We start from the raw sequence: 288358 nt of genomic DNA, 5'->3' as shown, positions 1-288358 counted from the left end.
GGTATTGTAGCATTCTGTCTTCGATTGTGAAAATTCACGAGTTGACGCATAACGATCAGTACAGGATGAATCTAATAAGAGATAATGGGAATAATATAGTTACGATGTAGCAGAATAAAACAGATACACGACTAACCTTAGGAAAAAGTAAATTCAAAATACATTTAGTAATGCACTTTTACACAATAGTCTCTAAACTAAACAACATTGTTAATTGGTAATACATCCAAGACATTTAAACAATATAAGAATTAAGATATAAAAATACTTTTGACCAGCATGGCAACACTGTATCGAACAGTTGATTGTTTTACAAAATAAAATTATGGAACTCTCTTCAATGAAAACAAAGTGTACATAATAGACGAACATCTTTAAAAGCAAACATTTATTTAAAGAAACAGTAACAGTAACCGTGTCAACATGCTAGTTCAGTAGAGAAAAATGCTGGGGAGGTACAATAAGATTATATAGGATTGAGTGGCTAAAGTTGTTCTGTTTGGGAGGTTGCTGGGTTTGTTTACTTGAATCTTTACTTGCAAATAAGTACCACACACGAATTGATTATAACAACATCATTCATTTATTAAACAATAACAAACTTTACTGTGACGATACAATCGCCATTTTCAACAACAACGAAAATCCAACAACAGAGGGCGCTATGACCCTTTTTGGAATATGGCACTGTCTTAACAGCCGCCCCCGAATTTCTTAGGAAATTCGCCTTATCAATCAAGGTATCAAGTCATGTACTTATTTTTCTGTATTATTAATCAACAGATTAAATTTCTTTTAACATTAAAATGATTTAAGTTGCATAAAATTACGCGCCTTTTAAGTCAAAACTAATAATCACGGGCTCGATTCTTCGACTTGATCGTCACATTTCATCAACTTCACGAGCTTTGCCACTGGTCGTCGATAAGCCTTTTTGTTGACACGAACATCCACCACTCTCACTTGGTTGTCACTACTTGGATAGAGTACCGAAACAACACCGACTGGCCACTGAGATCGGCTCAACTGGGGATCTACTATCATCACCACGTCTCCAACTTCTAAGTTTTCGACTTCCTTCTGCCACTTCTGGCGCCTTTGCAGAGTCGGTAAGTATGACCTGATGAACTGACGCCAAAACTGATCCGCTAGAACTTGACTATGTCGCCAATTACGCCGTCCTTTCAGTTCTGACTCGTCGTACACCACCATAGGTAGGGCAGGATCCCGCCGCCCCATCAACAACATATTTGGCGTAACTGGGTCGATATCAGCTATCTCGGAGGATGCGTAGCCAAGAGGTTTAGAGTTCATAATACCTTCCACTTCCGTCAGAACAGTACGTAGCACAACATCAGGTACTACTCGGTCTCGTAGAACCCCTTTCAGCGCACATTTGATAGAGCGCACTTCCCGCTCCCACAATCCACCGAAATGAGGAGCACTTGGAGGGTTGAAGCAAAATCTCACTTTAAATTTTGCCAGACGACTGGTCAACTCTGGTTCCATTGCCTTCAGTGCAGTCTCAATCTCTTTCTCCGCTCCCTTGAAGTTTGTCCCACAGTCACTACGGAGCTCATATGGTACTCCTCTGCGTGAGGCAAAACGCCTATACGCCATCAGAAAATGATCCACATCAAGAGACTCTAACAGTTCTAGATGAACGGCACGGGTCGTCATACACTTGAAGACAAGGCCCCAACGCTTCTCTTGTGACCGCCTAACTTTCACTGCAATTGGACCAAAGCAATCCATCCCGGTAGAATAGAAAGGAGGCTTATTCACCCTTAATCGGGATTCCGGCAAATCAGCCATTCTGGGTATCAGTGGTTTCTGCCGCCAACGTTTGCAGTCAGAGCATTTTCTGAGTATACCTTTAACAGAGGTTCGTCCTCTCAATATCCAGAAGCGATGACGCAGATAGGCGAAAACTTGCTCGGTTCCGGCCTGGTGGCTGAAATGATTGTCAGCATCCTGGACAAGCAACTTGGTTACTGGATGTGATGATGGGAGGACAATTGGATGTGGTTCTACACTAGTTTTGTTATCCATTTTCCTTAAACGTCCACCAACTCTAATTAGATTTGTCGTTTCATCCAGCTCTGGAGAGAGCTCCAACAGACGACTACTCTTCGGTATTTCTTTCTGGGTTTTGAGCGTCGCAATCTCTTCTTTAAATGATTCTTGTTGGGCTCGTTGTAAGAGTTGATATTCGGCATCACATACTTGTTCTGCAGTTAATACAACTGAATCTTGTCCATCAACTGCGTTGAGTTTCTCTCCCAGTGCTTGTACAAGTTCTGGCCAGGTCGAGAATTCTTCCAAATCTATATTCTGTACTGGAGTCGCCAAGGTTACACCACAAAATAGGGACTTCTTTATCTCGTTGGTATCTACAGATGAATTTAATGATGAGACTCGAGTTCGTGCCAGCACTGAGGCACTATGACTCTGCCATGTATCTTCTGCCTCTAGCAGCCATGAAGGTCCATCAGTCCATCTGGATCCTTTTCCGAGCTCTGTCACTGACAGACCTCGAGTAATGTCATCTGCAGGGTTTTCATCTGTTCGCACATAACGCCACACACTGTCGGATGTCAACGTCTGGATTTCAGCTATCCGAGTCCCCACAAACACCTTGAAACGACAGGAATCTGATTGTATCCATGTAAGAACTGTTGTTGAATCACTCCACATATTAATATGTTCCACATCCAGGGTGAGTGCATTGGTGATAGTCTGAGCTAGTTGTGCACCAAGAAGAGCCCCAAGTAATTCCAGGCGTGGTATGGAAGTTAGGCGTTTTGGTGCTACTCTGCATTTGGCCAACACGAAACTCATGTGAACACTACCGTCACTATCCATTGAGCGTAAGTAGGCAACGGCACCATAAAGCTTCTCTGAGGCATCACAAAACACATGTAATGTCCTTTTTACAATTGTGCTGCTCATGTTAGATGGTGTATAGCACCGCTGTATTCTTATTGATGGAACTTTCTCCAATTCATCACACCATTCTTCCCACCTTTGTCGAATGTCAGGATCTTTTACTTCTTCATCCCAATCAAGCTTTGTTGACCAGAGTTCTTGAACAATCGTTTTGGCTCTGGATGTGAAAGGTGCTATATCTCCGAGTGGTTCAAACTGACTGGCAAGCACTCTGAGAGCATTGCGTTTGGTAAGTTTTCGGTTATCTGGAGATTTGGCTGGGTGGTATAACTCATCACTGTGACAATCCCAATAAAGTCCTAAAGCTGCCTCTGGTTCCCCATTAATTTGACTGAGGGAAAGTGACTGCAATTGATGACCGGACTGCACGTCAGTGGGTAAGTGTTCAACTACATCTCGATGGCTGCTGGCATATTTTACCATTTGGAACCCAGCTTCATTTAGACACTCACGTGTCTTATCTACAAGTTCCTTGGCTTCTGATATAGTGTTACGACTGGCTAGTTGATTATCCACATATGTCTCATTTTCGATGGTATCCTTGACAATTGGGTAGCGATCTTTTCTATCATTTGCCACCCTTTGTAAGGCAAATGTTGCACAACAAGGGCTACAAGCAGCTCCAAATGGGAGTACCAACCACTCCATTACAAGCCAAGTATCCATCTCGTCGTCCCACCAGAGGAATCGCAACATACGTCGGTCTTCTGGGGTCAGTCTCACTTGATGGAACATTGCGGTGATATCGCCGGATACTCCAACGCGTCCTTGTCGGAAACGTAGCAGCACGTCCAATAGTGCTGGACTTAGAGTCGGTCCAGCGAGTAACTCATCGTTCAGATTCTGACCATCATATTCAAACGAACAGTTGAAGACAAGTCTGTACTTCCCACTACTGTGTACCACATGACAGGGGATGTACCATCCTAATTGCTGCTCCGGAGACAATGTGTCGACTGGCCCTATAACTCGTATGGAGCCGTTCGTCTTCAGCTTGTTAATATTTGATCGACAGAAGTCTACCAACTCTGGTTTGCGGGATATTTTTCTCTGGGTAGAAAGAGCTAGGCTCTGAACACATCTTGGTGTACTAGACGGGGGTCTGTACCCAGGTTTCCACAGGAGTGGTGTCTGGAGTCTTTGTACACCTTGGACCTCGACCTGCTTGGTACCATTTTCCAATGTCTGAATAGCAAACTTGTCATTCTTTGACCGCACTGATTCCTTTGGATTTACATGGTGCAACACATCTACCGCCATAAATCTTTCCATTAATTGGTGCAGCTTATGTTCTGGTTGAGTGCTAGTGTACATCATCTGAGGATGTCCTAGTAGCTTTCCTTGTTTCTGGAGACCCTGCTTTCCCTGTACAGTCCAACCAAATAGTGTCTTGACCGCAACTGGTGAACCCGTTTTGGGTCCTCTTCTAGTTTCCAACGACAGAGTACATTCAATGTTATCGGCACCAATCAATATCGTCGGCTGCACCTTTTCGGCAGTAAATAATGGTAGTCCTCTAAGGTGTGGCCATTTTGACTGCAACCTCTCCGCAGAAACTGTATAATCCCCAAGTTGGACTTTAGTGGCGGCAAAGGCACACTTGATATTGAATGTCTGGTCTGGTTCTTCTCTGGGCGAGAGGGTGAAGTCCACACATTTTCCTTTCCAGTCAGTGTCACCTGTTACCGTTTTAACTTTGATTGACTCTTCCTCACCATTAATGCCCAGTTCATTTATCAATCTTTCTGATACCATCGTGCGTTCTGCACACTCATCAAGAACACCGTATGTGTTTACTAAACCTTTGGCACCATAGATGGTTAGGGGTACAACTTTGATTAGTACATCGTGGTAGTCAAGTTTAGCAGTTAAACCCATTCCAGTACATAGTTGAGTTGGATTAGGTACTGGTTCAACTGGAGCTGGGGCTGGTGCTGGTGCAATCACTTTGTGGAGACTACTTCTGTGGTCCTTTTTACATTCCTTGCACCTTTTTGGAAATGGGCAAACACCATCATGCTTCTTAGCACACTTTTTGCACCGGTTGGTGGTCTCCAACCATTTAATTTTGTCTGCATAGCTAATCTTGGAGAAGTTACCACATGTTTCTAGGTAATGTCCGCTTTCATCAACATCACAATACAGGCATGTAACACGCTTCTTAGCCTTTGAACTACTTTGAGTAATATAAGCCTTCGTGGCAGGCGGTTGTTCACGTTTCTTCTGCTGTTTAGCGGTTGCATATGGTTTTTGGTCTCCTGTACCATGACTCATTTTTTCTAGCAGTATTAGACCAGCTGGTCCTGTTTTCTCCTCTAACCATGTTGAAAGGTTTTGAACAGTATAGATCATTCCCTTTTCCTGTTTCCACATCTTGAATAGGAACTCATCGTGGAGCCTGTCTGGTAGTTTCTTTGTCAGGTCTGCCGCATACCGATGGTGATTCAGCTCATTCCCATGGTTTAATTTGTTGGCAGTCTGGACCACAGTTACCAGTTCATCCGAAAAATCTCTGAGACCAGCCCAGTCCCCTTGATGTATTGTAGGGCGTACCTGGAGCTGGTCCAATAACCCTTGAACGATTCTACTGGGATCACCAAAGGCCTTCTCCAACTGTTTCATGGTTTCCTTGTAAGCGTCATCTCCTAGCATGAGGTTACGGTCAGCCATTGCTAATGGTCGTCCGCCAAGGTGACTACGTAAATATGCAAACTTAGTTGCTTCGGGTAGCTGTAATTTCGCCTGACTCATCACACTATCCCATACTGATTTAAATGTCACATACTGCTTAACATCGTGTTCATCACAGAATTTTGGTATATTCAGTTTTGGTAAACCATCCCAAACTCTACTAATACCAAACACTGGGTTAATACTCTGGGTCGTTGGTTGGTATGTCGGTTGGTATGCCGGTACTCCAGGAGATGGATTGAATGATGATGCAGTAGAATTTAGTACCGGTATGTCAGTACAAAGTCCAGTATTCCGTACGTTACTTGTCGTAACGGCATGCATCTGATGTTGTGTAATATTTTGCACATCATTCATAGGCACTGGCATATGCGGTATTGTACTTTGTGCATTACTAGTGAAACTGGACATCCAGGGTCTTGTACTCATTACATCAGTAACCATGGTAAACGTAGGTTTAGTGTTCGCCACCCCGTGTGGTGAGATGGTTTGTATGGGTGTGTACTGATTCATCATACTGTTTACCGCATAAGTTTGTTGAGTACACACTTTCGGTCTGGCTGCATTCTGTATTTCTGTCCGATTAATAATACTAGCACTGCTAGTAGTAGCAACAACGCTTTCACTGACCGGTACCGTAACAGTCCTTGTAACGGGTTCTGGACTGCTTTCTGTAAGGTTGATGTCAGTCATTGTTGTGTCTGCCAGGAATTTCTTCACATGATCTTCGGACGTTTCGTTGGGAGATGTGGTTAACAATTCATGTAGGTCTTCATTTAGAACGGCGGTGAGTGTGTCCGCTTGTGCTCGTAGGGCCTGTGCCTTGCTCCTCGCCTTTAGTATATGTAACTCGGCTTCTTTAGATGCAATTTCCACTGCAGCCATGGCTTCTGTCTCGGCAGCAGCGGCATCTGCTAACACCGAGGCTCTATGGTTCGATGACCTCGACGATAGCTTTGATGATCGGCGACTGGAGCACGTGGATCGGTTAGACATACTTGTTTAGGCTAGGCTAGGCTATATCAGTAAAATGTGATAACTTACTTCTCAAGTAATCCGGCTCGAGGGACCAAATGTTCTGTTTGGGAGGTTGCTGGGTTTGTTTACTTGAATCTTTACTTGCAAATAAGTACCACACACGAATTGATTATAACAACATCATTCATTTATTAAACAATAACAAACTTTACTGTGACGATACAATCGCCATTTTCAACAACAACGAAAATCCAACAACAGAGGGCGCTATGACCCTTTTTGGAATATGGCACTGTCTTAACAAAAGTATATTCTGTCAGGTAGGAACTTCTTCAAAACTGTACACAAAACAAGACATGTATGTATTTTAGTAGAAACACAATGTGTATATATCGTGATGTTTGTAATCAATAATTTTACAATTTAAAAAGTATCAGATCATTTATGTCTACTTTACCTTCCACTGAAATAACTACAGTCTCGCTGATTATTGTACCTGCTATATTCCAAACACGACAAACACACCTTCAAATACAAAACACTTTAATTACATACATAATTTCATACACAGAATAAGGTCTAAGAAGATAAATGTTTAAAAAAAGTTACAATTTTACCTAGTGCTTTTGTTTCTAAATTTCCATGTATTAGTGCATGACAATATTTAACACAAAGATGAAGCAAAGCTAGATTGAAAATGTTCAATAATAATAAAAACAAATTACGTTGCTGAAATATTTGTCATTTCGTAAACTGACTGAGTGGTAGATGGAGCTGTAACATTTGCGTATTCGCCTTCATCATTAACCGTTTCCCATTGGACAGTTGCTGCTGGAACTCCATAGGCTACACAGTATAATGTGACGCTTTTTTCTGAATTGATGTTCATCGATCTACTGATTGACGTAATAATTGGTGCAACTAAATTGTAAATGATAAACGAATAATTATGTAAATGCCCTTCTAAAACTTTAACTTCAATCTCTTGAAGCTATGAGAACTTTGCAAAGTCGATCTTTTGCGTTAAAATCTACAAAAACCACCATGTTTGACAATTTTTTCAAGAGAGCCTAACTTAACTCGCGTTGTGTGTAGGCATATTTTAAAGAAATGCGATGCTATGATTGTACCTAACCTAAGATATTAAACAAAATAATTACGTTCTACATACCGATATATTTGCCATACAACTCGTCAATAACACTATTTATTGAAGTCATCTCACAATTAAATTTATCTTCAATTGCTCGTACCCATTCTGCATATTTATCAATACATTCATCCTTACAGTCTGATATAAATGTCCTTATGGTGAGAGTTACGCAATATTGTTCATATTGACTCAAACATGTGATCGGTGAAAGTAATTTGTGTTCTGTACCGCTATCAGGAAGAAACGATAACGAAACAAGCTGTTGGCCATGTTGTTCGAAATTCTGGAGATCAGTCAAGGTTTTTTCGAAGAATGTTACATCGTCTTTGAGATGTACCTGGAATGTATTATGATGTAAACGTAAGTACCACAATTTTTAATATTGCATAATCATTAATTGTAATAGAAATGAATAGTTCTTATGGGAATTAAAAGAAAAACCAAGTTTCAGAGATTCTAATAATACGTGAGGCAAGCCAAGATGAATTGTTCTGTTGCTCATCTTTGGTACTTTATGATTGGTTCATGATATATTTTTTTGGAGTTTGTTTTATATTATCATATCAATATGTAATGATCACATAAATATGTTATTAGTGCAGGGTTACAGTATTGTTTTTCTTTAAAGTGTTACAATAGGAAAAAAGTCAACATGGAATAAACAATATATCAAGTGTCTTCAAACAATTTACTTTGATTTAATTATTGCCTCTTAAAATGAGTTGAATATCATGATTTTGAAATAACGTATGTATAAATCACCAGTCAATTCTTTATTTTACATTATTTTAGTAAAAGTAATTTAGTATGAATACATAATTATTTAAGCAGAACTATTGAGTATTAGTGAAGTATTTTCTTACTCTGAAATGAATAACTGGAAAGACAATGACTGTTGAATCAGATGAAAGTAAGGCTACAAAAAGTGTGCCGTCTTCTGAAATCTCATTTCCAATGTATGCAGATATATTAACTCCGACCTATAAAAAATATAATGTTTTAACTTAACATGTACATATATGTATTGTTTCTAAAAACATGAACAGAACATTTGGTAGATTTAAACACACAAATCGAATGTCAATGGGATTTTGGTTACAACTAGTTTGTCTTGTTTATATTAGACGCTAATCAAAATATTTTTCTTTATTTTGTTTGGCAAAAAACATTAAGCGGTCCCCGTGTCATCAAAACACATTATCATTGGACTGTACGTAAATCATAATCATTCAATTGTTCGGCACGGGTCCAAACCCCCTTTCTCTCCCTCTTCGAGTAGGCAATGTCCGCCGCTTACATTTTGTTTGAGGACACTTCATAGATCTGCTGCTACTCACAACATTCACTTGAATTTTGCAACTTCTAGTAATAAATTAATATTGATATTGACTTAAGTCAAGTATATATATATACCAAGTATAAATATTTAAAGTGAATTATGTACGTACCCTTGCTATTATATTCTTAGCCTCTGGAAAACATAATCTAAAACTAAATAGGTTTTGCGAACCTCCCAGTTTGGAAAAGCCGTTCAGTTGTTGGAGTTTACCGCATGTTGATGTCAGAATGTCCAGAAGTTGCAACAAATCGTCACATACTTTTTCTAAAATATAAAATAAAATGATTATGTAATATTTAGCCTACCTATAGCAAACTATTTTGATAAATACAGTGGGTTTTAGCTCTCTATAACATCGTCTACAATTTATATCTATCTATGTTGATAATAAGAATAATTATGATACTGTATATATATATATATATATATATATATATAAATCAATGATGTTGCGTAGCACTGTGTAAATTATATATAAATCATACTGTAAATTATAGAAACAGTGCTCATATTCGGAACATGATCTCATAATCGCGTCGAGCATAGCTCATTGGCGAAAGTTCCATATTTTTTAGTTTTATGAAAAAATGTCTCTGGCTGGATTCGAACCTGCAACCTCTCGCTTACAGGGCGAGTATCATACCACTAGACCACAGAGCCATGTATGGTATTATCACAGATTTTCACCCACCAGATACATTCTCTCATACAACAAACGCCCTCACAATCAGTGGAGGCTTAACAAGTCAGAATAAATTCCAACTTTAATTCGCAACGGTTTTTTAAATACGTATTACTTGGTGAATCATTGAAAGCTAAATCCCGGGTTTCAAAATGTACCTTTCTTATTTTGACATTCGTCTGGTTCATCTGAGTTATCTGCACAGTCATACTGTACATTATCACACATCTTGCTAAGTGAGATACATTCACCGCTTCCACAGGTAAATTCATTGCGACTACATTCAACTATAAAAAGAAATTAAATCAAATATTCTAAAAAGATAACAATACATATCCCCACTGAAAGTGTAGAACTTGTAAAAATATTAAAATACATAAAAAAATAATTAAATAAAAATTTCTAAACTTATGTAGAATTCATTTTAAAACCAATTCAAAAGATAAACAATTTGTAATTAAGATGAACAATGGGATATCAACATTACCGGAATTTGTTCCGAGAAGGTATAGTTAAAAACATCACTTACGTGTGGTATGTGTTGGGAAGGAGGGGGTGGAGCAGTGGGTGCGTAAGTGAGAGATAGTGAAGCAGCATTGGGATATTGAGGTATCACAATGATCGTGATTGTATCGGGACGTATTTAAATTACACTTGAAACTCTGTCTCTGAGGCGGGTATACCACCTGTTAGTTACTTTATAATGGCAGGACATCACATTATCAAGAAGGTATAATTAATTAGCTATTAGCATTCTTGGCGGCGGTGTATGGTTCACAAGAACGCATAGATATTGGATACAAATGTAAAAGTAACAAACCAATTTCTCCAGTACAAGTAAGACCTCTGAAACCAGGTGGACATGCGCAATAAAAGCCATCGGTTACAGTTTGAATTTCAAAAATCATTTCATCAGGCTGATAAACAATGCCTCCATTGGTACAAGGGTTCGTTGCACTGATATCTGCAGTAAAATAATTTATTGAATTTAACAATTCAACAATAATAATAATAATATTTCAATGTATTTATTATCTTTTGAAATTAGGATTGTCATAAGGTAGCTATTAAAAATGAATTTTATACTGAATGGATATTATTACAATGAATAGTGTTCATTTTTCATTTACACTCCTAAAATCACAATACATTCAAAGTAAGCACAGAAGAACAGGACGACGTTAATAGAGAATTAACCTGGGATATTGGATGGTTATCTTGATGGGGTAGTAGTTTTAAAGAGTAGATAGGAATTCAACACTTACCAGTGACATTAACTTTAAAAGTACAATTATCAGTATTTCCAGCTCTATCAATAGCGGAACAGATAACAATAGTTGAATTGAATTTGAAAAATGAACCAGAAGGTGGAGTACAAGTAGCTGTCAGACCTATACCAACACTGTCAGTAACAGTCAGGTTAATCCATAAAACAGGAACTTGGTCTGAGTTTAACGCACCTTTAGTTATATCAAGAGGACAAGCAAGATCTGCCAAAATAATGTGAAGTTTTAATCTTTTGAAAAAAATGTGATATTACATAATACAATGCTTTATAGTAGGAACTAGTCAATGGATATAAAAGAAGTATAGAAATAACGAAGAAAGAGAGAATATACGATACTATTACGCTAAGTTGGCTTCTATATATAAATTTACGTAAGGGCAAAATTCGGTAAATCGCGCGTTACTTCTAGAATGTTTACTCGATGGTATATAAGTTGGTTCGTACTTTTGGTACTGATATTAACCACCTGATGTACCCTTGTTTACTAATTAAATTGAGTTAGATAATTAGTTATTGACGATTAAAACGAATTTAGGTTCAAGGATTTGCCACAAATAGGATTGTTTTCCGATCGTGGTACCGTATACCCTCTCTAAAGGATGTCCATCTTGAAAAATACCTGCACACAATAATACGAGCATGCTTCTACAATAATTTTTGATAGCTGAAAACCGGTTGAACAGCTCAAGTACATCATCATAATGTTTGATAGATTTGATATACGTTTATACAAATGTATTGATTTGCGATGAATGGAACATTCCAATCAGTCAGTATCCCAGGATAATTATTTGGTTTAACACAAGTAGGTAAATGTATGGGCCGTTGTGGGATAAACCCTTAGATATAGTATTGCAATACTTTGACAATACTGTAAATACGTATTAACCACTTTTTGCCATTTGAATCGCAACTTTCTTACTGTGAGTGTAGGTACTGTTAGATATAATATAAACATATATACATACACACTTTATTACTGTGAGTGTGGGTAGGCCCTACTGTTAGATTATAAACACATAACATACAAATAAACCTTATTACTGGCAGTTGCTTCTCAACGTTTGTATTAATTAACAATTACAATAAATATAAACGTTGTAGTGGTGTATCGTTACATGTACTTTACTATTTCAATCGAATATGACAGTGACAGTTTTAACAATTTATAAAATCGTTGTTTTACTGTATTTAATGGTATATTATTTATAGGCCTATAAAACATGAACAAAATATTTGATTACTGAGTGGATAAAGAATATATTAACAAAATGTTCCTCTTTGTACCCATCCTCTTCCCCATCTCTTAATCATAATGTTACATACAAAACACAAATTGAGTTTGTATAAACTAAGTCCAACTACAAAAATTGGACTTATTTTGTGACAAGTTTCTCTTTCGGAAGTAATTCCCAGGGTGTTAATTTTAGTTGACTACATAAATCATCGTGTCTATGTATTCGTTTCTGTAAAAAAAAAATTCGAATTACTTGAGACATAATAGTTTACACGGATAAGAAATTAAAACACAATCGACCTGATATTACTATTGTAAAGAAATGAAGGGTCCAATCGTAATTGGCGCTCTTGGAACAATTTAAAAAAATGCAAACAAAATGGCATGGAAAGTTAAGAACTCAGATGTCGGCGATCCTGGAAACAACATATTGAGGAAGCTGTTATGTCTCTAAGCTTCTTATTTCGTTTCATAATAAAATCATACATATGATACACTTTAAGAAAATGAAATGCAAAATAGGTATTCCCGAGCATTCTGACGATCTATATTCATTTTAAAATTTAGTATATTTTTACCACCACTTTTGACGTGCTCGTATAACGTAATTTCGAGTTGAAAAGTGAATCAAATAATTATGATGATAATTGTTATTAAAGAAAAGGCTGTAAAACAGAAATCTGAATCTGAAAAAATAACCACATCGATTCCTGGCCATAAGGAATATACTGTAAAAAATTGACTTAGCTAGATGAAACTGATATCAAGTCAAGGTCATATACAAATTAGTGTTTAACGACCGACCGACCGACCTACCAACCGACCAATCAACCGACAGACATAGTGAGCTGTAAAAGAAAATTTGGCTTCTATACATTCTAAAAATAGAGTTAAGCAAGAAATACATATTGATCATGTAACTGATAACTTGTTACCCGATGCGCTTGGCGATTTTTATTAAAGATTTTAAAATCAGGTGTTAAATGAAATAAGACGGGTCCAAGTTCCACACAATAATATTAAAAATAATACAAATAGAAAGAATAATATTTAAAAAAATCACATAGAAACGTTTTTACGAAAATTAAGTGTAAATAAGAGTGGGGTTGAGAGTAAAACGTTATTTTTTTGTTCGGACCAACTATGTGGTGTTCTTCAACACCTCTTCCAGTCCTCGCTAAAGTTATGCCAGAAACTATGGAAAAAATCCACTATAATTCTAGTACCCAAAAATAATAGTGCTAAGCAATTATACGGTTTAAGACCAGTTGCTCTTACATCTCTAGTTATGAAAAGTAATTATATTAAAGAAACTTGACATGGCGAAACTTCTTGCAACTATTGCAAGTATTATACACACACCTGGAAGTTTTCTAAAACGTGTTGATAGCATAATTGTTGACTTTTTGTGGGATGGTAAAAAAAGAAAGGTTAAAAGATTAGTTCGTATAAACGAATATCAATGTGGCGGTGTTAAAGCGCCTGATTTCAGGTCACAGGTTAAATCTTTAAAAATGTCTTGGCTTAAAAGATTGTATAACAATTAGTTAGGGCTTGTTTGCAAAATGTTTCACAAATCTAGGAAAAGATTGCTTACCAATAGCTTTTTCCGCCAAAGTGCTCAGAAACATGTCAACTATTATATCAATTAGTTCCAACTCAGAGAGGACATTTTTAGCAGCCATTGTTCAAAATGTTAGATATTTATATTTGGTCTAAACATGTTTATAATATAGACATTTATATTTACTCTAATGGCATTTTTTTTCTCCAAAAAATGACCGGAAATATTGTTTTATGACCAATTGATCCTCAAACTGGTCTCAATTTGTTCAGAATATTCATGTTTATATTTATTTATTTATTTATTTATTTAAATATTAATCTTTCATTAATTTTAAATACAGGTATTAAGACTTTTATAAATAAGCCTAAAATTTATTTTAAGTAAGCTTTTGGTATGTATTGACGATTTTTAATGATATTGCAATATATTTTAAATTATTTTGACTAGATGGTTCTCGAATACATAATAATTTCAGCGTTAAAAAACTGGCGATTTCAAATGTACGTACCGCAGGACAAATACATGTCGTTTACAGGAACGAATAAATAGACAATGTGATTTATGTACTCAACTAAAATTAGCACCCTGGGAATTACTTCCGAAAGAGAAACTTGTCACAAAATGAGACCAATGGTTTAAGTCAAATTTAAACAAACTTAATTTGTGTTTTGTATGTAACATTAGGGTTGAGGGATGGGAAAGAGGATGGGTGCAAAGAGGAACAATTTTTAAATATATTCTTTATCTATTTAGTAACGAAATATTAATTGTTTTCATGTTTTACAAATAATATACCACTAAACACAGTAAAACATTGCGATGTAATACTTTGTTGAAACTATCACCGTCCAAGTCGATTGAAATAGTACAGTACATGTGTATATGTTTATATAATGTAAAACAATTTGTGAAAACCACCTCTATTCGGGGAAAACCATAAATTCGATTTAATCGTCAATAAATATTAAATTATCTAACTCAACTTAATAAGTAGGCCTAATGGTTTTCAATTGTTTCTTAGAGCCAATTCATACTTAAGTTGGTTCCTACCCTACCCACCAAAGTTGTTCTGCGTTTAGGGCATGTGATGTACCGTAGGCCTATCGTCTACTGGTTTTACAACGCTACTCATGCCAGTGAGAGAAGGGTGATGATGTGGGTAGTTTAATTGCAATAATAAAGATTAGTACATAATACACGGCGAGTGAAAACTCTAGCTCATTATCCGTTTAAAAAAAATGTATATCCAACCACTGCTGCACAGATTGAAAAAAAAAATGGATCGAATTTCTGTTATGAGTATACAGTACTTGCCTTTACGACGCCTGAGGGAATAGACACTTGTGGAACAGAGATTGGAATGTTCCATTCATCGCAAATCAATACATTTGTATAAACGTATATTAAATTTATCAAAATAGTATTTTTTTTTTTAAAAATCGGCCTGTCTTCAACATTATGATGCTCTACTCGAGCTGTTCAACCGGTTTTCAGCCATTAAAAACAATTATCGTAGGAGGAGATAGGAAAATGCGAAGCATCCTCGTATTATTGTCTGCGGGTATTTTTCAAGACGGACATCCATTAGCCAGTGTATACCACAATCGAAAAACACCCCTATTTGGGGCAAATCGTTGAACCTAAATTCGTTTTAATCGTCAATAACTAATTATCGAACTCAATTTAATTAGTAAACAGGGTTACATCTGGTGGTTAAAATCAGTACCGAAAGTACGAACCAACTTTATATACCATCGAGTAAACATTCTAGAAATAACGCGCGATTTACCGAATTTTACCCTTACGTAAATTTATATATAGATATAGTATTATATGCATTTTTAATGTTAATACAAATTTTATTATAAATGTTTTTTATACAATCATTGCAATAGGAGACCTACTAGATAGTGATTAAGTTCGCTTTTTAGGAATCCTGTCTCTGCCTGGTTTTTTGTTCTTTGTCCATGTTTTTGTTTATATATTGTATTTTTATGAGACAAAAATAAATTAAATGAAATGAAATATTATTTACCTTAATAGAACTTATTTTACAAAATTAACCAGAAATCTTATTATTGACATTTGACCCAATCTAGAGTTAATTTGGTAATTATTGGCCGTAGACACTAAATTGGTATTAACTTCATCAGCATCCCTATTTGTATTTAATTTAATATAACTTTTTCCCAAATTTAAAAGGAAATATCATTTCTGACAACTGACCAGCTGGTAGGCCTATTATAATTAAACACATTACATTCAAGTTCTGTTACTGTATTGTCTTGCTTGATTATGACTAGTAGATAAAGAGATAAAGATTTGTGTTAAATATGAAATTGTATTCATAGCCATTAAAAATAAAACATATTTAGAAAACGTTCGCCTAAATCATGTTATTACTGCATGCGCGAGTATGAAAACGGGTAATAAATCAGGAGATAAAACCTTGCAACAAGTTGTTACAAATTGTAAACATTTATGCAGATAGGGTACAAGTAGGAGAATCACACTTTGTTTTAACATACTGTACAATAATGTTTTAATGTTTAATAAAAACACGTTCTTGGTTACCTTAATAGCTGTCTCAGATGTGTAGTTAGTTGCTAACTAGGCCCTACTGTATTTTTATTAATGATAATTTACATAGTCTTTAAAGTTGGTCCAATAGGCTAGTCAATCTAGCAAAAAAAACAGCCCAAAGTGAAACAAATTGTAAACAGAGATTTTTCTTTTTTAAATGGTCATATGTGATGAGGAGATCAAATTTGAGCATCACACCTCTGTCACTCATCCCGATGATATGCAAATTAGCTTAAATATGCAAATTAGGGTGAAATTACAGGGTTACAATAGCTCAAAAACTACTAGTCAGAGAGAGTTGATTTTTTTCACTGATCTATTCAAAATGTATATATTTATATTTACTCTAATGAAACATTTTACGAAAAAATGACCGGAAGTACAACATTTTACCTTCGACCCCATTTCTCAATGTTTGCATATACAATGTGACTGAAATGTCTGTAGAGACTTTATTTTGCCCTCAAATGACCCAGACATAGGTTCCTAATGGCCAGCATAGGATCACCTTGTAATTCCCAAAAATCACACCTTTGTCACACACCTCGAAAGTATGAAAATTAGTAGTACAATTTAAATAAAATATGCAAATAAGGGGAAAAAATTACAGTTGTCCTATATCTCAAAAACCACTAATGCTAGAGAGCTGATTTTTTCACAGCCGTATTCAAAATGTACATATTTCTATTTGCTCCAATGAAACATTTTACAAAAAATTTACCGGAAGTATGACATTTGACCCTCGACCCCATTTCTCAATATTGCATATATAAATGAAACTAAAATGTCTGTAGAGACTTTGTTTTACCCTCAAATGACTCCGATACAGGTTTCTAATAGCCAACATAGTACTGTTTAGTAGATCTCAAAATCACACCTGTATCACTCACCTCCAAAGTATGCAAATTATTAGTACAAGTTACATGAAATATGCAAATTAGTGGGTGAAATTAAAGGTTCCTATATATCAAAAACCACTAAAGCTAGAGAGTTGATTTTTTCAATAACTTGTTCAGAATGTACATATTTATATTTACTCTAATGAAACATTTTTCGAAAAAATAACCGGAAATACAACAATTGACCCTCGACCCCATTTCAATGTTTGCATACATAATGCGACTAAAATGTCTGTAGAGACTTTGTTTTGAACTCAAATAACTCGGATACATGTTTCCTATAGTCAGCATAGGACCGCTTTGTAATTCCCCAAATCACGCCTTCATTTTGGCATGGTTGGAATTCCCTTTTTTCGTATTAGTTTATGTACAGCGCTTAGAGGTTTCACAACATTAAGCGCTATATAAATCCAGGATATCATTATTATTATTTCTCAATATTTGCATATAATGCAACTAAAATGTATGTACAGACTTTGTTTTGGCCTCAAATGACTCGGATACAGATTTTATATAGCCAGTATAAGTCAAGCACCTCGAAAGTATGCAAATTAGTAGTACAAGCTATATGAAATATGCAAATTACAGTGAATTGCCTTATGTATCTCGAAAACGCTAATGACCGAGAGAGAGATATGGCAACTTTCTTGTACTACTGATTTGCATACTTTCAAGCGAAGTAACAGAGGTGTGATTTTGAGAATTACTAAACAGTTCTATGCTGGCTATAGAAAACCTGTATCTGGGTCATTATTAATGCAACTAAAATGTATGTACAGACTTTGTTTTGGCCTCAAATGACTTGGATACAGGTTTTATATAGCCAGTATAGGATCGTTTAGTAATTCCAAAAGTCAAGCAACTCGAAAGTATGCAAATTATTAGTACAAGTTATATGAAATATGCAAATTACAGCCTTATGTATCTCGAAAAACGCTAATGACCGATAGAGATATGGCAACTTTCACCTCTTGTACTACTAATTTGCATATTTTCTAGGGAAGTAACAAATGTGTGATTTTGAGAATTAATAACAGTTCTATGCTGGCTATAGAAAACCTGTATCTGAGTCATTTGAGGCCAAAACAGTCTGTACAGATATTTTAGTTGAATTATATGAAAATATTGAGAAATAGGGTCAAGGGTCAAATGTCATAATTCAATCAAGACAGTTTTTGCGTAAAATGTTTCATTACAGCGAATATAAATATGTACATTCTGAATCAACTCTGAATTCAAATCAACTCTCTAGCATTAATGGTTTTCGAGATATGGGAAGACTGTAATTCCACCCCTAATTTGCATATTTCATGTAACTTGTACTAATAATTTGCATACTTTCAAGGTATGTGACAAAGATGTGATTTTGGGAATTACAAAGAGGTCCTATGCTGACGATAAGAAAACTGTATCCGAGTCATTTGAGTCCAAAAAAATTATCTAGACATTTTAGTCGCATTTTGTATGCAAACATGGATAAATAGGGTCAAGGGTCAATTGTTGTATTTTCGGTCATTTTTTCGTAAAATGTTTCATTAGAGCAAATATAAATATGTACATTCTGAACAAGTTTTTGAAAAAATAAACTCTCTACCTTAGCGGTTTTCGATACATATAGGAACCTGTAATTTCACCCCCTAATTTGCATATTTCATGTAACTTGTACTAATAATTTGCATACTTTGAAGGTGAGTGATACAGGTGTGATTTTGAGATTTACTAAACATTCCTTGTCTGTACATCAAAACAGTTCAAAAAGTACAGAAAAGCGATAAAACGCATAGTGATACCGCACCGACAGACAGACCGACATACCGCCAGACCGACAGACCAACCGACCGACATAGTGAACTACTAGACTTAAAACATTGATTAAATTGTTTCTGATCATATCACATAATGGAGAAAAAATAAGCAAAAAAAAAATAAACAAAAACAAAACAAGTGAGAATAACAATGAAATAGTTATTATTATTATTATTGCAGAAGTATTCAATTATTGTATTAATCTGTAGAAGATGGAATGAATAAATAGATAATAAATAAATTTACGTCTTTACATAACCGAATATATAAATGACGTAAGAATAAAACAAGGCTGGGGGTTAATGCTATAATGTGTAGATGGAAATTACACCTGATTTATAAATGTGAACTCAAATTACTATTGGCCTACACTTTTTGACTGAATTTTCTTTATTTTTCATTTCATTCATTAAAATTATGATAACATGACAGAACGGTTGTAGTTTGAATCTTATTTAAAAACAATTATTTAAAATAATGATGATTTTTTTTTTAACATTTATTTTGGTGTTTGTGTTTACGTGACTCAAAATATTATGATTGCCGCCTGTGAGATTTATAGAGTAGGATTTATTTTTAAACGTCATCATTGCAAGATCTGTTTCGAAATAAAAGGTGAAAGTGTAGTGTCACTTACGTTTGATGCATCCTCTAGGTATTGCTGGAACCCACTGACCCTCTAAGCAAACACTGACCTGTCTGTCATCCATAGTATATGGAATATGAAAATCCTTATTGCAATATATACCAATGTCGGTATTCTCAGAAATTCCAGATCCTACTACTATTCCGTTGGTAATTATAGTTGGTGGTGTGTTACATCTTGTAGCTAATAATTAAATAATTAAAGCCAAACTAGTTTAATCTTTTGAGAATAAGCCTGCAATGGTAGACCGTTTTAGAAAATATCAACAATTGATTTAGACAAGTTTAGAAGGTGATGATGAATAAGATAAACGGTAATGTATACACATTATTTCAAAGTTTAAAACGCACCTTACTCATCTGGTTCCGTAATTGTTGTAAATTTTATTTTTGTAATAATCGTTTTATTGGTTTATTGCGACATTTTAACCTTAATTATTTTGATCGTAAGTTATCTTTTATTAGTTATTAGTTATTTTAAGATTATCGTGTCTCATTGTCTCATTGTCTTATTGTTTTATTGTTTATTGTTTTATTGTTTATTGTTATCATTGTCGTCGTCGTCTTTGTTATCCTGCCATCGTCATCGTCGTCGCCATCACCATCGCCAACACCACCATCATCATCATCAATATCAACACCATCATCAATATCAATATCATCATCAATATCAATATTATCATCAATTAATATAATCATCATCATCAATATTAGTATTGTTAATACCTACACATGTACTGGATGATTTACGGCTGATCATACAGGTTGTATAGAAATATACATCATTTAAGGTTTACGTTGATTGTGGTGATGTTATTAAAAATACTGATAACAAATCATATATTATGTCGTTTTATCTCCAAATATTAATTTATATAGACTAAGGGATGCTTGTATTAGTAGTAGATAAATACACAAATATTCATAGATAGAATAGTTACTTAATTATATTCGTAGACTTGGAGTTCATCAAAGTTTTATTGTAGGTTTGAGAGAGGTAGGGAGTATTTGAGGCTGGGTTTTATGGAAACAGCTTTGCATCGTGTCTGTCTATATAAAACACGTACACAATGTATAATCAGCTGATGCATTGTTGTCATTGTATACTCACAAACACAATATGGAATATCGTAATCCCATTCTCCACTAGTAAGACATTTTAAATAATGTTCTCCAACCAATTCGAAAACCGGGTCGCAAACGAATAACAGTTCTGTATTCATTAGATATGGTGGCTGAGACCCTTCAGTTACATCAATACCCATTCCATTATTTATTACCGGAGTTGAGCAGTAAAAAGCTAAAAAAAAAAACACAAAAATTTGCTTTAGGGAAGTAATGATGCTCGTGAATTGGTATTGCATTCATTGCGTGAGCGACACTTAAGCTCTATCTACACTATCAAACTAGTTTGACAAACTGGCGTCACGGACAGGATGTAATGATTCAAGCGTTCCTGACGAAGGATTGTATTGTGCATTTTCAACCATTGTTTTAACAAACCCTGGATTGTGCATAAGGTAAAGAGTATTGGACAGATAAGATTTATGAACTTAACCTTTGTTATTGTAGTGTTACTTTTTGGTTAGCGGATAACCCCTTGATATTGTCACGATCTTTTTTTCCTTTTTAGTTATCCGCTTAGTAGCGGATAACTCCTTGTAATCGTCCTGTTACTTTTTTTTTAGTTATCCGCATTCAGCGGATAACTCCTTGTAACTGTATGAAATCATCTTTTTTTTTTTTTTCTGTATTAATCTTTCTTTCTGTCAATTTTGTGTCTCGCGTAACTAAAAAACGTGTAAACATAACATTTTATAACTTTGTCAACATGTGGGAATTCACGTAAAATTGTGCACCTCCTATTGTAAATGACATCAGAGTTGCGCAACATAACTTACGCGCGTTTTTATGAATTTCGCGTATTTAACATAGATCAAAAACAATATAACAATTTAAATTGAAACTTAGCAAAAGTTTAAGTTATATTTTGCGCTAACTGACTGTGAGAAAAAAATGGCATGTTTCACACGAAGTTCTACGCGTTTCATGTCATTTTGAGCATGTAAAAAATTCCCACGCGCGCGCGATTTTTTACGCGCGTGATGCGCATGTAGCGTTGAAGACAATTTTTTTCACGTGATTTATGTTTTTCCAGCCTTGTCTAGTAATTTTACCAACTTTTGAATAATTTCGACTTAAAATTACGTCATACGGGCACGTCGAATTGGATAATTTACGTGCGTTTTTGATGAAAAAGTTTCTGAAAATTTAAGTCATATCAAGGGCAAACTATTTGTGAATTAAAAATGCCATGTTTTACAAGACGTTACGCGCGCACGCGCATTTCTCCTCTGTTTTTGTGTCTCGCTTATATAAAAAATTTGTAAACATAACATTTCATAACTTTGTCAACATATGGGCATTTACGTGAAGTTGTGCGCCTACTATTGTGAATGACGTCAGAAATGCGTAACGTGACTTACGCGTGATTTTATGAATTTCCCGTATTTAACATAGATTGAAAACCATATAACAATTTAAGTTGAAACTTAGCAAAAGTTTAATTTATATCTTGCGCTAACTTTTTGTGCACTAAAAATGGCATGTTTACACGAAGTTACGCGCGCACGCGCATTTAAAATTTAAAATGCGCAAAATTAATTTCTAATCAACTTTCTACGCTGATCATGACATTTTGAGCATGTCAAAAATTCCCACGCGCGCGAACAATTTTACGCGCGTGGTCCGCACGTAGCGCTAAAAACATCTTTTTTTTGCGTGAATTAGGTTTTTCCAGCCTTTTATAGTAATTTTATCAAATTTTAAAACAATTTAGACTTAAAATTACGTCATACGAGCACGTCGAATTGGATAATTTACGTGCGTTTTTGATGAAAAAGTTTCTGAAAATTAAGTCATATCAAGGGCAAACTTTTTGTGGATTAAAAAAAGCAATTTGTGCGTGTTTTTAATGAAAAAATTCAAAAATTCGTCAAAATTATGCCTTTTTTAAACAATCATAGATTCTAAACTACGAGGTAAATTTTTTTTTACTTACATATTCTGGAAGGTGATGAGTTGTAGATATCGGATCATTAATCAATATGCCTAACCGGACATTGTGACATCATCGTATGGCCACACGAATGTAAAATATATGATTTTTGTCTCTTTCGTTTATTGCTCATCACATTAAATGGAGCGCATCACGCTTATCCGTATTCCTTTTTCTCCGAGATTTTAATATTGTCTAGGTCAATCAACTATCTTATACATGAGTAAAAGATATTAAATTTTTATGACATCATCATGCCTGAAAATTTAAATTACGTGTATACAGATTATACTGTGTACTAATGTATATACTATATGACACAAAATAGACCGAATTTAGCACTAACAAAATATCATATTCTTCAGTTCAGGTCATAATGCCATAATCTTTTTCTGTGTGCAACATTCCAACGTATGACGTGCACGTGGCGTTTGTCGAGCGGATAACTAACTCGTCAAAGTGACGAGTTTCATGTCTAGTTTCTTCTTTCTTTCCACGAATTTTGTTCGCAGTATATCTCTAATTCTGGTCAACATAAAGTTGTATAACTTTGTCAAAAGATTGCCCTGTAGGTGTAGATGCGCAAGAAACCTTTTTTTTTTCGAATTTCGAGTCGCGCAGCGTAAGTTATGCGCGATTTTATGAATTTCAATGATTGATCATAGAATAAAAACTAAAAGTCATTTTGTATTGAAACTTTGTGAAAATTTAAGTCATATCATGGGCAAACTTTCTATGGATTAAAAATGGCATGTTTCACAAAAAGTTACACGCGCACGCGCGTTTAAAATTTCAAAATGCGAAAAATCAATTTCTAATCAACTTTCTACGCGATTCAAGTAATTTTAAGCGTTTAAAAAATTGGAACTGGTGCACACATTTTTACGCGCGCATGGCGCAGGCAACACGTATGAGTATTTCTTTTACACGATTTGTGTTTTTAAATCTTTGGTTAACAATTTTACGTTATTTTATTCACTATTCAACTTGAAATGGCGTTCTACGAGCACGTTAAACATGACAGGTTGCGCACAAAAACGTCAAGAAATTGTGAAAATGTTGAAAAATATGTCTACTTTTAAAAACGATACAGTTCATCAGAATGCAAGGTTACATATTTTTTTATTTTAATTTCTTGTAGTGTATGAATCATAGATCTGATTTATTATAATTTTTAATGTTAAAACGTGTTTGATGGCTACATTATTTGCATATTAAATATAATTTTCGAAATTTTTATCATCAAACAAACAATAACATTTTCAAAGAGCAAAACAATAAACATAACGTTTGTCTTTTTTCTTTACATGTTAATATATAAAACTTGAAAGTATGCACTTTAATAATATGTCAGTGTTTAAAATTTGTGATGATTTCATCATAGTAAAAATTATGATTTAAGTTCGATATGTAATAATCAACTTGCATCGAGGGAATTCACGACATACCGAATGAACGAGGACTCTTTCTTCGGATTTTCTTCAGCAGGTGCTCATATGGCTCGATGTGTAGTGCAACCGATTTTGGTATCAGAGGTACCGGGATCGAATCCCATCACGGGAAAACAATTAAATGAAAGGATTTGTTTGGTTAATACACTGAAGGGGCAGTTTTTATTTTGAATAGGCTACATTTTTGGAAAAGTCACAACTGAAAAGTACTTGAATGCGTATCTTGAATGCGCAAGATACGGTTTGTTGCGGGCGGATAACCAAACTCGTCCTCCAGTGACGAGTTTAATTCTTTAATGTCTCATTCTCACAGATTTCCTCATCTTTATCGTTTCAAATTAATTAATTAAATTTCAGTATATCACCGGGCGGTTTAGAATTAATGTTCTTTGCCTGATTTGTATATATATATATATATATATATATATATATATATATATATATATATATATATATATATATATATATAAATCCAAAGACAAATTACTGAAAAAAAATGACAATGCTGTGGGTATCAGTGGCTGGATCTCAATGGAGATACAGAAATAAAAAGCGAAAAGCTAAATCAAAACGATAAAGTAAACAGCCAGAAAAGTTAGCAGAGCTTTCGGGCAACACTAGCCCTTCATCAGTGCAAGTGACGGAATTTCAATAACGTCATAGTATAAAGAATTTGGTAAAGTTATCCAAAGTACCCTCCAGGATTACAGCAAAATCAGATCAAAATTGATACAAACAGTAGAAAATATATATAAATCCACAGAGAAATTACTCTCATCTCAATGGAGATACAAAATAAAAGCGAAAAGCTAAATCAAAACGAGAAGTAAAACAGCCAGAAAAGTTATCAGAGCTTTCGGGCAACACTAGCCCTTCATATATATAAATCCAAAGGCAAATTACTGAAAAAATGACAATGCTGTGGGTATCAGTTAGTGGCTGGATCTCAATGGAGATACAAAAAAAAAAGCGAAAAGCTAAATCAAAATGATAAAGTAAAACAGCCAGAACACACCTAAAAAATAAATGTATTTGTTTCGCTCCTTTAAGGTCAAAAGGGCATCCAAGCGGGGAAATTGTGATGGATCGGAAAGCTTTCAAAGTTCCTATATTATATTATTGGTGGCGCAATATAATTATCGCATTGCATTGCTATTGTTCACTACTGGTATTTGCGGGCGTATTTGCATATCAAGTGAAGCATTATTGAATAGGCTGCGTGAGCGTTGGTGCTGCAGAAGTTGTCTAATTAAGACATGTTATATTTAAATTTTAAATTGTGGATTTCGCCAATACTGTGAGTATATATTTTCTATACAACAATAATTTTTTACAGTATTACTATGAATGCATTACCGATTTAATTTGTTATCATTCATTATTTGTAACAACGACAATGTATTCACTGTTTAATAATTTCTCTTTGATATACAGTTTTGTCTTATTAGATAGCATACGATGTTGAAGTTGTTAGTTGGATAACAAATACCATGTTGAAGTTAGCTGGTGGATATCTTACCAGGTTGAAGTTAGCTGGTGGATATCTTACCAGGTTGAAGTTACGTGGTTAGCAGTGTGAATTTGGTGTATTGGTTCCAGGTATACTAATTATAAATGACCATGTGATTGTGTAATGTGCACAAGTATGACTAGTGATGACAACATCATGTCCATATGAGCATATCCCTTTTTTTTGTCACAAACAGTTTGATAGTATAGACAGAGCTTTACAGTAAATTGTTAAAAACCACAATACTGGCTTTTGTCGACGAGAAAGCACTACTGATGACCCAGTTTTATTGGATAGGATAAGTTTTTTTCTTTTAATATCAAAATATTTTGTTCAACACAGGAAGTTAAGCAAACACAAATAATATCATTGTCATTTGATTGGAGGATTATGGGTCAAATATTCAAACGGAGGAAAAAGGGCAACCGAATTCCCGACCGCGATATCCAATAGTGTTGCCTATTTTTTACTTCACTTTTGCATAGGCATCAACAATAACATTCAGGATGGCACTCGATCGGAACTAACATTTTTATATTAATTTATGTGCTAATTTGATTAATTCGATGAAGAAGATATATTTTTATTTGACTTTCGTCGTTCACCCCATGAAATTACTTGTCCATCATAAGCACTATTATTCGTATACTGCTACTAGTCCCATCAACAAGTCAGTACACTGTTATTGCAACTCGAAGGTAAGTTGAAATAACTAAGGTAAACACTAAAAACGTAAAATAGTTGATTTTGTTGTAGAATCAGGAAAGATTCTATAAACATTATTTTGTTTTACTTACCAGCAACTATACGAACTTCTACCCTCTGTGTTGGAAGGTTGATATCTGAATCATCTCTACATGTATACACTCCGGAATGTCGAGTCTCTTCGATTTCATAATATACCTTTGTTGATGTCGTCCAGTAAGTATGTTCCTCTAAGTCATTTTGGCCAGAGAAGGGTTCAAAACCAATTACTGCAGTATCACTTACTTGACACTGTACTTTAATTCCTGTCTTAGGTGAAGCAATCATGACGTACGTACTATCCGGGGCAACTTGTCGACGCATCGAGGAATACAATGAAATATCTGGTCTATAAAACATAAGTTTATTTTCTGCTTCAGCTGAAAAATAATCAATATTAAATACATAAAGTAGATGCTTGTCATAGCCTTATGTTTTATTTTATTATCAAACAAAAAAAATGGTTGTATTAACTAAATTTATAAATGGTGAAGGTTATTTTCCCTCTAAACACAGCTTGGCTAATAATGCAAATCAAGTTTTTATTCTGGACATAGTAAACTAATGTCGACCCAGTCTTATTTTGAGCTTCATACGAAGTCCTAGTACTATCATGCATAACCTCTTCTATCACACAATATTATTTCTCTTTATTTTATAAACATCTCCATGATTGTGTTGGCAATACTTTGTTAGTTGATCTACCGGATTCTCTGTGACCACAAACCAAATTCATATTTACATCATAATCAGTTTCCAGATAGATTTATTTACATTTCGCCCAGCAATACATGTTTTTTTATTATCATGTTATATACCAATAGACATAACGTATAGGCCTACAGTGAATATAATTATTACTGAGGGAAAAACTGTATAGAACTTACTGCAAGTCACAAGCCACCCTGTCCATTGTCCATTATCGCAAGTTCGTACGTTTGCATTGTCAAGTCTAAATTTACCAACATTGCGACAACGTGTTATTAGATTTGTACCCGACGGAAAAGTTGTGTCTGACGAAGTTGCGGGATCTAAATCGTACCTATTGTTGATATTGATTATGGTATTTGCACTTATCGTTGGCTTTAAGCAGTCCCACTGTTCGTTATTCCTCTCTATCTCTGGGTCTAATTATGTATAATAAATATTGTGAATTAGGTAGATATCAATGCACATTAAAGGGAGATTCTGGGTTTAAAATCTCTTTTAAATATCGTTTATTTATTAAATAACAAATATTATAACAATATAGACATGTCAGAATGAAGAAGTAATAACGAGAAATTAAAAAAATTAAATTTTATATACATTTTAGGGTAAATTCATGGAAAGCCTGTTTTTCAGCAGCTTAAGGAAGCTCATTAATATTCATGAGATATTCACAAAATCAGGTCATCAGTGGATTCTCTCCACTGTCAAACGACGACCACCCAATCATTGTGAAATACATTTTTTTGTAGATTTTCTAAGCTTGGCCTAAAGTGTAATAATAACAGTAGCATATATTTATTTGACATGATTTAATGAAATACAAAAATAGTACAGATCATTCATGGAGTCATAAATTATACTATTTTTATACCTCTATTATCAGGGAGTTGTAACATTCCGTGGTACAGAATTATTGGTTTCACGTAAAATCATTTTCTTTTATGGGATTCCATGCCACGATGGCTAGGCCTACGTTAAAACATTGGGGCCCATGGGCCTAGCTAGCCTACTAGACGATTGGCCCATAAATAACAAAACTCAGTGGATTCCAATCCCATCCTATCAACCAAACTCCTAAAACCTAGGACTCCTAAAACTTAAAACGTTCTACAAAATCGGCTTTAAATATTGAGGCAAAACAAGGTCCGATCGCCGTCCGCACGTATGGTGTCCCGACGATCGACTAAGTAGGCATAAAAAAGCGGATACTGCATCAAGCAAGTAGACCTAGCCGATCCGGCCCAGTTAAAAATTGAGGTAGCTTGTAGACCCTATGCGAATTGATACTACCAGGCCTTTTACTATAGGATAGCCTAGGCTACACTTGTTAAAATTACCAATACTTATGTTTATAAATATTCCAACTCTCTCATTCGAGCAATATTATCTATACCATTCCGGTAGGTCGATTCGACCTTCAATCAAATACTGTACATCGTTCATGTTGTGATTATAGACGGGGTATACACGACCCGACCAGTTTTGTATTGTATACTGTATCTGATTATCACGTGACGATGCCAGGCATGGGCAGAGAGCACGTGTATCGTCGTCTCGCTCCTCCCTCGCGCTCAGCAGGAATGTATACGTTACGCTTCATTGATTTTGAAGGCTTTCCCCCTAAGTCAGTGCGAAAATCGGCAAACGTAAAGTGTAAACTAATCTAATTTTTCACTGTTCTGATGAATTTTTATAAATAATTTATTGACTTGATAAACTTGGGGACATATTGAGGGATAGGCAAAGCAAAGGGGGAAAAGACTTGGTAATTAGAAGGGGGAAAATAACTCGGTTTTGTTCCCAAAGCACTACCCAATCGGAAGAGAACACTGCCTAACAATGTAAGTTCTACGCAGTCAGAAGATGTTAATTATTTTTTAATGTGTTTTATACAAATTGTGATTCCCTTCTAAATAAGAAGAATGAGCTTCTGTTGCGTTTATCTTCAGAGAAAGTTGATATCATTGCTTTGACTGAGATTCTACCAAAGAAGTACTTTTTTTAATTGTCTATAGAAGAGTTTCATATCCCTGGTTTTCAGATGTTTTTGCCAAATGAAAAGCTTTCATCTGGTAGAGGAGTTGTTATTTATGTTCGAAATGGGATGTCTGCCACTCCGGTTTTGTTTAAAGATATTTTGTTTGAGGAATCCATGTTTGTTGAGATTAAAGTCAAAGATCACACCTTTTTAATTGGATGTGTGTATAGAAGTGACGCCGGATCTAGTGTCAATAATTCTGCTTTGTGTTCTTTGTTTAGAAAAGTGGCATCCTTTTCTTGTTGTGATTTTATTATAGTTTGAGATTTCAATTATAGGAGTATTAATTGGGAGCTAGGATATGTGACTGGTGAAGATGGTAAAAATAGTCATAATTTTTTCGACACCATTAATGACTTATTTTTAGCTCAGCATGTACGAGACCCAACCCGTTACAGAATAGGAGAACAGGCCAATGTTCTGGACCTGTGGCCGTATTCACCAATCTCACTTAGGCTAAGGGAAATACTTACCCTTAAAATTTAAATTTAATTTAAATGAGTTAAGGGATTCACTTACCTAAGGAAAACGCTTAATTTAAGGGTAAAACTTAAGGGTAAAAATAATCATAAATATTCATGAGTTGTCCCATTGTCCAATCACAGAGGATTTAATTCCCCTATGGTCCAATCATTTTTCCTCTCTAAAACTAATTTGCATATTTAAAAAAAGAGACGGGGAGGATGAAGAGAAAAGTGTATGGACGATCAATAAAAAGAAAATGGCAGTCAAAACAAAAACAAGTAAATGAAAATAAACCTAGACTAATTTGTATGAGGATCAAGAAAAATTGGTCTAGCCTAGATGCTACTAACAAACCAACATTCTGTGTAGGCCTAAACCTGTCTGTATTGAGGCATATGCATCCTAGGCTGGTTACTGGGCAGACCAACAGGGGGCCTAGCATCTCTACCTAGCCTACTAGAATGGGACTAATTTCTATTACAACGAAATGGGAAGCCATCTTCCACAAAAATAATGGCAGTCAAAACAAAACAAATAAATGAATATATAGGCATAGACTAATTTGTATGGGTGGGGATCAGCAAAAAAAAGGTCTAGATGCTACTCAAACCAAACATGAATCCTAGGCTGGTTAGTGGGCAGACCAACAGGGGGCCTAGCATCTCTACCTAGCCTAGACTGGGGCCATCTACAAGTAGGCATAGTACTCGCACATACAGAATTGTCAGCACAACCAAGGTACTGAATAGTTAAGGGGAAAATAGACCAAGTTAAGGGTTTCCCCCTTAACCGTAAACCCTTTGTGAATACCACTTAAGTGAAACCCTTAATATTTTCTTGATTTAAGGGAAATCCTTAGGATTTAAGGGAAATATCTCACTTAAGTGTGATTGGTGAATACGGCCACTGGTACTTACATCTAATGAGGATTCTATTAGTGAGGTCCTTCAAGCTCCACCATTAGGTAAGAGTGATCATATTATGGTACTTCGATTTAAAATTCCAGTTAATTTAATCAAAGATGAGGTGGTAGAGGTCAGAACTTATTCCCATGCTGATTATAAGTTTCGTGGTTTTCTTGATGGTGTCGATTGGGACACTGAGTTATTGGATAAGGACGGGTTACACTCGCACGGTTCTTTTGATGAGATCTTATCTAGAGGTATGAAACAGTTTGTTCCAAAGTGTAAGAAACACTTGTCTGGAAATGTTAAGAGAACTTTGTGGTATACTAAGGAGTTTGGTAAGTCTATTAAACAGAAGAATAAATGCTGGAAACAGTATATCAAAGCAAAACGTAAAGGGCATGACTATGCTAGTGTCAAATGGAACACGTTTATTAGAGTAAGGAAAAGTCTTTTTGGCGCTATGTAAATTCTTAGTTAAACACCAGATCTGGTATTCCTACTCTTAGAAATGTTGAAGGTAAACTTGTTGTAGATGACCAAGATAAAGCCGTCTATAGCAGTGTCTTTTGTAAGGAGAACTTATCAAATGTTCCGAATCTTGATAAAATGATTGAGGCTTCTTTGTCAGATATTGAGTTTAATGTAGAAGATATTCATAAGCTGTTGTCTAACTTAGTTATAGATAAGTCAGCTGGCACTGTGGACTTTCACCCACGGGTTTTGATTGAATTTAAAGGATCAAATTGCTTACCCTCTCAGTCTAATATTCACTAGATTATTCAATGATCAGAAGATCCCTCTATCTTGGAAGGAGGCAATTGTAATACCTATATTTAAGAAAGGCAAAAAGGAGGACCCGGCTAACTACAGACCGGTTAGTTTAACGTCGGTCATAGGGAAAATGATGGAAAGGATTATTAGGGATAAACTTGTAACGTATCTTGAGAGTAATGGTCTTTTGTACAATGAGCAATTTGGATTCAGACAAGGTAGATCATGTGCATTACAACTACTTGATGTCCTGGAGAGTTTTTTATGGAAAACAAAATCTGTGTAAAATCTGAAATGGAAAAAATGCATAGCAACGGTTGCTATTGCAATGGGTATTTTTCCCCCCATTGTTTTATTCATTTTCCAATACTACAATATGTTTCTAGCAAGTTTAAATGATTATTGGTGAGTATAGTTTTAGAGAAAAGTAATTTTGGGTTTTCTTTTTCTCCGAAAATCAACATTTTGATTGTCCGTTTAGGGCATGTTCCCACAAGAGGATTCTGGATAATTTTGAGTTGTCACCGTCCCAAGACCTATACAGTACTGTATTTTCAAAAAAAATATCTAAATTAGCTGGTAGTACTTCCATTGCCACCTCAACCTAAAAATAGCCTATAATCTGCCCACCTAATAATATAAATGTAAGATGTAGCTTGATTATTGGTTATTTCGGCATTTTGCATATTGGCAAAATTATTATTTGTTTAATACAAATGTTTTAGTATAGCCTACCAGTTGTGTTGAATCAAATTGACCTTTCACGCAAGATCAAATTTCATAAGAGACAGCCTTGTCATTGGTTAGTTTCATTTGATACACTTTTTAAACTGTTGTCAGTTGCTTGTTGTTGTTGGTGGTGGTGTTGAGACAAAGGCTCATCCTTTTGATATTATAAATATAATCTTGTTTTTTATTTATTAATCCACTAATTTATAAGCTTAGGCCTTAGGCCCGTATTCATGAAAGGGGACTAACTTTAGTCCTGGATTATCTCTGGATTTAGTCCTGGACTATTTTGAAATGGTATTCATGAAAGGGGACTAACTTTAGTCCTGGACTAAACCTGGACTAAAACCGGCAAAAGATAGTCCACCCAAGGGGTAGGTTTAAGAAAGTTAGTCCTGGACTATCTCAAGAATAGCTCGAAAAAAATGGCGGCCTGAGGTAAGGTAGGTTACAAGTGTGACAACTTTAAAACGGTATTTAAGAAGCAAAATAATAATAATCATTTTTATTTGTATCAAATTAGTAATTAAAACGTATATTTAATATAATAAAGTACTTTAGAAAGTAAAAAAAATTATATTTAGTAAGTTAATTTAGTGTGTTTAATCTAGGCCCAAAAGCTAGGCCCACAGCTTTAATTCTGACAGCCTTGCCCAGGGCGATATTGCCTAGCAACCACCCTATACTGCTAGTGTTAAAATGATTTTTTCTTCATTGAGCGCACATTTAACTTATTTTAAAGATGTAAATCACTTTATATATAATCTTAATTTGTAATAGATTTTAAATTATTATAATTTTTGTTAAACATGATGTTAGATGGACATAGCCTAGCCTAGCTAGCCTAGGCCTAGCTAGAGGCCTACTTCTAACCTATATAGCCTAGTATATGTTAAATAGAAGTAGGCCTAGGCTAGCTATGCCTAGAGGTAGGACTAGGCTACATACCATTATTACTGCTAGTACTAGGCCTATCCTACCCTATATCGCTATCTTGCTAGGCCTACTTACAATCTAAGCCTATAATAGGTCAGACTAGCTAACCATAGTAGTCTAGGTAGGCTAGGCCTAAGATGGCCTACTAGTACTACTAGGTAGCCTATGATCGCCTAGGGTAGGCCTATGCATAGTAGTATAGTCTAGGTATAGTATGCCCATGTAGGTAAAACAATCATATAATATAATATTATTTTTTACCTCCATGGTATGCCAGCCCCCATGCGTGATAGTATAATACAGTGTACTTTAATAAGGCATAGCCTAGCTGCTACTACACTACTAGCTACTACCACCTGTACTGTACTACCTACTACTAGCTAGGCCTAGTTATGCTACTTTCTCTAGCTAGGCCTTCATAGGCTGTATTAGTAATTATTTAAACGATATTTGTTTTGTTTTTAAATAATTATTTATTTTCTACATTTTTAGATTATACATACACATGAAGTGAATGACACTGACAGCCCTACATAATTAACTTTCTGCAGGTAAGAATAATTTCTTGTAATTAGTTATCAGATAGTATTTCTTGATTGTCATTATTATTATTATTATTATTGTTATTTTGTGTATTAAACCGTAATGTGTGGGTGCATGTGTATGTATTGTAAATATGTATATTGTATATTATTTTTATTATGTATATTGTATATTATTTTTATTATGTATATTGTATATTATTTTTATTATGTATATTGTTTTTTATTTATTTTGTTTTTAAGGTGATTGAACATGAACTACCTTCAAGTAGTTGATAGGGCAGATGGTTTATTGCTAACAAATTAACGCTAAATGTAAACAAATCAAAATATGTTATATTTAAGGCTAGAAATAAGTCAGCTGACACTACCTCACTAGAATTGAGGATGGGAAATGAATGTATAGTAAAAGCTACTGAAGTTAAATTTCTAGGCTTATTTCTGGATGAAACTTTATCGTTTAATTTTCATGTAAATGAGGTAGCAAACAGTATTTCTAGAATAATTGGTGTCTTAAACAAAGTGAAGTCTATGTTATCAAGTAAAATCTTGTTAACGGTATACAATGCACTTATATTACCTAGAATAACGTATGCTATCACAGTATGGGGTGCTACTTCTGCTACAAACTTAAACCGTATACATATTCTCCAGAAAAAAGCACTTAGAAATATTTGTCATGTTCATTTTATGCATCCTTCTCATCCACTTTTTATTTCAACCCAAACATTAAATATTTTTGACCTTTATACGAAACACACTGCTATATTTATGTATCAATATAAACATAATCTATTACCTGAATCATTTAATAACTTATTTAGTACATCTGCCTCATTCCATAATTACTCAACTAGAAACAGGTCAAACTACTGTCCACAACTAAAACGCACCAAAGTCGGACAGCAATGTATTTCCTACCAAGGAACACATATTTGGAACAATTTAACAGACTATATAAAACAATCCCCCACTTTAAGTTTGTTTAAACAGAGATTAAAGCAATATTATAACAATAGAAATATTTAAGTTAAGTAAATCACATTATGTTATTTTGGTTTGTTCTTTTGTTTGTACTAATTGTTTGATCTTTTTGTTAGGGTTACATGCTTAAAGCACTTGTGCTTATTTTGTATCCCATTCCATTATCTTATTATTTGTATTGTATTTGTATATGTTTTTATTTTGATTATGGAATAAAAATGTCGATGAATTGAATTGAATTGAAAGATAATCGTTCATGCTTTCTATTTCAACTTATCTAGTTCAATTTGTGCAGCTTCATACTGAAGATGTAAAATATCTAATTGTAAATTATTTTTCTGCCTTTTCATATCGCACTCTTCTTCCATAGACTGCATCTTTAATTTATGCTCTGCCTTTTTCATCTCATGCTCTTCTTCCATAGACTGCATCTTTAATTTATGTTCCGCCCTGGCCATCTCAAAGCATTCATCCTCCAATTTTTTTCTCTTTAAAGATTTGCTGAAATATATATAAAAAAATAATAGATTTTTATACAATGCACTACTATTCATGTCAGAAAAAACAAGCACGAATGTGCAATACTCGGGGTACAGCGAAAGAAGCTGTAATGACGTCATAAGACCGGATGTAACGTCACATACACATCACTAACCGCGCTACCGAATACGGCTATACGGTACCATCTTCGAGACGTGATATGGCTGCATCCGGTTTGAAATTAAAAAATCCGGCTCTATAGCTTTGAGGACATGTCCCTGTAGTATATTCATGCTAAATCCGAGCTCAATACTACAACGAATAAGGGGGGAGTAGTACTTTATAAATCGCACTTTTTGCTCAATAGTGTCTGGATGGTAGAAGAAGAGGAAAAGATGAGAGTGCTAGACTCAGGTACCCCGAGTAATAAAACGAGATATACTCTATATCATATTACGTATACAGTATATTTCACCATAAAGTTAAAGAAAAATAGGTTTCGCCAGGGCTCGAACAACCGGGACCTTCTGCGTGTTGTTAAGCAGACTTGACAACCACTACACTACAAAACCTCTTACACTAAAAATGTGGGTTACACAAAGTTTTTTAATCCATTTAAATTACAAATAAATATGGTAATAAGCACAAAGCAAAATAAACATGTATAAAAGTGATAATTACCGATTACACAAAATAGTTATTTAAAAAAATAATAAAAATAAGATATACTGTGTATAATTATCATATTGCGTATACAGTACTTTTCACCATAAAATAAAAAAAAAAAGGTTTCGCCCGGGCTCGAACCAGGTACCTTCTGCGTGTTAAGCAAACGTGATAACCACTACGCCAAGAAGCCGCATATAACTACCTTACGCTGTGTGGTGTGTCACACATTGTGGCTTCTTAATTAAACAAATTAATTAACAAACTAGACTCGGGTACCCCGAGTAAAAAGCACGAATGTGCGATACTCGGGGTACAGCAAATGAAGCTGTAATGACGTCATAAGACGGGATGTGACGTCACATACACATCAATAACCTACCAAATACGGCTATATGGTACCATTTTCGAGACGTTATATGGCTGCATCCGGTTTGAAATCTAAAAATCCGGCTCTATAGATTTGAGGACATGTCCCTGTAGTATATTCATGCTAAATCCCAGCTCAATACTACAACTAATAAGGGAGGAGTAGTACTTTAAAAATTGCACTTTTTACTCAATAGTGTCCAGATGGTGGAGGAGAAAATGAGTAAGTATTAGACTCGGGTACCCCGAGTAAAAAATAATTTTTAGTAGTCCTATAGAATACAGTACTCAATTTTTGCATAATAATTACCTCATGACATTAGCAGTTGGTGTCAACTGTCTTCTCTGATCTGATTCGTCTTCATCGCAATTTTCTTCATGAATTCTGTAATATGAAATGTTTATCACGATGTAATTACCAACAAATTAATAAACCAATGGTATTCAATATATAATATACTATAGTTATTTATCTGTGTGTTTTTATCGACTATGGTTTTTACAAAGCTCCTGCATATTCATGTCACATTGTACTCCTCCACCAATCAAACGGTAGCAATTACAGGAATGGACTCTTCCAAAAAAGGGTTGTTTATTAACATGGAGTAACTCTAAACTCCATGGTTATTAATAAACAAATCATACGTGATATAACGAAAGAGTGAGTATATTTGTGTGATAACTAAAATAAAGAAAGGTATATTTTAAAATATTAAAACAAAATAGTGCAACCATGGATTACAGTAGCATCATGCTCCACGGTTATCTACGATACTATCCCACCATATAATCAGTTGCGCTGCGTGCACACACTATATCAAGGGGTCGGCGGGAGCAGAGGATAGATAGGCTCAGGCTGGAGGACTGTGGTGGGTATACGACGTACACAGCAGCATGCAGTGCGTACTTTTTGTTTGCCTAGACCTAATTCTTTTGCATAATCGTGTAGCCTTCACATAGGCCCATATGCCTACTATGGGCCTACTATTTTATTGACAATGTTTACATGTACTCACATGGTTGTTTCTGACGATGCTGTTGATACAATTGTTGACGAAGGCAGCGAAGCCAAAGGAAGTAGATACTCCCCTGGCGTTAGTTCTGCGACGGCAATTGCCTCGTCGTCGTCGAAGGGGTTCCTGATTGATTGAAGTTCTCTAGGAATAATTGATTCTACCAATTCCGCAAACTCTGTCAATGGAGGTGGTGGTGGGCCTCCCCTCGTCTTCGTAAATTGGTGTTTGAAAGAAAAAATTTCTTTTTTGCCACTTTGCTTTATTCGTTTCCATTGTTCCTTACAATGTTTAATGGAACGAATGTCCCCAAATCTAGCGTCGTGAATACGTTTCACGTATTTCCATGCCGATGTTTTGGCGTCGTTGGTCTTAAAATCGGTATTTTTACTCTCAATTATATCTGCCTTCTCTTTAATTAACATGACTAGATTCATTTTTTTCCTCCCTACTCCAATTCATTGTCCTTCTTTGGCCGTCCATAGTGCGCGAAATGAAATTATACACGTTTTTACGTCTGCTATAGAAAGGGACGCAGTATACGCTATTCTATTAGAACATTACACTTGCGTAATTTAGAAGGAAACATAATGGACCACCTAGCTGCTGTAATTTTCCATGGCTTAAGGGTCTTTCACACCTGTTCCGGCACGGTTCCGGTCCGGCGCCGGAAAATCCAATCGAACGCCAATGTTTCGTTTTCACGCGGCTACGCACATATCGATTGGCGCATAGCCGCGTGAAAACGAAACATTGATGTTCGATTCGCCGGACCGGAACCGTGCCGGAACAGGTGTGAAAGACCCTTTAATCCAGGACTATTTAGTCCAGGTTTCATGAATACCATATCAAGGATAGTCCAGGATTATCCTTAGTCCTCGACTAGATAGTCCAGGACTAAGGATAGTCCAGGACTAAGATAGTCCCCTTTCATGAATACCGGCCTTAGAGTTTAACTAGTTTACCATAATATCTAGATCCTTAGTCCACTTGTGCATATAATAGGAAACTAACTAGCCTGGCTTTGTGCTGAACTCAACTACATTATAATTACTGGATACTATGCCAAGGATAACTACAGTACTTATTATGACGGTTATAAAATGGTATGTCTTAGGCCTAGCTAGGCTGTCTACAACTCCTATAAACAAATGCTAGGTCTGACGGCTATACAATACACTCAATATCTTTCTTTTTAGATGTAGGCCTATCCTGGTGGCTAGTAGACCATATCAATTAGCCTTCAGCTAAAAAAGATGTCGACAACAATGAAATAACTGTTAATACAGTAAACTTTCTCCATGTGCATATACATATATAGATGACCATTGAGATAAATTAAAAGGTTGGTATTTATTGCTTAACTCACTGACTTGATAAAATATTGTCGAGCAATATTATTACACTGTTGTAATGTTATATAGTGATTGCGTATGTATTATTTAAGTGTAAAGCTTCAAATTGAATTTGAATTGAATTGGTCACTTTATTTCACAATAAATATATATATCATGCTCGTAGAAAGAGAGAAATCTCCTAGTGCCATATTACGACCACTGCATTTGTTTATGTTGTGATTTTTAACAATGTGAAAGACTCATCCTTAAATATAGTTTTTCCCGGAAATGTATGTTAAAATGTTTTGTTGAATATGTCATTTTTAATACCAGCATAACAGTTCACTTTAAAATTTAATTTAAAAAAAGTTATTTATCTCAATTGTACGTTAAAAATAGCCACATTATCTGGTTAGACAATTGTTTTTTTTGTTAAATATAACTGTTTATTTTGTCTTTTTGAAAGAAAGTGAAATCATTATTATTGTTTATTTTGTACAGCTACAATAACTACTATTAAAATTGAAAAATAGCCAGCTATTCATAGTATAATTTAATTTGTTAAAAACTGTATTGTTTTGCTTAAAACTAAGTTGATTAAATTTGTTTTAGGTTTGAATAAATGTTGCCACACATTTGTAAAGCATATACCAATACAAGAATCGAGACGACTGTTTATTGAATAATCGGAACAAGGCAATTATTGTGTATTGCCATTTTTATTCGGACAGCATAAGGCACTTGTGATGTGTGTTGTATAATGGTGTTTTATTCAGCCACTATTTATTTATTTACCTCCGCCAAGGAGGAGGTATATGTAATCGGTCGCGTGTGTTTGTTTGTCTGTTTGTTTGTTAGCAGGATTACTCCAAAAGTAATTACAAGATCTTTACCAAAATGAATATACAAATAGATATCTGGTCAAGGACCATTCCACTTCTGGACCACTTTTTAATATACTTTTTAGACCTGAGTGTTAAAATATAGGACAGAATTTTTCAAAAGCCGGCGAACAGTCCTTAAAGTAACAAGTAAACTGAAATTGCATTTTCTCGAGAACTACTTGTCCAAAAAACTTCATTTTTATACAAGAGGCAAGAGTTATAATTTTTGGTTTGTAATTTTAAAACATAATTTGATTTAATGTGCACCTTTTTTGATGTGAGTAGTTTAAAAACCCTATTCAAATTCACTCGTTTGATTTTCGCATTGCTGTTCTATTGTTAGTCAACTGAAGCTATTGTTATTTGAAAGGCTTGTTACATAAACATTACACCAAACTCGCATACACATGCTTGTAGTGAAATTAGCCTAAATCACAAACAGCATTAAGACACACATAAATATATATTTTGCAAAGCACGCTCGTTGAGCTTGTGCACTCTTTGTGTTCATAATCAGTGTACCATGTCCCGCATACCTGGCTCAGCCTATATATTGTGCCAGTTCTGCGGTACATTTCATTTCGAAACCTGAGCTGCACTGACGAGATCTAATAACATCGAAACAGTACCGTACTGTCTGCAGATTGTGTGATGGGTTTGTCACACGGAAGTGAGCCCTCTAGGGTAAAAGAGAGGATGAAGGTAAGGTGACCCAAGGTCGTAATATTGGAAATTTGATCCCATGCATCACAGGGGATTTAGCTGCACCGACAATTATGTATACGAATGCGTGGTCATTAAAGAATAAAGCAGACGAATTTCACTGTACCTTAAAGAAACATAATGTAGATGTAGCGATAGTCACTGAGACATGGCTAACAGAGGAAACACAAGGTATTGTTAACTTTTGCGATTATAAAGGCGTTTTTAAAAACAGAACTGATAAAATCGGCGGTGGCGTAGCATGCTTTGCAGCGGACCACCTGGAAATCCATCCGATTGTTACGCATACTGATTGCAAATTCGAATGCCTATGGTCAAAAATTAGCTATCGCTCTACACAGAACAGCAAAACGCGTTCTATATATATCGGAGCTATTTACTACCCGCCGTCTGCCAACTACCCCAACCAACTTTTAGAGCATGTTGGAAATGTAATTGATAGTATTTATGGAATGGATAGATTGGCAAATATCATAGTACTTGGTGACTTCAACCATCTAAACACTACCTATATGCAATCTGAATTAGGTATGGAACAAATGATTGATTTTCCTACCCATAGGAAAAATAACATACTTGATAAAGTGTTCATGAATCGACCGGAAAGATACAGTAAAGCCACTAAGTTGGCCCCCTTAGGACGTAGCGACCATTGTTGTATACTATTGAAACCAATCCATGTTATACCTACCTCTAACTACACCACTTGTACTATCCAACCGTATCGTAACTCGTCGGTTAGATCATTTGGATCGTGGATCACTGCCCATGACTGGTGCCATGTTCTTGATAGCGAATCAACAAATGAATTTCTTACTGTGCTTAATGGGAAATTTGCAGATTTTTTCCCCGTGAAATCGATTTGCCATAAGAAAACCGATAAGCCGTGGATGACGCCGAGAATCAAGAGATTGATTGTAGAACGACAGTTGGCCTTTTCTAGTAACCATACCCAACAATGGCGAAGGATACGTAACTCCATACAAAGAGCAATTACGCACGCGAAGGAGAAGTTTTACGCGACCTCATTAAAGTGTCTAAAAAGCAATAGCCCTGCTAGATGGCACAAAGGAATTGTGAATCTCTGCAATCTAAAGAAAAAGGACACGTTTAACATCCCTGGTCTATTAACGCAAGCGGCTGTTGAAGTAATTAACCAACATTTTGCCACGATTTGTAGTGAACTTTCAGCACTTGTCATTACAAAACTACCAAGTTACTTACCAGCATCGGAACCCCCACCCAGGACAAGTGAAATCTGCAATCGATAAGTTAAACATACAAAAAGCAGGACACCCAGAAGATCTACCGATCAGATTAATTAAGGAATACTCATTTGAACTCTCTTATCCATTAGCGGACATTTTTAATTCTTCTTTAAATGAAGGTAATTTTCCTGAACAATGGAAAAAGGCTACTATAATACCAGTTCCTAAGGTTCCAGATGCTAATAATTGTAATGACCTTCGGCCTATATCCCTAACACCCATTTTTTCTCGGATATTTGAAAGCTTTTTAGCGGAGTGGGTAACTAATGATATAAAAGATTCTTTAGATAGTAAGCAATTTGGTTGTCGTAGAGGCTCGTCAACTTCACACTACCTCGTAGACTTGATAAATTCTGTTGTATCTGACCTGGAGGGGGGTAGCAAATATTTAAACTTATGTGCTGTTGACTTTACGAAGGCTTTCGATCGTGTGGATCATAATGTTGTCATAAATAAATTAATATCCATAGGAGTGAGGCCGTCCATTCTTCCTACCGTTTGTAGTTTCCTCTTAAATCGCACATGCAATACCAAAGTTAAGGGAGCCACCTCTTCAAATTCTAATATTACTTGTGGGGTGCCCCAGGGCACGAAGTTGGGTCCCCTTCTCTTTTTGGTATTAGTCAATGATGTTGCTGAGGGAACTGACAGGCGGTGGAAATATGTGGACGACCTCACTCTTAGTGAAGTAGTTAGAAGTAGTGATAGCCAATTGTTGCAGGACACTTTAAATCAACTTGATGATTGGTGTTTGATAAATAGAGTCCTCCCCAAGCCTTCCTAAAGTCCGACTGTCCTCCTCCCAGTTTCAATCTAAATGGCCATGATCTTAAATGTGTAAATCACATTAAACTGCTTGGTGTCACCTTGCAGGATAACCTTAAATGGGAGATGCATATTCATGTCGACGTTTGTACACTTTGATTATACTTAAGAAAGCCAAGGCGCCTTCTAAAGATTTACTACAAGTATATACTTGCTATATACGTCCTTTAGTTGAATATGCATGCCCTGTGTGGCACAGTTCAATTACGAAAGACCAAACTAAGTCAATAGAAAGAGTTCAAAAAAGAGCTCTACGAATCATTTATGGCATGAACTATGTATCCTACGAGTCTGCTCTTAAATTGTCAGACCTTCCATCGCTAGTTAACAAAAGAGACCAACTCTTACTGAAATTTGGTAAAGGAATAATAAAGTCCGATACATTTAGAAGCATTCTTCCACCTGTTCGTGACATTAGCAGAACCCTGAGGTCTGCGAGTAAGCCTCTACTCAAAATCCCGTTTGGTCGTACAGAAAGATTTAGATCTTCACCAGTCCCTTTTTTAGTCCGACTCATTAATGATGAATATTGAATAGGCTGGCACTATTTTAACTTACAGGTGGACCAATTTTAATGTGGTAAATTATTATTATTTTTTTTTTTTTTTTTAAACTAGTTTTACCTTTTATACATAATGTATTTAGTTTAGTACATCTGCCTCATTCCATAATTACTCAACTAGAAACAGGTCAAACTACTGTCCACAACTAAAACGCACCAAAGTCGGACAGCAATGTATTTCCTACCAAGGAACACATATTTGGAACAATTTAACAGACTATATAAAACAATCCCCCACTTTAAGTTTGTTTAAACAGAGATTAAAGCAATATTATAACAATAGAAATATTTAAGTTAAGTAAATCACATTATGTTATTTTGGTTTGTTCTTTTGTTTGTACTAATTGTTTGATCTTTTTGTTAGGGTTACATGCTTAAAGCACTTGTGCTTATTTTGTATCCCATTCCATTATCTTATTATTTGTATTGTATTTGTATATGTTTTTATTTTGATTATGGAATAAAAATGTCGATGAATTGAATTGAATTGAAAGATAATCGTTCATGCTTTCTATTTCAACTTATCTAGTTCAATTTGTGCAGCTTCATACTGAAGATGTAAAATATCTAATTGTAAATTATTTTTCTGCCTTTTCATATCGCACTCTTCTTCCATAGACTGCATCTTTAATTTATGCTCTGCCTTTTTCATCTCATGCTCTTCTTCCATAGACTGCATCTTTAATTTATGTTCCGCCCTGGCCATCTCAAAGCATTCATCCTCCAATTTTTTTCTCTTTAAAGATTTGCTGAAATATATATAAAAAAATAATAGATTTTTATACAATGCACTACTATTCATGTCAGAAAAAACAAGCACGAATGTGCAATACTCGGGGTACAGCGAAAGAAGCTGTAATGACGTCATAAGACCGGATGTAACGTCACATACACATCACTAACCGCGCTACCGAATACGGCTATACGGTACCATCTTCGAGACGTGATATGGCTGCATCCGGTTTGAAATTAAAAAATCCGGCTCTATAGCTTTGAGGACATGTCCCTGTAGTATATTCATGCTAAATCCGAGCTCAATACTACAACGAATAAGGGGGGAGTAGTACTTTATAAATCGCACTTTTTGCTCAATAGTGTCTGGATGGTAGAAGAAGAGGAAAAGATGAGAGTGCTAGACTCAGGTACCCCGAGTAATAAAACGAGATATACTCTATATCATATTACGTATACAGTATATTTCACCATAAAGTTAAAGAAAAATAGGTTTCGCCAGGGCTCGAACAACCGGGACCTTCTGCGTGTTGTTAAGCAGACTTGACAACCACTACACTACAAAACCTCTTACACTAAAAATGTGGGTTACACAAAGTTTTTTAATCCATTTAAATTACAAATAAATATGGTAATAAGCACAAAGCAAAATAAACATGTATAAAAGTGATAATTACCGATTACACAAAATAGTTATTTAAAAAAATAATAAAAATAAGATATACTGTGTATAATTATCATATTGCGTATACAGTACTTTTCACCATAAAATAAAAAAAAAAGGTTTCGCCCGGGCTCGAACCAGGTACCTTCTGCGTGTTAAGCAAACGTGATAACCACTACGCCAAGAAGCCGCATATAACTACCTTACGCTGTGTGGTGTGTCACACATTGTGGCTTCTTAATTAAACAAATTAATTAACAAACTAGACTCGGGTACCCCGAGTAAAAAGCACGAATGTGCGATACTCGGGGTACAGCAAATGAAGCTGTAATGACGTCATAAGACGGGATGTGACGTCACATACACATCAATAACCTACCAAATACGGCTATATGGTACCATTTTCGAGACGTTATATGGCTGCATCCGGTTTGAAATCTAAAAATCCGGCTCTATAGATTTGAGGACATGTCCCTGTAGTATATTCATGCTAAATCCCAGCTCAATACTACAACTAATAAGGGAGGAGTAGTACTTTAAAAATTGCACTTTTTACTCAATAGTGTCCAGATGGTGGAGGAGAAAATGAGTAAGTATTAGACTCGGGTACCCCGAGTAAAAAATAATTTTTAGTAGTCCTATAGAATACAGTACTCAATTTTTGCATAATAATTACCTCATGACATTAGCAGTTGGTGTCAACTGTCTTCTCTGATCTGATTCGTCTTCATCGCAATTTTCTTCATGAATTCTGTAATATGAAATGTTTATCACGATGTAATTACCAACAAATTAATAAACCAATGGTATTCAATATATAATATACTATAGTTATTTATCTGTGTGTTTTTATCGACTATGGTTTTTACAAAGCTCCTGCATATTCATGTCACATTGTACTCCTCCACCAATCAAACGGTAGCAATTACAGGAATGGACTCTTCCAAAAAAGGGTTGTTTATTAACATGGAGTAACTCTAAACTCCATGGTTATTAATAAACAAATCATACGTGATATAACGAAAGAGTGAGTATATTTGTGTGATAACTAAAATAAAGAAAGGTATATTTTAAAATATTAAAACAAAATAGTGCAACCATGGATTACAGTAGCATCATGCTCCACGGTTATCTACGATACTATCCCACCATATAATCAGTTGCGCTGCGTGCACACACTATATCAAGGGGTCGGCGGGAGCAGAGGATAGATAGGCTCAGGCTGGAGGACTGTGGTGGGTATACGACGTACACAGCAGCATGCAGTGCGTACTTTTTGTTTGCCTAGACCTAATTCTTTTGCATAATCGTGTAGCCTTCACATAGGCCCATATGCCTACTATGGGCCTACTATTTTATTGACAATGTTTACATGTACTCACATGGTTGTTTCTGACGATGCTGTTGATACAATTGTTGACGAAGGCAGCGAAGCCAAAGGAAGTAGATACTCCCCTGGCGTTAGTTCTGCGACGGCAATTGCCTCGTCGTCGTCGAAGGGGTTCCTGATTGATTGAAGTTCTCTAGGAATAATTGATTCTACCAATTCCGCAAACTCTGTCAATGGAGGTGGTGGTGGGCCTCCCCTCGTCTTCGTAAATTGGTGTTTGAAAGAAAAAATTTCTTTTTTGCCACTTTGCTTTATTCGTTTCCATTGTTCCTTACAATGTTTAATGGAACGAATGTCCCCAAATCTAGCGTCGTGAATACGTTTCACGTATTTCCATGCCGATGTTTTGGCGTCGTTGGTCTTAAAATCGGTATTTTTACTCTCAATTATATCTGCCTTCTCTTTAATTAACATGACTAGATTCATTTTTTTCCTCCCTACTCCAATTCATTGTCCTTCTTTGGCCGTCCATAGTGCGCGAAATGAAATTATACACGTTTTTACGTCTGCTATAGAAAGGGACGCAGTATACGCTATTCTATTAGAACATTACACTTGCGTAATTTAGAAGGAAACATAATGGACCACCTAGCTGCTGTAATTTTCCATGGCTTAAGGGTCTTTCACACCTGTTCCGGCACGGTTCCGGTCCGGCGCCGGAAAATCCAATCGAACGCCAATGTTTCGTTTTCACGCGGCTACGCACATATCGATTGGCGCATAGCCGCGTGAAAACGAAACATTGATGTTCGATTCGCCGGACCGGAACCGTGCCGGAACAGGTGTGAAAGACCCTTTAATCCAGGACTATTTAGTCCAGGTTTCATGAATACCATATCAAGGATAGTCCAGGATTATCCTTAGTCCTCGACTAGATAGTCCAGGACTAAGGATAGTCCAGGACTAAGATAGTCCCCTTTCATGAATACCGGCCTTAGAGTTTAACTAGTTTACCATAATATCTAGATCCTTAGTCCACTTGTGCATATAATAGGAAACTAACTAGCCTGGCTTTGTGCTGAACTCAACTACATTATAATTACTGGATACTATGCCAAGGATAACTACAGTACTTATTATGACGGTTATAAAATGGTATGTCTTAGGCCTAGCTAGGCTGTCTACAACTCCTATAAACAAATGCTAGGTCTGACGGCTATACAATACACTCAATATCTTTCTTTTTAGATGTAGGCCTATCCTGGTGGCTAGTAGACCATATCAATTAGCCTTCAGCTAAAAAAGATGTCGACAACAATGAAATAACTGTTAATACAGTAAACTTTCTCCATGTGCATATACATATATAGATGACCATTGAGATAAATTAAAAGGTTGGTATTTATTGCTTAACTCACTGACTTGATAAAATATTGTCGAGCAATATTATTACACTGTTGTAATGTTATATAGTGATTGCGTATGTATTATTTAAGTGTAAAGCTTCAAATTGAATTTGAATTGAATTGGTCACTTTATTTCACAATAAATATATATATCATGCTCGTAGAAAGAGAGAAATCTCCTAGTGCCATATTACGACCACTGCATTTGTTTATGTTGTGATTTTTAACAATGTGAAAGACTCATCCTTAAATATAGTTTTTCCCGGAAATGTATGTTAAAATGTTTTGTTGAATATGTCATTTTTAATACCAGCATAACAGTTCACTTTAAAATTTAATTTAAAAAAAGTTATTTATCTCAATTGTACGTTAAAAATAGCCACATTATCTGGTTAGACAATTGTTTTTTTTGTTAAATATAACTGTTTATTTTGTCTTTTTGAAAGAAAGTGAAATCATTATTATTGTTTATTTTGTACAGCTACAATAACTACTATTAAAATTGAAAAATAGCCAGCTATTCATAGTATAATTTAATTTGTTAAAAACTGTATTGTTTTGCTTAAAACTAAGTTGATTAAATTTGTTTTAGGTTTGAATAAATGTTGCCACACATTTGTAAAGCATATACCAATACAAGAATCGAGACGACTGTTTATTGAATAATCGGAACAAGGCAATTATTGTGTATTGCCATTTTTATTCGGACAGCATAAGGCACTTGTGATGTGTGTTGTATAATGGTGTGTTATTCAGCCACTATTTATTTATTTACCTCCGCCAAGGAGGAGGTATATGTAATCGGTCGCGTGTGTTTGTTTGTCTGTTTGTTTGTTAGCAGGATTACTCCAAAAGTAATTACAAGATCTTTACCAAAATGAATATACAAATAGATATCTGGTCAAGGACCATTCCACTTCTGGACCACTTTTTAATATACTTTTTAGACCTGAGTGTTAAAATATAGGACAGAATTTTTCAAAAGCCGGCGAACAGTCCTTAAAGTAACAAGTAAACTGAAATTGCATTTTCTCGAGAACTACTTGTCCAAAAAACTTCATTTTTATACAAGAGGCAAGAGTTATAATTTTTGGTTTGTAATTTTAAAACATAATTTGATTTAATGTGCACCTTTTTTGATGTGAGTAGTTTAAAAACCCTATTCAAATTCACTCGTTTGATTTTCGCATTGCTGTTCTATTGTTAGTCAACTGAAGCTATTGTTATTTGAAAGGCTTGTTACATAAACATTACACCAAACTCGCATACACATGCTTGTAGTGAAATTAGCCTAAATCACAAACAGCATTAAGACACACATAAATATATATTTTGCAAAGCACGCTCGTTGAGCTTGTGCACTCTTTGTGTTCATAATCAGTGTACCATGTCCCGCATACCTGGCTCAGCCTATATATTGTGCCAGTTCTGCGGTACATTTCATTTCGAAACCTGAGCTGCACTGACGAGATCTAATAACATCGAAACAGTACCGTACTGTCTGCAGATTGTGTGATGGGTTTGTCACACGGAAGTGAGCCCTCTAGGGTAAAAGAGAGGATGAAGGTAAGGTGACCCAAGGTCGTAATATTGGAAATTTGATCCCATGCATCACAGGGGATTTAGCTGCACCGACAATTATGTATACGAATGCGTGGTCATTAAAGAATAAAGCAGACGAATTTCACTGTACCTTAAAGAAACATAATGTAGATGTAGCGATAGTCACTGAGACATGGCTAACAGAGGAAACACAAGGTATTGTTAACTTTTGCGATTATAAAGGCGTTTTTAAAAACAGAACTGATAAAATCGGCGGTGGCGTAGCATGCTTTGCAGCGGACCACCTGGAAATCCATCCGATTGTTACGCATACTGATTGCAAATTCGAATGCCTATGGTCAAAAATTAGCTATCGCTCTACACAGAACAGCAAAACGCGTTCTATATATATCGGAGCTATTTACTACCCGCCGTCTGCCAACTACCCCAACCAACTTTTAGAGCATGTTGGAAATGTAATTGATAGTATTTATGGAATGGATAGATTGGCAAATATCATAGTACTTGGTGACTTCAACCATCTAAACACTACCTATATGCAATCTGAATTAGGTATGGAACAAATGATTGATTTTCCTACCCATAGGAAAAATAACATACTTGATAAAGTGTTCATGAATCGACCGGAAAGATACAGTAAAGCCACTAAGTTGGCCCCCTTAGGACGTAGCGACCATTGTTGTATACTATTGAAACCAATCCATGTTATACCTACCTCTAACTACACCACTTGTACTATCCAACCGTATCGTAACTCGTCGGTTAGATCATTTGGATCGTGGATCACTGCCCATGACTGGTGCCATGTTCTTGATAGCGAATCAACAAATGAATTTCTTACTGTGCTTAATGGGAAATTTGCAGATTTTTTCCCCGTGAAATCGATTTGCCATAAGAAAACCGATAAGCCGTGGATGACGCCGAGAATCAAGAGATTGATTGTAGAACGACAGTTGGCCTTTTCTAGTAACCATACCCAACAATGGCGAAGGATACGTAACTCCATACAAAGAGCAATTACGCACGCGAAGGAGAAGTTTTACGCGACCTCATTAAAGTGTCTAAAAAGCAATAGCCCTGCTAGATGGCACAAAGGAATTGTGAATCTCTGCAATCTAAAGAAAAAGGACACGTTTAACATCCCTGGTCTATCAACGCAAGCGGCTGTTGAAGTAATTAACCAACATTTTGCCACGATTTGTAGTGAACTTTCAGCACTTGTCATTACAAAACTACCAAGTTACTTACCAGCATCGGAACCCCCACCCAGGACAAGTGAAATCTGCAATCGATAAGTTAAACATACAAAAAGCAGGACACCCAGAAGATCTACCGATCAGATTAATTAAGGAATACTCATTTGAACTCTCTTATCCATTAGCGGACATTTTTAATTCTTCTTTAAATGAAGGTAATTTTCCTGAACAATGGAAAAAGGCTACTATAATACCAGTTCCTAAGGTTCCAGATGCTAATAATTGTAATGACCTTCGGCCTATATCCCTAACACCCATTTTTTCTCGGATATTTGAAAGCTTTTTAGCGGAGTGGGTAACTAATGATATAAAAGATTCTTTAGATAGTAAGCAATTTGGTTGTCGTAGAGGCTCGTCAACTTCACACTACCTCGTAGACTTGATAAATTCTGTTGTATCTGACCTGGAGGGGGGTAGCAAATATTTAAACTTATGTGCTGTTGACTTTACGAAGGCTTTCGATCGTGTGGATCATAATGTTGTCATAAATAAATTAATATCCATAGGAGTGAGGCCGTCCATTCTTCCTACCGTTTGTAGTTTCCTCTTAAATCGCACATGCAATACCAAAGTTAAGGGAGCCACCTCTTCAAATTCTAATATTACTTGTGGGGTGCCCCAGGGCACGAAGTTGGGTCCCCTTCTCTTTTTGGTATTAGTCAATGATGTTGCTGAGGGAACTGACAGGCGGTGGAAATATGTGGACGACCTCACTCTTAGTGAAGTAGTTAGAAGTAGTGATAGCCAATTGTTGCAGGACACTTTAAATCAACTTGATGATTGGTGTTTGATAAATAGAGTCCTCCCCAAGCCTTCCTAAAGTCCGACTGTCCTCCTCCCAGTTTCAATCTAAATGGCCATGATCTTAAATGTGTAAATCACATTAAACTGCTTGGTGTCACCTTGCAGGATAACCTTAAATGGGAGATGCATATTCATGTCGACGTTTGTACACTTTGATTATACTTAAGAAAGCCAAGGCGCCTTCTAAAGATTTACTACAAGTATATACTTGCTATATACGTCCTTTAGTTGAATATGCATGCCCTGTGTGGCACAGTTCAATTACGAAAGACCAAACTAAGTCAATAGAAAGAGTTCAAAAAAGAGCTCTACGAATCATTTATGGCATGAACTATGTATCCTACGAGTCTGCTCTTAAATTGTCAGACCTTCCATCGCTAGTTAACAAAAGAGTCCAACTCTTACTGAAATTTGGTAAAGGAATAATAAAGTCCGATACATTTAGAAGCATTCTTCCACCTGTTCGTGACATTAGCAGAACCCTGAGGTCTGCGAGTAAGCCTCTACTCAAAATCCCGTTTGGTCGTACAGAAAGATTTAGATCTTCACCAGTCCCTTTTTTAGTCCGACTCATTAATGATGAATATTGAATAGGCTGGCACTATTTTAACTTACAGGTGGACCAATTTTAATGTGGTAAATTATTATTATTTTTTTTTTTTAAACTAGTTTTACCTTTTATACATAATGTATTTATATATTTTTATCAAATTTTGTAAAATACTACTTTTCAGCCTTTTGGCTGCCGTTGTATTTTGATGTCTTTTTATGAATAAATATACCTAAATGAATAAAGATGGACAACTACAACGTGTTTTGTTCTTATTCATTCATTCATTCATTCATAATAACATTTATTTCTTATCATTTCAAAGTAAACAAAATAACAATTTAAATATAAACTAGAATTTAATTCGTCACTTTGACGAATTATAGGTGATCATTTTTATCATTTTAATGAAATTAACATTTTTTAAACATGCATGTACGTTAACATACGATCGTAAAAAGATGTACGCCATCCTATGACATGATGCATATACACTTATAGTGCTGAGTTGTACCTATTATGTGTCATATACAATATGTACAGTATATACTGTATATCTATATACAGTGTAGCATAGGTGAAATTATGGGACACACATCATGTTCTATTTTTTTGGTATGATGGAATTATCAAAATAAACTCAAAGATGACAATTTCGAAAGATAATGAATTGAGCAAATAAATATAAGAATTGGAAGAGAATCTGGCACGTAGAAGCGCTGTACGCACTCTTTGAAATTTGTATAACTTTGACGAAAAAGATGGAAAAACTACTTTTTAACTTCATCTGGCCATATGTTAACGTCACAACATCCAATAGGCTTGGTTTTTATATGAATTCATATCTAAATTTCATCAGCTTTCATAATGAATTACAATCATCAAGGTAACCTTCAATTCTAAAGAGCTGTAAGATATTCAAATTTACAGCGAAGGTGAAATTACACGACCTACGTTATTCAAGTTTTTACGTGTGATGACGTCATAAAAATGAAAACACTGACAACTTATGAGAAAGATAAATAATTAAGCAAGCACACACTGAAATTTGTGCAAAACACGGGCTCAAATAGCGGAGATGCGCTCTATTGAATGTGATAACCTACACAAAACGGAAAAAAATCCTAATTTTTAAATTCAAGTGGCCATTTGATGACGTAATACCATTTTGTACGTCTAATGTGTATATACATTTATATCTACAACTCAATGGCTTCCCGAATAAGTTAAAAAACTTAGGGGTCATCGTGCATTCTGAAGAGTTATTTTCATTTAAAAAAAGACATTTTTTTCAACATTTTCAGCACTTTTATGCAATTAATGTGCGCATTTTGTCATGTTTAACCTGCTCGTATAGCGTTATTTTAAGTCGAAACGGACTAAAATTTGGTGAATGTACTAAGGATGGTGAGTAGAATGCAATTTGTACAAACAAATTCGTATTTTTTACGCTTTTTAAGTACAGCGCGGTAATAAAAAACATAATAAAACAGCGCGCAGTAATTTTTTGAAACACGCAAATGGCCTAATTCATGCTCTAAATTGATCAAAACCTAATTTTGACCTTTTTAAATTTTAAACGCGCGATTTCACCTTGAAACGCGCAGGTTTTTATTTGCTAATATTTTTTACCTTGACCTGAAATTTACGTGTAGTGAATTTCATAAATATGTGATAATGAATTATGGACATATGATTGATAATGTGATTTCACAAAATGGCGTATACGTGACGGCACGGATAAGTGATCACGCTGAAAAGCTTATTATGGCTAAGTTAAAGTATTTAAAAGACATTGTGAAATTTTGGTAATCATTGACATTTAACTTTTTGAGATATTTGTTAAACAAAAAGTGCACAGAAAGAAGAAGAAGACTGAAGAAGAAGAAGAAGAAGAAGAATAATAAAGATTTAATACAATTATTCTAAATGATCACCTAATAATTAAGAGGCAACACCCAGAAAGTAATAACATTTGGAGGTTTCCCTCCAAAAAAACTTGTGACGGGTAGCCAGTTAAGAAATTGTAATCATATTGGAATTTAAACAAACAGAAACAAAACAAGATAAAAAAACAGGTAAAGCAAGACAACGACAAATTAATAATAATAAAATACTATGGTAGCACAGAAAACCCAGAATAAACATGTTGTTTTATTATTATTAGTTATTTATGGAGTAGAATTTGTTTTAGTTTAAAAGAAAATGCATTTTTTGAAGGTGCCAATTTAATTTCGTCGGGGAGATCATTAAATAATTTGGTGCCACTATAACGGATATTATGTTGCATTAATGTTAATTTGGTAAGGGGAGGGTGGAGATTACATGAGGATCTAGTTTTATGGGTATGAATGCTATTATTTTCTATAAAGTTGCAAGAAAGTTTGGTTGGAAGTAGACAGTTGACATGTTCATAGACAAAGGTGCATTGTTGGAGGATATTGATGTTTTGGACAGTTAATAATTTAATGTCAGAGAAAAGCTCACTAGTGTGATCTAGGCGTGACGCACCAGAGATGAGGCGAATAGCTTTTTTTTGGAGAATAAAACTTTTGTTGAGGTTTGAAACATAGTTGTTTGCCCAGACAATATTACAGTAAGAAATAAAAGGTAAAACAAGTGAACAATAAATCATGCAAAGGACTTCGTTGGGCAAGTAAAATGAAAGACGATATAAAATTCCAATATTTTTCGAAATTTTAGTTTCGATTTCTTTAATGTGATGTTTGAAGTTTAGTTGTTCGTCTATTTCTACTCCAAGAAATTTAGTATGCTTAACAAGAGGAATTTTGTGGGCAGCAAGGTAAACATTATGAGTGTCGTTAATCAAATCTTGGTGTCGAAAACCAAAAAGCATAAAATGGCATTTGTTAATATTTATTGTTGGTTTCAGCCTAACGAGCGAGCCCGTAACAATTGGGGGGGGGGGGGGGTCACCCGAGAACAAAGTACGGAATTGTAGTTGTAGATCAAACTGATGGTAATTTTAGTTACTTATTCTAAGCTGGTTTTAGGTTTAGAGGCGTTTTATAACGAACGAGGTTTGGCGGTCGTCAAGCCAGTACACTGTGTTGTTGTTTTAGGCTTGTGTAGGCTTGCCTGTGATACTAGAAGTCGGTTTGGCTTTGATTTTAGGGGTCTAGTTATTGAGACCACGGCGCACGGTAGGTTTAATACTGTGTGGGCTTGGCAGGTAATTTATTACTGGTGCCTTAATTATCGTCATATTGGTTATTATTTTAACCGGTGTTTTTGTTTGTTTGTTTCAAATAGAAACTATGTCAGAAAGTGATTTTGACGAGGAATTTTTGGATAGCATGTCCATTGAGGTGGTACCTCAGCTATCAGAGGAGCGTTTGCGACTCCTAGGTACTAGGGTTGGAGCATCTATAAATGATTCCATGAATAAATATGACTTGATAAATGTGATTGGAAATCATGTTGGTTTAATTACTCATGAATCCGTAAAAACTGCGGGGAATGAGGTCGAGTTGGCTAGAATTGAGTTGGCTAGAATTGAGTTGGAACGTGAACAATTGATTTTTGAAAGAAGAAAAATAGAGATGCAAACTCAAAAGGAAATACATGAGTTTGAGTTAAGGAAATTAGAATTAGCTAACCAAATGGGTCACACCACACGGGTTTCTACACCTAATGATTCAGAGATTACTCAGAATATTAAATGGGTTCCCAAGTTTAATGAGGACGAGGTAGAGACATATTTTTTAGCTTTTGAGAAAATTGCTAATAGATTAAAGTGGCCTGCTAGATACTGGACTGTGTTGTTACAAACTGCTCTTGTGGGTAAAGCCCAAGAGGTATTTTCTGCATTGGCTGATGATCAATGTGAAAGCTATGATGCGGTTAAAACTGCTGTTTTGTCAGCTTATGAGTTAGTTCCAGAGGCGTGTCGTCAGAAATTTAGGAACTTAGGTAAACCTTATGATCAAACTTTTACAGAATTTGCACGTAAGAAGCAGATTCTGTTTGATAGATGGTTTAGTTCGGAAGGAGTAAACGGTGAATTTAGAAAGCTTTGTGAGCTTATGTTAGTTGAGGAGTTTAAATCTTGTTCCCCTACTGAAGTTCGTACACATCTAGAGGAGCAGAAAGTTGATAATTTAATGAAAGCGGCTTCTGTTGCCGATAATTATGTGCTCACGCACAAGGTTGTGGATACCAAATTGGTTTCAAAATTTGTTGATGATTCTAAGGTCAAAAGTCAGAAAACTACAGTTAATAGTAGTAGTAAATTTGTAAGAACTTGTTTTTACTGCAAGAAAAAGGGTCATATAAAGGCAGATTGCTGGCTGTTTCAAAGCAAAGCTAAAGGGGATAATAAGAAACCCCAATCACTCCCAAACACGTTGGTTAATACAGTCCCGTTGAAAGTGACAGTGAGTCATGACGTTGATGAAAGTGAGAAGTTGATCCAATCTTCAGGTCCAGAAAAAGTGCGAAAGCTATTTAAGCCTTTCCTCTCTACTGGTTCTGTAGCATTGATCAATGATGTGAATCTGAGTAAAGTTCGTGTCACAGGGGCGTCACAATCCCTGATATTAGAATCAGCATTGTCATTTTCAAACGAGTCTTCTGCTGGAGCAAGTGTGCTCATTCAAGGTGTTGAAGGGGGTTATAAGGAAGTCCCACTTCATGTAATTCGGATTGAAACAGATATTGTTAGCGGAGATTTTGTTGTCGGTGTCGTTCCTAGTCTTCCAGTATGGGGTGTCACACTCCTTTTGGGGAATGATTTGGCCGGAGACAGAGTGACAGTAGAACCGGTTGTGTGCAAGAGTCCTGTTGAAGATGAAAGCACGGTGTGTTTAGAGAAAGAATTATCACATGTGTTTCCATCATGTGCGGTGACGCGATCTATGGCAAATAAAACCATAGATGAGGATGAGAGTATTGACTTATGTGATAGTTTTTACGGAGACATTACGGATCGCGTTTCCCAAGAGGCTGTCTGCTCAGGTCCCGAGTCACACACTGCCCAGGCTGAACAACAGCACCCAAAAGTGTGTGATTTCGGTCCGACAGTTCTCAATCGGTCTAGGTTAGTGGAAGAGCAGAGTAATGATCCTGATTTGGTGTCATTTGGTCAGCAAGCTCTTTCTGTAGAGGAAATGTCTATTGTTCCTGTTTGTTATTATATAAAGGATGGCATACTTATGCTTAAGTGGAGGCCACCAGATATTCCAAGTAGTGATGTTTGGAATGAGATTCACCAGATAGTTATTCCTAACGGATACCGTCAGGATATTATTGGTATTGCGCATGATTATCTTCTTTCAGGTCATTTAGGTGTCAATAAAACGGTAGACAAAATTTTCAGGCATTTCTTTTGGCCAGGTCTTAGAAAAGATGTGTCTAACTATTGTAAATCTTGTCATGCGTGTCAGGTAGTGGGGAAGCCTAATCAAAAGGTTCCAGTAGCCCCACTTAAGCCTATTCCTGCATTCGTTGAACCATTTTCAAGGGTTATTGTTGATTGTGTGGGTCCATTACCACGTACTAAAAATGGAAATGAGTATCTATTAACAATAATGTGTGCATCAAGTAGGTTTCCAGAAGCGATTCCTCTTAGGCGTATTACAGCTAAGAATGTTGTTAAAGCATTGGTAAAATTCTTTACATGGGTAGGATTGCCTAAAGCTGTTCAGTCCGATTAAGGATCAAACTTCATGTCAAAGATAGTTAAACAAGTCTTAGAGCAGTTAGGTGTTGCCCATATAAGTTCAAGTGCTTACCATCCACAGTCTCAAGGGGCACTTGAGAGATTTCATCAAACACTTAAGAATATGCTTAAAACCTATTGTTTTCAATGTGAAAAGGAATGAGATGAGGGAGTTCCCTGATTGTTTTTCGCTGTTCGTGAAACAGTGCAAGAGTCCTTAGGGTTTAGCCCATTTGAGTTGGTGTATGGTCATTCGGTCCGAGGAGGCCCTCTTAAAATAGTCAAAGAAAGGCTGTTAGGGAATGCAGAAGAGTCTGTATCGATACTAGATTATGTGTCTGAATTTCGTGATCGATTAAATCGTTCTCGTGAGATGGCTAGAATGAATCTTGTGAAGGCTCAGGGTAAAATGAAGAGATTGTTTGATAGGAAATCAGAAAAGAAAAGCTTTAATTCAGGTGATGAAGTGTTAGTTATGTTGCCTCTTCCCAGTCAACCATTATCTGCAAGATTTGCTGGTCCTTACAAAGTATTAGAAAGAGTAGGAGAAGTTGACTATGTGTTAGATACTCCAGATAGGCGTAAAAAGAAGCGACTGTGTCATATAAACATATTGAAACCATACACAGCGAGAAATAATAGTGATACCTGTACATCAACACCAGTTACGTGTGTTGTTGAACAGAATTCTGAAGAGTTTGGGGATCCTGATACATGTGTTAAGTTCAGTAATTCAGATGTCCTTGCAAACATTGAAGAGAAAGTTGGTCATTTATCTCGTGATCGTAAGGTTGAAATTGTTAGTTTGATATTTGGAAATCTGCAGTTGTTTTCAGATGTTCCAGGTCGAACGAACTTAGTGGAGCATGACGTTAAGACAGCTGATTTTTCACCAATAAAACAAAATCCATATAGAGCAAATCCGTTCAAGATGAAGATATTACAAAATGAGATTGATTACATGATTAAGAATGATATAATCGAGCCTAGTTGCAGTGCTTGGAGTTCTCCATGTATATTAGTTCCGAAGCCAGATAAAACGTATCGTTTTTTGTACTGATTATCGGAAGGTTAATGCCAAATCTACTACAGATTAATATCCCATACCGAGGATAGATGACTGTATTGATCGTGTGGGTAGTGCTAAGTTTGTCAGTAAATTTGATCTTCTAAAGGGTTACTGGCAAATTCCTTTAACCGAGCGAGCGAAAGAAGTGTCAGCTTTTGTAACTCCCATGGGTCTTTATCAGTATAAAGTCATGCCTTTCGGTTTAAAGAATGCACCAGCCACGTTCAAGAGATTGGTTAATGGTATAATTTCAGGGTTGGAGGGCTGTGAAGCTTATATAGACGATTTGGTTATTTATAGTGATACATGGGATGTTCATGTGCAGAGAATTAAGGCATTGTTTGATAGGTTGACAGCTGCAAAGTTGACAGTAAATTTGGTGAAAAGTGAGTTTTCCTGTGCAGAAATTGTGTTCTTAGGTCATAAAGTTGGTTGCGGAAAAGTGAAACCATTAAGTGCTAAGATTAAGGCAGTCTGTGATTTCCCAGTTCGAAAGAGTAAGCAGGAGTTAATGCGGTTCCTGGGAATGGCTGGGTGTTATCGACGTTTTTGCAGAAGTTTCTCTCAACGCTTGTAGCTCCATTAACGAATCTGCTGAAAAATTATGCGAGCTTTGTGTGGTTGGAGGAATGCAATGATGCGTTCATTAAAGTTAAAGCGATGTTATCAAAGGAACCGGTGTTGATGGCTCCACAATTTGATAAACATTTCTCGTTAATGATTGATGCCAGTGATGTTGGTTCTGGTGCTGTGTTGGCGCAAACAGACGAGAATGGTGTTGACAAGCCTGTATGTTTCTATTCGAGAAAATTCAACCAGCATGAGAAGCGTTATTCTACTGTTGAGAAGGAGACATTAGCTTTGATGTCAGCGTTAAAGCACTTTGAAGTGTATTTTGGATCTACTCCGTTTCCAATTGTAGTTTGGACTGACCACAACCCATTAACGTTCTTGGCAAGAATGAAAGACAAGAATCAACGCTTGTTGAGATGGAGTTTAGCAGTTCAAGAAATGAATCTGGAAATTCATCATATCAGAGGAAAAGACAATGTTGTAGCTGACGCTTTGTCAAGAGTTTAGATAAAACATGCATGAAATGATTTTAAAAGTTTTGTTGATATAAAAAGTGTTTATTTAATTGTAATATGTTAGTTGTGATAGAGTGATGCATTAATGGCATACACGGATTTAAAGTAAATTAATTAGAACTTGTGAAATTTTAAAGAAGCAGTTGAAGTAAATTCATATCAACGACCTGTTAAAATAACTACTGTATAAGACAATATTTAAGATGTTATAGTAAACAGTTATAAGTTTAATCATATCAAACTTTCTTTAAGTGGGGGTGTGTGATGGGTTTGTCACACGGAAGTGAGCCCTCTAGGGTAAAAGAGAGGAGATGAATAAAGATGGACGACAACTACAACGTGTTTTGTTATGTTCTTATTGTTGGTTTCAGCCTAACGAGCGAGCCGTAACAATTGGATATTACGCTCCTCTACGTTCTGCTATATACATAGTATGTTGTTTTGTAGAGCACTCTTCATTATTCAACTAAACCATTGCCACGTTTATTTAATGTTATGTTGATGATTTGAAGCAACGGTAAAATAAACATTGAATCAATGTTGATCTGTACGTTGATTAAATGTTTTAATGTAAGTTTTACATTGAATAAATGTTAATATTTCTATCTTGAATCTAGTTGATTATTCTACAAAGATCAATGTTGATATTTTGGTTGATTTAAACTTTATTTCAACAATTGTTTAACGTTATTTCAACGTTTGCGGATAACGTTAAATGAACTTATTACCAACGTTGATAATTGCTATGTTAAATCAACGTTGAAATTTACGTTAATGCAAACTTTCACATTCAACTAAAATTATGAAGTTATTTCAACGTTTATAATTTCAATAGAGAGTTTACGAAACACAACGGGAGCTCAGACAACGAGTGATTGACAGTGATAGCCACGCCCACTGGCGACACTGCGCCTGCGTAAGTAATTTCACCAGTTGTCGTCTGGTAGAAGACAACTGCAAAATTGCTGTTTTGCAGTTCACAGTGCACGAATAAAAAACACAAACAATGACTTCTCAATTAGCTGCCCAAAGTATGTATATTTGGTTATGTTTATATTTAAAATGATCATCAATTAAATAATGGGATCCTAAATAATGTTTGCATTGATTTCTGATTTATGACCTAATTTAATAATAGATAAAATTATCACTTAAAATAAAGTGCCATTTGCTGCCTAAAAGTAGGCTAGGCCTAGGCCTAGGCCTAGAAAGAATAGGCCGCAGGTAGGCACACCTAGGCTAGGCCTAGTAGTTATTACTATCTAGGCCTAACTAAACTACGGCCTATTCTATGCCTAGTCCTCCTACATATACTAAGTCACTAACTAGGCCTAGCTAGGCTGGGAAGGCCCTCTATTTTTTAACCTCCTATTCATAAATGCCATGCTCGTAGGTAGGCCTAGGCCCCTAACCTAGCCTAGGCCAGGCCTAGCTAGGCTAGGCCTAATTGTTTTTTTTTTTAAATATAGGTAGGCCTAGCCTAGGCCTATATATTTTTGTGGCAATACAAGTTGAATATATATGTTTAGCCTGGCTAGCATTAGACTAGCCTAAGGGTAGGCTAGGCCACCTAGGTTCTAGGCCTAGTGGCCCTAGCTAGAGGCTAGGCCTAGGCCTAGTAGTAGTACTAGCTATATGCTAGTAGGCCCAAGCAAGACACACACATTTAGCTTTTGGCGCAACCCATCCTACTTCTACTCTACTTCTAGAGACTAGCTAGGTCATACCAGTCATTTTTCATCCAGACCTGTCTACATTGGTTATACCTAGACTTGGTTTGAGGCCTAGCCTACTATAATATACTGAGCTATAACAACATCAATGACAGAATACTTTGATTCTGTAGTGTTATTGATTGATATTACATACATTTTTTATCCTATTTTAGCAAAAAAAATATCTCCAACTAAGAAGTGGTCTCCAGAAAAGGATGACCAGTTAGTGAAGGAAATGATTACATTGGATCCTTTCCAGTACAGAGAAAGAACGCAGCAACGCGGAAAAGTATGGAAAGACATTGCAGGCAATCTTTCACCATCTTTCGACTTTAACTTAGATGGAAGAAATTTAAGGGATAGATGGAATCTATTAAAGGACAAATTGAAGGCAAAATTGAATAATGAGATAAGAGGGTCTGGTATCGCTCCACCAGCATTATCAGAAACAGAAGCTGCAATAGAAGATTTGCTAAGTCAGGAGAAAGATGCCTTAAACATAAGATCAGAGAGTAGTGATGCAGCCGCAGCACGAGCTGCAGGTGAAGAGGTTCGGAAGCGCTCATTAGAGACATTTCAGACTAAATCAAGGTAAATTGATCTTGAAGACATATTTAATCCATTTTTAACATGTTTTTACTAAAAGTAAAGCAATACAAAGACAAAAATATAGACAGAGATGATGTAATTAAAACTTGATATGTATGGTAAGCAGTACGTAGACAAAATCATTTCTATCTGTCTATATAATGTACATGATATCATGTTGTCTATTTTTTCCCAAAACTAAGTATACCAATAATTATGAGCAGTCATAGTTTATTGTACATGAAAAAGAATTGCACAATATTATTATTTGGACATATATTTTTATTTTTATATATTAACAGAGAGGTAAATGCAAAAAATAGCAGAGCAAGTAGTACCATGGAATTTTTAAAAGTGAAAATGGAGAGTGATGCTGCTGCTAAGAAGAAAGCTGAAGAGACGCAATCAAGTATGTTGTTGATGATGAAACAACAAATGGAATTAACTCGTCAACAGATACAAAATCAAAACGTTCAAATGAATAAACAAATGGAGCTCATGCTCCGTATAATTGAAAAAAAGTAATGATCTACCTCTTAAGCCTGTTTTTCTGTCAGTTATTACAATGATTTAGTCGGAAATGAACCGCTTTACCTGCAGCTTGTGCTCCATCACTCCATTCATCTTATATTAACTTAGCAAATCTTCTCTTCTATGTTTCTGATGCTGGTGGACCAGACCCCCTTATTTCATTATTGAATTTTGCCCTCAACTTTTCCTTTAATATATTCCACCGAAACCTCACATTTGTTCCATCTAAGTTGATGTCAAAAGATGGTGAATTATTGCTTGCAATGTCTTTCCATACTTTTCCACGTTGCTGTGTTCTTTCTCTGTACTGGAAAGGATCCAGTATAATCATCTCCTCTCACCATCTCCACTAGCTGGTCATCCTTTTCTGGAGACCACTTTGTACATTTAGTGCTTAGTAATATTTGTATTTACATTTCATCCAAAGACCATGAAGTATGGTCTTATGATATTTCTCATGACTCAATTAGCCTTTTCTGTATCAGACCCTCATAGGTCATGAAGTTTAATAATAAAAGTGTATATATAAAGTAATTATAATTGTGCAATATCAACAACTTTTAAAGTTTTCTGTAGTAAACATTAATGTGCAATATAAAATCTAAACATTTGAGTAAATTTACAGTACTATAAATGCATTTTTTTATTGTTACAGTATGAAATTTTCCTATACTTAACTTACATATATTTTAAACAAATTGCATATACTGTAATACACTGTAATACACATTGTCAATAAAAGTGTATAAATAAGTAATTAGTAAATTAATATGAAATATTAAAAAAAATGCAATAACAACTTTTAAAGTGAACAATATTATACTGTATACAAAACTTACTGAGTAATCTGAATGGATTACTGTATTAAAATTAATAATATTTAAACATTTTAAACGTTTTAAAATCATTTTTGTTTAATTAAAACTTGTATTGCTTGTGTAACTTATCGGAAATATTCCTCAAGGGCAGGCGGATCGAGTTGAAAGGTTCTTGACGTAATATTGCCATAAAGACAAGTGTGGGCATTTGACAACAGACAACAAACTACATAAATTTTCCCAATTGCACTATTTTTTGTGTTTTCTTAAAGTCTACAAATTTCCAGTTTTCTACAACGCCATTCAACAGATACTTTAACCTGGCTCATAGATCTGTTGTAGTCAACTTGAGCCTGTGTTAAATTTCCTTTAAACGGAGCCTGTAAATGAACACGAAGGGGTATGCATAGATACAAAGGGGATCTCCATTTCGACGTACGGCATTGCGTTCTAACTTGTGTAGTAGGTAAGATTCCCTCAACATGAAGGCATCATGACGGGACATCCTTCGATGGGTCCAAACAGATTTGCTATAAGTCCATTTGGTGTGACGACTGATTGAAATTGTAATGAGTAAACACGCTTATAACCATTATAAACTATTCTTTGATTTTCTCCATTTATCTCTAGACAAGGTAAGTCTAATTCGCTAGTATAAATGCCTACTTTCTAGCCTAGGCCCTAGGCTTAGTTAGGCCTACAAATAAATAATTAATTTAATTTAATTTTTGTTTTTAATTATCAAATTACACTACTTTTATTAGTAATGAACTTATTGACAAAAATTCAATTGAATTTAAACCTACAATCAGCTATTTGCTTTCATAAAATATAGGCTTTACTAGATAAGGCTTTACTTAGGCCCTACTAATGATTGGTTGGTGGTGACTTACCTGAAAAACACGTTGCATTCGTCGTCATTGTACGATGCAAGATTAAAATTATTGTAATCTTTGTACTGTACATTTATATTATTGCATTTATTAAAATCATACAAAAGTAAATACTCCTCAGGGTCAATTATATCATCGTAAAGTGCGATATTTATTGCATCTTGTACGAACGCCATGATGATTGTTTACAAACATATCCCATCGCGTATCGTAAACGAACTTTTTAAAGTGGACGACAACCAGCTTTTCACGCATCAGCGCGCACTGGTAATCCGTCGTCGTCCCTCTCCGTCGTGTTTCGTAAACTCTCTAATGTTAAACAACGTTAACAACGTTAATAATTTCAAAGTTGAATTAATGTTGATATTTACGTTGATGCGAACTTTCATATTCAACTAAATTACGCTGTTTTAATGTTAATAATTTCAACATTGAAGCAATGTTGATAATTTCAACGTTGAATTAACGTTGACATTTATATTGATGCAAAATTTCTTTTTCAACAATTTTAAGACGTTATTTCAACCTTACTTATTTTACGTTGTTTCAACATTGATAATGTCTTCGTTGAACCAACTTTGACATTTGTGTTGATGCAAACTTTTATTTTCAAAATGTTCCGATGTTATTTAAACGTTACCCATTTCAACGTTGGTAATTTCTATGTTGAATCAACGTTGATATTTTATAATAAATGGATTACAAAGCTAACAAGGAAGAAACATACTCACTTTGTGAATTGACAAGACTAACAATTCTAAATATCAAAATCAGAAATGTTAGTAACATCTTCACGTGTAAACGAGATCTGTGATACAATCAAAACTGAAAAAAAAAATCACTTAAAATATTGTCTGCAAGATAATTGAATTTGGATGTGCACGGAGCTATTTTGATTAGAAAGTCATATTTTTATTTATTTGTTTTTTGTTAAACTTTCTTTAATAAGAAACAGCCGAGGCTGACATGCATGAAGCCCTCAACACTTTAAGCTGGCACCAAAAGAAAATGTGTTTTGTCAAGAAGATATTTTTCTAATTTTGGTTCAGGTTTTAATTTAGAATAAACGTTTACGGACGTTATTTTGTAGTAAAGTGTTTGACCACTCTGACTTATTTTTCTGATAAGGCCTGTTCAATATTCTTAACTGAAAATGCCGCGAACATTAAATACATTATGAGTACACATCATTTGTACATTTGTTAAGTGTATCATTACAACTACTTAAGAATTTATATTTTAGGATATTAAAGTTACAATAGGTTTCAATCAAACAATCTTTGTTCTAGATAATTTATGTAGTTGAGACAAAGGGACCCAATCAAGATCAACACGGGGCGTATAGTATCGCGTGGAGCCTTTAGTAAAATAACGTGCCATTTGTAGTTGAAGCTTTTTTAAGTCTTCATTAACTTTCATTGACTGTTTATAATTTGCATACGAGGTAACATTAACCGTCATTATTAACATGTGGTGGTAATAGAAACCCGCCACATGTAGTAACAACCCCTAAAACTTAAAGCTACCTATAGCCACGATGTTTTGTAACTAAAAGTATACCTTCCAATGCTTTCACAAGATAAAAGATAACTTTATTGTTAAATAGTTCAACGAAAGATTTGAAATTGGTTTTTCTCTCTCATATAAAAATAATAGAATAAAATCAGTAAAATGAGAACACAAAGTAAACTACACAGTACAGAAATAATATACAGATGAAAATGCATATACAGGAATTACAAAAACAAATTAATAAGAGGATATTCACAATAGATAAATAAAAATAATAATAAAAAAACAGAATTGGTCATATAAAATTAGCAGGACTCTATAAAAAGTAGTATGCTAAAGGAAATAGCATCGGGAAAGTGGAATTCACGTGCTTTATATTCTTAGAAGAATATAAAGCACAACTATAATTAAACCGTATAATCTACCCTATTTATTAAATAAATTTATATAAAAATATGTTAATAATAATCTTAAACCGCACAGCCATTTAATTCCTCTATAATTCAGCTATGATAGAAAATAACTTTTGTGCAGTCACATCTGCATAAATTGTTTTGACCTATTACACACGTTTTCACACACGCATACGCGAACCTTTTGAAATCTTGACGGGAGGAAAGAATAGTTGCGCGCTGTTTGATTACTATGAATGGTCTGTTTAATACATGACAGGTCAATACACGCACGCGCAGTAAGAACTCGGAACATCTCGGGACAAAAACACAGGCCTCTTGCGGCTGGTGTGTTTTTCAAAATGTGTGAAGTGCAGTGTGAAATCTCGGGAGAATTTGCACAAAATTGTCTTTACACTACGCAAACTTCCTGGTTAAAAGTTGTTGTTGTGCCGACAATGTCTTGCATTGCAATTTATCTATGAACATTGTAACGTTACCGTAATTGATTTAGGATTTCTTACAGTCTCAATGCTCAAAGCTTCCTTTAACACAAAATAATTGAGAATTAGTATGTAGAGTTACTTACTAAAATAAAGACCATAACAAATGCAAGCAAACTTGAAAACTGCAAAAAGTCGAGTTGAAATCCAGTTGTCCTTTTAATTTGAAAGGCAAGCACTCCAAACAAGTACAGTAATATTGATATTTGTATTTATATGCCAGTTTTCTACTACATTTGGATATAATAAGCTCATCTGATTGGCTATGTAATAAAAGTGTTCTGTAATTGTTGTTCTTGATTTAATTGTGCATGTAACTCCTGGACAACTATTCTATAAATAATTTAATAACACACTTCTCAAAACCTAATTTATAAAATGACATTTAAATCCAGTCTGGTTTTCTGTATTACTGAATTCATAGGTTGAAGTTCTTTTTTAAACAATAAATAATATATGCTGTCTTTCCGGATAGGCATAGTTATTTTATGGTCGTTCTAAAGTTAAATGAATAAAGGAAAAAAGAAATACCTAATATGGATGGGTCTGGGTTTATTATGTTAGACAAGCTATAATAAACAAGGCCATATGCATGGCTGCAGTCGCGTGCACACATTTAAGTTAGTGTTTACCGACCGACCGACGAATTAACAGAAGCAGTAGTTTAATAGTTATAAAGAGCTGCAACAGCCAGGCAGAAGGTGGTCCATATATAGAGACTATTTATAATATATAAAATAATATACTTTTTATTTACTTTGTTCTTAATATCATTTTCTGCTATATTTGCACGCGACTAAAAAAGATTAGAAAAATGACACGCTCCATGGTAGCTTTGTGGAGGTATGTATTTCAACACACAAATATAGAAATTAAAAAAAAAATGTATTTTATTTTGTCATTATTTGTGTATAATTCACGGCTTTAATTAACTTTAATCAATCCTATCATCATCATGGTAGTACATTAACTTTAACAAAAAGCCACCTATTTTTCTTTCTTTTCTCATAATTTAAAAGTGGTATTTTTTAGCCATTGCAAAATAAACTAAATTTGTACTTGGATTTGCTACCACTACCAGGAATTGTTATTTATCAGTGACGTTTAAATATCTATATATAATTAATTGTGTAAATTGGCGCGGAAGCATAGTTCTAAAATGGATGTTTTCCAATATATAGCCCTATAAATAGCTTAATATGCGAATTTCAACCGTTCATGTGTTAGTATACTCTTCCCATGAAAGTAAGAGTAATAATACATTACCAATACATTATAACCATGATTGACAATAAAATATAAATATTTGTACGTATTTTAAGTTCTGTGTTAATACAACAGTGTCATATATTTTTCCAGATACCTAATCTATACTATATTTGTAATGTTTACAAATTTCCATTTACAAACACAATAAGGAAGTAAAGACTTTGGTGCGTCATGTTGTGACGAGGGGGCCTTATAAAAAACACGAACATCAAAAACAATTAAATACGTGAATATTACTAATAACTTATAACAAATGAGCTATGATCGATAGTATTGTTTATTTAAATATTTATAAAGGAACTCACAAAGTTGTTGCTATTTTAGCAGGATATACAGGCAACGAAATAACATAATACTGTTATTGTTGTAGTTGTATTTCCACGAGATACACATTATTTTTTTGCAAGAATTACAAAGCTATTAGAATGATGTGCTAGCTATAATTAAACAAATTTAAATAAAATCAAAATTGAATATATAGGCAAACTGCCTTAAAATACCGTGACATGTTTTGAGAATACTATACTCGATATATAAGCAGTGAAATTAATTTCTATCACATTAAGATGTGTGTAAACGCTAGTTTTACCCCAAAAAACCTGTCTACATATTTTTAGGAACATCTATTTATATTTCATAGTAAGGGTAATATATACAATTGCTTACAGAAAACAGTTTCCCTTGTTAGTACCCCTTTTAAACTAAACACGTGATCATGTGTAACCAATACAAAGACATTTGTTATTTTCTAGGTGATTTTTAAAATCATCTGACATAATGCAATATTAATCTCAAACAAAATTTTTTTGTCAAACCTCTTTGGACTTAACCTCACCACATCGGCAGCTTTAGTTAACTTAAATATATACACTATCTATTAAATCTTTTATAAATTATGTACATCCGTAAAGAAAGCTTTGTATCAAAAATAATATTAGCGTCAATGTCGTTAGATAGATAGACACTCAGGTGACACGCTCATGTTTCATACAATGTTAAAGGGAAAATAATAAAAACCAGGTATTCAAAAGTTAACAGGAAAGAAGAAATTAAATAGGACCAAGAAAACCTGTTCACAGTTTCTTATATTATAATCTAGGTTTATGAATACACAATAAAGGGTGGATCCACGTTAGATCCAAAAATGGAAGATAAACAAACAAAGGGGAAATTATTATTATATTACAATTTATCAATAAAAACATCGTGATCCAAGGCTTTGTGGAATCAATTACACTTATTTAATACCAGTATTTTACTACTTTCAAGATCCAATAAATAATAATACTATTAATTACATCGATAATAATAATGTGTAGTATAGGATCCTTTCTAAAATGAAAGTTCAATATCTAACATATTTATGTCATCAGTGATCTATCTGACGATAAAACCCTCAAAGAGTCTTGCAAATATCGGTGTCAGTGAAATATGTTGCTGGTCTCGAATGAAAGAAGCGTTGTTAACCACATGGATTGGGATTGCTGTTTGAAAAACATCCTGTTTAAGAAGGCACTGTTGAACACATTTGCAAGAACTGGAGTGAGCTGAAACCTAAACTCCTTAATAGGTTTAAAGATAGATCATCAGGATGCCCAGTCTTCCCGGCATTCAGTTTATTTATTAAAGCGAGTACCTACCTGGGAAGATCTTAAGAGGACAAGGTGCAGGTAACTAAGCGGGCAAGATAGTACCCATCAAGAGGGAGAGGTGCGCAACACACGGAAACAAAATGATCGTTTAAATTGGTTGCAGAATCATGATCCACCAGAAAACATTAATACCGGTTTCTTTTCATAATGCATAGACTTCTTACACTCAGATGCCAGTTACCTGGACCGTTAGGTTTTAGGCATTAATTTTAATGTTTTCGATATACTTTTTATATTTTTTTTGCTCTCACGACAGCTCTTTGTACACCGTTTCTTAAAATTCAGCGTCTAGCCCACGTTTATAAAGATGTTTTGTGTGATCCAAAGCTAAGCCGATCTATAATTCTTCTGTGATCATTTTTTTACTGGAGAGTGATCATTAAAGCACCCTCAAGCAATTGGACTAGTGTAATAATAACTGTTTCATTCCTCGACATAATAACTATACTTATACAAATATGTTACCTACTTTTATTTTATTTCTTTTTAAAATACACCGTTTATAAGTATAACCAGTACTTTCATTTAAACACTGCAGTGAAAACCGCAAAAAACACATCAAATACCTAAGACAAATGACCCAGTAAATTAGAAAGGGAAATATTGAAGTATAACTGATTAATTTAACAGGTAGATGTCGGCCTATAGTTATGAGCTATGATCGATAGTATTGTTTATTTAAATACTTATAAAGGAACTCACAATTGTTGCTATTTTAGCAGGATATACAGACAACGAGATAACATAATACTGTTGTTGTTGTTGTTGTATTTCTATGAGATACACATTATTTTTTTGTATGTTAGTTAACTAATAGACGGTTATCAATGCGGGTTCGTGAACATTTCAGGGACGGGGTTTCTCACATTGTCAACATCTGCATGATTCAGAACGGTGTAAGGCTCTCGCTAACGCGGAATGCTTCACCGTTCTGGATTCTGCAGATTTTGCCTATAAACTCATGGTCAAGTAAGTCCATCTGGTCCAACTTGTCCGGCTTATCTTACAATCCATATAATTATTGTTCGTGAGATGTTGATCGGAGGTCGGTGATGTGGCTAAATTGATCGATTTTTGGGACTTACAAAATGGATTAAGGTATATTATCAGAGAATAACACGCAGAAAACTGCTCTTTCCTACCCTCCTACCAAATAGTTGGAGGTGTACAGTTGAAAGTGAATCTATATATAAATTTACGTAAGGGCAAAATTCGGTAAATCGCGCCTTACTTCTAAAACTTTTACTCGATGGTATATAAAGTTGGTTCGTACTTTCGGTACTGATTTTAACCACCTTATGTAACCCTGTTTAGTAATTAAATTGAGTTAGATAATTATTTATTGACGATTGAAATGAATTTAGGTTCAACGATTTGCCCCAAATAGGGGTGTTTTCCGATCGTGGTATACACTTTCCAATGGATGTCCAACTTGAAAACTACCCGTACACAATAATACGAGGACACTTCGCATTAATTTCCTATCTCCTCCTACGATAATTGTTTTTAATAGCTGAAAACCGGTTGAACAGCTCGAGTACAGCATCATAATGTTGAAGACAGGCCGATTTTCTTTACAAAATAGTATTTTGATAGATTTAATATACGTTTTTACAAATGTATTGATTTGCGATGAATGGAACATTCCAATCTCTCAGTCTGCCAGTTTGGTTTATCACAAGTAGGTAAATTTATGAGCCCTTGGAGAATAAACTTGCAATACTTTGACAATACAGTACTGCAAATACCCATTAACCATTTTTGGTCGTCATTTGAATCGAACATTTCTTACTGTGAATACTGTTAGATGTAAAAAAATATATACAAACATTTCTTACTGTGAATACTGTTAGATGTAAAAAAATATATACAAATAAACTGTATTACTGTGATTGTGGATAGGCTCTACTGTTAGATATATAAACACGTAATATACAAATAAACTTTATTACTGACAGTTGCTTCTCAACGTTTGCATTAATTAATAATTACAAAAAATATAAACGTCGTAGTGGTGTATCGTTACATGTACTTTACTATTTCAATCGACTATGAAAGTGACAGTTTTAACAAAGTAATAAATCGCAAATGTTTTACTATATTTAGTCACCGTTAGTGGTATATTATTTATAGGCCTATAAAAAATGAAAACAATATTTCGTCACTGATGTGGATAAAGAATATATTTAAAAATTGTTCCTCTTTGTACATATCCTCTTTCCCATCCCTCAACCCTAATTGGGTTTCTTTAAATGAATTAACAATTTGGACTCATTTTGTGGTACGTTTCTCTTTCGGAAGTAATTCCCAGGGTGCTAATTTTCGTTGACTACATAAATCATTGTGTCTACTTATTCGTTTCTGTAAACGACAATGTCTTAAATAGTCCTACGGTACGTGCATTTGAAATCGCCAGTTTTTTACCCTGAAATTACTGTGTATTCGAGAACCATCTAGTAAGTTTAATTAATGTAATTAATTGTTTTTTGTTTTTGCTTAAATTTGGTTTATAAATTATACAATACTGTAAAAACAAATAAAATACGTTTTAATTAAATAAATTTAATTTAAATTCTATGCTCAAATTAATAATGTTTAAACGAGTCAGTGTAAATATCAATTGTATGTAGAGAACTGTTGAAAAATTGTTAGGTTACTACATGTAATTTGTTTGTTTTTTTGGGGAAAAAAACATGTTACATATACTGAAAAGTGTCAAAACAAAATGATGTGTGTAACCAGTAGTTTTACTCAGCAATCTTCATCTCCATATTTTTAGGAACAATTATTTCTTAATAATATGCTGCTATGGTACTGGTTTATATTGAAAATGCACAATTTACTTGCAGAAAACAAATTCACCTGTTACTTTTTTTCAAATAAACATGTGATATGGTTTAACCAATACGAATAAATTATTAGTTATACAGTATATGTGATTTTTAAATTCAACCGGCATAATAAAATCATCTATGAATATCAAATATTGTTAAACCGCTATTGTTGTTAACATCGGTACTTCAGCACCTTTAGTTATCACTTACATCTATACACTATCTATACAATCTTTTATAAAGTTGTGCGTCCTTAAAGAGAGCTTTGTATCGAATATAATATAAGCACCAAGGTTGTCAAAATAGACATTTAGGTGACGTTTCATACAATGTTGAAGTGAAAATAATAAAAATAGGGTATTCTAAAGTTAACAAGAGAAATTTAAATAGGACCAAACAAACGTTTTCAAAGTTTCTTATTTAGAATCTAGGTTTATGAATACACCCCAAAGGGTGGATCTACGTTAGATCCAAAAAACAAAGATAAACAAACCAAGGGTAAATTATTACTAAATTCAATTTAGCAGGGTTATTATATCGTATAAGTCACGAGATCGTTTTACTTTTTACGAATAAAGTTCATCAAAGACTCATCTTATCATCAAGTAATTCCAGTATTGAATTGAAGCTGATATAGTTATACGTATTTGGCGATCGCAGTGACATTTACAGTGACAGTTGTGAAGAAAATAATGAGAATCACAAAACATCACTATTGATGTATTACATATTAGTGTTAATACATAGGAAGTATCTATTAAGCTGTAGGGCATAAAAGAAATAAAGGGAAATTTGTATGGATCTGATTAATTATTCGTTTTGGAAAAACACATTTACCCATGATCAGTTTAAGTTATCCAGTAATATTTGTTTAGCTAGCTAGGTCTATATGTTGTTTTAATAGCAGATAGGCCTACAGTAGGTCTACACATCGTGGGCTTAGTGCCAAAACATGTCCAATTTGAGCAAAAATGAGTTAGACCCTCTATTAGTTATGTTCTTGGATATATTTTCTCTGCCAGAAGTGACTAGGTCCACTCCCTTCAAAATAGAGAAGACAAAGCAGGGAAGAGTTAACCTGGACAAAGTAAATTAAGTCTATGTCCATATATATGATTTTGATATTTGATTTTTTGCCAGAACTGTCTATGTTGCGACATGGTCAGTTCTAGCATGATTTTTTTTTATTTTTGTGGGACATAGACATATCTTTTACATTGGATTCCTGTATGCAGAGGTGGTGTCCATGCTGTCTCTTCCGTATTATCATTTTCCAGTTGTTTCTCACTTCTTTGGTGCATTTTTTTGATTTAAATGAACCAAAACAGTACTATGTCTGACTTTGATTATGTCCATTGTGTTATTTTTTTATGATTTTTTGCCATTTTTGGCCCACCCAAGGGAAGAACGAGTATGAGGCCCAAACATCAACTTTGACTGAGTATTAGCAGGGAAGAGTTAAATTACACTCTTCCCTTGTATTAGTAACATAATTCTTGAGTATTATTGTTTAGCCTAGATTTTTTGATTTGTAAGACATAATTAAACTTTGAAACCTCTTTTTCTCAAAACGTCAGTATTACGATGTGCAACGAAATTTTCTCTATATTCAACTAATAAACATTCTTTATTACTTTTATTTTTTACAATTATTTTTTTTAATTTACTTTGCTCTTTAATTATATTTTTGAAGTATTTTAAAATATATTGTTTATTTTTCATAAAACCAGTGTTTTTAGTCGCGTTTAGTCGCGTGCAACGCGACTCGACAGCTCACTTTGTCGGTCGGTTGGTCGATCGGTTTGTCGGTAAATACTAATGTGAATGGCCTTGTTGTTATCGTATAGAGGAATACGCATTTCCAGTTAAATTAGTTAAATAAGTTAAATTCAAACTTAAAAATTCCCTCAAAGTAACTAAAAGAAACACAATTTGTATGGAGGAATTGAAACATACACAGTAATTAAAACATGCGATTGACATTTAAGATAATTCAAATATTCAACAAATAATAAGGAAACGTTCTAACAATTATTATAATGAGGTGATCGTGGGTGGTTTTTTAAATAGAATTATTGAGCTTGACGTCTCTTACTTCAGAATGTATAACAATCTTCCAATATGGTTTTTGAATTGCGTGCGTGAAGGTACCATGATATGCAGGGTATTGAATGGAGATGCTGATAAAATGTACTGATAGTAAACACATACATTGTATGGTGTATTGTAAAAAAAAACCAATATCATTTTGTGATTGACGTGGAAGATAAACATATTATTCCCAAACAATACATCGCAATTATTAAGGTTTACAATAGGGTTAACTTAAGATAAACGCATTGTATTTGCTAATTTTAGCAATAGTTTATTCAATTTAGTTTTTGGAATTGAAATATAACTTCAATACTCCTATTATGTTTTTATACTTCCAATAATTGTTGCAAACCTGTGTTATGGGAACATATTATGCGCTTGTGAAAAAGTTTGATTGGTATTAAAGCCCCATTCCCTACGTTTTTTAGATCTAATTTAAGATCACAAAATATATTTAATGTAAAAATAATACTATATGGTCCTATTGCGATAACTTTTTTCGTCTTTAAACGGTTAAAAAAGTGAAAAATAAATCGATTCTAATAATTATAGCGGCCCGCTATAAATCCCAAAATGCATTGCGCGCGGATTGATATTTTTGTTTTTCACCTGTAATTCGCCCACTTTTCGATCGATCGTGAAGCCAAAACAAATGGAAGACTCCTAACTTTTCAGCGAAAATACCGGGTTTTCCCCAATTTGTATCAACGGAGTCTGGGAAAAATAGAAAGAAAATTAATGCAGCAACTATACAACGTCAGGCTAGGTATATAGCTAGCGTACGATGTTCGTACGTTATCGATGTTTACCAGCTAGGCCTACAAAACTAAGCCTATCTAGGCTAGGCCTAAGACCGTCCACGAGAGGTCGATCGCCGCGAGCTACTTAGGTAGTGCATTGTTTCTCACTTTTTATCATAATTTACCATAAAACGTACATTTAAGACAAGGAATGACATGGTTTAATGTTTTTAAAGTGATATATATGTATTATTTTCCAAAAAACGTCCAAAATTGCAGGGAAGGGGTCTTTAATCTACCTGATATCGTTTCGTCTGGTGTTGTAATATTTATTTAACCAAAATAGTACATATTTCATTTAACGTACATTTTAACATAAATTTTTCCCATTATTTTGGTTATGATCTGGTTTAGAAGTAAGAAACTTGTTCTATCAGACCCTTTACAGAACAAAATTATTATTATTCACTTTTCTTTCAAATATCAAAAATCGACCAAAATTACAACTCATGGCTAAGAGCCAAATTGCGTGTAAAAATACATGTCTTAGTATATATATAAAATATAAAAAAAAGACAAAGAAGGGAAGAGCAGTCGCAAGCTCGCAGGGGAGAACATTAATAGTTTAATAATTTTATGAAGTAGTGTATAGGGCTATTAGTAAATCTGGATGTTTTAGACGCTAGCTGGGTAATTTTGTTTTTATTTCTTAAATTCCTACCATGACTGCTATGTCTGGTCGGGGGGATTAAATCAGCTGTGCCTGTGGGACACCAGCTTTTAAGTAAGAGTAAGTAGAGGTACCATTATATTCAACACACTGCATACGCATAAAAAGAAAATCACACAATCATGGTACCAAAGCCCCCCTGACTCCAATATCAATGATCTTATTAACAATGATGGTATGGTCGATAAGGTCAAAGGCCTTGGAGAAATCAGTAAGAACCATGGTACCAACATTGTGCTTATTCTCAGCACATTGACAGAGATAATGTACCAAGTGGGGTAGGTAATGAGCAGTAGACAAACCCTTAACATTTTGAAACTGGTTAACATCGATTTTTGTACTTATATCTTGCAAGATCAAGTCAGTGACAAACTCCTCAGCTACTTCGGCAAACACAGAAGTAATGGAGATAGGTCTGAGTTTGTTAATAGTAAGAGGCTGAACCTTGGGCACAGGAACTACCCTTTTAACTGCCTTTTTCCACTGAGAAGGGACAATGCCTTCATAAAAAACAGCTGGGTATATCATAAAGTGGTTCACTAAACTAAATATATAAGAATTATATAAGATGTAACTGTCTAGGCATACTAATCCAAATTCCTTTTTAAATTTAGAAGATTAATATCTTTACGTGACCAAGGATTCGATTGTAATTTGCGAAAATTCAAATGTTTTCAATATTTACAACAAATGCGAATATTATAATATAACTCTTCGCCTATGAATGTACCGATGTCAGACGGCACAAGTATATTTATTAGCCCACCAGTCGGCCCTGAATAAAGATCGAAAATAGCCCAGACAAAATGATATATGCCTACTGACTGAATGTAAACTTTAGAACATGGCTCTGCGTTATTTTCATCAACATTATAATAGGCTATAAGTCAGTAAGCTCCATTCACCATCCATTGCCAAATCCTAGCCAATATGCTGATATTTCATGCTTGGCTAATATCACGCGATCCAGAATCTTATTTATAACCGATCCTAAAATCCCTACAAAACCCATCAACTCTATAAATACCGTTGTCCAAAAACTAACATAAAAACAGTGAAACATCTTTTTATAGTTACAAGAATTTGTTGTTGTGTTTATATAGTACTAACAAATTGACGATGTTAGTTTGAATACTAATGACGTCATCTTTTACCCGTGTATGCTAATTGGACGATCATACAATAGTGAACAGTGAATAGGTTAAACATCTGGTACTACCATATTCAAACATAAAAGTGATTTATTTTATATGCAGAGATACGTTGTTTAAATCTGGTGTTTATAATGTTCTTACTCAGGAAGCTACAGATGACCTCATTCGTATACTAATTACTAATTTATCAATAACAACATCGTGATTCAAACCTGAGTATTTTACTAGTTTCAAGATCCAATAATTATTATTACTATTAATTACATCGATAAGATAATGTGTAGTATAAGATCCTTTCTAAAATGAAAGTTTAATATTTAACATATTATTCACAATGTAATCAGTGATCCATCTGACGGTTAAACCTTCAAAGAGTCTTGTAAATATCGATTAAACTTCTTAACAATTAAAGATAGATTATCAGGATACTCATTCTTCCTGGCATTCAGTTTATTTGTTAAAGCGAGTACCTGACTTGGGAAGATCTTAGAATGACAACTTGCAGGTAACTAAGCGAGCAAGGTAGTACCGTCAAGAGGAAGAGGAAACACAGCAACAAAATGATCGTTTATCTTGGATGCAGAATCATGATACACCAGAAAACATTAATAACGGTTTCTTTTTCATATTGCATAGATTTCTTACACTCAGATGCGAATTACCTTGGCACTCACATAAAGGATTGCCGTATGTTATCAGAGAATAGCATTTCCTAATCTCCTAACAAACAGTTGGAGGTGTACAATTCAAAGTGAATAAGGTTAATTAATGTAATTAATTGATTTTTGTTTTTGTTTAAATTTGGTTTATACATTATACAATATTGTGAAAAAATTGAAATACTTTTAATTAAATAAATTCTATGCTCAAATTAATAATGTTTAAAAGAGTAAGTGTAAATATCAATTGTATGTAGAGACTAGTTAGGTTTAAAATAGTTAGGTTTTAATTTGTTTTCTGTTTTTTTTTTTTTTGTTTTTTTTTAATAAAACATGTTACATTATACTAACAAGTGGGCACCAACACTAACCAGTAAAATTCATTTCTATACTTCATCACATTAAGATGTGTGTAAACAGTAATTTTACTCAACAACTATTTATATTTCTTAATATACTACTACGGTTTATATGGTAAAATACACGATTTATTTGCAGAAAACAGATTAACTTGTTAGGCCTACTCTTTTTCAAATAAACACGTGATAATTTGTAAACGATATGAAGAAATTATTAGTTATTTATAGGTGATTTTTAAATCCATCCGGCACAATACAATTATCTAGGACGAATATCAAATATTATTGTTAAACAGGTATTGTTGTTAACATCAGCACATCGGCACCTTCAGTTATCACTTACATCTATACTATCTATAAAATCTTTTATACAGTTTTGGCATCCTTAAAGAGAGCTTTGTATCAAATATAATATAGGCACCAAGGTCGTCAAAATAGATATTCAGGTGACGTTTCATACAATTTTGAAGTGAAAATAATAAAAACAGGGTATTCAAAAGTTAACAAGAAAGAGAAAAGTAAATAGCACCAAACAAACCTTTTCATAGTTTCTTATTTTAGAATCTACGTTTATGAATACACCGCGAAGGGTGGATCCACTTTAGATCCAAAAAAGAAGATAAATAAACAAAAGAAATTATTGTTATATTACTACATTCAATTTAGCAGGCCTATTATGTCGTTCAACTCACGCGATCGTTTGGCATTTTACGAATAATGCTCATCTTAAAGGATAATTCCGGGATTGAAATGAAGCGGATAGTTATACGCATTTGACGTCCACAGTAATATTATAAACACCACTCATTTTCAGACAGTTGTCAAAAAATGCAAGTGTCACAATAAATCTTTTTTTAATTAATTAGAGATAGGTTGTCCACAAAAAACATGAAATATGAAGATTAATAAAACAGACTTTGAATAGTTCATTTCGCAGTTTTAATTAAGTTACTTATGTAAGCTTTATTTCAAATCATTTTAATCATAATCTTCGTTATATTTATCATTACAGATGTTTTATATTTCACTTCAATGATTGTCATTGGAAACCAAATTGCATGTTTTTCTTTTAGTTTGCCACAAATAATCATGTTAAACTCATAAACATTCTTACTTTTATTTTTTATTGTAATTTGTTTTGCTGTTTAATTTTTGAATGAACATTCGTTGTTATTAAATACAATATTGAAGTAAATTAAGATGTCTGTAAACAGTACCGTAGTTTTACTCAACAAAAACCTATCTGCATATTTTTAGGAATAACTATTTATATACAATAATAATAAAATACACAATTTGATTTTATTCTTTTTCAAATAAACACGTGACAATTTGTAACCAATACAAAGAAATTATTAGTTATTTATAAATATGTGATTTTTAAATCCATCCTGCATAATACAATTATCTAGGACGAATATCAAATATTGTTAAACAGGTATTGTTGTTGACATCGGCACATCGGCACCTTTAGTTATCACTTACATCTATACACTATCTATACAATCTTTTATACAGTTTGTACATCCTTGAAGAAAGCTTTGTATCGAATATAATATAAGCGCCAAGGTCGTCAAAATAGACATTCAGGTGACGTTTCATACAATGTTGAAGTCAAAATAATAAAAACCAGGTATTCAAAAGTTAACAGGAACGACGAAATTAAATATGACCAAGAAAACCTTTTAATAGTTTCTTATTTTAGAATCTAGGTTTATGAAGGGTGGATCCACTTTAGATCTAAAAAAGGAAGATAAACAAACCAAGGGGAAATTGTTACTACATTCAATTTAGCAGGCCTATTATGTTGTACAACTCACGCGATCGTTTGACGTTTTACGAATAAAGCTCATCAATGACTCATCTTAAAGGCCAGGTGCGGGCAAAAAATTTCTATTGATCATACATTCCAATAATTATCGATCTATAGTTTCCCCTATGTTTCATAATTTTTGGGATTTTATTTGTGTTACAGGAGCTTTTTGAAAATTAGCACTTTCATATCAGTGGGGGGATAGTTCAAATTACACAGTAAAATCTCTATTCTTTTGTACACACATTTTGAAAATGGAGAGGCATTTTAAAAAGCTATGAAAAATAAACGGTGTGGTAAAAAATGTTATCAGATGACTAAATATAGGTAATATAACTTGAATTTTACATTTCTGGTATTTTTATTCAACTTCAGAATTTTATTTTCATCATGCTATAGCAAAAATTATCCACCGTATATCCACCATCTTTTTTCACCTTCTAGGGAGTCACCAGACATGTTCTTACATTATGCTAACTACCTAACTACTGAAAAAAAGTCTTTCCTGTTTTTTTTGGCAGAATTTTGCCAAATTTTGTATTTGACCATATTAGGGGAAATTCATGGTTTTTCGTCTTGATTTCTGTTACAAATATTTGATTTATGTACAATTAACTAGATATTATATTTAAAATTCATGCCTGTACCTGAGCTTTAAAGGGTACTTACGGGATTGAAATGAAGCTGATAGAACGCATTTAACGATCAATAGTGACAATACTATTTGTCAGACAGTGGTGAAGAAAATAATGAGAATCACAACAAAATCCCCTAGTAATTGATTACATATTTTTATGATTATCTAAGCTTTATGGTATAAAATTGTGTATGATTATGATTAATAGCAAGTACCAAGACGTGGACTCGTTAGGAAAACCATATTAGTCTTGATCAGTTTCAGTTATCTAGCAATGTTTGTATAGCTAGATCGATTAATTACTTATACAGTAGGTCTGTACATTAAACAATATACTGACAGGTCTACGATCGTATTGTGTATATCATAATAAACCGTTTTGTTGTAGTTATGAGTCTAGATTCACTCAATTTTATTTATTACAAATCACCTAATTTTCATAATTTTCGTTATAATTATATAATTGCAGATGTCTTACATTGATTATCATTGGAACAAAAATTGCATGTTTTTTTCTATTGTGTTCTCTATATTCAACTCATAAACATTCTTCATTACGTTTATGTTTTATTAAAATGGTTGCTGTTTAACTATATTTTTTTAAAATATAGAGTTTATTTTTTTTTAAACCAGTATTTTTGTTATCGGTTAGAGGAGTACGGGTTTCCAGTTAATTTCAAAGTTAAATTCAAACCTAAAAAATCCCTCAAAATAACTGATTTCACTATTGAATGTGTGAAAGGTAGAATAAGAGACACAATTTGTATGGAGTAATTGTAACATAATATAATGAACTTTTCCTCCTACGATAATTGTTTTTAATAGCTGAAACCTGGTTGAACAGCTCGAGTACAGTATCATAATGTTGAAGACAGGCCGATTTGTTTACTATATTTAGTGGTATATTATTGATAGGCCTATAAAACATTTAAAACAATATTTCGTTACTGAGTGGATAGAGAATATATTTAAAAATTGTTCTTCCCATCCCTTAACTCTAATGTTATATACAAAACACAAATTAGACTAATTATTAAGACAAGGTCTTCATTTCATTTCATTATTTATTTGGTCTATTTAAGTATATACAAAACAAAAAAAACTGAAATTGGGGAGACCAGGGTCAACCTAAGTGAACTTAATCACTGTAGCTGAGCCGGTTGACCCAACCCCAAAGTCAGTTTACACATAAAAGACATAAAGACAAAAAACAGTTACAGCGAATCAAAATGAATTTGAACTTTTCTAATGAAGGCTGATGGGCTTTCTATGACTGCAGCATCTGTCAACAGTACGGTCTGGGAAGCTGGTCCCAGACACTGGGTAACCTGATTGCTATAGAATGAAAAAAAGCATGTGTCCTTGATGTCTGAAGCACAAGCGATCATTGTGACGAGTATTTATTAAAATACAGTCATGAACTGTGCTGCAGTCCAGAAACCCCACCAGAACCTTAAAACAAAATATAATAAGAAATTTATCTCTTCCTAATTCCCAGGGTGATACTTTTACATAAATCATCGTGTCTATTTATTCGTTTCTGTAAACGACAATGTACTATAGTCCTGCGGTACGTATATTTGAAATCGCCAGTTTTTTTACGCTGAAATTACTGTGTATTCGAGAACCATCTGTGGACAAGATCATCTAGTTTAAGATAATTCATAATTAAAATCACAAAGAATAAGGAAACGTTCTAATAATGTCACGTGATTATTAAAATGAAATTATTGAGCTTGGCGGCTCTTACTTCAGAATTTCGAACAATAAGAACCAGTCTTCTAATAATAGTTCGTGAATTGCGTGAGTAAAGGTACCAGGAAGTGCGGGGTATTGAAGGGAGATGCTGATAAAACTACTGATAATAAACACATAAAATTATATGGTGTATTGTAAAAAACTATTATTTTGAGATTGACGTTGAAGGTAGAAATATATATTCCTGAACAATACATCGCAATTATTAAGGTTTACAATAGTGTTAACTTGTATTTGTTTATTTTAGTAATAGTTTATTGAATTTAGTTTTTGGAATTGAAATGTAACTTCAATACTGTTTAATGCTATTTTTATTAAATATCCAATAATTGTTGCAAACCTGTATCATGGGAACATATATGTTTGAGAAAAAGTTTGATTGGTATGAATACACCGGAGATTGTTTCGTTTCGTTTCGTAATATTTATGCAACCAAAATAGTACATATTTTATTTAACATACATTTTAACATAATATTTTCCCTTAATTTGTTTAGGATCTGGTTTAGAAGTAATAAACTTGTCTCAATCAGACTCCTCACAAAACAATATATAAGAATTTTTTAAGGTGTAACTGTCTAGAAATACTAAACCAAATTCCTTTTAAAATTTAGAATATTACTGCCTCTTGGATGCGACTAGCATCAGTGGGAGGAACAAAACTGTACTGTACTATATCATTATGTGAACAAGGATTCGATTGTGATGTGCGACAACTCAAATGTTTTTAGTATTTGCAACATATGCCAATATTATAATATAACTCTTCTTCGCCTAAGAATGCATCGTTATGTCAGACGGCACAGGCCTATTATTAGCCCACCAGTCGGCCCTGAATACTGACAGAAAATAGCCTAGACAAAATGATATAGGCCTACTGATAACTGACTGGATTTAAACTTTAGAACATGGCTCTACGTTATTTTCATCAAAAGTACAATAGGCTATAAGTCAGTAGGCTACAGTCACCACCCATTACCAAATCCTAGCCGATATGCCGATATTTCACGCTTGGCTAATATCACGCGATCCAGAATCTTATTTATAACCGACCCTAAAATCCCTACAAAACCCAGCAACCCTATAAATATCGTTTTCCAAAAACTAACATGAAAAACAGTGAAACATCTTTTTAAAGTTACAAGAATTTCCAGTTGTGTTTATATAGTACTTACAAATTGATGATGTCTCAGTGTGCTGGCGCCCATAGTGCATTCCATAGTTTGAATAATAATGACGTCATCTTTTACCCGTGTATGCTAATTGGACGATCATACAATAGTGATTAGTGAATACGTTTATACAGTTGGATGTGTTCTGTTATCAAATCATAACCGTGGCTATTTGCACACATGAACATTTAATATAGAACCAGAAATAATGGATAAAAATGTGTAGTTTGGCCAAATTATGATGACAGTCAACTAGGCACCTATAAATTATATGCAAACTGCTTCATTCACAGATATTTAAATTAAGCTATATCTAAGCATGGAGAAATAAGTTAGGATTATTTCTCCATGATCTAAGCAATGACTAAAGTAACATAGATATTTATTTATTTATTTATTTATTCAATTTCCAGGTATACAGACAACAACATTAACAAACGAAGTGTGGATGGAGTACCCTGTGGATTGCCAACAGTGCAAGCACTATCAAAGTGGCTCTCCAATATTCCAAACCACATACAAAAATCACATAAAAATTGTGACACACATAAACTTTAAAATATATAAAATACAGATCAACTAGATCAACTTGGCAAATTTTCTTCTCTTTTCTTTTCAATCATAATTGTACACGGAACAAATAATATGTTTGTCACTTTTAGTTACACGGTTATAAAGATCGGTAAATATCATCTATAGTAATTACATATTCACCAAATTAGCCATATAACTTTATTTATTTACAACGTTTAAAGTGCAAGCTCCATCTTCAAGCCCTTTTGTGGTGCTATTTTGTAAAGCAAGTAAAGACATTCACAAAATTTGACACTATTTACTGTATGTAACTTGGCAAATTTTCTTCTCTTTTCTTTTCAATCATAATTGTACACGGAACAAATAATATGTTTGTCACTTTTAGTTACACGGTTAAAGATTGTAAGTAATTAAGAAAATTAAGTAGAATTCGTTACAATATAACATTAAGCCCGGAGATAGACTTTAATTTCACAATAAATGTAAGAGTTGTTACTTTTTAAGGATAAGATTACTGTACTGCCCAAGAAGAGTTACAATTAATTTCACTTTTCCCTGGTACTGCCCTACCATGGTTCTATGGAATTTGGATTGACCTATATACAGTAGGCTAGTGAAATAAGTACCGGGTTTAAATTCATCACCTTGTGTACTTTATATTTGTGAGAATGATCCTAAAGGCATTCAATATAAATTATATATATATACATAACGATAACAATGGGTTAATAGGGCTTAATCAGAATTTTCTCGCTTTCACTTTTCAGTATCTTATTGTCTCATCATAGTACGCATCAAGAATAACAAGTGATATTAGAGATTATGATAATGCACGCGTTTATACATTTCTTTAGCTACGAATTTTTGTATTCTAAGTTATCGCTGGTTATTTCAACTTAATAATTCCTTTTTTTAGTGCTGCTGGTATCATTGGAATATCTGGAAGTTTTAGCTCTGTCACAGTTATTGCAACATGTCTTCCACGCGTCACGAACATCCTTCTGTCGTACACAGAACAACAGAAAAATAAAGAGGCCTTGCAGAGAGTTAAACATACAGAATAACAACTGAAACGCGTCGCGAGAGGTCGAATCTGCATCGACTGCAAAAAATCCAAAGACCCATGTTAAGCCTAACAGGACCGAAATTGTGATAGCATTGTGCAGTCGTTTTGTGACTTTCTTTACCGTGTTTTGATCTTTACCACTGGCAATCTTTCGTCGGCAAGTCAATTTCAACATAACTAAAATGAAAACGACGACATTGAACATCATGAGCATTGCTATGATCAAAATGAAGCCAAAGTTGCGAACGTTTCCTGATGGAATTAAACAGCTGAAACAAAATAAAATAACAAAGAAATAGTGGTACATGACAAAACATATGTGAAGTTCTCATTGCCTAGCTATTCTACATGAATACAATGTCATAACGAACATTGTCAGAGATATTTGATTTCAATTTCAGGAATATCTGATGAATTTAGGCCTACTTAGAATTAGTTTAAGTTTTTAATTGCATTAAAATTATTATATACTGCGACCATGTAATTTTCCTGCGAAAAAACCTGTATCTGTATTAAAACCTATTGATATTGTATTATATATTTACAACGAAAGATACACATCCATGAGCAGACAAAATTATTAACAGAAGACCACGGTGATTTGGTATGTCTAACAATAGGCTTTAATTTGTGATAATCTGCATGACCTAATAACACACGTAAATTTATCTTCTTCGTTTTGGATTGGTTGACTTTGTATCACGTGTTGTTTAGTATTTGTTTACTACGCATGCGTTATTAACGAATAATTAATGTTTTGTATTCGTTCAATGGTGAGAATACTTCAATTTATTGTCGGATCCGCCTTGATGATTGAAATAGAAGAGTTTCAGTAGGCCTAATCTTTTTACTCAAAAATTGTTCGTCGGCTCATAAACATTCATTTTATAGATTATACTTACTAGTTTTTGTTCGCATAGTGATCAACATAAATACTGAGACAAACTGCAACAATTATTATAGGAAGCCCTAAAAAAATGTATATAAACATTTAAAAAAAATAAAGACAGAAGACTTGTCAAATAAATAGTATTAGCATATATTCAAGTAGGACTACTTAAAGTTTTTTTTAAATAAGATTTTCTTTAAAACAAATAAATAAACATTTATAAAGTACGTACGCCATCCGTTAATGGTTTGATAATTGGACATGTTAAACAAATCAAAACATTTACCGTAACCTGCTAAACACATTTTCAGCATGAAATGTCTAATTTGCCCGTGGATGACTTTGACGAACATAAGGTACATGTTTACAGCTTCGATTGACATCCAGAAGACAGAGGCCAGTCCAAAGTAATTAATCAGCGCTGCTACAGCGATGCATCCATTTCTAGAACCTGTCTGATCGATGCCAACCGCAAACACAAGGTAGAGGAGAAGCAGTGATAGCGATAGGTTTATGAGAATTTTTTTAGGAAGTTTGGTTCGAAATTGTCTGAAATTTAAGAATAGATACATTAACATACTACATCGTCACATAAAAAACCTTGATTGTGTGATCTTCATACTTCAGAAAATAAAAAGAGACCTTTAAACCTTTAAATAAATTTAAGTTGTTATTCTTAAAATCTGACTTAGTATGGTTTATCTACAAAAATATATTGTTTTTCACATACTTTTTTAGGAAGAATAAGTACTTACTTAAAGTATATGTATGTAGCAAGTGTTATTGCTAAACACACAATAGACACAACGCATCCGATTAAACTGATGGTGGTTAAGATATCATGAAATCTGGAATCGGTAGGCTCGTAATAGTCCTGTAAAATATATATATAATAATAATATTTTTTTAAATTATATATTAGTTTTGGACATCGATAACATTGTCAGTAAACAAAACTGTGTCCGAACTTCTTTAATACTTAACAAATTTCAATGAATCTCTGTTGATTTCGATTATTATCCTAAAGCTCTGTCTACACTACCAAAAAAAATGTTGTCGCAAAAACATGTGATTTGTTCATATATGGACATGATAATGTCATATCACTACCATATTTAAGCATATCACTACCATATTTAAGCATATCACTACCATATTTGGGCACATCACTACCATATTTAAGCATATCACTACCATATTTAAGCATATCACTACCATATTTGGGCACATCGTACATTTTTTAGTGTTGACAGAGCTTTACATTCACATTACATCATTCCAGTCAGATATTAATTGTACATTTATCTATCAGTTCATTTTATCACTTTTTCTGAATAGTTTTATTACATTTTTATTACCTTTTTTAGTGGTCCCTTTTTAGAAGCTTATGCTTATTTTGAATTTACTTTTCCATAACTGATTGTGTTCTGTTATCAATCCCCTTATGTTTTATTTATTTTTAAGGAAACATTTTATTCGATTTTGCGCCACTGTTGCAAGTTGCCTTTCTAATGATGTTACATATGACATTGTAGGCCTACTTTCTTTCATTGATGAGCTAAGTACACCGGAATCAATGACGTTATCGACTACTTTGACCATAGCTAAAGTTACCTGTAAGAAAAATAGTAAACAATCAACTCACTTCAATTATACAATAAGTGTTGTATTGACAATTGTGCAAAATGTGTACGTTTCATTTGACATATTCACTTTTATAGGTAACGTTTCGCATAGAGAAAATAAAACTACCATTTTGTCAGATAGCTCAAGGTCAGCAATGTCTTCCAAAATTCCTGCAACTAATTCAATCGCCTCTTCATCCAGATTTTCCGTATTGCTGGTGACTTCTGCAAGAGCATCAGCTACGTCTTCAACATTATATTCTGAAACCTCGACCTGAAAAATAATAATTATAATAATCTCTGGAAGGGTAGTCTTTCAATTAAAGTTATTAAATTTAAAGTTAGATTTGGTGTATGTTGGGTAAAAGTTATGGGAAATAAGCAGTCCAAACATAATATTTTGCATGAATAACTGTATTAAAATTAATAATACCTCATCTATTCTTTGTATTTGAATTGAAGTTGTTCCAATGTCACAATCAGTAATATTGACGCGTCCCCAGTCAGCTCCTAATACAAAATCTCCATCACAGTAACGTGTTGCAAGTGGAACTGTGTGTCCTATTACAAAAATCAAACCGTTACCATATTATATTATACTACATTTTACAATGTATGTGCGCACATTCACCAAGAATTATGTAGACCCACCCCAGTAATTTGATTAGACGATTGTGAGTCACATGATATTCAATAAACTACACTATAGCACGCTCAACGTTATATACAGTGATCCAGAATGTTGTTAACGAAAAGAAAAGAAAAAACAACAGGCCAAGGTTAAAATCTAATACCGCTGCTATATTTTTCTTAGCTTGACCTATACATAACAATTCAAAATGGCAGTTGGTCGTAACTAACATTTCTGTAGCGATGTGTACTATTCTAGAACAAAAAGCTTCTTTTTAGTTTGATTAAATCGTGGAATAAAACGTAGAATCATTTGAAAAAAAACCAGAATTAGCCTAGTTGTAGTTACCTAGGATTTTTAGTATCGCTATCCTAGACTAACTAAGCCTAGGCCTATATATTCTATTCAGTGTAGTGTGTTATACACAGATAAAGTGTTATTGGTATGAAATTAATTGTACCATTTCACTCATAAACATTATTTGTATAACATCATTACCTTTGTTTGAATACAGCGGGCAGCGTTTGGTTGAATTTGCAGTTTCACCAAGTGCAACTTCTGGAAAACTGTACCAAGTACCATCGACCTCCATGTCTTCTCCAAGGCAAACAGTAGCTGAAGCAGTTACAGTAGCGAATGTTTCTAATATTTTATAATCTATTAATAAGAATGTTAAGCATAGTTTACTTACAGTGCGTTATAAAGACTATTATGAAACAACGTTTGAAATTAAGTTAGTCTAGGCCTATACTTGAGCAAACCTCACAATGCTCTGTTCGATACAAAAGTCATCACATTACAGGACTACGGTTTTAGAAGCAGAATAATTTTCATAAGCACAAAGGTTATTATTAACTAATTATTTTTCTAAACAAATACCGCAATTGTTTTCCTACCAATGATTATTGGTCTGCCGTATATCTTAACTTCACACAATGACAGATAGTTGGTTCTGTTTTCCAATTGTACTGATACAATATTGCCTTCTGTTCCATTTTCACATTCTAACAATATTGCCACAACATATTCCGATGCATCCTTGGATGATACAGGGTTTCCACATGCATTGTTGCTCTTTAAATTGCCTTTACTTGTTCCCACTCGTACTTGCGCACCATATAAGCGTTCAGCTATGAATTACATGTTTAATAATAAAACAAAAATTATATATTTTATCATTGGTGGGTTGTCCATATTTATTAACAAATTAATACCATTCACCTTCTTTTTCCATGGTATCCTTAGCTACCATTAATTATATTAATAATTTAAGTATGTCTGGGTACAGAAGATTTCAAAACGAACATTTCCAATGAATTGAGCTTACGCTAAACATGTTAGTTATAGCATAAATCTAATCACAACACATGCTGAATACTTACAGTTTGATCCACGGTTGATTACGACAATGTATTCTATGACGTAAATGTCCATTAGATCAACATACCACCACGGTTCTGTAAAAATAAACAAAAATGATAATAGTTCATAGTTCATTTTATTTGTCCATACGGAAATTTATGTGACATACAATTGCTCAAAGTTAAAAGGTTAATACAATAAAATTACATAGCAACAAAATTCAACGACTTAACAACGACTAAACAACGACTTGGCATGTACATTGAAATAATTGAAAGTTGTCAACGCAGTAAAAAAGATTATATTTTTTAAAATTATGTAGGCCCTATTATCATTTTGTAATCATAGTTGATTAATGGACCTTCGGATATGCTGAATCAATAATTGTCATGTTGTATATATCACTTGGATCCGTCTATAAAACTACCATTCGCAGATAACACTTGGAATAGTATAATCAATTTTACCTTTTTCGTAGTTTATATGGGAGCAAAGAAATTCACTCATGGTTTTGTTGATTTTAGTTGTAGATGTACCGAATCAGCTAACATTAAACACAATGAAATGCCAGAACTAATCTGCGACCGCTCTCCTATCTTGTATCAAGCGGCTTTAATTGTAAATAATCATTTGCATCATCCTTTTTCATGCATGCTCTAATCTATTGTTCAGTTTTGTTAATGAAATTTACATTTACATACCTTATACAGGGAGTTGTTAAATATAATTAACAACTCCCTGCCATCTATAGATATTGCTTTAATTCTGTTTGTATCATGGATAGCCCATTATGTAGTGTTTAGTTTTCGTGTTTAGTGTCAATCCACATGGTATTACATCGTTGTTATTTGTATTGTTGATTGTTTATTTGCAAATTGAATAAAATAAATACAAAATAATAAATTCATCTTACCATTTTCCTTTATTGTGTGTGAGCATACTGCTTCCCGTGGATTTCCAGGTTCTGGACCCGTATTATTATCGAAGGCTGGTGAAGCCGATAAGTAGCCAGAACGTGTTGAGCGCTCATTAGTAGGAAAGTCTTTATCAAATATACGACCTACAAAAGAAAATAATCGCAGTTAAAAGGAAAATCCATCCATGGAACGATAACTTACCGTACATCATAGTAAAATTATCCCGTTAGGAAAATGTATTTGTATGCAACTTGTTAATACTTAGTAAATTGGGAAAACTCTTTATAGATACAACAACTGCACCGGGAAACTATAGTTAATAACATCGATCGCCAAATGTTTTCGCCAAATGTATGAAGATGTACAGGCCTAGAGTTGGGTACATCATTAAAATATTGAGCAAAAGCATAAATAGGTCTGTTATTATTCAATATTATATAGCCTACTAAAATCTCCTTTAAAAAAAAGTACGTGTGGTAGTTCAGACTATCTAGTACTAAACCTACTACCGTTATAACAAGCGTGGTTCCCACTAGCGACGCAATACAAGGACGTAACGCAACGCAAGTGAATTGACCAATCACAAGCGATGGCTTATTCGCTTGTGATTGCTAACTGTCTATAACTTCCTTTGCCATTGGTTAAAACGCTTGCGTTGCGTTTACGTCCTTGCGTTACGTTCTAATGGGAACCAAGCTTTATTTACAATTAACAATTACAATTTCAATTACTACAATTTTACAATAACAACACCCAACAGTACACCAAAAAGAAGCGCGTGCTTGTCAGTATGTGGACTATTATTTAATTATCTACATACACAACCTACAACAACAATTATGTAAACAAAAAAAGTAAAAATCATTGGTCGACCACGACCGGTCAGCACCTCTGGTGGGGAACTCCCCTGAGGGAATACGGGGGAATCGGTAATCGATAATTGATAAGAACTAATATATTGTCACCATCTTCTGTATGTTAAATAGGCGTACTTACAACATTCCTCGTATTCCTCCTGTTCAAACGCGGGTAATGTAAGCGTTAGGATGACGAAGCCGGTATATATTAACTTTTCCATGTTTAAAACAGATTTTGCTTCTCTAATTTATTTTTTTATAAAATCGTACGGAATTGCAGGATTGATGCTTCAGAAATGAACACACCTTTTCGAATGATGCATTCGTTATTTGTGACTTACAGTTTATGATTTAGAACATTGTGTTAGTAAATAAACTTTCGGTTTTGACAAAAGTTATACCCGACACATTGCGTAACAAAAAACCGGACGGAAATTTATCCAGGTACAGAGAGTCTGGAATTGTTTTGTGTAGAAAGTTAACAAAAGCGTCAATGAGAAAAAAGATCATTGGGCAACACTGGCAATTTTATTTAATTGTTTAATTCAATATAAGACAGTTTTTATTATTAAAGGTTTTTTTTAACGTGATTGTGTTATCCTGGATAAATATGTTGTTAACTAATTACACACAATAAGGTAGTGTTACGTTTTCAATAATAATTATTCAGTGGGTCTCTCTTTAAGCATCGTGTATTATTTTTTTTTTATTATGGTAAAAATACTTATTTAAATTCTGTATTATGTTTCGCTTTGTTTCGTTTCTTTTTCACTCTTCAAATGAATTTAAACATTCTTTAACAGAAGTATACAATGTATATAGTATTTAATAATCATCAGGAATAGTCCTGAACAGGGAGATGTGCGCCCCTGCCCACCGATGAGTTTCGGGATCCCTTTGACCCGGAGGAAGAGTATCCGTCAGGGTACCTACCAAGGGTTACAGGTCCCAGGGTTTTAGTTGTTTTTAAAATTAATTAGTATTCCATGACCTTCTCATCAAAATTAACGTCTCTCAATGTTGTGCTATGTTAACATAATGTCAATGACGGCGAAATTTCCCTAATAATGGGGATAGCTATGCAAACAAGTAAGTAACAAGTAATAGTATGGGTTGATGGAGGTCACAGTAACGTTTCAGTATGATAACAATGTGAGAAAAAACTGATACAAAACAAAACGAAATGTTGTTTTGTAAGTTGTATTGGTTTTTGTTTTGAAATGAAATATGAACACATAAGGAGGATGTAACAAATCAGAAAATTGTGCAGCAAATTGTTATTACATATAAACACATAAACACAATTGTGACATTTTCTTTAATGGTAAAATGCAATATACTGTATTATACATACCTTGACAATAAATGAAAAATTCTCTTTGAAAGAAAAATGATTAGAATATCAGCAGATAGTAATGTAATGTTGTTTGATTTATATAGCGCTTATACAATCAAAAGATTGTCCCAAAGCACTGACAGAAACACAGAAAGAAATTACAAAGAAAAAGATGGGTTTTTAAGAGTGTTTTGAAAACTATGACAGAGGATGCATTTTTAAAAGGATCAGGAAGATTTTTTTCACAGTTTAGGAGCTGCAACTGCAAAAGCTCGATCACCATTAGGTCTTAAGGCGGCTGGGTGGAACAAAAAGTGCAGATGGATTAGTGGTCGACCTAAGAGATCTTTTGCAAACTGAAGATCTACGTATAATTAAATTGGAAATATATGATGGTGATTTGTCTAAAGAGAAAAGTGAAGTTAAAAACCGTCCTAGTATACAATTCAGTTAATTTTGAAAACTACTTATCTTACAATATCCTTATCTAACCCTGCGCTTACAAACTATTTTTATATTTTAAAACATTATTTATGTTAAATGAATTACTAGACGTATAAAAGTCACGTTGATTTCATATGATTCTGTTTTGATGATAAACTACATAAAGTTGTTAAAACTTATTTTGAAAAAGTGTAAACAAATAAAAACACTATAACATCAAGTGTTAGTGTAAATGAAAAATCAGATCTTTTTTAGAACAGCTGTTGCAATGTTATTCATCAAACTGTGTTTTGCGTATTGAACCCTGTATTGTATCTTGGAAACTGTTCCTTACAGGGCGTTGCAAAACATTATGGTAAAATGCATATTACTCAGGAGGCATACACGTTTATGAGACACGTGATGTAATGTTAATGAGATGCTGCAGCAATTTACTCAGAAATATTAAAACTAGTCTTTGTTAAAGTTGAAATATTCTCGTTGTCTCTACTAGCAGTGTTTGTCAGTGGAATACTGTTGTCCTTGACTTTACCCTTGCTATTAATAGTATCCGTAGTAACCTTCTTGGGTATGGTTCTGTCTTTGTAACATGTCTTCCACGCGTCACGAATATCCTTCTGTCGTACACAGAACAACAGAAAAATGAAGAGGCCTTGCAGAGAGTTAAAGACACAGAATAACAACTGAAACGCGTCGCGAGAGCTCGAATCTGCATCGATTGCGAGGAATCCAAAAAACCATGTTAGGCCTAAAAGAACAGAAACCGCAACAGCGTTCTGAAGACGTTTTATGACTATATGTCTTTTCGTTTGGTCAACTGTTTTAGCAATTTTTCGCCCGCAAATCAACGTACGCATTACCAGAAAGAATACTACGACATTAAACAGAAGTAGTATGCCGACGATAAGAATGAAGCCATAGTTGCGAACATTCCCAGAAGGAATGAAACAGCTGAAAAAAATAGTGTTATATAAAGTAAAAAAGCTTGAAGGTTGATGAAATATGGCTAAGAGTGTTATATAAAATCGATCGAAGAAACATAGTTTACGTTGTGCTTCGTAGTCTTATTTAGTTCAAAGTTCAATTTAGGTTGATATAAAACATTTCTTTAAACTGTTAAGCATGTTTTTTTACTCATTATTTTATTTTTACATGTAGGTCCTGTCGGTTTAGGGTCTGGGTTTTTTGCGTTTGTTTAGTCATGTCGTTGAACATTCGTTATTATAAGTAATAATTATCATTTTATCGTTTTATTTGCCGATATATATTACTTACTAATGTTCGTTTGCATAGTGATCAACATCAATACCAAGACAAACTGCAACTATCACCAGAGGAAACCCTGAAAACAGTATAAAACAATGATAATTTAAATCAATTTGTTATCTCAGTTGTATTCAGTGCCAGAGCAAACCGGCAGCATCATAGCATCATGATGGCACTAGTAAATAATGAATGATTGAATGCATCAACTAATCGTGGCTCATTGCGAGTACGGGTTAGACTGGTGTTTGGATTGTTTTAGTATTATTCGTCAGAAGGCTATAAAACCACGACACATATCACACTACTTGCCATTCCATTCGATAACAAAGGTGTACAATGTATAATATTTATATGAAAAATTATTATCAATTGGATAATAAATTAATGATTTTATAAGATAATCTGATCTAATGCCTAAACACATGATAATACAAAATATTTTTATTGTAAGAGTTGGTGTCAGTTGGTGTTGTTGATGCATTTTTATTTTATTGGAATTGCTTGGTTATAATTTATGATTCAAAGGTATTATTATAGTTTTGTTTGGGACAGTTCATAATAAAATACATATTTACCGTAACCTGCTGCACACAATTTCAGCATGAAGTATTCAACATTGTTATAGAACACTTTGACGAACATAAGGTACATGTTTACAGCTTCGATTGACATCCAGAAAATAGAGGCCAGTCCAAAGTAATGAATCAGCGCTGCTACAGCGATGCATCCATTTCTAGAACCTGTTTGCTCGATGCCAATTGCAAACACAAGGTAGAGGAGAAGCAGTGATAGCGACAGGTTTATAAGGATCTTTTGTGGACGTTTACTTCGAAATTGTCTGCGATAAAAAGCAGTAGAAAGAAGCTAAACTAACTTTACTTATTATTAAAAACGAACTATTATTTATATAAAATGTGTTATATAGTAGGCTTACTCACGAAATTAATTAATATATAGTTGTATGTATTTAATTAAAAATTACTGTACTCACTTAAAGTATAAGTACGTAGCTATTGTAACTGCTAAACACACAATAGACACGATGCATCCTATTAAACTGATAATAGTTAAGACTTCGTGTAACGGAGGAGACTTTTTAGGTTCGTAGTAGTCCTGTAAAATAAAATAACTTAGACATTTTGTATTTTATATTAGGCCTTCATATTATGCAATAGTTATTTTCAAAAATAATTAATTCAAACAATGTTTTTATTTAAAAAAAATTACGACTAATGGAAATTGAATTGTATATGTTTTTTTTAATGTAACAATTTAATACAAACGTTTTATGTCCAGAAAACCATACTACATTTAATTTTAATTTAAACATTATTTAGTATTATGGTGAATGCTTGGTTAGATGATTAATAATGATTAATATTGATAATAATACAACTATAACAAAGATCTTCTTTAACCACACACCGAATAAAACAATTGTTTCCATTTATGGAAAAGACAACCTGAAAAGATGCAAATTAACTTACAACAAGAATAGCAAAGTTTGTAAGATGGTCACACAAGCATACAACACGACCGTCTGTTGTTCTATTTAGCACACATCCTTCGCTTGACCAATCACCTACTCCATCATCAAGTGAAAAATCCCAGAAAACACATTCTGTATTGTTACTAGTTTCCTACAAAAAGTATTCCAAAATATAAACCTTCACTTAAATATGTTACCATTTTGTTTGATGTGTAACGCAGACAAATATTTAAATGAATATATATTTTTTAAATATACTTAAACAAATTAAAACGTTTATTTTGTAGAAATACTAATGTAGGCCCTACAGAGTTAGCGCTACCACAAAAGCTGCACTCAACGTTGAAGCGTATACAAGTTTTTTCTACTAGACGCATACGTACACATATGGTTAGTTATCCTCTTTATTTGATCCGATATGGCTTCCATAGTGGCATGCAATCACCACTTTGCGTTTGTTCATTATAAACATTAAACGAAAAAAATCTCGAACATTTAATATGGAAGTTGCACAAAACTATTACACTCTTATTCTGTCGAATGACCATCCTTAAAAAAAGGTGGGGTGGGGGGAGGAACAAATTGATATAGAAATGTCTGTATTTAATTTATTGATTTACAGTAAGCGTATAGTACTTACCAAACGTGGTAGAAAAGCAGCATTTATTGGCGTTACCAGATCATCAACCTTGACTGCTTCTATTGAAGCTGAAATAATCTGACTGCCAACTTGGCGTGTAAAACCTTCTCTAGACGCATTAACTACGTTGTTCGAAAAAAACAAAGAACTATTCTGGTAAACGGTAAAATACATTCGGATCTCATCTACGCCCGTTTGAGCCTGACTAAGTGAGAAAATATCAGGCGGAAGAGCGATTGAAGCTCCTACAATATTAAAGGAAGGAACATCCTCGTAATATATATTCACATCGTCTGGTTCAAAAGCATCCTTGAGCGATTCGACGTTAGAAAAAGCAACGTATGCTAATCCGTCTACTAGAGATTCTGTGCTTACTGCTAAAGTCATCACGCCAACATGTGGTTGAACACTGGTGAAGTTCATGCCTGCTGCTGCCACTGTTGCAAGTTGTCTTTCCAATGACGTCACAAATGACGATGCTGTTTCTCTCATTGATGAGTTAAGCATGCCAGAATTAATAATGTTATTGACAACTTCAACCACATCTAAAGTTATCTGTAAATAAAATATTTTCAGCAAGGCTTGTGGTACGTTTGCACCCTACCATACCTCATAAACTAACCATAATAATATTACTATCTACTAACCCAAAACGTGTTAACATCTTCAGTTAGACCAGTCCTTCATGACTTAGATGCTAGCTCCATATCCAAAATAGCATTCATTAAACGTTTTATAGTATCTACTGCTTTTAATATTTTATTTTTACTATAAGTACACCTCAAAAAACTAAGTTAAGCGAACAGAGGTCATCCCTACTCAAACTGATTAGGATGGAGAATATATATAACCAAGACATTATATTTTTTGAAGTATGATCTGGCGTTCAAACCGAAGACTACTTCAAGTTCAAAGTTCATTTTTGTAGTTTGATAATGGAAACACGTACATACCATTTCATCGGGATTCTCACGATTAACAATATCTTCTAAAATGTTTGCAACTGACTCAATTGACTGCTCATCAAGAACTTCGGTATCGTTTGTGAATTCTGCGAGAGAGTCTGCTACTACATACACATTGTCGTCTGTAACTTCAACCTGGAGAATTGATAAAAAAAAATGGAGGAGAAAAAAAAAAGAAGTAAAACAATCAAGGCAAGATACGTTGGACTACATCATGATATCGTGGTTTCGAATCCAACTCTCGTCGCATTGATTGTGTCCTTGGGCACGACAGTTTCACAACTCTTTATAAATCCAAGATATTATTATTAATATTTTTGTTATTAATTAAACATACCTCTTCTAGTCTAGAATTTGTTATATCACACTCTGTGGTTATGACAGGATCCCATTTAGCTCCTGACACAAAATTGCCATTACAAAATCGAGTTGCAAGAGGAATAGTTAAATCTGTGGAAAAAAGTTACACAAACACATATCTCTATTTGGCTAACATTTTATACTTAAAGAAACTTTAGTAACGTTGATAGCAATTTACATTGTAATAAACAAAATATAATAACATTCCAGACTGTACCAGAAGCGGTTTGGCGTTTTATTAATTTGTATACAAATTTTTTGTTTATGTTTAGTAAACGTAAATATGTTTTTCCCACATTTGAAGTTACATAAAAGTAACTTAGTAGAATAACAAACTTGGAGTTTACTTGGTAAGTTTTTTTATTACCCTGATGTGAATATAGCAGGCAGTCTTGTATTGAATCTGCAGTTACACCAAGTGGAGCATCTGAAAAACTGTACAAAGTGCTATCAATTATCAAGTCCTCTCCAATACATGCCGCTGTATTATTAGGAAAAACACAAATAATAATATTTTGTTTTTGTAAAAACAATGTTTGCTCACAGTATAATTCATTAAGTAAGTAGTTAAATTATATTAGAAACGACAAACACTACCGGAATAATAGTCTATAATATCCATAAAATAGTCGGTCCAATAACTTTGTGAAACAACTTACATATGCTTGTCACAACAATAGATCCAGGGTCTGTATCATACCCTTCCAAAGTAGCTAGAGAATCGTTTATAATAGAACTGTATGTGGTCGCATTTTGAGCTTGGCTGAAGTATAACTCCATCTCAGTAATAACACTTCCAGATATCAGGCTCATTACAACAATGTCAGAAACTTCAGGTAAACTTTCATACAACTGAAATAAAAATATAATTTACTGGTAATATTGCTAATAAGAGGAGTTGAGGCTTAAAATGCTAACGCTCTTGAAAATTATAAATCCAGTTGTTTTTGAAAACTTTCACTATTAATGTACTGTCAATAATTTACTTATACAAACATTGTAATAATTATGGTTTAAATTGTTAGGCCTGTGTGCGAAATTAAAATACTTACAGAAAGTAGCAATTCGTTTGTGAAATTGTGGAATGCCAAACTATCTTTGTCGCCATAAGCCGCCTTGAATGGAATGTTAAATCTAACATTTACTCTAAAAGTAGACAGTCCTAATAAGCAATAGAAAAGTGTTAAATAAACATTACCAGTATAAAGAGATCATGATCAATATACCTAGACATGATTATAATAACTGAACACATTTATTTTCATTTATATTATAGTAACAAACATGTATCGTATCAACTTTTCTGGAACATGACTAGCTAAAGAAGTGATATATGTGACTGACCTGTTATAAGCACTGTAGCAACGTCTGATTCTGCGTTTTCTCCATCTTGAGATCTATATCCAAAACACGTATAATCACCCTGGTTCTGGCCTTGGTCTAGCAGCACTCGATAGGTAGGACTGTTAGCATTTGGAATACGGTCGCCGTTTTTATACCATTCATAAAACTCCACATTTTCTATAATGCATTCCAATGTAACTGTCATACCAATATCACCGTCATGAGATTCAGGGCTACGAACTAGTTGGGGATCTGAAAGTAAAATATCAAAGTGTGTGTGTTTTTAACGAAAGCTTTTAAATTGAAAATTAATGTAACAGACAAATATACAAGATTGAAAAGGCGTGAAGTTAACAAAATCCTATTACTTAGATTAACATTATTTTTCTTACATCAAAAAATTGTAGAAAATGGTGGTCTGGATTTACTAGAACATGAACATATTTATTGGCATGATAAGAAGTCTTTTCTATTTCAATTTCATTTTTAGAGCATACTCGAGTCTGAAGTCTTTATAAATTACTGTATATGTAAAATACATGTTTGAATAATACTGTACCTTCAGAAAACTTTCCAAAGCAAAGTTCAAGAGCTGTAAATTCAACATTTGTCTGACTGCAACCAGCGTTCACCTGTTTAGATACTTGATCGTTCCAACCACTTAAAAATTGAACACATTCTGGTGAGCTGTTTTCACAGGTAACCCCTTTAACTGTAATAGCTTCGTCAGATAATTGAATGCGAGAATCAGAACGACTAGTTAGTGCAAATTTGTAGGTAGACGTGTTGTTGATTTTAATTGGTTGATCAAAAGTCAGGTCAATTGGAAAGGATTCTGCTTCAAAAGTGATTATTATACCATCAAACGTTTGAGCGTATATTGCAACATCGGTGTTTTGGTTAAATATAGTTAGTTCTATGAAAACAATGACGTAATCATAGTCTGCTGCACCAAAACCGAAGGACTCAATGTTAGAAGAAGAAAATAATACACTGTGCAAAACGGAGCCTTGAATAAACGTTTCATTATAAAATGTAAGATGCCCTCCTAAATCATGTGGATGGCGTGTAGGCATGATATTGGTGATAGTTGTATTGTAACAATCTGACTTAGATTGCGAAAATGTTTGAGTTGATGCATAGAGATCATTACATGAACGATCTGAAAAAAAAAAGATAACACGAATGAATATTTATGACTGAAAGAGGGAAATGTACCAGTGCAAACTTGATAAAGAGCAGTAGCATATAGCAATATACATTAAATGTTACATTGTTATATACAAATCAAAATAAATCATTATATAAATACTAACTATGAAACGCTGTGAGTGCCTTCAATAAAAGAACAAAACGTACACAGTGGAAGATTTTATTTTGAATTAAAGTGATAATATTACTTATTTTTGTTAAATTACCTGATAAACTACGGAATACCAGGAACTTCAGTAGATTATAAAAAAAAAAATTATTTTAAGATTATTTATTTGTCTACTTTACCTTCTACTGAAATAACTACGTTTTCACTGAGTATTCTACCCGCTGTATTATGAACGAGGCAAACATATCTAAAATACAAAAACATTATTATGGTGCAATAAACAAATAATATCTAAATTAAAAAAACTTATTGATTTTAAGTAGTGTTTAAGTAAGAATTGTTTTATTAATACTGAAAATAATCGCTGTGACCGACAGACAGACTGACCAAAGCACTGACGAAAAACCTGGTAAATTCAAGTATCAGTTATTAAAATAAAAAGACTTACACTACTGCTGAACTATCTATTATTTCGTAAACTGACTGAGTGGTAGATGGCGGTGTAACAGGTACGTATTCACCTGCATCAGTAACCGTTGCCCATTGGACAGTTGCTGCTGGAACTCCAGACGCCACACAGTATATTGCGACACTCTGATCTTCGCTATAAATTTTCATGGAACTACTGATTGACGTAATGATTGGCGCAACTAAAAAAAAAAAATAAGAATTATAATAAAGGTATTTATATCAATAACAAAAAAAAAACTTTTTGTAGTATAGAGATTGAATAATCTTTAATTTTAGTTTCCATGTATATTAAACACTTTAAGTTTTCCGGGTATATGAAGTGAACAATATTGTTTAGTATTATTCTATCCACCATTCTTTCTTCTGTTCTTTCGAGTGCTTGTTTGTTTGTTTGTTTTATTAATTTTCCACACACAAATAAATACAATCACATGATAATATAATATAGTATTCGATAACTGAAATAACAAAATTAGGATAAGGTGGTGTGTGGATGGAGGCCATAATAAATGTGTTCAACACATTTTAGGTCATGGCCACTGATTAAAATTAAAATTAAAATAAGTTTAAATGGTAATGGTTGGAAAGTATGGCAGATCACTTGATGTGATGTATTTTTTTTTAAATTAGGGTTTTTTCTACATACCAAGACACTGGCTGTAGAATGGGTCAATAACACTGTTTATCGAAGTCACCCCGTAGTTGTAATCTTTTAATTCATCACTTGCTTTTACCCATTCTGCATACGTGTTAATGCACGTGGAATCAATCTCATTACAGTCTGATATAAATGACCTTGTCGTTATAGTTAAGCAAGATTGTTCATCTTGATTCAAACATGTGATCGGTGAAAGTATTACGTGTTTTGTATCTCCATCAGGAAGAAATGATAATGAAATAAACTGTTGATCCCTTTGATCAAAAATGGTGAGATCAGTCAGATGTTTTTCAAAAAACGTTTTTTCTCTTTTGTTATATACCTGAAACCAGAATAATGCTCAATACTTAATTAAGAAGAATAGTAACTTTTATCTCTACGTCCATTTTACAAAATAACAACAATTTAATTAGGCCTATTGAATGATTTCAATTTTTTGTATGGAATTTTCGTCATGTTTATACTCTTTGTATTTATTGTCAGAAAAGTTATACTACTACTATTAATTATTGACGGTTTATATTGACAAAGATTATTCATTTTTTAATTCATTTATAATTTATATCATATGATAGTTGTAATAGTCTAATTCAGACATTAGTTAACGTACTTTCACAATCCAACCTACATCAGCGTTGGTACAAATTGATATTTTAGGATATTGTAGGTTGGGTTTTTGTGAAAGTGAATTATTTTTTTAATTTCCTGGTGAATTTGTTTCTCTTTTTGTTTTTTTGTATAATTTGAATATGGTGTTACTATCCGACATAAACACGATAATAAACAATTGCCTTATTACCCGGAAATAAAAAACTGGAATTGTAGTAGCAGATGGATCAGACGAAAGTAAGGCTACAAACAACATTCCATCTTCGCTCAACTCCTTTCCAATGTATCGTGAAACATTGACCTCAATCTATTAACAACAAGATAGACTTTATAATTGGCCTATAATAGTTTGTTTGTAAAGTTGTAATAGCATTAACTGTTCATTGATTATATTATACATTATCTGTTTGCACCAATGTTTTGTTTATGTTTATCTTAAGTTTGTTTTGTTTTACTGGGTAATTTAATATTAATTTGATTCAAAATACAGACATCATTTTTAACACCCTACATTTTTACGGTAAATTATCTAATATGAACAAAAAAAGCTATTATACCTTTGCTATTATTTGTGAAGTATCTGTAAAACTTGAGCTGGAATCGAAAACAAATACGTTTTGTAAGCTTGCACTTTCAGTTGAAAAGCCGTCTAATCGTTGTAGTTCCCCACACCTTGATGTCAAAGTGTCCAGACGTGGCAATAAATCTTCACAAATTGTATCTAAAATATAATGAAATTATCCTGATAATTTCTGAAAGATATAGGCCCGATATTTAAAAATGTATTAGGAGTAGTAGTATTACTATGTAGTAGTAGTAGCATCAGGATCAGCAGCAGCAGCAGCAGCAGCAGCAGTAGTAGTAGTAGTAGTAGTAGCAGTAGCAGCAGTAGTACCAGTAGTAGCAGCAGCAGTAGTAGTAGTAGTAGTAGTAGTAGTAGTAGTAGTAGTAGTAGTAGTAGTAGTAGTAGTATTAGTAGTAGTAGTAGTAGTAATAGTAGTAGTAGCAGCAGCAGCAGCAGTAGTAGTAGTAGTAATAGTAGTACTAGTAGCATTAGTAGCAGTAGTATTAGTAGCAGCAGCCGTAGTAGTAGTAGTAGTAGTAGTAGTAGTAGTAGTAGTAGTAGTAGTAGTAGTAGTAGCAGCAGCAGCACCAGCAGTAATATTATTATTATTAGTAGTAGTAGTAGTAGTAGTAGCAGCAACAGCAGCAGCAGCAGTAGTAGTAGTAATAGTAATAGTAATAGTAATAGTAATAGTAATAGTAATAGTAATAGTAGTAGTAGTAGTAGTAGTAGTAGTAGTAGTAGTAGTAGTAGTAGTAGTAGTAGTAGTAGTAGACTCACTAGCTGCTGTAGAGAATTTTTTTATAAAATGGCAAATATCACCTCAGTGTCATTTTAAGTTGATGATGTAGGTTGTTGTAGTCATTGTAACGAATAGTTTAGTGTAGAAATTGGGTTCACCATGATTTTAAACAGCCTCATCTATTGGCAAAAAGCTATAAAACCCGCCAACTAATTTATAATAAAGTAGAATTCCTTTTTCTTACTTTGACATTTACTAGGTTCATCGGAGTTATCTGCACAGTCATATTCCACATGATCACACATCTTGATAAGTGAGATACACTCGCCGCTTTCACATGCGAATTCATTGTGGCCACATTCAACTAATACAATATATTAAATTAATAATAATGTAAACAAGATAAAACAAATAGTTAAAATCTGTGGAACTAATAAGGTTAAAAAATACTAACATACCAATATTACTAGAGTTGTAGGTAGGTCTACACCTAACATGTAATTGGTATATCTATTATATAGTATCCTAGCAATAAAGAAATTAAACATTGTTGACAAAAACTAACCGATTTTTCCTGTACAGGTAGGACCTGTGAAACCTGGTGAACATGCGCAATAGAAATCTCTGTTTACTGTTTGAGTTTCAAAAAAGTCATCAATTGACTGAAAACACATTCCCCCATTCTCACATGGATTTTTGGCACACACACCTGTATTGAATAAATGAGTTAACAATTTAAATATAATCTCATTTATTAACTGAACCGAATATTTATTGATTGATTATTTTATTCCAGAATAGTAATTCAATAAAAAAAATTAATAAACATGCAAAAAAAAAACCCCAGAAAATTACACTAAAATATAATTTCTCAAATTCAATAAAGAAGGTTCAGATAGATAACACAAAGTGCACCTAATGACAATTTAACTCATTTTAAAATCATAAACGCAACTCGTGGACATACTCGTAGAAAGTGGGTATTCTTCTCTTGGCAATTTTTTCTAGCACTACAATGCATTTTTAATGAGTTGTTATAACACAAAAATTATAACAGAGAAAATGTATGACTTTTTCAATTAGTAATTTCTATTTTGACCAAATGATTAATCTGTTTTTTTTTTAATTGTAAAATTTAATACATAACATACCTAGTTCACATAATACTCCGTAACGTCCGTCAGGACAAACACACTCGCCTTCTTGGTCACAAAGTCCATTGTATTTACATCCAATATGAATGCAAGGTTGAAACTCTGTTGCAGAAATTAGACATAATTATTTAGAATCTAATAGTTTTGGATTTTCCAGTAAATCGAAATTAATTGGTATTGACCAATCGAAACTGAATGTTGTTGCTACGTGGTTAGCAAAGATGGTTTCAGTTTACTACAGAAGTTGAGTGACAGATTTTCGGTCGGTTTACTATTGGTTAATTTGTGTAAACCTTGCATATAACTGCCATATTTGGATTAAACTATGTCTTGGCTTTTATTTGGTGTACGACACTCTGTGAACTGGGTTAGGCGTTTTTGAGTAACGATTCTAAGTTTTCTTACCCGTGGGACTTAAAGTCATAAGACAATTGCATTACCTTCTCCCTCCCTCAAGGATAAATTATTATAACACTAGGTAAAGGTGAGTCCCGTGATCTCTGAACGTAGAGGAATGAGCTGTTAGGAGCTCATTGTACTAAACCTCGGCATTATGTGGTAGGGTGGCCAGTTTCTTTCCACGCCGCCTTTTTTCTCCCTAGTATTTTCAACCAGGTACTCATTTTACAGCTGAGTGAACTGGGAGTTGTCAGGCATTGAACCCGGGTCTATCTGTACGACAGTCAAGTGTCCTAACCACTCGGCTATCCAATACTAGGTACTATACCAAATTAACAATATCTAGATGTAAATATATATATTTATATGGTATAGTTTAATCCATTCTGTAAGGGGCGCGTTTCCCGCTGTTGAATGGGTTTGAATAAAATAAAATTTAAAAAAATAAAAACTAAAGATATGTCTACACTATCAAACTTTATGTGACAACAAAATGGGATGTGCCCATATGTGGAAACGGTGATGTCGTATCACTAACCTATTTTCACTTTTTTGTTGGTCAAATGAGCTTGATAGTGTAGTATTTCCTAGTGGTCATCTGACATTTATGTGTTTTTGTTCTATTGTGCATTTTGTGTCTTTTTAATGTCTAGATATTCACTATTTTTACATTTGAATGTTCTGTAGGCCTATATTTATGCTTTTTTGTATGGCCAAGTGATTTTAACTAACATAGTTTTCAGTTTTCGTGTTGTCATTTTTTAGAAACTTTTTAATTCAATAAATATTATGAAAAATAACATTTTAATGTATATGTAAGGAAATAATTATGCTAATGGATTGAATATTACATAATAAATATTTGTAAATTACCAATTGTAGAAACATTAACTGTTCTATTTGAGTTTACACCATCATTCATCGTAACATAGTATAAGGTGTTTGATAATAGGTCATCTACCAGGAATGTGCGTTCAAAAAACGGGCCACGGGTGTAGTTCTTCGTGTTACCTCTTCCCGTAATGACAAACTTGTACTCTTCAAATGATGGATAGGCAGGAGCTCCATACGAAATTTGAAATGAAGTATGTGTAACGTTTGAAATAAAAATTTCACCACTTTCCAAATAACCTTATAATTAAAAAAAAAAAATGTGTAATGTAAAAAGTTAACAGTGCAACATTTGATATTATTTTCCCGTTTTTTTACTATCATGTTTGCAAAGAAGTGCTTGGTTAACACTTGGCTAAAATCAATTAAAATGACGTTTTTTGTATTATTTTACAAATACTAAAAAATCAACTCAAGCCGCTACTAACGAATGAATACACCTTGTTAATTTTGTGATTAGGCCTACGTATTAATCCAACCTCTGATCAAAACGAACGTTGACAAAATTACCTAGGATGGCTTCTGTATCACCCACCCCAACGTAATGTTTAACCAATAATATACTATAAGCACTAATAATATAAAAAAAAACAGTCCTAATATGCCTGCTAACCTAACCCGTAATAAAAAAAAACTCCCATAAAAATTCCACTAGCGTAATTTCAGCTTAGCCTCTAAAGATAAATACTTCCTTAACCACTTACGTAGTAAGCTTGAAATTTTAGATTCTTAATCCGTCATCTAATCTTTATACCTATTTTCACTACTTTTTCGGAAATTACCTGTTGTGGTAGCAATAGTAACATCTTCAGAAGAGTTTTCTCCTATACTCGACACAGTAACCCTGACTGGTGTGTTTTCTGGTAGTCCTTTAATTTCTACCGACAATGCATTGTCAATATCTGTGCCCAAACGATTACCAATATCAATTTTCATAGGCGAAGATGGTGTGCCTATATTTGGAATGTAGTATACTTGATAGAAATCAATATTTGTGGTGTCTAGTGGTGACTTCCAAGTGACGACAAAGCTATCAAAGTTAGACTGATTTATTCGTACGAATACTGGGGCTAGAAGATCTGTAAAAATATAAGAAAATAATTTAAAAGGAAATAATATAATAAAATTAAAAAAAAAAATTTCTATAATAGAAGTAGAATAAAGTGAAATTTATTCATATTGTTTATATATAATATTTTTTTTAATTTATTTTTCTTGAATTTTAATTAAAAATGCAGTTGAAGTTTCAGTTTAGAGGATTAGTCGGAATTACGCCAGGAGAGCTTGGCTTTCCAACAATACTTTGCAAGACAAACATTAAAGTACAAGTAATGTTACTATAATAAAATAATTATAAAAGTTAATGTATAATGTACATTTCAGATATTTATTTCAGCCTATTAATGTTTTGTTCATCTTTCAGCACACATGTGCTGTTTTTTGTCGACACACTCCTGATGGCATGCTGAATAAAATACAGTTTAAAATGTATCCTTACTTGTTGTAACATTTACTTCTTTATCAGGTTCACCTGTTCCTAAAATACTTAATCTGATATTGTATTTTGTGCCTGGAGTAAGACCTATAAACGCATGATACAGTTCCTCCTCCGGCAGAAACGTTCTTTTGTTGTTGTTATCGTCTTGCCGCGTTATTGAAAGTTCATAGCCTGTAGCAGAATTATTATTACTTGCTTGAAATTTCAGTTCTATTACATTCGCTGATACAGACTTAATGTAGATGTCCCCAGCTGTTGGACTGTCTGTCAAAGAAGTAAAGAAAATACATTTACTTAAAGCTCCGTCTACACTATTAAACTGTATGCGCCAGTAATGGACACAATGACGTCATATTCTTCACCATACCGGGGCTTGTTTTGACAAAGAAGTAAAAAAAATACATTTACTTAAAGCTCCGTCTACACTATTAAACTGTATGTGCCAGTAATGGACACAATGACGTCATATATCCTTCACTATACCGGGGCTTGTTTTGGCACATCACACTATTTTGTCAAACAATACAGAGCCTAATGGCTTTTTTTGTCAAGTAGGCGTATAATATAAACAATAACACGTCAAAAGTAGAGCAATGAAATAATGAATAAATCACTAACCTAAACGGATCTCTCCACTCACTGGTTTGCTACCGTCATTATTATAATTATTATAAAATATTGCTCCGTAAGTTTGTACTTGCCAATGATAAAAGCTACCGGGATTTAGGCCACTGAATGTATATGTGCGTATATTAGCATTAACATAACGAAACGTATAAGTATAATAACGCGAAGGAGTGTTGGTGATTCCAATCTTGAAAGCACTGTATATCCCATCTGGTGGATCCCAAGTTATTGTAAAACTATCCACGTGTTTAATAACTTCTATATTTTCTACTTGCAAGGGCGCTAAACAAAAAAATAAAACCAGTAATATAATTTACAAAGATACACTTATGAGCTGAAGAATACGATGAAAGTTAGACCTACAGATGTGGTTTTTATTGTAAATTTTATTGAGCAAAAAGAGACCATTATGAGGAGAGACGCTACTCAATAATTATATCGATATGACTTACAAGTTCGTTCCTCTTCATATTTATGAACCTTTTTCGTTCCATTATTAAATAAAATCTGTACACCAACTCGATACAGTTCTCCTGGAGTTAAACCAGTCAACACTGTTCTAATTGTCCCTACAATAAATGAACTTGGCTGGTCACCATTACTCGGTGAGTAAAAAATGGTATAACCTGTAGCATTTTCAACATCACGCCAACTAACTCCCGAATATGTTTCATTAAAGTAAAAGCTTTGGAGAGACAGAACATCTTAAAAGAGAAATATATAGTAGCATTTGTTAATATTATGCACCTGTTTAAAACATGGAAACTCGCAGTTGGGGGTATTGACTGGCAGCGGCTGGGAAGTTATAGTTACATTGATCAGAATTGTTAACAAACATCTATTTTCGTTTACTTTCCACATACTAATACTTAGAGGAAAAATTAGGCATTACCCAATAATAAACTGACTAGTTCCTTCTTATTTTCCATAAAATAAAATTCAATAAAGAGATTACATTATTATTTTATAATAACTACTCTTGTTTTTTTTTTAAATCAGAGTTATTTTAATTCATGTCAAATTTCTTTGTCAAATTCAAATAATGTAATCAGCAATTCGAAAAGCTGCAGCAGATAAAAAGGATATATGTAATGTTAATTATATAGTATATAGCCCTGTATTTTTCTGGGCTGTTTTACTTTATCGTTTTTATTTAGTTTTTTCCTTATTTTATTTTGTATCTTTATTGAGATCCAGCCACAAAATTGACAATAATTTGTCTTTGAATTGAATATTATTCAGATTTGTATACACTGTGGTGCTAAAATAATTACGTACATTGCGTAAATATAGTACTACTTCTTTCACTTATCCTGGTGGTGTCTCTTTCTTCCACAAGAGCAACAACTTCAAACTTTAACATAGTAACAGACGGGCAAACAAATACATGGAACGTATTGATGGTTGTTGTTGGCGAAGTGACAGATGGAGCTTGTAACCACAAGATGTCACCACCGATGCATTTGTAAAATATGTAGTAACGGTCAGCACCAAGTACAGCGTCCCACGACAATGTAACATTGTAGCTTAAACATTTTTCATCTAATTTTAGATTTGTAGGTGGTAGAGGAACTGGAAAAAAAGTTATATATTATATTTTAATTTGTATATCACATGCCTAAATTAGGACTAATGTGTACATAAAAATATACCCCCATCCCTCCACCTCTAAAAAAAAAAGAAAAAAAAAACAAATTAAAAAACAACAGCAGCAACCGCAGCAAAAGCAGCAACATCAGCAGCAGCAACAGGAAAGGCGAGAGCAAGATCAGCAGCAGCGACAGCATCAATAACAATAATATTAATAATAATAACACTAACATTAGTAATAATAATAATACTTTTGTTGAAAATATTATTTAAATAACACATAAGTATTCATATATTTATACTGTGCAATGGCCTATTAAAGATTTATTGTACATTGAAACACAAACAATGGAGGACAAAATATTCTAAATTTAAATTGGCCATATCAAAGTAATATTAAAGTTATTCACTTTAAGTCAAAGATTCGAGCCAAAAACAACAATTTTACGTAATTAACAGGTAAATAAATTTGATTAAATTTCATCTGGAAAATCGTCGCGAGCGAGAGTAAACAAAGATTTCAACCACGAGAGTATGCATTATGCATATGATAATTAGGATTGTTTACAACTCGTTACGGTTGAGAAGGTGTTTTCACACAGATCGCGAGGAAGTTTTATGATTATGCATACAGAGTAGCAAACAAGCGCGTTGCATTATGAGATATGTTTTGATCGAAAACTTTGACTGGAAGTCAAAGTTATTTTTTTAACAAAAAAAATGTCTGTATTTCAGTTAAACGATTTTTTTCGACTAATTTTTGGTGAAAGTTAATAACTTTTATGATACTTCAAAATGATCCACTTTTTTTCGAAATATTTTTTTTTATGGAATTAGTCAAAGGGACAATACATCTTTAAAGTAATTTTTATTAATCTGTATTTTTCATGTTTTGGAGGACAAAATTGTCGTAAGTAGACTATACATTACATTACATTAAACTATAATTTAAACATTAAACCCAGTAAACCTTTGTACAATATTACGACTATTTCTTTACTAAAGAAATAAATCATTATATATATATTAGTGGAATATTATAACAACACAAAATGTACTTGTAATTGCAGTAGAACTCCTATTTTGGGACACATCTATTTAAGGACACGCCTTCCCACAAGGCGAAGGGCACAGCTACATTTTAAAATGTTGATTCACTGCAACTCTATTGGGACAAGATCATTAAAATAACAAAAAGACAAATAATTATTAAAGTAATTTATATTATATCTCCAAAAATGGATATTAATTTTAGCAAAGTAGGTGCGGATTATTGAGTATAATAAATGAACCCAACAAACAGCAATTTTATACGCGTCAGGTACAGTTTATTTCAATCAATTTGACGTATCTGACGTACTGTACGGTATGACGATTTTGACGGTTCAAACTATAAAATTGTCAATAGATATAAGTATTCAACAAGGAAGTATTCAACAAGGAAGTATTCAACAAGGAAGTACTGTATTCAACAAGGTAGTATTCAACAAGGTATAGTGTCCAATAAGTTATAGTATCCAACAAGGTATGGCTAGTATTTAATCAAGATCTGTAACAGAAAGCTTAGCTCCTTCCTTAATACTATTCTCCTAGACAAGCTTTGCTTACAGGTGGATGAAAACAATAGAACAAGAACAAAGGAGGTCTTAACAAGAGAAAAAAGACCTTCTTGACCATGCAAGAAATTCAAATCTTAACTAAACACATGATATTTTAATTAAAACAATAAGTACTTAGTGCTATACTACAATTATACTAATTATGATAACTTTTCTGGCTTCACATTTCTTTTTAAATGTTGAATCATTGACTGCTATTTTTTTTTATTTTCTCAATTGTTTGAGTCCATATCAGTATTAACAATTTGTTGTTTTTACCCAGGGCAAACTCCTATTAAGATAAATTAAAGTATTATTTACACATCTAGACACATAGTAAAGACAAGTGTGTATATATAAAAACATTATATAAGTTCTTCTTAAAAACACAAACGAGATATTGTGTTATATTCAGTTTTATTATACAACACTCACCGGTTGTGATCTCAGCTTCATTCTCCATCTCTCCACCAATAAGTTTCACAATGTACGTTGTTCCAGGTGATAAACTAGTAAAGCGATGAGTAAAGGGCAATGATGTTGAATATTTGCTAACAGTTTCAATCACATTCCCGTCTAAGATTAGCTCTACATTGTAAAGGTTCACGCCCTGATAAACAATAAACGCCAAGTAAATTTGTTCTGTTGTGACATCTTTTTCAAATATTGCACCTTCTGCTGCAGATTCTACAAACGTAAAAATTCAAGATGTAAAACAAATAAAAAAACAAAACAAAGTACAATAGTAATTAAAAAAAAAACAAACTTAAAGACAAAAGACAAAACATGTGCGCTGCTATCTCCCATATTACAGAGCCATTTTTATAGCGCCCAAACTAGGAGCCCAAAAAGAGCATAGTAACTAATACAATATTAATTTTTTGTTAAACTTAAAGACAAGAAACAAAACATGTTATAAAATCTAAAAACTACATAATTGTAAAATAGTATTATCCTTTTTTGTTTTTAGAGTCTTTTTATATCCTGTCATGTCAATTATCTTTTCTCTTCTACAGTATAGCAAATAGTTTATACTTTCTAACATATTGAGGGCGCGGTACTTCATTGCTTACAATGGCACGGCCCATTGGTTTGCTCTATTCTATCCTTCACTGCTTTGGAAAATGTAACGCGCTTCGGACGAACATGAGATTTTTGTATATATGTTATTTGCTAGAAGTTTGTAATTTTAAGAGATACATAAATACCAACTAGAGTCTTAGCTAAAATATAATCACAACTAAAAACGTTGAGCAGAAAGACTATTGAATATACATTAACCTGGTACTTGAACTGCATGTTTCAATAACATTTTTAGTCGCGACTCTATAGTTCACTATGTCGGTCGGTCGGTCTGTCTGTCGGTCTGTCTGTCGGTCTGTCTGTTTGTCGGTCCGGTATCACTATGCATGTTATCGCTTTCTGACCTTATCTTGATATCAGTTTAATCTAGCTAAGTCAATTTTTCACAGTATATTCCTTATGGCCAGGAATCGATGTGGTTATGTTTTCACGGTGCGCAATAAAAAATTACGCGGTCTACGCACGATTTAACGAAATCACGTTTGTAATCATATCTTCACAACCATGAATCACAATTAAATAAAATTTGGTACTCATAAATTTCAGGGCATAAATCATTATATGGCAATACAATTACGTGCGTAGCGCATGTAACGCATGCGTACGCGCGCTTAAAATTTTCAAAATTTATTTTCGATGAAATAAGAGTACGTTTCAGGACATTTTAAGCGTTTACAAAATTGGCATGAGTGCGCAGATTTTGCGCGCACACTGCGCGTTAAATGTCATTGCGCTCTCTTTTTGCCTGATTTCTGTTTTCTTGACTTACTTTTCAACTAGAAATTACGTTATACGAGCACGTCAAAAGTGACAGGCTACGCACGTGTAAATTAAAAAAATATAAATGTTTTTAAACAGTTCAACATTTTTAAACATGTTCAGTAATTTCGATCAGTATAGTTCACTATGTCGGTCGGTCTGTCAGTCTGTCTGTCGGTCTGTCTGTCTGTCGGTTGGTCTGTCGGTCCGGTATCACTATGCATTGTAGCACGCGACTTAGTGGCTGTTGGCCTTGTTTATTTATTAATGTAAATAATTATGACAGGTATGTCCCTAACGCAGTCACCACTTCTGCTACCCAGAAACACAATCTAACCAATCACAAATGGATACTCATTTAAACTGTTGCCTGTTTGTAGTCAAAAACTCTAAGTACGTTTTAAATTGCGTCTTATTCATAAACAACAATTGAGCCTAGAACCTAGGATATTGATTTTCACATCATATGAAATGGATTTCATTAAAATATTACATATACTATTAATTCAGTTGTCATGTTAATTAGACCACCATCTAAACATACAATAAGCAAATGAGTTCGAAACTTTACAACACCACCAGCCAAGATTTCTTTGAACCACAAAAGAACATTTAGTAGTTGTTATGGGTGTTAAAATGTGTCTTGAACTATACAATTTCAATTAATCCTACATTTATTTGATGGACTGTTTAAAGCACCATGGTTGGTCCTATCATACGAAGGGCTTCTCTTATCTAGTGCCCACATTGATCAGGCAGAGCCAATACGTCTGAGGCAGATACTAGATTTCTTCATAAGAGTCAGCAGTGCTGATTTTAAATGCATGTGATTTCACTTATACAGCACCCGATATTGCAAGATTGTCTCCTATCTAAGCTTTAACCTGGTACAGTGTTAAGTTGCTCAACTTCAGGAATCAGATTATAACCGGTGTTTGCGCATAGTAAGGCCGTACTGAATATTCAGTATTAAAACAATGCATTTGCATTTGTTCCATATGTTTAGAATAGAAAAAAATGTAATACCTGTTGTGAACTGTTCTGTAAGTGAAATTCCAAATGTAGAACTGTCTATGATCGTTTGAATGGTTACACTATAAGTAGTGGATGGTGTAAGTCCTGTTAATTTAGCAAGCTTAACCGAATTTGATATTTCAATTGGTGAATCTAGAAAACCATCTACTGGGTCGTAGGTCAACTCGTATTTAGAAAACTGTCCGGTAATTGGAGGGATCCATGTGACATCAATGGTGGTCATTGGGTTTGATCCACTAGCCAACTTTAAGCCACGCAGTGTGGTAGCTGTAAAACAAAGTACAACTTTATGACATTATTGAAATAAAAAAAAGCACTGAATATAATTTTGTTTTGTTCTCAAAGTCTATCGAAGGATTACGTGCTTTAATTTTTCATTATAATAAATTATTAATTTTTTTTACAATAAGGATTTTAAACAAAATGTTTTTTTATGGTTTTTAAATATGTTAAAAATTTTTAAAACTTTGTTTTTATACGGTTTTAAAATATTTTTATCATTGTTTTAAATGTTTTTTGTTTATACTGTTTTATTCATGAACCTTTTTTACTTGTTTTTATGTGATTTTGATCAAATAAATGAATGAATGAATGAATGAATAAATGAGGTATGTAATCCAATCTAACATAGGCGCGGCCGATCTTAATTAAGAATTACGCATCAGGAGAAAAATGTACTGTAGTCATATCTAAGGCTAGTTTGATCCCTGGAGTACTGTTTGTAATAAATTCATATTAGCAATTTAACGACTGGATTAGAGACAAATAAAGGAGTTATACAAGATGACTGAACATCAGCACATGGTCTAATTTCTTAGTGATACTTAGTGTTATCATTCATCCCCAGAGCCCAGCATATAACACTGTTCACAAACAAATAATTGTGGTTTGTCTTTTACAAACCAAAGTTTGTATTTTCATTATTTTTTGTCTTTTAGGTTTGTAAAAGACAATCAATGGTTTGAGGAAAGATGAGGTAGGTTGTCGGACGGCGCTACGTTCTAGGGACTAAACAGATTATTATACTTAAAAACAATATGAAAAATATATATCTTACCAACCACATGTTGAGAAGGAAATACCTATGGAAAAAGTAAAATGAAATGTACACTTACTAATACAAATAAATAAATGCGTATTTTGCTCTACGAAGAAAGGGACAAGAGCATTTTACATGCGGGTACTACTAAGGATTTATAATCATTACTGGGCTACTTTAAGAAAGTACAAACAAATGTAAACATTCTCTACATTTAAGATACGTTTGACTAATAAATTAGGACTTAGGAATTATATATAACTCAAATAACATGATTTGCCTACCTTGTTTCAAAATATATTTATCTGCTATCATACAATAATACAACTCTAAATTACCACATTTCCAATTATTTAAGACAATTAATATTAAACTGTGCAATTAAAAATATATACATATATAATTACATAAGAATAACAACTTGTATACACATAAACGTTTTATTTTATATGTATGTGTCTTACTCACCAATATAAAACATATATAAACTACTGTAAATTGGAGAATATCCATATTTAAAAGAAAGCCGAGTCTACATTTTAGACTAAGTGTGTAGCTATCTGCTTTTTATAGCGTACTACAACAATTTATCATTTAATACATTTTCATATACTGCTTTTTTTACCATATTTAGAAATACGTATTCTGATTGGTTACGTTAGATAAAATCCAATACATGACTTTGCTATAACTGTTGTTGTAACTTTTTATTCTTGTTTGAAACTAGTTTCTAAAAATAAGCCTAAATAAGGTAATATCAGGTAATATTATTGTGTGAGTTGCGTGATTAAATTATAAGGAAGTAGTTGTATGAAAGGAATGGTATTAAAATGCCGATAATATGTAATGATATAGTAAACACATCAATTGTTAAAGTTAAATTACATTTTTGGATTGATGTTGAAGATAAAATAACAATGTTCCCGGACAATAATATTAATTAATTTTAACAATTCAGATGTAATTGATGTATGCAATCTTTGTATATGTTCAATTTAGTATGTATAGTTATTCAATGCGGTTTTTTTAATCAACACTGAATAAAGCCTAAAATCAATTTATTTCAAGACACGCTCCAGACATTTGTTGAGATATGCTTGAACGATTGCATTTCCTTATTTGTTTAAAACTGTATAATTGAAAATTCTAGCATGGGACTACCCTTTACCCACGGATATCTTTAGAAGCTGCATTCGGTGCACTACATACACGCTGCTATATTATTTCAGTCTACTTATAATAGGCCTAACTAGTGTATACAACTCTCGCGACTGAAGCGGTTTAGTTTTATTTAAAGCAGCAGCCTTGTACACATATTAATACTAGTATTTCCGGGTTTGAACCATAAACTATGATCATTTCAATACCATTATTTTGCGACAATTCTTAAGAAAACAGAATGTCATAAAATACGGTAACTCATTATATACGTTTTTAGTGTTTATTATTAGGCAATTCTCTATTAGTCTAAGTAGATATATAATTATAAAGAAAGTATAGTATGAAAGGCAATTCGATACAACTACAAAATCAAAATGGTGATTGTTACATAATAGTACTAAGTTGTCGTAAAAATTTATGCATACAACGGGTAAGTTCTAGAAAATACCAACTTCTTGGTCATAACACACGTGAATGTCGGAAAAATACAAAAGTCTGCTAATACTTTTGCGAGTTGAGTGAGTTCAATCGTCAGGAAGTGCATGAAAGAGTATATAAAAGGGTACTGATAGAAAACATGTTATGGTATGGTAAAAGAACTATTAACTGGTTGTGATTGAAATCAAAGATAAAAATACATATTCCAAAATAATACATACCAACTATTGAGGTTTACAATATCTTAAAGGGCTCGTAGCATTTTCTTATCATACCACAGGCAAGAAAATTTGACAATTAAAGTAGGCCTACTTACTAATTTCCGTTTTTGTACTGATCAACATCAATACTCAGACAAACTGCAACAATTAGCAGAGGAAATCCTACAAAAGAAAATTAAAATGAATTTATATAATTAAAAAATTATTTTTAAAAGAGATTTAACAATGATAATTTAAATGGAACAACCGATTTTGTAGGTCATTCAATGTTTTAATTTGTGTTTGTAATAATATCATATTAATATTCAAATGTACATAGTATAGTAGTATATTATGACCCATGCATGTATTTTAGACACAATCTTACTAACTTTCCAATAATTCTTGCTTACTACTGTTGTGCAATAATAATTAGTTTAATAAAACATAAACTACTAATTAGTAGGCTAATTAGTGAGATTAGATAATGCCTCATTTATCCGGTAACCTGCTACAAACACTTTCAGCATAAGTGTTCGATGTTATCGTAGAAGACTTGATGAGCATAACACACATGTTTAAAGCTTCGATTGACATCCAGAAATTAGAGACAAGTCCAAAGTTGTGAATCAGCGCTGCATCCATTTTTAGAACCTGTCTGCTTAATGCCAATTGCAAATACGAAGTAAAGAAGTAGCAGAGATATTGAAAAATTAATCAGAATTTGTTATGGACGTTTTCTTCGACATTTTCTACAATAAAAAAAAAACAATATCAGATGATTTGAATAGCTGTGTAGTATCAAAACGTATCCAAACTGTTCTAATGTTCTTCACTTGTGTTGTACACAAACCAAAAAAAAAAAAACTATAATAATGTGTTTTCAATTACATTTAGAGTAAGTGAAGTTATGTGTTTTCTATTTATATTTTGTATATAACAGTGTGGCCTGGCGTCACACCACCAACCAAGCGGTCAACTTTTTCGAAAACACATGCAAGATAGCCCTTGAAGAAAAAAGAAAAAAGAGAAAAAACCGAAATGTTGAACCACAACCACAAGAGTTGCACCCGACATTCTTCTGCAGCCGTTGTGGACGGACATGCCTTTCTTGCATCGGACTTTTAAGCCACAAACGAGCCTGTGACAGACGTGGACATAAAATCTTCGTTCGTGAAGCAAAGCCAAGGATGTATATTGGAGGAGGAGGAATAGCAGTAAATATATTATTTTTATTAAAATACATGCATGTGTGCACGTGTTTGTATCCCTTTTCTACTTAAAGTACTTACTTAAGGTAAATGTGTGTGATAATTGTAATCGCCAAGCAGACAACAGAAACAATGCATCCGATCAAACTGATAGTGATAAAGCATTGTGAGCATCTTCACGTTCGTAATAGTCCTAAAAAATTAGGAATTACTCATCGCTACATATGAAATAATTATAAGAATAAATAATTTCTGTCGTTAGTATTATTGTATATCTAGTACAGTATTAATTTATTTCTCCTGACTTGTCTAAATACTTACTACAAGAATCGCGAAGTTGGTTAGATGAGCTTTAAATACACCTTGTGCCGCCTTATATGGAGAGCTTGGTTGGTCTCCAATTAACGAGATCCATAACGCTCTTCGTATGAAATACTTCCATAGAATTATAAAGATGGAAAACTATCGATGGCCAAAAATTATGTTTATTGGAATGCTACAACTTAATTGTGAATTTAAAGACTTAAGGTATAAGTTTCTATCTTGTATAAACGATATTCCCTTGAAGTGTAATTGTGATTCCAACAATATTTTCACTACTCTCTCAAATTATAAAGAAGTCTACTTTCCAATTTCTGAAATCTTAAGAAAACTTAACTCTATAATAATGATAGATGAATGGAGAATTCAATTACAAAATAAATCAAGTCTCCAAATCTATGAAACACTAAAATCAAAACATGGACTTGAAAACTACTTAATTGATAAAACTAATTTTGAAGGTGCTGCATTAACATTTAAAGCTCGTTCAAATACTCTACCTTTGAATGATAGAACTGCAAATTGGAATATTGATTATAATAAAAAATGTAAATTATGCGGTACACATCCTTAATTGTCCAGCTTTAAATAATATACGTAATCAGGAATTATTTAATTTATATGTGGATATGTATAGAAATGGCAACAAAGATATGTTTGATACTTTTTATACTTCTCATGAAAATGACAAACTTAAATATATTTTGGGATACTCAGATAATTTAATTGATGAAGAGTGTGAAAATATTTTTGATAGTTTTTGTAAAAGATATCTAAAACAAGCATGGAAACTTCGAAATGATTCACTGAATTCCATGACTCAATAACTATGTTATCTACATTGCTACATTAAGTAAATTGAAAAGGGGTGGGTCAGGGGGTTGGTGGATTTACGTAATAACCTGTATTTAGTCAGGTGATTTTATTTAATACACTTTTGCTATATTTTGTTTTGTATTCATTTGTGTAAAGTAATGATCTACTGTATGTATCGATGTAAATTAGTGGTGGGGGTGGGGGGGGGGTAGGATAGGTGTTGATAGTTGCTTTTGCCTTTTTACTTTTCTGTTAATTGTTATATTTTATATTGTTATTGTAAAGGATGCACCTTTTTGCTAAGTGTGCCACCGACCTAAAGGTGTAATTCCAAATAAATAAATAAATATATAAATAAATAAGCATAGAACACGACCGTCTGTTGTTCCATTTAGGTCACATCCTTTGTTTGAGCAATCACCTAATCCGCCATTAAGCGAAAAATTCCAGGAAACATTGTTGGTAATTTCCTGTACAAAAAGAAAACATTTTTAAATTATTAGTACTACACATTACTTGCGTTGCGCTAACTTCCTTATATTGCGTCGTAGTGCCAGGAACCAAACACAAGAAACGACTATTAGATTCACAGGCCTATAATTATGCGTTTATTCAGCTATACAAAATCACGTTTGTATAAATATAACAAGTGCATACAATATGTTCCAATGTAAGCCGTTTTGTTTTACACAAATTAATCTTTAACAAATGTTTATGTGTTTATATACTCTTTACTCTAGACTATGTCACTTGGTTTGACTCGACGAGTAAATCCTTCTACAGAGGCTTTATCCAAATTGTTCGAAATAAACAACGAACTATTCTGATAAACCGTAATCAACAATCGGATCTAATCTACGTCAATTTGAGCTTGGCTAATTAAGAATATCTCAGGCGAAATAGACATTGACGCTGATATGACTTCAAAAGGAAAAATAGTCTCGTAATATATATTTATATCGTCTGGTTCAAAAGCTTCCTAACATAAAGTACTTACACTTACAGCATTCTTCATAAGTTAGCGTGTGAAATGACCATGCCAAAGACATCAAAGACAATGCATGGGTTGCCACAGCGATTAATCCGACATACGCTAACCAAGCCATATTTTTTAAGAAAACTATTCTCCTCCGAATGTTTAATTATATATGATTGTGTAATTATTAGCGGTTTGTTTGGTTAAAGCTATAAATAGTATTATGTATTAGTACTTCCGGCTTTGAGATATTTCGATTTATCATTTTAATAATGAGAATAAAGTGTGTCGTAAAACAACCAATTTTATAGGTTTTAGTGTATAAAATAAGTTGTCTATTAATAGTAGTAGGCATTATGTTATAAAAAAAGTACGGTATAAAAGGCAAGAAGAGACAATGAAAGAATCAACATTTTTACATAAAGTGCAACACGTGAATATCGGATTTATTCAACAATGTAAATTAAGTAAAGGTAAAAAAATATAGAAACAAACTCTTTAAAACTAATAACAATGACAATACAAAGACAAATATATGTATACATTATATGATATATGGAGTGGAAAAAAAACGGAATAATAAGAATGTAATTTACCTGGAAGCATGGATGGTTATTTAAACCTTGGCAATTAAATAGCTTAAAAAGACATCATTTCTAATGAATCCCCAAATCCCTAAATAAAACTGTTCGCAAAATGTTAAAATAGTGATGATTTATATTGAAATATTTTGTTTTACAATCTGATCTAAACTTTAAGTTCTGTTAGATCATTCTATACATAAGCGCCGGCAAATTTGAGTGAAGTGCTCATTATCTTTATATGTGGCTCAGGGGGAACCATATTGAGTGTATTAGATTGACTAGTGCTATAAAAATGTCTATCGAACACCATTCCCATATCATTACATAGTCTTGAAGATGCAGTGCCATTAAAACATTTGAACATTAAACATGATATTGCATAATTTCTTCTTATTTGAAATGTTGTTCAAAATAGATCATTTATTATTATTTATTTTCTTCGTCATCTTTATTAGTTAATTCATTCATTTCATTATTTCCTTGTAAATATCCGATAAATGATTATTTGTTAACGTTTTTAAAATTTCTACAAGTATTTGTCTTACATCTATTGCTTTTATTTTCTTTTTCTAGATATATGTATAAACTAAGGAATGGTTATTTAATGATATAATGAGCGACTCCAGTTAGTACATGACGTTCGGGAATTGATGATAATACCAAGTCAACATGTCACTGATTGTTTAGTGACCCTTGTTTTATGTTTGTTTGTTTGTTTTTATTGATTTTCCACACAAAATGAATATGATAATTAAGTAACAATAAACATATATATATACAAGAAAGATGTGTGGCTGGTGGGCAAATAAGTTCAAAGAACTTTAAGGCTTACCCACCAGAAAAGATACAATATCGTTAGCAATCGGTGTTAACTTAAAAATATTTTCTAGTTTGTTTATGGTATTCTTATATTATATTGATTTTGCCAATGTCTAATTTATAATCTCTATTAAAGTCTCATAAAAGTATAAGTTCTTTGTTTTCATTATACATTCCCAAGCATATTTTGGCATATTTGGCTGGCATTTTTTAAATTTAAATTACAGTTTTTGTCGGGTATATACATTTTTTCCTCCAATTTTTGGATAAGGTGGAGATAAGGTGAATTAAGGCCCATTCACACTAGGACGATAACGATCGACGATAATAGACAACAATTTGCATTTTTCATACATAAAATAAAAGAAAAATAAAACCTTTTCATTCTAGAACTATAGAATAACCATCTATGCTTCCTTTAATGAAAATTATATTTTCACACGTCCAATCAAATGACGTCATGATTAGTAAGAGCAATAATATCGTGACAATACAACGATTTTATTGTTTTTATGTATCATGACGTCATTTGATTGGAATTTTAAAAATATTATTTTTATCAAAGACAGCATAAAAGATTATCCTATAGTCCTAGTACGAAACCCTTTCTAATTTCTTTTGTTTTATGTTAAAAAAATGCATGCTTATAAATTTATCGTCGATCGTTATCGTCCTAGTGTGAATGGGCCTTAAACATTAAAATAGCATATTCAAAAACAAAAATTGTAAGGATTATTTTTCACCTTTATAGTTTTGTGTAAAAAATCTAGCTAGGCAGTCTCACTAAAAGTGAATCATAACATTATATATATTATTAACCACATCGGAACAGTAATACAAATTATATATACATCCTCTTCAGGTTTTACATATTATATTCGTTGTTTTGACTGGTAATATTTGTATCATGACTGGAATAGCTTGTCATTTGTATACCATTAGTTTTGCCCGTATTGCTAACGATAGCACATTTAGATCTCGTAGCTCTGCTGTCCCTTTCTTTGCAACAGGACATCCAGGCGTCACGAACGTTCTTCTGACGTACGCAGAAAAACAGAAAAATGAAGAGGCCTTGCAGAGAGTTGAAGACACAGAATAACAACTGAAACGCGTCGCGAGAGGACGAGTCTGCATCGATTGCGAGGAATCCCAAAACCCATGTTAGGCCCAATAGTACCGAAAGTCCAACGGAAGTTTGGAGACGTTTTGAAACTTCACCTCGCGTCGATAAGGCAACATTTCGTCCGCAAGTCAATTTGTGCATTATTAGAATGAACGCTCCAACATTAAAAAGCAGAAGTATACCAACAATCAGAATGAAGCCATAGTTGCGAATACTTCCTGACGGAACAAAACAGCTGCGGGAAAAAATAATTGTCTTTGTTTTAAAAAAAAACCGGGACAGCAAATAAAGTAATGTTCTAAACCTACAGAACCTACAGTAGGTACCAAGGATAAACCATATTAGTAACTAGAGAGCGTACACTTTTCGACGACCTATAGACCTACCTAGGTCAGGTCAATCGATGTTTCGGCGGTCGTCATATTGACCAAAAAAAACAATTAAAACGATGTCGAGGTGAGGGACGAGGGAGCATGTACCCGTATGCGCACGTAATGTGGTTGTCAGCCGACTGGACTTAAAACTAGTAAAAGATACATATTTTGGCACACCTTCGTGTGTTCAGAAAACTATTAGAAGCAATGAGCAAATATCTAAAGTCGTCAATTTACCAGACCCGTCCAAGTACCCTTATCCCCTGAATTGCATGGGATCGATGGAAATAAAAATACGGAGGCGAAGTGACTTAAAAGAATATAGGGCACGTTTTTATAACATAACTTTTAGTATCTAGCGCTCACACACACAAGAAATTACCCAAAGTAGTAATCTTCATAAGTTGAAAAGTCTCATCAGTATAGTCAGGTAAGTTTACATAACTACTCAACGATATACATAATAGAAAGACATAGAATACCGTACTTACTAGCTGGTGTTGTAGTAGTAATCTACGTCAGTACACAGGCAGACTGTAACAATTATCAGAGGAATACCTACAATAAAAGAAAGCTTAGTAAATGATAAATCTTATAATTTAAAATGCAGCTGCAGTTACTGTAAAGGGTCACACATGCCCCGTTCCGGTCGGCTCCAGTTAAATGTCTCGTTTTTACGACGCTCCACGCGGCCAAGCACCAATTGATATGCGCGTAGCCGCGTGAAAACGAAACATTGACGTTCGATTGGATTTGCCGTCGCCGGACCGGAACCGTGCCGGAGCAGGTGTGAAAGGCCCTTAACTTCGTGTCAGAATACGAGTACAGTATATCATTTGCCGCTTTTGTTTTCACGACGCTGCACGCGGCTCTCATCACTCAATTTACTATGCATACGCGCACAGTGTAGACGCGTGGCGCGTCGTTGCGTTGAGACGCGACTTTCCGGCTCCGGAACAGGAACCGGAACCGGAGCATGTGTGAAAGGCACTTAAATGTGCAAATAACAAAACATTCACCGTAGCCTACTACACACACTTTCAGCATAAAGTGTTCGATGTTATCGTAGAAGACTTTGACGAGCATAAGATACATGTTTATAGCTTCAATTGACATCCAGAATATAGAGGCAAGTCCAAAGTAATGAACCAAGACTGCTACAGTGATGCATCCATGTCTAGAACCTGTCTGTTTAATGCCAATCGCAAACACGAGATACAGAGATAACAATGTTATTGATAGGTTGATGAGAATTTTCTGAGGAACTTTGCTTCGAAGTGATCTGCAATGACAAAAAGTGTGTTGGTATAAAGTTGCTTTACACCACGTATGTATTTCTGAAAAGAACTGATGGGTTTATCGACGTTTCATTCAATATGCTTCAATCAGTAGACTTCGATCGTCCTCAGGGATGAGAATGAGCAAGCTTTATTTTTTTCTTTATTTGTAGTGCATACATTACTTAAGACATAATACATTGGTGATATAATAGTTTAAACGTGGCTTTATGAAATACGTATATAATAAGTGTGGACAATTATATTAAATATAATTTAAAACAAAATTTAAACAGAAATAGGCCGAATACAATTATGCACTGACAGATCCGACCCCATCTCCAGGAAATTTACTTGTGCTATTTTTGTTTGGGATAGAGTACGAGGCCAAGTTAACATGAGGCCGAGTTAACTTGTCGTCGATTTTTTGCCTAGAAGGTTTAGGACTGGCTTGATTTGCTTCATTTTAGTGTTATTGTACAATGTAACAAATCATTACATTTGCAAATTGGGATATATGAGGTCTGAAACATATTTAGAACAAATTACCATTACTTACTTAAAGAAAAGGTGTGTAGCAATTGTACTGGCTAAACCAACGATAGAAACAATACATCCAATCAAACTGATTACAGCTAATACCTCATAAAACCCTGAAACCTCTTGTTCGTAATAATCCTTAAAAGTTGAATTGAGAAGTTGAAATGGAAAAAAAAAATAATATTTTGTAGCATACAAGTGATATAATACACTGATATAGAATTAAATGTTTTCAACATGTATTTGAAATGCATGATCGAGTACGCAAGGTTTTTTTCTGCTCGATGATAACAAATAATAATGGCTTCTTAAACATATAATTTGAAGAGACACATAGTAATTGTTACCGCTCCGCTCTTCAGCACATTGAAGCTCCCGAATGAGAAATCGCCGGAACAGAACTCATGGCAGATTTTTTTTTTACCATATTTAATCCAGCATTGTATTTGATCCATCCAGCAATTGCTGATCATCAGGGACCCTCAGATGTTCATACAGACATTGTACACAAGATGCTCAACATAAAAAAAGTCTTATTACAAGTCTTTGGAAGTGGAGATGCAATTGTGTTCTTTGAAAAAATCCTGACATGTGACGGGGTTTGAACCCATGAGTGGTAGCCAAGCATCATAACCAACAAGCCACAACTCCAGATCAAGTTTTGAAAACATGAATACGTCTGACACTGCCGATTTGGTTGTCATTTACACGTGCATTAATAATATACGATAAGAAATGTTTACATTTAAATTCGATCACTACTTACAACTAGGATAGCAAAGTTAGTAAGATGGTCACATAAGCATACAACACGACCGTCAATCGTTTCATCTAGCCGACAGCCATCTCTTGACCAATCACCAATTCCATCGTCAAGAGAAAAGTCCCAGAAAACACATTTTGTATTACTAGTTTTCTAAATAAAATGTAGATAACAAACCAATATTTAAAAATTAATTCAATGTATCTATTACTAGACAGTATGGAAAGCTGTTGTAGTTAATCTATGATATTTGATAGATTGTATATTTAGTTGGGGATAGTATTAATTAGCATAGGTAATTATGGCTTGAAATTATGTAATATTATACAGTACTTACAAAACGTGGTAAAAACGCAGCCCTTATTGGGGTTACCAACCCGTCAATTTCAATTGCATCTACTGAAGCGGAAATGACGTGACTATTAACTTGAGGCGGTAAATCTTCGCTAGAATCATTAACCAACATTTTTGAAATAAACAAGGAACTGTTCTGGTAAACTGTAAAATAAACTCGGATCTCGTCTTCTCTCGTCTTATTCTGATCAATTGAGATGACCTCGGTTGAAAGTGCGATGGAAGCACCAACCATTTCTAAAGGGATTGTCTTCTCATAATGTGCATTTATATTATCTGCTTCGAATAATGTCTTGAGCGAGTCACCGTCTGAAATAGAAACGTATGCTAAATCATTCACAAGAGATGCCGTGTTGATGGCAAGAGTCATCACACCAACGTGTGGTTGTACACTGGTGAAGTTAATGCCTTCCACTGCCATTGTTGCGAGTTGTCTTTCTAGTGATGTCACAAATGAGGATGCCGTTTCTCTCATTGATGTTTCGGAGTCAAACACACCAGAATCGATTATGTTATCAACAACCTCAACCACATCTAATGTTATCTAGAAGAAGAATAGTTTGGTTTTGGTAAGGCAAATGTGTCAACAACTATATGTTTCCGTGAAATTTGCTTGGTTACTAACGGATTTGATAATGAAAGTTATTGACTGTTTAGCTTTTCGTAAGCTTTTGAGACGTTTTTTCAACGAAATGATGTGGATTGTAGGCTTGGAAAAACCAAAATATATGCCTATTGTGCCTCGTCTATAACTGTTCTGTTTTAGTCTTCCACCTAACATTTGACATTGATGAAAGATAGAAGCAGCAGATTAAGTAATACATTTATTTAAGAACAATTATGTAAAATAAAATAAAGTAATATTGCTTATAAATTAAATGGAGAGAATAAGTAATTTCTTTACATTCTATTTAAAAAGCATCATCATGATTGGTTTAAAAAAGATAAATTACGTTTTCATCAGGTAGTTCGAGATTAACGATATCTTTTAAAATTTCTGCAACTAACTGAACCGTCTCTTCATCAAGGTCTTCCGTATTATTTGTGAGGTATGCAAGATCATTGGCTACAGCAACACTATTATTTTCAGTAACTTTAGTCTGGCAAAAAGGAAATAAAAACATTTAAGAAAGTCTACAGGATTCCGGTATTGCTTAAGGAGAATGTATTTGTTTCACTTGAATGTTTCTTTGTTTTCATTATCTATCCATTTTTATTATTGCATTATGTGTAGTTTGTTAACAGTAAGATAATAAAAAGATAAATATTGAAAGTTTATGAGTTTAATGGGGAAAACAGTTTATGCTTTAAAATATTGACAGTTATATTTTGCAAGGCGCGGACTCGAATTAAAATACAGTAGTCTACAGGCTCGCAACTACAATTTTTGAAATTTGAAAGTGCACTAGAACGTTTTAATACTACCAATGCATATAACATTTTACCGTGTAGTAGTACTAATACTTAAGTACATGTGGTACCAAATAGTAATGATACATTGTGTTACCTCATATAATATTTGTATTTTGCTTGATGTTGTTTCAATTCCACAGTCTGTTACAATGATGAATCCCCATGCAGCTCCTGTTAAGACATCTCCAGCACAGTGTCGCGTCGCAAGAGAAGCATTTTTTCCTGTATTACAAAAATATAAATAATTTTTATCCATTTATTTACAGTTCATTAATATTAACTAGATGGTTCTCAAATACACAGTAATTTCAGCGTCAAAAAACTGGCGATTTCAAATGTACGTACCGCAGGACTATAAATACATTATCAGAAACGAATAAATAGACACGATGATTAATGTAGTCAACAAAAATTAACACACTGGGAATTAGGCCTACTTCCGAAGGAGAAACTTGTCTTAAAATGAGTCCAAAAAAATAAATCTGTCCCTATTATAGTCGATTGAATTAGTAAGGTACATGTAACGATACACCACTACGACGTTTATATTTTTTATAATTACTAATTAATTTAATAAACAGTAATCACATTCACAGTAAGAACATTTCGATTCAAATGGCGACCAAAAATGGTTATTACGTACAGTATTTACAATATTGTTAAAGTATTGCAATGCTATATCTCAGTTTTAAGTTTATTCTCAAAGGGCCCATACATTTACCTACTTGTGTTAAACCATGGAGGGCTCATAAATTTACCTACAAACTGAGAGTCTGAGAGATTGGAATGTTCCATTCATCGCAAATCAATACATTTGTATAAACGTATATTAAATCTATCAAAATAGTATTTTTTAAAGAAAATCGGCCTTTCTTCAACATTATGATACTGTACTCGAGCTGTTCAACCGGTTTTCAGCTATTAAAAACAATTATCGTAGGAGGAGATAGGAAAATGCGAAGCATCCTCGTATTATTGTGTGCAGGTATTTTTTAAGAGGACATCCATTATGCTTGGTTCCCACTAGAGACGCAACGCAAGGACGTAACGCAACGCAAGTGAATTGACCAATCACAAGCGATGGCTTATTCGCTTGTGATTGCTAACTGTCTATAACTTCGCTTGTCATTGGTTAAACGCTTGCGTTGCGTTGACGTCCTTGCGTTACGTTCTAGTGGGAACCAAGCTTTAGACAGTGTATACTACGGTCGGAAAACATCCCTATTTGGGGCAAATCGTTCAACCTAAATTCGTTTTTATTGTCAATAACTAATTATCTAACTCAATTTAATTAGTAAACAGGGTTACAGCTGGTGGTTTAAATCAGTACCGAGATTCTAACCAACTTTATATACCATCGAGTAAACATTCTAGAAATAACGAGCGATTTACCGAATTTTGCCCTTACGTAAATTTATATATAGATTATATATCACTTTAAAGGCAAGTTTAGAAATGGTTATACGCAGTAGGACTATGTTCGTGCATTTAGCGTGTTTATTTTATATCCGCATTTGTTTTTTTTTCTTTTCTTCCAACTTCCATCAGATTTGCACACATATTATTCAGTAACACGTATTTACACTCGTAGCGACGCCATGATGGTTTGTATTCTGTAAGCAACTTGATTTCAACAATTTTCTTTTCTATGAATACACTCGTCGATAGATTTACCTTATGATTATGGTTGTTAAATGTTTACCTTTGTTTGAATATAGAGGGCAGTCTTGTATTGAATTTGCAGTTGTACCAAGTGGAACATCTGGAAAACTGTACGTAGTACCATTAACATTTTGGTCTTCTCCAATACAAATAGAAGAAGGACTGGTAATATCATCGGTAACCGTGACGACAGTAGTCAGAATGTCAAGATCTGCTTCTGAAAATAAATGAAAATGTTTCAGGTCTATTGTTCACTTCTACACTAAAAAACGCGTTTTGCAAGAAAGGTTCACTAAAGTTTGCTAGTGTAGACCTTTGATAAACAGTTTACGCTGTTGTAGCAAACTAGTTCTCTGATGTGTGAACTTAAACTTAAATAAAAGTCTTTGCGGTAATGTGATCCTGCACATGAACAATTGACAGCCTCTAGTAGGCCTAAGTAATATAGGCAGACAACATATACTTCTCTAAACGATGGTAAACACGAAGTTTGAAAACACAAGTTTGGTAGGCCTATGAAATGTACTTTGACAGACTGGGCAAGCATCACTGAGATAAATACAGTGACAGAAATTATCTTATAATATTTGATATTTTCAAAATATATTTTTCATTGTGTATTTGTTTGGCACTATTAGTAACCTGCGCAATACTTGCCATTGTTTAGACTGCCGTATATTTTAACTTCACACAATGTAAGAAAGTTTGTCTGGTTTTCTAATTGGACTGATACAATGTTGCCTTCTGTGCCATTTTCACATTCTACCACTATTATCCCAGCTGGTACCATCGCATCCTTGTAGGATACTGGTTTTCCACACGCGTCATTGCTCTTTAAACGTCTTGTATTGGTTCCGACTCGTACCTGCGCACCTTCCAGGCGGTCTTCTAAGATACAATAAAACTGTATTGTTACAATTCGACACAAACAACTTTGATTTGGTTCCACGAGTACACTTGAGTTAGTATAAATATAAAATAAATGGTCCAACGTATAGAAAATTAATTATTTATAACAGGATAGATAATAATGTTATACTGAATCATTATGGTATAATGGTAATACAATTGTTATTAGGCGCGCCTATATTATGTGATAATCATATTCTTTCAAATGGATAGGCCTACAATACAGTAAATACATAACATTGGTGATAATAAGGTTAGGTTTGTACTACAAACATCGTACATTATTATTTTAAATCGCATGTAATAACGTAATTAATTATAATCGATTTTCAACTAGATAGATAGATTTGTGCTAACTTACGGGTTGTTTGACGGTTGAATAGAACAACATATTCAATCACGTAGTTATCTTGTAAATTTACGTACCACCACGGTTCTATAGACAAAATTATCAAATTTGAATAATCTCACACTAAGCAGTATCTAAAAGGAGATTGTATACGTTTTATGACTACCGTGGTTATACAACCGCAGTGTGGGGATGGATCGCCATATGTTGTTGGGAATTTACCCATGTTATTCATATTCATTTGCAGCGACCATGTACATCAATGTTACAATGCTTATGAAACTGAGAAGCATACACTCTTCCCTGGCATAATGTATATTTTCAGAAAACAGAAAGTTCCAATAGCTTAAAAAACAATAAATAAATCTACTTTGCCTATTTTTATTAGATATAACTGTCCCTCTGAACACTTTCATTGTTTGTTGAACATGGTATTTTAAGAAGGTTACATAATAAGTATTCACTTTGACCAAAATTGGATCTAAAAATGTATACCTGAAATAAATTGTAATTTAAAGCAAACAAATAGTAAAATTAGTTAAAAACATTATTTTTGTTGAAAGAAATTGTGTGCATGATCAATATTTGTGAAGACATTGATATCGGCATCTGCATTTTGTCGTCGTGAGTCGTTCCACCAAAGGCCTACATTATTGATTGGTGTACTAGTTATGGTGAAGGCATTACCTAAGTAGCAGAATGATTTTTTTACTCCCTCTTGTAATCTAATTTTGCAAATGTATTTTATATGCAATCATGAATTTCATGTTGGTAATACTCATTACACCCAAAATTACAATACACATTGTCCCATGTGGGCCACATGATTCCGAAAAAACCTCTGTCAAAAAGTGGTCAGGTTGAAACCTTACCAACCGTACCAACGTACGTGCATTATATTTGAGTAACAATATCATTCTTACCATTTTCTTCGTCTGTATGTGAACAAACAGATTCACCTCGTTTTCCTGGTCGTGGACCCGTATCATTATCAAATGCAGGGGAAGCCTTTATGTATCCAAACCGTGTTGAACTTTCATTGGTTGGAAATTGTTCATCAAATATACGACCTACAAAATCAAAAGTAAAATTACTGAACAATTGTAATACCGTGGGTATCATAAGTGGCTGGATCTCAGTGAAAATATTGAAATAGTTATTAAATTTAAAGTTAATTTTTGATTTAATTCGCTTTTGGGAATCCTGTCTCTCTCTATTGTTTGTTAGTTTTTGTTATATATGAGACGAAATAAATAAAATGAAATGATCGTACAGTCACATCACAAATTTGAATATTAGCTAGAATCACATTTTATTTGGTCAAGGATGTATTGTCCCCAAAAACATGAATATGAAGATTAATTAAATTTGACTTTGAATAATATGTTATTTTGTAGTTTTAATAAAGTTAAACACTTGCGTAGAAAAAACACATACAAAAATAATGTTTTCACTTATAAAATGACAAAATAAATTCAACAAAAAACCCATTTTCTGGCAGCCAAATTGCTTTAAATTACAGTTTTTTCCAGTAAATACATTTTTTTCGATCCAAGTGTTGGTCAAAGTAGATAACTATTATGTTACATTAAAATAGCATATTCAACAAAAATGTTGTTAAGAACCAATTTTCAGGGGGACAATAAATCTTTAAGAAAATAATAAGTGTCCTACTTACAGCATTGCTCATAAACCTGGTGATCAAATGACCATGCAACCCATGGAAGTGCAAGAATAACAACGGTTATCAATCTGGTATACATTTACTCAGTTTTAATGAAGAGATGTTTCTTCTTTAAAAATGTTCACATAAATGCACTTAAACATTATAATATTGACTTATTTACTTTATCATATTAAAGTTTATTTCCTTAATGAGAACAAATAAACAGTCATGTAATTTCTTGGAATAATGTTTTTTTAGCTTTCAGTTTAAATAAAAATAAAACTAGATCATAATAGCTAAATATGTTTTATAGAATTTTGGAAGTTTCATTTTAAAAATACATCGCTTATAATATACAATATCTTGTGTTTTGTTTTATTTTAAATTTCCTTGAAAGTCGCATAATGAACCTAGGCCTACATAATATCGGTTAGCAATGCAATCAGGGGAAAATAACATAATAATAAGTAGAACAGGAAACTTAGTGGTTTAATGTAGGCATATCAATATATAAATTTACGTAAGGGAAAATTCGGTAAATCACGTCTAACTTCTAGAATTTTTACTTGATTGTATAATATAAAGTTTGTTCGTACTTTCGGTACTGATTTTAACCACCTGATGTAGTCCTGTTTACTAATTAAATTGAATTAGATAATTAGTTATTGACAATTAAAATGAATTTAGGTTCCACGATTTGCCCCAAATAGGGGTCTTTTCTGATCGTGGTATACACTGTCTAATGAATGTCCATCTTGAAAAATACCCGCACACAATATTACGAGGATGTTTCCTATTTTCCTATCTCCTCCTACGATAATTGTTTTTAATAGCTGAAACCGGTTGAACAGATCGAATACAGAATGACATTATATATACATACAAATAAACTTTATTACCGACAGTTGCTTCTTAACGTTTGTATTAATTAATACTGTAATTTAAAAATACTAGATGGAACGCTCGCTTCGCTCACGTACCATCTAGTTCGTGCCCACAGATGGTTCTCGAATACATAGTAATTTCAGCGTAAAAAAACTGGCAATTTCAAATGTACAGAATGTTTACAGAAACAAATAAATAGACACAATGATTTATGTAGTCAACCAAAATTAGCACCTAGAAACTTGTCACAAAATGAGTCGAAATTTGTTATTTGGACTCATTTAAACAAACCCAATTTTGTTAAATTATTCTTTATATTTCTTTATTATCCAATCAGTAACGAAATGTTTTTTTTTATATAGGCCTATAATTAATAATATACCACTAAATAGAGTAAAACATTTCCGATTTAATACCGTACTTTATTAAAACTGTCACTGTCTCATGGTCGATTGAAATAGTAAAGTACATTTAAAGACCACTAATACGTTTATATTTTTGTAATTATTAATTAATACAAACGTTGAGAAACAACTGACAGTAATAAAGTACATATTATTATGTGTTTATAATCTAAATGTAGGGGCTACCCACACTCACTGTGATAACGTTTATTAGTATATTTGTTTATATTATATCTAACAGTACCAACACACTTTTGATTCAAATGGCGATCAAAAGTGGTTAATACCTATTTGCAGTATTGTATAGCATTACAATACTATTTTTATTTATTCTCCAAGGGTCTATAAATTGACCTACTTGTGTTAAACCATGGAGGTATGCAATAATTTGGAATGTTCCATTCATTGCAAATCAATACATTTCTATAAACGTATATTAAATCTATCAAAATAGTATTTTTTTAAGAAAATCGGCCTGTCTTCAACATTATGATGCTGTACTCGAGCTGTTCAACCGGTTTTCAGCCATTAAAAACAGTTATCGTAGGAGGAGATAGGAAAATGCGAAGCATCCTCGTATTATTGTATGCGGGTATTTTTCACGATGGACATATATTAAACAGTGTATACCACGATCGGAAAACACCCTTATTTGGGGCAAATCGTTGAACCTAAATTCGTTTTAATCGTCAATAACTAATTATCTGACTCAATTTAATTAGTAAACAGGGTTACATCAGATGGTTAAAATCAGTACCGAAAGTACGAACCAACTGTGTATACCATCGAGTAAAAATTCTAGAAGTAAGGCGCGATTTACCGAATTTTGCCCTTACGTAAATTTATATATAGATATATAAACATCGTAGTGATGTATCGTTACATGTACACTGTACTATTTCAATCGACTATGACGGTGACAGTTTCAACAAAGTATTACATCGCAATGTTTTACTGTGTTTAGTGTTATAGTATTTGTAAAACACGAAAACAATTAATATTTCGTTATTAAATGGATTAAGAATATATCTAAAAATTGTTCCTCTTTGCACCAACCCTCTTCCCCATCCCTCAACCCTAATGTTACATACAAAACACAAATTAAGTTTGTTTAAATTTGACAATTGGTCTCATTTTGTGACAAGTTTATCTTTCGGCAGAATTCCCCAGGGTGCTAATTTTAGTTGTGTATAAATCAGGGTGTCTATTTATTCGTTCCTGTAAACGACATGTATAATTTTCCTTGCGGTACGTACATTTCAAATCGCCAGTTTTATAACGCTGAAATTACTATGTCGGCATATTCATCTGTGGGCACGACCTAGATGGTACGGGAGCAAAGCGAGCGTACCATCTAGTAATTATAATTACATAAGAGATAGCTCTTTCTTATATAACGCTCTTCTACAATAAAATATTACTAATTGTATAAAATGTGTACACGGGACCCATATTTATGTCTCATCATGAGGATGAGGCACGCCAACGGAAGTCTCTTGCCTAACTCTTATTGCCACTACGCGAATTAAGTTTTAGCAAAAAAGGTTTCACATCAGCACATCACATTTATAATAAGATATATATATATATATATAAATGTTCGGTTCAATGTAACCGTCTAGAAAGTGCTCAATACGGTAAAGTAGAGCTAAAATATATACGTTAAGTCTGGAAAATAAGTAAAAACTACAGTTTGGTCTCTACAGGCTTGTTTCGTGAGTCGTGCAACTCACTCATCAGGAGACTATAATGAGAAGAATCAATTACAACGCTGCTTATAAGCACATTTACTTGTAGAATTAGCATTTACAGGTGATATGTTTTGGAATGTCAGCTGTTATGTAACAATGCTTTCTTTCTGTGCCGGCAGGCGGACACAAGTTCGTTACGTTTGTTTAATGTCGATAATTCAGGGTGGTGGATGATAAATAATTTCTCTTTGAGGCAGAGATTTCATTTTTTGTTTGCGCTACTATATGCTTTAGTAGATGTCAAGATGCGCCATGAGATTGTATAGTCTGTGTTATTGTCCTTGAGTGTCCAAATATGTTTACTGAGTTCAGTTGAGTTTCTAGAACGTGAATTACGGAATGATGAGGTGTGATTTCTGTATCCTGTTTTAAAATCTTTTTCAGTTAGCCCGCTAAGCGGAAATTGCTTACAATCATCTGTAATATACCAAGCCAAAGTAACACGCAAAGACAAATCCACCTCGGAAACTTATATCGGATATATATATATATATTATATATATATATATATAAAGCGCCAATTAAAAAATATATCAAAAGCTCATTGCGCGTCGCACTGTGTTTGTGCTCTCATAAACGTTCAGGAACCCATTTCCTGAGCTCTAATTGTTTATTCGCTTTGTAACATTTAGAAACATTTCAAACTACTACAGTAATTTTGCCGAAGCGAAAAACTCGCACAAAAGAAGTTGGAAGGTAGAAATATTAATACGCATGCGTATATATTGACGCTTTCGATTGGTGCGAACTAATTCGCCTTGTGTAAACAGGTTTAGGGATACAAACAATAATCTGCAGCTTTTCAAAACTTTGTTTTCAAATACTTATTGTAGATGACGTATTTATGTATCATTGATTAACGGCTCAATATAAATGTCCAATTTGGGAAAATAAGTCCTTCACATTACACATGAATAGGTTTTAATATAGCATAAAAGCAATCAATTTATCAGAAATACGCGAGGGCAAGAAAAGGCGGAAACAAACATAAAATAATGTAGGTAAATTGTTCAAGAAGTTATAAAATAATCAAAGGGTGCGCAAATTTCCTTCCGGGCAGACGGCACCGGTATCGACATCCAGTAAACACATATTAATTGTCAACAACACAAAAATACAAACAATTAGTGTTTGTAACTGTATTTTTAATACTTTTAATTAATTTATAGGTCCATGATTTAAGCAAACATAGTGAATAATGTTATTGATGAACAGCTAGCACGACGTCACAAGTTATTTATTCACGGTTTAACACATTCAGCTACATGTTATAGGATGTCTCACAAATAACAGTATTGTTAGCAAGAGCAGTTCAGCATTAATTCATTAATTGATATATAATTAATGTACGTGTAACACCACATTAAGCGTATACATGATGTCTAACAAATAAAATAGCATGAACAAATTTAGCATGACGTCACAATTGAAAAAAAAAATGATTTTACATTTAACACATTAAACGTCATGATGTAACCAGTCTAATAATAGCATGAACAATTCATATTACGTCATTATAATCAAATACAACAAAATTTACATGGATGATATACAACGATGTTCAACAATAAAATAATCTTATTATAACAAACATTTAGTATGACATCACAATAGATTACAATCAATATACGTGAATGACTTAAAAACGATGTTTAACAAAGAAATAGAAATAGAACATGTACAATGTATGACGTCACAATGAAAAATACTTATAGAATAACAAATATAGTATGACATCACAATAGATTACAATGAATATACATGAATGACATAACAACGATGTTTAACAAAGAAATAGAAATAGAACATGTACAATGTATGACGTCACAATGAAAAATACTTATAGAATAACAAATATAGTATGACATCACAATAGATTACAATGAATATACATGAATGACATAACAACTATGTTCTACAAAGTAATAGAACATGAATAATTTATTAATGACGTCACAATTGAAAATACGGTACTTATAGAATAAAAATATAGTACCACGTCAACGTTAGTTAATGCTATTTACATCTATATAACAATGGTCCTATAGGCATAGCTAAAAAAAAAACAATGTAATAATGTTATAAATGTAAAAACACAAGAGAACAAAGAACAATAAAAGAAGCAAAACTGGTGTATAACCCCAAAAATAAAAAAATAATAAGAAAAAGCTGGTTACAAGTAGAAAACAACGCACAGAAAGAAGGCTGATCGCAAAAAAATGAGTTAAAAGATATAATGTAAACAAGTATTACCAAAACAATGATCTTCAAGTAATTATGGTATGCAATAATGTCTTACCAATAAAATATCGGAGAAAGTCTGGTATACGTTGTTAGCTAAAGTATCCAATTGAGAAGGACAGTCTTACAGTATGCTACATCAATAATTGTTGTAGAGCGTATCTACAGCGAAAGACGTAAACCTACGACAGACATAGAACTAAACCGGTCGTTCAACGATCCTAGATCGAGGTGGGAATTTCAAACTTCACACTAATAGCCTGCCTATCATGAACGACCCAGCAGTTAAGCAAATCTACATAATAGCATCAGTCCTATCTGCAATGTCTAGAAAACTCAGATTTAGAAAACAACGATCGCAGATAAACCTAATGTTTTTACTCCAAGACTTTTATAGATTCTTTCTTCAATTAAAAACCCAAAAAAAAAAACACAGATAGGCCTAATGATTCTTATTTCTTTGAATGTAGGTTTACAGTACATGCAATCAAACATAGGCCTATAACATCAGAAGTAGGCCTATATGTAATATTGGTATATAGTGCATCATCAATGTCTGTGATTAATAAGGGAATGATTTTGTTTATGATACGTTTTTTTTTTCTATTTAAGAATGAAATTAGAAAGAATCGATTTCAATATCTAAGTTTTAGTAGATCTAGAAAACTATACAGGCCTACACTAATCATTCAACATTTTCTTTTAACGTTTTAAACATTCTCGTTGTTTCTAAATAGCAGTATTTTTACCATTAGTAGAATATCCTGTCAAAGGAATACCCTGGTCCTTGACTTTACCCTTGCTGTTACTAGAATCGGTAGCGTATTTAACTCTCTTAGCTTTGTTACTATCTTTGCAACATGTCTTCCACGCGTCACGAATATCCTTCTGGCGAACACAGAACAACAGAAAAATGAACAGGCCTTGCAGAGAGTTAAAGACACAGAACAACAACTGAAACACGTCGCGAGAGGTCGAATCGGGGTCGATTGCAAAGAATCCAAAAACCCAGGTTAGGCCTAGAAGAACAGACACCGCAATAGCGTTCTGAAGACGCTTGATGACTATATCTTTCTTGATTCGATCAACTTTGTTGGCAACCTTTCTTCGTCCGCAAGTCAATGCACGCATAACTAAAACGAACACTACAACATTAAACAGAAATAGTATGCCGATGATCAGAATGAAGCCATAGTTGCGAACATTTCCCGAAGGAATAAAACAGCTGCAAAAAAGAATTCATAAATAATGTACAGTTTAGCTTTTTAGGTTAGCCTCTACGTCATACTCTTTGATAAAATAGTTCACGAGCTTTGTCGTGTCAATGTCTCATTATTATAATATTGATATTTGTACTTACTAATTTTCTTTTGCATAGTGATCAATATCAACACCCAGACAAAGTACAACTATTACCAGAGGAACGCCTTAAAAAACAAACACAATATAATGGTTTAGTCGAATAACTCGATGCTTATTTATTCGAAATTTTAAAAGAAATAACTATTGGCAAATAACCATGGATATTTGTTTTATGTTTTTGTTCTTATTCACTTTTACAACAAATTAGGTCGACAAAATAAGTTATATTTACCTGAAAAACTGTAATTGAAAGCAAAAAGTCAGTGGGGTTTTATAATTAAAACATTACTTTTTAGGATTTTTTATACAGAAGTGATTAACTTTGTTAAACCTGCGAAGTGGCCTATTTAAAGTCTTCTTTTATCTTCAATATTTATGTTTTGGGGGAAAATACATCTTTAAGATCGAGCGAAATATTAAGGCACCATAGTCAAGTGAAGTGAAATCATAAATTATTAGTTTTTAAAAACAAGAACAATTTGTGTTTTTTAACAATATTTACCGTAGCCCGTTATACAAACTTTCAGCATAAAATATCTAATTTCATCGTAGAAGACTTTGACGAACATTAGGTACATGTTTACAGCTTCGATTGACATCCAGAAAATAGAGGCCAATCCAAAGTAATGAATCAGCGCTGCTACAGCGATGCATCCATTTTTAGAACCTGTTTGCTCGATGCCAATTGCAAACACGAGGTAGAGGAGAAGCAACGATAGTGACAGGTTTACGAGGATCTTTTGTGGACGTTTTGTTCGAAATTGTCTACAATAAAAACATAATATTAATTAGTAGAGACAGTCAAGTAATAAAGCAATTATACAGTACTACGATATTCTCGAGGTTTGCTACACCGAAACAACCAACACTTTTAATTACATAACTAACAATGTACAACAATCTTACATCAATCGTTTTATTTAAATAAAATAATCCAGTGAGCAAAAACTATAATGTAAACAAATAGAAATGTCATGTATAATTATTCCACAAATTATTTATCATAAACAATTGATTATGGAAGTAACACATATTTTCAACAAATAAAGTAAATTCATGGTATGTTTTTTTAATCTAAAATATGGATCTATTATACCATCAATACAACAAAAAATTCCCATCTCACTGGGACAGTTTTTCCAATTACTGCTACTTACTTAAAACACAAATGTGTTGCTACGGTAACTGCCAAACACACAATAGACACTACGCATCCGATTAAACTGATAAGAGTTAAGACATCTTGGAATTGGCCATCTTTATGTCTGTAATAGTCCTTTCAAAATTAAACGTTAATTTTTTTTTGTAAATTTGAATATAATTAATAATAGTAATTATTAATAAAATGTTTACAGATTTTTTTGTATAGTACTAGGTACATTTTTTGTTTGACTCTGCTCAAAATTGTTTTAAAACTAGATTTAGTCTTCAACTTTTTTTTCATTTCTTCTACTTTGTCTATACGTCTACTATATTTCAAATAATAATCAGTGTTTTAAAAAATAGCAAGGTCAGGGAAAAGAGAGTTGATTGTATTTTTTTTCTCTTACAAATCATTTTGAAACTTACTAATCTCAGGTATTTTGGATAATAAGCATACATAATTTGTAATATTGTAAGAGATAAAATTGATAACTTACAACAAGAATAGCAAAGTTGGTCAGATGGTCACATAAGCATACAACACGACCATCTGCTGTTCCATTTTGCTCACATCCTTCGCTTGACCAATCGCCTACTCCATTATCAAGTGAGAAATCCCAGAATACACACTCTGTGTTATAACCATTTTTCTGTAGAAAGAGTAAAAAACGAAACTACAAATCTCAATTTCATCGTGTGTTTATATTCGGCGACATATTGTATAAATGTTATAATTTTCTTCCACATCTCTGAGAGAAAAGAAAAGTTGTCATTGTAATATACAATATGGCATCACAAGTACAAATGGTTTTTTTGTATAAAGTACTTACAACGCGTGGTAGAAAAGAAGCTTTTATAGGTGTTACTAGGCCATCGATCTCGACTGCTTCTATTGTAGCTGAAATAATCTGACTGCCAACTTGGCGCGTAAATCCTTCTCCAGACGCGTTACCTAAGCTGTTTGAAATAAACAACGAACGGTTCTGATACACTGTAAAATATACTCGGATCTCATATTCTACTGTTTGTTTTTGGCCAAGTAAGATAATCTCATGTGGAAGCGCGATCGACGCTCCTACCATTTCAAAAGGAAATGTCTTCTCGTAATACGTTTTTACATCGTCTGGTTCAAAAGCTTCCTTGAGCGAGTCGCCGTCAGAGAAAGCAACGTATGCTAGCCCATCTACTAGATATTCTGGGCTTACTGCTAATGCCATCACACCAACATTTGGTTGTACACTGGAAAAGTTCATACCTGCTTTGGCCATTGTTGCAAGTTGTATTTCCAATGACGTCACAAATGATGACGCTGTTTCACTCATTGATGCGTCAATTATGTCAAATTCGATGATATTATCAATAACGTCTACCACGTTTAATGCTATCTGTAAACACAATAACATAATATAATTTTCATTATAATATATTTAGCTAACTCACTACAAGAAAACAATATTTAAAATAATAATAATGAAAATGTATTGTACAAACAAATCACCGTTTCATCAGGAATTCCAAGGTCAACAATATCTTCCAGGATACCTGCAACTAACTCAACCGCCACTTTATCGATATCTTCTGCATTGTTGATGACTACTGCAAGATCCTCTGCCACATCCTTGCCGTTTCCTTGTGTAATTTCAATCTAAGAAATCAGTAACCATTGTTTTATCGACAGAAAGACGTTTAAACGGGATAGAGCATCTTATAGGCCTATAATAACAAACGATAATGTATGCCTACTTGCGTTATTTGCCTTAAATGTAGTTTCTAGACCAAAGAACGACGTATTTGCGTAATCACAACGCAACAGTGCAAACATCGCTACATGAAATCAAATCATCTGGATTTCACACAGTAACGGGAAGCAAGAAATCCGGAAAGAAAAACGTTATTTTTACAACTCGTGAAGTAAATCAAGTAAAACTACGGCACTAACGTTGACGACGTTCAAAAACGCAATTGTGGAACGTTGCGTCGGGATGCGCTGAATATTTTTGGTGGATCATCAGCGCTATTTTTTTCTCAAAAAAAACCCCCAAAATTCCAATGAAATTGTATTTCTAAACTACCTGTTGGGGTTGACGTGCCGGTCTATTTGATATTCTTCCTTGCATTGCTACATCTGGGCATTTGGGTCGCGACTTGATGCCTGGAACCGGATTTTATGCCGCGAATTCGGATCTAAACCAAAGGAATGTTGGAATAACCTTCCGATATCAGTACACAGAAGGCTCCCTTTTGGAATATATTGAAATAAAATTACAAAGCAGAACTTTATTTATGCTAGAATACACATATTTAAAAACAAACATAACATGGCAATATGTATATTCGTTTTTATATTTTTAAATATTTTTTTTTTACTATGAACCATTTGTAACTAAATTATGCATTGTAAATGTCTTTCCTTTTTAAGTCAAATAAGTTTATAAATAAATTTTACCCGCCCAGCTCTGTAAATTTGTTGTAATGACCCAGGTGTGAATATATGTTATAATTGAATTCACGGTCGTTAACTGAACCTACAATTGACCAAACTCATGTGAATATGACGTCAAAAGTCAAGTACGTCACAAAATCGAAAGCTAATTATTGTGAAATGATGCATGTTGATACCTCATCCAATCGTTGTATTTGTCTTGAAGTTGTTCCAACATCACATTCTGTAAAATTGAGTGGACCATGCTCAGCCCATGAAGCGGAATTTCCAACACAATACCGTGTTGCAAGCGAAACTAGAAAAACAACACATTAGTGTATATTAGACTGTATATAATTTGTTCACCGCTGTGACGTGGACGTATTTTAACGCAGTAGATATTAGTAAGTTTCAGATGTGCATACTAATATATGGTCTATAACAGGGTATCGTCCACAGACGATAAGTGGTTTGTTTATGCGCCACAGCGTGCCTCTTCATGTAGGCCTATATCAATTCATTCCAAACATTCCAACGATCACGCGATATAGAGTGCCGTCTTATAATTGGTCACTAGTAACAATGACAACGAATGATTATCGAATTTTACGTCCTCTATAAATTTCCTTGACGAAACCATCACAATGAATACATATGAGTATGCACGCATATACATGAGCATGTTTTACTATGACGTTATTTTGTTTCAGAAAAATAATTTTGCAGATCTAAAAATGCATCTATATAATACATTTGTAACGCTACATTGATAATTATTATATTTACCATGTTCATTCGAATAAAGTGGACATTTTTGGTTAGACTTTATAATTTCACCAACTGCAGCACCTGGAAAACTGTACTCAGTGCCATTGATTACAACCAAACTCCCACCACAGCGATACATTACAGTTCTAGTGAAAAACACAACCTGGTCTTGTGATGGTCTGGGATGATCTGAACAAATATATATATATATATATACATACAATTTTTAAAAATAGGAGATTATTTGAACCATTAATACATAAGACAGAGGAACTGTTAGTGACAGGTATAACGAATGGGCCTACAATTAAATTACCTTTAAAAAAAAATCATTTTATAATAAAACATTGTATCCAACAGTTTTAAAGCGCCTGATGTTGTTAAGTTATGCACATATAAACTCGGAAAATCATGATTATGTTACACCGACTTTAAATACACATAATAGGAGACATTTTATTATGAACGTTTGATTACTACAGGTGTTAACCATTGTAGCCTAGATGTTCTCATTAGTAACTTGTTTTATTTTCTTTGATTTCACAAACTACGGTAAAGTAAAACATCGAAAAGAAGCACATGCTTTTCAAAATCTTTGTTGGGCTTTTTTTTTCGAGATTACTTTTGCACAATGAATGCTGTCAATTTAGTTAATATTTGGATACGACAATAATAAGACATTTTCCATTATTTGCCAACAAAAAACATAAATGGACGATGCTTGATTGTTGAGATAGTTAAGGTCATTAATATTGACACACTATGATCAGCCATATTATCATCAGTCTACAGTCTGCCATCCAACTAGATGACCATCTGTATTGTTTATTTCTATTTCTTGACATTTACGTACAGTTCACCTCTAAAAAGCCCATAAGCTAATACTGTTTTATAAAGAAGGTGGCTTAATTTTGAGATCGGCTTCTTTTGAAGATTAATTTTGCAAACCAAAAGAACGGCTTCTTTCCATTCATTGCTTATCTACTATATTAGCCACAAGACACAGCATTATCATTATTTACCTGTTGCAATATTGCGTTGGTAATCACAAACTCCTGTTAATTCGTTATACACCAGAGTAGTTGGATGGCACTGTTGAATTTGTGGGATTGAATTGAGGCAAGTGTAGAATTTAGAACGGTCGTCTGGAACGGCGTAATAATTTCCGTGTACTTTACCATCACAGTCATATGCTAATATTTAACAAAGAAATGTACATAATGAAACTTAATTAAGTTTTTTTCAACCCATAGCCATAACAAAAATTACAGGACAAAAATTGAGAATTTTCCTAAACCAAAACTTACTGTTAACAACACCTGGTTTTTGTTTTTGTCACTAGATGTATCTTAACTTTTGACCATCACAAGTTACAAGTACTTTTAATCACATTCAAAACACGATTCGTTTCTAGATGACTTGCGATAGTCAGTCAAGATGTATCTAGTGACAGATATGCAACATAAAGTATTATAACAAATTATTACTTACTTGTCTTTTTCTGAGTAGTGAAAGAAGTCGTTTGAATTTCTTCTGATGTAATAAAATGAATTGTACAATAAGCATTGTTCAAATATTTTCATTTTAATTTATGTTGCTATATGAGGCCTGGCATCACAAAAGCGGCGCAGAGTCGCAACCCGAACTGTTGAGATATTTAGCCTTGAAGTTCAGAATGCGAAAAACGGCCTAACCTATCCATTTTAAAATGTCAATAAAAAACGATACTATAAACACTTATCTTTAACATATCAACACATATCTTGTTCATAAAAAAATATCACAAGTATGTGTATTTTGCAATTATTTAAGTCGTTTCCATTGAAAATCATTAGGAAATTGTATTTTTGTTCACTCAAAAATCATCTTTACGGCGCTTTTGTAAACAAACCGCTAACCCGAATCACGTCATGTTTGGTACCTATCTGTTCGAAAATAATATCAGCTACCATAATTTTTAACAACCCAAGGGATTTATTTTAATCTAGCCAATGGAAATTGGTTTTACTAAGGTGTTAGGTTGCTGTAATTTCTAACAAGAATTTGTGAATCCTTGAATGTGATTGGCTATAGAGATAAATTACGCTCTCTGATTGACTGACGCTTTTGTTTACGATGAAACAGCATGGCTTCCATCGTAGTTTCTCAAATGAACGTTTTAACATTCTGTGAATATTTAGAAAGATAATCGTTATTTTTATCCATATTTTTTTTAAAAATAACAAAAATGTTAATATTATGTACCACACAGTGATATAATTTCGACTAGTTTGCCGTTATTGAGAAGAAAGTAGCAAGTTTGAACAGAGAGTCTTGTCGCGTTGATCGGCGGGCTAGGCTAGGACAAGCTAATCGACGTCGCTACTTTATTGTTGATTTTCTCAAAATGACGATTTCCTGAGCTAGAAAGTGACTTGTATGTTTTCATTAATAACTCTTCATATTATAATTAACCAATTTTAATAAACAGCGGCACATTTTAAAGATTATTAAATATAGATTACGAATAGGCCTATATAATATAATATATTTTCGACATAACACTACGCCGATTTTGTGATGCCATGCCTCATATTATTTTTTTATTGGACGTTTATTAAAATAACTTTAACATGGCAATGAAATATTTTCTTTTACATGTTTTCCTCATTCTCACGGGTTGATTTCTTGTAATTTAGTAAAATGGTTCATCTGAATCTCTGTATAGTAGTATTCAAATAAGTTGTCTTTTGGATGATCCAAAGTCAAATAAAAATCGTAAAACTTTTTATTTGACTTTAGATTCTCCAAAAGACAAATTATTTGAATAGTACACAATTGAATATAATTTTGATTGGAATAATGTTAATAATATAATAATACGATTTATCTTTTTTTATTTAGTAAAAATATATGCATGTGCTGTAAACTTCTTTTGAATCAGAATAATTAATATGGAATCAATTCGATACCAGTATTGTTAACAATTCCTCTCTCTCAACTTCTCGTAAGAAAAATATTTAAAACTACTTATTTTATTGTTTCATTATTATGTATTACCATTGTTTTATTTTAGTGTATTGTACGTCGTGAGGTAATTTCCCGATTGATCGTAATCAAAACGGTACTGGGTATGGTCTACTAGCTTTTCTGCTCCACACCAGTAGGCCTACATCCATTCATAGAAGCCTTGATGAAGTAAGACTACCTGGTAGTGACCATAGAACGGTCCCGAGATAACGACTATACTTCAGCTTTAGTCGATATAAGATTGAAATATTGTTAGAGATAGAGTATACTATGTTTGATTATGTGTATATATGTGATTTCTTCTATTATCCAAATGATGTTCCGCATATAGGAGATGAAGATAGTAGTTGGGTGTAATGATTTTGTATATCAAATAATTATCCTAGACTGTATATTATGCGATAAATAATATTATATATATATTTTTTTAAATATGTATTGTTTCCTGAATATATAATAATAAGTATCGTAAGTTTAATTTATAAATTTTAGGCGATCTTGTCAAAGGTCAAGCGCCTATAGCCTGCCACGTTTCGATATTCAATATTGAACTTGAATGTCAACCTGTTATTGGTGTTTTACACTGTTGGTTTGAAATAGAGAATAAAGAAATACCAAATGTTAAGTAATAATTCTCATCGGCAGATTTAATACACTGTAAGTTGGAATGATGCCAAACATATTATAAGACATGATATACATTTCAGAAAAAAACAAATAGATACATGACTGTACAAAAGATTTAAGTACTTTCAATACATTTAAGTCCTGCAAATACGTATATAGAAAAAAATGCATTATGAAAATTAATAATTATACATAGTAACATACGAACATAGTGGTTAAGTATAATATGTATTAAGGCATTTAATACAATTACTTTCTGGATGACTTGCGATAGTCAGTTTAATTGTATTTAGTAACAGCAACATAGAATTATAATAAACAAAATATGACTTACCTTTCTTTTCCTGGGTAGTGAAAGAAGTCGTTTGAATTCCGACTAGTCCCGCTGTAATAAGATAAATTGTACCATAAATATTATTATCAAATATTTTCGTCTACATTTAGGTTGCTATAATTCTTGTTTCTAGGACGTAATTAGTTGAAATAAAATAAATATGTTCAAATCATTTTCTAATGAATATATTTTTGATTGGATTAATGTCAATATTATAATAATTATATAATACATTTTTTTATTATTTAGTAAACCGCCTACGCAATTACAGTACATCTTTTAAATCAGAAATCTTTTTCGCTAAATCTTATTGGCAGATTTACTATACTGTAAGTTGGATTCATGCCAATAATTTGATTACGATATTCCAAATTAAAAAAATACTAATAAATGACTTTATAAATTTTGTAATATTTTTAGCGTTAAACTTTATGCGACGAACTTAATATTTATAACTTTTCTGAATTCGAATTATTACGATCTCCTATAATTCGATTCAAATAATCTAAATCGTAGATTTAAACATGCGTATCTTACCAAATACATCTTGAGATGGAAAAATCTGAAAGGAAAAAAATATTGTAATTAAAATTAACTCAGGTTTTTTTTTATTGACTGATAAACTTCTACGTTGAAACACAGACACAGCAACAGGAAAATGATATGTTACTTAGTTGCTGTAGAATAAAAATTGACAAGATTCCTAATGTCTTTACTCACCAATATACAGCCTATGGTCACTATTGCGAGCCGGGACCTGTCCATAGTTGAACTGAAAATATTCATGTTTCCTGATTTAGTCTTTAAAATAATACCTGATTGTAGCCTACAAGGATCTTTTATTTGGAAAAATGTATTATATTGAGTTTTCTTAGAATTAGGTGTGTCCGAGTAGCCAATCAAATTCAAGAATTCCTGATTTCTGTTGGATATTTTCAGTAAAACGGAAAATAATGTTCATAAAATATTTCATATTGTTCATATTGAATAAATTATAATAACTGATCATTTAAGAACCTAAAAGCTTAAACCACAAATATTCGTTTTATACAGTTATTACTAAACCGAAAAACAGTTAATAGCTTGAATAACCATGGATGGTTTTAAAATTATTTAAAGAAAAAATAAAACACAAGTGCAAACATATATTTATTTACATTTGTACAGATTACTTCAAACACACACACATCGTCTGAAAGTAGGGTGGACATCTTAGCTCTTCAAATGGTTCTCCACGTATAATGCATCGCTTAAAGGTAGGATGGGCATATGTCTTTACCGAGCTAGTTCTCCACACGCAATGCATCGCTTAAGGTAGGGTGGACATATCGGCTCTTTGACCAGTTTTTCACACATAATACATCGTTTTGAGGTAGGGTTGGCATATTAGTTTATTGTCGAGTTCTCCACACGTAATGCATCGTTTAGATGACAGAAATTAAACTGTAATACGATTTTTAATGATATTCATTAGATAATAAAATTAGAAAAATTAGAAAGGCGACATTACTATCCATGTAAACATACCATAATATAATTTACAGAATACGAAGATTAAAGCCGTTCGGGATTTTATTCTTACTGTTTAACTTTCGATTTACAAAGAAGTATATTAATATCACAGTTAAATGATAACATGTGGAAAATTAAATCTGACATTACAATGAATTATTGAATAAAAGTACTTATAATAAGAGTGCTCTTAGTAAATAATGACATAACAAGGCCATATACTGCAGTCGCGTGCTCAAGTTAGTGTTTACCGACCAACCGACCGACCGACCAACATAGTGAGCTGCTAAAAAGACATTTTCTATTGAAATGAAATGTGTACTGATTACAAATTCACATATTCCTATTTTGCTTTAAAATGGTATTAAAAAGGAACAATAATGTTATAAAAGACAACATACACTATCTAAAACTACCATAAAAGACAATACAGTTATCGATTGGTTACATATTAAAATATTATGTTTACGTGTTAAAAACAAGATTTTTTGTTAGAAAGTGGGATGAGTCACTAAAAAAACAAAAACATCACTCGTCAAATATTAAACATTGCTAACTATGTGGTAGTGATGGTAAAATATTAGAGAGCCGAGGTTAGAAAGTTATAAGGCATACATAATAACTGAGTGAATCATGTCGAGGAAGTACGTATATCACCAATCTGGTAGCTTAAGAGGAGCTCCTACATTCAGGAAAAAAAATGTTCAACATATTTTCTTGAAACTTATACAGTATGTTGATATTAATGAAACTTGAAACAAATTCCTGATAGTTTAATTTTAATTTACCTGGGCTTTGTAGGGCGAAGAGATCAACATAGAGGATCCTAACTTCACCATGTGGATCTAACGTTTAACTAGTAGTTGTCGAGATCACATTCATGTATACGCGTCCAGTTATGGCAAATATGTAGGTCTAAAATAATCATTCAAAAACTGTTCATATCGTTTTACACATTCTCGTTGATTGCACTAGCAGTGTTTGTAGCACGAGTAGACTCTTCTGTCAATGGAATACTCTGATCCATCTTCACTTTACCCTTGATACCCTTTCTGGTATCAGTAGCATATTTAACTCTCTTAGCTCTGTCACTTTCTTTGCAACATGTCTTCCACGCGTCACGGATATCCTTCTGTCGTACACAAAACAAGAGAAAAATGAAGAGGCCTTGCAGAGAGTTGAAGACACAGAATAACAACTGAAACGCGTCGCGAGAGGTCGAATCTGCATCGATTGCGAGGAATCCGAAAACCCATGTTATGCCTAGAAGTGTCGAAATCGCGATAGCGTTCTGCAGACGTTTGATAACTATCTCTCTCTTCGTTTGATCAACTGTTTTGACAATCTTACGTCCGCATGTCAATGTACGCATTACTAGAATGAATACAACGACATTAAACAGAAGTAGTATTCCGATGATAAGAATGAAGCCATAGTTGCGGATATTTCCCGAAGGAATGAAACAGCTGAAATAATAAAAATTAATGATAGCGTCTATACTCAATACAATGTTGGTGTTATTGTTGGTGGAGGAAAATTACTATGTCAATTGACGATAGCGCAATATAGACATGCTTACAGTTAAGGGCGGAATTTACCATAAAAAAACTCTAATGACGTATTTTCAGGCATTTTGTCGATTATTGAGTTACATAGTTAGCAGAGATTGGCTTCCATCGACTATTTGATGAGTTAAATAACTAACAATCTACGTGTTTGCTTGGACAGGGAAAACACTGTTGTTGATTTTATCTAATTGTAAATGATTACGTGCTGGTATTACCCTGTATTATTATAATATTATTATTAAATTATTATATGCATTATTATAATTATGTGATACTTACTAATGTTCGTTCGTATAGTGATCAACATCAACGAACAAACAAATTGCAACAATCAGCAGAGGAAGCCCTAAAAACACAAATCAATATTAGTTTTGAAATTTAACAACCAAAATTGAGTAAATCACACTGTAAATTGTTTACAAAAAGTAATAGATTGCACAGTGGAACAATAATTTAAATAAAACCATTTCAGCATGTTTATATTTACCATAGCCTGCTACACAAACTTTCAGCATAAAGTCTTCAATATTTTCGTAGAAGACTTTGACGAACATAAGATACATGTTTACAGCTTCGATTGACATCCAGAAAAAAGAAGCCAGTCCAAAGTAATGAATCAGCGCTGCTACAGCGATGCATCCATTTCTAGAACCTGTCTGCTCGATGCCAATCGCAAACACGAGGTAAAGGATTAGCAAAGATAGTGACAGGTTGATGAGGATCTTTTGAGGACGTTTACTTCGAAATTGTCTACAATAAAACCATAATAATACCATTAACATATTTACAGTGGCATATTGTACAATTATCTCAAAACAATACGAATGTTTTAATCTTTGTTTTATATTATTTGCTCGCGAAACTTATTAATGTTTTTCACAAATGAAAAATTACTCCAACTTACTTAAAGTAAAGGTATGTAGCAATGGTGACTGTTAAACATAAAATAGAAATGATGCATCCGATTAAACTGATGATAGTTAAGGCGTCGTGGAACGTAGATTCTTTAGGTTCGTAATAATCCTGTAAGAATGAATAAGCATTATTGTTATTATATTTTATTTTATTAATGTAGGTATCCAATGTGTTAAAATCATGATAAAGCTTTTAGTATTTTTCTTGTGTTCCACTATTCTAATTATAACTCTTTAGTTACGTAGATTTTGTTTATGTCCTTAGATTAAACACACAATATCGACTCTTTTGATCGACAAGGTCAATAAACAATAATAATGACTTACAACAATAATAGCAAAGTTTGTCAGATGATCACACAGGCAAACAGCACGACCGTCAGTTGTTCCATCTAGCTCACATCCTTCGCTTGACCAATCACCTACTCCATCATCAAGTGAGAAATCCCAGAAAACACATTTTGTATTGTTTGTAGTTTTCTGCCAAAAGATATCAGAAATTGTAAGAAAGGATGGTTCTTTGTAACAATGGTACTGCATTATGGGTAGAAATGTTGCCGAGTGATTAACCAATAACAAAGGAGGAACTAACGGGATATATGCCTATAAACTTTCTAAAGATAGATAACTTTAAACAAATTGAACGTGATATATAATAAAACTCTTTACTGAATTCGTCCCTTTGAATGTAATGTGAGATTAAAAAGACCATCTTCCTCAATTAAAAAGTAATAATAGGCAGTTTAGACAACCTACGTAAGGATACGTATGCTTTATTTGTACGATTAGCCTAAACTGTATTTACACAAACAAGAACAACGAATTTTAATCACTTGTGTCTGTTAAAATACAATGAAAGTTAGCTTACAATGCAGTATGGTTTTACTTGATAACTAGATATTCAATATCAACACAATGGTTATGCATGTGTATACAATACTTACAAAGCGGGGTAGAAAGGTAGCTTTTATAGGTGTTATCAGTCCATCAATCTTGACTGCCTCAATTGAAGCTGAAATAATATGACTGCCAACTTTGCGAGTAAACCCTTCTTCGGATGCGTTACCGAAATTGTTTGAAATGAACAACATACTATTCTGGTACACGGTAAAATATACTCGGATTTCATCTTCTCCTGTTTGAACCTTGTTGAGTGAGATGATCTCAGGTGGAAGTGCGATTGACGCTCCCACCATTTCAAAAGGAAATTCATTCTCGTAATACGTCTTTACATCGTCTGGTTGGAAGATTTCATTGAGCGAGTCAGCATCTGAGACAGTCACATAAGCTAGCCCGTTTATCAGAGATTTTGAACTCACTACTAAAGTCATAACACCAACATTTGGCTGTACGCTGCTGAAGTTCATACCTGCTGCTGCCACTGTTGCAAGTTGTCTTTCTAATGACGTCACGAATGACGATGCCGTTTCCCTCATTGATGAGTCGAGTATACCTGATTCGATGATATTATCGACAACTTCAACCACATTTGAGGTTATCTTTAAGTAATAATGTAGATAATGTATAGATTGTGCTCAAACCTTAATTTCAGAAACTATTGGTTTACCTTATTGTCTAGATTTCTCTATTCGAAAACTAAATGTTCTGGTCTTATACATTGCAAATGCCCTAGATATGATTGTAAATGTGTATTTATTTTTTGATTCAGCTTTTAAGAAAATGGTGCTCTGATATCGTTACAACAGAAAACATTATAAAATCCTACTGTTCTCAAGATGTCTGTTTTACTGTGGTACAATTAGCACTTAAATCTTACTTGAAAAAAATAGCATTGCATTCATTTAATATAAGTATTATTTTATATATATATATATATAAATATATCAAATTACCGTCTCATCAGGTATCTCGAGACCAACAATGTCTTCTAAAATGCCTGCGACTAATTCAACCGCCTTCTTATCAAGATCTCCCACATTACTGGTGGCTTTTGCAAGAGCATCGGCAACTTCTCTACAGTTTTCTTCTGTAACTTCAACCTGCAAAATCAGTAAAGTATATTCATCTTCTAAAAGTCTATAGCGGTGCCATAATAGATAAAGGTTCTTATAGATAAAGGTTTTTACTAAAGTTAGCACATATTGAAGTTAGTAAATTACATTTACCCTATCTATCCTTTGTATTTGCCTTGAAGTTGTTCCAATGTCACACTCTGTGATAGTGATGGATCCCCATACAGCTCCTGATTCGAAATCTCCTCCACAGTATCGGGTCGCAAGTGAAACAGCTTTTCCTTTATTACAAAAAAATGTACATATTTAAAAAAAAAACCTTTGATGTTGCAGTAGTGGCTGAAGTACTAGCTACTGTACTAGCTGCTGTACTAGCTACTGTAAAAGTTTAAAGATTTTCAAAAATATAATTTTGTAAGAAGAACATTTACTATTATTTTTAAAAGATTTACCCTGATCTGTATAATATAGAGGGCAGTATTGTAGTGATTCTGCGGTTGTACCAAGCTGGACATCTGGAAAACTGTACAAAATGCCATCAACTGTAATGTCTTCTCCGGGACACGATGCTTTGTTAAGAAACATATTTATAATTATTAAGATTTACTGTAATTATATATGAAAGCTCGGATGCGATTTTTTTTATTATTCTAGACGTCTGAAGTAGAAATTAATATGAATAATTCATGAAATAATATGGGAAGGACATTTTAGAGGACGCTATATATACATAGAGCATGAGGCAGAGATCAACAAGTTATAGGGCCAACCAAAGGGTATCTGCAAACGGCTTGGCTCATGATATGGTATTTTTGTTTATATTTAGGAAAAAGGTCTGATATCTCATGCATTATTCCTGCTATCCATTTCAGACGTCCAGAAGGTTGACTGCAGTATGTCCTTGATGAACTATGACCTATGTTTAGTTTAAGTTTGACTAATTGATCTAATGTTTTTCAGTAAAAATCTAATCTTATCTTATTGCTCTAGCCTTTGTATATTATTGTTCTAATATATGCTATATAGTCTGTCGTTAGCTTATTTGTATACATTTAAGTACTTACATATACTTGTAACAACAATAGATTCAGGGTCCGTATTATACACTCGCAGAGCATCGGTTATCATCGAACTGTATGTGGTCGCATTTTGTGTTTTGTTGAAGTATAACTCCATTTCTGTAATAACACTTCCGGGTTTAAGACTCTTGACGAAGAATTCAAATGATTGATGCAGACTTGCAGACAACTGAAATACATTTTATTCATGTTTTACGTTTGTTTGTTTGTTTGTTTGTTTGTTTTATTTCTTTGTTTTATTAGTTTCTCCACACATTTTAAAATAAAAGATAAAAATTACAAATTACAAATAAGATAGACACATAACTTAAAAATTACAATACACATACAACACATTACGTTAATATGTTAATGCACACATTTTGTATATTACTATAGTATTGTAAGATAAATAGTTAAGCCAAAATATAGTTTGCCCTCCAACACCACCAATAAAAATGAATATCTAAAAAATATTTATTAGTTGTAATGTAGTTCCCATTTTATATTTTTATTAATTGACACAAAAATAATTGCATTTTACTATTATCGATAAAATAAATAAACTGTTAGCAGAATCAGGAATTCGTTACGTCATTTTTTTTTGTAAAAACGAAAGTTAAAAATAAAGTAAGTAATAATTATTTTTAGGAAATTGTAGGAAACCTACATTAGCTTCCAACACATCTGCAAATCCTTTGAACGCCAAACTTTCTCTGTCTGTAAAGTCATCTTCGAAAACAATGTTGAATCTAGCAAGTGCTCTAAAAGTTGACAACTCTAATGAAAATGTACGAAAGATATGTCAAGATCAACCATATAAGAAGATACTAATACCAACGAGTAATGGAATGTTAAACAAGAAGCAGTTTCATCGAATATGCACGTGATGTACACGCAGTTCCGAAATTGTGCGGTCAATTGTTCCCGCCTCGAGCAGATTGGTCTGGGTAAAAGGCCTACACGATCCTCATTTTTGTAAAACAATGGGCATACAATATATGAGCTACATCATTACCGTTAACACGATCTTCAATTTTTATAATGCACTGGAGCAGGAAAAAGTAATAAGAGATAGCAGTGTGAAAATAGCATTGAGTTTAAATGGATTTACAAGTGGACCTAGGCCTACATAATGATATGTTCACTGATCTCTCTTTTTAAGTTTTAATAGGCCTACGGTATATAGAAAACGGATTTGTTTAGAAACATTGCATAACACTAGACTTACCTGTGATTAGTACGGTTGCAAGGTTTGATTTTGCCTCTTTCCTATCCTGAGATCTATATCCAAAACAGACGTAATCACCCTGATTCTGGCCTTGTTTTAGTTGTACGTTGTAAGCAGGACTATTAGCACCACTGGGGATACGGTCGCCGTTTTTAAACCATTCGTAAAACTCTACGTTTTCTATATTGCATTCCAATGTAGCTGTTTTTCCAACATTAGCAACGTGTGATTCTGGGTGACGAACGAGTTCAGGATCTAAAATAAAATTGATTGAAACAAAATACAAACTTAATATCAACTATATTGATTAAACTGTTTTCCACTAAGCGAATATTACTGAGCTCTTGTTATTTACGTATTATTTTGAATCACAAATAGTAGAAGGAAATAATAAATAAGCATGCGCATGCGTTTGTTTTTTAAAGCTCAGATACAGGCATGAATTTTAAATATAATATTTGTTTAATTGTACATAAATCAAATATTTGTAACAGAAATCAAGACGAAAAAACATGAATTTCCCTTAATATGGTCAAATAAAAAATTTGGCAAAATTCTGACATAAAAACCAGGAAGACTTTTTTTCAGTAGTTAGGTAGTTTAACCTAATGTAATAACATGTCTGGTGACTCCCTAGAAGGTGAAAAAATATGGTGGATATACGGTGGATAATTTTTGCTATAGCATGAAAATAAAAATCTGAAGTTGAATAAAATTACCAGAAATGTAAAATTCAAGTTATATTACCTATAATTATTTAGTCATCTGATAACATTTTTTACCACACTGTTTATTTTTCATAGCTTTTTAAAATGCTTCTCTATTTACAAAATTTGTGTACGAAAAAATTGAGATTTTATTGTGTATTTTGAACTATCCCCACACTGATAAGAAAGTGCTTATTTTCAACAAGCTCGTGTAACACAAATAAAATCCCAAAAATTATGAAACACAGTGGAAACTATAGATCGATAATTATTGGAATGTATGATCAATATAAATGTTTTGTCCGCACATGGCCTTTAAAACATTTAGTAACGTGTATTAACATAAAAAATTGCAAATACAAGAAAGTCATTTCTTTTTTAGAAAAAAATACTATTTATTTGTCCACATACCTTCAAAGAACTCTCCAATGCAAAGTGTGAATGCTATAAATTTGACGTCTGTCTGATTGCAACCAGCACTAACCTGATCTAGTACAACTTTGTTCCAGTCACTCAAGAATCTCAAACATTCTGGTAAGCTTTTATCACAAGTAACACCATTCACTGAGATTGCTTCGTTTAACATGTTAACGTATGTATCAGAACGAATAGTCAACTTGATCTCATACGTAGACGTGCTGTTGATTTTGATTGGTTGATCAAACGTCAATTCAATTAGAAAGGTTTCTGTTTCAGGAGTAATTATTATACTGCCAAACGTTTCTGCATAAATGGCAAAGCCTGTATTTTTACTCAATATGGTCATATCTAAGGAGATAATTACGTAATCAGAATCACTTCCTTCTCCAGAACCCCCTTCAGATTCTAAGGCGGGTTCCTTAACAATGAAAATGTTAGATGAAGAAAATGATATACTGTACAAAACGGAGCCTTGAACAAAAGTGTCAATGTATAATTTAGGGAGGTCTCCAAGTTCATTTGGTTGAGGCGTTGGTTGAGGCGTTGGTTGAGGCGTTGGTATGATATTGGCAATAGTCGTATTGTAACATTCTGGCAACGATTCTGAAAAACGTTGAGTTGTTGCATTGCGATCAGTGCAGGAACTGTCTGAAAAGGGTATAATGAATGAGGTAATTGTATTATGACGTACACTTGAATAAAACTGATTTAAAATGTGCTGATGGTGGTGTTTTACGCGCGAATATTGATAGTTCGTCACTATTATTACTTTAGAGAGATTTCAGCTTATAACCTATGACACCGTGATATTTTGCTATGTACATGCGTTTTGGATTTGTTTGACAATGGTTATCAAGTTGTTGGTTGTAGTCAGATCGAACTTTGTCATTGTGTTGGTCTAGATGACGACATTGGATTATGTTTTTCAAACATAGCAAATTTAAAAGTTTACGGTCGTCACAAAAACGTTCGCGTATTCTTTTTGGCGTAATTCATTGAGCAAATAACACTAACACAAACTGTTTTGGTTCTAGGTCTCCTGTCGTTGCAAATCAAAGGCTCATAATTGTTCACTTCATACAAACAACAAGTGGAAAAAAGCATCAAGTAAAGAGTAAAAAAAATGTATTTTTATTTTTATTTTTTGTATCGTTTTTGTTAAATAAATGAATTAAGTAATTATACTTACCTTCTATCGAAATATCTACATTTTCACTGCGTATTGTATCTGCTAAATTTTTAACAAGGCAAGAATATCTAGAATAATGGTACGGTAAAAACAATTACTTGTGGACAAAAATATATAGCAAAAACTTAAATTTAAATAATGTTAAATGTATGTTCGGGATGGATTAAACCGCATAATAATGTCGCTGGTAACACTTACGTTGTTGCTGAAATATCCGTTATTTCGTAAACTGACTGAGTGTTAGATGGCTCTGTGACAGGTATGTATTCGCCTGCATCATTAACTGTTTCCCATTGGACAGTTGCTGCTGGAACTCCAGACGCCACACAATACAATAATATGATGCTTTTTTCTTTGATATTGATAATCATGGAACTACTGATTGACGTAATAATTGGTGCAACTAATATAAGAAAATAGAAGTTATGTAGTAAATAACATACATTGATTCAATTCAATTTGTTTTCAAGGAAAAAAAACAAAATAGCTATTATATTAACATAAAATCAAACTGTTGATCCTACAGCAAATGGTAAATATGGTGATATTGGGGAAAGCATCAGGGACATTCCCCTTGCACTTAAAATATTAATTTAGGAAGATACGAATGTCAATGACTACTCAAGGGCCAAATTTGTTTTTTTGTGTAGGCCTATATATTGGCTCATCCCCACGAAATCTCTCAAGCATTGGACAAAACCAGGGAAAGTATAAAATTATTATGAAGACCCGTTTTATATCCATATAAACCATGAATATATTGTCCTTTATAAGGGTTTGAATCAACAATTTGTTCACACACACGAGTGCCGTCATCCTATTTATATGAATGCTCCTTTAGTACTTGTTAGCCGTACTGTTAACATATATTTTCCCTAGTTTTGCAGTAAAGCTTCCCATTAATAGGGGTGACCAAATTGAGTGGATCTATTGTAATAATACAGAGAACAAAGACAGTAGAATACTGAAATGTAACTTCTACCTGTACATACCGATACATTGCTTATATAACGGTTCAACAGCAGTGTTTATTGAAGTCACTCCACAATCGTATTCTTTTAACTCCTCACTGACTTGCGCCCATTCCGCGTATCTGTCAAGGCATGTACGTTCAATGTCATTACAGTCCGCTATAAACGACCTTGTTGTCAGGGTTAAGCTTAACGGTGGAAGCAATATGTGCTTAGTACCGCCATCGGGAAGAAATGAAAACCAGATATCTTGTACTCCATCTCGATCAAAACTGTGGATGTCCGACAGTAATTTTTCGAAGACCGTTTCTTTCTTGTCGTGTTCCAAATATACCTGAAAAAAAAACCACAGAAACACTGTAGGCATATATTCATCACTAGTCCTTTAGCAACATGTAAAACATAGCATTTATTTTTAATTTTCATTTGGATAAAACTAAGTTTAAAGAGTTCAACTCTGATTTTCCTCGCTTTATCTTTACGGTATATTTAAACAATTAGTATTTATATAAATATATTGATTATGATAGCGGTAATGAAGTGAAAATAGTAAAACAAAATGTGTAAAAAACTTAGATTTTTCCTCCAATTTCTAGCATTATCGTTACAATATATAGGGTTATCTAAATAAATGTAGAAGAGAAAAACCATTCATACCTAATCCATTATATTTTAATGTGTTATCTGAGAATAAATAGGATATAATCAAGGAGGAAAAACACATTTTCCTCCTTGGTATAACCTATTTATTGTTGTTATTGTAAAATTAAAAACCTCTACTACTTAAACAAACAGTCAGGTGAGAAAAAATATAACATCAATCGGAATATGATGGTTTGTTTCATTCCCCTGTAACGAGCTGTCGCTTCAGGACAGTAGACGAAGAATATAAAACAAACCATGCAGTTTGTGGAATACTTTATAGAGAATACAATTACTTAATAATTATCTTACCCTGAAATGAATAACCGGTATTTCAAAGACGTTCGGCTCAGATGGCAATAAGGCTACAAACAGTGTTCCGTCCTCTCTTATCTTATTCCCAACAGATGAAGAAATATTAACTTCAATCTTGTGAAATCAAAATAATTTTTTACTGTTTTTTTTTAATATTTATTATTGACTAAAAAACGTAGGTTACATTAAATAAATGGAAGTAGGAATTTAAAATCATAATGTAATGTAATGCGACATTATAGCGCTATTTCATGAAGATCAGAGCTCTGTGGACTATTTCATTATTTTCAATTTATCCTGATTGAATTGAAATTTAAATATCTCTGTATTTGTTCAAAGACAAATGAGCATTACATAATATAAACTAATCTATCTATTGAAAAAATTGCAATATTTAAAATACCATTATTCATAATGTACTATACAAAAAACATAAACACATTAAAACAATAATCCAACAATTAGGTTGGCCTTTACTGTTAGCGATACAATTTGTTTGCAGAAGACTTTTCTTTAGCTGCCGGATGAAAAGAGCGTTGTGTCTCGGGTTTATCCCGGAGAATGTCGATGTGCTGTGCATGTGAAACGAGTGTAATTTTACAGATATGAACATTTTTTGGATATCCAAAAAATGTTTCGAAAATGTAATTGAACAAATTTAAATCTATACCTTTCCTATTGTATTTAGACCCTCTGGAAAATAGTATCTTCTGACATTGAAACGAAATATGTGTGGAGAGTCTGAGCCTTCAAATGTAAAGACGTTGTGTTCTTTAACATCAGCACATCTTGCTGTCATCGTGTCCAGAAGTTGACTTAAATCTTTACATTCTCTTTCTATTAAAGAAACAGATATTTAAATTTATAGCATCTAGGTTTCAGTGGCAGATCCAGGATTTCTGAAACAGGTACCATTGGTAATAGACAAGTTAATAAAATAACACTCGTAGAGTCAGGTCTAACATTTGTTTTTCTTACTTTGACATTCGTCTGGTTCATCAGAGTTATCTGCACAGTCATACGGCACGTTATCACACATCTTGCTAAGTGAGATACACTCGCCACTTTTACAGGCGAACTCATTACGACCACATCCAACTATAATAACAATTTGAATAATAATTACAGAAGCAATAATTTAATCAACATTTTAAACAAGTCATAATTGTACCGATATCGTACCCGAGTCGTATTATACCAAGTCATCTATACCCGAGTAATTCTGTACCGAAGTCGTACCTGAGTCGTATTATACCAAGTCATACTATACCCGAGTCATTTTGTTCCGAAGTCGTACCTGAGTTGTATTGTACCAAGTCATACTGTACCCGAGTAATATTGTACCGAAGTCACACAGTACTCAAGTCATACAGTACTCGAGTCATACAGTACTCGAGTCATACTGTACCCGAGTCATACTGTACCGAAGTCACACAGTACTCGAGTCATACTGTACCCGAGTAATATTGTACTTAAGTCATACACCTGAGTCATACAGTACCCTAGTCATACTGTGCCCGAGTAATAATTTTCCCGAGTAATATTGTACCTAAGTCATACACCCGAGTCATACACCCGAGTCATACAGTACCCGAGGCATACTGTACCCGAGTAATAACCCAAGTAATATTGTTCCGAAGTCATACACCCGAGTCATACAGTACCAGTACTGTACCCACCCGAGTAATACTGTGCCTGAGTAATACTCTGCCCGAGTAATACTCTGCCCGAGTAATATTGTACCTAAGTCATACACCTGAGTTGTAATGTACCAATTCATAACGTACCTGTACCGACATTATACTTTTCGCGATTCCGAGTCGAGTCATATTCGAGTCTACTTTGGTCGCCATCGTATCTTCGCAGTATTTTAAAAGTTGTTGTTTGATAGTTTAGACTTCAGAGTCAGTATTAAATAGATAATAAATTGTTAAAGGAAAACTTTACAAAGAACCATATTTTGCAAATTTTTAAATAAATCGTAAAAGATGCAAATGCTAAGTTGTTTTATTGTACATTTTCTGGATATTAAAGTGTTTCTTCAAAATAACATACTGAATATTTTGGTAAATGTAAGCCTAATGCAGGTAAAATTAGAAATTGAAATGACGGGTAACGGTCTCTTGTATGATAAAAACATTGAAACTCATGAAGTAGATTTTGCTAATCACACTTGACGTCACATCAATTTACGGCGACGGCTGTACGGCGAGCGAACGCGGCGATATCGTAAATTTTGCAATTGTTCTGAAATTAAATGTACATCTCTTTTACGTTGTCAAAATATGGTTGTTGGTAATGTTGTCCTTTAAATGATAATATAAAAAAAACACACAAACCGATTACTCCTGTACATGTGGGACCTCGGAAACCAGGAGGACATGCGCAGTAAAAGTTATTTGTTACAGTTTGAGTATCAGAAAGCTCGAAACAGATGCCACCATTTTCACAAGGATCTGTGGTACATATATTATCTGTAAAATAAATCATACATCCATGATTAGTAAGTTCATTTAAGTGCGTTTAGACACATAATTACTAAATACTGAAATAGATAAGATATCAACATAATTTCCATGTTGTCATTTTTGTCCGCTAATAAGACATAACTGATAAATATACACATTAACAAGCAAAGTATACATAACAACCTTGTTTCCCTTTAAAGTAGATATAATTGGTATATATACTGTACAAAACCTATCACATCTTTACCTCGGAAGTGAGAATCGGACATATCAGTGTAATGAGTATGTTAAAATTGTGCTACAAAACCTCTTCCCAGTATAGTAGATGATTGATATTTAATGGGAACTGACGGTGTCCGCAAAAAGCTATTGTGTAGGCCTACAACAGTGTAACATTTGTATGTAAAGTGGATTACCTTTTTCAGGATGCCGGAGCCGTTTAGTATCCTGCTATTAAAAATTGATTTACTTATAATCATCTGAATTAAAATGCCACGGAGCAATGTTTTTGATGTAGAGTATTTTCTTCTTTCTTTAAGTTACACCACCAGGGGCGGATTGCTATAAAACAGTCTTAACTGATGGTCTTAACTCTCCGATTAAAGCCGACTTGATCAGATAGACGGTCTTACTAAAGCCAACCCTGTTAGACCATTGCTATAAAACAGTCTTAGCTAAGACCACGTAAAGTAACAAATTGAGGGCGTACATTGCGCGTAAAATACCAAATAAGGTAATTTTCGTCACGCTTGTTCAAATCGCAATAAAAAAACACTACATACATTTCATTTCGAGAAAATCTATTCTAGGCCTTTATAAGAATTAATTCAACGTAAGTATTTGATTTAACATTTACAACTCGTTTAATTGGTTGTCTAATAAGACGTAAAATCAACAAAAAAGAGGTTTAAGACTGTTTTAAGACTCCTTCAAGTAGGCTTTAATTTTAAAGACCACTTACAGGTTAGACCGTGGTATATATTAAAGACTACTTTCTACGTCACGAATTATAGCCGGCTAAGCGCTAAGACTGTTTATAGACCGCTTATAGCAATCCACCCCTGGTCTTTCCTGGAAAATTGTAATCATATTTGCTAGCGCTAGTATAGCAAACTGGACACATATTCTTGTTTGGGAACTCTTAACCCTTACCAATAGACCTACTTTCCAATACGAATTTAATAGGCCTACTAAGTCCTAACTACCAGGAACAACCTGATAAACACAACCATAACGGGTTATAAGGTGTATTCCAACCTCAAGGTCAAACCAATTCTATTGTCCGGTTTTCTTCCCTGTTAACCGCAAAGAGGAACCTTCATGAAAATAAATGGCAACCAGAATGCAACGTTAAATTGAAATATTGAATAATCCTGGTAATAGGATAAAAATCGTAGGCCTATGTGACAATGGAATTGCAATGGCCGGGGTACAATTAATAAAGAACTAATAAAAAGGCCAATGCTAAAAGATAAACATTTTATTCAACTCTAATTTCCTTGAGTTTTCTAAAATGTTTTTAAAATGCTTTCTTGAAAATCAAGAGAGTTAGATTTCCACTTTATTATACTACCCAAATATTTATATTGGGCGATTATTTTAACCTCAGTTCCCTTAATCGTCTATACATTCTACTACAATAAATCTTATTATTATCTCTTTGGTTTTGGTAATACTAAGAGGGGGACAACAGCAGAACGTTGAACACCAGGGGAGTGATGGCGCAAATCACCGGGCCATGACGACTGACAGAAGATCATCTCAGGGTCATTTGAGAATATAGACTAAACGTAGCAAGTAAGTAGGCCTACTTGACAATTGGTTCATCGAAAAGTTAAAATTGTATTATAAAATAATAAGAATTAAGTCTTCATACAAATTTACAAATCCACATAAATTGTTGTAAAATGCTTTACCTGTTGGCTGTGTAACTTCTTCTTCTTGGCATTTGCTTTCATGACATCCTCCTATAAGATAAACCAGAATGATAACATTAATTGTTAAGAATTTTCCAACAATATTTACCACACATGTGTGTCAGGTCCTACAGCAAATATCTAAAAAGTGTTGTAAAGCAGGACAAGCTGGCGGCGGCTTAACTTGCCCTGCTAATTTTTCTATGAAACGCCAAATGCGAATTATTGATTTGCTTGGTTCTTCTATTAAGGATAACGATGGAAAATTTAAAGTTAATATTTTTAAATCAAATTATGCATTTTATAATAAGAAAAGTATTATGACAATCATACTTTCCTAATAGTTTTCTAAATATAGAGTCTCAAACATCAATGAAACGATCGTATTTTTCTAGCAATATTCTGAATTTTGATGACGTAATTTTAGATAGACATTTAGAGACATTTTTAATGGTCTAAATAAAAGAAAAACAAAACATTAATATTGTGTATAACCGTAACGCTTTACCTGTACCAAATTGGCATCTACTGCTTTCAATACTATAGATAAACTAAGCTGATACTGTTAATAGTTGGAGAAATTGTCCACCTCCTCCAAAACATATTTGTACCACACAATGTTCAGGTCCTACCACAATGTTCATACAGTAAGTATAGAACAGTCGTATTTTATAAGCACTCTCAACTGGCTGGTGTGCAAGACATGGTGTGAAATGAAAGGATTAGGCCAAGTTGAGCCGCCACAAGAAAAATGTTTTCCGGTAGGCCTAAAGCCAACATTTTTTTTGTGAATACGGAAACACAAACATTTTAAAATAAATCTGATCCATGTTTTACATCCACTTTCTTAATGATGGCCTTTATGAATAAAATGCAGAAACTTGTACTACTTTGAAAAAAGATTGATTGTACAAAATTCGTTCAGATTCAGAAGTGTGTTATGGACGGCCAATACGGCAAAATGCCAAGGTTAACCCAAACAAAAATTAATAACAAAACAAACATGAACAAATATACGATAACAAACTACAATATTTAAAAAAAAGAGATAAAATGGTAAACAATCAAGGTAAACAGCAAAGAAAACATTTTGTTAAAGATAATTTCTCGAATATTGAATTATTAAACTGTAGGTAGTCTAGAGTATAGAAAGCTTTTCGACAAGTTTTATTAGTAAAATGATAACTTGTTTGACATATTTTAAGTTATTGTAAATTATTGTATGCTGCTTTTATCTTTTGAACTGTTTCTGAATAAATGTTGTTGGCACCAGTTGTAGAGTAAATACTAATTGAAATGATCTGGACGACAATAACAACAACATCAGGCAAAAGTTGAAAATAAAATTGTCAGAAACTATTACTATTTAAAGCATGTTTTAAATAACTATTTGCTATATTTTCTAGATTAGTATTAGTTTCAATCCATCAATATTTGCGAAGACTACAATAAATTTAGTTTAGTTTATTACTTACTAGTAACCAACGTTATTGTTTGTTTAGTAAAACCGCGATAGTTGTTAACCTGTTAATGTGTTTGAAAATAATAATCTTCACTTACGTTCACATACAAAGCTCGCTTCAACATCACAACTGACATCATTCCATTTTCCAGATTCTCCGGGCTTAATCCATACACAGTTTTCATTTCTAGAATTACTTGGCTCACCAGAATCAAAATCTGTTGACAAACAAAACACATCAGATTACATTTTATCATTGCCAATGTAATATAACGAAATACTTTTATAATTAAGAAATCGACCTTTGTATCAGAATTTAAATAATAAGTTCACGAACTTGGCCCAGAAAGTCCAGAGGAGAGTTTGTCCAGATGTTTTAATGACCATTTAGTTTATAATAGAATCCCTAAAGAAAACACTTAGCTTAATTTTGTGACTGTTCCCATCGTAAAACAATTAGATATTGACAGTTTGAAGCAGAGATTCGACAGGCCCAATTCATCATTGTAACCTCCCCAGATAAGATCAATCACTCCCACTTAAACACCTCTGGATCAACTTAGGACCAATCGTTACCCTCACAGATTACGTAGTGACATATGCAAATGAACCGAAGCCAATATACCCCAAGTTTCAGAAGAGCCCAGACACACCTCACAGCCACTTCTTCAGAAGAACATCTACACCTCACAGCCACTTCTTCAGAAGAACATCTACACCTTACAGCCACTTCACGGAGCACACACCTTACAGCCACTTCTCCAGAAGCAGACCTACACACTTCACACCTCACCGACAGCATCACTAATCCTCCGTTCCTTATCTATACTTATAGTTGTATATTGTACTGAAGTTTATACTGAATAAACAATATGTGTTACGACAGTTAAGCGAGTAAGAGTCTTCATTAGTATAACAACGCAACACTATATTACACCAATTAGAGGTTTGTTTTCATGTATATTTTATAAACCTACAGTATCTCAAGCTCTTGCCAACCTGTCCAATTTGTCACCTTATTTTATGTTAATATAATATCGGAGGTTAGGCCTATGTGCCTATTCTAATTGCTAACCATATGATGGTGTAGGGTATGACCACATGACCCTCTGTGTCAAAGTCATGTTTTATCGCACGTTAATAAAAACCTTAGTAAAAAGGTTCATCTGGATCTCTGTATAGTATTCAAATAATTTTTCTTTTGGATCATCCAAAGGGAATAAAACCGTAAAACGTACGTTTTTACTCAAGTAAAGTAACGGTTTTAAACTTACAGTTTTATTCCATTTGGATCATCCAAAAGAAAAATTATTTGAATTAATAAAAACCAATGCCATCAATGATTCCTCCTCCGTGTGTCTCGTGAAATGCCAACTATTCACCGTGATACCCATTTACAAGTGATACAAATATGACATTAACACTCACTTCTATACTGACTGCTTTCATTTGTGACCCAAATATAATCTGTCTCGTTCTTCATATCTGACAAACCTATCCACATTTTTGCATCTGAATATTTTAGAGTAACAAGAAAGTCATTTTCGTTTTGATTTCCGACCACAACCAAGTAGGCATCTATTTCAAGACACTTGTCTCTAGCTCTTGTCCAGTTAGCTCTTTTTTCAACTGAATAGCAACTGCCTTCGAACAAAAACCATCCTTCTGGGCAGGAATCCGACACTGTATGATTTGGAGGGTGTGGATAAAATATAACTAATGGTTAGTCTTACATGGCAAATCCAAAACTAAACTACATTACTGCTACACTATGATGCATACAGAATACTCAATGCCAAACAATTTGCAAATTCCAGCCTCAAAGTCAAACCAATGCTATTTTCCGGTTTTCTTTACTTTTAACCGCAAGAAGGAACCTTCACGACAGCCTGAATGCAACGTTAAAATGAAACATTGAACAATTCTGGTAATAGGATAATAACGTAGGCCTATGTGACAATGGAATTTCAATGGCCGGGGTGCGATTTTTTTTTTCGTACATAAGTTGGGGACCCCCTCATGAAACGTCACAAAATAGACATGAATAATTCATCAGTTAAATTTTCTTGTTCCGTGTGCACCCAAACGTATAGCAACAAGAAGTGATTACAGTTTACACAAGTTAAGTGCGGTACGATTCTAGGCCTATCTCCGCTGTGGTTGCCGCGTGCGATTTCATATTAGAATAGCGGCGTTTTGTGTGGATTGACGAAATAATTAGCCTTTAGTTTATGGTGTTTTTAATATAATTTATTACTAAAGAATTACGTGTTAAAATTATAGTTTCTATTGATACTATTAGGCCTAATTACTAGTCTCTAAACCCATGTCTATTCTAGTAGTAGCATAGTTAGGTATGACACAGTCCGAGTAATAAGTCAGCAAAATTAAACAATAACATTACTCAAAAATACATTTTTTATTCTCGTGGGTCTAATCTTCCCATCTCATGTGTTCATATACGCGCATTTTTAAAGTTCCTTTGAGTACATGCATATTGTTTGATAATAAAATAGTGGGTCTAAGCTTTCTTTGGGCTATGTCCAATTACTACTTAGTTTAATGTCTTGCCTAGCTGTCGATTGGCCTCGACACATTTTGCATAGTGGACGTGTGTGTGAAGAAGAGTGCGCGAAGGCAATCACGTGAATTGACCTAGAATCCTAGGCCTATTGTAGAAAGAATCGTATATCGCAGTTGTGTAATCACTTCTTGTTGCTATACGCTTGGGTGCACACGGAACAACAATTTTAACTGATGAATTATTCATGTCTATTTTGTGACGTTTCATGAGGGGTCCCCAACTTATGTACGAAAAAAAAATCGCGGCCGGGGTACAATTAATAAAGAACTAATAAAAAGTTCAATGCTTTTCTGGCGGCGGCTTAACTTGCCCTGCTAATTTTTCTAGAAACGCCACTGGGAATGATTGATTGGCTCGTTTCTTCTATTAAGGATAACGATGGAAACTTAAAAGTTAATATTTTTAAATCAAATTATGCACTTTATAATAAAGAAAAGATTATGGCAATCTTACTTGTAGTCCCCTAAATATAGGGTCTCAAACATCGCTGAAAACCGATCGTATTTTTCGAGCAATTTTCTGAATTTTGCTGACGTAATTTTAGATAGAGACAATTAATCAAGATCCACACAAAACATTAATATTGTGTATAACCATAACGCTTTACCTGTACCAAATTGGCATCTACTGCTTTCAATACATAATCCTATAAGATAAACTAAGCTGATACTGTTAATAGTTTTAGAAATTGTCCACTTTCTCCAAAACATATTTGTACCACACATCGTTTAGGTCCTACAGTAAGTATATAAACAAACAGTATTTTATAAGCACTCTCAACTGGCTGGTGTGTAAGACATCAACAGTGTGTGAAATGAAAGGATAAGGCCAAGTTGAGCAGCCACCCTTTTTTGTGAATCCGGAAACACAAACATTTTAAAGTGAACCTTACCTTGAACCGTTAGTAAGCAAGATCCGTGTTTTAGCTTTAAATACATCCACTTTCTTATAATGGCTTTGTAGATAAAATTAAAGGAGTCTGTTCCAGAAACGTTTACTACTTGAAAAAATATTGATTGTACAAATACGTTTAGATTCAGAAGTCTGTTACGGCCACATGCCAGTGTTAATCCAAAAAAAATAAATAACAAAACAAACATAAACATAAACAAATAAACGATGACAAACAAAAAAGTATAATTATTACAAAACACATTTTGACAAATTAAAGAACCTGTTCTTTGATTTTAAAGATATAAAACAAATATAAAATGGTAAACAATCAAACTACTAAACAAAAAAAGATAACTTTTTGAATATTGAACTTCCTTCATAAACTTTTAGTAATCTAGAGTATGGTTTCGAAAACTTAATATTAGTAAACGATACATTGTTTGAGAAATATGGAGTTTTCTACGCACTTGAGCTCACAAACAAGACAGAAATTGAAATGCTGATAAACAGACTTGGGGCAAGTCCGAAAAAGCTCTGTCTACACTATCGAACCTTATGTGATGTGCCTATATTTATATGAATATGGTGATGTCAACTCCATATTTGGGAATATCACTACTCTATTTGGGAACATCACTCTTTGTTTTCAAACTGGTTTGATATTGTAGACAGAGCTTAAAACTGTATAATGAATTTGTGTTAAAATGGAAAAATATGAAGCCAAAATGGAAAGTTTGTTAGATCATATAAATATAAGTCATTTAACAGCGTTAGCCACTTAATTTTGAAATTCGCATGTGTCGCGCACGAAACCTACGCCACTTGCTTTAAAACAAATATGGGAATGCCTTGATTTTTCTAAGTTTCAAAACCTTAGTAAGGCCTAATTTTCAGAAATAAGGTTCTCTACGCACGTAACTGAAATGTTAAAAATAGTGAGAGTTCCATATTCACGCGTAAAAGTCTGCGTAGATAAACAAACATAAATGTTGTTTGTATTTGTGTGTAATGACACAGCGTGTAGTTCGTTGATTCATTTTCTTTTGTTGTTGTTGTTTAAAGATGTATTGTTGTCCCCCTGCAAAAATAATTCTTAAACAATTTTTTGTTGAATATGCCATTTTAATGTCATAATATTTATCCACTTTGACCAAACGTTGGATCGAAAAAAACTGCATTTACCTAAAAAACTGTCATTTAAAGCAAAATGTAGTCAAATTGGCTGCCAGTCAATGAGTTTTTGTTTGAATTTAACCACTTATTTTTTCATTTTATAAGTGAAAACATTTTATTTGTTCCGGTTTTTTTTTGTCTACGAAATGGATTAACTTTATTAAAACTACAAAAATCTATTCAAAGTCTTATTTTATTAATCTTCATTTTTCAAGTCTTTGGGGATCGCAATACATCTTTAATGAATTTTTTAAAAATCGAAAGTATAACGAACACTGTTTTGGCTACTGGAACACGATTTGTTTGACGAACAAGAAGGCATACTGTTCTTTATTTAACATTTTATTCAATTTATTTAAAAATAACAATAATTATAAGACAATGGTGACCTGTTTAGGTTACAAATGTAGTATTACGTCACACATTGATTACAATGATTATGATGTACACAACAATGATCTTAAAACGTCAACATAGTGAATAATGTGTTACATACACAGACTAGATACATCTAAATAATGAAAGAAAAGTTAAAAGAAATGATTGTAGACAAACATGAAACAGAATATAATTATATGCATATAAAAGTTTAGTATGACGTCATAATTAGTTACAAAGACTATAAATGTGTATTTATAAAACAATGATCTTTAAAAAATTATATAGAAAATAGTATCTAATAGTTATGAAATAAAATGGAAGATTCCTTAAGAGGTAAATATTGGAATATATGTACATCTATTTATAACTATCTAAAATTCAAAGAACAATGATATTATTATAAATTAAAATGGTACAGTATAATTATACAGTAATGTTAAACTATTAATTCTGACAAAAACAATCCGATTTACTACGGTACTGTTCCCTAATAAAATATACATTGTGCGCCTATAAGTTTACATAACATTGTGTTAAAACGACAAATAAATCAGTACACACGAGAAAAAAACCATACTGTACCTTCAATTATAGAATATTATGATTACGATTACGCCAAATCGTATTAGTTTTGTTTCCCATATTTTGTTCGTTAGGGGCAAGCGGAAAAGAAATACATTCTTGTGTACATATACAGAGAAACCCCACGGGAATTAGTCAAGTGTAGTGCGTATTAAGTACACGTGATATGCGTATATCTAGAAGGTTCCATCAACTAAACGCTCTCATCTCACTGAACGGCTACGCGTATTACTTAGCGAGGCGTTCAAGGTCATAGATTGACACGAGAACATCGTGCATTTACGTAACCAAACATAAATCATGCAAGGCCCATAATTTACAAGTCAGTTATGGCAGAAATTTAGGCCTAGAATATCATTCAAAAATGTTACTACGTGGGTTTTACACATTCTCGATGTTTTTACTAGCAGTATTTGTACTGTGTGTAGAGTCTCCTGTCAGTGGAATACTCTGGTCTTTGACTTTACCCTTGCTGTTACTAGTATCGGTAGCGTACTTAGCTCGCTTAGCTCTGTCACTTTCTTTGCAACATGTCTTCCACGCGTCACGAATATCTTTCTGGCGAACACAGAACAACAGAAAAATGAAGAGGCCTTGCAGAGAGTTAAAGATACAGAATAACAACTGAAACGCGTCGCGAGAGGTCGAATCTGCATCGATTGCGAGGAATCCAAAAACCCATGTTAGGCCTAGAAGTACAGACACCGCGATAGCGTTCTGCAGACGTTTCATGACTATCTCTCTCTTCGTTTGATCAACTGTTTTGGCAATCTTTCTTCCGCATGTCAATGTACGCATTACTAAAATGAATACAACGACATTAAACAGAAGTAGTATGCCGATGATCAGAATGAAGCCATAGTTGCGAACATTCCCAGAAGGAATGAAACAGCTGCAAAAAAGAATGATTGTTACTTAATTTAAAAAAGCAACATATGTTTATCAAACGAAGAAGATGATTGAAGACCTATAGCCTGCTTTATAACTTGTGATTAAATTACAGTACTTGAGTTTGGGTTATGTTCTTGGGTTTCCTCCATGAAGTGGGATCCAGTCTTTAAAATGGCGCTAAATTGATGGTTTTATCCACCGGTTTATTACTATACGTTGATTTGTGATACTTACTAGTTTTCATTCGCATAGTGATCAACATCAACACCTAAACAAACTGCAACAATCACCAGAGGAAATCCTAAAAACAACAGAACATAAATATTGGTGAAAGAAAAATATTTAGAAAAGACACAATCTACGAGTGTTCGGCATGTTTTATTCAATTTGGTCAATATTGTTATATAATGTGTGAGGTTTTGCTATATTGATTTGGTTGAGTGAAATATCACAGTTGTTTATTCAGTAATACGGTATAATACACGATATAATACAGGATAATGCAGGATAACATGACACAGGATAATACGGTAATAAAGAAACAGGAACAAAGTATAAGTGATGCTGTAAGTGAGGCATGGCTGTAGATGTGCTTCTGATGAAGTGTCTGTAAAGTGTGTGTTCCGAGAAATGTCTGTTAGGTGTTGTGTCTGGGCTCTTCTGAAACTTGGGGGTATATCGTCTTCTGCTCATTAGCATATGTCATTAGCATATGTCATTAAATTATCTCTGAGCTTAACCATTGGTCCTAAGTTTATCTAGGTACCTTTTAGAAAGATTGATTAATTGTATCTGGGTGGTTACAATGACAAATTGGCCCTGTCAAATATGTGCTTAAAAAAAGATCATATGTCAAGTCAACTGTTTTCTTTGGGGAACTAATTATTATGCCTAATGGACATTTAAACATCTGTACAATTTCTTCACTGGACCTTTCTGGGGCAAATTGGTGAACTCAATTGAATTGTGATATTAAGGTTGATTTTTTCAATTATAAATCTATATCACTACATTACAATATTCTGCTTGAATCATTGAATATGATTAAAAAAAGCATTTACCGTATCCTGCTAAACATACTTTCAGCATAAAGTGTTCGATATCATCGTAAAAAACTTTGACGAACATAAGGTACATGTTTACAGCTTCGATTGACATCCAGAAAATAGAGGCCAGTCCAAAGTAATGAATCAGCGCTGCTACAGCGATGCATCCATTTCTAGAACCTGTCTGCTCAATACCAATTGCAAACACGAGGTAAAGGAGTAGCAAAGATAGTGACAGGTTTATGAGGATCTTCTGAGGACGTTTACTTCGAAATTGTCTGCAATAAAGCAAGAACATTAAAATGAATATGTATTACTATTAACCAGAGAACTATACCAATGAACTAGTATGTGTTTACAAAAATGGTATTCATGTTCACATACAGTAGAAACACTTACTTAAGACATTTAAGAAGGAATCTCTAATAAGAGATACCCGGAAAACACTACACTACTACTACTACGTTGGAAATGCCACTATTGAAGTGACACGCCTGAAGGACATTGTATACTGTATTTTCATGCGGAATACTTACTTAAAGTATAAATACGTAGCTATTGTAACTGCTAAACACACAATAGACACGATGCATCCGATTAAACTGATGATAGTTAAGGCATCGTGAAACGCAGAATCTTTAGGTTCGTAATAATCCTGTAAAAGAAAGCATTCGTTAACATATTATTGCAATATTACTGTAGAATACTTTTAGATATGCTATTCCTCCAATAGAAATATGTATTCAAAGACCCTTTTTGCCTTCCATACGTATACATTAAATTCTTTAATCACGTTTAACGATCTCTGGTACAATAACCGATCCGATGCAGGTGTATTTTTAATTATTTACCTGTTATGTTGTAGAAAAATACATTGATACTGATGTTTCTTTATCACATACTAATAAGTAAACATTTGTTCTGTGATTTTTCAAGATCTTAGATATTCCCATTGATCTTGCTCTTTACTTTCTATATTTTTCCGGGAAAACAATATGTTCAATCATGGAGAATTATCCATGGATAAACGTAGGCCTAGTCGACCACATTCTTGTCTCATGCTAAATATCGTACAACATTGACCGTGATTGACGTGTAAAACCAATATCTTTCAAATAAAAGAAAATAAAGGCCAAGTGTTTGCGCCCAAATGCAAAAGATAAGCTAAATGATGTCACTTAATGGTAAAAAAAAATAATAGTGACTTACAACAAGAATAGCAAAATTTGTAAGATGATCACATAAGCATACAACACGGTCGTCAGTTGTTCCATCTAGCTCACATCCTTCGCTTGACCAATCGCCTATTCCATTATCAAGTGAGAAATCCCAGAATACACATTCTGTATTATTAGCAGTTTCCTAAAAGAAAATAAAAATATGAATTTACAAATCTCCAATCGGTAAAAAGATTTGAAATGTTTTTGTCAAAGTAAACACAACTGAAAGAAAGAGAAGTAGACTTTAGAAATAGATTAGTTAGTAAATTAGTAAAATACTTTACTAATACATCTCTTGTAATATGAAATTATAAGTAAGCGTGTGTATAAAGCACTTACAAAGCGTGGTAGAAAAGCGGCTTTTATTGGTGTCAACAGTCCATCAATCTTGACTGCTTCTATTGTGGCTGAAATAATCTGACTGCCAACTTGGCGCGTAAATCCTTCTCCAGACGCGTTACCTAAGCTGTTTGAAATGAACAACGAACTGTTTTGGTACACTGTAAAATATACTCTGATCTCATCTTCTCCTGTTTGTTCTTGGCTAAGTGAGACGATCTCAGGCGGAAGTGCGATTGACGCCCCCACCATTTCAAAAGGAAATGTCTTCTCGTAATACGTTTTTACATCGTCTGGTTCAAAAGCGTCCTTGAGCGAGTCGCCGTCAGAGAAAGCAACGTATGCTAGCCCGTTTACTAGAGATTCTGGGCTTACTGCTAAAGTCACCACGCCAACATGTGGTTGTACACTGGTGAAGTTCATGCCTGCTGCTGCCACTGTTGCAAGTTGTCTTTCTAATGACGTCACAAATGACGATGCCGTTTCCCTCATTGATGAATCGAGTATGTTAGAATCGATGATGTTATCGACAACTTCAACAACATTTAATGTTATCTGTAAATAATAATGTTTAGATTCACAAATTCCATTGTAATAATTATGTCATAGTGAAGAATATTTTACAAGGTGGTATATCAATCTCATTATGGCCTATTGGGTCACCACTAGGCCTATTTTCAAAGAATGTTAATCCAGTTGTGGCCGTCTACTTCTTAAGGTTTGATATACAAAAAAAAATAAATACCATTTCGTCAGGCATCTCAAGATCAACAATGTCTTCTAAAATATCTGCAATTGTATCAACCGCTTCTTCATCGAGATCTTCCGTATTGCTGGTGACTTCTGCAAGAGCCTCGGCTACGTCTCCGCCATTCTCTTCTGTAACTTCAATCTACAAAATCAGTAAATACATAATTTCCTAAAAATGCTACCAACACTGTGAAATACAATTTGACATATCAAGTCAAACCTACTCTCAAAGTACGGCTTTACCATGTTGAAACACCGGTTCTCGTCAGATCACCGAAGTTAAGCAACGTTGGGCCTGGTTACTGAGCTTGGATGGGAGACCATCTGGGAATATCGGGTTCTGTATATGAAGCTGGGGGTACCGTTAGGCGTTTGAAATCAGCACTGCTGACTCTTATGGCAGGCCCTGCATCTAGTATCTGTCTCAGACGTATTGGCTTATGCCTTTCCTCTGGTCAAGGTGGGCACAGGACGAGAGAAGCCCTTGATCAATGTTAGGACCGATCAAGGTGCTTTAAACAGTCCTGACTTTGTTTGTATAAAACCTGTTAGTGGCGGTAATCATCGCTGTTGGTTTTGATTGAATAAAATAAAATAAATAAATAAGCACCGGTCTGAGCTAGAAGTTATTACGTGAAGTGATTACGTATTGGAACAATTTTCCAGAGGAGATATAGACATAAACTTACAGGGAAAGTTCATTATAACAATCTTACTACAACCATTCTCGTGCTTTTATATAATTTATTTTACCGCATATATCATTTGCATTAGAAGATTGAGGAAACAGTACATCTACGCAAATTGAGTTATTCGGATAGATTAGCATCCACATCATTATTATTTAAAGAACTTAGAATAAATCAACAATATCAGTATTTAACTACTTTATTTGTCATGAAAGTATACATGGTGAACCTCCAACTTTTCAATATTTTTGTTCATTAATTTTCATTATTCAACAAGGTCACAATTTTGTGTAGGCCTATACCAAAATATCGAACAAAATTCTATGGGAATGGTATTCTGGTGCAAAGATGTGGAATTAATGTTGTTATGAAACTCAGCATTTAAAAAAGAAAGAATATTATGTGTTTGTTTAAGGTAATTATTTTCGTGTTTCAAAAGTGAATTATATTTGAGAAGTTTAAAAAATGTTTTATATATTATTAAGTTTAGAAAGGTTGCCCTCGTTTATTAACTATTATTCTTCCTTGATATATTATGTTTTATTTATATTTAAAATGTGAATAACTTTGTTAGTAAATGAAAGAAAGATTTGTCATTTCAGAGACAATCAACACCTTCAAAAACCGTACTCAATGTAGTTGATTAATGTAGAAAAGAACATATTATCCAAACTTCTCTATTATATCTATACATTTAAAAAAAAGTTATTGATACCTCATCTATCATTTGTATTTGCATTGAAGTCGTTCCAATGTAACAGTCTGTGATAACGATGGATTCCCATAGAGCTCCTGATACGAAGTCTCCACCACAGTATCGGGTCGCAAGAGAAACAGTTTTGCCTAATGTAAACAAAATGAAAACAAAAATTGTATTGTATTGTATGCAATAATGTACTGTGCGCATTCAGTAGAGATAACGTGGCATATTACCATGGAGTAGGCATAATACTATTGATAATAAACTTATTATTACTCCATGATATTCCTAAGTTACAATTATAGAATAACAGCATTTAATAGTCTTGTTATTTACCTTGGTCTGAATATAGCGGACAATCTTGTAACGAATCTGCAGTGACACCAAGTGGAGCATCTTCAAAAGTGTACAAAGTGCCATCAATCACAATGTCCTCTCCAACACAAGATGCTTAATTAAAAAAAAGAAAACATTTCATAATTAGAATGAATATTTTATATATTTTGCATTATTAATTTCTCTCTATGAGACGCCAAGCGAGACGACAGATTCTATTTCTATCTATGAGACGCCAAGTGAGACGACAGATTCTGACAATAGAAGAGGTCGAATCGGAAAAAACATATTTTCATTAACAAATATTTGTTCCGGTCGAAGTGAATTAAGATGACCTATTGAAAGTTTTTTGAATTAAATTTTGTTTTCATGTTTTGGGGACAAAATATCTAACATTTTCAAAAAAGATTTTTTCATAAATAAAACTTAATGTACTAACCATTATAATATAGAAACAGCACTCTTAAAAATATTGAATATTATATTAATTTGGAAATAAACAATGTTACTACATGCATAGTGACAATTAATTAAATCATGTGGCAATACAATATTATTATGCGATAGTGTTTTGGGTTACAACATGTTTATATAATACATTACTTTATCTTCAACCTTATAGGCCTAATATGTACTTACATATACTTGTAACAACAACAGATTCAGGGTCCGTCTCATACCCTTCCAATGTAGTTAGGGAATCATTTATCATAGAACTGTAAGTGGTTGCGTTTTGGGCTTGGTTGAAGTATAAATCCATATTAGCAATGACACTCCCGGATTCCAGACTCGTGACGAAGAATTCAAATGATTGAGGCAGGCTTGCAGACAACTGAAATAAATATATTTGTATTCGTTACTATCAATAAGTAATACATACATTACACAAATAGTAAATACTATGTTTTTGATCCAAAATTGTTCTAAACATTATCGGAATCGGAAATGTATGCACAGTACTTTCTCAAAACACAATCATTTTTAGACGTGATGAAAGTTGGACAGCGCAAACATTGAGATTGTCGGCTGCCCTCTATTAATATCTATTTAGCTATCTATCTATTTTACTATCTACTAAATGTGTAGTTAATGTATATTCATATATCTTATTTGTCTATAACTAAATTTTTGCTGAACACCTTTTAACATAATTTTGTTCTGTATAGTTTAAGAATATTATTTTCTGTACAGTCAAGTATCATTTACCATTAATATTCTTGATTGTTATCTATAAAACATCTTGCATATTTATTATTTATATTTTTTGTCGACAATAGTATTTTGATGAAGAGCCAAAACCGGTAACCGTTCAAATGTACTTACAGTAGCTTCCAACGCATCTGTGAAATTTTTGAATGCCAGACTTTCTCTGTCTGCATAGTCATCTTCGAAAGGAATGTTGAATCTAGCGAGTGCTCTAAAAGTAGCCAGACCTAATGAAAAATATTGAATGAGAATGAAAATGTAAGAAGACGAAGAATACAATATACTTAATATCAAAACAGTGTCATTAATAATTATTCTTAGAAACGCCCAAGTAAATAGTTCATAATAATGTTAGTTATTAAATGATGTTGGTATCAGTGGCTGATCTCAATGTAAATACAAATAAAATAAACATAAACAAGTGATATAATGGAACAGCCAGAAAGAAAGTGGTAATGTTTTATAAAAACACTATTGCTTCGTATATACATAAATAGTTGTTACGGTATTACAATTGATATAAAGTATGTCAGGTTTTTTGTTCAGGTAGGAACGATAGAAAAATGAATAGTAAATATTTTCAAACTTTAGAATAGCATGTGACAATTGACTTACATTTACGATAATAGAGAGGTTTCACAATCTTACGAATACGATAACGAAAACGGATACGTCACGCACACGTATTCGTTTTCGTACGCGTAAGCCAGTAAAAATCTGTTTCGCATGGCAAAGAAATATTGAGGGCAAAGCGCATGTACATGTTTCTTGACTGCCTCGGCATAGCGTAACATCAAAGCGAGTAAGGACTTTAAAACTGCTATTTATCAAAATTGACCTGGCATCATTTTAGTAAATTACTTTAGTAAATTACTTTTAATAAATCTATAATTATATTATAATCATAAATTCCTGATTCAAATGCAAAATAGATCAAAACTATACTTGTTTTGTACTTACGAATATGACTGGTGATATTCGTCAACACGAATACGCTTTACGAATATGATATGGGGATCAGCTCAAAACTTTCACAAATGTGAACCGTATCCGTTTTCGATATCGTATTTGTAAGGTTGCAAAACCTCACTAATAACATCATAACTCGTTTCTGATTTGTGTTTAAGTGCAGTATACGGAAACCTAAAGTAATTATAATCTTATTATTTAGCAGTAGGTCAGACTTACCCGAGATTAGAACGGTTGCAGAGTTTGATTTTGCATCTTTCCTATCCTGAGATCTATATCCAAAACAGGAATAGTCGCCCTGATTCTGACCTTGGTCTAGCTGTACGTTGTAAACAGGACCATCAGCACCACTAGCGATACGGCCGCCGTTTTTAAACCATTCATAAAACTCAACGTTCTCTATATTGCATTCTAATATAGCTGCCATGCCCACTTCAGCAGCTTGCGATTCAGGATGACGTACCACTTCAGGATCTGAAAATAAAATTGACACAAATTAACAAAATTGTTTTTAAATGTATTAAGCATTATAATGTACTAGGCGAACATTCACGAACTCTGATTTGCTATGCAATTTTGCACCACATGAAGTGGAATGAAATATTAATAAACGAATGAGCGCACACAAATAATGTATCGAATCAAATGAATATTGCATTTAGGAAAACAGGCTTAAATTGTAAAGTAGTGTAATGGGTTTTTTTTATTGATAAAAAAATGTCATAAACTGTACCAAACGTACAGTAAGTTAATAAAAAGAGGGGGGAGGGTGTATTTGTAATCATGTATGTTTTAAATATGTATTGTCTAAAAAACAAGAAAAATGAAGATTATTAAAAAAAAGTTTTTGAATAGGACATTTCTTAGTTTTAATCAAGTACTAAAAAACACTAACTAATGTTTTCATTTATAAAAAGACAAATAAACCGTTAAATTCAACCAAAAAAAAATTGACTGGAAGTCAATTTGACTATGTTTTGCTTTATTGCAGTTTTCATTTTGGTCAGAATGAATAACTAGTAACATTAAAATAATATTCAACATACAGGGGTCATATTAAATATCTTTAAATAGTTGGCCTAGTTATATAAACAACGCGCATAAACATACCTTCAAAGAACTCTCCGAAGCAAAGTTTAAGTGAGGGAAATTCGACGTCTGTCCGACTGCAACCAGCACCAACCTGGTCTAGCACGAGTCTGTTCCAGTCACTTAAGAATTGCAAACATTCGGGTGAGCTTTTTTCACAAGTAAAACCATTCACTGAGATTGCCTCGTTTGACAGGCCAACGTCTGGTTCCGAACGAATAGACAACTCTATCTCATACGTAGACGTGCTGTTGATTTTGATTGGTTGATCAAATGTCAGGTCAATTTGAAATATGTCTGGTTCAGGAGTAATTATTATACCGTCAAAGGTTTCAGCATAGATAGTAACACCTGTATTTAGATTCAATATAGTGATTTCTATGGAGGTAATGACGTCTTCATAGACTGTTACTCTAGAACTGAAAGAGCCCTCTCCAAACTCTAGTCCTCTACCGATGACAATATTAGACGATGGGAATGAAACACTGTATAAAACAGATCCTTGAACAAAATTATTAATGTAAAGAGAACCTCCACGTTGACTAGTTGGCGGGATAAAGGTCATAGTCATATTGTAGCATTCTGGCATGGATTGGAAAAAGCTTCGAGTTGCCGCATAATAATTTGTACAGGAACCGTCTGAAAATATTGGATGAAAAAAAACTTTTGATTATGATGATGTAAGTATGCACAAGCATAAATACTAAAATGAATAATAGTAGCCCTGTCATTAGTTTAACATTTTACGCATGCACAACAGTACAGAAAAGAACAATACAACAGTACAGGCCGCCATCCTTCCAAGAAGCCGCTTACTTGTAATCAAATAGTTGAGGCCATCTTATTTAAATCAAAACCAGTTTTAAAGCGCCTTTGTTTTCCACTAGAATCGCATACGGTTTTATTTTTACCTTCTACTGAAATAATTACATTTTCACTTTGTTCTGTATCCGCTATATTTCCAACTTGACACACATATCTAGAATATAAATGCATTAACATTTACATATCTACAAAATAGCAGCAAGGTAAGATAACCAAAAGTTATTAATTAAAATATGTTCAAGTCATGATGATAGTAACTATTTTAATGAAATTGATATAAATAGTTTAAAATTTCTTAAAATAAAATTATTGAGGAAGTCAACACGAAAAATATCAACAAATTAAATTTTACATAACGTAAAGCAAATTATCGATAGTTTAAAAAAAAAATATTTTAACATTAAATATATTAGAAATACAATTCACTAAAAAAAACCACACTTACGTTGTTTCAGAAAAATCCATTATTTCGTACACTGACTGAGCGGTAGAAGGCGCTGTAACAGGTACGTATTCACCTGAATCAGTAACCGTTGCCCATTGGACAGTTGCTGATGGAACTCCAGACGCCACACAGTATAATGTGACACTTTCTTCTAAACTGATGCTCATCGAGCCACTGACGGATGTAATAATTGGTGCAACTAATGAAAAAACAATATAATTACAAAACGTGTTTTAAGAATATACATGGTTAGATATATTTATCAACAGAAAAAAAACGTGAACAATTATTGTTATTATTATTATTATTATTATTATACAGCCTACGGGGCGCAGTTCGAGGCAATCATTTGATACAGTAAGTAATTACATTCGAACATTAACAAGCAAAACAACTCCTATTCTGTATGTTGAGGCACGTGTTGTTGAGGCCAGTAAAGCTTGGGACGATTCAATATGCAAATTACACGGCAGCGTTTTACATTTGTTAAAGATCGACACTTTTGTACGTACATTTTGCTTATAGGCCCACTAAATTTTCTTAAATTTACCTATAAATGCAGAAATGTAAATAATCGTGAAGTAAATGACATTCATTATAATTTTAGTGCGTGCTTATTTAAATCTAGGGAGATATAATTTTTGTATAATTTTAAGTATCATAATAATAATTTCAGAGAGAAACAGCAGTACAAATTAACGGCAATAGACAATGATTGAACTATGCAACAGGTGTTTGATATAGGCCTAGGCCTACTTACCAAGACACTGGTCAAACAATGGTTCAACAACAGTATCAATCGAAGCTATCCCGCAATTGTAATCTCTCGAGTCGTCAGTGGCTTGTACCCATTCTGCATATATGTCAAGGCATTTAGAATCAAGATCATCACAGTGCGGAATAAATAACCTTGTTGTCATGGTGAAGCAAGACGATTCTTCAATGAAACACGAGAACGATGGTAGTAGAATGTGTTCTGTGTCGCCATCAGGAAGAAATGATAACCAGACGTCTTGAGGCTCATTTTGAACAACACTGAATATATCAGACAGGTTTTTCTCTAAGATCATTGATTCCACCTCTTTTTCAAAATATACCTGAAAAATATATTGGTTTTATTATATTAATAAATTATTAATACTAGATGGTACGCTCGCTTCGCTCGCGTATCATCTAGGTCGTGCCCACAGATGGTTCTCGAATATATAATAATTTCAGCGTTAAAAAACTGACGATTTCAAATGTACGTACAATAATACATGTCGTTTACACAGGAACGAATAAATAGACACTGATTTATGTACTCAACTAAAATTAGCACCCTGGGAATTACTTCCGAAAGAGATTGTCAAAAAATGAGACCAATTGTTAAGTCAAATTTAAACAAACTTAATTTGTGTTTTGTAATAGTAATTTAACATTAGGGGTGAGGGATGGGGAAGAGGATGGGTGCAAAGAGGAACAATTTTTAAATATATTCTTTATCCATTTAGTAACAAAATATTAATTGTTTTCATGTTTTACAAATAATATACCACTAAACACAGTAAAACATTGCGATGTAATACTTTGTTGGAAAATATCAGTATCACCGTCCTAGTAGATTGAAATAGCAGTACATGTAACGATACATCACTACGACGTGTATGTTTATATAATGTAAAACAATTTGTGAAAACCACCTCTATTCGGGGAAAATCATAAATTCGATTTAATCGTCAATAAATATTAAATTATCTAATTCAACTGAATTAGTAGGCCTAATGGTTTTTAATTGTTTCTTAGAGCCAAGTCATACTTAAGTTGGTTCCTACCCTACCCACCAAAGTTGTTTTGCGTTTAGGGCATATGATGCACCGTAAGCCTATCAAGCTCTACTATGTCTTTACAACGCTACTCATGCCAGTGAGAGGGAAGGGTGATGTTATGGGTGGTTTAACTGCAATAATAAAGATTTGATATCCAACCTCTGCAGCACAGATTGAAACAAAAAATGGATCGAATTTCTGTTATGAGTATACAGTACTTTCCTTTACGACGCCTGAGGGAATAGACACTTGTGGAACGACACAGAGATTGGAATGATGTTCCATTCATTGCAAATCAATACATTTATATAAACGTATATTAAATCTATCAAAATAGTATTTTTTTAAGAAAATCGGCCTGTCTTCAACATTATGATACTGTACTCGAGCTGTTCAACGGGTTTTCAGCTATTAAAAACAATTATCGTAGGAGGAGATAGGAAAATGCGAAGCCTCCTCGCAATTTTGTGGCGGGTATTTTTCAAGATGGACATCCATTAGACAGTGTATACCACGATCGGAAAGCACCCCTATTTGGGGCAAATCGTTGAACCTAAATTCGTTTTAATCGTCAATAACTAATTATCTAACATAATTTAATTAGTAAACAGGGCTACATCAGGTGGTTAAAATCAGTATCAAAAGTACGAACCAACTTTATATACCATCGAGTAAAAATTCTAAAAGTAAGGTGCGATTTACCGAATTTTGCCCTTACGTAAATTTATATATAGATTATAATAACATAGGGCTCATTACACAGTGAAAATTAAATTTCAATAAAATCAGAATCTAATCAGCTTTATATCAAAGAGTGGAATAATGACTTTTCTTGCTTTTATTAATTCAGAAAACAAGAATTATGTACAGTTATGTAGTATTATAATGGAAATAATAAGAAATATAGCTGTGTCTGGAGAAAAAAAACAAAAAATATATGTGCATCTTTATAGAGATGTAGATCTACATACAATAATATGCAGAATTCCATGTGTACCAGTATCACTTGTGTGCCTGCCTGAATCATGCGACGTTAGATTAAGAGTTAGGTTATGGTATCATGGTACTAGGTGATACTGGGAGAAATTTAGATTCGTTGCCGAGAAACGGGTGAAAAAAAACAAAGCACAACAAAATGACGTGGACGATGTCAATGATACAATAAGACGTAATGAGTAGTAATTGCGTATTTTTATTTATTTATTTATTTATTTATTTATTCTGGTATAAAACTTACAGCAAGTAGCCACAAGGCTAAAAATGTTGCATTTACTAAATTACTGTACCATATACTTACATAACAATAAAAAGAATGTAAAAATAATCTTACCCTGAAATGAATAACAGGTATTTCAATAACAGTTGGATCCGATGAAAGTAATGCTACAAACAGCGTTCCAGTTTCTCTAATCTCATTTCCAAAGTATTCAGAGATATCAATCTCAATCTACAACAAAATATTTTATATAATGTGATTAAAATACATACTACTATAACAGTTTTGAAAAGCATTGACAGACTGTACATTTACAATCTTTCATTCAAATTAAATTCGACATTGTCATTATCATTATTACATATATAACCATAGTAATCATAATGTTGTTATAAAGGAAGGTTATTTTGTTGATATAAAGTTTGCGGTAAACCACGTATGTTAGTTCTGAAAATAACTGTTGAGTTTCTCGACGTTTCGATCAATATGCTTTGATCGTCCTCAGGAGTCAACATTTGATTTCGCCATGCAAACCTCCAAACTATATAAGGCTAGTTTGCTTATTATATTATATTGCTCACTAAAGCTCAGTTTTGTTCGATGATTGTTATTTAGTTACAATGCAATTGTGTACATTATATTCTCAGTGATAATGAATTTAATAATTCTATACCTTTGCTATTATAGTCGGAGCGTCTGGAAAATCAGATCCTCCGAAACTGAATTGAAATACGTTTTGCGATTCTAAACTGTCTGTAGGAAAGGCTCCAAGTGTTTGGAGTTCCCCACATCTTTCTGTCAAAGCGTTCAGAAGTTGCAATAAGTCGTCACATTCTGCTTCTAATAAAGTAAAATAAAACGGTGTGTCATAGCAGTTTGGATAAATGTAATTGAATATTAGTTAGATATGCCTTGTAAGTACAACAATATGTTTACAAAGTTTTAACGTTATGATTGCTTATGTCACTAGCCTATATTAAGAAATATGCCTACATATTATTGGCGGGACAGTTACTGTTTTGCAGATTGTATAATTATATATATAATATTATAAATATGCGTAAACATTACATTTCATTGTTGTAGCCATGTTGCGCATTTTGTGCTTCGCTAAAAGTGGTTTATTTGGCAAGCTCATATTCCAATTTGTAGTGTTTCACTAATTTATCAATGTTTGTGCATATGATGTAAAATTATTAATACAATGTGAATCCGTGGACCGACCGTGAACCCGGAAATTACTTCTAGCAGGCACAGTTGAAAATCTACCGATGAAATCAGTTATTTTTTTCAAAACCTTTTATAATATCTTTCTAAGATAGAAATATGGAAAAATATTGTAATAGTGGAAACTAATGTTATCAAATATACGTTTCGCGGTACATCTGAGATAGATAAGGTATGTATCCAAGGCGGAGATTTATCCCGAAGTTTTTACATTGTGCTCGCCTATGTCGGAATTAACCATACTTATTATTTATATTTCTCCTTACTTTGACATTCGTCTGGTTCATCTGAGTTATCTGCACAGTCATACGGTACATTATCACACATCTTGCTAAGTGAGATACACTCGCCACTTTCACAGGCGAATTCATTACGACTACATTCAACTATAAAAATAATCAATATACATTTGTAGAAATACATAAATTAGAATATCAATAGAAAAAATATCACTGTTTATGCCTGGCGTCTGGTACAGTTATGTCTATATTTGTTTGGTCCTTATAGAATTTCAAATCAGGATTGTCTCCATCATACTAAACTAAAGGTAAATCATATTAAAGATTCACAGTAGATAAACGACGAAAGAAAGAAGCGTTGGCTTGTATCATACGCACTAGAAAATTACTAGGCCTACTTCTGCATTTTTAACTTCACTCACCAATCTTACACTATCGTTGTTGATTGACTCTATATTTTCAGAATAACGAATACATAATGAATAAATGCAGATTTAACTGAAACTAATAATTTTTAAAACAAACCGATTTCTCCTGTACATGTAGGACCTCTGAAACCCGGTGCACATGCGCAGTAAAATTCATCGGTAACAATTTGAATTTCAGAAAACGCTTCAGTAGGCTGAAAACAGATTCCTCCATTTGCACAAGGATTTGTGTCACAGATGTCTATAAAATAAAATACTCATCATTTAATGTCAACCATAATTCATTAATTGTTTGATTAATTTTTTTTTTGATTTATTTAATTTTGGAACAACAACAAATACAGAAAAATTACAAAACAACAAAGTAAACACGATGTCAAGAATTTTCAAAAGCGAACTAAATCACGATAGGAAGACTTTCCTTTAACAGAATTACAAATAAATATAAAATATAATTTTAAATCATTTAAAGAAATAACAATTATGATTAACATTTTCAAATCATAATTCTCAAAAATGCAATTACAAAGAAAATCATATACGAGAGCCAAGGAAATGACAATTCAGGTATGAACATTGTGTTGACAAAGACTTATGTCAAATTCTCGAAACTTATCAAGAGGATCTCTTAAATCTGAGATGGAAGATTATTTCAACAGAATCTAAAAAAAAGTGAGGATTGAAACCAAAAAAACAGTATTCCGAAACACTCCATCCAATACAAACAGTTAGAGAGTGATGGCCAGCGAACGTGATTTTAACAAGTGGGTAATAGGCCTAATGAATTAAAGTCACAAATGACTGTTACCAATAGCACATTTTTTAAATTTTGTCAGTATTAGAATGGATTGCAGCGGATACTATCACATAATTGAATGACTTTAAGAAGACTACCGTACCTTGTTCACAAAATGCTCCGTATCGCCCATCGGGACAGACACACTTGCCTTGTTCATCACAGATACCATTAAATTCACAGCCGATTTCAAAGCAAAGTGCAACAACTGTTTGTAGAAAATATACATTAGATAATAATGTCCAAAATATAAAAATGATTTTTAAAAGACTTTGTGTTTGTATATGTGTGTATGCATGTATATCATTGCGTATACAGTTAAAATGTAATGAATGCATTTTGTTAAGCCACTGTAAGTAAAGCATGATATCATATTAAATATGTATTGTAATATATATATATATATATATATATATATATATATATATATATATATATATATATATATATATATATATATATATATATATAATATATTACTATGACAAATAATAAAGAAATGTATAGAGATTAATAGAATGTGTCTGAAAAATAACCGGACGTTGTTCCGCAATATTTAATTTTATTTATTTCACTTTACTAATAACTTAAATAAAATAGAGGAGGAGCATAAATAAAAGCATATCTTGTAATGAATAATATAATAAAATAAAAATATGAAATAATATTACAAAATTAAACAACTTCATATAATAATGAAGATTGTTTTCCTACTAACTAATTATGTTTTCTCTGCTAACACATATTTTTAAAAGGTTACATATTAAAACAAGTATAGACTATAAAAGATAATATCCAATATGTAAAAATAAATTACAAAGAACCTTCAACCAATAATAGTTTAAATTTATGTTTAAATAAAGAACATTTACCTTATTGTTTAATAGAATAGAGAAAGGGTAGATAATTATAAAGTTTAGGTCCCGTGTATACAAGGGTCATTATTTTAAGACCGGTTCGAATGAGTGCCAAGTGATATTGATCTTTTTGTCTTGTTTGGCAAGTGTGAATTTTTTATTTTATGTGAATTTATTGAATATTTTTATATGAAAAAGGTAGAATCGATAGAAAATAACAATTATCATTATACTTACCTTCACACAATTCGCCACTGTAATAGTTCCTGTTAGAGCATTGACAAATATAATCGAATGATTCTGGACTTAGTTCGCATCTTCCCTTGTTTTGGCATTCCAACTCACACGGCGGTCGTTCTTCAGTGTAAAAATAAACAGTATATAGTATTTATCAATATCAATAATCATCCTAAATATACATGACATAACAAATCTCTGGTTATAGAATGTAACGCGTTATGATATTCTCAACAATTCAAATAATAATGAAAAAATAAAAAAACAATAGGCCAAGAGTAAGTAAAATTGATTCACAATACGCCTAACAACAATGACGTAATACAAGGTAATTAATATCTAATAACAAATCGATCGTTTGTGATTGTGGGGTGTTGTATTGCACATGGGCCTATAGTACTTTGTTTAATGTTGTCTCAATGTGGACTTCTACCTTTCAATATTAAATGCTTTCTCCTAAGGGTCAAGTCGGTGCTGCCAACTACAGCGCAAATTATTCATTATTCACCGGGGTAATCTCCCTCTCGTTTAAGCATGTACTAGATTCTTTGAACCACTGTTTATAGTCCTTATAGGCATATAAGAAGACTGGTTTTACCACTGTAATAATTGATGTGAGGCCCATAAGACTACAGATTACGGAAGTTAAAGTTAAATGAAGACGTAATTAATATGCTTCGTTCCCACTGGAGACACAGCACATGGACGTAATGCAACGTATGTGATTTGAACAATCATAAAGCGTGCTTTCCACTAGAACGCAACGCAACGTAACGCAGTGACGTATCGACCCAAAATGTTGTATTACGTAAAGTGGGAACCGACGACGTAACAGTGTTTCAAACATAGCTACGGTAACAAATTTTTATTTGTTTTTGTATTATAGGGCTGCAGGTATTCGTTTACTATACTATTGAACAATATTTGTGAATGAATAAATAATACGATGTACACGTAAATGTGTATACCTGTTTCGCAATATAAACCGGTATATTCGATCAAACAAGAACAGCCAGCTAGCGTAGGTGGTAATAATTCGAACTCCTGACGTTTCCGGCGCTGTGGTTGTCGTCCAAAACACTCGCCACCGTTTTGACATGGCATTTCTTCACATGGAATTATATCTAAATTGATAGAAGAATAAATACATTAAAGTTACTAAAAGTCCTAGTGTTTTGAGAAAATAATGATAAATTATTACAAACAGCGTTGAGCAAGCAATATCTATACATAGTATGCCTTGGGCCTAATTTAGTCTTTTTTTTATACTTGAATTGAAAAACGGTTATAGACTATATACACGGCGCTGTACATACGGATTACCAAAGTTCTAGAGACGTAACGCAATGACGTAACGCAAGTGAGTTGACCAATGGCGTTGCGCTTACGTCGACGTCTCTGCGTTGCCTCTCTCTAGTGGGAATCAAGCATTAGTAATAATGAGTATCAACATCTACCATTTAATTTTTAAATTCAAAGTTATTTGACCTACAATCTAAATGCATTTACTTTTCATATAGGCCTGGTGAACAACGCAAATATGTGTGTTTATAATTGTAATTCATGTTTAAATGTGTTAAAATTATAGATATTAAATACAAACAACCAAAAATTGCCCTCTATGAAAGTCTTATTCAACCTTCGTTAGATTTTTGTTCTGTTTTTTTTAACTCTATATCAAATACACAATCCTCTAGAATCGAAAGGATTCAGAAAAAAATTCTTGGCCCAAAAACCTGTTGGCCTTGCCAAACTCCGATTATTTCACACCAACTGATAAACGAAAAATAAATGACCTAACATTTTTGTATAAATGTCTTAATTCTATGTTCACTTGTAATCTTGTTTCAAATTTCAATTTTAATGTTCCAATTTGTAGACTTCGTTCAAAATCAATGTTACATGTACAATTTTCCCGTGTTAATGTTTGTAAGAAAGGTATTTTTTGTAGAATTTCGTCTGTTTATAACAACTGTGTTTGTCAAAATCCTGAATTAGGTATCTTTTCTAAGCATATTGTCCATGAATTAGTTAACACTGCTGTCAATCTATAGATTATTATAGATTAGATAAACTTTTAGGCTTTTCTTTTTGTTATTTTTATATATGTTTTTATATTTATATCTATATCTTCATCCTGTAATTGGTGTATACACTGTTGGATGTGAACGAATAAAATGAATAAAATAAATAAAAATAAATTAAAAAAAAACGAAATAGAAATGGGACTACGGTAAAAAAATTGAACGGCAGGTACAGAGACCACGGCAGGAAATGATTCCATATGCTACTATGCCTGCACTACGTGGTTGAGAAGAAGGAAACACGAATGGATAAATTTCGTCCTGTCCGAAGGACATCGGAATGACACTTAATCTTTTTTCCCACTATGGAAGCAACGCGAGGACATAAACCGAACGCAAGTGAGTTGACCAATGGCAAGCGACAGTTCAACTAATCATTCACTTGTGATTGGTCAAATTATGTCCGCATTCTTGTCTTAGTGAAAACCAAGCTTGTTTAAAAGAGAAAACTTGAAAGTAGCGGAGCTGTAGTTTTGTGGTGAACGTGCTTGCCTTCCGAACATAGGTGGTTCAGGGATCAATCCTGACCTTATAGTGACTTTTTCAACTCCACCCCCTAAGCCTCAAATGAGACTTAGTTTCAAAGCACGATAAGAGTTTATCCCTCCTGTAATTGTTCTTGCTGCGTATGAAATAAAAAAATAAATAAATAAGAAAAACAAATCTCGAGTTTCCGCAGCCAAAACAAAATTATCGGTTAATTGTTTAACCAATAAAGTGCGCATGATCATTCATTACAACCATCTGGTTAAAGGTTAAAAATTATCGCATTTATCCAATAATTATTCGATTTGAGTGAGACAATTATCGGTTAATTTCTCTCGAGTGGAATCGGTTAAACCCCGTTTCTACAGGCAGTTAATCAGTAATTATCGATTTTTTTGGCTGCGGAAACGAAACACGGCCTTAAATACCAACCTTACCATTGCAATAAATTCCATGATAGCCCAGGTTACATTCGCAGGTGTGGTTGGATGAGCATTCCCCGTTATTGCAATTAATCAAACACATTGCTTCAGTATCAACTATAAAAAAAAGTGAAATGATATGTATCTTCAATGGCCGATGCCGATCATGTTATTAGACATTTCATGCCATATTCTTATGTTTATTATCCTAATCGAAAGTTTTGTTAAAATATTACCTGTATATGTAATTAATAATATCTTCAGAATATTGTTTTAATTTATAATACCAACATACTTTAGAGCGTTTGTTTTTCAGTATGTGTGAGTTGACTATAATGCCTAGTCTATACCATTAAACGACAAAAAAGGTGTGATCTAAAACCAAATATGGTACTGATAGGCCTATGACATCATCAATGTTCTCCAAATATCATCATAGTAATCTATTTGTTTTCTAAAGGTATTTAGGGCCGGTTTACACGTTTTAAAATTGCGCACCAATTTTTTTTTTAAAGTAGGAGAAACTACCATAGTCACTTACTTTCGTCACAGAACGATCCCATGTATCCAGACCGACATGTACACACCGTCGCAGGATCTGTTGACCCTGGTTGGCAAGTCCCACCATTCTGACAAGTGCCACTTCCACACTCATAAACTGAGAAATAAACCGAAGAGTACTTATAAATCAAATAAAAAAGAGTTGCTTATTTTTCACACATGGGGAATTAACGTGCAAAAAAACCCCTTTTACTTGAAACTCTAAACGTTAACGGATTTAGAAAAAAAATAAAAGCTATTGCATAGAACAGAATGGAAATGAATGGAGTGATCTTGTAAGGTGTACTTCTAGGAAAACTTATGCAGAGAAGTACATTGAAATATTGCATTGTTCTTCTGGCCTATGTTTTCCAATAGTATTTCGGTTGCAAACACTTAATGCAAAGTATGCATGATTGTATGCACTCTGTTTTTTCTTTGTATATAATAGTAATAATTGGAGTGGAGCTGTGGCTTGGTGGTTATGATGCTTGGCTACCAATCTAAGGGTCCTGGGTTCAAGTCCTTTCATATTTCAGGGTTTTTTTCTCATGACAATTTACAACTCCACTCCCAAAGACTTAATAAGTCTTTGTTTATGTAGAGCATCTTGTGTATATGTTTGTCTTGTGAAATTATTAAATAGTTTATCCATCCTGTAATTGGCGGGTTACTCGCTGTTGGATGAGTATGAAGAAACACTAATAGTTATCAAACACACCCGATTGTTTCAAACAGTTCATAGAGCATTTAAATTACAACATTTTAATTAGCTGATCAATCTGAAATTAGTGTTATGAAACGTTTTTGCGTTTTAGCTAAAATTTGTTGTTTTGTGTTTGTGGCTATACCATTTTATAAAATGCGTATAACAACAAGACGATAGCGTTTGGCCATGCATGCATGTATGTCCCTGTAGTTATTTAGTTATTTATTTAATTTGTGTTTTTTTTTTCAATTACATTTTTTAATTAGTTGTATAAAAGATATTTAATATCATAGTTATGCTAGAATAAAATGATGTATACACACTTTTACTAAAACAAACAAAAAACGTTTGTTACCGTCACATGAACTGCCAGTAAAGCCAAAGGGACACATACACAATCCATCTATGCAACTACCACCATTTTGACAAAGAGCTGGATCATGGACGCAGTTTATCACTGTGAAATCAAATTAGAATCAATGTATTAATGTAAGCAATCAGAAACTGAGTGAAGTACTTGGAGAAATATTTCCACAGAGAGCGCATGTTGATATTTCGGCCCATGTTAATAAACGAAAACACATTTTTTTTTTATTTGTGAATGATAACATTTATACTGTATTGATATTGATTTATTTTTTTAGAGGATCGAATAGATTGAAATTGAATCAAAAAACTGAAATATTAAAGGTAAAACATTGTCTTTAGTTGACGATATATAAGTTTGTTATTGTATTTTATTCCAGCATATTTAGAACTAATTGTTTTATTGTAGCTATGTCATTCTGTTCTAATGGTGTTTTATTTTCGAGTTAAATAAAACCTACTACCTACACAGTGACACATCGAGTAATATCGGTCTGTGAAGTACGTACTTGAAAATGTACGGATTAGGAATTTGCGGTTACAACTTTTTTTGGTTTTAATTTCCCGGATATTGCAAATTCGTTCGATCAAACAATATCCGCATTGCCCATTGGCAATGTCATCGTTGTATATACTAGATATATTGACATGCAACTTAATTTAACACGCAAATTCACTAGAACGTTCTTTATTCTTCAAATATGATAGCCGTTAGGCTACTCAAATGTTTTTAAGAAAAAATGAGAAAGTATCTTACTTGTTTCGCAAAAATTACCAGTGAATTGGTCCGGACAAAAACAAAGAGAATTGTTCGCTAAGGCTATTTCAGGAATGTTGCAAGCTCCTCCGTTTAAGCACGTTTCCACGTTGCAATCCACTCTAACTACAATTTAAAAAGAGATAGGCATAGAGTTTATTATTGAACATGACGAACAAACAATATGCATACTTAAAAGTACTTCTCCGAAATGACTCGTTCCACTACCAGAACCATGGCGTGAGTTAGGCCCGAATCCTTGACATACACATTAAGGTTACAGTGTCTTAACCTCGGCCTCCACTCAATTACTAGAAATACTAAAGAAATATACGAGGCCTGTGTACAGTGTTTTTTTTTATGAAACATCAACTCATCGTTTACATAAGTCTTACCTTCGCAGTATGTGCCCGTGAATAACGGGGAGCAGTTGCATATCTTTCCATCTTTTAAAAATTCAGGTTCAGTATAACATGTTCCTTGGTTTTGACAGGTACCTGCTTCACATGAAAAAGCTGTCAAGAAATAGTGAACATGAAATTCGTTATAATAATGTAACTTTTATTGTCGCTAGATTTTGAAATATCGACATCGACACAAGTAGTAGAGTATGCGCGATTGTATCTGTCGATAGTTCGGTGGGTATTATCAAAAAGTTTATGCGGTATCCCAAGCATTGCATTTTGTGAAGAAGCATATTTTATTTTTTTTTTTTTACTAAACAGCGTATGCCGACAATCAAGGGGCCCTCTTGATGAGTGACAGTGAATGTGTGTACACCGGGTTAACACTCTACTAGTCTTGAAAGATACATTAGGTTCTTTAAAAAGTGCACATTATCGGGTATTTCTAAACCCCGCAAACCCCCGAAAACCTCCAAAAAAACATACGGTAGCACACCCCACCGAACCAACATAAAAGTGATTGAATCATGTAGTGTACGACCCACTCGGTATATCAATGTTTGCAGGGGTTAGCAATAATTTTTGACCAAAAGAATTTTGTTTTTCCCCCAAAATAAGTAATGTAATATTTTTTTACATGGATGTACCCAGTGGGTTGTATACTACATGATTCAATCACTTTTATTATGGTTCGGTGGGATTTGCTATGTTTTTTTGGAGGTTTGGACGTTTTATTGTCCTTATCCGAGAAGACTCGTTCTTCCACCAGAACCATGGAGCGAGTGAGACTCGAACTCTTGCCGATGTTAATATGGCAAGGTATTACGGTTCCACTGTCTTAACCGCTTAGCTACTCATTAAACAAATACTTTACATTAGGAATGTGAAACCAGTACCGATGGACAATATATATTAAAACTTCACAACATCATGATGTACGTAAAGCATTGTAAGCCAAATGTATTATAATATCAAAAGCGGCCTTGGGCCACTCACGATAGAATCTCAGTCGTTTACACGTTGGAACGGCCCGTGAGCCGATCAGCGTCTCGTGAGCGACAGCGACCCAAAGTATGTGAACATGGTATTGCTCAATTAGTAGTTTATCGTACTTGTTCATGATTTCTTACTTTCACATTGGTCTCCTTTAAAACCAGGCAAACATTGACACGTGACTGGTAAACCCTCGATACCTGGAATACACGTTGCCCCGTTCTCGCAGTATCGTGGGGTATTAATACAATCAGCAACTTGAAAGAAGAATGGAATATGAATTGAATATGGTACATTTATAATTTAATTTCATCTATTTCACTTTACTAATGACGTATATAAAGTGGAGGAGCCTAAGTGAACGCATAGCTTGTATTTACTGGCTCCTCAATATAAAATATACATAATATTACAAAATTAGGAACTCCAAAAACAGACATCATAATTATAATAATGAAGATTCTTTTTCTTAACTAATGTTTTCTCTGACACATCATTTTAACAAAAAAAAACATAAAATACAAGTATAATAAGGCAGAAGATGAGATTAGGTCTAAAATGCTGTTGAAGCAAAGAAGAACTTGATTTGCGACGAGGTAGGAAAAAGTTTGTAATAATAATAATATTGTGCGTATAGCGGGAGGCAATTTTTTTTTCGAACATAAGTTGGAGACCCTATGTGAAAGATAGCCGAACTACTTCCTAAATATAACTATAAACATAACCTTCTAAATAATCTCTCTCTCACTGTAAAGTAAAAAGGAGTAGCTCATGTGATTCAAACCCATACATCGACATGTGAAGCTCATAGTCTAATCCACTAGACCACACAGACGGCTCGACAGAAAGCGTTTGTATTATAGCGAATTGTAGTTAGCTCAATTATTACGTCATACCTTATAGATACAGTATGACTGGCAATACGTCCAAACACTACATATAACGGATCTATAGAACGAAAGTAACATCAAATCACTGAGTTAAATTTATATGAGAACTTTATATAAATTTAACTCCTGTGATTTGATGTTACTTTCGTTCTATAGATCCGTTATATGTAGTGTTTGGACGTATTGCCTCTCCTGTTGGGCTGGTAATGTTACCGGAGGGAATAAAGGACGCCTTGAAACTTTCATCCGTCGGGCTGGTAAAATGATTGGTCTGGAACTGCCTTCCTTTACCGATGTGCACCTAGAACACCTCGAGAAAGATTTCGAACGCATTGAGTCGGATGCCTCTCATCCTCTCCACAAAGTGATCATAGACCAACTTAATCCAAGTGGTAGATTGAGGCTCCTCAGTGTGAAAACAAATCGATTTGCTAAATCCTTTATTCCCTCCGGTATCATCCAGTAGAACAGGAAGTCAAGAAGATAATTTTATATTGTAATTTTTTAGATGTTTTTATATGAATAGTTTTATCCTATATTTGTTTTTATAGTGTTTTCTTTGTTATTATGACGAGCAATGAATTTCCTTTTTGAGGATCAATAAAAGTTATCTTATCTTATCTTAATTAATATTCATGTTTATTTTGTGACGTTTCATGAGGGGTCTTATGTACGAAAAGAAATATCGTTAGCGAGAGTGGGGGCGTGGAAGTTAGAACCTGGTTGCTTGTTTTATACTTCTACACAATGGTTTCTATATCCACGTGAAAATCAATGTAGGTCATGTCGTCACAAATCGAAATATGTCTTGTTCTGGGAAAAGAGAGTTAATGTCAAGATGGCCAAAGGGAAAGGGAATATGCCAAAAGGGACAGGGAATATGACAAAGGGAATATGCCAAAGGGAATATGCCAAAGGGAATATGCCAAAGGGAATATGCCCAAGGCATCCGACTTTTGCAGAGTATACAGATGTGTAATATATCATAATAGTACTTTTAGGTTTAAGATGTATCAAAAAGCTATTTTAATCAGTAAACATAAATGGTTGTTTTGCAGGTAGATCGCAAGTTATGTGAAACAATGACAGCAGGTATCATAGTATTAAACAATAAGGTAATCAAACTAATTTGAAAAAAATATATAGGGATACAAAGAAGTGTGAAAGGAGGTCAAATAAGACAAATAATACTAGACGCTTAAAACCAAATGTGCTCATGCACATTAGTACTTATGTGTTCGGCGCGCGCATAATGTAAAAGTACTGAACTTTCTAAATGTTAAGTCGTTTATTTACTAACAACAATTTATGTCATAATAGCATTAATGCTTACTGCTAATACAGAATTTTAAAGTTTTAAATGTGTACATTGTGACTAATAACTTCATTCAAATTTTTCATCTTTAGAATCGTGTATGCGAGCTCACCCACAAACGAAGCAATGTGAGATAGAGATTGCTGAAACACTGAAGCACGCTCCCAACAGACCAGGTGGCTCAAGATACAAGGTAAGAATAAATTTAATTTGATTTATCATTTATTTATTTTTTACCATGGCGAAATAACTTATTCCTACATGCTTTTACGTATCACTCATATTGTAATGATGAAGTTTACTATAGTCCGCATCAGTTTAAAGACTAAATAGTTTACAAACTAAAAGATACTAGTCATTATTGTTCAGTTTCACCAAGTGGTATATAAAGCAATAAAACACATTCGTACAATCGCACTCAAACGAATAATTAATGTAAAGTTACGGGATACAAATGTTGGAATAAAGTAAATTACAACTAACGTCTGGTACTATACTGATAGGGCTTGGTATTTAGACCCAACAACACTATCCAATACGAAATAAACATAACAACTACATACTGTACGGTAAATTTAATAGGGAATGTGCAACCACATAAAAAACATCAAATAGTCAATAGCCAAAATCATTTATAATTTAAACGTGGGGAAAATCCGATTAGAATGACAATAATTTAATTTTGTAAACTAGTAACACTTAACATTTTTTTTAAAGATTTGCTGTTAAGAGATCATTTTATTTACCTAGTTTTACATTTTGTTATCTTTTCAGGAACGGAATGTGCCAGACAGCAGAGAAGAGGACGACTTATAGGCAAATTTGCTCATTCTCGTTTAAGAACAATGTTTCTCATTATCGATCTCCGTATCATCGAGAACGGGTAATTACTGCTGGTTCTCGTTCCTGATCAAAATAGCGAAAGCTCTCTAATAATAATCAAGTACCTACCTCTTAAGCTATTTGCAATACTGTATGTCTTTTTTTTAATCAGATAATAGAATAAATCAAAAACAATATTTCATTTTAAATTGCTTGTTTTTATATGTCTTATACAGTTCTAACTACATGTTTTAACAAATAACGAGCTATGTAACGCGTATATCTGCAGAACACTATATTATATTACTACTATTATATTATAATATGTGGAAACGTTAGCCAAATCGTTGTATATAACTAAGTATTACATTTTCAGGACGTCAAATATGGACGTTATAAATACGGCGTCAGTGGTAAAAAGTTTATGATGTAACATTATCAAACTACGATTTGAAAATGTATCTGGTACGTTATAATGAACGTTACTAGTTCGTATGTGCGAAAGTCATAATTACGCCTTACATACGTTATTTAAAAACATTGAGAACGTTAAAAACACGTAGCAAATACGTCATTTACAAACGTAGAAGGCACGTTCCTAGCACGTTATTTGTGAACATTTTTAGGACGTTATAAAAACGCGTTGCATACGTTATGTATGAATGTTATTTTGGACGTAAAAAACATGTTGCAAACACGTCATTTACAAAAATTACATAAAACGTTAAAAAAAACGTCTAGGACACGTTTTTTATCAACGTTATTGCAGAAGTTTTATATACGTTTTGAATACGTTATTTATGAACATTATTGATGACGTTCAAAAGACGTTATAAACACGTTATTTTGAATGTTATTTTTGGACGTTTTAAAGTCGTATAAAAAGGTTGACATTTTCTCGTTCGTGCAACGTTATTGTAGAAGTTATAAATACGTATTTAACACGTTATTTCTGAACATTATTGAGGACGTTCAAAAAACGTTATAAACACGTTATTTTGAACGTTATTTTGGACGTTATAAAGTCGTATAAAAAGGTCGACATTTTTTCGTTCGTACAACGTTATTAGAAAACGTTTTTATAACCAAAAAATAACGTAATTATAACGTTACCAAAACGTAAAATTGTTTGCTGGGATATCCTCATTGCATTGCATTTTAGCGCATTTACTATTATATTGCAGTTTTGTTAATTATTTAAAGAGAGAATACAAATGAGCAACTTCATTGATAGATTTAAGCAGAACAAAGTAGCATGAAGGACAATCGACCAGAGAGCACTTACTTGTCTCACAAGAAGAACCGGTGAATCCCTGAGGGCAATCGCAGAGTTTACCAAGTTCAACCGGTGCACAAGAACCTCCGTTTAGACATGTCTCAACGTTGCACTCTGGACTCACTATAAAATAAGTTGGAGAAACATTAATATCAATGTGTGTGAACAGGACATTATATAAAACACTTTAGATAGACTGTATTTCGAGTTTTTAAGATAATGTAATGGTTATGCAATAAAGACGAAATTATTGCAGATGTTCTGCTGTGGAAGAGGACAAACACTCGCATACATTGCTGTACTTGATGGATACTGGTATGCAGAGAGATAAACTGGCTGTCACAATGGTAGATAGAAAAATACGGGATGAAGGAATCTAGCTTAGGTATGTCCCGGAAGCGATTTTTTTTCGTACGTAAGTTGGGGACCCCTTATGTGAAAGATAGCCGAACTACGGTACTTCCTAAATACAACTAAACCCAACCCTCTAAATAATCTCCCTCTCACATAAAGTAAAAAGAAGTTGCTCATGGGATTCGAACCGGGTGTCACGAAACCTCAGACCACGAAAGCTCAGACCCCCTAAGACCTACAGTAAGATCACGAAAGCTAAGACCCAACACCTAAGATTACAAATATTTATCTTTCGCACCTGCCTTGTATTTTAACTCCTAACATTTATTCTGAATACACACCTTAGAATTGGCACTTTCATGAAAAAGAATCACATAAAAAGTAACAAATACATTTTTAAATACAAATTTAAACACTTTTTACACACATTTAGCTTTTATACACGTAGAACTACATGTTTAGCGTGTTTAAAACTTAAACGTGTTTATAGGTACTGTACATGTTGTTTTTCTCCACTCGTTTAGCAGTCAACATGTCACTATTATGTTCACTCAACATGTTTAGGTGGTATGTGTTTAGCGTTGCATGCATATTAGTCCACACATTGCAAATTAAATATTAAATATTGATCCACATGTTTATCAATCAACACGTCACTGATGTGTTGAGTTAGATACAGACTAATGTACATGTTTAGAATGTATTTAGAACCTAAACATGTTCTTATCTAAACACCAGATACAGTAGTATGAAAACAATTTTAACCCTGATTATTACAGTCAATTAGTTGAAATAAAAACAAAAACATATAGAAATAAAAACAGTACTGGTTTAATTTTCTACCACAATATGATATAATAAAAATAACAAAATGATTTTAGTTAATACCGTATTTAAATTTGACATATTCATAATTTTACAATTAAAGTATATATGATACGTAATTAAAAAGTAAATTCATGAAGGGTTAGCTATGAAGCTTAAATCTCTGTCTAAACTATCAAACTAATGTGATGTTCCCATTTATGGATGGTGATGTCATATCACTACCATGTTTAGGCATATCACACTAGTTTGATAGTTTAGATAGAGATTAAGAAACACAAATTTCTTTTTCGCTTATCAATTTTTATAACAACATAATGTCGTGTATGAATATTATATTTTTTTATATAAATAATGGTCCTCAGAAATTTAAATTGTGGAAATGTATAAGAACATGTAAGCATTTTTAACTCTTATGTCTACCAGTTCCCTAATACATAAGTCACCATAGAAGAAGAGCACTGTACAGTACTATTAGTATTATGATACGTTGATACACAAGAACAAAATAATGTAGAATTTATGAACACAGTAGTATGAAAACTAGGATAAAATATACAACAACAAAAACGGTAATTCGCTTAATTGTTATCATGATTGTGTATAGACTTACTATGGATTAAGCGTCGACATGCCTGTACACACAACAAAAAATGACTCACATTTGTATACATTATTATAACTGTATTATTATAATCAGTTAATACAAAAAATTCGAGGATCAGCTTTAATATTATTATTAACAGAAGTGAATATTATATATTATAAACCTAAATAATTGTTGGTCACATGGCATGAAATAGTACTCACTATTAAACGATATTTTAGCTTACTGTAATTATTCGTACAACAGCATCTATATATAAATTATGGTTAATTCTGACATAGGCGAGCACAATGCAAAAACTTCGGTATAAATCTCCGCCTTGGATACCTACCTTATCTATCTTAGATGTACCGCGAAACGTAGATTTGATAACATTAATTTTCAGTTCGACGCTATTGTTCCATATTTCTATCTTAGGAAGATATTATAAAGGGTTTTATAAGAACTTTTCTGATTTCAATCGGTAAATTTTAACTCTACGCGTGGTAGGAGTAATTCCGGGTTCACGGTAAAGTGTTGGTTTCAACCAGGGAGTTGTAAAACAACTGCTGTACCTGTTTCAACTAAGTTTGCCGTTGGTGCTTTGTGGCGATAGCCATTTTTTTTTTCTGACCGCGGGTGTGAAGGTATAGTAGTACATAAAGATCAAATTAAATATATTCATGAAACATAGGAGTAAATTGAGGGAAATAATTATATAAAATTACATTAGAGAGAGAGAGAATTGATGATAAGAGCTTTTGTTTTGAAATCGAATGAAACCCCGATAGCCGCGTTGTTGAGTAAGCTGCCAGGACTGTTTACTGTGGGCTATCTGTGTCCCGTCAGGACCCTGGGATACTTCTGCCCATGCATGTTGCAAGCCGTTTAAAACGTGTTCCTTCTTAGGCCACTGTGTCGCGGAATAATGTATTAATTATACCAATTAGGATGGTATTTATTTGAATAAACGCCCGGAACACCTCCCCAATAAAAGATAAATTTAAATAATTATCTCGCTACTTAAACCCCAAATACATCTAAAAAAACGCCCATCCACATTTATACACACAATAGGCATATTGTATTATATTTATAACACAATTATACTATTTTGAGTAGATATTTTCGGACTGTTATCTAAAATTTACCAAGCATTTGTTATTCTTTTTTACCACTTTTCATATCTACAATAAACACTAAACGCCTAAAACGCTATAAATCATCTAAGACACTTAGGTTAGTGAGTACGTTTAGATTTACGAATATCAAAAGCATTTAAATAATGGTAACCGACCGAAATTGTTCAGGCCAGAATGTCCTTCTTAAATTGTTTACGTCCCGAGTCATTATCATTTCGAGAACCATCGTCTACACTTCCTAGAGGGAGAGCGAGCGAAGTGAGCTCACCCTCTAGTCTTAGAAATTGATCTACTGTATGAAAGCAACGAGACAATGATAATGATATTTAACCTTAAATTTCACGTTGAATCTTCATTTTTAGTACTGTATGTTGATTAACACACCAACAAAATGTAAAGATAAAAGAAACCAGTTGTTTTTAGTGTGCGGGTCAATTCTGGTCTTGTTCAACCATTGTGCAGTACCAAATCAGTAACTCACGTTGTAGTTTTTTTTTCCTTTTAAAATACAGGTTATTAAAAAACAACAAAACACATAAAAAGAGAAAAGGAATTAATAATCGTGATAGAGATTTGTTTTTGTAGTTTTTACTGAACTAGTAAAATAAAATAAAACAGAAAAACACAAATATTTCAGACAAAAATATAACCTTTTAGGCGAAGCAAGTAAATTAACAATTTATTCCATTTTCAGTCAATGTTACAGAATAGGAGTTTAACAACAGAGAGTTAAAACAGTGCTAATCTCCATGGAGTACAACGTAGATAATCCTCGCTAAACGTTTTGTAGGCCATAGTACGACTAATTGTGCATTACAAAAAAACACAATGGATTAGAATAGTGCGTTATATGCTGAATTAGTATAGTAGAAATGATTGTGTTTGGGAAAGATATGCCTACAGTACATCATATTATTATAGGCCTACATAAAAGAAATTTTGAAAAAAACACTGATAATCAATCATTTGCAATAATGTTTGTATTTATAGGCCTCTGTAGCTCCGGGGCTGTGGCTACTCATCAATGGAAAAAAGCACTACTGTATGTAAAAATGAATCTAAATTCTCTACGATCATTTTTACTTCAGTTAAATTGCTTACATTTGATTGATGCAATTACACAAACTTGATTAATTCTGATTGGGGTTAATGCTGACACAAAACACTTCCACATTGTGTATCGCATATTTCTAATTCCCACGTACAGTAATGACCAGCACATAAAGAATGTACGGCTACAATATGAAACCACAATTGAGGTGATCCATGACAACACAGACTTTGATTTTCACTTAAGAGGACCTACTGTATAACACGCAATCACAGAGATATTATATTCTATCCGGTTTTAAGGTCGAAACAATAAGTATTGAAACATTAATCACCCGGGACAATAGCCACCCACCAGACAATAGAATTAATTCTAGGCCTACCATTGTTAGAGTGGGGTCGACCATGGAGGATTGTAGACTTGAATTATCTTGGTTGTATCTTGTTTTACCAGTCGAGTTTAACTCTTCCAGGTTTTACAGTGGTTGCATTGTAAGTTTGTATTAAATTCATAATGATATAGCTGTATTTTTTTGTTTGGATTATCACAGTGAATTGCTTTTACGTCGGTATGAGAATATTTTATTAATACGCATAAACTGCAGCAATTGAATGAGAAATATCTAAGTGTACTTTACTAGTACTACAATCGTTGTATTATTTTGCAATCATAATTTATCATACAAAAATTAATCATAAATGTAAGAAGGCAAGTATATTGAAAAAAAGGTTAAGGGCATATTAAACATGTTAAATTCAAGTTTTTCAGACGCCCATACAACGAAATTATACCCAAACATTAAACTTAAGACTTTAAAAGGCACCTTGTTGTTTGTTTGGTATTAATTCAATTCAAATGTATTGACCTCCCTTGGGAGAAACATATGTTTCTTATGGCTGTACCTTCCATTTGGTCAAGTGCCACTGTTGTAAAAATGTAAATTCCAAATAAATTATTATTATTATTATCAAAACTGTACAGCAAAATGAAACATATCAGAATAAAGATTAACACGAATCATAAATAGAAGATTAAAATAGTTTTAACAAGAAATCAAGTATTAAAATAATTGCAAAAACTTGGCAGACTTAACGCTATTACAGATACCATGATTGAAACAATCCACAGATTTATACATTTTGGAAATATTATGGCGATCTGTACTATCAAGACAATATTACAAATAGAAAAGTCATTATTTTGTATGTCATCAATTAGGGTGTTGTTTACTTGTTCTAAATTGCTATTTAATAGATGCGAGTAAAAAGACCTAGATTTGGAACCACTAATAAATATCTTGTGAAGTAAATTCACTTGATTGTACATTTAATAATGTTTGAAAAATTTGAAAAGAGAAAATTTAAAAGAGTAAAGTAGAGCATTGCAGTAACTGTATACTGTACGTATACATCTATACATTGCCTTCTAACTCTACTATAATTTATAGGTCCATCCGCTAACAATAGTAAAGTCCATTAATGGGTGGTTATTGTCTGGACCTTTAAATGTATAGGTCCATCCGTTAACAATGGTAGAGTCCATTAATAGGTGGTTATTGTCCGGACCTTTACATAGGTCCATCCGCTAACAATGGTAGAGTCCATTAATAGGTGGTTATTGACCGAACCTTTACATTTATAGGTTGATTGTCCTACACACCTATAACCAAAATGGCAATTACAAATAATGGAATGTGAATATATCGGGGAAAGGGTTTGAAATGAGAACACGCGGCATCGAATTAACTTCATTAGCATTGCAAAGTTTATGAACTTCGACAGTTCTAGCAACGTTACCTATCCATAATAGTCATGCTATAACCAACCAAACCCTTCTAACCATATTCACCTAGTTTAGTATTGATCATGGAGTAAAGAATATTATTATTCTTTACTCCATGGTATTGATGGATTAGCTAACATGTTTATAACTTAGTTTGTATCCAGTTTGTTTACCTGCTGGCTGTGTAACTTGGCATCTACTGCTTTCAATGCATAGTCCTATAAGCATAAACAAACATATAGTCCTTTTCCATAACATATTTCTCCCATACACGGTCCGTAGATCCTTCGGTAAATATATATCTCCAACGCGTCCTTTACTATATCGGGTATGTTGGGAATCCGGTGTGTTGATGCAACCAGCGACAAGGTGAAATGAAGTGTCCTGTAAACTAAGGCCAACAATTGTCATGCTCCAGTAAACACGAGTAATTATTTACGTAATACCTTTTATTGTAATGTAAATCTGACCTTGAACGTTAGTATTCAAAATCCATGTTTTACCTTAGCCTAACAATAGATAAATACCTAGTTCCACTTCCTAGGTATGACCCCGTTTCAAATTATCTTTTTGTTTTCTGCTAATCTCCAAAAAAATACTAGCACAAAATTAATGCGTTTGTGTCAATTATGGGAAATATTTCTATATGTTATGAAGAGCAATAAAACCATTATTTGATCAATATTGCAAGGAATGCGTGTGTAAAGCATGGAATAGGAGATCTCTCCTAAAAAATATCTGAATATGTATTCTAGGTTGCTGTATCGTTTGTATATCTCATTTTATAACTTTTTTAAATTGATTAATATCTTATTATTATTTATATACATATGATGTATGTATGTGTATGGGTATATATGTATATAGATATATAAAAATAAAACTTGGTTACTTCATGGCGAGATGGTCGAAGCGGCCGCCAACCAAAGCGGCCGCCAGTTTAATACTGTATCGTTATTTGTATGGAACGCCATGCGTGCTTTAAGCTTGGATTGTCGTTGTCAACACAATGGCCTATGGAGTTGAGTTACAGAAAGGAATGGTCGAACAAATAAAGTATAGCATCAAAAATCATGTACTATCGAATCTGTATATTACTACTTACGTTCGCTATTTGTATTTTATTATTAATTTACATGACTAGATGGTTCACGAATACACAGTAATTTCAGCGTAAAAAAACTGGCGATTTCAAATGTACGTACCGCAGGACTATAAATACATTGTCGTTTTCAGAAACGAATAAATAGACACGATGATTAATGTAGTCAACTAAAATCAGCACACTGGGAGTTAGGCCTACTTCCGAAGGAGAAACTTGTCTTAAAATGAGTCCAAAAAACTAAAACTGTCCCCGTTATAGTCGAATGTAATGAATAAAACAGATGATATTATTTTAGACAGATAATATAGTTTTAGAAATTGTATTAACAATTATTTTTTCTTCTTCTTCTCCTGTGCAATATATTATATACCTTATCGATAACACAAATACAGAAAATGTTAAGAAAATGAAACGTGACATTAAACAAAATAGTTCTAAAGTTCTAAAAATTGGCTCTATGACAGAAACCAAGACTTGTTATGTTATGCTGATAATTAAGATTAAAATAAATCATTCAAAAAATACAAATATAATTATTAATTTATCATTACAAAATAAATTCGAACTCCCAGGCTAATAATTAAGAGTAAAATAAATCATTGAAACAATAACAATAATATTAATTTTATCATTACAAAATACATTCGAACTCCTAGCCTAAGGACTAAATAAATCATTGAATCAAAAAAATATTAATTTATCATACAAACTTAAGGCCTATATTGAATACTATGCTATCGGCCTAAACATATTTCACGTCCTAATCTTTAGGGTGTGTTAAATACATATACAGTTAAAGACCTATTGTTTGTAGAGTGCTTAGTATTCATTGGAATATCCTGTTGTTCCATGGTCGAAATATTGCTACAGTAGAAAAATAAATCGTATAATCACAGTAAATCGTTAGGCCATTTACACAAACAGATAGATAAGTGAGTATCGTCCCCATTCCAACCGATACAACAGATCCAACGTAATTTGTTTTCTGGTGTTTTTTGTAAAAAGAAAATTAGGCACCGATTTGAAAGAAACAGAAATATAAATCATAAATAATATCACATATTCGGAATTTTTTTTCCCTAAAATTACTAATTAAGGCGTAGACGCACACGAGTTGACCAATATGACATTTAAATACTCCATCGCTTGTCATTGGTCAAAACATTTACATTGCGCTTACGTCATTGTTTTGCGAATCTAGTGGGAACCAATCATTTTTATTGGGTAACAGGGTAAAATAAATAGAGTATGTTTACATATAGTACTTAATGTACACATTATTATAAAAAAAGATTTTATACCCCTATAGAAAAGTTAGATATCCTGCTGACCTTCTACTGTGGTTTCATGAATGACACATTGTTTATCACAAAAACTAAATAATAAATCGAATAATGCTCCATTTGTCCCAGGCTATTGTAACTAGTATAATTGGTGTGATAAATTATATTTCAAATAACAACATTTCGTAGGCTGAATGACTATTGGTGCTATTATATGGTAGTGTAACAAGGCCATATATGTATATAAGTTTTTAAAATAAAAGTTAATGAAAACTAGTATTGACGTTTCTGTTAAATTTTATGCTAAAGTTATATAGCAAACTACACGTAAATCTTAATATAAATTGTTGTTTTTTTACATAACAGGTTAACAACGCAACTGCCAATTATTATTTGTATAATAGCCAATGAATCTTCCTTGAGGACTGTATTACATATAGAACTGAGTGATTTTAAAAACCGATTCGATTAGTTTCAACAACGAATAATTTTAAAGTAATAAATAAGTATACCTACGCCTACCTAGCCATCCGCCTTAATTCCGCCCCCCCCCGCCCCCCCCCCCCCCCCAAAAAAGATGCAACTTTTTCAATTAAGAAGAGTAGGCCTAGAGCTAGGGTTAGCATCAGTTGTGTAAATAGGCCTACATAGTGAAGGAGCTAAGAGTTTAATTAATTATCGTTTACATGCATGTGTGAATAAAAAAAAACATACAAATATATCAAGTTGTTTACATATTTGACAAATTAAATGTAAAAAACATTTCTATGTTGTATTTCTTACAACTTCAGCAAAGCGGTGGACAATTATAACCCAATGGTTAAAAAAACAGTGTTAAAAAAACACATCAATTTTCGACGCATTACTTTTTGTTTCATATACCTTTACTACAATTAAATTGGCATATAAATGATTCCTGTCTATTTTTATTTTAATAGATATTTAACAATGATAACTTATAAAAAAAAGAAACCCACACATTTTGAATTGTAAACAAAGATATTGCACCTTTTCTAATTACGCGAACATTTCTCAATGAGTGGCCGAGCGGTTATGGCAGGGGCGCCGCCGCAAACCACAGATATACAATCGGCACAGGTTCGAGTAACTCCTCGACCATTGTTCTGGTGGTAGAACTAGTATTTTCGAATAAGGTCCACTGTACACATCTGGATCGTGTGCATTTTAAAGAATCCAGTAAATCTTTCGGTAGAGTAGGGAAACACACTATCAACTATACACAACACCGCTTGTGGCTAGGGCGTTCCATATTATTTTTATAAACGTCGGAAAACACACGAATTATTGAATCTGATAACAAAATATTAATCAGACAATTACTGTATTTTTTAAGTTAAAAATTATCAATATTTCATAACCCACCTATATTCCACCAATTTAATTTGTTGATATTCATTTTGTGTATATTTATTGCACGGTAGGGTTAATTAATGGTTGCACAGGAATAGTACAAGCTAAAAGGTAGCATTTTGAGAATCGTATGTGATGTGGTACTGTATGCTGGTGAAAAGTACACGTGACCGAAAACCATTATGTAGTGTGCGCCGTCATGCTCTATTCAGAGGCCAACATTTAAGTGACAAATATTTTAATAGACTGAACTTCGATTAAAGATGGAAGTTGCGCAATTGTAAAAAAGTTTATTTTAGAATAGTAGGTATGTTATAAAACAAACAAGTGTATAATAATATTTAGTTAATAATATTCGAAGGGAGAGAATTTTCATTCTTTAAAAGTTGAGTCAACTCGGCTTCTGAACAGAAGAATGTTAGAACTCATAAATGTTTTGGGGAAACATTTTATGTTAAAACAAGCATTCAATATTATAGCTGTATATAAAAGTATTTACAAAAGCAGGAGAGTAATTTCATCATTCGCGGTACTATATACGTACCATTTATTTGTATCAACAACAAAATAATACAGTATTTCTTTCACAAGAATATTTCTATAAACTTATTTGATACAAAACGGGTATGCAATGAGCCGAAGCTCTTAAACGCATTACCCTATAATACAGATATCTAATTAGCAAATAAAACAATAAAAGTACAAATAGAAATAAAAAGTAAAAGTAACAAAAGTGAACTCTACATGAGTGAGTATTTATTTATTAATAGTTGTTGTATTTCCTTTTTAAATTTTCCGATTTTAGTTTCACACTTTATGTTTTCAGGTAAACGGTTCCAAATATTTGCCCCTCTATAGGCAACACTGAAATATCAGACAAATCTTATCATGATAATTATTATCCTATCTAAGCAATTACTTTAAACCGTTCCGTCACAATTTACATCTCTTAATTATCTTTTAGCTTTCAAAAGACCGGGAAAAGTGGCCGCTTGTCTGAAAATCATAAATAATACTAAACCACCTCCAATCATAAACAATTAAATATTATATGAATATATTATGACTATTAACGATATTTTCGTTCTTAACACAACGGGCTTCTAAATTCTCCAGCTAATTGTATTTAATTATTTATGATCAGGTCGTTTAGTATTATTTATGATTTCGAGACAAATTCTAAACGTATTTATCATAAGAAAATGGTTGTTCGAAATCTGTGTAGTTTTATCATCTCATAAAAACACAGGAATGTTCTTTACAGAAATGTTTTTAAAACTGCTTCCAAATAAAGCTAATATATAAAGCACAATAAGTATCAAAATTGTATTTGTTTTTTTCAAAAAAATGTCAATACGAATTTTTTGAAATGCACTAATTAGATATGAAAACAAACGGGCTTTTGGAAGTGAGGTGGCCGCTTACGGGAGGTGGTTGCTCACGGAGGTTGATTATTATGATTATGACGTGTCATCATTTAAACTAACATCCGGAAAATAAAACCTGTATTTATATCTTGATCGTTATAGTTAAACCTAATAATTATTTGATTTTAAATATCATATTTATTTAAAATTGAATATACTTGTTATAATATATTTAAATATGTTATGTGAAGCTGTTTCGGCAATTCACATTATTAAATTGTTTTCAATGTTTGTAAAGTAAAAAAAGGGAAAATATCAAACATCAAATGACATTAATATTAAAGCTACGCTATCCATATTATTATTATTAAAAGTCAAACAGTTTTATAACAGCCTTGCTACTTGTACCATGGGGCGTAATTATTACTTACTACAGAATGGCAACATTTTAATCGATGGTTCTATTAAAGACCCGTTCTTTACGTTTTTTAGATCTAATTTAAGGTCACAGACTACATTAATGTAAAAATAAACACAATTATGGTCCTATTCAGATAACTTTGCTCGTCTTTAAACGGTTAAAAATGTGAAAAATAAGTCGATTCTAATAATTTTAGTGGCACGCTATAAATCACATGCATTGCGCGCGGATTGATATTTCTGTTTTTTCTGTAATTCACCCATTTTTTGATCAAGATAAATGGAAGACTCCTAACTTTTCAGCGAAATACCGGGTTTCCCCAATTTGTTTTAACAACGGAGTCTGGCAAAAACAGAAACACAATTAATTCAGCAACTATACAATGTTAGGACAGGTTAGGCATATAGCTCGTGTACGATGTTCGTACGTTACCGATGTTTACCAGCTAGGCCTAAAAAACTAAGCCTAGCTAAGGCCTAACGACCGCCCACGTGCGGACATTCAACGCGAGCTAATTAGGTAGTGCATCGTTTCTCTCTTTTTATCATAATTTACCATAAAACGTACATTTAAGACAAGGAATAACCTGGTTTAATGTGTTAAGTAATATAGTCCTATATGCATTATTTTTTTCTACAAAACGTCACAAACTGTAGGGAATGAGTCTTTAAGATGTTCGACACGATAGGCTTGTGAATAATGCGTCATCAAATCATTACTAAACAGCGTGTAAAAACGTAGGCTGCGGAATTGTTGAATGGCCTAGAATTCGGCATTCGTTTGACGATAGAAGCGACTAGATTATTTTTTAATACGTTTTAGAAAAGTAGGTGTGTTATAAAACAAATAAATAGCTTGTATTTGTTGAATGACAAGAATACTTTTATTTATAAAAGTTGACTCTATTTAAGTCGGCTCCACCTAATATAATCTTTCCCTATAATGAAAATATTCTCCTCATTTATTTCGTAAACATTCAATAATTATTATATGTGTATTCTAAACAGTGAATGATGGTGTTTTTAATACAAATGATAATTTAGTTTATTTTTTTGTAGATATATTTTTTTTATATTTTATGCAAATTTTCGACACATGTTCTTGCAAAATACTGTTATTTTAAATATATATATTTTTTTTAAAGGTTTTTTTTTTAAATACTAATTACTTCAATGTCTCCTTTATTTAAAGAAATAATAACAAAGTTTCATAATTATTATGCAATCATTACACACTTAAAGGAAAAACCAAATAAATAAAAATAAAAATGTTGATTTATCATTTTGACGAATGATCTTCCTGATTAAAGATAAACATATTTATATTAAATATCAATGTTAATCCGCCGATACGGAATTACCAATAACAAATATTTGTTTTAAACTACAATTTCTTTCACTACAAGTCACCTAAATAACTTCGTTAAAAATACACCTGGATAGGTAAAGTAACGCTAAATAGCGACCAACATTGTTTTTAATCGTATCTTCCAACGACAAGCTTCTGACATTGATTTTTTATAATTATAATATAAACAAACATCCGGAAAAATCTGTATTGTAGCCAAATAATTATTGTTAAACCTAATTAATATTTTATTGTAGGCATATTTCATGTGAGACCGTTCTCAAGTAATTTCAATTCACATTGAAACTTACTGTTATTGATTATAAATATAATATAATAATAATATTATATTTTCTTTACTTGGCAAGTCAGTCCTCGAATGATTAATACGAACATGACCATGTTGATGAAGAGGACGATAGATGAGATGAGTAACGTAATTGTATTGCCATATGATGAAATATGACCTAAAATTTATGAGTATCACATTTTATTTAATTGTGATTAATGATTGTGAAGATATGATTACAAACGTGATTTCGTTAAATCGTGCGTATACCTCGTAATTTTTTATGCGCACCGTGAAAAACATAACCACATCGAGACCTGGCAATAAGAATTATACTGTGAAAAATTGACTTAGCTAGATGAAACTGACATCAAGACAAGGCCATATACAAGTTAGTGTTTACAGACCAACCGACCGACATAGCGAGCTTTAGAGACGCGTTGCACGCGACTAAAAATCTAGAAAAGAGTGTGTAAATGCATCTTAGGCAATGCTTACATTTCTTAATCCGATGATTTAACCTCTGTTGTTTTAAAAACACTTCAGATTCAAAGAAATACATTATGCAAAGATTTGTCTGTTAAAGCTATTCATAAAGGTAATAATAATATTTAATGTCTGTCTGTAAACAAACAATATTTACGTGTTTTAGTGGTTACAGCAATTCTTTGAATATTTCAAACTTTACTTATTTCCTTATGAAGTGGTTGAAGGTGGAGATCTGATGACTTCCTAATGAAACAAGTTTAACGAAGTATAGCGAGTAAATAGAAAATTAAAGTTGTTGTTTTACGCTGTAATTCCTCAATACTTGGTTTCCACAGAGACGCAACGCAAGAACGTAAGCGCAACATAGTTACCAATCACAATCGATGAATCATCCGAACTGTCGTTTGTGATTGGTCAAATCGCTTAAGTGTCCGAGAACCAAGCTTCATAAACATTGTTTCATTTTTTATTTATTCAAACTGTGCCGGGAAGAGAACATTATACACATTTAGAAAGATAAAGATAAAACAACTACATATATATATACAAAAAACAAACAGAATGTGTTTAACTATTATTTAAGAATGAAATGCAATCAAACGCAAGCGGCGATGTTTGTTAATTATACGGCTATTAGGCTTACATTAGTTAAAATAGTCTTTCATTTTTATGTATACATTTTATTCAAATTATTGCTAATTATTATAATACTTTTTTTTCACATTTTCGTTTTAATTACCTATAATAAAACGAAGCATGTATGTCATAGTGTTGCATATACATTTTGTTTTCAATTAAAAGGGATGGCGAATTTAAGTATTTATATGAACATGTCACTGAAGTAGGTCTATTTTAGCAATATGAACACGGACAGAAATATTATGAATTATGTAACAGCACAACTTGGAGAAACTGACTGCATTATATACACGTGGACATTTAATAAGCGTTTCTCATAATAATAACATACACACACTTGCAATTATTTATTTGTACATAGTTTAAGAATTTAAAGCATCAATAAAACTATATTAATTCAGAACGACAACAATCTATGTTAGGGTAAGATTGCTTAGGTCTGATGCTTCGAGATGCCTACACACATTTACAGATTATATAACTAATGTTACGCCGTTTACCACAGTTTACGAAAAAGGTTTTAGTTGGAAAAGTGTAATACTGTTTTTGTATTGTCGATAATATGATTTCAGACGTAGTTCTAACAATAGCTTTGGTCTGAAAAGTATAATACACACTGCTTATTGTCGATAGCATGATTTCTGCTTTTGTAGTACTAGGAATAGGTTTGCTCTAAAGACAATCGGATACAGTCTTGTTTCGTTTGAAATGTTGAAAAGAAATATTTGTCAACAGAAGGATAGTATTGTTTTATAATAACATGATTGTACTATGGTATTGTGAATATTGCAAACATATTGTTTTTATGTTTGCAAAATAATATCGAAATGATTGTTGAATAAAAGACCTTGTTGGTTAACAGGAAAAAAACAAAGGATAGTATTGCGTGCTGTTATTAAATGTAGCTAAAATGGGTTTGGTTTTAAAAATCAGATACTGTACATACTGATTAAATTTATTTCCGAAACAAACAATAACAATCAGTTCTGCAATCTAATAAGCCTCACCCCGAAACCGCGTATCTACGTATCTGACAAAAAAAAAACATTAGGCAAGAATTTTTGAGAATGTTCGCAACAACAATAAATATTTTTTGTTTAATATATAGGTGGCGCCCTGTCATTTCACGCTTTGTTTTGGTTGGCTGAGTGAGCTGACACAGTCGTGACCTTATCGGTTACATAGCGTTGCCGTGACGTCGTTGTGGTGTATAATCCAGGCTTTTTACCGAAACCACAGCAGCTGTAAGCCCACACATCTCGGACATCCTTGCAACGAACACAAAATAATAAGAATATGAAGAATCCTTGCAACGAATTGCACAAGCAGAACAACAATTGGAAAAAATCACGAACCGCCTCAGATGACCCTATGGCGAAGAATCCGAAGATCCACGTTAAGCCAAGCAGCATCAGTATCGCTATTGCATTCTGTACGCGTATAGCGAGTTCGTTGTCTTTATCAGTTTTTATTTTCATAACTCTTTTTCGTTGACAGGTCAGCCTACAAATGACTTTTACATATATGGCGAAGTTAATAACAAGAACAACCGCTGAAATCACTAATAATCCATAAAAGAATGAGTGTCCGGGTGTCATGAAACAACTAGAAATAAAATAAGAAATCAATCCAGATATGACTTAGAAAATTACCAGATCATGCAAATATCGCGTATGTAATCTACTACAACCTCTGATTTTAACAGAGAATAAACTAAGTGATTTCATTGCTCGATTGAGCCGTATAGGCCTACTACATAAGGCAGAAAATTATAGGCAGGTATATCCAACACATCAACGCTTGTATTTAATATACATTGATAAAAATGAATGATAAAAATAAATGAAAAAAAAACTTTTTTTTAGACTCATGGAATTACACAATCTGAACTAAGGCACAGTTTACGACCGTTATACTCTATTCAAAATGGTGGCCTGTTATAATGCGTGTGTATGTGGCCCAGTTTCATAGCTGAAAGAAATGTTTTTTTTTTCGACATTATACCCTCAATGTGTTATACTCAATTTTTCAATTGCATTATTATATATTTTTTTAAATAACAAAATGTCTTACTATTTTTTATTTGAATATGTTTCTTCGTAATCCATAACTGCAATGATTGTAACTGGTATGATAGGAAGAACTGTTGAAAATAAGAAAAAAAACACTACTTTAGGCCTACCGTTTTTTAGAAAAGAAATAATCCACCTAATTTCATATTTTTAATAATTTCTCAAAGATGAATGTTAGTTAGACTTTTCTCCATTATATATTTAATTTCATTTTACGTTGTTAGCCTTCCTTCAGAAAGCATACAGTACAGTTACGACTATTGACTGTTTTGTTTCAAAGATTTATGTTTTTACTATAAAACACGTCCAATGTTATAGCGGACACTGTAACTATGTAATATAATGCATGTATTTCTAATTATAGAGGCCATCAACGAATTCTAGGAATAATAAGATCCAGTAAAACTTACCCCATCCAACGAAGACCGACTTCAACATGAAAAAACGTATTCCATCGTAGAATACTAAAACAAACTTCAGATACATGTTCACGGCTTCGACAAGCATCCAGAAAAGTGTTGTGAGAACAAAGTAATGTAGAAGAATGGCTACCACGATACAGCAATAGTAACATGTAGTTAACTCAATACCGATCACAAATGTAGTGTATAGAAATAACAGTGAAATACACAAGTTTACTAGTATTCGCTGTGGACGTTTTCCACGCAGGTTTCTGTAAAATATTAAAGACACTGTATTGAAAGTTGAGCATGTAACTTAATGCAAAAGTTTAATATTTTGTATTCTGACTAGTATAATGGAAAGAACGTGTGTCAGAAAAAGATGTCGATAGATTTGATGATGACGATGATGATGATGATGATGATGATGAAGATCATGATGACGATAAAGATGGAAATGACAATGATTATGATGATGTTTATGAAGTTGATGTAGACAATAAAGATGACGATGACGCTGAAGAGGACGAAATTAACGATGATGTAGTAGATGACTATTATGATATTATGGTGAATGTGACTTAATTTTACCTGAAGTAAATAAATGTAATAATCGTAATCACCAAACAAACTATAGAGATGACGCACCCAATGATGCTAATGTATGTTAGAACATCTTGGAATGGTTTATTATTATCATCCTCTTGTCCAAGATAATCCTGTCAAAGAAACAAATTGCTATTTGTGTTAATGCCACGCTGTTTTCTGACAATAATTCATTATCAAGAATATAGACAAAATAATTACAGTGAAATACAACATCAGGCTCTGTCTACACTATCAAACATTATTTGACCAAAAAAAAAACACGTCATAGCACATTATAAGGACACGATCAAACAAGTTTGACAGTGTAGACAGAACTTAAGATATTATTTATAAATATATATTCAAAATGCCAACTAACAATATGCATTTTTTCAATAAGAGTTTAAAATTAAAAACAACATAATAATACAGAAATTATCTTTTTAAGCTTGGATATTTTGCATAAATTTCACATAGGCCTATTCATAAATACATTTCTTTTATTTAATAAAAATCAACTATATGCCTACAAATTAATAATAAATCGTGTACTAAAGTGTGTGTTTTTCAAATTCAACCGTAAACACAGTTTGAACAAAAACAAATGACATGTTAGTACCCACTCTTCCTCACCGTTGTACAATTAGATGGTATTAAAAAACTTTACAAGAGAAATCTATTAATGATGTTAAGTGTTAAATATCACTATAAATTATTTAAAGTAAGTGTTAAAGATCCAATGGGTTTTGATATATATATTCATATAAAAATAACAAACCATAATAACAGCGAAGTTTGTTAAATGATCGCAGAAGCAGACGATACGACCGTCTGATGTTTTATTGAAGTAGCAGCTTTCGTTTGACCAATCACCTTGACCGTTTTCTAACTCAAAGTCCCAAAAAACGCATTCAGGATTACCAGATACATTTTCCTTAAAAATAAGAAAAAATAAAGTTTATTAAAGATAGTAATTACAAAAGGTGTGTTTGATTTCAAATAAGAGCAATGAGCATTCGATTTAAATTACGCAAATTATCGTAGGACATCGCCTTAATCTAAAATACATCAAAACTGTGTCAGAGAATTGAAGTGTCTCACACTATACGCAAAGTTAACATTACACCTCTATGTCTTAATAGAAATAAGGCTGTAACTTACAACAATTGGTAAATATGCGGCTCTGATTGGTTCATTTAAACCCTCAACTGTGACTTTTTCAACAGTAGAAGAAATTACACGACTCCCAATTGCTCTGTTTTTATTGGACATCAGACGATTGGAAGTAAATAACTTAGACGTCTGGTACAAAATGAAGCTAACTTGTATCTTGTTTGATCCATTTTGATTCTGACTTAAATTAACTATTTCAGAGGGCAAGGCTATTGATGTTTCTGTCATATTCATCAAAAAATCTTCAACGTCTTCAAAAGTTTCAATATTCTCTTCTTGAAGACCGGATTCGGAAGTAGAAAAATCCAGCTGAAGCGATGCAAATCCGATTCCGTTTCGGAGTGCTTCAGGAAGATATTGTTTAGTCTGCACAGCTAAATTTTTCTCAACGTCTTCAAAGTTTGAGAGAGATCCAAGCTGAGTTTCTAAAGATTTAATGATACTGGAAGCTGCGCTCATGCTTTCATTGTCCGTTGTAAAAAAGCCTTCCTCGGCATTTTGTATGTTACTGACAACGTTCACTGTAAAGTCGGTAATCTGAAAACATAATAATACTACATTGAATAAATTCATCTGGTTCCAAATAATATTTTTGTGGATTTTTACTTTTATGTTGAACCAAAACGAACGAAAAGGAATAAAATTACCTTCGTGACGTTTCGCCGACAATCTGTCAGCTGCTTCAGACTAATGCCTGGGTTGGAATGGTCTGGTTTTTTTGTAAGTGACGCTGAACAGCGCCACCAGCCGTCTGGTTGGTATTGACGAAAGAGCGTCTCCGAACACTTTCTTCATTCCAAGTAATAAATTAAAGAATGGACTGGTCCACCCAAAAGATAGAATAAAAACGGAAGACATGTGCGGGGTTATATACGAAGTGAACTGTGAGAAAGTATATATAGGAGAGACCGGAAGGGCACTGAATACAAGAATTGGGGAACATAAAAAAAAGACGTATCAACACACAACCAAGTAGTTAGAACACGTGCAAATAGAAATTCTTCGTCCCAGGTTTTACATAAGTCAGCCATAACTGACCACGCTATAGGGAATGACCATATTCCAAATTGGAATGCGAGAGTTATTGAAAAAGAAGCACAGACAGACAAAAGAAAGATAAAAGAATCTATCTGCATAAGAAAAAGACCACATAATATCAACAGAGACATTGGTGGGTATGACCTCCCACATACATATGATAGTTTGCTGGAAAAAGTTGAAGCAGGAGACGCTCTATCGTCAATACCAACCAGGCGGCTGGTGGTGCTGTTCAGCGTCACTTACAAAAAACCAGACCATTCCAACCCAGGCATTAGTCTGAAGCAGCTGACAGATTGTCGGCGAAACGTCACGAAGGTAATTTTATTCCTTTTCGTTCGTTTTGGTTCAACATAAAAGTAAAAATCCACAAAAATAATAATACTACAGTAAGTATATATGTCTATAAGATGCGTCAATAGCGGTAAGCTCAGATGTGTTCTAACAAGTTGTCTTACCAATTCATTTCCTGCTCCAACACTAGTTAATCCTTCTAGAATTAAGGCAACGTCATCGATGTTAACGTTGTCCACATCCTCTTTTTTACTCGTAAGGGTCGATAGTTGCATAGCAACTATTTCAGCGTTTTCTATAGTCACGTTTACCTATAAAGATAACGAGTCGACAATCTTGTTCATTATTAATGATAATTAACGGACGCTCAAAGATATGACAAAGCTATATGTACGGTTTTAAATGAATGTAAAGTGATTATAATCTTATGGTTCTAGATGTTTAGTGCTTACCAATTCATAAATTAGTGTTTTGAATTGTCATAAGACTCTTTAGTTTGTTGTTTAGTTTTACGTAACCGCAACAGGTGCTTTGAAATTTTGTATATGTATGGCATACCCAGTGTGCAAAAACGGGTTTTTTTCACTGAAATTTATATTAAGCAGAATCACCGTCTTAGAACCTATACTAATTATTATTGAGCCATTATGCAATATTCTAATTTAAAACAAAATTGTATTTCCTCTAAAATAACTAAATAATGTCAATCAAATCATTCCGATTAACAAATTAATAGCGAAATTAATCATTATTACTACCTTGGCCAGATCACTGGTAGATGTTAAATTTGTGCATAATTGAACCATTATTTCTCCCCAGACGCCTCCTCCAAGTGGATCAATTTTACACATGCGCGCTGCCCGGGGAGCTGTTAAGAAAATGTAGATGTGGGCTATTAATCGACAAATATTACCACAGCACTAGACGTGGCCCAAGTCTGTATTCATTGTCTCTTTTATGTATGTACAGCAGTCGGTGCGTTTCGATTTTTGTTTGAAAATACTCATGTATTGTACGTATGCAACGCCAACAAATTTGTCTTTTTAATAGTTTCGGTCTCGAACCTAGACTATATACCACAACACACTAAACAAGCACATTTACATAATTATTTACAAATAAAAACCGATACAAATATAGTTAGGTAAGTGTTTATATCATATCATTTATATCATGTCATATATCGAATCTGTAATACCCACATTTAAGATATAACGTTACCTAATATTAAGTCGCTATTTTGCTGACATTAATGAGAATAAATGTATATTACTATAAATTGTATGTTACTATAACACGTATATTTGACAATTATTTAAAATAACAATAAAATTACTACACCAATTATGTAATCATTAAAATCGTTAAGGTGCCTACTGTACACTAGGCCTATGCTCTAATTTAAGTTTAAACTTACTATTATTGAAGATACATAACTCGAGCGAATGAGCCAACAAATCTAATTTAGATTTCTCAAACGTATACGTTACATTATTTACTGATACAACATCATGTGGGCAAGTATCTATAGAAAAGAGAGGGAAAATTGCACGATTATTTAAACAAGCTCACCATCGACAATGACGATGATAATAATAAAACTAATACATAATAGTTACTGTACATTAAAATGCAACAAAGACATTTGTTTCAGGAGTTTTCAGTAAAAGTTAATCCATCTCATTAAGCTCTGTCTACACTAGTTTGACAAAAGAAGTGTTATGTGCCCAAATATGGTAGTGATATACCCAAATATGGTAGTGATATGACATCATCATGTCCATATATGGGCACACCACATATTTTGTTCACATATATTATAGGTTCATTGTATTTTAATTACCTTGAAGTTTCAAGAAAATAGCCACGAAGTCTGCAATACCTGGATTACCTGTGCATAATAATTATGAAAATATTGAATGATTGGAATAAAGCTCTGTCAACACTATCAAACTAGTTTGATGTAACCACATATGGTGGTGATATGCCCAAACATGAATTTTACCGTTGGCAATTAAACATCAGCATACTTACTGGATGACCAAAGGACATCATTTTGTGTTGGTGAATACATAATCAAAGGGTAATCTCTTTGTTTTCGTCCCCACTGACAATACCCCAGAGTTACCACTACACTCCATCCGTAATCACTATGACAACCTCCATATGCTTTGTTTACAAAGAAATGTCGACGAACAAAACTTCTATGATCTCTGAATTACAAACAATTTGTAAAGCACATAATAATAGCAATAAAAAAAGTCGCCGAGCCTAAAACTTTTTTTTTCATATCACCCCGCCCCCACCCCCAAATTACAATAGTCCTGTGTGATTTATCTATTATTAATATTATATTTTCAAATATTATTTTATTAAGTAGAACATACCCTTGAATTGAAAAAATGTTGGTTGTTTTATTGCGCAAATCTCCAAACGAACTTTGTCTTACTCGATCTTTGGTAAACCAGTTTGTTTTATCTGAAGATTCACCATCGAATTCGATAAAAGCCGCCTCTTCTCCATTTTTATAAAAACTTATTTTAACCTGGAGTAAAACAGAAACATACATAAACGGTGTGCATACAATGTTGTTGTATGTTGCATGTTTGATATTATACGGAAAAGAATTATAAATAAAATAAAACCCACACACGAAAAATTTCAAAATATACAAAAACATACTTTAGTTCAATTCTGGTCTAGCTCAAACTGGTTAAATAATTTTGAGATATTGTTTTTTAACTAACAATTAATAAGTGTTTGAATAATAATAGTAAAATATTTGTTTGAATGGCCTGGTGAAATGGGTAACAATTGAAGCTTTCTGTTCTGGCCTAGGAAGAGATAAAAAAGTCTACTTTTCTACTTCGGGGGTCCTGTACATTTAACATAATTACAATTCTATTTTTTAAACCAATGCTATAGAATAATTGAATTAGTTTATTATGAAAATGTTAGTTTTACGATGTTAGATTCACAAAGCCTGATTTGAAACGATCAGATAACGATCTAAAATCTCAAACAACGAGAATGCCAAATGTAAAATAATTATGTTGTTGACAGCGTGTAACTACTTAGGTAATAAACCACCTTGGTGGTCCTACTGACTAGCCAAAACAAATGTTTACAAAAGAATCGACAGACAACTAAAATGCCATTAACATTATTACCATCGTGAAATTATTAACTATGATTCAGCTTAAAAGTAAATGTTGATGTTAGTTTTCAGTGACAATAGGAGAAAGTTCGATAAAACTATAAATAACCTTGGGCCTAGCAATAGACAAAAATACATTTTTTCCGTTGTATGCATAACTTTATTATCTTAAATAGATGATGACTGGTGTATATTAAACTCAAATCAAATATACATTTATTTCTTTCATTTAAAATTTAAAACATTTTTTCTTCTGAGATTTCCTTTTGGTTTCAGATAAATATTATAATCATTCATAATATATATTATATAATTGTTAAACATAAATGAACTCAGAAACTGAGTGAAGTACTTTCCAAACTGTTTCTACAGAAGACGTATGTTGATATTATTATTATGTTAAAAGAATACAATTATAGTACAGTACACACCGACATTTTCAGAATGATAACTTGAAAAATGTAGGCGTTATCGTGCTAACAAACTAACAAAGCAAGTACTATAGGCCAACTTAACCAAATTCTATTTTGCCTAGTAACAATGCAGTTACTATAATACTTGGCAACATTCTATTTTGCAAAGCAATTAGAAAATTGAGTTTTAGGATTGAGGAAAAAAATGTGATGTGTCCATATGGACATCATGTTGAATATCATATTACTACCCTATTTAAGCATATCACTACCATATTTGGTCACTTCACACTTTTTTGTCAACCTAATTTCAAAGTGTAGACAGAGTTTAAAGCATACCTGTTCAATTTGCAATTCAGACCATCTTTCTACCAATGGACTTTTGAAGTGTGCTTTGATGTTTGCGTCAAGAGCACGAACCGAGTCATTCAGTTCATTCAGCGATGTGCTCCCTATCCATAGATCGTACAGATCTGGTTCTCCAGCTCCAGACACACCCTTAAACACTGGAATCCATCCTGTAGATGAAGATAACCATAGCAAATAAATCAATAATCAATAATCAATCGATTTATGTACTTATTCTATCTATTTCATTTATGATTTATAAAATTTGAATTATCAGTCAAAAAAAAATTGCTTAGTTAGCTCCCACTACAGCTTGGTTTCGGTAGCATGCAGGTGTGTTATAAAACAACTAGTTAGTAATATTGAGTTTAAGAATATCTTACTTATACACTAGTTATTCTAAAATACCGTAAACGTTATAAGACTGTATTGAAAAACTCGTCAACTGTTTATTATAATTATTTACTATGCTTACCTGTTTCTTCTTGTTGACCGTGCACAAGGAACACTGAAACAAGTAGCAGTATCCACGAACAGGTACTAAGATGTTCCTTCATTTTGATCCGCTTGATATATTCACACAAATACAATTTTAGTGTTGTAAAAATAGAGGAATCTTATTTTGAATGCAAGAAGTTAAAATTATGAGATTTGCGCATGTGTTTAAGCTGTCTTTCTATCTTACTTATCATTGTCCGAAGCGTAATAATAATACTTTGCTTGCGCTAGTCACTTTGAAGGTCCGGCGGTTATGAGACACAACTACCTCTATAGTCAAAAAGTAAAGTATTAACCAATTAGCGGTGGTTTGATTGTTGAAATCATTCAACCGTTTTACAGTTGCGCGTTACACTCACCATCCAAAAAAACCTCTTGAATTGTTGCCAAAGCGTCTACTAAACAAACAAACTAACTAATGACAGAATTGTCATTTAATTGTCTGTTTCATGACACAAAATAAAGACTTATGGTAATACTTCCTCATGCGACATGAACACCTTTTTGTCTGAGTATGCGAAAATAAAAAGGTTTGTTTATAACAACCACAATGTTTAGTCGTTTATGGATGGTAACGAACTATTTTTGTTGTTGTTTTGTTTCGTTTTGTTTGGGCGTCCCTGACACTAGCTTTTGCTTTATTGGTGACGCCACCATTTATGAAATAAATGTAAATTAATTAATTAATTATTTGTAAATAAATAGTTCTTGTGCGCTTTTTCGAATCGCAAATAGTTCAGAGAACTTGTTTAAACTAGATATAATATTTCCGCGTGTAATAATATTTACACCCAAATAAACGCCGGAAAACAGGTTGTAGTATTTCACCTAAAATCTTAATATATTTAAATATTTTATGTCTTAAACATTCTGAAACTTACTGTAATATTTATCAAGTAAAAACAATAACAAACAATCATTTTAGCTGTTCACTGTATCCGACATTAACTATTTACGGCTACGTATACTACGTATAAACCGTGCGTACTCCTCATACAAACTTAGAGTCGGTGTAATAATTGACAATTTGTCTATTAAAAAAAGTGAAGCTACACTAAACTATTCTTTTTATTACAATATGTCTGTTGCCTTATTCAATTAATACAGTTGTTACAAAGGTAATTATTGTAATGGCGAGTATTGGATTTGGAGTGGTATGTTTTCGTAGGCAGCAAAAGCAACTTGGTCAATCGACATCCTTAATACAATACAAACATCGTGAATCACTGCAACGAATACCAGACACGTTATTTAAGCTTGGTTCCCACTAGGACGCAAAGACGTGAGCCGCAACCCATGCGAACTGACTAATCAAAGTGATGGATTATTCGAATTGTCGTTTGTGGTCAATTCGTTTACGTTACGGCTTAAGTCCTTACTTTGCGTCCAAATGGGAACCAAGTTTAATGTTACGTTGTAGTAACGAACAGTGTAATGTTCACTTACTTAAAGCCTGTTTTCCACTAGCGAATTTGTTCGCGCCAATCCTAGAACAAAAATTGCGCTACTCTTTCGATCCACTATAAGATCTGCGATTTTAAATTCTATCGTTTGTGTTGTTTTTCGATTCGCATGTGTGAGTCATAGTTAATTTTCTGAGCTCGGATTGGTTGCGCAAAAAAAATCGATCTTACTAATTTTGCTGAAGCAAAAATGCCAAGAAACTAAAATTTGTCGCACAGAGGGATTTGGAAGATGGAAACATGAATACGCATGTGTATAAGCTGAGATTTTAATTCACGAGAACAAATTTGCACATTGGAAACAGTCTTGACACTAAAGGTATATTACCGGTATGCTTCTTAACTTGCGGCTGTACCTTATCCTATTTATTGTTAATGATCACCTTTAACTCTCGGTCCAAAATACAGTAGCACCATGACCTCAGACACGAAACTTCCTACACTACGGGACCAATAACAAGCCCGTTAGAAATATAGTACATTCATCAAATATATAATTATTAAAAATGATCAAACTAAGCATTAACTAAACTAATGATGAATGGTGCTATTATTAACACAATGCTTGATTCTATTTCAATTACGACATTATGTATCGAGTTTTTCAAGACACTATCCCTACCTATTTTTGGTCACGAACTAAAGTGATTGTATAATATAAATCCTATTAAAGAATTCCCAAACAATAAAAAACTATTTTGCATTCAAATACATTTGAATGGTGGCGCCCTGCCAATTCACGCTTTACTTTGGTTGACTGAGTTCCCTGAAACAGTCGTTTTCTCAGTTGCATAGCGTTGTCGTGACGTAGTAGTCATGAATATTCCAGGCTTTTCACCGATGCTGCAGCAACTGTAGGCCCAAGAATTTCTGACATCCTTGCGACGAACACAAAATAACAAGAAAATAAAAAATCCTTGTAACGAATTGCACACACAGAATAACAATTGGAACAAATCACGAACCGCCTCGGATGAATCTATGGCGAAGAATCCGAAGATCCACGTTAAGCCAAGCAGCATCATTATCGCTATGGCGTTTTGTACGCGTACAGCGAGTTCGTTCATTTTGTCTTTGTCCGTCTTTATTTTTGTTACTCTTCGTCGACAGGTCAGCCTACGAATGATTTGTACGTATATGGCGAAGTTAATGACAAGAACAATAGCTGAGATTACTAATAATCCAAAGTATAATGGGTATCCCGGTTTCATAAAACAACTGGAAATGGAAAAAAACAAAATTATCAGTAAAACCATCACTGTGTAACGTTGTATGTAACACATTTGTTTAACGAAAATATGTTAATTAGCCTGGTTAATTTTAATAGCGATCAGTGCGCATGAGCATTTTTCTTTTTCAAGCCCAAGTATGCAATTCGACGGAGAATGAATTGAATTCGAAAATCTACTGTACGAAAACATACTAGATTGTGATAATACCACTTTTCAGCATTAATACCAGTTTTGAGCGCAAACTGTACAGTCTCGGGCGTAAACTGTTCAGTCTCGGGCGCAAACTGTACAGTCTCGGGCGCAAACTGTACAGTCTCGGGCGCAAACTTTCGAATCCTAAATAAACAAACCCAATGCACATCCAGCTCTCTAAAAACCATCCGCGCGAATATAATTTCAGTTGCTCTTGCCTGCTTTCAAAAATCAAATATAAAAACAAAAAGAGAAACTTACTACTCGTCATTAGAATATGTATCTTCATAATCCAAAACCGCAATGATTGTAACTGGTATGATAGGAAGAACTGTTGGAAATAAAAATAATACCCTTAAGACGGGTTGCTACTACCACTGCATGTTTAACCAATAACAAGCGATAGTTCGAATAATCTATCGCTTTTCATTGGTCAATTCGCTTGCGTTAAGCTTACGCCATTGCGTTGCCTCCCAGTGTCATGGAAACCAAGCTTGACTGCGTAATAATGTTTGGCGTCTATTGGACAGTACACAATCAAATTGTGTTGTTAACACGTCAAACTAAATACCCTTTTGTTTATATTAATGTAATACATTTTATGTTATATAAATGCCATCGACAAATATACAGTAACAAAATAGGACTTGGTGTCAACTTACCCCAGCCAACTAAAACTGACTTCAACATGAAAAAACGTACTTCGTCGTAAAATACTAAAACAAACTTTAAGTACATGTTCACGGCTTCGACAAGCATCCAGAAAAGTGTTGTGAGAACAAAGTAATGTAGGAGAATGGCTACCACGATACAGCAATAGTAACATGTAGTTAACTCAATACCGATCACAAATGTAGTGTATAGGAAAAGCAGAGAAAAACACAAGTTTACTAGTATACGCTGGGGACGTTTTCCACGCAGGTGCCTAAAAAATGTAAATATAATGCAGTTATCTATATATAAATTTACGTAAGGGCAAAATTCGATAAATCGCAGTTTATTTCTAGAATTTTTACTCGATGGTATATAAAGTTGGTTCGTACTTTCGGTACTGATTTTAACCATCTGATGTAACCATGTTTACTAATTAAATTGAGTTAGATAATTAGTTATTGACAATTAAAACGAATTTAGGTTCAACGATTTGCCCCAAATAGGGTGTTTCGTGGTCGTGGTATACACTGTCTAATGGATGTCTAACTTGAAAAATACCCGCAGACAATAATGCAAGGATGCTTCGCATTTCCCTATCTCCTCCTACGATAATTGTTTATAATAACTGAAAACCGGTTGAACAGCTCGAGTACAGCATCATAATGTTGAAGACAGGCCGATTTTCTTTAAAAAATACTATTTTGATAGATTTAATATACGTTTATACAAATGTTTTGATCTGCGATAAATGGAACATTCCAATCTCTGTTCCACAAGTGTCTATTCCCTCAGGCGTCGTAAAGACAAGTACTGTACAGTCATAACAGAAATTCGATACATTTTTTTCCAATCTGTGGAATCCTTTTTTTTTAACGCATAATGAGCTAGCCTTTCCAGTCGCCGTCTATTATGTACAATCAACTTTATTATTGCAGCTAAACCACCACCAACATCACCACCCTCCCCTCACTGGCATGAGTAGCGTTGTAAAGTCAGTAGAGGACAGGCCTACAGTACGAATGATCAGTACATGCCCTAAACGCAGAACAACTTTGGTGGTTAGGAAACAACTTAATTTTCAATACAAGTTGGGTAGCATAATTGGCTCTATGAAACACTTGACCATTAGGCCTACTAATTAAGTTGAGTTAGATAATTATTTATTGACGATTAAAGCGAATTTACGATTTGCCGCGATTAGAGGTGTTTAATATATTACTGACAGTTCCTTCTGAACGTTTGTAATCATGTAACTTCAAAAAAATATAAACGTCGTATTAGAGTGATGTATCGTTACATGTACTGTACTATTTCAATCGACTATGACGGTGACAGTTTCAACAAAGTATTAAATCGCAATGTTTTACTGTGTTTACTGGTATATTATTTGTAAAACATGAAAACAATTCATATTTCGTTACTAAATCGATAAAGAATATATTTAAAAATTGTTCGTCTTTGCATCCATCCTCTTCCCCATCCCTCAACCCAAATGTTACATACAAAACACAAATTCAGTTTGTTTCTTATTTTGTGACAAACTTCTTTTTCGGAAGTAATTCCCGGGGTGCTAATTTTAGTTGAGTACATAAATCACCGTGTCTATTTATTCGTTCCTGTAAACAACATGTATTATTGTCCTGCATGTGCATTTGAAGTCGCCAGTTTTTTAAACGCTGAAATTACTATGTATTCGAGAACCATCTGTGGGCACGACCTAGATGGTACGCGAGCGAAGCGAGCGTACCATCTAGTTATCAATAACTTTTGGTGGTAATCACGAAATATAAACTTAATCGTCATTATGTTTATTCGGTTTTAATAGTACAAGTTGTAGACATTGTGTTGATGGTGTTATGCTAATTGTAATGAAGCTCGTTGCTTACAATAAAAGTGACTATAACTGTAAAATCTAGTTCAGGGAACAATCCGTTGATTATTTATAATTATATAATTATAAATTATAAATAAAAATAATAATTATGATTATAAATGCGATCACGATCCTTTGTTCACAATTATACCAAACTGTATGTGACAAAAAATGTGATGTTCCCATATATGGACATGGTGATGTCATATCACTACCATATTTAGGCAAATCACCATAACAACAACATGGGAAATGTTTATAGTTATATATATTAGGGTATGTTGTTAATGACAATGCTTTTTATGATGAATATTTAATCGATCTTACCTAAAGTATGTAAACGTAATAATCGTGATCACCAAACAAACTATAGAGATGACGCAACCAATGATGCTAATGTATGTTAGAGCATCTTGGAATGTTGTGGTCGGACCTGCTTGTCCAGAATAATCCTGTCAAAGAAAACAGAGAATATAGTATTTGAAGAACATGCACAAAGATAGTGGAATAATTACGGAAAACGCTGTAAAGATCTGTCTACACTATCAAACGTTTTGTGACATAAAAATGTGATGTACCCATAACGGACACGATGATGTCATACCATATTTGTGTACATCTCAATTTTGTTGTCAAACTAGTTTTGATAGTGTAGACAGAGCTTAAAATGTTTACATAAAGATAAAAAAGTCAAAATAGATTTGAACGTAATACCACCCATTTATAAGAAAATAAATAGTATTATAGCTAAATAAAAGTACAACAACAAGCATAAAAGTGCAGGAACAACAACTTAAATAAATTGATTTTATCTTGACTTAAACAATGAAAAGCAACATGATAACTGTAATTATTGACTGTAATTGGTGGGGTTGAGTCCAAGAAGGTCCGGGAAGATCGTTAGACAACACAAATTTTGAAAGTCTATTGAAGATTTAACGTAATAGTACAAGGAGCATTCTAGCTATAAAAAAAACATTATCAATCATTTACAATCCAAACAAGTTTAATGTAATGTTTTCTTTCTTTTTTTATTATATTCAAATTTAATTATTACAATTACAAACCATGATAACAGCAAAGTTTGTTAAATGATCGCAGAAGCAGACGATACGACCGTCTGATGTTTTATTGAAGTAGCAGCTTTCGTTTGACCAATCACCTTGACCGTTTTCTAACTCAAAGTCCCAATAAACACATTCAGGATTACCAGATACATCTTCCTGTGATATTAGAACAGTTAAAGCATAAACACAACATGGAGTCTTTTTAAAATGTAATTTATATGTTTTTCTTTTAAATTAAAAAAAACCATTAAATTTTGAGCTATAATTTACAGTGTCTATACGTGGACACTTCTTTTAAAAATAAATAACATGCAAGGTTGTAACTTACCAAAACTGGTAAATATGCGGCTCTGATTGGCTCATATAAACCTTCGACAGTGACCTTTTCAACAGTAGCCGAAATGACACGACTTCCAATTGCTCTATCTTGATTGGACATTAGACGATTCGATGCAAATAACTTGGATGTCTGGTACACGATAAAGCTAACTTGTATCTGGTTTGATCCGGTTTGATCCTGATTTAACTCAACAATTTCAGGAGGCAAAGCTATTGATGTTTCTATCATATCCATTAGAAAATCCTCTACATCTTCAAATGTTTCAATATTTTCTTCTTGCAGACCAGATTCAGTATTTTCAGGCTCAAGAGAAGCAAATCCGATTCCATTTTGGAGTGCCTCAGGGAGATATTGTTTAGTTTGCACAGCTAAATTGTTTTCAACGCCTTTAAAGTTCGAGACAGATCCAATCTGAGTTTCTAGAGACTTAACGATACTGGAAGCCGCACTCATACTGTTATTGTCTGCAGTGAATACATCATCATCAGCATATTGAATGTTGCTCACAACATTCACCGTCAAACCAGTAATCTAAAAAAAATGTGAATTTTTAAACATTAACAATAAAGTTGTTTTAAATCAACATCACCAACTTACAAATGAAGAAACTCGAGTCGGAAAGTCTCCGCTTTTATACAAACCGCCCTCTATAGATTGAATTTCTTTAACCTTTTGGGCACTTAAAAACGTAGAAGGCTTCTCAATATTCTAGTCTGATTTTTACTTTATTGAAATATTTACAATATTTTGGGTCAGTAATTTTTCAAAAATTATTTTTTTGTCAAAAAATCGCTTATTTCATTAACTGCTTCCAATACAGTTAAAACAGTTAAAAGTTGTCTTACCATTTCATTTCCTGCTCCAACTCCAGTTAATCCTTCTAGAATCAAGGCAACGTCATCAATGTTAACTTCGTTGTCCATATTCTCTTCACTCGTAAGGGTCGATAGTTGCATAGCAACTTCTTCAGCGTTTTCTTCAGTTATGTCAACCTATAAGGGAAGATCAAATTAAATACAAGTTATCCCTCTTGTTCAGCAGGTTGATGAACAATATTGGTGAAATGGAACGTCATGAACCAAAGCTTACTTATTTCATAAATAGTTTTGTTAAAAATGTTACCCAAGAACAATCTATTGTGTGATTTTTTTCTACTTAAACAATTATTAATTCAGTTATGCATCATATTTTTTGTTTATTTTGTTTGTTTTGTTTTTCTTGCACTTATAATAACTTATTATTGTTGCATGTATTTTTTTTTCTTGTTGATCTCAGTCATCATAATATTTAATGTTTTTTTACCTGGAGGTTCAGACGTAAAACCATTATGAATTAGTGAAATCTCCACGAACAATCAAATGTATCATTATTTAATATTTATCATTACAAAATCTATATATAATATGTTGTGTGAAATATATTTAAATGAAACTTAGTAAGATAAAACGACCACATTTCAATTTTGTCGAAGATGTATAAATACAATGGTTACCTTTGCCAGATCACTGATGGTATAGGTTGTACATGGCTGAACCGTTACTTCTCCCCAGACACCTCCTCCACGGGGGTCAATATTGCACATGCGCACTGCCAGTGGAGCTATCAAGTAGAGGTATAATATTAGCTTTGTTGGTTATATAAATCAAAAATTATAGTTTGATGTTTGTAAACCATACGGTAACTATTACGATTGTGACTAAGCACTACTCTAATGTATTTTAAACCTTACTTTCAAAGCTACACAACTCGAGCGAATGAGCCAAAAATTCCGATGGAGACGTTTCGAACGTGTACGTCACGCCATTAATTAATACAACCTCGTGTTGACAAGTGTCTATAAAGCAGTGAAAAAAGAAGAAAAAGTGACAACGTTGAACAAACACACATTTTTAACGTTTGGAATATTTTTTTAAAGTTAGAAGATTGCTTATTGTGAATTAAATTATGTTAAGTAAGTTATTAATTACTTATTGAGATACATAAATATTCGTAAAGTATTGAATGAAATAAATTTACCTGTAAATTCTAAGAAAATCGCCATAAAATCTGCGATACCTGGATCATCTGTGTATTAAAGAATGTTCATTTTAAATGAGAAAAAACTTAAGTAAATATATTTTAATAATGTAGGCCTATGCCTAATAATAAGTATCCGTTGATTTCAATCCTGGTGTTTACTCGTTGAGACTCACGTTCTTACGTACCATGCTATACACTTTTATTTGTATTTTACCTTGTTGATTTATAGAAAATTGAGACTTAATTATACCGTATTAACATATTAAAATAAAGATAATCTAGTGGCGGTGATTTAAGAGAAGTGTAATTAGTTACGAGAGATAATTTAGAAAGATAGGTTGTTCAGATATGTTTAAGAAATATGTTGGTTTGTAAATTCTTAATATAGAAAATAACGTATTGTTCTTGATTTCTGCTTCAAATGTCTAGTAAGATCGTCTGGGTTTTGTTATAATGTTCAAACTGCGAAGTTTACTTTAATCCCTACCTGACCTCTCCACATTCTAATAAAACAAACATTCCAAGAATTGAACTTGTGCTACACTGCTTGTTGCCTTTACTGTATTGATGTGCATAAACTTGTACATAATTCATGATTTTAGTTCCGTAACCCTAGCCTGCAGTGTGATGTTTTAATTTTGTTCAACCTTTAACTATGGGAGCTGGAGCTGGAGACGCAACACAAGGCCGTAAGCACAATATAAAGCTTGGTCAACTAGGATGCTATACAAAGACGTATACGCAACGCAAGCGAATTGACTAATGACAAGCGACTGTTCGAATAATTTATCGCTTGTGTTGTTGTGTTGCTTTTCCAGTGGGAATCAAGCATTAGTGATTTGACTGACCACAAACAATTATTTGAACTGTCGCTTGCCATTGGTGAACTTGCTTGCGTCATTGCGTTACGTCACTAGTAAATTAAGCTTATTATGTTACTTTTCTGTGAGCCTGTGTATAATGATGAAATTCAGTGTTCTAATGGTAGAATGTCTACATTATTATCAAACAGAAAATTTAGTGTTCAAATCTCAATTTGGTCACCTTTTCTCATTGTGTTATCGTTCAGATTTTTTTTCCAGATCGTTAGCCTTTACAATTTAAAGATGTATTGTCCTCAAAAACCAGAAAATTGAAGATTACTTATATCAAACTTTAGAAAGGTTATTTTGTAGTTTTAAGTTTTAAGTTAATCACTTCCATAGAAAAAAACGAAAAAAAAAAATATTTTCACTTAAAAAATGACAAAATAAATGATTAAATTCAATCAATTTTCATATTTTTTGCTTTAAAGCACTTTTTTTTCAGGTAAATACATTTTTTCGGTCAAATTTTTGGTAAAAGAGGATAACTATTGTGTGACATTAATATGCCATATTGAACAAAAATATTTTTTTCTTCAGGGGTACAATATATCTTTAAATAGCAGGTATTACTTACCAGATTGCCAAAGTACACCGTTTGGTACGGGTGAATACATAATCAAGGGGTACTCAGTTTGTTTACGTTCCCACATACAATTTCCATCTTGCGATACAACAACAGTCCATCCGTAGTCGTTTTCACAGCCTCCATAATTTTTGTTAGTAAAGAATTGACGACGTACATCACTGTTAGAATGTCTGCAATAGAAGCAATAATTAGTTTAGATAAAACCTAAGGCTCTGTGCCCAAATATGGTAGTGATATTCTTAAATATGGTAGTGATATGCCCAAATATGGTAGTGATATGCTTAAATATGGTAGTGATATGCTTAAATATGGTAGTGATATGCTTAAATATGGTAGTGATATGCTTAAATATGGTAGTGATATGCTTAAATATGGTAGTGATATGCTTAAATATGATAGTGATATGCCCAAATATGGTAGTGATATGCTTAAATATGGTAGTGATATGCTTAAATATGGTAGTGATATGCTTAAATATGGTAGTGATATGCTTAAATATGGTAGTGATATGCTTAAATATGGTAGTGATATGCTTAAATATGGTAGTGATATGCTTAAATATGGTAGTGATATGCTCAAATATGGTAGTGATATGCTTAAATATGGTAGTGATATGCTTAAATATGGTAGTGATATGCTTAAATATGGTAGTGATATGCTCAAATATGGTAGTGATATGCTTAAATATGGTAGTGATATGCTCAAATATGGTAGTGATATGCTTAAATATGGTAGTGATATGCTTAAATATGGTAGTGATATGCTCAAATATGGTAGTGATATGCTTAAATATGGTAGTGATATGCTTAAATATGGTAGTGATATGCTCAAATATGGTAGTGATATGCTTAAATATGGTAGTGATATGCTTAAATATGGTAGTGATAGGCTTAAATATAGTAGTGATAGTACATCTTCCTGTCCATCACATTTTTTGTCACATCAAGTAGAATTATTTAAGATTTGTAAGTACACGAATGTGACGTCATTACTTGACCCAATATAGGTTTGGAAAATCTCGATAATCCTTGTTTGATAATCAGTCTCCCTGTGTGTTTTAACTTGAAGTAAAAGTTACTTCATAAAATAATATTTATACAAAAATTAATCATTAAGTCGAAAAATGTTATAACAAATAATGGGTTATCGTTTAATTTTTAAATTCGAATCATTCTCTTTCTTTAGTAATACCCTGTGATTTACATTAATACATAAGGGCAGGTTATATCATTTGTACCTTTTTTTAATTTTGATTTTATTTGATTTATTTCGATACCATCATACGGAAAACAAACACAGACAAACAAAACGCAATCATTAGTATGGTAGTACTAGGGATACCGTACAGGTAGCCCGCTAAATCCCCGAAATCGGGTTTATATCCTGGATTCGAAGAATTATTATTTAGCCCAGGTGTTACTAACCGAATTAAGAGTATCTATATACAATGTCTTATATTGATAAATAATAGCCTACTATTGTATTATCAATAATAAAATGAAACACTTGTTTTAGTCAAAACTTCTCTTCTGATGAAAACTACAGCAGGGATATGTTGATACTATTTGCTATACTCGATTGTATAGAATTGGCTACATAATGCATTCCGAGCAAGCAAGCAAGTATATGTATTGGTAAAGGTAGACCAATGTTTGTAGGCCTACTGAACGGTAGAAAAAAGTGAAAAAGTATCATAACATACCCTTTAATCGAAAAATAATTGGTATTCTCTCGTTTAATATTTTCGAACGAACTTTCTCTTACTCTTTCTTTGGCAAACCAGTTCTCTTTATCTGTAGATTCTCCAGTGAAGTCGATGAACGCCATTTCTTCTCCATTTTTATAGAATCTAATCTTAACCTATTAAAAAACATATAGGCCTATAAAATATGATGCGCACAAGATTATATTATTGACGCCAGGAAATATGTTCAATAAAAACAGCGCTTTGCAAAAAAAAAAAAAAAAAAGACGCGATTTAAAAAAATACCTTACCAGCCTCCCCAAATACCGAACAACAAATTAATCTTAAAATTATTTAGATGTTTCAGTGTCGTGAAAATGCGACTCCACAGCTCACTATGTCGGTCGTTGGTCTCAAACTTGCGCACGCGACTTCAATCATGTATATGGCCTTATTAAATTTAGTTTAGCATCACAACTAAAAATTTAAGCTGTTGAAAAAGTACAATCTTAATGAATACAAAGTTGGTGTTACGTGGAAACTCTAATTTCACAGGGACATGTTGTTAGAGCCACTTCATGGTGTCAGAAATTATTCTTTGTTGAAAACTTGAAATATATATTAAACATCTAAAACGGATGTAATGCTTACTTGCAACATTATGTTTAAATATTGATTTTGTTTTTCAATTTCTCTCATCGTTTTAATTGGTAAATCAACATTGAATGAAGGGGCTTAAGAAGTATGTGGATTAGAATTGTTAGTTTAGCAGCCGCCCAACTTTGCAACAGTTTCAACAACGCTCTTTGACAAAACACTTTTTTTATATTACATCCCATTTTCGGTAATCGCATCATTGGTTTGATTTTAGATCTTCGTTTAGATAAATAGAATTGAATTCTAAAGAGCGGAAAAAAAAGAAAGCTGCGATACACAAGATTATCCAATTTTATTGGATATAAATAACTTTGACGGTACATGTGTGTATGTATATATTGAACTATACCATGAAAGTCCCAGTTGTCTTAGCTAATGGTACGAACATCTGCATATCAAGCAGAAGTTCCGGGTTCGAACTCGGTTGGGGAGACTTTTTCTCATTCTCACAGATTTCCTCATCTTATTGTTTCAAATTAATTAATTAATTCAATTTCACCGGGCGGTTTAGAATTAATGTGCACTGAGGAAAGGCTAGTGTTTCCCGAAAGCTCTGCTAACTTTTCTGGCTGTTTTACTTTTCATTTGTAGGCCTATCTCCATTGAGATCCAGTCACTGATACCCACAGCATCATTATTTTTTAGAAATTTGCCTTTGGAAATATATGTATATATAAGTAAACATACCTCGTCTCGATCTCGGTAATATTCCTCATTATCTAGGCCTATACCTGGGAATAATGTTACTACTACTTCCAAGCTCGGGAATAAAAACATGCTTCCTGATCTATCATGGGAATAGCGATGCAATCTTCCATGAGAATTATAGTTCAAAGGTCATGCCTTAGAATAGTTATATTATGCCCTGGATGACCACAATGTCTAAGAAATTAATGCGTCCTTATCTTTTACCTGGGAATAACTACCGTATATAAAATGACTTCCATGTGCGAAAATCATAGTTAAAACGTGACTTCCATGCATTGAGTAGTATATAATGTTTTCCATATTCCTGGTATTTTACACATGCATTGGCTTCTTTTTAGATATTCCAGAGATGGTGAAATAGCTCTAATGTTGCCTTATATAAAACCTTACCTATGTTTTATATAAGGCAATGCCAGATTAGAGCTATTTAACTAGTTGTTGCCGTGTGTTTTATATGATCAGTATAATCACCATGTAGCGTACGTTCTATGACATCAATCCTCTAATCAAATGGAATTAATTTAACAATCACATAATGTGTATGTCTAAATAATTAAGGCACACCTCAAACGCTCAGAGAACAATGTAACAGTCATTGACATCTGAATGTCAGACCAAGTTAAAGGCCACTCATGGCTTTTATTAGACGCACTTGTAAAGCACAACAATACCGCGATCATGACAGTACAATCAATAGGCTATTGAAGTATACCGTTTAATTTACCACCATGGTAAAAATACAACAAATGACGCAGCTTAAAAAGTCACTTCCAAGCTTCACTAACTTAATCTGTATCAATAAAGTCGGATACAACTATATAAATAGCCTCGGGCCTAGCAATAGAGACGAATTGTTCAACCACTTTTGTATATTTATAAACCTTTTATATAACTAACATATTATTTTTATAAATAGAACAATTAACTATTGATGACTTCCCAAATTACGTTGTTAGAAAGTAGGCCTAGTTTATGACATCAGCATCTAACCAAACCCAAGCATTAGAAAACGTGTGTATTCTTAAGTTGAATATCTAAGCAAATAATATATTACAGTATCCAAAATCAGATTGTATAGTGTCTATTATAAAGATTAGAATCTGCAAAGTGCGAAGTGTCTCCGAGCAGATCTAACGTAGTTTTAAATATCGTAGTCAGACTACGCAGTGTAAAATCATCGCCTGCAATACATGATTTCACCCGCAGAGAGCGAAAGCCGCAAACTTAGCCTAGGCCGTCTTAGGCCATTTTTTTTTAGAAAAACTATGACCTTTCTGATCTGATAAGAAATGAAGCGTGACCTACGTCAAAGCGTGACCTACGTCAAAGTAGCCTTTTACTTTTTCTGACATTTAGATGTTAATGAATGTTGTATTGTTCTCTAATGTAAGGTTTTGAAGTAATTAAATAATTATTTAGACAGTCAAATTGCTGTCAAGAATATAAATAGCAATTACCTGTCGAACTTGAAATTCAGACCACCTTTCTATTAATGGACTTTTGAAATGAGCTTTGATGTTTGCGTCAAGAGCACGAACAGAGTCATTTAGTTCATTCAGCGATGTATTCCCTATCCATAGATCGTACAGATGTGGCCCTCCAGCGCCAGACACACCCTTAAACACTGGAATCCATCCTGTAAAAACCAATATTCATTTACGTCAGCAATTCACCAAACAAAAACTTCGAAAATCATACAATAACTCGTTTATTTCGATTCTTCCATAATTTACTTTAAATTACAGTAGACCTATATCACGAGTCGAGTGTGAAAAAAAGGCCACTTCATGATTATTTTAAGCATTTTAAAACGTGTTAGTGCAAGATGCATTATGCTTTTGCAATAAGGTCTTATTCAAAGTTTGCGGTCACAACAATTGTCATAGTATCAAACATTTTTTTCTATGCATTATCTTACGTGTATGTTCTGAAATTTGATAGCAAGACAAAAAATGTGTTAGCTTAATAATTTGCCGTCTTTATAACATTTTGATTCGTTTAATATTTTAAATGGAATATTTAATCAAATCTATATGAAAAATACTATCAGTAAGCGTCAAAAAGCGGTCAATTGTAAAGATAATATCAATTTTATAATAATTAATAATAATTTATAAATACGCGTATAATGATTAAAAGCAGGATAAGAAGAAACAAAATATTAATATCAATAGACATAATATATGCTTGTTAGTATTCCTGATGATGTATGTGTTTTATTTCTTTTTGTTTAAAAAACTCTTACAGGAACAAAGTTCGCACTTAGAGGCAATGTTTGACAAAAATTTAAAAAATTTAAAATATTATTTTTTTTAAATGTATGACTACTATGAAATATTTAATTGAGTTAGAATTGTAAAAATTCTACCCACCACCAACATCATCGATTTAATAAAAAGCTAGCAGATAGCAAACTGATGGCAAATGTGACGTCATAGCATTACTTTCCGGTTTTTTGAAGCTCACCTTTACGTCTTACACACCTGTATGACACTTCAAGATATTTGTATACTCCTACACAAGGGTCACCAAACACACCATTTCTTGCGCCAACAGAGCATGCGTTTTCGTCTTGGCAGGCTGCGCGCACTATTTGGAGCCCGTCGACTCCGTCACACGGCAGATTCTGGCTAGAATGTGGACAAAGTTGTCGACTGGTTCGTCCGTATAGTGCACTTTCGATGTCCAAGGTACCACCCTCTTCACAGGAGAGATGCATAGTGCTTCCTTCGCATGTTCTTTTGACGTTATAGCCATCAACTTATTTTAGTGTAAATAGTAATAATCGATGTGTTATACGTATAAATAGCAAACTAACTATACTAATATATGCATAATGTAGGCTAATGTGCATGGTTAGTGATAAATACTAATATTATCAAATCTACGTTTCATCTGAGATAGATAAGGTACTGTGGGCCTATTTTACCAACGTTTTTGCCATTGTGCTCGCCTTTCTTAGAATGAAACTATATTTTCTACTAACTCAATCAATACAATAATCATATGACTTCAACAATTGGTACCATAATAGTATTAAGCTTATGTATATTTTGTATAAGTATTGTACAGAATATAATTAAATATTTTTTATTACTCTAACCATGAATTAACTTGGGTCCTATTATCATAACTATTTCCTCTATGCTTAAACGGCAGTCTGAACTAGGGCATTAACCCGATGTTTTCCATGGGGTGATGACGTCAGCCATGTTGGTAGGCATATTTAACGGGATATTTAAGCATGTATTAATAGCAATAAAAAATCAGCGAGTATTTATAAAATAATTGATCATTACGTACTGTTTGTTGTATTGATTGAATTATAAGTTACGTTATTGTTACTTTGAAATGCCATGAGTAGTCTAATTGAAAATGATTTATACGTCTACGTATACGTAAGTATTTGAAGACAATACGGAAATAATTTGCTCTACCGCAATTTGATTTTGATCTATTTCTGCTGCATAACGCAAATTAACCGGTTATTTAAAAATCGATTAAAAAGAGATAAAAATAACGGGACCGCGTTTCTGATCAATTTGTGCTCCGAAATAACCGGTTAAATCTGTGGGTGGTCGTCGACCAAAATGTTACTCAAAATGCCTTTACACTCAGTAAGTTGGATTTTTGTTTACATCGACGTCAGTACACACGTGTGTGATATCGCTGAACATCTCAAACATGATATAATAATACAAACAAATAGTGATAGACATGATATAGTATACGATTGTACTTGTTGTTCGTTTACATTTGTACCAGAGTTATTGAAGAAGTGCATGTTGTGTGATGTATTAAACAGTGTTAATACAGTGAGTGTTTAAAAATGTAATTGAAGGACTGTTTCACCAAATGGCATTATGTTATCATTGCAATAGGCAAATTATGTAATACAGTGTCACATATGTGGCGCCTGTGTTTAGGAAAGTGTATTTCCTATTCGATACAGCACTTGTCATAACACTGATATTACATTATAAACATTATATTATTTTCCTGATACTGGACACATAAAAATACAGCGCCATACTGATAATCGGCCCTATAAATTAACCCCACAAAACCCTGGTGTGCACATGAAAATTCTACTTTTTATACTCTTTACTATTGCTATGTTATGTAAATTAATAAATTAAATCCCACATTTGTTTACGCCGAAAAAGAGAGGTTTGGTGGTCATTCGCATAACTTTAGGCCTATGTTTTACATAGTCTGTAAACAAAATAATTGCTGTGATTGTTTTTTATTAATAGTGGTGGTCTATACTTAGTAAATAGTAAACACCACCAAATATATTGTTAGTCATTCAAAACGTTAGATGATCACTTTCCCTTTATTAATTTGTATTATATTACTTCCGTTAACAACAAACGCATTAAGATGATGAGTAGGTATGTATTCTTAGGAAATGAATTGCGAATTTCTACAGATAAAGAAAATACACGATGCTAAATTATACATAACTCTAAAGAAACGGATCTAAACACTGAGCTGTGTTCCTACTAATAACACAAACATCCAGTGATGTAGTTAATGTGTCATATCAGATTCCATTCTGTGAACATAGTTGGATTAATACGGAAGATCACCAGGTCTTTAAATAGGGTGATTCCAGGAAAAACACAATTAAAGTGTCTGAAAATAAAATCCCCTAAATTCAACCTGACTTCTATTTTTATATGCTTTTTTTTTTAAAACTATATACAATGATACATGAAAAACGGTGTGAATTTGACATACAGTAATCGTCCTAAATGATGTGAAAGATGCGTAAACAATGAAAGATATTTACGACTCCTTATATGATTCTACGCAGGATAGTGTAGGACTAGCTGTGTGTGTGTTTAAAAAAAAATAATAATAACAATATGTATCGTATGCTACTGAGATATATTAATAAACTTTTGTTTAAATATTATTAATAAACAACAAATATTTATGACGAATGGTATAGGTTTTTATTTATTATTTATTATTTTTATTTATGTTACAACTTAGAAAACAACCTTAAATGTTACTCGATTATATAGGCCTTAGAAATAATAATATGTATGCTACAGGGGTAATAATACACTTTTTTTATGTTATAAATAAAAGGAAGTAGAATTCAATAAATGTCTTTTTCTTAACATTATTTCAAATATCATTATCCGATTACATTAGTCTAAGTTTCAAACTAAAACTTATAATAATAAATGCCAGCTTGGCGCGCCATAGACCGAGGCATACCGACCTGATATCTCATTGAAATAAATGAAACAATATATGATAATTAACAAAATTGCACCAAAACCCAAGTCTTCATAATTGTTGTCCTTCATTAAAAAAAGGTGTATGTTTTTTTCTCTCATTAAATAGAACATAATTAGTTGGTTATGGAGTTGACCTTTGACTCCTGTTTTTTTGTCATAATACAATATCTAGACATTATACTTCTGGGAAATATTAAAACACTAATGGTCTGCATAACGTGTACACATATTTAACAACTATAATAAAGGCCTAGGACTGTTTTTTCCCTCAATATTTTGCGACTAGTTAGGACCTTAATTAAAATTAATTAACTAATTGATTTAATTGAATTTTGTTTCTTTTTTTCTGTTAATTTGTTTGAATGTAAAACTAATTCTAACTGTACCAGTAACTATAATTACTGTTTTCTATATTTAGTACTTCATTTACTGTTCTTACTTTTTATACAATGTGTGTGTAGTAAAAACAAATAAACAAACAAACGTAAACATGCATTTCGCTTTATCATTGTAAGATAAGTAGATAGATACGTTAAGTTGAAAATAAAGTTACTGAAAAATTCTATAGACAACAGAAGACAGTGTATCGCCATGGAGGATGTAGCCTACTTTTTTTGACACATTTAAATTGTCTTTATTGTAAAAATAATAGAATCAACTAAACTATTTATTTATGGTTCCGTTTTCAGTAACATTGTTATGCTTCTATAAATAGTCATAAATCAGTTTGTAATAGTGTTTTACGGTTTAAAGCTCTTAAGTTTTTAAGGTAGAAATCTTACAACTAGTAACGTTTTTATTTAAATTAATTTTAGTCATTTAAATATCAGTTACTATTTGATTACTTTTTTTAATTGCAGCAACAAATACCTTGTAAGTTCAAAGGTCGAATATCAAGCCAAAACTATATAGACGTAGATCTATCTAACTTTGAATTGAAGCTTTATTTCAATATTTCCCATCGGGCTTCCCACTAAGCTTTGATACAGTAGGCTTACCAATCCAGGACAACTAGTTAAGTTTTCTCTTTTTTTTTTACTCCGTAATAAGATTCTTATCATATTTATAATTTATAATTATAGGGGACACAATCTATTAAGTTCATCTTCGTTTCCTTTATATCTTTTTATGGCTGTTTTCTTGATTTGTTTTTCGTGTGGTTTTGAAGATGCATATAGAATAACACCTCTACATCTCTGAAAGGTTTGTGAGGTGTGCTGACTATAACTATAAGTCTCTACCATCACAGGAGTACGCTTCGCTTAAATACGTCATTTAGCACAATAATTTTATTAAAACCATTCATCTAGAAAATCTGTTCAAGCGACAATGTTCAATTCCCGACCATTTTCAAACAAAGTAAACGTTGTGCCCTTCCTTGGATTTCTAAAGAAACAACGAGCTTTGATCGGAACGCTCTGTTTTGTTTAACGCATGCCTTCATTCCTTATCTATAAAATAACCCAAACATCTCATAACACAATGCAGTGTAGGCCGAGTAAGTATAGCTATTACAGTACAGTATTACGTAATATGATTAAACCAGGGAAGAGGTAAATTAATTTGAATATTAATTATAAATTAAAACGAATTAATCAAATACTAAAAACATTACCATTATAAAAACATGTTGCTACTGTATACAGTTTAAATAAATGTAACCTGCAATATTTGAACTCATGTTTTCTTTTTTTGTTTTTAATGATTAATGATGTATTTAATTACCAATTCAATTATACAATTACATTTTCTTCTGTATGGTTTTTATTCTTGTTCTTGACGTCCTTATTGTTGGAATTGATTTTGACAAAATAAATTAATGAATTGTTATATATACTATTATTCAAAACTTAAATTCGCAATGAAAACGTCTATTTCCAAACATAAAAAAGATAATTATGTCTTCAGTTTTAATTCAAATGATAGTTATATACATGTAAGCGTAGGCTAAGGTTTCGTACGAAAATAAACTTTTGAAAAGCAAATTAATTCCACAAGAAAAACAAATTCCAACCGCTCCCATATCATCACTATTGCGCGCGTAATCATCTAAATGGCACGCGCGTAGTCATCTAAATGGCGCGCGCGTACAGAACGTGTTGAAAACAGGTTTACAACGTATGTAAATGAATATTTAAGATAACAAACTATATCCCAACGAGTAAACTATACGGTTATATATTCTAGGCTACGATTATTTATTAGTATTATCATCTATTCCCTTCCTGACCCTTTCAGAAATTCCTGACCTGCACCTGTTGCTAAACTACCGTAGGCTAAAACCATTATATGTTACGAAATATGCTATTATATATAGGCCTACACCCGAGTTGTTATAACAATTACAATGCACGCCTACCTATTTCTTCCTGACTCTGTACTCCGAAGATTAAAACATAAAACAGCAGCCACGAACGGGGACAATTAAGACCTCCTTTCCTCATTTTGATCAGCTCGACGCTATATTTAAACTGTCAGTATGTAAGTGGTCGTAAATATGGCAATCGTATTTTGGGTGGAAGCGATATAACAATGAGACTTAATAACGTCCGCTTGTGTTTTAAACAATACCAGTCAGATGTCTGTCAAACGCTGATGATTACTTCAATGGGGCTTCAATGCCGTTGTATACTATAACTTTGCGTTCTATTTAGTTGGTTTTAACACTGAGATAAAACCTTCGTGTCGTCGTGGTATAAAAGAACTCATGATAACCAATTATCGGTGTTTTATTTATAGAAATCAGTGAACCATTTAATACTTGCGAGTTACCTGTCCAGAAAACGAAAGTATTTACACTGTAGTTATATTCGTCATCAACCAATTGTCGTTAAAATTTGCTTTGTACTTTTTAAATGACAAACAATGAGGTAATATCACTATATATAAAAAAACAAACATTACAGTACACTATCAAAGAGACTAGAATTTAAAACGTGAGAATGCAAAGTTTTTTTAAGAATCATCATCGCTACCGGTACGCAAGCTTACTCGTCTGCGACGTGCGTGCGCAAGATGACTTACTGTAATGACATTCGTACTTAACCGTTTTTAAATGTTGATGTGACAGTACGCGCGTACCAACCACTGAACTCAGTTCGAAGAAAAAAAATGTATTATTACAGTATATGATGATCTGGAAGAGAAACCCACCTTGCTCTCGATCTCTTCGCCCATCGCTTTTAGTAGTTTGGGTGTGATTTCCGATTGTTCATGGCGTTATCAGCATTACAGGAAAACTTTGGAAATATCATTGAAATCCCCCCCCCCCCTCGTTGAATAGTGAAATAACAAATTACATAATATACCACATACTTTTGTTTGAAACATGGACGATAATTTCTGAATTATTATTAATTAAATATAGGACCATACACTTAAATTCCGTTTCAAAGCTCTCTTCTCTCTGTTAATTCAGATTTAACTTAATAAAACGATAAGCTAAGAAAGTCAAATCAAGAAAAAAAGGTCTGGAAATAGTTAAAAATGTAAAATCGCGAAAATTACGGGCCGCGAACATTTTGGGATTTTAAGTATTCTGGATATAAATTACATTACAATACACACTACGCGATTAACTACAAACGCAAACAACGTTTGTATTATAGAAGAGAAAATCCAAATTCTATCGACACTCATTTAATCTACATGCATAATTATAAGCCTACTGTTTTCATTTACTAACTTTACTAACATTTGGTATATAATATTAATCTTCTAACTAAAATTATTCCACACATATGTTGGGTAATTCTTATATTTTCTAATATTAAATAAAAATACTTTTTTTCTTTACATATTGTTGTGATATTATCTTTGCATGGAACATTTCTGTTTTCTTACTGTCATATGACTAATAACTAACTGCTTTGTAATTGAAATCGAAAGAGTCATTCTAAGGGCCTGTTTCTGCTGAGCAGAAATAATCGATTATTAACCGTTTATTTTTTTAATCGATTATTTTTGGGCAGCAGAAACGGCGCAAAATAAAATAACCGATTAAAAATAACCGATTAAAAACACTCAATCCATTGCGTGTTTTAATCGATTATTTCTTGTTTTAACCGATTATTGCGGAGCAGTTTTGAGCTGCAACACAAATAGCGATTATTGACCTCACTTTGACCTCTAGAGTATGACAAACTTCACTTCACAAAGCATGCTGTTTATTTGCGCGATATCGACGACGATCAGCAAAACAACGATCGGGATGTAGACCGAATAACAATCAAATGTTAAACATTTGATTTTTATTATTTTGTGGGGGAGAATTATACCGAGAGACTTCAGGATTCTGTATTACAAGTACACCCGTTACATACCACCAGTCCAGGCTAACGATGTTTTACATGTCATTTTTTAGGCCTGTTGTCTGTTGACTTGTTTCGGTAGAAATATATAGCCTATAGGCCTAGCAGGCCGAAGGTAGAACCAACGAACGGCGAAACGAACTTTTTTCGCCGACGTGTCCTTATTAATATAACATCATTATTCTGTTGTATGTGGTACGGTAGTAGGCCTAGATGTTTATTTTACAAATAATATAGCTTTAGGTAAGAGTAATTTTTAATCCTACATGTGAGAGCATAGAGATATTATATGGTGAGAGTTTTAGGCAGCGATAGGATGTAAACAAACCAACTCTCATTGGCCTTTCATAACTTGAACTGCGCTGTGGGGGAATGATGACGTGATTTTAAAAACCGATTACCTGAATAACCGATTAAAGTCGTAGCAATTTTCAATTGCAACGCGATTATTTTTGTGGTTTGCGGTGACTGGAAAAAATTGATTATTTCGATTTTTTCAGCAGAAACAGACCCTAAGATTGATATCGAATTTAGTGGTATTTCAAAACAATGGGCAAGATTTGAACTTGCTGGAATTATTTCGATGAATTTGTTGTCAATGTTTAATCTTGTTGTGTTTAGAAAATACTTCACCTAAGTTTAAACAAATAATGGGGTTGAGTGGTAAACATTTCCTCAGTTAAAAGATTGACTGCTCTATTTAACAAAACGAAGCCGAGTTAAAAAGAGCAGTCAATCTTCCAATGAATGAACTACTGAGTGCGCCTTCTCCGCGGGAAAACTTATAGTCTTAGGCTAACTTTTTACATCCTATTCAAGCGGTGAGGTTTTGTGCTGAAAATCGAAAAACAGTAAAAAATGTAATAATACATCAGGTGTGTGTAATAATAAAACAATGACTGTGTGTTGAATGGATTGAATCATTAAAAAGAGCATGAACAAATGTAAGTGTATTATGCATGGCGGATGAATGAATTATAGAGGGCGGGCTTCAACCTAATTGAATCTTCTATTTCCACTCCTGAACATATTTCATTTACATTTCATTATTTGTAGTGGTGAGCAGTTTAAGTTGGAGCCACTTAGCGAGTAGTTAAGGGAATGGGGACAATCAATCCAAGTCCACCACCACTCGTCTGGGTATTTGTAGCATCTGTTGTCTTCTCTACGCTTGTATAGCGTTGTTCTGATGCTGATCTGGTAAAGAACCCTCTGCAATGGCAGCAGCATTTCGCCCACGCATCTCTTACGTCCTTACGCCGAGCACAAAACAATACGAAAATAAAGAATCCTTGCAAAGAATTACACACACAGAACAACGATTGAAACAGGATTCGATTTCCCTTAGAAGAATCCACGGCGAAGAAACCGAAGATCCACGTTAAACCAAGCAGCATCATTATCGCTATGGCGTTTCTCACCCGCCGCACAGGCAGTTCTTTATCGTTAGCCGTGTTTGCTGTGGTCATTATTCGTCGACAGGTCAGTTTACGAATGATCAGTGTGTATAAGACGAAATTAATCGCGAGGATGATGGCTGAGATGGCTAATATCCCACCGTATAACGCGGGTCCAGGTTTCATAAAACAACTAAAAATAAAAAGAAGTTTTAATTAAACTATAAAGCATTGGGAAATTGAAGGTGGCCCACGGGGAACAACGTCTCCCTCATAGTTCAGGAACAAATATGAGATTGAGGGCGCGCTAGGTATTTGGAATTTGGCCTTGGAATTTAAATCATTATCGGAAACCGCTGTGGAGAAATTTGAAGAAATAATCAAAGGCGATTGATTGTTACTAGATAAACGTTATTAACAGAATTTACTTCATTCATTCTATGCTTAGATGGTTGCTCGTGTATTAAAAAAATAAATCTGGTAAATATTAGAAACTTACTAATGTTCATTTGAATATGTTCCTTTAAAATTAACAGCTGCAATGATTGTAACTGGTAATACTGGAAGAACTGTTGAACAATAATATATATTAACAAAAATGAGCGAAAATAGTCTACAGGAGTCGTTCTATTTCACAATTTTTTGTTTGGGTTTTTATTTATGTCACAAAAATGTATCAGTACGATAACAACAATACAGAGCAAGTATGTATATATACTTATACATTTTGCCATTGATTATCGATAGTCTTGAGATCGTATGAATATCACAAGGTTTAACATATGAGAGGGCGCTATTTAGATTGACGCGCTTATTGATATTGATACGAGTAGTTTTTAAAATCTACTTCTTTTCAAATTAATTCGTTTGTTTTTGGCGTTGCTGTTCAATTGTTAGTAAACTGAAACTATTTTTAGTTGAAAGGCTGGTTACATAACTATTACACTAAATTCGCATACATATGGTTGTAGTAAAATTAGTCACACCAGCATTAAGACACAACAAACAAATACAATTTTTGTTACGGTGAATAGAATTTTAAAGTAGGCGGAGGTACGCACTCTCGAAGTGCCGTTCTAGTTATTGTTAGTAATAGTTTCTATGATTTTAAGATAACGATAATTTATTCGGCAAAAGCTATGACACGCCGATTGGTTTAAATTGAAAATTATTCACTTCATGGATTAGGTAAGCGTAAGAAGATAACAACCCAGCTAAAATTATGTGTGTTCAAATGATTGGCTAATCCTTCGTTCGTCTAAGATCGGGACGATTTTTTTCACACAACTTTACCATGATTTGCATTTTATCAGAAATTATCGATTTCACATTCACGATTTAAAGTTTTGGAAATGTCTTTATATTTCTCTAATTTTCAAGTTCAGTATAGCCTAGATAAGTATAAACATTATAAATGTAAGTACATTTATTTTCTCATAAATATTTGAATAAGAGACTTACCCCAGCCAAGTACGGCTGACTTCAACATGAAAGAACGTGTTTCCTCGTAAAATATCACAACAAACTTCAGATACATATTAACAGCTTCAACAAGCATCCAGAAAAGTGTTGTGAGAACAAAGTAATGTAGAAGAATGGCTACCACGATGCAGCAATTGGGACACGACGTTAAGCCAATACCGATCACAAATGTAGTGTAGAGTAACAGCAAAGAAAAACACAAGTTAACTAGTATACGCTGAGGGCGCTTTCCACGTAGGTTCCTAAAAAATAATTGATTAGATAAATTCAATAATACTAATTAGGCCATCATATGGGTTGAAACGTCCACAAAAAAAAAGAAAAAACAACTGGAATCAATATATGATAGAATAGAAATATTTATGCTTTTTGTAATTTTTATAAATTATTATAAGTTCATTAAAGATAATACTGAAAGTACCATTTTTATATTTTAAAAAAAAATTAAGGCTTTTTAACTTAAGCACTTTTCTAGAGAAAACAAAAAAATTCCAGCCCTGGATCGGACATGCAAATATTTATAACATTTTGGATAATGAATGTTCTCCCTTTTTTAGAATGTATACATCTTACCTGAAACAAGTAAAAGTAATAATGGTGAAAATCAAGCAAGCGATAGATACGCTACAACCGATGATGCTGATGAATGAAAGAACATCATATTCACCAGTTTGTCCATGGTAATCCTGCCAAAAAAAGGGTAAAAACTCTGTTGACGTAAGCGTAATACAAGAAATTTGACACGATGAATCATCATCTATCGAGTAGTGATTGGTTGCGGAACTCGTAACAGTCCTATGATCTTATGCCTGGCTGCGACAAATACCAACAGTACTGTATTATGCACATATTTTACGCGGCGCGTGGTGTCTGGTGTTCTCGCTGCCACAGATAAACCATTTGATCTCCGGCACTAAGCATCCTTTTATTTAGATTGCCTTGATTGAATTTTGGTGTTTCAACAAAACAGTAACCGTTGCTTTCACTCTTCAGTCAACTATATTCTTAGAGAAAAGCATTGTCAATAATATTTACTTAAGTCCATGTTTACTTCTTCTTACAGTAGTCATAGCGCCCATTATAATTTATCTGTTTAAGCCATTTAAAAAGAGTAAGATCGTGTAATATTTATGATTTAGAATAACCAGTAATGCTGACCGGATATCTTATTTGATTGTGAATTTCTTATATTATCCAATTCATTCTAATTAAAAGCAACAACAAATAATTACAAACCAATATGACAGCGAAGTTTGTTAAATGATCGCAGAAGCAGACGATACGACCGTCTGATGTTTTATTGAAGTAGCAGCCTTCGTTTGACCAATCACCTTGCCCGTTTTCTAACTCAAAGTCCCAGAAAACACATTCAGGGTTACCAGATACATGTTCCTGTGATATACGAAAGAAACATTTACAATTTGAGAAATTAATTTAATGTACTTGTCATGTATTTCGAACACAATAAACATTACGGAAAATTTAGAAAGCAGTGTACTTGTATCGTAAAGTATTTCGTACCATAATGTATTTCGTACATAAATAAAAAATACGGACAGTTTTGGTTTTACACAATTTAAAAAAAGTAATAATAATAAATTAACTTACCACTACCGGTAAAAATGCGGCTCTGATTGGCTCATTCAAACCCTCGACTGTGACATTTTCAACAGTAGCAGAAATGACACGACTTCCAACTGCCCTTTGTTTATTGAATATCAGACGATTCGAAGCAAATAACTTGGATGTCTGGTACACAATAAAGCTAACCTGTATCTGTTTTGGTCCGGTTTGATCTAGACTTAAATCAACAATTTCCGGCGGCAAAGCAATTGATGTTTCTATCATATCCATTAGAAAATCATCAACTTCTTCAAAAGTTTCGATATTCTCTTTTTGAAGACTGGTAGCATTGCCAGGCTGAAGTGAAGCAAATCCGATACCATTTGAAAGTGTCTCACGGCTATAATGTGTGGTCTGCACAGCAACATTTTTTTCAACGTCTTTAAAGTCTGAGAGAGATCCAAGCTGAGTTTCTAGAGACTTCACGATACTGGAAGCCGCGCTCATAGTGTTATTGTCTGCAGTGAAAACGTCATAATCAGCATATTGTATGTTACTCACAACGTTCACTGTAAAGTTAGTAATCTGAAAACATAAAATACTTACACATTATTAATTGTGTAATGTATTAAAAAGTATTTAAAATCGTCATCATCATTGTAACAATTAAGTTTCCTTGACTCATTTTCTGCTCCGATTCCTGTGAAATCCTATCGATTTCATAATCTGCTCGAAAAATGCATTTAAACAATTCCCTTACCATTTTATTACCTCCTCCAACTCCAGTTATTCCTTTTAGAATCAAGGCAACATCCTCAATGTTAACTTTGCTGTCCAAATTTTCTTCACTCGTAAGGATTGATAGATACATGCCAACCTTTTCAGCATTTTCTTCAGTTATTTTTACCTGAAAGATGAAATTATTTTTAGTCCTCTTGTTCATGATTAATTTTCACCTGGATCCATTTTTTGTTAACAATTCAACATAGGCATAGGCCTAATAATGTAAAAAAAAATGTAAAAATCAATTGTATATAATATTGTATCTATTTTTGTATGAATGTTAACTATCTATTAAACTTGTAATATTGTATGCGTTTTAATTTGTTTGTTAAAAACGTTTTCAGCCTTTAAAAAGTGCTGCTGTTTGTATGTTTTTATAAATAAATAAATAAATACTGGTATATTGGTCAAATGAATCGTGATAGTCAAATAAATCGTGATGGTCAGACGAATCGTGATAATCAGATGAACATTGTTCGTCAGATTAATCGTGATGGCCAAATGAATCGTGACGATGAAATGAATCGTGACGATGAGATGAATCGTGATGGTCAAATGAATATTGATCGTTTTTTTAAGATTGATGACATGTCATTTAATGAGCCTGTGACAGCTGTTCATCAGCATCTCACAACATTTACACCAGCATCTGAAGATGAGATCCGCAACATTCTGATGAAATCACCAACAAAATCATGCAGGTTAGATCCAGTTCCTACTTCTATACTGAAGAAGTGTATAGACGCAGTCGTTCCAATAATAACGGAAATCATTAACCATTCTCTTAATACCGGCATAGTGCCAGATGAACTGAAAATTGCTCACGTTCGTCCTTTAATAAAAAAAGCAAAACTTGGATCATAACACGCTGAAAAATTATCGCCTGGTGTCGAATCTTCCTTTTCTTGGAAAGACTCTGGAGCGTGTAGTGACATCACGCATTACTCCATATCTTCAAAAGCATAATTTAAATGAGAATTACCAGTCGGCATATCGTGCATGTCATAGCACGGAGAGTTCCCTTTTAAAGGTACAGAATGATTTGTTACAAGGAATGAATGATGGGAAAATAACGCTATTGGTGTTGTTGGATTTGTCAGCAGCGTTTGATACTGTTGATCACCAAAGACTGATAACCCGTCTGAGAAATCGCATTGGCATTAATGGTGTTGCTCTTAACTGGTTCCAGTCATATCTTACAGGAAGACGTCAGCTAGTCTGTATCAATGATGCATTCTCAGATGAAGCTTGCCTGGAATATGGTGTACCACAGGGGTCAGTAATTGGGCCTGGCCAGTTTTCCATTTATACGCTTCCCCTTGGTGACATTATTCGCAAACACAGTCTACATTTCCATTTCTATGCAGATGATACACAGATTTATGTGTCAGTAAATCCAGTGCAAAGGGATGTTGCTGCAGCAATCAGTAAGATGGAAGCCTGTATAGAAGATGTTCGCAATTGGATGACAACAAATTACCTAAAGTTGAATGATGGAAAGACAGAGTTTATTATCGTCGGGTCTAAATGTAACATCTCCAAAATCAACATCACACATATCAGAATCGGAAACTCTAACATCGCTCCCTCATCGGTGGTCCGGAATCTGGGAATCATGCTGGATAGTAATCTCACTATGGAAGCACAAATAACAACGGTATCCAAAGCAGCATGCATATCGATTAGGAACCTTGGTCGTATTCGCGGTAATCTTAACAAGAAAACAGCTGAATTGATTGTACACTCATTTGTCACTTCTAAAATTGACATTGGTAATGCCTTGTTGTTTGGCATACCAAAATCTCAAATACAACGTTTGCAGCGCTTGCAAAATATGGCAGCTAGAATTGTAACTTATACAAAATCAAACGCTCACATAACTCCTGTTCTGATGGATTTGCATTGGTTGCCTGTTCAACAACGTATTAAGTACAAACTTGCGTTGTTTGTATTTAAGATCCTAAATGACAGTGCTCCTGCTTATTTATCTGACCTTGTGGATCGTTACGAATCATCCCGCAGAGGCCTACGATCATTGTCACAAAACCTTCTTCAAGAGCGTAGAGCGAAAAATCAATGGGGTCAGAGATCTTTTTACGTTGCGGCCGCAAGTGTATGGAACAGCTTACCAGCAACAGTTAAATGCTCAACTAGTCTAAACAGTTTCAAGACCAACCTAAAGACGTCGCTATTCGCTGATGTTCTCGCACGTTGTTAATGCACAAAGTGCCATGAGCGCCACATGGGTGGAGGATACCGGCGCTATATAAGTTTTCATTTATTATTATATAAATCGTGATGGCCAAATGAATCGTGATGGTCAGATGAATCGTGATCAGATGAATCGTGATAGTCAATGAATATTGATGGTCAGATGATTCGCGTTTCTCAGATGAATCGTGATGTTCAGAAGATTCGTGATGGTCAGATGAATCGTGATGGTCAGATTAGTATTGATCGTCAGATGAATTGAGATAGCCAAATGAATATCTATCGTCATATAAATCGTGATGGTCAAATTAATTGGGATGGTCAGATAAATCGTATCGTGATGGTCAGATGAATCGTGATGGTCATATGAATCGTGATGGTCAGATGAATCGTGATGGTCAAATAAATATTGATCGTCAGATGAAACTTTATGGTGGAATTAATCCTGATTATCAAAATATATTGTTACATCAAAATAATCAATCCATTGAAACTAGTCACAAAGGAATTCATCTACCCAACATTGTTCTTGAAAACATATTGAGCGATTAATGTGCACAATTTAAGACTAATAAAATTCTAACCTAAAGTTACTTGATTATGTAACTTTATGATAGAGATATTTAGAACTTTACCTTTGCCAGATTACTGATGGAATTGCTTGCGCATGTTTCAACCGTTATTTCTTCCCAGGCGCCTCCACTACACATGCGCAGTGCCAGTGGACCTGTAAATTTAACATATTATCCTTGCTGATTAATTATTTACAATTTTTATACGACCAAAATAAATGCTTTCAATCTCATTCAACCCCTATAAACACAGAAGAAATAAATTAAAAAGCACCACTCTATAAAATAAAAAAAATTATAAGACATATAATTGTATGAGATTTTCAAAATAATCACTGATGTTGGCAGTACCAATGTTTTTTTAATGATTTTGACGCCATATACTATAGAAAATAATCATATACTATCACTTAATAATATTGTTTATATCTAAACTTACTGTTATCAAAGCTACACAACTCTAGAGAATGAGCCAACAATACCGATGGTGATGCTTCAAATGTATACGTAACACCATTTAATAATACAACATCATGTGAACATGTGTCTATAAAACAACATAAAACGATTGTTAAAACAATATATATAAAAACATGTTTCATTATTTTGAAGTTTAAAATACAGTATCGCATTGATGTTTTAGAAGGGGATTATTCGGAGACTAGTTGGAGAATAGTCAGGAAAAAACCGAAAAAATATTCTGATGAGCCGGAGATTAGTGGAAAAATAGTTTCTCAAAGAATAGGCGGAGAATAGTCGGAGATTAGTTGTAAAATAGCCGAAGAATAGTCAGGAAACAAGGCCATATAGATGGCTGCAGTCCGTGCTCAAATTTTCGTTAGTGTTTACCGACCAACCGACCGACATAGTGAGCTGTAGAGTTACGTTGCACGCGACTAAATATCGGAGATTTTTTGAATTTTGAATTTCTTTATTTAGTAATCAAGGTTAAAAAACAATAAAAACAATGCAAAAAAAGTAGAAAAAACAATTGCACAGAAACACAGGCCTTGATTACAAGGAATGCCAAGAAAAGTTAAAAACTTATTTCCACTTGGGTCCTAAAAACAAGGAACTGATAAAGAACATACAAATTACATCAAAAGAATCCTTAAAAAATAGCATAAAAATACAAAAGTTTAAAAATAACAGTTTATCTAACACTTATCAAAAATGTAATCCTAAGTTACAGTTTTAAGAAAGATTTATAATAAGAGATATATACAAAAATTGATTTATTGCACTAAAGTAACAAAATTACAATTGATTTTTACCCTTATTATATTTATATTATTTATTCTTAATTTACAGATTACAGAAAATTATTGATTTACTACATTATGCTAAAACCTTTTTATAATTTATTGCACATGAGAATTAAATATTGAGGAGATGCTTTTTTAGTGACAATTTAAAATTTTCTAATGAAATATTACTTTTTACATATAATGGTATAGCGTTCCAGGCTTTTATTGAGTTGTAATAAAAAGTTTTTTGTTCGCAGCCCTTAATTATTGGAATCCTAAAATTTAAATTTGTGGCACTACGTGTCCTTCTAGAGTGGTAATCAACAATACGAACAAAGTTACTATTTAGATACATTGGGGCAGAATTATTAAAAATTTTATATACATTGCATAAACATTTGAACTTAACTCTTTCTGGGACGTTCAGATATCCAATTGATTTCAGCTCAGATTGACCAACCTGAGATCTCGAATCTGATTGAGTAATAAATCTGAATATTTTGTTTTGAGTAGTCTGAAGCCTGAGTTTGTGAACCTGAGAAGAGTCATTATACCATGCTGGGGAAGCATAGTAAAAAAGAGGCTGAATTAGAGCTGAAGAGAGAAGTTTCCTACTACCAAAATCAAGATATTTGGATTGTCTGTACATAAATTTTAAACTGCTATTTGCACTAGTTATTACTGAATTGGCAATCAGATTCCCAGAAGCCTGTTGGTCAATCTGGACACCTAAATACCTTACCAACTCTGTTGATTTGATATCACATTCAAGGGCATTGAGTTGGAATGAGACATTTTTTAATCGACGTTTCGTTCCCAACAGAATGCATTCAGTTTTACCTGGATGAATTGTAAGTCGATTATCAATAAGCCAATCATTACAAAGATTTAACGAAGCACTAAGTACAGCCGAAATAGATTAGTCGGAGTAAAGCCGGAGATAAGTCGAATAGAAGTTGGAAATTTATCGGAGAATAGTCGGAGATTAGTCCGAGGACTAGTCGAAGCATTGTCGGAGAATAGTCGGGGAAAACTGGATATTATTCAGAGAATAGTCAAACATTAGTAGAAGAATAATCGAAGACTAGTCAAAGAATAGTCAGAAATTAGTCGGATATTAGTAGTCAATCAAATCAATTGAATTGAACACATTAAAAACTATTACACTAATAATATAAAATACTAATAATGCCATACAAATTCACTATTCATTTAAAACGGCAAAATATACTCTGTGGAATCAATCCCATGTTAGAATTTGTATTATTGTAAAGTACTATGCATTACCTGAAAATTTTAAGAAAATGGCCATAAAATCTGCAATACCCGCATCATCTATGCATAAAGAAAAGATTTTTTTATTTCAATTGAAAGATGCATATAACCCATTCTCAACCCTCAAGCCGGTTTTCAATTTGCGAATCGAACATTCCTGAGTTATGATTGATTGCGCATGTTTTCTATTGTTATAGAAGCTTAACATTATTTTTGTCGGGAACGACTACCGCGGCGGCAATGGGCTATGTATATGTCTTTCAAGATTAGAAAGTGCGCATGCACAGTTTACATAATTCATTATTTTACCGGTCCTTCGTATCTTATATTTGATGGTATATGCAATTAATACTAGAAATTTCAAAGTGCAAGTTATTTATGCGAGCAGATACTAATAACGTAGTTTCGATGATGCATGGCCATCCTGAAAACAAACCGAATGTCAATATTGGAACGCTTCTCTCCCATAGACTATGCAGTGCACAATCGTCGCCTGCAATAATTTATTTCACGCTCAGAGCGAAAGCCGTAAACTTTGCCTAGGTCGTCTTAGGCCAACGATTTGTAGACAAACCATGACCTTTGGGACCTGACAAACAATTAAACGTAACGGGAGGTAAAATTGATGTCCAGGCGGCTTTCTTTTTTTTTTTGGCACATCTTGGTAACGAGGGCTTTATCGTAGACAATTACACACAACTTACTAGAATGCCAGAATACACCTTTTGGTACGGGTGAATACAACATCAAAGGGTAATCAGGTTGTTTCCTTTCCCACTCACAATGTCCATATCGTGATACAACAACGGTCCATCCAAAATCAGTTTCGCATTTGAAGTATTCTTTGTTAGAAAAGAAATGTCGTCTTACTGTGTCTGAATCTCTGAAACAAAAGCGGCAACGATTGATTTTTACAATGTTTTGTGTTTTTTTTCTTCTTCTTCATCTTTAATAGGCCTACCACATTTTCATTTTCAAAAATATTGTGAATAATCATTATCTTTATGCCATTAATTAACATCCAACACTTTCGAAGATCTCGATATGTTTAAATCATTGATGAACTGACGAGTAAATCATCTGTTTCCAGTCGACGTTTAGTTTTTCAAATAGTTAAAACCGCGGGAATAAGTATATTGAAACATTGGTCGGTATGGGGCGCCATAAGCAGCAAATATGTATGTGTGTTAAACACAAGTGTGTAGAGCTGTAAATTACATACAAATCCAAAAGCAAAATACTGAAAAAAAAGACAATGCTGTGGGTATCAGTGGCTGGATCGCAATGGAGATACCAAAAGAAAGCGATAAGTTAAATCAAAACGATAAAGTAAAACAGCCAGAAAAGTTAGCAGAGGTTTCGGGCAACACTAGACCTTCATCAGTGCAAGTGAAGATCTTGGACAAGATACACTTTTGCTACTTATGGTGCCCCATATGTTGGTGCATCTTTACTGTTCTGTACATCCCAAATAATAATAATAATAATAATAATAGTAGTAGTATTGGTTGTGGCATAGGCATAGTGCATTGCAATTTAACGTAACTGAATGTCGACTGGAAAACAGGCTTTAGAGTAAATATTCGCGGTCCGGCTTGATAATTATCATCATACGGTGGCCTGTAAGTGTCACGGCAAATTAAGAATAAAACAACACGGCAAATTAAGAATAACTAGATGGTACGCTCGCTTCGCTCGCGTACCATCTAGGTCGTGCCCACAGATGGTTCTCGAATACACAGTAATTTCAGCGTAAAAAAATGCTTTTTTTAATGTACGTACTGCAGGACGATAACAGTTATTATTGTTTACAGAAACGAATAAATAGACACGATGATTTATGTATTAAACTGAAATTAGCACACTGGGAATTACTTCCGAAAGAGAAACTTGTCACAAAATGAGTCCAAATTTGTTATTTGGACTCATTTAAATTTTATGTTTTGTGTGTAACATTAGTTTTGAGGGATGGGGAAGAGGATATGGGTACAAAGAAGAACAATGTTTTAATATATTATTTATCTACTCAGTAACGAAATATGTTTTTCACTTTGATAGGCCTATAAATAATATACCACTTTTATTTAATACTTTGTTAAAACTGTCACTGTTATAGTCCATTGAAATAGCATGTACATGTAACGATACACGTACCACTACAACGTTTATATTCTTTGTAATTATTAATTAATACAAACGTTGAGAAGCAACTGTCAGTAGTACAGTTTATTTGTATACTGTACGTTTTATATAACAGTAGGGCCTACTCACAGGCCTATAAATAATATACCACTTGATACAGTAACACATTTGCGACTTAATACTTTGTTAAAACTGTCACTGTCATAGTCGATTGAAATAGCATAGTACATGTAACGATACACGTACCACTACAACGTTTATATTCTTTGTAATTATTAATTAATACAAACGTTGAGAAGAAACTGTCAGTACTACAGTTTATTTGTATATTGTACGTTCTATATAACAGTAGGGCCTACACTCACAGTAATACGTTTATTTGTACATGATTGTGTTATACATCTAACAGTACCCACACTCACATTAAATTCAATGGCGACCACAAATGTTAATACGTATTTACAGTAATGTCCAAATATTGCAATACTTATCTATATATAGGTTTTAGGTTAATTCCCCAAGGGCCAATAATTTACCTACAGCTGGTGGTACTTGTGTTAAAGCAAAGAGTTATTATTGGAATGTTCCATTCATCGGAAATCAATACATTTGTATAAATGTATATTAAATCTATCAAAATAGTATGTTTTTAAGAAAATAGGTCTGTCTTCAACATTATGATGTTGTACTCGAGCTGTTCAACCGGTTTTCATCCATTAAAAATAATTATCGTAGGAGGAGATAGGAAAATGCGAAGCATCCTCCTATTATTGTATGCGAGTATTTTTCAAGATAGACATGCATTGGACAGTGTATACCACGATCGGAAAACACCCCTATTTGGGGCAAATCGTTGAACCTAAATTCGTTTTAATCGTCAATAACTAATTATCGAACTCCATTTAATTAGTAAACAGGGTTACATCAGGTGGTTAAAATCAGTAACGAAAGTACGAACCAACTTTATATACCATCGAGTAAACATTCTAGAAGTAAGGCGCGATTTACCGAATGTTGCCTTTACGTATCTAGTTAACAAAAACACCACGGCCAAAATGTAACACCACGGGAAATTAAAAATGAAATACAACGGCCAAGTACAGAATTCCACGACGGAAGTTAACCCTTTGAACTCTTGGAATCTTCGATTTTTTTACAACGGGTAAGCATGCCATGTTCTTTAAAATAGTTATGATCCTAGCTAACTCTGTTATGGTAGCAGGTACAGAAAATATAGTACAATGTTATAATATTAATCTTCACTGTAAAATTTGTTAAATTCTTTTAAATTTATTATAATTATTGTAATATTAAAACATTGTAGGAGCCTACCTTGTTGTATAGGGCCTAGACCTAGAAAGTTCAAGAAGAGTTCAACAAACACGTAACTGCTGCAGTGCTAGGTATAGGTTGCGCTACGCCACATGTATGATCATAAATAAATTAATATAAAGAACATCATCAATGCAAAACTAATTACTTAGGCCTACCTCGGAGAAAATTCAAAGGGTTTCCCTTCCACCGCGGTAACTCACTTCCGTCGTGGCATGTTGTACTTTGCCGTGGTTTTTAGTCGCGTGGAAGCGACTCTATAGTTCACTAAGTCGGTCGGTCTGTCTGTCTGTCTGTCGGTCTGTCTGTCTGTCTGTCGGTCCGGTATCACTATGCGTTTTATCGCTTTATGACCTTATCTTGATATCAGTTTAATCTAGCTAAGTAAATTTTTCACAGAATATTCCTTATGGCCAGGAATCGATGTGGTTATGTTTTCACGGTGCGCAATAAAAAATTACGCGGTCTACGCACGATTTAACGAAATCACGTTTGTAATCATATCTTAACAACCATGAATCACAATTAAATAAAATTTGGTACTCATAAATTTCAGGGCATAAATCATCATATGGCAATACAATTACGTGCGTAGCGCATGTAACGCATGCGTACGCGCGCTTAAAATTTTCAAAATTTATTTTCGATGAAATAAGAGTACGTTTCAGGCAATTTTAAGCGTTTACAAAATTGCCATGAGTGCGCAGATTTTTGCGCGCGCACTGCGCGTTAAATGTTATTGCGCACACTTTTTGCCCGATTTCTGTTTTCTTGAATTACTTTTCAACTCGAAATTACATTATACGAGCACGTCAAATGTGACAGGCTACGCACGTGTAAATTAAAAAAATATAAATGTTTTTAAACATTTCAACATTTTTAAACATGTTCAGTAATTTCGGTCAGTATAGTTCACTATGCCGGTCGGTCCGTCTGTCTGTCGGTCTGTCTGTCTGTCGGTCTGTTTGTCTGTCGGTCCGGTATCACTATGCATTGTAGCACGCGACTTAATGGCTGTTGGCCTTGTTAATTTCTAATTTGCCGTGCTGTTTTAATTTTAAAATGCCGTGGCTTTTTTTAAATTGCCATGGGTTTTTTTTTTGTAAATTTCCGTGACACTTAAAAGGCCACCGTACCATCATCATCATCGTTATTTAGTCTCGGCTTTAACGTTTTGAATGTCGACTGCAAAACATGTTGACTTGATTAGATAAAAATAATTAACAATAATTGTATAATCTCTTGGGTCCCAGCGTTACAAAATTCAGGAAATTATCTTGGTATGCGATACTACCGTTACAATGTCATTAAATAAACAAACGTCGATAAAATTAATTAGGATCAAAATAGTGCAACAGGAAAACATTTTAATTATTGTTAGTGGGGAGAGTGTACTATGATAGTCAATTTTCCCCTTAACTGTGAATACAAATTAATACCAAAGTACTATTACAAAATTAATGCTATCATATAATTGTTAAATAATTCATATTATTATATTTAGACATAGCATCATGGGACTTTCTGCACATTATGCACAAGTGTCCAATTTCATTCATCACTGTCAATCAAGGGAAACTGAATTTTTTTCAAATGTCATGAAATTTCTAATCTTACAAAGCTTTGCTTCTGAGATTCCCCCTTTCCATTTTTTCTCTTTGTTTTATGTTTCTTTATGTATGTATAATAATGATGGAATGCATAGAAAGAAAAAAAGAAGAAACAAAGGACAAAAAGAAAAAAAAAGAAATGAAAAAAAAGAAACAAAGGACAAAAAGAAAAAAAAAAGAAATGAAAAAGAAGAAACAAAGGACAAAAAGAAAAGAAAAAAGAAATGAAAAAGAAGAAAGAAAGGACAAAAAGAAAAAAAAGAAATGAAAAAGAAGAAACAAAGAACAAAAAGAAAAAAAAAAGAAATGAAAAAGAAGAAACAAAGGACAAAAAGAAAAAAAAATGAAAAAGAAGAAACAAAGGACAAAAAGAAAAAAAATGAAAAAGAAGAAACAAAGGACAAAAAGAAAAAAAAGAAATGAAAAAGAAGAAACAAAGTACAAAAAAAAAAAAATAAATAAAAAAGAAAAAAAAAGTGAGAACAAATAGGGAATGGGAAAAAGTGAAAACAAGTGGAAACAATTAAAACGATTCCGAACATGTAAGAGTTTCATTAGATTTTAATTAAGATATAAAAATAACTTGAATCCTTTTTCTTTCGAAAACATTTTCTTCAAAATATTTATAATTATGAATATTTTCTCGTTCTATTTGTTTGGTATTTGAGAACTTTGCAATTTACAAGATATTATGTTCTTTAGTGTTTTGGAACCATAGTGCATATTGGTTTTAAGTATTCAACTAAAATATATACAGTTCAACAATATTGTTCAAGAATCAATCAGTAAAAGTAGCAAAATATTTCATCACAACTTCTCAGAAAATGTAATTATTTGGCTGTTATTATTTTATCGTTTTTAATTAGCTCTTTACTTATTTTGTTCGTAATAAAAATTAAACGAAGGAGACTAAAATGGTATGGACACATAATTAGATTACCGGATGATACCCCAATCAAACAAACAATGAAAGAAACTAACAGGAAAGTAAAACGACCCGTAGGAAGACCAAGAAATAACTGGATGAATCAAATAAAAAAAGACTTACAAGGACTAGTAGACACTAACACAATAACAAACCATCCTGTCATAAACAGAAAAAATGGAAACAAATTGTGGAAAGCGTAATGTCGGAAGACGGAAAACGTTAGCAACAACAACAATTATTTTGTTTGTATCTTCGCACCGTCGAGATCAAGTCATTGATACCTACTGATTTTTTCAATATGTTGCCTTTAGATTTGTATATTATATAATTATTTAGGCCTATTGCTTTGATTTTCATTTCTCTTGTACATACATTGGTCTACTTTGTTAAAAGGGTCTACTAATTACACAGGGCGCCTTTTATCCTGTGAGATTAATGTTTTTGCTAAATATATGAATTTGAAAGCATACCCTTTAATTGAAAAGATGTTGGTTTCTTCATGACTTAAATCCTTAAACGAACTCTGTCTTATTCGATCTTGGGCAAACCAGCTCTCTTTATCTGTAGAGTTACTATCAAATTCGATGAACGCATTCTCTTCTCCATTTTCATAAAAAACAATTTTAACCTGTGATAGCAGAAATACGTTTACAATATAACAATTTGCTTCAATTTGTTTTAAAATTATGTTCCGTACAGTAAATGGGTATGGGGAATAACCTGCGACTATGGACGGCACATACCACAACTTTCTACCCCATTACGGGTCTCTTCGTGTCGAGTTCTGCCACCAAACGGCACCTACTAATATGTCCACAACGACAGGGCTGAATAAAGCAGTACATCCGGGGTAACCACCTACTCTTCCATTAGATATAGTGGGTTTTTTAAAGTTCCCACGAGCCAGATTCAAAAGGTCGCCGTTGCCGTTTGTTGAAGTTACCTTTAGCATAGCTTTCATTTTTTTTACTTTGATACCACAGATTGTTGATATACATTTTAGCTAGAATGGAATATGATACGATTGAATTGCATAAAGAACGATAAATAATGGGAAAAATACTATTCATTACACTATTAATTGAACTTAAGTGACTAGACTGCACATTTTTAACAAAAAGTCGATAATCGCATCATTGGTTTTTACCTACAACGTAATAAGGCATTTTAGCTAAGATATTTTAGATAACATAGAAGATTATACGGTTGAATAATATTAAGAACGGTACAATGGCCAATTTCATTTAATATATTGTTATTAATTGAAAAGAACTTAAAAGTGACTTTTAGAGATTTGGTTGTTAGGTTACTTTAAATACTATAGGAAAGAGCGTCACAATATTTAAGGAGACAACGGGTGGTAATAGTATAAATAATTACCAAAAGTAATTCAGAGTTTGCTTTAATAACGTACTGTAAGCTACTGAAATTGCCTAGTTATAATAAGAGCGCAAGCATGATGCTTGTTACAAATAACGGCCTCTCATTTAATGTATATCGGAGAAACTTCATTCATAGTTTTAACAAGAGAACTCATGAACGTTGTAATGTTTTAGTTGATGTAAGTTTAGTTTAGTTGTAGTTAATGTTTTAATGTTTTAAAACCTGCTAGTGTTAACAGATAGGACAGAATTTTCAAAAGCCGACGAGCAGTCTTAAAGTAACAAGTAAACTCAAATTGCATTTGCTAGAGAACTACTTGTCCAAAAAACTTCATTTGTGTACACTAAGGGGTAAGAGTTATAATTTATGGTTTGTAATTTTAAAACATAATTTAATTTACAGGTTTAAAAAAAAATATATTTCTTTTCAAATTCACCCGTGTTTTTAGCGTTGCTGTTCTATTGTAAGTCAACTGAAACTATTGTTAGTTGAAAGGAAACTATTGTTAGTTAAAAGGCTGGTTACATGACCATTACACCAAATTTGCATACACATACTTGTAGTGAAATTAACCTAAATCACATTAACCTAATACACAAACATTTGGGCGACTTTTTCTTATTCTCACAGATTTCCTCATCCAAACATTACAGGCATAGAATTAATTCTAAACCGCTCGGTGGAATACTGAAATTTAATTAATTTGAACCGATAAAGATGAGATATATAGTTTCAAGGAGAAATCTTATGTAGGAGAATTTTACATTAGGCGCAGATATGCACTCTCGGAGTGGCTTTCTAGTTTTGTATGTTTTGTATAGGAATGCACTGAAATAAATGAAATGAATGAAAGAATAAACAATAGTAATGACAGAATGATACAATTACAAAGATTACCTGTTGAACTTGAAATTCAGACCATCTTTCTATTAGTGGACTTTTGAAGTGTGCTTTGATGTTTGCGTCAAGAGCACGAACCGAGTCATTCAGTTCATTCAGCGATGTGCTCCCTATCCATAGATCGTACAGATCTGGTTCTCCAGCTCCAGATACTCCTTTGAACACTGGAATCCATCCTGTAAGAACAATATTACATTAGAAGAAGACAAGTGTTTGAGGAAGTAATTGTGTGCTTATTTTGGAAGTAGACGTACAAAATACAATCATTTCACATAAAAAAAACTCCGTCTCGGATATGTTATTGTATCTTACCAGTTTTGAGCATGCCACCAACCTTCGGATGGGACGTAAATTTGTTGCTGACGTGTTCATATAGTATACGTAAAAGAACTTATTAGTACACTATTCGGAAAGTCGGGGATCGTCTCCTGGTGTGCTTTTTTTTTTTTTTATTCAGTATATTACACAGAGGCGCCTTACAAGATGGAACCATCTTAGCTTCAAGGCGCCTCAGATAAACAAATACAACATTTTAAAACAACTAACAGAAACATCAATTAAATCTTCCAGAATTAACAAGAAATTGTTGTACATAATAAAATAATAAAGCATTTTCACAATTCGAAAGAAGATCGGAACCAAAAATAAAAATTTCACTTAAAAATGTAAAATTAAATGTTAAAGAAAAATCCTTGGCTAGGATATCCTCAATAATTGAGTTAGCGCTTACAAGTAGAATATCTCTTTGTGTATTATAATTAGGGCAGTAACATAAGAAATGAAGCGGATTCTCAATATTAAAGCAACAAGTACAATTTGGATTGTCCCGAAGTCCATGTAAGAATAAATGCGAATTGAGACAGCTGAAACCAAGTCGGATTCTAGTGTGAATTTGGTTAATCTTCTTATCACCTGTATCATAATAAGAACGTTTTTTTGTTTCAAACAAATTGGATTTCAGTAGCAATTTTTTAAACTCAACAAGAAATGAGGAATTTTTTATTTCATTATTTAACTCATTCCAATGTGTTATAATAGATGGGACAAAAGATAAACGATATGATGTGGTCTTACAAAATGGAATTATTATATTTCGGATGTTACGCAAGTTATAAACTTCAATATTGTCAGAAAAATTAAATAAGGAGTAAAGATACACTGGTGTTAACTTATGAATAATTTTAAAAAACAGTATTAGGTTAAGAAATTGTCTACGTTTTTCCAATGATAACCAGCCTAATTCTTGTCTTAATGCATTATGACTTGTATGTTTCCACGCACCAGTACATATTCTACCTGCAGAAATCTGGATATTTTCTAGTTCATCACTTATTTTATCTGGGATATTACACCAAACAGGAGCTGCATATTCCATTAATGGTCTAACGTGTGATATGTAAATATGACAGGTGTGCTGATGTGGTATGCGCTGCACTGCTGTCTGCCGTGGGTCCGCGGATGCCCTAATTCGAATTTGGATGTCGATGCTGTCAACTACGACACATATTCTTCTGTCCACCACAGTAGCTATGTGAGCTAGTAAACCGTGGTAAAACCCTACTGGTCTCGAAAGGTATACTAGGATATTCCAATTTATACGAGCATTTTGTGTACAATGGGTCTACTGTTTATAGTCCTTACCCGTTCGAACCCTTGCCATTAAACCTAAGGATTAAGGTTACATTTTCTTAAGCGCTCGCCAACGCACTTCTCATTTGATGTGATATGATCATTGACGAGGAATACTGAGAGTTTTGATGGTAGGCCTATGTTATTCCTAAAACTGTGTCACGCCGTCTAAAACGCGTGTGGTTAAGCTATAAAATATTGTATGTAATATCAATAAAGAGAAGTATTTTAACAACATGTTTTGGCTACAGTTGGAAAAAATGTGGATATCTCCATACTTATTGGACTCAACTGACACCAAGTTGTGTTGATACTAAAGATCGAATCTCTCAACCCACGAGATATTACTTTGCAGTATATTAGTCGAAGCACATGGGGTCCGGTAAGAAAGAAGTGATACCCTCGTATATAATGTCTCTCAGTTTGTGTCAAAGTGTCCTAACAACTCTTATCAAGAACTATGAATAGAGTCTTAAACATATCGCAAACCCCAAACAATATCGGACATTGCTGTTAAAGTTACTATTACTACAAGACTTACAAGACTAGAAAAATAAACATCTTACCTGCCGCGCTTCCGAGCACCATAAAATTGGCCAAATAAAACACTATCCACAAAAATAAACAACTAGAAGTGATAGATTTCATTATTTTGTCCCGTATGTCTACCTATACTATAATATGAAAATCGTAATACCACCTCAACATATCTATAAATGCGTAAGCCTACTAACTGATATCGGTTTTATGTCGTCAAATAATATGCTACATAAGTGGAACCATGTCATTGGCCAATAGACATCATTTTATGTATAGGGTCAAATAGCTTATAGAATGTATTGTTGTTATTGTGTCACGGTACCCATTGTTAATTGACTATTGAGTGTAAATTCAATTAGCTTTTCAAGTAAGGTACCGTAAATAACAATTAACAAAGAGTTTTTGTAATGTTGCGTGAGATTTAAAGTGATAATAAAGTAGTGTAGAATGAAGAATAATATAATGTGAATGCATAAGGCAATACAGACAATAATCACAAAACCAGGTTATTCAGATGGAGTTCAGTTTTCAAATGTAGAGGTAGTTATTGCACATTCTCAAAAATCATCTAGCCAGATTCATTGGATTGGACTGACAGATCAGTGGAATGTTGGCCTACCAGGTATAACGCAACGCAAGTGATCGCAAACAATAAAATCCCCGGTTTCCTGTAAATTCGCGATAAATCGACGTATCAGACGGAGATTCGATACCCCGTTCTCCTGTCGATCGTTGCGTTACGTCTATTTTTCTTGCGTTTACGTCGATTTCAACAAAATATTGTCGTAAGTGGTTTCCTGTCAAATGTTGGTTTCTTACGTAAAAACGACGTAACAATCGTAACTGACGTTAGAAATACTAACTCTTACGTCGACAGGAAACCAGCCTTTAGTATTAATCGTCGTATAACTAAAATAATTACTGTGATTTTTCGATAGCAAATGAAGTTCTGATGATAACATTTGGAATGATAGGAAAGTTTGGGATTACGGCCTCTTTCACAATTATCTACATCAGGTAGGAAGAACATTGCGTAATTTTATAATTAATTAGTAGACAATTTTTGTCGAAACGAAAAGAATGTTGAAAACGTACTTCTTAAAAAATTCGTAGGGCCTAACAATCATTGAATGTGGAAACTACAAGCAGAAACATGGTTACGCGGTTGTATTGAGTATAGAAGAACCTAATAAACTGTTGGGGTTCCTATGAGATAAAAACTACCTTCGTGTCGCGGTATAAAAGAACCGTATGATAACCAATTATCGGTGTTTTATTTATAGGAATCAGTGAACCGTCTAATACTTGCGAGTTACCTGTCCAGAAAATTTACAATGTACATATATTCGTCATCAACAAATTGTCGTTGAAAATTGCTTTGTACTTTTTTAAATGACAAACAATGAGGTAATTATATCACCTCGAAAAAACAGGAACCCACAAATCTCAAAATTTTCATCCGACTTATCCTCCGATAACCAAGTCTCCAAAAAACACATAGTGCTGGTCGTCCTGAATTCATGGAAATATATCGCGTTAGCCCTCAGTTCATCTATTTTATTACAAATGGAACGTACGTTTCCCAGGTAAAATAAGGTCTAAATTTCCTAGTATGGAGCCTTTTCTTAACCCCGCCAGCCTTGCCCCGCTTCCTACGACGAATCATGTATGGTATTTGTATTTGCATACTCACACCTGGTCTTGAAACGGTATTGGCTCGTATGGCTTTCAATTCACCCGCCATGTAACATAGCCTACTACTAAGCCTAAGTTCGTTCGATGTTTTGACGTCCAAAAAGATATAAATATGAGAAATATGAATAGGCCTACTACCATATTCACCAACATGTCAAAAACATTACAGATAATCAATACGAAAACAAATTAATTAATTTTCACTTGAAATTTCCGAAAAAATTAAGGCAAGTCAAGAGAGCTTAGTCGTCCGTATGAACAGCAACAGATACTGATTAATCTATATATATATATATATATATAATATATACCAACATTTAATTTTCAATATTAACCACCATTTAAGCTGTTTTTTTAGTCTCATTCCAAAATTGTTTATATCTCTACCAAGCTACCTTCTTTGTTTTCTACTCTTATTCAGACTCCACCCTGGCTCCCTTTGTTATATTTCTTTTATTCCTGTCCACCCAGGCAGCACTTGCCAGCTTTATACTATTCGTTCGTTCGTTCGTTCGTTTTTATTTCACAATGCATCAAACTTAATAGTTTTACATAATAAGTTTTAAATAAAAAATGAAAAGCCTGGAAAAGACCAAATAAGCTCAATATACAGCTTTAAGCCTGGTTTCACCAGTACAAAATACACTAATAATTGTATCAAATACAATAAACAATAATTAAATATTAATTAAAAGTAGTAGAAATAATATTATATATATATATATATATTTTTTTTTTTAAATACACAATTACGCTACAGGACAACACAAACACAACAAGAGGACAAACGTAAAGGGTATAGTATATGTACTATCATATATACTTGCAGGAGGTAAGAAAAAAAAAAGTTTGATGAAAAAGTTTTATTAATACGATCTGTATTGTGATAAAAGGAATTGTTTATAATTGGATTTGAATGTATCTAAGTTATTAGTATTTAGTAAGGATTGACTTAAATTAATCCATACTAGAGGACCATGGTATTTGATAGAATTCCGGATTGTGTTATGGGTTAAATTTATTGTGGCGTAATTGTTGGCGTTTCTTGTATTGTAGTTGTGAAATTCATTATTTTTGTTGAAGAAATGTTTGAAAATATTTGGAAGTTGATTGTTTGAATATCTGTGCATAAGTGTGGCGATTTGTAATTTGTTAATATCGAAGATGTTTAGGGTATTAAGTTTAAAGAAAAGGGACTTTGTGTGGGCTATATAATGAGAATTGGTACAAATGCGAATAGCCCGTTTTTGGAGTTTAAAGATTTTGTCTAATTTAGAAATATGTGTGGAAGCCCATGGACAGAGAGTTTTATTTTTAGTATCTGTAATTCCCCAAGCAATGTTACAATAGGATAGATAAGGTAAAATTAATGTGTTATATAAAGAAAGGAGGATATTAGAGGGTAGAATATATTTAAGTTTTTTTAAGACACCGATGTTTTTTGAAATTGTATTAGTTATATTTGTTATATGGGTTTTCCAGTTTAAGTAAATCATCTATAGTTACACCAAGGAACTGAGAATAAGTAACCCTTTTGATAGAGTGTTTTCTATATGGATTGTGTTTTGATTGTCATTGCGTGTTCTATTTGGAGAAAAGTGTATATATTCAGTTTTGTTTATATTTAGTGAGAGTCTATTAAGTTTAAGCCAGTGAGATATATGTTTTATTTCCTTATTAAAAATTCTGGTTAAGGTGTTGTAGTCAGGATGGGAGAAAAAAATGTTCGTGTCGTCGGCAAACAGGACGTATTCAAAAGAGTTGGAAGCGTTGATGATGTCGTTGACATAGATGAGAAAAAGTAGAGGACCAAGAATTGATCCTTGGGGCACACCGCAGGTTATGGGAAGAACTTCTGAGGAGTAGGAGCCGAAAGAGGTGATTTGTTGTCTGTTTTGAAGATAGTTAGAAAGTAGAGATAGAGGAGTTCCACGGATACCATAGTGACTTAGTTTAGTTAAAAGAATTGTGTGGTTAATAGTGTCAAATGCTTTAGACAAGTCCAAAAATAAGCCAATAGTATGGTGGTTTTTAAATAAGGCGTTAGAGATTTTACTTTGAATGTCAAGGATTGCAAGATCGGTAGAATGTTTTGGTCTGAAGCCATATTGGTTATCATGAAAAGATTTATGTGAAGAAAGAAAGTTGTAAAGTATATTGTATATAAGGCATTCGAGTATTTTAGAAAAGCAAGGCAAAATTGAGATTGGACGGTAGTTTTCAAAGGAATGGGAATCATTTTTTTTATGAATAGGAATTACTTTGGCGATTTTTAAGGATGATGGAAATACACCATTAGTTAGTGATAGATTAAAGATGTGGGTAAGGGGTCTGGTAATAAAAGGTCCAATTTCTTTAATAATCGTGGGTTCAATATCATCAAGGCCAGCACTTTTACTGTTTTTTAGATTAGAAATTATTTCAAGAATCTCTTTACCAGATGTAGTTTGGAAGAAAATTGAATTTTGAGTGGGATTCCTTAGATAATCAGTAAAGTTGCCATAAGTAGCCGAAATTTTAGAAGAAAGTTTAGGTCTAATATCAGTAAAATAGCGATTGAATTTATTGGCAATTTGAGATGGGTCAGTAATTTTTGTACCATTATCTGTAAAATAACTAGGTAGCGTCTTTGTGGTGTTTTTACAGAGAATGTTATTAATTATATTCCAGGTTTTTTTAATGTTATTTTTATAGTCGTTAAACTTATTTGTGTAGTGTTGCTTACATGATGTTCTTATTAGTCGTGTGAGTTTATTTCTGTAAGTAATGTAATTGGTTTTATTAATCATATTTGATGTTTTTATATATTTTTTATATAATTTTTTTCTAGTGTTTATAGATTTGATTATACCTTTTGTTATCCATGGTTTACAAAGTTTACGTTTGTTAATTTTAGTTCTTGTCTTTGGGAGGTGAGTATCGTATAGTGAAGAAAATCTGTCGAGAAAAATATTGTAGGATTTATTTGCAGAGTTAATTTGGTAGACATCGTCCCAGTTCGTGTTCATTAAGTTAATCCCCAGAGATGCTATATGTTCTTGGTTTATCTTTCTTGAGTAATGTTTTTTGTTACATTTAAATTTTTTTTTTTAATTTGATTTGAATGGGAATTGTTTAGAATTTGGAATACTGGAAAGTGATCAGTAATGTCGTTAAAAAGAATACCAGGAGTTATTTTTTGGTCAAGTACATTTGTAAAAATATTATCAATAAGTGTAGATGTTTTAGTGGTTATTCTAGTTGGTTTGTCAATTAGATGATATAAAGATGCTGAGTACATGGTGTTTAAGAATTCATTCGTGTAGTTATGGGTTGAGTGTTTTATAAGGTCCAGGTTAAAGTCACCACAGACAAATAATTGTTTTTTTTCTTTGTTATTGAATCAATGCAGTTAGAAATGTTGTTTATGAATGGTTGAAAAGAGCTATTGGGAGGCCTATAGATAATACCAACAATGCTATTTTTGGTAATAGATTCTATTTCAATAAATAACGAATCATAATTTTGGTTTGTTGGTAAATTTATGTCACTTCTGATTTTGAAATTTAGTTCATCTGAAATGTAAAGGGCAACTCCTCCGCCTCTTTTACCTGCACGGTTAGATTGTATCATTGTGTATCCTTCGATATGAGTGAGTGGAGACGGTACATTGTTGATGTCATCCCAACCAGGTTTCACTAAAACCAATAATTTGGAATTTATGATTTAGAGTAAGAAGATAGTTTGTAATGGAATTACAGTTTTTTATGAGGCTTCGGGAGTTCATATGAAGTATACTGAGATTGGAATTTTTGTTGATTATTTTGTTATTAAATGAATCACTCAAATAATATTCACATTTATCATTATGATTAGTTTCTTTCATTAATATAGTCGTAATCATTATTGTCGTTTAGATCAAAGGGATTAAATTTTAATGATTGCAGATTAGAATAATTTATGGTATGATCATTGTTTAACTGTTTTATTTCATGTTTGAATTCATCATCATCAATTATGTGGTTGAAAGGAAGGTTTATTCAAGACATTTGCAGCAGTAAAAGTTGAGCGTATTTGAGTATACATTTAAACAATTAATAATAACAATAATAATAATAATGAGGTTTATAAATATTCGATTTATCAGATGAATTATAAGTAGAAATAATATTGCAAAATCGCACAGAGCACTACAAAATTGCGTTATATGGAAGTTTTAAATTAAGGCATCGAGGTTGGTTGTTTACTTATTTTTATACCAATATATCTGTTTGATAATAGAGTTATTGGTAATTAAAGTAATATTAGTTATACAGTATTTATTCTCAAAGTTATTGATTAAAAGTATTGCTAATAGTATGAAAACAAAGGGAATAATAATGATAGGTATAAATCAATACACTTCATAATAGTGATTTTAGGGATATCAGTTGTTACAATTTTTGAATAGTAGTCGTAATAATATAATAACGGTATTATAATAAAGAAAAATAATAATAATTAATAATACCGTACCAATTATCAACTAACTGTTACGATCAAGTGAATGGTATGGCAATACAAATGAGATGATAATAATACTAGTAATAATAATAATACCGTAATAATAATAATAATAATAAAAGACATGTGGCAATAAAAATGTTATACATCTTTATAAATTTGTAAACACATCAGGCATAAAACATTAATTCTAAACCGCCCTGTGATATAATGAAATTTAATTGATTAATTAATTTTAAACGATAAAGGCGAGGAAATCTGTGAGAATGAGGTAAAGTCGCCTAATGTATACATGTATATACATAAACACATCAGGCACGGTGATATACTGAAATGTAATTATTATAAAAAATTAATAATTAATTAAAGTAATAATTAATTATTATCGCAACGGAGGGGAGAAAAAAAAAACAACAAAAAAAACAATGGATAGTAAATAAACAATGTCACCGTTTTACACCGTTTGGCCAACTGAATTACAGCGGGAGAAAGATAAAAAGTTAAGTTGTTGATATCGTGGCGTGAATACGGTTACATTCCAAGATTACGGAGATCTGTTGTTGACCTGATAACGATCTTCTTCTTATTTTTCTTCAGAATGCAGTTTATCCGTCCACCGAGAGACCATGCGTTATCCAAATTCCTTCACTTGCACTGATGAAGGGCTAGTGTTGTCCGAAAGCTCTGCTAACTTTTCTGGCTGTTTACTTTATCGTTTTGATTTAGCTTTTCGCTTTTTATTTTTGTATCTCCATTGAGATCCAGCCACTGATACCCACAGCATTGTAATTTTTTTCAGTAATTTGCAACTACAAACGTTATTAATATGGAAAAGAAAATCTAAATTATATCGACACTCATTATTGTAATCTACTTGTATATTGTTTTATTTTACTAACTATGAACATTTGGTTTTAATATAATATTAATGTTCTAACTAAAATTATTCCATACATATATTGGGTAATTCTTAGCAAAAATATTTTCTAATATTAAATGAAATTCTTTACATGTTGTTGTGATATTATCTTTAAATGGAAAATGAACAAGGCTAGTCATGCAGAAATGTTACATTTGGTACTTATTCACCACTTTGTTTTCCTTACACATGACTATGACTACAATTCGAACTTCTTTGTTATTGAAATCGAAAGAACCATTCTAAGATTGATATCAAATTTAGTGTTATTTCAAAACAATAGGCAATACTTGAACTTGCTGGAATTATTGAAATGGAATGTTGTCAATTTTCTTGCTGTGTTTAGGAATACTTCAACTAAGTTTAACAAGGCCATATAGATAGCTGCAGTCGCGTGCTCATTGGTGTTTACCGACCGACCGACCAACCTACCAACTGACCAAAATTAAACATGTTTAAAAATGTTGAAATGTTTAAAAACATTTATATTTTTTTAATTTACACGTGCGTAGTCACTTTTGACGTGCTCGTATAACGTAATTTCGAGTTGAAAAGTAAGTCAAGAAAACAGAAATCGGGCAAAAAGTGCGCGCAATAACATTTAACGCGCAGTGGGCGCGCAAAAATATGCGCATTCATGGCAATTTTGTAAACGCTTAAAATTGCCTGAAACGTACTCTTATTTCATCGAAAATAAATGTTGAAAATTTTAAGCGCGCGTATGCATGCGTTACATGCGCTACGCACGTAATTGTATTGCCATATGATGATTTATGCCCTGAAATTTATGAGTACCAAATTTTAATTAATTGTGATTCATGGTTGTGAAGATATGATTACAAACGTTATTTCATTAAATCGTGCGTAGACCGCGTAATTTTTTATTGCGCACCGTGAAAACATAACCACATCGATTCCTGGCCATAAGGAATATACTGTGAAAAATTGACTTAGCTAGATTAAACTGATATCAAGATAAGGTCAGAAAGCGATAAAACGCATAGTGATACCGGACCGACAGACAGACCGACAGACCGACCGACCGACATAGTGAACTATAGAGTCGCGTCCACGCGACTAAAAACAATGGAGTTGAGTGGTAAACATTTCCTGAGTTAAAAAATTGACTGCTCTATTTAACAAAGCAAAGCCGAGTAAGAAAGAGCAGTCAATCTTTCAATGAATGAACTACAGAGTGCGCCTTCTCCACGGGAAAACTTATAGTCTTAGCCTAAATTTTCACATCCTATTCAAGCGGTGAGGTTTTCTGTAGAAAATCGAAAAACAGTAAAAAAATTATTAACACAGTAGGTGTGTGTTTAATAACAAGGCCATATACATGGCTGCTGTCGCGGGCGCAAATTTAAGTTAGTGTTAACCGACCGACCGACAAACCGACCGACATAGTGAGCTGTAAAGTTACGTTTTCACGCGACTAAAAACAATGACTGTGTGTTGAATGGAGTGAATCATTCGGTTAACAAGGCCAACAGCCATAAGTCGCGTGCTAAAACGCATAGTGATACCGGACCGACAAACAGACCGACAGACCGACAGACATAGTGAACTATAGAGTCGCGTTCACGCGATTAAAAAGAGCATGAAAGAATTTTAAAGAATTTTAAGTGTACAGTAGTATGGCCGATGAACGTATTGTAGAGGGCGGGCTTCAACTTCATTGAATAGGTCGTTCACAATCTTCTATTTCAACTCCTGAACATATTTCATTTAAACTTCTTTATTTGTAGTGGTGAGCTGTTTAAATTCTAGCCACTTAGCGAGTAGTTAAGGGAATGGGGACAATCAATCCAATTCCACCACTGCTCGTCTGGGTATTTGTAACATCTGTTGTCTTCTTTACGCTTGTATAGCGTTGTTTTGATGCTGATCTGGTAAAGAACCCTCTGCAATTGCAGCAGCATTTCGCCCACGCATCTCTGACGTCCTTACGCCGAGCACAAAACAATACGAAAATAAAGCATCCTTGCAAAGAATTACACACACAGAACAACGATTGAAACAGGATTCGATTTCCCTTAGAAGAATCCACGGCGAAGAATCCGAAGATCCATGTTAAACCAAGCAGCATCATTATCGCTATGGCGTTTCTCACCCGAACAATCAGTTCTTTATCGTTATCCGTGTTTGCTGTGGTCATTATTCGTCGACAGGTCAGTTTACGAATGATCAGTGTGTATAAGACGAAATTAATCGCGAGGATGATGGCTGAGATGGCTAATATCCCACCGTATAACGCGGGTCCAGGTTTCATAAAACAACTAAAAATAAAAAAGAAGTTTTAAATAAACTATAAAGCAATGGGAAATTGAAGGTGGCCCATGGCGAACAGCGTCATTTTTATAGTTCAAGAACCAATATGAGATTGAGGGCGCGCTAGTTCTTGTAAATTTAATCATTATTGGAAATTTGAAGTAATAATCAAAGGCGATTGTTACTAGATAAAAGTCATTCAAAGTTTACTTCGTTCATTATATACAGTTTAAAGGTGCTAATAAATCTGGGATATATTAGAAACTTACTAATGTTCATTTGAATATGTTCCTTTAAAATTAACAGCTGCAACGATTGTAACTGGTAATACTGGAAGAACTGTTGAACAATAATATATATAAACAAAAATGAGCGAAAATAGTTTACAGGAGTCGTTCTATTTAACAATTTTTGTTTGGGTTTTTATTTATGTCACAAAAATGTATCAGTACGATAACAACAATACAGAGCAAGCATTTTGCCATTGATTATTGATACAGGTAGTCTTGAGATCGTATGAATATCACAAGGTTTACATATGAGAGGGCGCTATTTAGATTGACTCGCTCATTGATATTGATACGAGTAGTTTAAAAAAAAAATACTTCTTTTCAAATTCACTCGTTTGTTTTTGGCGTTACTGTTCTATTGTTAGTCAACTGAAACTATTGTTAGTTCCACCAAATTCGCATACACATGGTTGTAGTAAAATTAGTATAATCACACACAGCATTAGGACACAACAAACAAATACAATTTTTGTTCCGGTGGATAGAATGTTACAGTAGGCGGAGATATGCACTCTCGAAGAGCCGTTCTAGTTATTGTTAGTAGTAGTTTCTATGATTTTAAGATACCGATAATTTATTCGGCAAAAGCTATGACACGCAGATTGGTTTAAAATGAAAATTATTCAATTCATGGATTTGACAATTAGGTAAGAAGATAACACAACCCAGCTAAAATTATGTGTGTTCAAATTATTGGCTAATCCTTTTTTCGTATAAGATCAGGATGATTTTTTACACACAAATTTACCATGATTTTTTTTTTATGCTTTGCAGAAATTGCATTTTATCAGAAATCATCGATTTCACACTCACGATTTAAAGTTTTGGAATGTTTTTTTTTTTCTCTAATTTTCAATTTCAGTATAGCCTAGTATAGTCATTATAAATGCATGTACATTTGTTTTCTCATAAATATTTGAATAAGAGACTTACCCCAGCCAAGTACGGCTGACTTCAACATGAAAGAACGCGTTTCCTCGTAAAATATCACAACAAACTTCAGATACATATTAACAGCTTCAACAAGCATCCAGAAAAGTGTTGTGAGAACAAAGTAATGTAGAAGAATGGCTACCACGATGCAGCAATTGGGACACGACGTTAAGCCAATACCGATCACAAATGTAGTGTATAGTAACAGCAAAGAAAAACACAAGTTAAATAGTATACGCTGAGGGCGCTTTCCACGTAGGTTCCTAAAAAAAGAATTGATTAGATAAATTTAATAATGATAATATTAAGCCAACATATGAGTTGAAACGTCCACAATAGACAAAAAGCATCAAAAACCGGAATAAATACATGAGGTCAGATAGAATAAAAATATGTGTGCCTGCCTTTTGTAATTTTTCATTACAGTTAATATTGGAAGTACCATTTTAAAACAATTTCAACCCAATGCAAAGACATTACAAATTTTTACCAAGTATGTAGATAATGAATGTTCTCCCTTCCTTTTAAGATTTAATACATCTTACCTGAAACAACTAAATGTAATAATTGTGAAAATTAAGCAAGCGATAGATATGCTACACCCGATGATGCTGATGAATGAAAGAACATCATATTCACCAGTTTGTCCATGGTAATCCTGCCAAAAAAGGGGTAAACACAGATGACGTAAGCGTAATGCAAGTAATTTGACCAATCATAACACGATAAATCATCATCTATTGAATAGTGATTGGTTGCGGTGCGCTTACAAAGCCCCTTAGCGTTCCGTATACTAGTGGGAACCAAGCTTTAATAATGTCAAATAAATAAAACAAAAACGACATAATTGAATCAATGTAATCTAACAAGACAGCAACTTGTAACAGTCCTTTGATCTTATGCCTGGCTGCGACAAATACCAACAGTACTGTATTATGCACATATTTTACGCGGCGCGTGGTGTCTGGTGTTGTCGCAGCCACAGATAAACCATTTGATCTCCGGCGCTAAGTATCCTGTTATTTAGATTGCCTTGATTGAATTGTGGCGTTTCAAAAAAACAGTAACCTTGGCTTTCACTCTTCAGTTAACTATATTCTTGGAGAAAAGCATTGTCAATAATATTTACTTAAGTCTATGTTTACTTCTTACAGTAGTCATAGCGCCCATTGTAATTGATCTGTTTATGCCATTTAAAAAGAGTAAGATCGTGTAATATTTATGATTTAGAATAACCAGTAATGCTGACCGGATATCTTATTTGATTGTGAATTTCTTATATTATCCAATTCATTCTAATTAAAAGCGACAAAAAATAATTACAAACCAATATGACAGCGAAGTTTGTTAAATGATCGCAGAAGCAGACGATACGACCGTCTGATGTTTTATTGAGGTAGCAGCCTTCGTTTGACCAATCACCTTGCCCGTTTTCTAACTCAAAGTCCCAGAAAACACATTCAGGGTTACCAGATACATGTTCCTGTGATACACGAAAAAAAACATTTACAATTTGAAAATTTAATTTAATGTACTTCGTAAACAAATAAACATTAATTTAAAAATCAGTGTCCTTGTAATGTATTTCGTACATAAATACACCTTGTTTTATACAATTTAAAAAGTAGGTATAAATTAACTTACCATAACCGGTAAAAATGCGGCTCTGATCGGCTCATTCAAACCCTCGACTGTGACATCTTCAACAGTAGCAGAAATGACACGACTTCCAATCGCCCTTTGTTTATTGGATATCAGACGATTCGATGCAAATAACTTGGATGTCTGGTACACAATAAAGCTAACCTGTATCTGGTTTGATCCGGTTTGAAGAATTGCAGGTGGCAAAGCTATTGATGTTTCTATAATATCCATTAGAAAATCATCAACGTCTTCAAAAGTTTCGATATTCTCTTTTTGAAGACCGGTAGCATTGCCAGGCTGAAGTGAAGCAAATCCGATACCATTTTCCAGTGCCTCAGGGCAATAATGTGTGTTCTGCACTGCTACATTTTTTTCAACGTCTTTAAAGTCTGAGAGAGATCCAATCTGAGTTTCTAGAGACTTCACGATACTGGAAGTCGCGCTCATACTGTTATTGTCTGCTGTAAAAACGTCATCATCAGCATTTTGTATGTTACTCACAACGTTCACTGTAAAGTTAGTAATCTGAAAACATAAAATACTTACAGATTATTAATTGTGTAATGTATTAAAAGTATTTAAAACCATCATCATCATTGTAACAAATAAGTTTCCTTGAATCCATTCCTGCTCCGATTCCTGTTTTTAAAAAGTCCTAACGATTTCATAATCTGCTCGAAAAATTCATTTAAACAGTTGAAAAAGTTCCCTTACCATTCGATTACCTCCTCCAACTATAGTTATTCCTTCTAGAATCAAGGCAACATCTTCAATGTTAACTTTGCTGTCCATCTTTTCTTCACTCGTAAGGATTGATAGATACATACCAACTTTTTCAGCAATTTCTTCAGTTATTATTACCTGAAAGATGAAAATTATATTTAGTCCTCTTGTTCATCATTATTTATATTGGTCAAATAAATCGTGATGGTCAAATAAATAGTGATGATCAAATGAATCGTGATGGTAAATTAATCGTGATGGTAAATGAATCGTGATGGTAAATGAATCGTGATGGTCAGATGAATCGTGAAGATCAGATGAATCTTGATGGTCAGATAAATAATAATGGTCAGATAAATCGTGATGGTCAGATGAATCGTGATGGTCAGATGAATCGTGATGGTCAAATGAATCGCGATGGTCGAGATGAATAGTGATGGTGAGATGAATAGTGATGGTCAGATGGATAGTGATGGTCAAATGAATAGTGATGGTCAAATGAATAGTGATGGTCAAATGAATAGTTATAGTTTAATGAATAATGATGGTCAAATGAATAGTGATAGTTAAATGAATAGTGATGGTCAGATGAATCGCGATGGCCAAATGAATACTGATTATCAAAACATATTGTATACACAATCATTATGTCAGTCTCAATCAATTGAATCTAGTCAAAAAGAAATTCATCTAGTCAACATTGTTCTCGAGATAACAATCTTATTGAGCGATAAATGTGCAGAATTGTAAGACTAACCAAAATATTATTTTTGACCTTCAGTGACTTGAATATGTCACTTTATCAATATAAAGATATATTGTTTGAAGGTTTGCATGGCGAAGAAATAAAATGTTGATATTAAGTTTGCGGTACACCACGTGTATTAGTTCTAAAAAGAACATTTAAGTTTCTCGACGCTTCGATCAAGTTTCAAGTTTCAATAAACATTTATTTAAAGATGTATTGTCCCTTAATACACAAAAAAAATGAAGGTCAAAATATTCTAAATTTAAATTGGCCATATCAAAGTAATATTAAAGTTTTTCACCTTAAGTCGAAAATTCGAGCCAAAACAATAATTTTACGTAATTAACAGCTAAATTAATTTGATTACATTTCGACTAGATAATCGTCCCGAGCGAAAGTAAACAAAGATTCAAACCATGAGTATACATTATGCATGATGCTAGGATTGTTTACAACTCGTCACGGTTGAGAAGGTGTTTCCAAACAGATCGCAAGGACGTTTTATGATTATGCCTACAGAGTAGCCAAATAAGTGTGGCGAAGAAATAAAATGTTGATATTAAGTTTGCGGTACACCACGTATATTAGTTCTAAAAAGAACTGTTAAGTTTCTCGACGCTTCGATCAAGTTTCAAGTTTCAATAAACATTTATTTAAAGATGTATTGTCCCTTAATACACAAAAAAATGAAGGTCAAAATATTCTAAATTTAAATTGGCCATATCAAAGTAATATTAAAGTTTTTCACCTTAAGTCGAAAATTCGAGCCAAAACAACAATTTTACGTAATTAACAGGTAAATTAATTTGATTACATTTCGTCTAGATAATCGTCCCGAGCGAAAGTAAACAAAGATTCAAACCATGAGTATACATTATGCATGATGCTAGGATTGTTTACAACTCGTCACGGATGAGAAGGTGTTTCCAAACAGATCGCAAGGACGTTTTATGATTATGCCTACAGAGTAGCCAAATAAGCACGTTGCATTATGAGAAATGTTTTGATATAAAACTTTGACTGGAAGTTAAAGTTATTTTTTGAACCAAAAAACGTCTGTATTTCAGTTATATGATTTTTTTCCAACTCATTTTTGGTGAAAATTAATAACTATTATGATACTTCAAAATGACCCACTTTTTTTTTAAATCTTTTTTTTTTTTTTTTTAAATTTGACAAAGGGACAATACATCTTTAAGATAGTCATTACAAACAATATGTAACAAACAATATGCTTTGATTATCCATTGTGAGAATCATTTCACACTACTCCTGAGGACGATCAAAGCATATTGATCGAAGCGTCGAGAAACTAAACAGTTCTTTTCAGAAATAACACACGTGGTGTACCGCACATTTATATCAACAAGATAGAGATACTTACCTTTGCCAGATTACTGATGGAATTGCTTGCGCAAGGTTCCACAAGTATTCCTTCCCAGACGCCTCCATTACACATGCGTAGAGCCAGTGGATCTGTCGAGTAATATTAGAGTATTATAATCTTCGCTGATTTTATGATTTATATATTTTGTATACGATAAAATAAAATAGATAAAAGCTCTCTAAAATATTGACTAATGGATTTATATTTAAACTTACTGTTATCAAAGCTACACAACTCTAGAGAATGAGCCAAAAAATCTGCCGGAGATGCTTCGAATGTGTAAGTCACACCATTTAATATTACAGCCTCATGTGGGCAAGAATCTATAAGAAAAATTAAACGATTATTTAACGAATATCAAAGAATTTAGTCGGTCTACTAGATTAATCAATCAATCAAAATGCACTGATAATATCAACTTTTAGACATGCTAAGTCTAAATATTACAACAGTGTAATTATACATATTTTTGTTTTATTTCAAAAGTACACCGTACAGTAGAGTTCATCCCATGTTAATACACTTGTTGGAAATCATTATTACTGTGAAATAAATTACCTGCAAATTCTAAGAAAATGGCCATAAAATCTGCAATACCTGGTTTATCTGTATATAATTATAAAATAAATTATTGGTATGTTTAGCTTGAAAAAAATATAAATTGCTATCTTAATGTATGTTATCATCTTAGTGTATAAAATTGCGATGTAACATCGAGTAAAGTACATACAGTAACCCAATTTCGATCAGACCGTAAGTCTGAAGAGCGGGCTATGAAGGCTTGTACGTGGCTAAAAGGTGCATGTTTTTAATCCTGTATATTTCATCCTCCTGTATTATTTTATGACGTAATACTTTATGGCCTGCCTCTCACAAAAGCTTTGCTCTTTTTTTTTTATTTTGTCCCTCCCCAAATTATTGTAATCTATTATAAACTTAGAAGAGAAATAAATATTACTTTTGACTTAGCATTAAGATTATGCCTAAGGATGTACTGTCCCTCTGAAAAAAAATAATTGTTCAAAACATTTTTGTTGAATACGCTATTTTACTGTCACATAATATTTTAACAAAAAATTGGATCCAACTAAAATGTGCTTTCCTGAAAAAACGTGATCTAAAGCAAAAAATAGACAAATTGGGTTTTGATAGAATTTAACAATTTAATTGTATTTTGTCATGTTATAATTAGTGAAACAAATTATTATTTTATTAAAACTACAAAATTACCTATTAAAAGTCTGATTTAACTAATCTTTATTTTTCATGTTTTTAGGGGACAATGTATCTTACGTGTCTTAAAACATTTTCAAAGTACTTACTAGATTGCCAAAGTACGCCCTCGGGTACGGGTGAGTACAAGATCAAAGGGTAATCAGTTTGTTTCCTTTCCCATGTACAATCTCCATCTTGGGTTACCACGACAGTCCATCCAAAGTCATAACCACAACCGCCATAGTTTTTGTTAGAAAAGAAATGTCTATTTAAAGGAGCGTCTAAATCTCTGAAATAGAAGCGCATTTTTGGTATTGTATCTTTCTTTCTTCAATACCACATTTTCAACAACAAAATTAATTATAAAGTTATAACTTGATATTTGAGTGTAAAACTACAAGCAAAACTGCAAAAATGGATGTGTTTAGGCCTACTTAAAATCAAGTAATTTCGCGAAGATCTTTTTGTTATACATTTCATTGCCAATAGTTTTTTGAGATATAGGAATGTGTACTACTAGTTCAGGTCAAAGTTTAATCTATGCGTTGCAAAGATATCGGGGTCAAAGATAACTTTTAGAAATTTGACAACATGAATTTTTATAACCAGCATGCTTTAAATATTCATAAAACACAATGTTTACACTTTCCTACCATAATTTGCACACGAAAATACATAGGGATCTTGACTATGAGCATGACGTAATCGACAATTTCAAAAAGTTGTTTTGTATTTTAGGTTAAATAACATTTCTTCTGGGATAGATAAATAGTTAAAATTCACAAAAAATATTGACAAAATAAAGGTCATTTGCCCACAGAGCGAGAAGAGGTACATTAAGGAAGAAGGTCAATGAAAGAAAAAAAAAACAAACAACACTTTAGAGGGTACTCCGAGAGTACAAACCTCCGCCTACTGTAAAATTCCCCTACATAAAATGCCCCCTGAAAATGTTTTTTTTTTACATTTTTTTTTATTGGTTCTAAAGTAAATAGGCTAACTGCACACTACAGAGTTGTGGATTTTTTGTGGACCTTGATCTTTGACCATGACGGAGGTAAAAACATACCCTTTGATTGAGAAATAATTTGTTGATGCTTGCTTCAAATCTCCAAACGAACTGTGTCCCACTCTCTTTTTGGCGAACCAGTTGTTTTTATCTGTAGATGCACCATCGAATTCGATAAAAGCCGCCTCTTCTCCATTTGCATAGAAACTGATTTTAACCTTTAGTAGAAGATGTACATATTATAACAAACGTTTGTTTTTAGAAACGTACTATCACATGTGAAAATATTGAGATTCCGTTTTCAAACTTTTTCTGTGGTGTTGGTCTAGCCCACTGTTTAAAGTAGCACATCAACTCTTTTATTCTTAATGTTTATAACTTTATTCTGCTGCTTACTTTTTAACTGAACGCTTTTTAATATTCTATTGTCTTTTTATAACTTGTATTTTTAATGACTTTTTTAAACTATGGTACTGAACGGTATTCTGTTTTAATGCTGTATTTTATGCCATTTTAAAACCATTTTAAAGCCATTTTTTAACCATCATTTTAGACATTTGCATTGTTTTAGATTGTTTATAACATTTTTTCCCTCTTTTTAATTGTGAGTCTTAGGTTTTAACTTTTTGTATTGTATGTAATCATGTATTGTATGTTGATTTTGACCGAATAAATGAATGAATGAATGAATATCATTTTTATAACTGGGAAAATGTCAGAGTACATCATAAGTCCACTGCTTTCATCTTTAGTCAATGTCAGCGGTGCTAGGCCATTGAAAAGGCTACTTTCAGATAGCACATTTGAAGGCAACATGTTTCCACAAATGTGATTGTGAATACAGGAACAATGTAAATAGGTGTTTATGTTATGAAAATTGTTTAATTTGTAATCGCATATAACTGAATTATCAATTTTTGTTTTTATAATAATTAATATCAATATTTTAAAATGTTAAAGTTTAAGTTGTTTCACTATTGAAAGGGGCGCCCAAATTAAAGCTTGCTTGCTGTGGCGTCCCTTTTCCATTTACCAACTTCTTTTCTTGCATTATATTATTTATGTTCATTATCAGTTGTATATTTACAGTATTATGCTCCTCTGTATTTTGCTTTATTATTTGTGGAAATAAATATTATTTTTATTATTATTATTATTATTATTGTTTGCAAACATGTGACTTTTTGCACATTTCACGGCTCAACACGGTGCACAGAAGTTGATTTAGAATGCGCAACAATCAACCTCGCGTTGACACAAAGCAAAGTTTTATTTTTAAGCTGCCGTATAATAGAATTAAAATGTAACCATTAAACTGTTTTGAACTAATACGGAACGACATGTGATGCGGAAATAAGCCACCAAGTGGCAAGCCTACTACTACACACCCTTTGTAGTAGCTTTACAATAGCTTCAACCAGAGAAGAAATTACATTAATACTTGGAAAGCCACTGATTGATAGAGATGAATTGATTAAGAACGTAATAGTTCAGTGACGCCACGAAGTGACATTAACGTGCACTACGCACGTGAAATGTTTTTTTTTTGTGTTTTCACGAAGACACTGATATTTAGCCTTAACCCACTACTGTGTGTTCATGAAGCTAAACCGATGTGTTTTGTAAAGCTCTCTACTAACAACTTTTTCATTTGCGAAACGCATGTTTGTATCACACCAATGCGAGGTTTTAGTGTCATTACGTGGCGTCACAATTAGTACAATTGAGTTGATTGTCATTTTTATGAGTCTAGCAGGAATTCCATCAGTTCCTTTAGCTTTTTTAGTAGATGATAAAATATATTTAATATACTTCTTCATCGTCAAATAGACATTCATTTTGTCTTTACCTTCATTGAAATGTTTATAATTTCTATGGTTATTTTCAAATTAAGGAATTAGTTTACCTAGATGCAACTTAACTGACCGGAAATCGCTTCATACGCGACGCGTGCAATCAAAGACCACTAAATTAACTTCATTTGCGTATCAAAAAATTCAGTAATTAATGAAACATTCCTTATATCTATTGATCGACAAGTCAACCGGAGGGAGTAGAGATCACTGGTCATTCAACATTAAATTTACACCGAAATTGTGTTTCTTTGGTTTTAAAAATGTAATTTTTCAGGCCGTGACGTCACACGTCACACTCAACCTCCTTACCACAATACTATACAAAACAGTTTTCGCACCAGAGAAGCTATTGGAAATATACAAACACAATACCTTTCATCAAGGTATTGGATTTGTTATTAGTAATATTTGGCTATCTTTGTTCAACAAGAATCTACATCGACAGTACACCATGCCATAGTTTTTGGCAAGTTTACATTTCACAACCTGTCTAGACGCGTCGTCTTTGTTTCAATCCCTTCCACTGTGAACCTTGCTATTGTTTTAGCTTTACCACCAGTCCCATCAAATTTCACTTATATTTTCAGTTTCCATTCTTGCTCGATTAAAATAAATAGTATATATTGATCGAAACGTCAAGTTGGTGTAGCCTACCACAAACTTTATATCAACATGCCTGTTATGCTTATAAACTATTGAATTTACTAAATCCAAAAAGGAACACCATAATTTATGTATTGTTAAAATATATATTATATTCAAATTAAAGATTCGAATAATTATGATTACAAAGATTACCTTTCGAACTTGAAATTTAGACCATCTTTCTACCAATGGACTTTTGAAGTGTGCTTTTATGTTTGCGTCAAGAGCACGAACAGAGTCATTCAGTTCATTAAGCGATGTGCTCCCTGTCCATAGATCGTACAGATCTGGTTCTCCAGCTCCAGACACACCCTTAAACACTGGAATCCATCCTGTAAACAAATTATTTGTACATCAGAGAAAGAAATTATATAACGAATAAATATATGCTATGTTATGTTTATATGTAAAGTAGACAGACAAATCAAATCATTTAAAACTCCGTCTCGGTACCCTACCAGTCAAACCTGCCACAAACCTGATGAACCACTGCATATGTCATGATAGATATGATACGCTTATGGTATTTCTAAAAATGTTCTAGATCAGTATTAAACACGCCGTCAGAAATTCAAAACAAGCGTGAGGCTACAGAATAATGTATTCATTCAATGTAGAAATACATAATGTTTAGACCACAATGGTCGAATAAATGTGTATCTCCAGAAAAGTGGACCTTTTATTTGATTGAATAAAAATACTGTAGAGGCTACTGTAGGCCTACCCTTACCTGTTACTTTTTGGCCACGCACCGTAAAATTTGCCAAATAAAACACTATCCATGAAAATAAATAAGTAGTAGCTTTCATTTTGTATGTTTAAACAAAATTAGTCTGCCAGTATTATGAATAAAAATCTTACTAGACTACAACCTCTAAATGATAATCAGCTTTTTGTTTAAAGTTAGTCGACTACATGCTACATGAATGGCACCATGTTATTGGCCAATAGTCATCATTTTATTTATAGGACCTAATAGCTTATTATTATAATGTATTGTTGTTATTGTGTCACGGTTCCCATTCTTAATTGTTTATTGAGTGTAAATTCAATTTACAGCTTTTCAAAGAGTTTTTTGTAATATTGCGTGAGATTTAAAGTGGGTACTAAAGTTGAAAAATGAATGAAAATGATATGTCAATGTTCAGGCAATATACCATAATCCAGGTTATAGACCAGGTTAATGGACCCGGTTACTATACCCTAACCACAAAACCAAATAGATTTAAAGTGGGTACTACAGCAAAGTTGAATAATGAATGACAATGATATGTCAATGTTCAGGCAATATACCATAATCCAGGTTAATAAACCAGGCTGCTATACCCTAACCACAAAACCAAATATATCAGATTGAGTTCAGGATTTTAAATCTACTGTAAAAGTAGTTCCTTAAATGCATTACCCATTCTTTCCAGACATATCAATGGCTGATATAGAATTTAAAATAGGGAATTGGGTAGTGCCTAAAACACTGAGAAATGAACTATGAACTTATCATTAAATTTATTTTTAACGCCTTTAACTTCTCCTATTATTGGTTATAAATTACGTATCAAGTAGTGAATGTTTATGAGTTGAATAATGAGAATATTTTACGTGTTGAAAGATTGACTGTTCTTAACAACGAGGCGGGGTCTAGTTAAATAAAATCAGGTACAGTAATATTTTAGTGAATGAAATGTTCTCTTTAAAGGAATACAAAACATTAGTTAGGCCTATTTGTTTTAAAACACACTCAATGTTCTAAAAAAGGTAAATCAGTGACGAAAACTAGGCTAGGAAGCTATGCCGTTCAAAAAGCAGTGTTAAAACAGTGCTTAAACATTGTACGCGAAGTAAAATCTTTA

At 33.2% G+C, this 288358-nt stretch overlaps 16 protein-coding genes, 1 long non-coding RNA gene and 2 pseudogenes across 18 annotated transcripts in view; 3 read left to right on the top strand and 16 right to left on the bottom strand.

Moving 5' to 3' along the window:
• Positions 1 to 281, bottom strand: part of LOC140058281 (adhesion G-protein coupled receptor G7-like) — a 7878-nt gene extending 7597 nt beyond the window's left edge. The window contains exons 1-2 of the mRNA XM_072103845.1: positions 269 to 281; positions 1 to 71 (exon numbers count right to left, since the gene is read on the bottom strand). The exon at positions 1 to 71 is cut by the window's left edge and continues 553 nt beyond it. Of these exons, the coding sequence (XP_071959946.1) occupies positions 1 to 71; positions 269 to 281 (84 nt within the window). The remainder of the gene's footprint in view (positions 72 to 268) is intronic.
• A 574-nt stretch (positions 282 to 855) lies between these two features.
• LOC140058280 (uncharacterized) lies at positions 856 to 6636 on the bottom strand. Its single transcript, XM_072103844.1, has one exon. The coding sequence runs from the start codon at positions 6634 to 6636 to the stop codon at positions 856 to 858; it is 5781 nt and encodes a 1926-aa protein (XP_071959945.1).
• A 33553-nt stretch (positions 6637 to 40189) lies between these two features.
• On the top strand, positions 40190 to 41407 carry LOC140058278 (uncharacterized). The gene has a single exon (XM_072103843.1). It carries the CDS (start codon positions 40190 to 40192, stop codon positions 41405 to 41407), a length of 1218 nt encoding a protein of 405 aa, XP_071959944.1.
• Positions 41408 to 54374: 12967 nt separating this feature from the next.
• Positions 54375 to 56771, top strand: LOC140058277 (uncharacterized). Its single transcript, XM_072103842.1, has one exon. The coding sequence runs from the start codon at positions 54375 to 54377 to the stop codon at positions 56769 to 56771; it is 2397 nt and encodes a 798-aa protein (XP_071959943.1).
• Positions 56772 to 62710: 5939 nt separating this feature from the next.
• On the bottom strand, positions 62711 to 63506 carry LOC140058276 (uncharacterized; annotated as a pseudogene).
• A 28475-nt stretch (positions 63507 to 91981) lies between these two features.
• LOC140058275 (uncharacterized) lies at positions 91982 to 101316 on the bottom strand. Its single transcript, XM_072103841.1, has 17 exons — positions 101311 to 101316; positions 100919 to 101252; positions 100250 to 100451; positions 99981 to 100048; positions 99040 to 99642; positions 98481 to 98732; positions 98189 to 98298; positions 97796 to 97988; positions 97504 to 97617; positions 97114 to 97226; positions 96765 to 96911; positions 95812 to 96366; positions 95170 to 95322; positions 94674 to 94795; positions 94258 to 94520; positions 93692 to 93758; positions 91982 to 93367 (listed from the first exon to the last, which is right to left on the bottom strand). The coding sequence occupies exons 1-17, from the start codon at positions 101314 to 101316 to the stop codon at positions 92848 to 92850; spliced, it is 3822 nt and encodes a 1273-aa protein (XP_071959942.1). The 3' UTR covers positions 91982 to 92847.
• Positions 101317 to 107742: 6426 nt separating this feature from the next.
• Positions 107743 to 111362, bottom strand: LOC140058274 (collagen alpha-1(XII) chain-like). The gene is made up of 4 exons (XM_072103840.1): positions 111039 to 111362; positions 108694 to 108987; positions 107868 to 108119; positions 107743 to 107774 (listed from the first exon to the last, which is right to left on the bottom strand). The coding sequence occupies exons 1-4, from the start codon at positions 111064 to 111066 to the stop codon at positions 107743 to 107745; spliced, it is 606 nt and encodes a 201-aa protein (XP_071959941.1). The 5' UTR covers positions 111067 to 111362.
• Positions 111363 to 121791: 10429 nt separating this feature from the next.
• LOC140058273 (adhesion G-protein coupled receptor G6-like) lies at positions 121792 to 130035 on the bottom strand. Its single transcript, XM_072103838.1, has 12 exons — positions 130032 to 130035; positions 129822 to 129896; positions 129194 to 129439; positions 128592 to 128768; positions 126984 to 127111; positions 126430 to 126576; positions 125460 to 126020; positions 125126 to 125275; positions 124379 to 124497; positions 123562 to 123824; positions 123034 to 123100; positions 121792 to 122403 (listed from the first exon to the last, which is right to left on the bottom strand). The coding sequence occupies exons 1-12, from the start codon at positions 130033 to 130035 to the stop codon at positions 121911 to 121913; spliced, it is 2430 nt and encodes an 809-aa protein (XP_071959939.1). The 3' UTR covers positions 121792 to 121910.
• A 7450-nt stretch (positions 130036 to 137485) lies between these two features.
• On the bottom strand, positions 137486 to 140008 carry LOC140058272 (adhesion G-protein coupled receptor G6-like). Its single transcript, XM_072103837.1, has 6 exons — positions 139976 to 140008; positions 139759 to 139911; positions 139276 to 139394; positions 138621 to 138883; positions 138117 to 138183; positions 137486 to 137981 (listed from the first exon to the last, which is right to left on the bottom strand). Exons 1-6 carry the CDS (start codon positions 140006 to 140008, stop codon positions 137486 to 137488), a joined length of 1131 nt encoding a protein of 376 aa, XP_071959938.1.
• An 8650-nt stretch (positions 140009 to 148658) lies between these two features.
• Positions 148659 to 157893, bottom strand: LOC140058271 (adhesion G-protein coupled receptor G6-like). The gene is made up of 16 exons (XM_072103836.1): positions 157851 to 157893; positions 157192 to 157396; positions 156994 to 157061; positions 155796 to 156452; positions 154678 to 154932; positions 154117 to 154226; positions 153453 to 153636; positions 152841 to 152957; positions 152542 to 152669; positions 152269 to 152415; positions 151360 to 151914; positions 150743 to 150895; positions 150406 to 150524; positions 149989 to 150251; positions 149781 to 149847; positions 148659 to 149399 (listed from the first exon to the last, which is right to left on the bottom strand). Exons 1-16 carry the CDS (start codon positions 157891 to 157893, stop codon positions 148883 to 148885), a joined length of 3588 nt encoding a protein of 1195 aa, XP_071959937.1. The 3' UTR covers positions 148659 to 148882.
• A 3-nt stretch (positions 157894 to 157896) lies between these two features.
• On the bottom strand, positions 157897 to 168076 carry LOC140058270 (uncharacterized). Its single transcript, XM_072103835.1, has 9 exons — positions 167959 to 168076; positions 166196 to 166450; positions 164866 to 164985; positions 163306 to 163356; positions 161261 to 161395; positions 159900 to 160019; positions 159592 to 159758; positions 158919 to 159035; positions 157897 to 158298 (listed from the first exon to the last, which is right to left on the bottom strand). Exons 1-9 carry the CDS (start codon positions 168074 to 168076, stop codon positions 157972 to 157974), a joined length of 1410 nt encoding a protein of 469 aa, XP_071959936.1. The 3' UTR covers positions 157897 to 157971.
• A 2235-nt stretch (positions 168077 to 170311) lies between these two features.
• Positions 170312 to 184283, bottom strand: LOC140058269 (uncharacterized). Its single transcript, XM_072103834.1, has 18 exons — positions 184272 to 184283; positions 184025 to 184141; positions 181647 to 181983; positions 180887 to 181085; positions 180528 to 180595; positions 179638 to 180255; positions 178747 to 179001; positions 177676 to 177785; positions 176992 to 177184; positions 176353 to 176466; positions 176032 to 176159; positions 174623 to 174769; positions 173878 to 174432; positions 173528 to 173680; positions 172855 to 172973; positions 172334 to 172596; positions 171507 to 171573; positions 170312 to 171273 (listed from the first exon to the last, which is right to left on the bottom strand). Exons 1-18 carry the CDS (start codon positions 184281 to 184283, stop codon positions 170763 to 170765), a joined length of 3966 nt encoding a protein of 1321 aa, XP_071959935.1. The 3' UTR covers positions 170312 to 170762.
• Positions 174857 to 174976, top strand: LOC140059652 (5S ribosomal RNA; annotated as a pseudogene).
• Positions 184284 to 184492: 209 nt separating the features above from the next.
• On the bottom strand, positions 184493 to 204909 carry LOC140058268 (uncharacterized). The gene is made up of 14 exons (XM_072103833.1): positions 204672 to 204909; positions 198768 to 198881; positions 194593 to 194712; positions 193454 to 193573; positions 193059 to 193184; positions 192291 to 192392; positions 191228 to 191344; positions 190702 to 190803; positions 188663 to 188818; positions 187695 to 187814; positions 186704 to 186808; positions 185902 to 186045; positions 185404 to 185523; positions 184493 to 184750 (listed from the first exon to the last, which is right to left on the bottom strand). Exons 1-14 carry the CDS (start codon positions 204907 to 204909, stop codon positions 184578 to 184580), a joined length of 1857 nt encoding a protein of 618 aa, XP_071959934.1. The 3' UTR covers positions 184493 to 184577.
• A 7828-nt stretch (positions 204910 to 212737) lies between these two features.
• Positions 212738 to 217187, bottom strand: LOC140058776 (adhesion G-protein coupled receptor G6-like). The gene is made up of 6 exons (XM_072104519.1): positions 217032 to 217187; positions 216649 to 216804; positions 215874 to 216001; positions 215292 to 215554; positions 214883 to 214952; positions 212738 to 214414 (listed from the first exon to the last, which is right to left on the bottom strand). The coding sequence occupies exons 1-6, from the start codon at positions 217140 to 217142 to the stop codon at positions 213934 to 213936; spliced, it is 1209 nt and encodes a 402-aa protein (XP_071960620.1). The 5' UTR covers positions 217143 to 217187; the 3' UTR covers positions 212738 to 213933.
• Positions 217188 to 219867: 2680 nt separating this feature from the next.
• LOC140058783 (uncharacterized) lies at positions 219868 to 220488 on the bottom strand. The gene is made up of 3 exons (XR_011847058.1): positions 220410 to 220488; positions 220219 to 220266; positions 219868 to 219900 (listed from the first exon to the last, which is right to left on the bottom strand). It is a non-coding gene; the product is annotated as an uncharacterized lncRNA (long non-coding RNA).
• A 3319-nt stretch (positions 220489 to 223807) lies between these two features.
• On the bottom strand, positions 223808 to 246649 carry LOC140058772 (adhesion G-protein coupled receptor G6-like). Of its 2 annotated transcripts, XM_072104512.1 has the most exons (15): positions 243747 to 246649; positions 238599 to 238892; positions 237590 to 237768; positions 234786 to 234943; positions 233072 to 233253; positions 231629 to 231676; positions 231342 to 231446; positions 231105 to 231211; positions 230458 to 230604; positions 229601 to 230143; positions 229273 to 229428; positions 228533 to 228657; positions 226341 to 226603; positions 225940 to 226009; positions 223808 to 225472 (listed from the first exon to the last, which is right to left on the bottom strand). In XM_072104512.1, the coding sequence occupies exons 1-15, from the start codon at positions 243829 to 243831 to the stop codon at positions 224992 to 224994; spliced, it is 2943 nt and encodes a 980-aa protein (XP_071960613.1). In that variant the 5' UTR covers positions 243832 to 246649; the 3' UTR covers positions 223808 to 224991. The 2 variants fall into 2 exon arrangements, with proteins under 2 accessions (XP_071960613.1, XP_071960614.1); XM_072104513.1 differs by lacking the exons at positions 237590 to 237768; positions 238599 to 238892; positions 243747 to 246649 and adding an exon at positions 236112 to 236382.
• A 13-nt stretch (positions 246650 to 246662) lies between these two features.
• On the bottom strand, positions 246663 to 287917 carry LOC140058267 (adhesion G-protein coupled receptor G6-like). Its single transcript, XM_072103831.1, has 14 exons — positions 287914 to 287917; positions 286662 to 286840; positions 284068 to 284225; positions 283106 to 283287; positions 282342 to 282389; positions 281999 to 282106; positions 281781 to 281872; positions 279640 to 279786; positions 278926 to 279450; positions 278609 to 278764; positions 277827 to 277939; positions 248556 to 248818; positions 247594 to 247663; positions 246663 to 247287 (listed from the first exon to the last, which is right to left on the bottom strand). Exons 1-14 carry the CDS (start codon positions 287915 to 287917, stop codon positions 246780 to 246782), a joined length of 2553 nt encoding a protein of 850 aa, XP_071959932.1. The 3' UTR covers positions 246663 to 246779.
• LOC140059297 (adhesion G-protein coupled receptor G6-like) lies at positions 275407 to 277758 on the bottom strand. Its single transcript, XM_072105163.1, has 4 exons — positions 277724 to 277758; positions 277282 to 277544; positions 276328 to 276397; positions 275407 to 276066 (listed from the first exon to the last, which is right to left on the bottom strand). Exons 1-4 carry the CDS (start codon positions 277756 to 277758, stop codon positions 275562 to 275564), a joined length of 873 nt encoding a protein of 290 aa, XP_071961264.1. The 3' UTR covers positions 275407 to 275561.
• Positions 287918 to 288358: the final 441 nt, after the last annotated feature.

The sequence above is a fragment of the Antedon mediterranea genome, chromosome 9, assembly GCF_964355755.1.
Source record: "Antedon mediterranea chromosome 9, ecAntMedi1.1, whole genome shotgun sequence".
NCBI lineage: Eukaryota > Metazoa > Echinodermata > Crinoidea > Comatulida > Antedonidae > Antedon > Antedon mediterranea.
The sequence above is the reverse complement of the archived record's forward strand: the minus strand, read 5'-3'. Positions and strand labels throughout refer to the sequence as shown.

What these genes read in the sequence shown, in the direction of transcription:
- LOC140058772 (XM_072104512.1), bottom strand. Translation starts at nt 243,831, where the DNA reads ATGAGGAAAGGAGGTCTTAATTGTCCCCGTTCGTGGCTGCTGTTTTAT. An exon ending in TTGGAGCAGGAAATGAAATG is followed by an intron (nt 230,144 to 230,457) that starts GTAAGACAACTT and finishes CATTTTTTTTAG; the next exon opens with ATTACTGGTTTGACGGTGAA. An exon ending in GTCAGTTTTAGTTGGCTGGG is followed by an intron (nt 226,010 to 226,340) that starts GTAAGTTGACAC and finishes TATTTCCAACAG; the next exon opens with TTCTTCCTATCATACCAGTT.
- LOC140058271 (XM_072103836.1), bottom strand. Translation starts at nt 157,893, where the DNA reads ATGGGAAGCTTTACTGCAAAACTAGGGAAAATATATGTTAACA. An exon ending in AGGGAAAATATATGTTAACA is followed by an intron (nt 157,397 to 157,850) that starts GTACGGCTAACA and finishes TTCTTATATTAG; the next exon opens with TTGCACCAATTATTACGTCA. An exon ending in GCTACATACCTTTACTTTAA is followed by an intron (nt 150,252 to 150,405) that starts GTAAGTTGGAGT and finishes GTTTTATTGTAG; the next exon opens with ACAATTTCGAAGTAAACGTC.
- LOC140058270 (XM_072103835.1), bottom strand. Translation starts at nt 168,076, where the DNA reads ATGTGTGGTACAAATATGTTTTGGAGAAAGTGGACAATTTCTAAAACT. An exon ending in TAGATGCCAATTTGGTACAG is followed by an intron (nt 166,451 to 167,958) that starts GTAAAGCGTTAT and finishes CAAATCATACAG; the next exon opens with TGTCGGATTCCTGCCCAGAA. An exon ending in TGAAAGCAGTCAGTATAGAA is followed by an intron (nt 164,986 to 166,195) that starts GTGAGTGTTAAT and finishes GTTTGTCAACAG; the next exon opens with ATTTTGATTCTGGTGAGCCA.
- LOC140058274 (XM_072103840.1), bottom strand. Translation starts at nt 111,066, where the DNA reads ATGGAGAATGAAGCTGAGATCACAACCG. An exon ending in TGAAGCTGAGATCACAACCG is followed by an intron (nt 108,988 to 111,038) that starts GTGAGTGTTGTA and finishes CTTTTTTTCCAG; the next exon opens with TTCCTCTACCACCTACAAAT. An exon ending in TAGTACTATATTTACGCAAT is followed by an intron (nt 108,120 to 108,693) that starts GTACGTAATTAT and finishes TTCTCTTTTAAG; the next exon opens with ATGTTCTGTCTCTCCAAAGC.
- LOC140058278 (XM_072103843.1), top strand. Translation starts at nt 40,190, where the DNA reads ATGTATACGAATGCGTGGTCATTAAAGAATAAAGCAGACGAATTTCAC.
- LOC140058272 (XM_072103837.1), bottom strand. Translation starts at nt 140,008, where the DNA reads ATGTGGAAGAAAATTATAACATTTATACAATAT. An exon ending in TTATAACATTTATACAATAT is followed by an intron (nt 139,912 to 139,975) that starts GTCGCCGAATAT and finishes CTCTTTCTACAG; the next exon opens with AAAAATGGTTATAACACAGA. An exon ending in CCAACTTTGCTATTCTTGTT is followed by an intron (nt 139,395 to 139,758) that starts GTAAGTTATCAA and finishes TAATTTTGAAAG; the next exon opens with GACTATTACAGACATAAAGA.
- LOC140058269 (XM_072103834.1), bottom strand. An exon ending in AAATACAAATGATAGATGAG is followed by an intron (nt 174,770 to 176,031) that starts GTATCAATAACT and finishes CTGATTTTGTAG; the next exon opens with ATTGAAGTTACAGAAGAGAA. An exon ending in AGTATGTTTAGCAGGATACG is followed by an intron (nt 171,574 to 172,333) that starts GTAAATGCTTTT and finishes TGTTGTTTTTAG; the next exon opens with GATTTCCTCTGGTGATTGTT.
- LOC140058277 (XM_072103842.1), top strand. Translation starts at nt 54,375, where the DNA reads ATGTCAGAAAGTGATTTTGACGAGGAATTTTTGGATAGCATGTCCATT.
- LOC140058267 (XM_072103831.1), bottom strand. An exon ending in CAAACTTCGCTGTCATATTG is followed by an intron (nt 277,940 to 278,608) that starts GTTTGTAATTAT and finishes CTTTTTTGGCAG; the next exon opens with GATTACCATGGACAAACTGG. An exon ending in ACATATTCAAATGAACATTA is followed by an intron (nt 247,288 to 247,593) that starts GTAAGTTTCTAA and finishes TTTTATTTTTAG; the next exon opens with TTGTTTTATGAAACCTGGAC.
- LOC140059297 (XM_072105163.1), bottom strand. Translation starts at nt 277,758, where the DNA reads ATGTCTTTGCATTGGGTTGAAATTGTTTTAAAATG. An exon ending in GTTGAAATTGTTTTAAAATG is followed by an intron (nt 277,545 to 277,723) that starts GTACTTCCAATA and finishes TTCTTTTTTTAG; the next exon opens with GAACCTACGTGGAAAGCGCC. An exon ending in ACATATTCAAATGAACATTA is followed by an intron (nt 276,067 to 276,327) that starts GTAAGTTTCTAA and finishes TTTTATTTTTAG; the next exon opens with TTGTTTTATGAAACCTGGAC.
- LOC140058280 (XM_072103844.1), bottom strand. Translation starts at nt 6,636, where the DNA reads ATGTCTAACCGATCCACGTGCTCCAGTCGCCGATCATCAAAGCTATCG.
- LOC140058273 (XM_072103838.1), bottom strand. An exon ending in CTAACTTTGCTATCCTAGTT is followed by an intron (nt 124,498 to 125,125) that starts GTAAGTAGTGAT and finishes TCAACTTTTAAG; the next exon opens with GATTATTACGAACAAGAGGT. An exon ending in GCTACACACCTTTTCTTTAA is followed by an intron (nt 123,825 to 124,378) that starts GTAAGTAATGGT and finishes TTGTCATTGCAG; the next exon opens with ATCACTTCGAAGCAAAGTTC.
- LOC140058275 (XM_072103841.1), bottom strand. An exon ending in CCTGCTATATTCACATCAGG is followed by an intron (nt 97,227 to 97,503) that starts GTAATAAAAAAA and finishes TTTTTTCCACAG; the next exon opens with ATTTAACTATTCCTCTTGCA. An exon ending in ATTGTGTGCAGCAGGTTACG is followed by an intron (nt 93,759 to 94,257) that starts GTAAATATGTAT and finishes TACTGTTTTCAG; the next exon opens with GGTTTCCTCTGGTGATAGTT.
- LOC140058268 (XM_072103833.1), bottom strand. Translation starts at nt 204,909, where the DNA reads ATGACAATTGTTGGCCTTAGTTTACAGGACACTTCATTTCACCTTGTC. An exon ending in CGGTTCTTCTTGTGAGACAA is followed by an intron (nt 194,713 to 198,767) that starts GTAAGTGCTCTC and finishes TCTTCTTTCAAG; the next exon opens with TTGCTGATTGTATTAATACC. An exon ending in CGGAGCATTTTGTGAACAAG is followed by an intron (nt 186,046 to 186,703) that starts GTACGGTAGTCT and finishes TTTATTTTATAG; the next exon opens with ACATCTGTGACACAAATCCT.
- LOC140058776 (XM_072104519.1), bottom strand. Translation starts at nt 217,142, where the DNA reads ATGTCCAATAAAAACAGAGCAATTGGGAGTCGTGTAATTTCTTCTACT. An exon ending in ATTACATTTATTTACTTCAG is followed by an intron (nt 215,555 to 215,873) that starts GTAAAATTAAGT and finishes AATATTTTACAG; the next exon opens with AAACCTGCGTGGAAAACGTC. An exon ending in GTCGGTCTTCGTTGGATGGG is followed by an intron (nt 214,953 to 215,291) that starts GTAAGTTTTACT and finishes TATTTTCAACAG; the next exon opens with TTCTTCCTATCATACCAGTT.